The sequence below is a fragment of the Lagopus muta genome, chromosome 1 (assembly GCF_023343835.1).
Source record: "Lagopus muta isolate bLagMut1 chromosome 1, bLagMut1 primary, whole genome shotgun sequence".
Taxonomy (NCBI): Eukaryota; Metazoa; Chordata; class Aves; order Galliformes; family Phasianidae; genus Lagopus; species Lagopus muta.
In genome coordinates, this window is record NC_064433.1 from 182,738,540 (window position 1) to 183,026,897 (window position 288,358).

At 37.8% G+C, this 288,358-nt stretch overlaps 1 protein-coding gene across 1 annotated transcript; it reads right to left on the reverse strand.

The window, feature by feature from the left end:
• Window positions 1–36,441: 36,441 nt before the first annotated feature.
• On the reverse strand, window positions 36,442–168,165 carry LOC125702343 (uncharacterized). The gene is given in 4 exon segments (XM_048965532.1): window positions 36,442–36,818; window positions 36,821–36,856; window positions 36,859–37,321; window positions 167,947–168,165. Coding segments are annotated over 4 exon segments (1,095 nt in total).
• Between the last annotated feature and the right edge of the window lie 120,193 nt (window positions 168,166–288,358).

Here is a 288,358-nt window from a genome sequence, read left to right on the forward strand (position 1 = left end):
TCAGGAACTCAACCACGGCATGGTCACTGCAGCCCAGACTGCTTCTGATCTTCATTAACGATCTCCTCCAGAGATCCAGTGAGCAGCAGATCCAGCAGTGCTTCGCCTCTGATCAGTCTGTCTAAAACTCAAAGCAGAAAGTCATTGTCAGTGGACTCCAGGAGACTTTTGGCTCACTTGCAACTCACCATGTTGTTTTCCCAGCAGATACCTGGTTGATTGAAATCCTCCATCAGGATGAGAGTCTGAGAGTGTGACACTTCTTACAGCTGAAGCAAGAAGGCCTCATCAGCCAACTTGCCTTGGTCAGCTTGCATCTAGTAGACCTGGACCACCAACTGTCCATTATTGGTCCCTTGCTTCAAACCAGGGCAGTGACAGGGCCAGTGCTGTTTGCACTGGGACAAGCTGTGATCTGTGAGTTTTTTACCTTTCATCCACCAGATCTCAGCAGCTGTGGGCTCATCAAGCCCCTAATCCCCTCATACCTCTTGTTTTGGTGGGCTTATAAGTAATACACTGAGAGCAATTAGCATTTGAATTCAGCTACATGAGGATAACAACAGGCTATCACCCTATTTAACAGCTGTTAAGTGGTGCTAATTGCCGGCTATAGACCACAAGCTGAGCAATTTTGTGCAAACTGTACAAACAAAACGAAACCAACGGATGATGTAGGGAAAAAACGGGTCTCAAAAATCTCTGTTCGTCCAAAATATGCATACAGCTGGAAAGACTATGCGTATTTCTGGTATGAACTGTTTGTACCAGTTTTTCAAATCCAACCCATTACTGCATTTTCTGTGAATAGACAGCAATTTCTATTCATTTCTTCATTATTCACAGTCGTTTAATGAATGGTTTGTGTGAACATATTTTGCCTCAGGTTTTCTCAAGCAGGGCTACTTCCCGATAATCTCATTCTTATTGAACAGTGCCTTGACTTCTGTGAAAGAGAGTAAAGAATAATAAATGTTTGGAATCCTTTAATCACAGGATGATGATCAGCAAATTATCTCTAAAAATTGGAAGAAGATATGTCCAAATGAAATTCTGTAGAGTTCCTTTTGTTCTCACTGGAATGTTAAATATGAAAATATGGAAAAGTACAGACAAAAAGTTCTGGAGGTGTTTTAATATTTTTTAAGATGCTCTGTTGGACCTGTTTTCAATATTCAAGTCCCTTTGCTATAAGCAAATTAATTATAGTCAAGTATTTTTCAGACTAATAGTTTGTTATAGAATTTTACGTGGCAGAGAAGGTGCATTTTGAAAGCACAGGCACCAGTGTTGGCTAAGGTCGGGATGCTGCAAAAGCATGGAAGTTACTGCAAAAGGAAGCCGCTTGAAGAAAGACAGTGTTTCATATGTTCCAAAAATCACTAAAACAAGAAATCCACAGCTGAAAAATGATATTTTGCAAATTAGCTTCTGTCATGGTTTTTATCAGTATTTCACATGATAACATACTGCAGCAAGTGATCAGTATCGCTTTCCTGATTCTCAGAATGCTTCAGTTTCCACATAGTTTCCAGATCTGACAGGTAGAAACTGCAGTCCCCAGTACCTTGACTTCTTGTCTGCAATTCCTAAGATGCTCTGGTAAGCCCAAGAAGCCTCAGTGTTTCCCTGCCAGGTCCCTGGATAGAAAGTAGTTCTCACTTAGAAGAACATCTCTTCAGGGCCAGCCAGCCATGAGCATGGAAAGGTATTGGGGACTTTTTTTCATCCTCTTGTTTTGGTTTGTTTGATTTATTATTCTTAATTACCCTGTATTATCTCACATTCCTTCACCATTTTAGTAAATTACTTCTCTCCTTATCTCAATCGTAAAGATTTGGTGTTTTTTTTTTTTCCTTTTTTTTTGCTGGTCTTTTCCACCCACATGGGGAAGGACCTCTGTCATGTAATTTGACCCCTTCAAACTGCAACATTTTCTCTGAAAATCTCCAAAATGATCATCTCTGATAAACTACACTTAAGCAATCAAGGTAGCTGCCAACTAATGTAAACCCTGCTGATCCGAGCTAAATGCTTCATTCAGGTTGCTTTTCCAACTGTGATTCAAGAAGGAATCAAGCACATAACAGACCCATGACCCAGTACAGTTATATCCTTTCTGCTGCTATTTTTTCTCCTCAGCTTGATCACCTAGAAGACTTCCTCTTCCTCTTCCTCTTCCTCTTCCTCTTCCTCTTCCTCTTCCTCTTCCTCTTCCTCTTCCTCTTCCTCTTCCTCTTCCTCTTCCTCTTCCTCTTCCTCTCTGTCTCTCTTTGCCTCCTTCCTTCCTTCCTTCCTTCCTTCCTTCCTTCCTTCCTTCCTTCCTTCCTTCCTTCCTTCCTTCCTTCCTTCCTTCCTTCCTTCTGTAGAGATTGTGCTATTTTTTCTTATATTTTATACAAAATATTTCCACACATGTATTGTAAGTGGTAGTGTCAAAATCCTTTAATATCAGTAAGGTTTTTATCAGTGGACCTCCATGAAAAAAGGAAGGATCCTAACTTTCATAAAGCTTCATAACCACAAAAGTAACCAAGCTCTCATTTAGCTAGAAATGAAATGTCAATTGCACCATCAAAGTTTTTTTACAGCTACAAATTTTAAACATCTCCTTTCTCATTCCTCTCAGTCACTAAGGAGTTCCCGAAGGGGGGTACTGATATGCAATAAGTGCTGCTTATCTCCAAGATATGACACTCAGGCTGTGAATAGTTTCTTGGCATTTTGAGGATGGATTTTCTTAAATGGTGAAAAGCACAATTTTAAAACTTATTTGATCTTCATAGAATTTGAATATTTACATGGAATTTGACTTTGCAAAGTAAATTAGAACTCTTCTGAATTCAATTTTTTTCATATTATCCATGGGAAGGTCATTTCTATAGCAACTTGTTAAGGGGCATTCAAACACTGAACAGTGTGGATTCCTTTTTTTTTCTTCCTCCTTACAACTTCTGTTTGCTTAGCATTCCTCAAGAAGAAAGTCATAAAAAAAAAGAGAAGAAAAATAAAAGAAGACCTGATGTGCCAAAATAGCCATTGATAGCTGAAAGACAGTGACTGTATGATTTTAGCTGTACAGTATAATAGATTTAGGAACTGAGATGCTAACATCTCAACCACAATACCCCTGGAGAATCCAGTTATAGTATAGTTATTTCTTTAAATAATGTAGGTTGTAGTTTAAGCCTACAGACTGTGTAAATACATACAAACAGAGTGAGAAGGGACACATAAACGTAATCTTTATTTTAATATGACTATACTTTATGCATGTCATTAAATATTTTTATGCTGTAGGACTGTTTCAGGAAATACAGAACCAAGAAAAGCTATTACCTTGACGTGCAGTGTTTGGTTACCTTTGTGTTACAGGTATGAGGGAGCACTAAATGCAGAAGTCTGACAGAGCTGAGGCTGTTGCAGCTCCATGCCCCCAGGTCCAACCATCACAAGCTGTGCTTGTACTCTCAGTAGGTATGTACATACAAGTAGCACACATATATATAATACCTAGATACATATCTACACATACAGGCACACATGCACAGAGCACTCATGCAAACTCTGGTAGCACCAGAGGCCTCATCCTGCTCTCCTCTCTGGCTGAGCACGATGATCTTTCAATGGGTGCATACATACAGTGAGGTCTACGTACACTGTGCAGCTGGGCTCAGGCACTCAATCTGCCCAGTGGTTGTCCTTTGATCCCACTCTTCCAGTTGCTGGCAGGTGGACGCTTGAGCATTCAAGACCACAGGCTGGCTGTGAGTATAGACACTCCTGCATGGCACACATACACACAGAGGCCTATGTGACTTGCAGTCAGTCCTCTCAATGAACTCCCAGGCTGTACAGTGATGAGAACCCTTTCTTATTGTATCATGGTGATGGGTGTCCTTCTGCCCATAGGCTGAGTGTGCCCCAGACTTCCCTACGAGAACAGGATGATGAGGGTTGTGTCTATGACAGGTTCATTGAGATCCCCCATGCAATTTGCCCTAGGATTTCTCACAGTGTAAGAAGAGTCTTTGGGAGGCTGTTTGCACTCCTATTATCCCTTAGCAGGTGAGTCACTGTTACTGAGGTTACCCTTCTGACACTGCTCCCTGAGGCTCTCCTCTATGTGAATGCACACTTATTATCACAAAACCTAAATAAGTATCAGCCTGATCCAAAAAAAATGGAAAGGTAGTGGAAGAGTGTGCAAGTTACTGTGAGCTTTGGATTGGGATCTGAAACTTTTCTAGCAACACTTCTGGCAGCCTGAGGGATATAATCTTGCAGAACATCTTAGACATGTCCCATTAGAATGCCTGAGTTGCAAAACTGCAGGTATGTAAGTTACACTTACATCTCACTGCAGAAGGTGAGGTAGATTTCAAGTAAATAAAGCTGACTGATGCTAGAATGCATCCAGAGAATTGTCACCAGTAGATAACTGTATCTACAAGGTGAGCTAAAAGGAGAAACTTGACTGCTTACAACATGTAGATTATTTTCTTCTAACCTCACTAGATAGATAAATCCAGATATTCCACTTATCAGGCAGTGCCTGGCAATGTCTGATGAAATACAATTACTAGTTTATGTAGGTAATATATACAATATCCCTTCTGCATAGGTAATTATGGATTGTTGATACTAAGTCTCTACTATCTCCCTTTGCATGTCAATTCAGCTATTTCTTCTGTGCTTGCCTTATTCATCCCCTGGCACATCTTCTATAGAGAGTCAGCATGGAAAGGTAGTATGAGTAAAAAAAAATATGTACTTTGGAGAAATGCTGCAGGCCTTTATTGCACTCATCGCTATCATGTCTAAAAATACTGTAATTTCTTCAACTTCCAAACTATACCATAGGACAGATAGCACCAATAACATTGCTAAAGTAAAAAGATCTCAAAACTGAAGAGAGACGTTTTCCATAGCATCATGAAAAATCAGATAAGATGAATCTGGAGAAGAGAAAGGAACAACAAGGTTTCCATCATACTACTCCAGTGCTATAAAGTGGAATATTTTAACCTTGGTATGGCTGACACATGAGTATGAAAAGTGTGCCACTTTTCCTTTTTCACTGTTAGATTTCTGTATTAGATTTTAGTGGATAAGGTATGAAATGATTATCTTATTAAGTATTGTTATTGGCACACTTATGGGGCAGCGCTGTGTAACAGATGAATTTCACCTTTAATCCTCGCTCTTGACTGGAGAACTTCTTCGATTTAATCTTACGGCTGAACTGAAATGGACTACAAAAAGCAAGTAAACAGTAACACCTCTGAGTCCATGGTCAGGTTTCAGATGCAGGTTATGCTTTTCTGTTAAGAATGGTGTAAATGAGGCTGCAAACACATCTGCTATGTTGGCACAAATAATTATTGCCCATTCATTAACAAAATAACAACTTCCTTCCCCTCACTACTAACGTACTTACAGTTATGCTTATTTTTCTGAAATCTCATTTCTTATCAGGCTCCAAGATCTGTGTGGATGCTTTCATTAATACCGTTTATCAGTGTTTGCTCATGTTCCTATTTTGTGAACTTTCCCACTGAATTTGAGGTCAGTGAAGAAAACTTTGTTTAGCCACATTCATATGTTCTGCTTTTTCTGGCCAATATCTGAAACTGAATAGTTTGTAATTCCTTGTTTTAAAACCTAACAGCAATCCTGCACAATCCTGTTTAATTTTTTTTTTTTTTTTTTTTTTTTTTTTGCTTCCCCCATTAAAACTTCCTTAGCAATTCTGAGTTTCCTTTCTATCCAACATTTCCTTAAGGATCATGTCATAACGTTGTCATTCTCACATTTACTTCGGCTTTTTCCCGTGATAATAGAATCAGTACAGAAGAACTTGCCTTTCTCATGGATGTCTCCACTTTCACTTAAATAACTTCTTATCTAATTCCATAATCTCCCTGAACAATGTTTCCTCCTTCAGTGCTCCCAAAAGGCCTCTAGATAAATAAATATTCTATTTATTATCAACTGTGACACTTTGCTCTATTCTTCTATCAGTCACAGACTTCTCTCATGACTTTTACTCATCTTACGTACTGGGTGGCTTTGAGTAATCCCCAGCTACAGTAGTTCCCTTTTCTTTTTCCTTTTCAACATTAGTCACAGATTTTCAAACAGTCTAACCACATGTAGCATGTAAACTTGTATTTAAACCTCTGATATAAAACAATTTTCCTCCCTTTTCTCCTTGCTCATCTCCCTGAACAAGTTTTGTTCTTCTGTATCTGTCAGATATTTAACATATCACAGAAAATTTCTGTGATGACAGTTAAGTGAACATTTTGATCAGGAATTAATACTTGAAGTACCTCTTTGTATTCCTGCATTGATAGTTTAAAGACATAGAAGATATTCTAGTTATTTTTCCTACAACTCTGTTATGAATGAAGTCTTTGTCCTCTCCTCTTCTATAAATCTTGGGTTTTAATTCTGACATTTATACATTCCTTCAGATTTTAATTTATTCCATTAGAAAATATACAGTTTTAACTTTAAATGGTCAGTCAGTAGCACATTCACAGAAATTGGAGTTGTTGCCAGTGTTAAATCTTTGGAATTGAGAAGAGAATTAGGCCAGCAATCTTTTCTGACTTGAACAGATGTCTGTCACTGTTTTATAAGATTTACTATTACATTATTATTTGCATTTCTTATTATTAATTACCATTATTGAAACAACTACAGTAGGATTGGGCCAGTACTGCGGTGAAGACATGAAGTTTTCTCTTTGGAAACAATAATAAATTATGTCAGTTTTCTAGGCCTAAGCAATTTCTTTGAACAGTGTAATCAATTTCAAAGAAGACCCCAACCAAAACTGCAAATCAGAAACCTGTTGAAAAATAATGCTTGCCATAAAAATGATAACAATAGCAAGCAGAGTAATTGAAAAGCAACATGTAAATAAATTACTGTGCTGCTATTCTTACTGCTATGGTTAATGTTATGTCAGCATTTCCATTATAAGATCTATTTTTCAGGGTTTATGAGTCAGCTATAAAAATTAACGAAAAAATGTCTTTCTAAGCCTAATACTAAAAGGCCTTGCCCCAGGATGAGTTTAAACACAGTATTATAGAGGATAAATACCAGCTACTGTTCCTCAAATGACTGGTCTTGTCTTGAGTTGAAAAACAAGAAATCAATTTACAAACATAGACTTTTTGAACAGAAATTAGGATAGAAGATGCAGCCACAGCATTCTTTTTTTTCTTTCTTTTTTTCTTTTTTCCTCCATTATCTAGCTTTTTCAAGTATGATTTTAACCCATTTGGAATGAAGCTAAGGGATTTCCGTGGAGAGTCTGTTAGAATCTTGCACTGGGAGAAGCCTGTTGCAATCTTAAATTTCGCAACATATTCCACACGTTCCTCTTTGATGAAAATCTTGTTAGAAACAAGCTCCACCTCACTAAAAACTGAAAATATGTAGTTGAGTCACACTGAAAGATTTTATTAGTTCAGGAACAGTTCACTGAGGCATGCAGTCATTCTGAGATTTAGCAAAACGAAACTGAAACAATTCCTAAACCTCTTTCTGTAGACTATCTGTAGAATTTTACTTCACAGGTGTTAAGAAAATATATTTACTTTCCACGTTTTTTTACAATACTTCATTTTAGAAAGTACTGATTTAGTACTGAAAGTAAAGATTTAGAACATGTTCTGTCTAGAATAATGGAACACTGAAAATAGTCATTATTTGAGTATGAGTGATATGTCTGGAGAATACTAAGAGGAAGTACCATGTATGTTTTGCTGTTCTTGCTTTGAAGCTTTCTACTACTATTTACTACAGAATGCGGAATATCATGAGTCTTTCATCTGACTGTATACTTTCAGAAGTGCTTGTGGTAGTGTTTGAGAGTACTAGTATTAATATGACGTTGAAGGACTATGGAGATTGTGAATGGGCAAATCCAGAGTAGACTCATAGAATTACAGAATCACAAAATGGCCAGGGTTGGAAGGGACCTCAAGGATCATGAAGCTCCAACCCCCCTGCCACAGGCAGGGCCACAAACCTCCACATTTAATACTAGACCAGGCTGCCCAGGGCCCCATCCAATCTGGCCTTGAACACCTCCAGGGACGGGGCATCCACAACCTCTCTGGGCAGCCTGTTCCAGTACCTCACCAATTTCTCTGTAAAGAATTTCTCCCTGGCATCCAACCTAAATCTCCCCTCCCTAAACTTAAAACCATTTACCCTTGTCCTGCAATTATCTACTCTTTCAAAGAGTTGATTCCCCTCCTGTTTGTAGGCTCCCTTTAGGTACTGAACGGCTGCAATCACCCCGCAGCCTTCTTTTCTCCAGGCTGAACAAGCCCAGCTCCCTCAGCCTGTCTTCATAAGGGAGGTACTCCAGTCCCCTAATCATCTTCTTAGTCTCTTTTTTAATGACCTTTTGGCAGAACTCTGATGTGAATCATTCCCTGATACTGTTCTAGGGATAAGTAGTTTGAATGCTTCAAAATAAAATCAAGGAATGAAATAATACTTCTGCATGAATGGCCTGGATATTAAGATACAGTTGTTATATGAGGATTCAAGTTACTTACCAGTAAACAAACCTTCAAAATATTCTGCTGATGAGCAGAGCTCTATAAGTCTATATAAAACCTTTAATTAGACCCAATGTACAAATCAACATGCTTTTATAAGGCATTAAAATAACATTTGTAACAAAATAGTACATTGAAAAAAGGAAAGATTCCACAAAGTGACACCTTATTTTGCTTTTCAGACTTATAGATGGGTTACTGTATTACACCTCTGTGTCCAGAGTATATGTGTTCCTGGATATTGGACATATGTGAGTACAAACCAAGGAACTTCAGTTTAGCTCCCCACTTGACTACTTTACAGCTACTAGAAAATCCACTTTTCTGACAGAGGCATTCCTCAGCAGCTCTTCCCGCAGACTTCTTTTCACGTACCAACAGAACAGAATCACAAAACAACTGAGGTGGGAAGGCAACTCCAGAGACACAGTACAAAGCTCTTGTTCAAAGAATAGCCACCTATAGCAAGTTGCTTAGGGCCTGTGTCAATAGAGTTTTGAATAATTCCAAGGATGGAGATCATTCACCCCTCTCCAGGAAGCCTTTTCCAGTGTTTGACCCATTAAAAATATAGATACATATATTTTCTTATGCGTAAGACTTTTATTGGATTTCAGTTTTGTGCCCATTGCCTCTTGCGCCATCACTAGGCGCCTCTGAGAAAACCCTGATTCTATCATTTTTATTTCACCCAGAAGGAAAATAACTAATATCTCCATATGTACATTGATAATACTCCCCTGAGTCTTCTCTTCATCAACCTTAGCAATCCCAGCTCTCTCAGATTCTCCTTGTATAACAGATACTCCAATCCCTTTGTGGATTTTGCTGATTCAGTCCAGCACGCCATGTGTGTCTTGTACCAGGAAGCCAAGCACTGGGCACAGCTCTCTGGATGTGTCTCACCAGTGCTGACTACAGGAACAGGATCACCTCCCTCAACTTGCTGGCAGTGTTCTGTCTAGTGTACTCCAATAAACTTATGCGTTTCATTTCTGTAAAGGCGTATTTCTGGCTGATGTTTAACTTGGCATCAATCAAGACCCCCAAGTCCTCTTCTGTCAAGTTACATTTCTGAGGTCCTCTCCATCTGCTGGAAAGGAACTCTGTGAAAAAGGACGTCCAGCTGGAGGACAGGTTGGCCATGAGCCAGCAGTGTGCCCTGACGGCCAAGGAAGCCAATGGGATCCTTGGGTACATTAAAAGAAGTGTGACCAGCAGGTCAAGGGAGGTGATCCTGCCTTCACGGTTGGACTAGATGACCTTGCAGGTCCTTTCCAACCTTGTGATTCTGTGATTCTATGATTCTCCCTCTCCTCTGCCCTGTTCAGACCTCATCTGGAGTACTGTATCTAGTTCTGGACTCTCTGGTGCAAAAAAGACACGGATCTCCTGGAGAAAGTCCAGTGGAGGGCCACAAAGATGATGAAGGGCCTGGAGCATTTCCCCTGTGAGGAAAGACTGGGTGAATTGGGCTTGTTCAGACTTGAGAAAAGAGGACCCAGAGATCTTATTATTTTTTTATAAATACCTTAAGTGTGGGAGTCAAAGGGACATGGCCAACCTCTTTTCAGCAGTTTGTGAGGACAAGACAACTGGAAACTGCCATAAACTGAAGCATAGGAAGTTCTGCACCAACATGCAAAGGAACTTCTTCACAGTGAGGGTGACGGAGCACTGGCACAGGCTGCCAAGGAAGGTTGTGAATTCTCTTTCTCTGGACATATTCAAGATCTGCCTGGACACCACTGTGCAGCCTGCTGTAGGGGGCCTGCTCTGCAGGGGAGTTGGGCTTCATGATTTCTAGAGGTTCCTTCCAGCCTCTACAATTCTGTGTTTCTGTGTTTCTGTGATTTCCAGATGTGTCTCACTAGAGCTGAGCAGTGAGACACAATCAGCTCCCTTAACTTGATTGCAGTGTTCTGCGAGTAAGCCTTTGATCTTCTCATCACATTCATATCACTCAACTTTAGACATTAGATATTAGAATGCAATTTAAAATTAAATCACAGGCATTTAAATGTCTAGGAGTGCACCATGTATCACAATCCTTCTAGTTCTACTAAATATAATTAACAGGAAATGGAAAGCTATTCAACTCAACTGAGCATAAATATCTATGTTATGAATCAGCTGTATACATATGGATGTCAGGAGTCATTTTAGAAAGATTAGGGTACTCCCCATGCCTTCTCACTGCCGATCTCCAGATCATATTTGTCTCCCTGTGTGAATTTCTTGGAAACTTTATGGTATCCAAGAAACCATTGGCCAATTTAGATTTAGACATTAATATAAAGATTAACTCTAGATAGCTGATCACTTCCCAGTTTCCATATTATTGAATTACTAGCTCTCAGCAGTCTAAAGTGAGAAGATGGACATCTACATGAAAATGCTTCTGTTTAGTTATCTTAGAATCATGCTGCTTTTTGACATAAGTACATAAATTTATCCATATAAATGTCCCCTGCAGTTCCCTGAAATTCTGTCAGAGGCAGTACAAAGGAGGAGATCATCTCCTTCCACTTAAATTTTTAAAGTGAAATTGTATGAACATGTTTTCACCAATTTACTCATGCTTTTTAAAATCTTCATTGGTGACACTTGCAAGTGGGATCCAGTGCACTCTCAGCAAGTTGTGTGGTGTGGCCAGCATACCTGCAGGATAGCATGCCATCCAGAGAGACTTAGACAGGCTCAAGCAGTGGTCCAAGGATGTCATGGAGATGGTGTTCTCATGAGTCTTACACCTGAGTCATGGCCACTCTCACCATCAATACAAACTGGGGTTATAAGCATAGAGCACAGGCCTGCTGAAAGGGACTTGGGGGTACTGGTTGATGGAAAGCTGGGCATGAGAATGCAGTGCTCCCTCCTGCCCTAGAAAGCCAACCATATCCTGGGATGCAGCAAAAGAAACGTGGCCAGAAGGGTGAGGGAGGTGATCCTTCTCCTCTGCTCTGTGCTGGTGCAGACACCTGGAGAATTGCATACAGATGTGAAGTCCTCAATACAGCAGAGACATGAAGCTGTTGGAGCACGTCCAGAGGCGGGCCACAAAAATGATCCAAAAGATGGAATACCTTTCCTACAAGGTCAGGCTGGGACAGTTCAGCCTGGAGAAGAGAAGGATCCAGGGAGATCTGATAGTGGCCTTTCAGTGTGAAAAAAAGGGGACAGACTGTTTAGCAGAATCTGTTTTGATAGATTTGAGAACTTGTCTCAAACTGAAAGAGGGGGGATTTAGATAGATAAGGATTCTTGGGTGAGATCACACGGCATGTGCATGGTGTCCAGGGGATCATGCCCAGCCAGCATGGGTTCATGAAAGGCAGGTCATGCTTGACCAACCTCATCTCCTTCTATGACTGAGTAGATGAGGGAAAGGCTGTTGATGTAGCTTACCTAGACTTCAGCAAAGCCTTCAACATGGTCTCTCAGATTATTCTTCTAGTGAAACTGGCTGCCCACAGCCTAGACAGGTATACCCTTCTTTGGGTAAGGAACTGGCTAGAGGGCTGTGCCCAACAGGTAGTGGTTAATGAAGTTAAGTCCAGCTGGCAACCCATTTCAAGTGGTGTCCCCCAGGGGTCGGTACTGGGGCCCATCCTGTTTAATATCTTTATTGATGACCTAGATGAGGGGATTGAGTGTACTCTCAGTAAGTTTGCAGATGACCCCACCAAGCTGGTAGGTGGTGTCGATCTGCCTGAGGGCATGGAGGCCCTTCAGAGGCCCTTCAGAGAGCTGGATCGCTGGGCTGAGGTGAATGGGATGAGGTTCAACAAGGCCAAGTATCGGGACCTGCACTTTGGCCACAACAACCCAATGCAGCGCTACAGGCTTGGGGATGAGTGGTTGGATGACTGTGAAGAGGAAAGGAACCTCGGGGTGTTGGTTGATGCTCGGCTGAATGTGAGTCAACAGTGTGCCCAGGTTGCCAAGAGGGCCAACGGCATCCTGGCCTGCATTAGAAATAGTGTGGCCAGCAGGAGCAGGGAGGTGATCATCCCCCTGTGCTCAGCACTGGTGAGGCTGCACCTCAAGTTCTGTGTTCAGTTTTGGGCCCTCACTACAAGAAAGACGTTGAGGCCCTGGAGTGTGTCCAGAGAAGGGCAACGAATCTGGTGAGGGGTCTGGAGAACAAATCCTATGAGGAGTGGCTGAGGGAGCTGGAATTGTTTAGTCTGAAGAAGAGGAGGCTCAGGAGAGACCTCATTGCACTCCACAACTTCCTGAAGGGAGGTTGTGGTGAAGAGAAGTTTGGCCTCTTTTTCCAGGCAACAAACAGGACCCAAGGAAATGGCCACAAGTTTTGCCAGGGGAGATTTAAATTAGACATAAGGAAAAACATTTTCTCTCAGAGGGTGGTCAGGCACTGGAATGGCTGCCCAGGGAGGTGGTGGAGTCGCCGTCCCTGGCAGTGTTCAAGAGGCACCTGAATGAGGAGTTACGAGATATGGTTTGTGGTAGCAATGGTGATGAGAAGATGGTTGGACTAGATGATCTTGTAGGTCCTTTCCAACCTTGTGATTCTATGATTCTGTAAGGAAGAAATTTTTTATGCTAAGGGTGATTAGGCACTGGAACAGGTTGCCCAGTGAATGTCCCTTCCCTGAAGACATTCAATGTCAGGCTGAGCACCTTCATCTAGCTGTGGGTGTCCTTGTTCATTGCAGGGGAGTTGGGCTAGATGACCTTTAATGGTCCCTTCTAACTCAAGTGATTTTATTATTCCATGCTACCCAAGGCCTCAGAAAGACAGACAAGAGCTCTGAGTAGGCAAATTCTTCTATGAAAAGCAATAAAAAGTAAAGGAAAAATAAGAGAAAATAACAACAATAAAGTAATAGTAAAAATGTCCAAGAATTAAGAAATACAAGCAAAGACGTGATTGTAGGTCATTTTTTTCTCTTCTACAAATTTTGCGATAAATAGTGTGCTTCAATAATGCTTCATCTAGTATCTCTCAGTGATTTTTGTTTACAAAGCCTCCTATTATTACCCACTCTCCCAGTGTGCACTTTAAAGAATATGAATTCCATTAGCATGATTACATTTGCATTAAACACATAGTTCATTTTTAAAAGTATAAATGCTCACAATTTTATGACACACCCGCATGAATTATAAAATGATGTATAATAAAACTACGCTTGATTTCATAATTATCTGTTGTTATCCATGGTTAATTACATATTCAGCACAGATGCGTTAATCTTGAAAGCCTCCCTGGATCCCTCCCTTTTCCTCTTCTAAATGATTTTTTCATACTCCACTCAGTTACATGTTGTTTCCTGGAAGTTGTAGAAAAAAAAAACATGTTTAACATCTATAGATATATGCAAATCTTCAAACAACTATGCCCAAAGTTAAAAGTAGAAATTTTAATATGTACTTATTATTTCTGGCAGGCCAATATTATATTGCTTTGATCATATTTTTTAGTAGCTTGCTCATCTGTTTGAAATATTGCCTCTTATAGTGATTTTGCCCTCTTCATTTTCTCAGAAATGTAGCTTGTGTTTTATATATTATAACCTCCTAAAATAGTCTGTTTTTTTTCTACTGACGACTGGTGTAGTATGTGAGCATGAAAAATCTGAGGTTTGAAATATCTTGTTCAAAATGTAGAAGGGGGAAGAATAATAACTGTATTGTTGTACCTTAATTCATATAAATAAAATGTTCGCTCAGTGGCTTCATATAGAAGATATTATTAAAGGAGCAGAGGTGTTACTTTGATAGCAAAAGCAAAATCCATTTTTTTAAGAATTAGGTATGTGACTTAGGCAACTCATGAAGCAACTTATTTTGCCATCTGAGAGCAGCAGTTTCCAATGATATTTCACTTAATTCTATTATAGTCATCTTCAAAAAGCATTTCTAGAGGTCAGCTCATTTCAGCTCTCTGGCTCTACTGCCCATGAAGAAAATAGTCTTTTAATTGAGAGGCAACTCATTTACCTACACCTAGAGAATTACAGTAGATATGCCATGTGTTATCCTACCAGAAAGGCAAGAGGTTTACCTTTGGCCTTCTGTTCGATGTCAGCTCTATTTTGATGTTTGAGAGTGCAGTCACACAGTATACATAGGACAACAAGGGGATCAGGTGCAGGCAGTGTGAGTTAAAGAAAGGTAGGTCCTGCCTGACTGATTTCTTCTAAGACCAGAACACAAGCCAAGTGGATGAGGGAAAGGTTGTGCATGTAGTCTACCTAGACTTTAGTAAAGCATAGACCCTATCTCCCACAGCATTCTGGAGATGTCACCCCGTGGCTTGGATTGATGTACTCTTTAGTGAGTAACAAACTGGCTGGAGGGCCAGGCCCAGAGAGTGATGGAGAATAAAATTAAATCCAGCTGGTGAGTGGTCATGAGTAGTGTCCCTCGGGGGTCAGAATTGAGACCTGTCCTGTGTAGTATCTTTACTGATGATCTGCATGAGGGGATTGAGTGTAATCTCAGTAAGTTTGCAGATGACACCAAGTTGGGAGAAACTGTTAATCTACCTGAGGGTAGGAAGGACCCATAGAGAGACTTGGACAGATTGGAACAATAGGTTGAGCCCAAGCTCAAGTGTTCAGTTTTGGGCCCCTCACTACAAGAAAGATATTGAGGCCCTGGAGCATGTCCAAAGAAGGACAAGGCTGGTGAAGGGTCTTATGGAGAGCAGATGAGGGAACTGGGATTGTTCATTCTGGAGAAGAGGAAGCTCAGGGGAGACCTTATCACTCTCTACAACTCCCTGAAAGGAGGTTGTAGCTATGTAGAGGTTAGACTCTTCTCCCATGTAACTAGTGATAGGACAAAAGGTAATGGTCTTCAGTTGCACCAAAGGGTTGGATATTAGGAAATATTTCTTAGAAAGAGTGATGAGGTGTTGGAACAGGCTGTCCAGAAAGGTGACAGAATCACTGTCCATGGGGGGGGTTCAAGAACCATGGAAATGTAGGTTTGAGGGACATGGTCTAGAGGGCAGAGTGATGATGAGTCAACAGTGGAACTAGATAATCTTATGCATCTCTTCCTTAATGGCTTCTATGATTCTGTGATTCTATGATTCTATATTGTAAGGAAATTGAAATGCAGCATATATCCACGTTTGAGCTACTGAATGAATTTGCATTTGAAGCTGGCTAAAGCTAGGTAAGAAATGCTAAAAGAGTATTACTGTTAGTGATAAGTACATGTAGATCTTTTTTTCTAAGGGAATGGTTTATTCATCAGAACAAGCATAACAAGCATTTACAATGTGTGGAATCCAAATTTTCATGTTTCATTGCAGTTTTTGATTTCATAATTTCTTTAAGCTTAAAAAAGAATGCGAAATTTAAAAAAAAAAAAAAAAAAAGTTGATTGAAAAGCTAAAATACTATCTTTGTTGATTACTTGTTTTTACTCAGCCAAAGTTGCTCCAATACCACTACCACAACCCGCCCACTCATCCTCAAAAAAGCCACCTCACAAAACAAGAAAAGTAACTCGACAAAATAACAATTACCTGCCATACACAGTTAAGGTCTTATATATGCCAAATTTTGCATTTCAGAATATAAGTGCTTGATACATTTTTTGGGGGAGTGCATGGCATATAGTTTCTGTACCTCTTTACCTACTCAAATCTCTTGCATCACACAGTACCTACCCTGTATGTCACCTGGCCTAAATTTAATTTCTTAGATTTAAACTACTATGTGCTTTCTTGAGGTGCCACTTAGAGGTGGCTTGTACTGTGCAAATGAAAGGGGAGTCAATTATCATGCTTTTAAAGAGTTATTTCTCAGTTGTTAGCAATCTTTCACCTTCATCCTGCTAACGATCATTTGTGTCAGTAAAATTTAGCATATATATTTGCATTTGTAGGATAATCAATAGTGGAAGCTTTGACATTTCTAGGTTGCTACACAAATACATAGCTATTCTGCTTTTGATTCCTATGTTTCCTTCTATATTCTCACATCTTCTCAAATGGTTGAACTGTCAACTCACTTTCTATGCAGGTTTAAGGCTCCATGAATCTGAAACTTTAGACATGCTACTCTGGCACCATGTTTTAACACTTAAGAACTCATTGTAGCAGGTCAACCATAATAACTACTGAGATTGAAAGTGTTAATAGCAGTTACTTAAGTCTCTGATTTTAGCTGTTTCCAGTACACTAGCATTGAAAAAAAAGTAATAACTTCATCAAGACCCATGTGTACAAGCTCATTTGCAACTTTCATGTATTATGCAAATTAGATACGTTATTAAACATTTAAAGTAATTCTTTTCCCCTCATATGTTTATACTTTTATTAGCTGTACTTAGTGAAGGCATTTTCAGTGCAGTCATTATTGTCAGTTTGTTCCTGCTCTTCACTCAACATGTGCTTTCCTCTGACTTAACTGCCTTGTATAAAATGCACAGAATTATACAGAAATCAGAAGAATAATAACAGATTAAGCTAAAAATAAATACTTACATTTTACAGTGGCAGTATCTTAAAGTCCCACAGTCAGAACCACACAAAGCACTTCTGCGTGGTTGGATTATATATCTTTTATTTTTAGATTTCAGACACATACATTGTACTAATGGAAGTGATATTTCCTCTGATAACCCTAGTAATTAATCAGAATATTTCTTCTTCTTGAACACTTCTTTTCCAAGTCTTTCTGCATTAAAATAAATTAAACAAATTTAGATCACTTTTTGGCTCAACTCTCTTATTACTTTGTCAAAGTCTTTTAAACCAAACCTCAGACTTTGCTCTTCTTGTCCTGTGTGGCAACAGTCATGGCAAACATCATTAAGGATGTGAGTTCTCTCCTTTAATTAAGAATAAAAGGTTTCATTTCCTAAAACAAAAGTATGTGGCAGGTTTTATTGATCTGATCTGTGTCGCCAGCTGAACACATTAGCAGAGGTTATTGATTACTTTAGTGGTAATGAGCTTTGTTCTTCCTCAGGTAAAGCACATATTCCTAAGAAGAGCTTTTCTAAAGAGGCCTATATATATGTATGCATTTAGCAAGATATAGTATGAAAGAGGTTTTTAGTCTTTATTGCCTATATATCTTTTTTTTTTTTTTTTTTTAAATTCAACTGCGATCATTAGAAAGGTCATTTTCCAGTCATTATCTTACTATAATTCCTTCTGAATGCTAATGATGCACTTAGGAATGAATTCAAAACCAAAAGCAGAGACAGTATTATTATTTTTTTAATGTAAGCACATATGGCTATTACTGCTTTTAACAAACCCCAGCAAAAGAACCAACACTATATGTTAATCAACAGCTGTAGTGAAGTATAATCATGGTAAAAAATTATTAAATAGGGAATGCATAGAATCTATCCAGTTTTGAAAGAATAATTTCAGACAGCCCTTAATAGAAGTTAGTTCAAATTTGGATAAAGTTCTGCTATTCTTAAAAAGAAGCTTCTGATGTTCAATAGTACTTTTATGGAGAAAAGATTTGATAGCAATAGAAGTGGAGGGGGGAATAGTTTTTGAAAGCTGGAATAAGTAAAAATCAAGACATGAACAAGAAAAACTTTGCAATCAAGAAAACAGGGCCAAAGTTTGCTCACCTCCAGTATGCACATACAAATAAGAAGTATTGAGGAATATCATAATGGGGGAAAGCTCTCATATGCTCTCTGGGCAACAGGGTGCCTCTTTGTATGCAAACTGCCTGTGTCAGAATACAGCATGAGAAACAAACAGGAGGGATAATAAGTTGGAGTGTGATTGTAGGGCTGCTATCTCACTGGGATGGTGGTGATGTGATGGGATGACCCACATGACTGGAGTGTTGCAATGGCCAGATGCAGGCTCTTTAGGAAGGATAGGCTGAGAAGTTGAAGAGTTGTTGTTTATGCAAGAGAATAGAAGGAATATCAGGATCTCTGCCTACATGTGAATGATGAGGCAGATGAAAATATATGGGTCAGGATTAGGAGTAGATAAATATGCGTAACCTTACTGTGGGTGACTGCCTTATGAGGAAATAGAAGATGAGGCCTTCTTCAAACAGCTGGAAGAAGCCACATATTTCTAGATTCCAGCCTGCATGTGGAACATAAGCCATCCCAATACTTGCTAACGTGAGAATACAACAGAGTACAAGCAATCTAAGTGGTTTCTAGAAGGCATTGATGACAACTTCTAGAAACAGTTGATGAAGAAGCTCATGAAGGCAGATGCCTTACTAGATCTCAGATTTATAGCAATTAAAGAACTGATTAAGAATGTAAAGGCTGCGGGCAGCCTTCACCCCAAAGAGGCAGTGGAATTCATGATCCTAGGAATGGGAACAAAGCAAAAGAAAAATTCAGGAGACCTGTTGATTTCCAAGATGTTTCTACAAGCTTGTTAGTACACCATCCAGTTGTATAGGAAAAAAAAAAAACATTTCTTTCCCCACAGTAACTTTCTATGTGAAGTCTTATCTAGTCACTGTCCTATTTACAATTAAGCTTTGTTAAATCACTAAATCTACAACTATGTTGCTGTTTATCTCTTATGAGTAAAGGATATTGCTTTCATATGCAATAATGTGTCAAGTGAAAAAAGATCTTTACTGCTACGACTGGTCTTCAGAAATTCTAGGTGCTTGAAATTCACAGGAAAGGCTGGAGTAGGGAAGAATTACCCTCAGCAAAAGAGAATCATACTGAGGTACATTTAGATAAACTGGGCAAACACAAGTTCATGAGACTTGAGCACCCAAGAATGCTGAGGGATCTGACAAATGCCGCTATTACATCACTCTCAATTATTGAGTAAAGATCATGGCAGCCACTAGAGGTTCCATATGTATCAGACTATGTGTCATCTTGCACTCCACAAGCAATCTGCTGAGTCTTTAGGACTGTGATATTTTCAGCTGCATCTTCCCATTATTCCTGAGATGTCAAGCTCTTTCAATAGACTTGCAGGATTTGGAAGGCAGAGAAATAAACTACTCTTAGCAGTGACTATGCTTGTATTCAACAGTTCATACAGAATGACACTTACAATCCAGGACACATCTCTCTCATTCTTTCACATTGAAAAACATAGATGTGATGAATTGGTAGACGGAGTGTCTTGCAAAATAATTTTACACTAATTTATGAATGATGATTCTATTACTTATCCTGCTGAATATCTTGTCTGCACATTGCACACTGGAGGTCATAAAACAGAAAGCAAGAGAAATAATTGTCAAAAACTACCCTTGCAGAAAAGTATTATACAACGTAAATGAAAAAAAAAAAAAAAAAAGTGGATACTCATAGTTATTAAACAGAATCTAGAGTCTCAAAGCTATCTGATTTTTTTTTTTTTTTTTCCACTGAAGGTAATGATACTGAACACCAGAGTAAAGACAAGTTATTGAAACAGAAATTTCCATGACTGAGATGGAAAAAAAATCAGAGTTCTACCCTCGACTTTAAAATTTTGTAAGGACACAGGAATTTACAAATGCAATAGAAAAGCTTTTAAAACAAATGCTAAAAGGTGGTATACCATTGAAGAATGAATTGATCTCAGCTATGTGAAATTGATTGTTTTGAAAGACCGAAAAATCACATGCAGAGAAAAAGAAAATAGAATACAATAAAATCTTCAGAGTTGTTGTCACTGGGACAGTAATTAATAAAGAAAAGGAAGATAGGCAAGAATTAGGACCTGGATATCAAACAGAAGACATACTTTTCATCAGGAAATGGAAATAGTAGCCTGGAGTGACATTATGAGTGAATCTATTCAAAGAAACTTCTTTCAAGAAACATTGTTTAATAGTTTTTATTAGTATTTTGGCAGAAAAATAACCAATGTCTTTAGCAGAAACTTAGTTTGTTAATTCCAGGTATTGATGACTGTTAATTTGAATATGTTATCTACATAGAAAAGGATCAGAATGTATTTTACAGAGGAATACAAGGATGATGTAGGAAAATAATCTAATATAATAATTTAGAATGCATGGACATGCACTTCTTTCTTGATTTATTTCAATTTAATTCTGATCCAAAGGGTAGATGCTGTGTGTTAATTCTATGATTAGTGAAGAGCAATAGGCAACTCCAGGCTGAAATACAGGATTCCAAGTGAATTAGTTCTTTTCAGGGGGAGCCCTTCTTTGACAGTGACTGGATTTCAAAAGGTGTTTGATGATGACTAGGTCCATTTTTATAGAAATAATGAAATACATTTATTCCATGAACTGGAAGCTTTTCAGATTACCTGTGCAAAACTTCACTGGCACAGAATCAGGCCTAGTCTGCTTCAGACAGCTCATCCTTAAAAACAACAGCAAGTTTGATGACTGTTGAAACTGTAAATTCTTTTTTACTTTTGACTTAGCATCGTACTATTTCCATTCTGTATGCCTTGTTCAGTGATGTGATCACACAGTACTTTAATTTTTTTTTTCCAGCAAAAACTTGCCAGCATTTGCTTGGTGAATTTTAATTGATACTTTGCAAATCTGATGAAAATTGAAGTTTCCATTGTTTATCTCATCAAACATCCACACATGTGGTTTAGTGAAGCAATTAAAGACTCAAAGAATATTTTTAATTCCCTGCATTCCAGGCCATTTGAGGAGCAGAAAACACAATACAGACCCTTATAATAGAAACGGTGTGAAAGTCCATAGATTCAAAGTATAACTGTGACCAACACCTGCATAATATTGATAATACTAATTGATATGAAATGAGGGAGAAAGAGAAAGGAATCTCAAATTTTAAGTCACGTGGAGGATGATAAGGAGCCAAAAGCATCACAAAGTATTATGAAGACAAATCCTTGATTCTGCCAATATCACCATCTTTTTCCCAACTATAGCAGAAATGAATCAGCAATCACAGTCAAGATCTCATCTAGACTATTGGATATTCTAGTCACTCAACATTTATCAATATTGCTAGCTGTAACAGTCAGAAATGAATGTAAGTGCCAAACTCAGCTCTCCACACTACTTAACTGTCAGCTCACTGTCTGGATCTGTTCTGGACCACTCTTCCTACAAGACAGACCCATTCTGGTTCTGGGAAGAATTTACTCCAAGGTCTGTTTCCATAGCACAGTACAAAGACAACAGCATAAATTCTCTCTGATACTGTTTTCTCTAGTCTTATTGCTCAATTCAGTTTTGTATCTGGTATGTGCCATTTAGCAAGGCATAGAAAACTTATTTTCATGCTACAATAATATTTTCCTAGTAAATGTCAACACAATCTTTGCATTATTTCAGGCAATTTGAAATGATCTCCAAACCATCTCTGCCACAGATGCTAATAATTTTATACCTTACATGCAAAGCTTGGCCCTTAGGATATGAAGGGCTAGTATACGTCCGTGGACTCAACCAACCTGCCTCAGAAATAGAGGGATCAGTTTCTTGGACTTCTTCCTGTTTCAAGATTTTGTCAAGCCAGATAAATTCCTAAAGGATACTTCAGTGTTGTCTGCAAAAATACTTGTGGAATACATAATTAGAATTATTTTTGAGCTAATTTTCCACCTTTTTCCAGTTTGTACACATCTGAACATTTATTTTGAAACTTCTGATAACACAGATGTTATTATATGCATATGATATAAACAGGTTTTCTCTAACTCCAGCTTCATTATAAGCAGCTTCTTTAGAAACAGTCCACAGACTGTGGGCAATGGAAAAAGCTCTGACACTCTCATCAGTGGAAGAGCTAATAAGTATGAGTTAACAAGAAAGTTAAGATGAGAAATAAGAAAATGTTTCTAATTACTAGAGCACTGAGGTTTTGGAGTGCCTTTTAAATATAAGTAGGTTCAAATTTAACAGCATGAAGACTTTTATAAAAAAAAAATATATTTCACAAGGCCACTGTTTATCATTATTCCATTTCATTTATCTCTAATCACCGAACTGCAGTTCTCAAAGTCCGAAATTCACCTGTTAAAATGTGTCTATGTCAAAAACAAAAGAAAATAAAAGAGCAATAAACAAAGGAATATGTAAATCTGGATATGAAAATATTTTTTTATAAATGTTATATTTGTCTGAAATGTTATCTACTCACTTGCATTCACATATGGACAGTTGGAAAATAATTGCTTATAGTTTTATTATCTATATCTTATGTATTTCTCTGTGTATAACTGATAAGCATCATTCCCTTGTCCTACATGGGCATTACATCTAGACTCATTTGTCAAGTACATGTCTTGGCACATGAAATGTAACCGCTAATCTATTCAATATTGTATTTCTGAAAATCATGAGCTGCAGACCTAGTAATGGTTGACTGCTCTTTTTTCTTAAGTATTTAAAGGTTTCAGTAATTAGGAAAATATATCTCCTTACAAAGTTGAAAGCATGTAAGCCCTACTTGCATCGGACTAATTATTTAAATTGCATAGCAGTGTAACTGCTTTAAAATGTAGTGAAAAGAAGAAAAAGTCATATTATTTTTTACCATGAATGACAGGCTGGTACTTCACTTATTTTAGGTTAAAAAGTAGAGTCTGAGAAAAACTCAAAGCACAGTTCAACCCTATGGGTGTCCATGCATCTTCCCTTTCTAGAGCATAGTGTTTGTCCTGGTTCTGCACCTGTGCTTGTCCTCGCATTGGGCAGAGTCCATCAGGGTGAATTTTCTATCTAAGTGTTTCTACACATAGCAGACCAACATGCTGTACAGGGTCCTCTCAGATATATGCAAGTGACAGCACTGAATTTATTAAAGCTGAATTCTTTACTAACGTTGATTTTAAATTTTAACGTACTGAGAGTGACCATGAACTGTGAAAACTTCAATGAAAACTGTGTTGTACTCTATGGAGTTATATTAAGCTTTTGCTTCTCTACTTGGTCACAAACCTCCATGATTTTTTTAGCGGTTTTTTAATACCTTTCCCATTTAACTGGTGTGAAGTTTATCTTGAACAGCTACATCACACTGAAAATTTCTGAGGAGAGCAGATACATACATCTGATTGTGAAGGCTATTTCTTTCCGGCAAATAAGGCAAAAAAAAATAAATACAGATCATATAAACAAGGTTGTGTTGCCCTGAGGAATGAGAGACATACACAGCTATCTCCTCCAAACAGTACACAGACAAGAAGTATACAGAAGCCCAAGACATCTGATACCAAGTAACTATAACTTCTAAAAAAAATAATGCTGAAAAGCATCCTCATAAGCATGTCAATCTGCTCCTAAATATCTATGACATCCAAAAATCTGCACTGCACTCTCAGAAATCTATAATACATTTATTTTGTTTCGGTTTTGTTTGTTTGTTTGTTTTTCATTTTTGATTTTATTTTGTTTTTAGTCATAACAAATATTGGACAGAAAGGAGCTTTGAAATAATTGGCAGTGCAAATGGTTTTCCCTTATTTTTAAGTCAAGCATAGTGATTAGAAGATAGCCCTGAAAAAGAAATGCTGCAACACACACCTTTGAAGAGCCTTGCTATTTGTGTCATATCCTCCTATTACATGTTAAAGATAGCACAATCTTTTAACTTTTCTGATCTCTGTTTGTAAAATGAAGGCTGCCTCCATTTCTTCAACCCACATGGAAAGAGCTAAATGAAATTGGGAAAATATGGTAGTATTTTCTCTCTTACAGTTTAATTTTTGTTTGTGATGAGTAAAAATTCAGAAAGAGAATTGGAGTCCTGTTATTCATAACAATAAAATAGACCATTATAATTTACTCTGGAATTTAGAAGAATAATATAAATTACAAAAGAGAAAATAATAGGTATAACTTATTCCTTTTTGATTCATTTAGTTTATATTAACTTATTTTTCATTAGCAACACCAGAGCTGTTAAATATATATCTTGCTTATAAACATGGTCTTCTTTTAAAAGCTGAGAATATCTTCATTCAGAAGAAAGAAGGAAAATAACACATGGTATAGTATGCAATATAACATGTAATAGCATTTATTTATTGATTTAGATTCATAGATTAATTTTGTATAGAAGTTTACTGCTGTGTGTTTATAGTTTGCCGTTATAGATCTAATTTATTGTTAAGAACAAGCATATTTCATTGTCTTCTGTAGATCCCTTGATATGTATATGATCAGCAGAATACAATTTTTATGGATCTTTCAGTACTACCCATTGTGCTCTTAGAGTTTTTGTGACTGATAAAAAAATCAGCAAACAACAACAAGAAGTCGTTAACAAGATTCAGAAGTTCAGAAGAGCGTTCTTTGATTTATAAAATGTTAACTAAGAGTAATTCTATGCTACTACTGCTTGTTTTGGTTCAACCAAAATCTTTGATTAATCAGCCATAGGACTCTGCATATGTACTAAATCCAACACAGATCTCTAGATATAGGAAATTCACTGTAGTGGCAAAATGTCACTTTCTCCATTCTCAAATTGACATAGGAGATGTAGATGAGAGCAAAGAATACACTGTCAGGGCAGATCTATATGTAGAAAAACGATGCATCCAAAAGTAGCAAGTCCTTAGGAACAAAAGCGGTTGGTGCAAGATATCAGGAGGAACTTCAATTTCTGTAAATACTCAGGATCTTAGAGATCAAAGTCTATAGTTATGTCCAATGTGTTCACAGAAAGCCCAATTCATAAATTTTCATGTTTTCCAAATATTTATCATCAAAAATGAGATTTCTTCACCATCAACATTTTTGAAACAGTATATCGACTTGTACAAAATTGGACCAGAAGACACAGCTCAAGAACTAAGAACATTTGGATAGTTTTGGAAGACAGTGTTCAGATTTTTCAGCTGTCATTTTGAAATCCCTTTCTATTTCAAAATATTTCATTATCTAGCATGAACAACACTATCCACAGTCAGGCACAGACAAAACTGATTTATGAAATGACATTTTGACAATGACATTCTGACACTGACTCAACCTTGTCTCTCTAACTCCCACCCACTCAATACCTCCAGGAGGCTTGTTCCTTGTTATTACTGTTCTAAATTTGTAGAGACTTACTGTAGAAAAGAAATTCTGAGATTCACACAAATTAAAAACATAACTTATTGTTCTTTTATGTACAAAAATTTTCTGGATATTTGGATAAAGTTACATTATACATCATAGAATTATAGAATCACAGAATGGTTTGGGTTGGAAGAGGCTTCAAAGATCATCTAGATCCAACCCCCCAGCCTCAGACAGGAGTGCGAACCACTAAATGCACTAGATCAGGTTGCCCAGGACCTCTTTCAGCCTGGCTTTAGAAACCTCCATCAGTGGGGCATCCACAACTCCCCTGAGCAGCCTGTGCCAGCACCTCACCACCCTTTCAGTGAAAAACTTCCCCCTGACATCTTATCTAAATCTCCTCTCTTTTAGTTTAAAACCATTGTCCCTTGTCTTGTTGCTATCTGCCCATGTAAAAACTTGTGATCTCTCCTGCTTATAAGCATCCTTTAAATCTCAGAAAGTGAGGTCCCCCTGCAGCCTTCTCTTCTCCAGGCTGAACAAGGCCAGCTCCCTCAGCCTTTCCTCATAGGAAAGATTTGCCAGCCCTCTGATCATCTTTGTTGTCCTCTGGACCCACTCTAACAGCTTCACAGTTTTCCTGATCCTAGTGTAGCCCTGGACTAGAATGCAGTACTCCAGATGGGGCCTCATGAGGGAAGAATAGAGAGAGACAATCAGCTGGGATATTCAGCCTGGGAAAGGATTCAGGGGCACCTTATAGTGGCCTTCCAGTACCTGAAGAAGGTCTACTGGAAAACTGGGGAGGGAATTTTTATAAGTGGCAGTAGCAACAAGACAAGGGAAAATGGCTTTAAACTGGAAAAGGGAAGATTTAGATATTAGGAAAAAATTCTTTACTGTGAGGATGGTGACACACTGGAACAGTTACCCAGTGAGGCTGCGAATGCTTTCTCCCTGTAGGTGTCCAAGGCTAGGCCGTATGGGGCTTTAAGCAGTGTGGTCTAGCCAAGGATGTCTGTACCTATAGCAGGGGGATTGAGACTAGATGATCTTAAAGGTCCCTTCCAACCCAAAGCATTCTATAATTCTACAATACTATGAACAGTCTAAAATAAACTTAGACTGATTCTAGAACTTCTAAAGAGACGAATACAGCTTTATCTTTACATTTTCCTCTCATGTCTAGGCAGAGTGCTACTACATGCAGATATAGCACTGTGACTGGGATGTTCACTTTAGAGAAAAATTATAGAATCACAGAATATTCCAAGTTGGAAGGGATGCATAAGGATATCATCAAATTCAACTTCTGGCTCCACACAGGACCAACCAAAAATCAGACGATATAACTGAGAGCATTGTCCAAACACTCCTTGAACTCTGGCAAGCTCATCACCATGACCACTGCCCTGGACAGCCTGTTCCAGTGCCTGACCATCCTCCAGTGAAGAACTTTTTTCCTAATACCCAACCTAAACCTCTCTTGTTATGGCTCCATGTTATTCCCTCATGTTTTATTGCTGGTCACCAGAAAGAGGTCATCAGTGCTGCCCCTCCACTCTCTGTGAGGAGCTACAGGTCACCATGAGAGCTCCCCACAGTTTCCTCTGCTCTGGGCTGAACAAATTTGATCTACAAATATTAGATCACTATTTTACTTATTTGCCCCCAGAACCATCAGCATTTTCACAGCCACCTTTGAACACTCTTTCATAGTTTTACATTCTTTTTGTACTGTGGTGACCAGTACTGCAAACAGTACTTGAGATGAGGCACACCAGTGCAGTGTACAGCAAGATTATTTAAGCAGTAATATCACATGATTTAAGCATAAACTTTCTGGTATAGTCTTTGACAACTTCAGAGTAAGGCAGGTTTCTGAAACTGGGCAACATGGGACAACTTTATTGAAATCACTGTACCGGCATTAGCAAATAGGAAGAGATAAAAGGTAGACAGACAAACATATATGCATCTGCATCACGTACATATGCATATATATCATATCATGCATATACACATATGCATCATCTACGTCTACCTTACTATTGAAAGATCTCTAGCTCAAATTCACCAGCTGTTCCTTCTTCAGACTGAAACAGGTATACTCTGGAGGAAGATGATTTTGAAAAGTGAAGTACTCAGACTCTCATGGTTTTGCTCTCTGGATCTCAAACTAAAATGTGGTTTCTCACAGAAGATTTAATCTCTAAGATGTTTGCATGGACAATCAAGAAACAGAGATATGAAGTCATTTATGCATCTTAACTATAAAAATTACAACCAGAGTATGAACTAAGAAAAAAAAAGAGACAGATTACACACTTTTGTCTCATCTTTCAGTTCCCTTGTTTTTCAAGAACGAGGAATACTACCTGTGTTTTCATCTAAAGGAGATAAATATTTCTCTTGCTGAGGCATTAGAGAAACACTCTCACCCTTCCTACTTAAGCAGCATTTTATTGCTTTTATTTTTTTCCCAGAGGCTTTAGGAGTAAGAAAATTTGAGGTTTTTTGTTTTTTGTTTGTTTGTTTGCTTGTTTTTCCCTCAGAACTGCAGCATTTCTCTGACCTGCAGGTTTCTGGTTTCACACTTAACTGGAAACATCCCATTCTCCTATGAGAGAAGGAACACTTCTGATAAGATTTGTGTCTCAAACAGAATCAAGGCACAGAAATCTCACAAAGAAACTCTCCCGGAATTTACCAGCTAACTTCATGGAGCTTTTGATATAGCTTTATATGAAATACTTGATAGATTTCCTACTTTTCAAATAAAAAAAAGAACACCTTTATCATCATCATCATCATCATCATTAGTAGTAGTATTGTTGAAATGGAAGAATTTACACTCCTGCAGTTGTAGGACTCCAAATTCTGCCTGTTGCCAGCACCTTATAAAGCATCACTCAAGAACTTATCCTCCACAGTCAGTACTACTGTGTCACCACAGCTCTGGAGTTGAGCAGTATAGCCACATTAGCAGAGGTAAGATGGACTTTTTTGTAAAACCATTAAAAATGATTTAGAAACAGTAATAAAAATGTAGAAAATCTTGTTTACAAACCTCAGGAGTGACTTTGAGAGCCTATTAGAGTGAAATAAGCAAATCAGTAGGATTTACAATATTTTATAACCATTAAAATTAAACACAGAAACAATGCTCTGCAGATCAGTTTTTGTATTCCCTACAAAACGTGGCAGTGGCAGACAATGCTTAATAATCATTTCTGTGAAATACAGACAGAAAAAAATCATAGAAACATTATTTAGCATCTTGTAACACCACGGGCTGGATCTTCTCTTGCATCCTATACAAAATATTCTTATCTTCCACAGTAGCACTGATCCTCACACACAACCACGTGCATGATGTATGGTGGTGCCACAGACATTTGTGAGAAGGCAGAGCCCTCTCACACCAATGGAACCAAAATGACACAAAAGGGAACTTGGAGCACTCTGTCCTTGCTAATGGCCAGTGAGTCTTTCGCTGTTATACCAGTGAAATGAACACCAGCCCTCCAACAGAAGTCTTATAATCCAAACGATAAAGGAGGAGGAGACTGTCTGGACATGTGGATCTATAGGAAATGTTTCGTACTTTTAATTCATAAATAAATTCATAATTTAAATTATAAGTATTATGTACTTTAATTCATAATTAATTCATTAATGCATTGGTCTACCAAAATAGGTTAGCTACCTGGACTTGGACCTGAGGCTATTAATGAAACAATGCTAATAAAATCACTCTAATGTTTGTGATTAATACTTTCTTTCAGTGTAGCATTCTGCTTCATCATCTTCAGCAAAGTTCTATTTTTAATTTAAACAAAGCACTTTACCAAGAAGCTAAATGCATCAAGCGTAACAGTTTAGTCTCTCTAGAACACATACCCTCAAGTGTACTTTCACATCAGTGATAAATTGAGAGGGTGAGGGAATGGTGTGGTTTTTACAAACAGTTTTCTGTGAATTTAAGCAAGCAAGAGGCTAAACTGAAATACAGTTGCAACATCACAGCACTGGAAGGAATTTCTGGTATCGTTATCTTTAGGTGCTAAGAAAACCTTTGATAGAATTGCCTGGGATTATTTTTTTAAATCCTTGAAAGAATGGGATTTGATGGCACTTTATCAATGGGATTAAGCTTCTCTTTTCTTAGTCCCCCTCTTGGGTGATTTTCAAAAGTAAGTGCATTTCAAAAGTACTCCCATTACAGATGGGCCACTTTGCCTGGTGTTTTTCGGTACAGCTCTAGCACCACTGACATTCAAAACCTAGAGCTGGTTAAACTACTGCACACTGCACAGCTGGTGTTCTGCATCTGCTCTTCAGGCCCAAAAGGCAACACTCAGCTCTCTTGAATCTAAGGAAAAGAGCTCAATGCTTGTTTAGATGTAAAGTGAGTTGGAATTAATGAAAGACATGAAGATTAATTAGTTAAATCTAAATAGTACCACTATCACTGAATTCCCAATAATTGCTAAAGGCAGAACAATCCTCAAACTTTCACAGTAGTTTATTTAAATAAATGAGCTTTATCACTGTTTCCACACAACCTCACATCTGCTGCTATCAGGAAACAAAGTGTCAGAAGGATATACATTAAAGAGGTATTGGTGAAAGCATTACTTAATGAAACATTACAAGTTTTAACTTGAAACAGATAGCTAACAAAAATATTTTGTTGGTAGTAGTCTTCAATAAAAAAAGATAATTTTTCAACAAAGTGTAAAATTGTATCCAATCCAAGCTTAGTGTCATGTTTACATACAGAACTGAAGTTATACACATTAAAAAAAAACTTAGTTTCAAAAGGGGAAGGAAAAAAAAAAAAAAAAAAAGAAGAAGAAGCATAGGTTTACTGATTAGTCTTTTTTGGTTGCTTGGAATAACAATGCAGTTAAAAAAAAAAAAAAAAAAAAAAAAAAAAAAAAAAAAAAGATCAGTCTATTCATAAGTATTTTTTCTTCAATACAAGGTAGAAAAAAAGTATATGAAACATATGTTAAAAATAAAATAATAATAAAAAACCAACAACAACAGTAATAATGACAGTCTTACTGATTTGCTCAAAATTTCCCATAATCAGATAGAGGAGGATTGAAGAACAGATTCTCACAGGCGAGGAAGTTTGCAAGGATCACTTCTACTGCCTAATCAATACTCTCTAATTCTTCTAATTCTTAGTGTCTAATTCTTAGACACTTAAATTTGTATATCTGAGTTCCTGTGACCTGGAGATCTGCTTTCTTGTCATAACTGAACAAACCTGCTGAAAACATTATGTGTGATATTGTTAAAAGGGTTTGATTCAGCTATGTGTGCATAGACATGTAGTGCCACTTGAAATATCCTACTGTATCTCTCCCAGCTCTGTCATACCATTCCAGCAAGGCATAGGTGCTGAGTCATGTTTCTAGAAGTCTTGTGTGTCCTGGAGCAGCCCTAGAATTAGATGCCTACACTGTGGGAACTGTCTGGGGACAAAACATCAAGGTAACATGGCAACATAAATTGTAGATGTTCATAGTTAGCAGTTCAATACCATACACAGTCTGCTTCCTTATGTCAACTTAATTGCAGCTGTATTAAAAACAGTAGTCACTCATAAACCACTTTGTATACCCCTTTTTCATAGATTCATAGAATTGTTTCAATTGGAAAAGACTCTTAAAGGTCCAACACTCCCTGCAATGAACAGGGACACCTACTGCTGGATCAGGGTGCTCAGAGCCCTGTCCAGCCTGACTTTGAACAAATTCAAGGATGGGACATCCATATCCACCACCTCTCTGTGTAACCTGTTCCAGTGCTTCACTATCATTAGCATAAAAAAAACATTTTCTTTATACCCAACCTAAATCTACACTCTCCTTCTTTGAAACCATTTTACCTTGTCCAATCACAGCACATCCTGCTAAAGAGTCTATCCCCTTCTTTCTTATAGCTCCTCTTTGGGTTTGTTTCTTGATCACAGGATGCAAATTTCCATAACTCCTTTATAGGCAATTTTCATATTTTTCTTTGTTTGGTTCCTAGACTATGAATGTTTATTGTGAAAGATCACAGAGTTCACAAGTAGAGTGAGAATTTTCAGTAATTGTCCCAATTAACCATCTTGCTACTATTGAAAAACTAATTTTCTTTCAGAGGAAGAAAATCTTTAGCTACTTGTAGAAAAGATTTTTTTCATAAACCAATTTCAAAGTGAAGGTTAAGACTCCTTTGATAATAGAGCTCCTGAATTTATATGAAAATTCCACTTTCCCACTTTTAAGGCAAAAGATGTTTATGAAATAAGAAGTTTCTCTCAGGAACAAGCTCAGAGTAGCAGCAGACAGGGGATGCCATAAGCTCTGAAAATAGAAATTATACTTTTTCTTTAAAAGATGGGTTTCCAAATTTTTAAGAAAGATATTTCCTGCAGGTTTTTTAATATTTATAGGAATTTTTAATCATATGAGAAATTTACAATAATGCTCGTAGATTGATAATTAGATGTTTGGAAAAAAAAAAGCAAGTGAATACTACTGTGCGTTGTTACTTAATAGGCTGATAATGAGCACGTGCAGATTCTCATACGGTTTAAGAAAATTTTACACTATATTGGAATTATACATTTCTTCTATGAAAAATGTGCAAATAGAAATATTACAGGAATTTATAATATTTCAATATTTTCTATTCCACATATTATTAGTATCATAGTATACTATTTAGTTACTGATGTAGTACTGTACTAATGTATAGACCAACATACATGCATTGAGTGAAAGATCAAAAAGATGTACAGACAATGAGATTCTTTATGATATGCAATCTAAATATTTGTAATAAAATAAAACATATGAAAATTAAACTCTTGCAGTTTGATCTTGTCCATACCTTAAGGATGAACAATTTTAATGTATTGTGTGTGTATTGGTCTATATGGAAGACTGGAATGCTGTAAGAAATCAGATCTGTTAGAGAAAATTGACTGATTAATTTAACTGTCCATGCAGGTAATGTAAGCATACCAGGAAGCACAGTGCACACTGCATCCTTTATGCTGCAACATTGTTCAGTATGCCTCCCTGTGATTCAATCTCAATTCAATCAATCTCAATTTGTAGAAGGAAAAAATCCATAGAGATATGACCTAATTGGTTTCTCAATATCCTATTTCAAAATTATTTTTTTTCATTTACTCGTTTCTTGGAATTGAACTTTGTTAATCTCAATTGCTTGCTAAGTAAGAAAAAGATGCCTCCAAATTTATGAAGCAATTTTTATAAGAACATGAAGCTTAAAAATATTAAATGTTGGCTTTTATTTCTTCTTTTGTTTTTTTCTCTTCATTGACCAGATGTATGTTACACAAATGTTCACATTTTTATTCTTTTTGTAACCAAACATTTAGCAGACTAATTGCTTATTTCCCTTAAGAAGGTAATCACTGGATTCCAACAATGATAGAAATTATTATTATTATAATCTGTATACAATCTCGCTGCCCTCACTCCCAATCTTTACTTTTTTTTTAAATTTTTTTAAGAAACTACCCTGTCTTCCCACCTCCTTTATTTTTATTTTTTAAAACAACACACACAATGCAAATTTCCTCTAATGGGCTACAATTTACACCTAACTGAAACATTTATTTACTAGTAATAGCTTGTCTTGGGACATTCTGAACATTTAATTTTAGAGGTATAAACTAATGAAAAGAACACAAGACACAACTTGGCATACTTATTCATTCATTGAAAGTGTTTGAGAAATAAACATTTTTTCTGACAGCAAGGTAATAAAGGAATATTTGAGAGATCCCATGTACATAAGACAATGTGGTGCTCAAAGCATGAGGAAAATCGTGCTCAGTGCACAGTTTTCAGTTGGAACTTTGGGAGCTGTGTGAAGAAAAATGCACACCGTCATTTTCTTGTGGAAGCAAAGACCATTTTGTACTACATCCATCTTGTTTCCCTGACTGAGCCTTAGGTACAGCAGCCAAATATGGAGCACACAAGCTTCTATATTCAAGTTCTTTTTTTAACCTTGAAAGCAGATAAGGACTTTGGGATGTTGGTTGATGAGAACCTCAACGTGAACCAGCAATGTGTACTTGCAGCCTAGAAAGCTAACCGTATCCTGGGCTGCATGAAAAGAAGCATGGTCAAGTCAGGGGAAGTGATTCTCCTCTACCCCACTCTTGTGAGGCCCTACCCACTGCACTGTGTTTGTCTTTGAGGTTGCCAGAATAAGAAGGACGTGGAACTGTTAGAGAGGGGCCAGACAAGGGCCACAGTGAGCTGGAGCACCACTCCAATAAAGAAAGGCTGAAGGATCAGACCTTGTTCAGCTTGGAGAAGAGAAGGCTCTTGGGATATATATAGATATATACACATATATATAGCAACTTTCTAATAGCTAAAGGAGGCCTACCAGAATGCTGCATATGACAAGATATGACAAGTGCTAATGGCTTCAAATAAGAGAGGATAGATTTAGATTAGATATAAGGAAAAAATTCTTCACTGCAAGAGTGGTGAAGTTTACTCAGGGATACCGTGGATGCCCCATTCCTGGAGGTGTTCAAGACCACAGGCAGTCTATTCTAGTGGGAAGTATCTCTGCCCTATGGCAATGGATTTGAAACTAGGTGATCTTCAAGGTCCCCTCCAACTCAAACCAGTCTGTGATTCTTTGAAATGACAGCTGACAACAAACCTTGAAGGGAGACAGCACTGTATACACTTCTCAGAGTACTCCTCCTGCCTCTTCCCCCCCGCCCGTGGCTGGAGGATAATCCCCTGAGTAGATATTCTAAATTTAATCTGGATACAAAAATCAGAGGACCAGCAGATTCGATCACTGCTTAACTTGATCTTCTATTTAACTTGATTAGAGCATTAGAGGACAATATGTTTTCTGCTTAAAATAGTTCAAAAAGTGTTTGTTTTTAGCAGTACATCAGGACAAGGTTACAAAAATTAAGGAAACCACATTTGTAGGAAGTAAGAAATTTAGTAAACAAGCTATATTGGGAAGAAATATTAAACTCCACTATGGTGAAAGGACATTGGGAAACATGAGATATTTCTAATGCACACAAGGCAATGCTGTTCCCATCAAAGAAGTCTAAGTGATTTTACCGTGCAGACTGTAAGAGTATCAGGTGTGCTAACTTTGCCATGTGGCAGAAGCAAAGGAAATTGGAATGGAAAGGTAGTATTTCCCTGGGGAAGACAGAGAACACGATCCAGACTGTAAACACTCTGTATTCATGGCAGTAGACAGTACTGTGAAGACAATATTACAGACTGAAGTAAGAGTACAGTGTTTCGGATTTCAGTTCTTCTACCCACTTTCAACTGCCTTGTGTATTTTGTGTATATGAGAAATCTTCTGCAATTCCATTTCTCAGAGAAGAAAACATTCCCATCCACACAATCACAGAACAGCATTCAGGTGGGTACTTTTGGAAGTAATTAGGCCTGATTCTTTCCTCAGAGCAGGGTCATTCTTCTTTTTCACTGTAAGGGTGCATTGGTGGGTCTTGAACAATTGGTGTCCAACAGGAAACCCATATTCCTAAAAGAAGATAACTCATTATTTCTACTACATGACAGTTACACCTTTCACAGCTGATTAGTGGAATATTTTAAATACTTGATGATGCTATTTATTTTGGTAGAATTTATTATATTATTTATTATTTATGAGGAAAAAATAGTTATGGTTATTTATTTTGTATAGGGGAAAATGCTGGAGAATTTCTTTTTTAATTTGGCTTCATTTACAGAGTATTTATCTTAGAGTATCTAATCCTTTCAAAATATGTCCATATTTCAAAAAAAAAAAGTGGGATTTCTGTGAAAACTAGGTAGAGTTGAATCAAAGAAGCAAGAGCAGAATGGAAAAGCATTATGAGTTTGAGTAAGAAAAGTGGGATGTGAACATTTTCTTTTGTGTTTTACATGAGGTGCATACATTACATTAATTGGCTACACTATCATTAGCTTAAGACATGACACTGTATTCAAGGATCCAGAAAAACACCAGTCTCTGACACCATCAAGAAAACTATAAAATCATGTGCACAGAAAAGCACTTGAAAGTCTACAAGAGATAAATGTTGTTTTTCTACTTATTATTGTCTAGAATGTAAGTAATGTTAATGTTAAGGTGAAAATAGTATATTTGCCTCTTTATATTTCAGTAATTTTCTGTCCATTTTCTTGCAGTACCCCTGTTTCAAATAATGGTGAGATGAGTCAAACTGTCCAGATATAATCTGTTAGCCAAAAAAAGCCAAGATATCCCCTACGTAATATTTCTTGATACCTACTTTTTTTCAGTGGTATCTCAAATAATTTGACTTCTTTGCCACTATTTGTACATGCAATTCTATCACCACTTCTCTATGTTTACCCAGAAAATTGAGCAATAATGTCTGTTCAAATCCTGCTTTTGTGATGTCTTTGACAAATAAATGCAGTTTTCAACTGTAATTTTCATTTGTATTTACTTGGGGCCTGAGTTATCTTCTGTTGATATATTAAAATCTGGAGGTTGAAAGAAATACCAGGTTGACAGTGAGGTCTTCAGGCTCTTTAGACAAAAATAATGCAGGTTGGCTTTTCCTATAACTGATGTTCCCTTTAGTGAATGAACATTTAGTTGCCTCATTTGTTTATTTCCTTACTTTTTCTGAATGCAGATGTTCAGATTTATGTGATTGCTGTGACTCTTTTGAGAGAGGAAGTTTATTAGCTTAGGTGTAGCATCATGCAAACATGACAATATTGTTTTCAGTCCAGGAGTCTACATGCAGCCTCATAGAATCATAGAATCATAGAATCACCAAGGTTGGAAAAGACCTAAAAAATCATCCAGTCCAACCGTTCACCTATTCCCAGTAGCTCCCACTAAACCATGTCCCTCAACACAACATCCAGCCTTTCCTTGAACACCCCCAGGCTCGGCGACTCCACCACCTCCCTGGGCAGTCCATTCCAGTGCCTGACCACCCTTTCTGAAAAGTAATACTTCCTCATGTCCAGCCTGAATTTCCCCTGGCGTAGCTTGAAACCATTCCCCCTGGTCCTATCACTAATGACACAAGAGAAGAGGCCGACCCCCAGCTCACTACAGCCTCCCTTCAGGAAGTTATAGAGAGCAATGAGGTCTCCCCTGAGCCTCCTCTTCTCCAGGCTGAACATTCCCAGCTCCTTCAGCCTCTCCTCATATGGCCTGTGTTCCAGACCCCCCACCAGCTTTGTTGCCCTCCTTTGAACACGTTCCAGGGCCTCAATATCTTTCTTGCAGTGAGGGGCCCAAAACTGGACACAGTACTCGAGGTGCGGCCTGACGAGTGCTGAATATAGGGGAACAATCACCTCTGCTCCTGCTTGCAACGCTGTTTCTGATGCAAGCCAGGATGCCATTGGCCTTCTTGGCCACCTGGGCACACTGTCGGCTCATGTTCAGCCGAGCATCAATCAATACCCCCAGGTCCATTTCCTCTACACAGTCCTCCAGCCACACCGCCCCAAGCCTGTAGCGTCGCCTGGGGTTGTTGTGGCCGAAGTGCAGGACCCGGCATTTGGCCTTGTTGAAACTCATCCCATTGGCTCCAGCCCAGCTCTCCAGCCTGTCCAGATCCCTCTGTAGGGCCTCGCGACCCCCAGGCAGATCCACACTTCCAGCCAATTTGGTGTCATCTGCGAATTTACTGAGGGTGCACTCGATGCCCTCATCGAGGTCATCAATAAAGATATTGAAGAGGACAGGCCCCAGCACCGACCCCTGGGGAACACCACTCACAACCGGCCTCTCTACATATCATACAAGTTGGTTGGATCCCACTGTTCCAACCATTGCTATATGTTCCAACCATTGCTATATGTCAGTGGAAGAATCTGCTCCATGAAAAGGTATTCCCAATAGACCAGTTTCTACCGTCAGCCTGATGTAGTATGCCAGATCTGTATGCCAGTAAGTACAAAACCGATTCATACAATGCCATTGCTACACAGCAACATCAGTCTACAGTCTAAAAGTATGTATGCTTTATGAAGCAATTTCATCCACTGTTCATTAAGGAAACAATCACCATGGTAACTTACGCATTACAAGTTACGACTACTGCCTCTTAAGTTTCTTAAGCACATAGCAACAGGAAAATACTGCCAGAACAACTCAATTTTAGTAGTGTTTGAAAGCGATAAATAAGGTTTACTAGGCACTTTATAAAGATTAAATTATTCAGATTTATATAGATCAGAGAAGTCATGGGCATTTCATACCACATTCCATAAATCCAAAGCATAGTATTAATCTGTAAGTTCTAATAGTTTTACATCAGATTGTGCCATCTGAATATCCTATTGTCATGTTTGTCAGATGCAACTTCCCCAGTGACACAACTCACATCACAGTAAATTCAGCTCTTTTTATCATAGGGAGACTCAGCAGAACATAGCTTCCCCACTGCTGTGCCAGATGAGATGGAGGAGTGCAGTCACACAAAGGAGACCCAAAGTCACAGGAAGAGGATTTTTCTTAGCAGACTGGTGATGGCAGGAAGGTGAAATAAAAAGAGGAAGGTATCATTTCAGTCTTTATCTATTTGTCTGAGGAAACCAAGATATTACGAGGTTTGTGGAAAAGATCTGTTCATTGTACATTAAGGGGAATTATTATTTCTTTTTTCTGCAGCTTTGCCTGAGAAGTAGGAGGATCTAGCTTTTTTTTTTTTTTTTTAATGTATGTATCTACATACGCTTAAACTTCCCCTAATTCATTGGCTAAGCAAAATCCTCTTGGCTAGACCTGATAGAAATATTTCAATTTACATTTTGTATTATTTTTTTAATAATTTATCTGAGCATTTTTAGGTCAGAATACTGTATTACCCCAAACTATTTTTAATGAAAAAGCAGTTACTTTAAACACTCTTAATTGTCTCCCTAAAACTGGGAAAAAACAATTTTAATATCTATAACAAATATGGTGGGGTTTTTTGTTTGTTTGTTTGTTTGTTTCTGTGGTGATAGTTGTGGATAGAGGTGTCTTGTTTAAAGTTGCTTGCTTTATTTACTGTAGTGATCTATTTTGTTTGTCATTCATACAACTGTTGTCATTCATATATCTGAGCCCAATAACGACCATTTTTATTTACAAATTAGATTAATGTAGTATTAAAGAAAATTTCTCAGTTCTTTTGACGTCAATGAAATACTGTTACTGATATTAAAAAGTACTGTAGCATGTCAAAACTTATTATCAAGTTCCAATTCAACAGTAAATGTTATGAAAAATAAGATTCCTACATAAAATAGGTCTCCACTTTTTGCAATAGTAACCTTAGTTTCTTCTCTATCACAGCATGCTAGCATTGATGAAGCCTTATGGCTTCAGTCTTTTTTGTAGCCACGTCTAAAAAGGCTACAGCTACTCCTGTTTTATCAGCTGCTTCAATTACATGTTATGTCTGAGGACTGAAACCTGTATACCACCATATGTTTCCTGAGAAATTTTGTGTCTTCTTTAATGTCAATGTATTTTAAAATATATCCAATGAGCACAGAGTTATGCCTTATGATTATTAAATAACACCTGGACTTTGAAATTCCTTGTGAGGATACCAGATTTACTGACTTGAATTTCTTTTTTCCCTCAGACTCAGTACTCCACTATGTGACTGTAATGGGCTTGCATGGATTTTGGTAGCAAGGGCTGAAGGAGCGGTTCTGTGAGCAGTGCCCAGCAGTGCCCCATGCCAGAGCAGAGCAGCTCCAGCTGCACCAGCAGGGACCCACTGCTGAGCAGAGCTGAGCCCTGGGTGATGCCGGGTGTGCCTCTGGGAGAACAGATTGGAAGGAAGGAATCAGTGCTGTGCAACTGCAGCTGGGAGAGAGGGGTGAGAAATGGGGGAGAAGCGGCCCTGCAGTCCCCAAGGTCAGCGCAGGAGGTGCAGGAGGTGCTCCAGGCACAGAGCAGAAGTTCCCTGCAGCCCAGGAAAGGCCCACGATGAAGCAGGCTGTCCCCCTATAGGTGTCTGGAGTTTGCTTTTAGTTCTCACTTCTCTAGTCTGTTAGCAATAGCTAAAAATTTGCCAGAATTTTATGCAGTAAGCACAGCATTTTGCAGATGATGCTTTAATTTAGACTTCATCTTAGTTCATCAACCCACCAAAGTTGAAAAGTTATTTTCATGTCATAATCATTCATTTTTTAAATTCCTCTACTCATATTATCGCTTGCTTTATTTCACAGCTGCAAACTTCAAGATAATTTCTAACTTCAGAAACTGGAGGGAACAATGCAACTAGGAAAATGTTTGAAGCGCTAGTCACAGGGATGTTTAAAAGCAGCAGGAAATGTCAAGTCTGTAAATTTAACTTTGACACCACTAGAATGCTCAGAAAATGTAAATTCATGACTTGAGAAAGAGGGCAGGTTCATGACAACCACAGCTATCATGCCTAATTAAAGTTAGGATTCCATTGTGTGAACATACTTAGCTTAACAGAACATTATGCCACTTTTCTTTAAATAGATACTCCACCAATAATTTTCACTGTCATTTAAATGAGAAAATATATATATTTAAAGAGCATACTGTAGGCTATGATTACATATACTTAAATGTTTTCATTTGACTTGTGGCTTAAATATAGTTTTTTTTATAAAATACCAAGCTGCTGACAGAACTATCCTCAGCAATGGGTGAATCTCAAAACCTTTAGAGATTTGGCTCATTTCTGATAAACAATGAAAATGTTAGATATTTAGTCAAAGCCTAACACGAACTTTGTGAACTTATGTGAAGTCTTCAGGAGCTCCAAACTTCACTTTAGTTTCTGATGTTCTTGGAATAGCTCACTTGACCTGAAAATTACAAATAAAACTTTTTACACTTCAACTTCGATTTCTGTGTTCATAAATAAGCTCTTGTTTTCCTCTAATAATCTTCAAACATCTTCTAAATGAGTTCAGTCACTTCAAGTCATTTTTTGCAAATCCTACTCAGAAGCTCCTGGCTCTGCTTGTACATCACTTACTGCCCTGAGCACTCACACAGACCTTCAGATCTCACTGCCGCAGAACACGTTTGTAGGTTTAATGGTGTGTGTAACCACAGCAGCTGAGTCTTTTTTGCTGACCATCACATTCCGAAGTGGCAAAACAGCATTAAGCAATTTTGACAAGAATCACTGAAATATCAGGAAAGCATAAGTGGGAGCACAAGTCTTTCAGAAAGAATGGTAAACTGATCTAATTTTCCTTTGGACTGATACTTCTGCTCCTAAAGGAATTACTGAAACCATGAGAGGCCTGCTGGCTCTAGTAACTAAAAGCATTTTGGCATGTCTGCAGTCTGTTTCTAAGGTCACAGAAAGTTTCTGACTTCTGAAGACAAGCTGAACTCATTGGTTCCACTACCCTGTATAAGTGGCACTCGTGTAACAAAGGATGCATTCAGCTTCTATCCGTGCATGGCCAAAGCCTGCTATCCTTTGTCTTGCTGGACAGAACCTTACTCTATAATGAAATCTATTGAATTTGTCTAGATCTGAAGTTAAGATGTGGTAGAATACATTAGCAAGCAGAGTTGCTCATTGCTGGCTCTGCTTGATGCAGAGCTGAAGGCTTTTAAGACAGGTGCTATGAATGTGTTGCTGTAGCACGTGTGTATTCAGGTCCAGGTAATTAATAATACTTTAGAATAACTTCAAAGTTCTGTACATAAATGACTGTGATTAAAGGGTAAATACTGCACTATACAACTACAATAATAATGGATCTGTAAGAATATTATAGAAAGAAGAACATTATAGAAAGAAGACATTAAAAAGCTGTTTAACAGTGGGCATAACCTCACTGCTATAAGAAACGATAGTAATTAGTTAGACACAGTAACATAGTCAGATCAATTGCAATAACAGATTACAGAATAGTTATAGCATTATAAAGTGTGATTACGTCTTTTCTTAATCTTATTATGACTTGACATATAATTTGGAATTACTTCACATGGAGACATTAATTTTAGGATTTATGGACTCAGAATCTACTGAAGTAGATGGAAAAACGTCATTCCAGTAAGTTTTGAAGTTGGATATATGGCTAGAAGTATCACATAAAGATGGTAAAAAATTAAATCCTCGAGAAAATGTGAGTTGCTTCCTATATTCATACCTAACACTCCTGTGTTAAAGTGTTTTTGACAAATAGAAGGAGGTAATGACAGAAAGAAACAGAAAAGTGTGAGAGGATTATCATCTTTTGGATCTACTGGGAACTAAGACCTAGTCCAGTCACAGCACCTTCTCCTCCCATCCTGTTCTTTGCTCAAGACTAAGCCTGTGGTTCATTCATTCATGAGTTTTCCAAATGAATTGCTCTAAACCAATTTTTTTTTTTTTTTTTTTTTTTTTTTGTAATTCTGTGGTATGTGTGATAAAGAAAGTAGGGAGGGAACTATATTACTATTTTCATAAATTTTGGACATCAAATGGCATCAATGCTTACTGGTTTCATTGTTTGCAGAAGCCAGTGTCTGTAGTCAGTTCTGGAAAAAGTTTTAAGATGAATTACAAGGTGAATGCAATCTGAAAGAATTAAATGGAATAACTGTGAACTTTATTTTTAAAGATGACAAGGATAAAAATATGTTATTGTGACAGGAGAAACAGCTGCCAGATGCAAACGTTTGCTATATTGGAAGAGGATTAAAAAAAAAAAAAAAAATTAGATGTGGGATTCCATAACCAGTAACTTTAATCATCACAACAGGAAATCAAACAAGACAATTTAGTGAACCATAGTTGACTGAGAAATTTCTATATAATTTGGAGGAAAGAGACATCAATGATTTTGTAACTGTCATACTTGTGGCCCGTCAGTCACAAAACACATTAAAGAGAATGTAATGGATGATGGATGTAATGGATTTGTCACAAAGCATGTGTGACAAAGCCTCAAAGCCTTGTGAAACATAGAATCTTGTAAATACACTGATTTTTTAAGCTCTGTTTTTCATCTTCTTTATAAGTTCTTTTTTTTTTTTTTTTTCTTCCCTCCTTGGTAGGGTTCTTGCTTCTCTTTTTATTTGTTTGTTTCTCTGTGTTTGTTTTTAATCCCAGACCTATCTTCGTGATATCTGAACCAAAGTCACTCAGGTTCAAATTCAAATTTTCCTTCCAGTCATGTTTTTTTCCTGTTTGTTTTTTTGTTTTGTTTCTTTCATTTAATTTCTACTAAAAAGATCATAAATAAACACCCATCTGAAAAGTATAAAGGAATTACACTAGGCTTACAGAAACAGAAAGCTATTCATTACAACTGCCTGCTACCTTTGCTGTAAAGAAATGCACCCAGAGTGATTTGGGAATTCAAAATAGCTGTGATGTAGCAAGAAATAGCATATCTGTTGTATAACGCGAAAAGTCATTAAGAAAGTTCTGATCTGCCTGTCTTTGACCTAAAAGTAGTGTGTAATACTACAGATGGCATCACAGAACCACAGAATGACATGAGTTGAAAGGATCTTAAAGATCATCCAGTTCCAGCTCTCAGCCATGAAAAGGGATACCTTCCACTACATCACACTGCCCAAATACCCTCTCAACCTGATCTTGAAGTACTTCAGCATTGTGATGTCCAAATCTTCCAATACGTTATTTCATACTTACTCTGCTTCCAGGTGTTACTTTAATTCCTTGGGTGCAACAAGCATATCCTTAAAAATCCTTACCTTGCACAGCTTGACAAAAAGGTGTCTGGACATGAGTAACACTGCTTTAAACACCTTGAGAAACAAACACCAGGGAGACAGAAGAGGTAATGGACAACACCAAAAGGAGGACAAGATGAAATGAAGGCATTTAGCTTAAAGAAGTGGACAAAGATTTCTGACAAGGAACAAGATATTTAAACATCCTTCCTAGCAGTAACATGTTTCAGAGCAGCATTTAAGGAGCCTTCATCATTATTTTTTCATCTCTAATTTTTGCTAGAACCCAATTTGTGCATGCACTTGAAGAGTTTCATTATATAGTGCAGAAATTAAAATATTTAATTATGGATGCAGAGACAAAAGTCCCAGCACTGTTGATGTCTTTGACTAAAGCAAAGAGAAGAGATCAGTGGAATTTAAGGAATTATAAGAAATATTAATTACAACTTGTTCAACAACACAAACACATGATAAAGCCATGTTGTTACAATATACACCTTTCTAAGAGAACATAAATCTTCGCGTGTCTGTCTGCTGACAGATGCTGCATCTTGTATCGTCTGAACAATCTGGCAAAACTCTCAAATAATTTTCATCCTTTCCTGTCCAAAGACTCCTGGAATCAGCAGAGGCAGAACAGAAGAAAAGACAGTGCCAGATATAATGTGCTAAATTATTATCTTTAAAATGAATAGAGAATATGACAGTAATAGTAATAATATATTCTTAGAAGAAACTACATCCAAAAGCATTTCAGAATTCTGAATTTAACCCCTCTGCGAAAGATCAGTGTAAGTATTTGCTAACATTTAGCAATTAATTATTGATAGCTCAATTTAACTCACTCTCTGTACTGTTTACTGAAATTAAAGTCATTTAGTAATCAATAATAATCCTTATATAACAAAAAGTTAGCTAACAATAGTGCAGATCAATAAATTAGCTCATCTAACAGAACTTTATATTTTAGTTCAGTGCTCTATCCAAACAATAGAATGCACTGTTTCTGCTGAAGCAGCCATGAGAAATATGAATCTTTGGCACCACTTCCTTCATAAAAAAAAAAAAATAATAAGATGATGAAGAACTTTTATTTACCAGTTACAAGTTTGCAAGTATGCAAGGAAGCATAAATGGTCCTGATCCTTTGAATACAGTTGGATTCATTCAGCAAAACCACTTTGTCCAGCTAAACACTTTGTTCAAAGGGGTTCTTTGCACAATACTCTCAGCTTCAGTTGTTGCTTCTTTCTTCTAGGCACACAACTCTATTCAGAAACATGATCTACAGATATTCAACACTTTACACAGTTCTCTGCCTAGTGAGTATGCTTTAGATAAAACATACAGTTCACAGCTTGTAAATTATCTCCTAAACCTCACAGTCTTGTTACTGTCCAGTCCCATAACTGACTAGTCCTATTATTCCATTTGGTCCCGAAGACCTGTACTTTATAACATTTACTCATTTATAGAGTCATAGAGTATTCTGAGTTGGAAAGGACCCGCAAAAACTGTCAGTCCAACTCCCAGATCCGCACAGGACCATTCTAGAAGTGTGTGAGGAGTGAAATCTTAGAAATGAAAAGTTTAATCATAGAATCCTGGAATGGCTTGGGTTAGAAGGCACCTGAAGGATCACCAAGTTCCCACAGGCAGGGTTACCAGCCCCTAGATCAAGTACTAGATCAGACTCCCAGGGTCCCATTCAGCCTGTCCTTAAACACCTCCAGAGATGGAGCCTAACATGCGTAATATACAGATTATTTTAAAAATACAAGAAGATAGAATAGTTTGATTTGTTTAGCTGGTAGACACAGATCACAACGAGACAGACATAGCACCTGTTTTGCTTACCAGAAAAGCTACTGTAGAATCTGTCTTCCATGCCCAGGGAAGATAGAACAGGAAATAATGAGCTTAAACTTCAATGAGGAAGAGTGGACTAGACATAAAGAGAAAATTTTAAGTGTGTTACAGTGGAGTACAGAAATAAGCTACAGTCCACATCACTGAAGTTCCCTAAAGGCTGGTGTACCTCTGCAAGGAATGATACAAATAGTTTTCAAATCACTTTGGGACACTGAGTTAGAGCAAATGATCACCTATTTCAGGTCTGTGTGAGTCTGAGATAGATCAGCACAACCTCATTACCACTTGCAGTGTTTAGGGATGTCTGGGGGAAGTCACATTCAAAAGTAACTCTTCTCAGGTTTCACAGAATGTTTTCCCTGGATTACATGTTAACAATCACCTGGAATACATCTGAGAAACACAAATGGAAATAGATCTGGTCTCCCCAATTCCCTTTGTAGTTAGTGACAACAATCCTGTTGATCTCAAGGTGAAAAAGATTGGGGACAAATAAAGAGAAATGCACCAAGGGTTCAAGGCTGTAAATTATTCATATAAAATGTTTCTAGTGCTTTCTGAGACGTATGCTAAAAGTGCACGAAATCCTATCATTTTCCAAGCAACAACCTACAAGAATGAATTCCCAGAGTGAAGTTGTTAGACCTTCAGTAAATACATTATATAAAACTCCACCTGAGGGAAGATCCTACTATTAATGTTTAGATTTTCTGGAATGCCATTGAAAGTCTAAAATAGATGAATACATAGACAGAACAGGCAGGCAGATAAAACATCAAGAGTAAGCAATAATATTCCTGTCTCCTGATCTCCACATCCCCATTTCTCCTTATATCTTATTCTTTTGCACTGTATTGAACATTTTGTTTCTTTGACCCCTAAGCATACCTAAAATAGCAAGGCCCCAGCTCTTTTGTATAAGTCTTACTGCTACAGCAGTCACAAACAGAAAAATCTAGGGTTTTACAGAAGAAACTCACTTCTGAAGTAAAGACAAAGAAGTATTCTCTGAGACAATTATAAACATACAAAATCAAGCCATCAGAAAAAATTGTAAACAATGGCCAGATGGATTTATGTCTGAAAGCATACAACAGGCTATATCAGGAGGCTTCACTTCACTTTCGCCTACAGAAATGCAGATATCATTTTCAGTCCTAAACTGAGATGAAGATTAGAAATATCTCTTAACCCTTTGTCAAAATGATCTGGGAACACAGTGTACAGTAGCAGTCTGAGCACTGTGATCTAGAGGAAGGATAAGCAATTGGTGGCCTAGAGATTCTGGCCTAGAGGACTGTGTTATCTTTTCCTTGGATATGCAACTTGATAATAATAATAAGCCAACCAAATTGGTGTAAGGGAAAGACAGACTGAAATTATTTAAGTCAGCTACACATGTGTAAATGTAGTCATACATTAGCTACAGGTTTCTGATAAAAAATATAACCATGTAGAACATGGTTAGCCCTTTCCTAGACACTGATTAGTCATAGTTTAAAACCAGAAGGAGCCCTATGATCGCTTGTTTTAGTCTCCAAAGATTCTCACAGACTGTAATACTTCACTAAATTGGCTTTAGTTTAATCGTGTTTTTCTAAAGCATACTCACTAGACGGGTAAGCAGTTTAATCAGAAAACAGAAAAAAATCCATCACTGCTGGCTGTCTTTCATCCTATCCATCCTTGTCAATGCTTGATTTTTCCATAGTTAAAGTCTGTATCATATTTCTCATTTGAATTGTTCTAGATTTATCATCCGATGATTTCATCTTTGTAACATCTTTTTTTAAAAAAAAAAAGATTGAAAAGCCCATTAGCACCTGCAATTTTCATCCCTCGAAGTTCCTTATACTCTTTAATCAAGTCTCTGTTCAATCTTCTTTTGATAAGTTATGCATACTGAGTTCTCACTGGAAAGCAGTTTTCTCTACTATCAGAAAATTTTGCATTTCAGTGTCACAAGATTTTCACTATAAAAGAATATGGCATATACAGTAGAAACCAGTAAGAAGAAATTCCAGCTCAGAAACTCTATGAAAGTTTCCTCAGGGTTTCCTGCTCACTGTCCTGAGATCTGGTTGGGCCAGACCTTCACTATTTTATGTTTATAGCCAGGCTGGATTAAAGAATACTCTAGAACTTCATTTCAAAGGCTGATGATTAATATTAGTCACTTCCTAACATGGCATTTGTCATCACACTGGTGAATGTTGTGACTTCACAAGTATGTGATATGCTATCATATAGGTTTAATACTATCATTGATGATTCTGCAGGAGCTGTGTCTCTGAATTTCATATGATACTGGACAATACACATGTTCTCCTTCTCTTCTTCCTGAATCAAACGTTTGAGTACATAAAAAATGAGAGAAATTTAGTCCAATACTTGTTTGATAAATGCCAGAAGACTGGCAGCTTCAATGCTTGAGCCTCACTTCTGTGCCTGAGCTTCACCTCTGTGTCTGAGATGGTCATGGAGCAGATCCTCCCAGAAGCTATGTTAAGGCACATATGAGATAAAGGGGTGATTCGAGACAGCCAGCATGGCTTCTCCAAGGGCAGATCATGCCTCACCAATCTGGTGGCCTTCTATGATGGAGTGACGACTTCGGTGGATGGGGGAAGGGCAGCGGATGTCAGCTAGCTGGACTTCTGCAAGGCCTTTGACATGGTCCCTCAGCACATCCTTCTCTCTAAATTGGAGACGTGTGGATCTGAAGGATGGACTGTTCAGTGTATTAGGAATTAGCTGGCTGGTCACAGCCAAAGTGTTGCGATCAGTGGTTCTGTGTCAGGGTGGAGGCCGGTCACAAGCAGTGTCCCTCAGGGCTTGGTCTTGGGACCGGTGCTCTTCAACATTTTCATCAATGACATAGATGATGGCACTGAGTGCACCCTCAGCAAGATTGTGGATGACACCAAGCTGAGCAGTGCAGTTGATACACTGGAAGGAAGGGAAGCCATCCAGAGGGACCCGGACAGGCTGGAGAAGTGGGCCCATGAAAACCTAATGAGGTTCAATAAGGCCAAGTGCAGGGTGCTGCACTTTTGTCGGGGCAATACCAGGTATTTACTCCTTGAGAGCAGCCGTGTGGAAAAGGACTTGGGAGTCCTGGTAGACGAGAAGCTGGACATGAGCCAGCAGTGTGACCTTGCAGCCCAGAAGGCCAACAGCGTTCTGGGCTGCATTAAAAAGAGGTGGCCAGCAGGGACAGGGAGGTGATTGTCCCCCTGTCAGCTCTTGTGAGGCCCCATCTGCAGCACTGCATCCAGGCCTGGGGCCCCCAGTACAGGAAGGACATGGAGCTCTTGGAGCGGGTCCAGAGAAGGGCCACTAAGATGATCAGGTGGAAGGTTGAGGGGACTGTGTTTGTTTGGCTTGGGGAAGAGAAGGCTCTGGGTTGACCTCATTGTGGCCTTCCACAAGTTGAGGGGAGCATACAAGTAGAATGGGGAACTGCTGTTTATGAGGGTGGATAGTGATAGGACAAGGGGGAATGGTTTTAAAATGAGATGGGAGGTTTAGGTTAGATATTAAGAGGAAGTTCTTCTCACAGAGGATGGTGACACACTGGAACAGGTTGCTCAAGGAGATTGTGGATGCCCCATCCCTGGAGGCATTCAAGACTAGGCTGGATGTGACTCTGGGCAGCCCTGTCTGGTGGTTGGTGACTCTGCACATAGCAGGGAGGTTGAAGCTTGATGATTATTGTGGTCCTTTTCAACCCAGGCCATTCTCTGATTCTGTGATTAAAAGGGATATTCGTGTTACTTCACCGTAGGTACCATGGATACTTACCTCTTATCATTTTTAGAGTACAGTTAAAAAGGGAGTCTAGCTTTAATGGCCTTAGAACAGACACAATTTCAATTCTGGCCCAAATGACATGGCAGACTAAATGTCTGCCTGTCCCATGCTGTATGTTGCAGGTACTCAAGGAATCCCTCAAGCATATTCAGAATGGATCTCTAATTCAAATGACAGCTGAAAAGACATCCTAGTAGCATTGTAAAGACAAGGCAGATATAGCTATAAATTAATATAGACAGATTTAGCAAGTACAAGCTTGTACTTATGGGTTTTCTAGTACACTGAAATTATCTGGAGAATTTTATTATGGTGTGTTCTCAGGCCTGCATTCATAAGAAAATATATGGAGGAACTAAGAAAGCCAATAATCTTAACTGAAACACATATTGTAACCTTCAGCACTGAGCTGCTGGCTCATGTAGGCACGTGCTTGAAATAAAAAGTGTTTAAATGTTATCCTGAATCAATGTGTTATCTCAGTGTTGGCTTAAAAAAAAAAAAAAAAAGATATGTAATGCCATTTGAGATATTTGAATAATAATTTTCATGTGTCTTTGTATCTATTCATCAAAGAGTTATTTGTTCACTTTGTTATGGCTTAAGATACCATTTGGAAATGGAAAGGATTCTCTTAGGAGATAAATGCAGATCTGTGCTCTTATAGGCAAGTACAGTGTATATTGATTGATGTCTATCTTGTATGCATATATATATATATATTAGCTTTCTTACTGTATATATATTAGCTTTCTTACTGTATTTCTCCAACCGAAATCTCCAGTGCATATATACAAAGCATGCTCAAATTGTATGCTATTGATTATCTTTCTTTCAATAATTCAATTTAGTCTTCTGCATCCCAATAAATTTCTCTGAGGGTTGCTAAATTAATACTGGGGTATCCTCCTCCTATATCATTAGGGATTATTTTCAGTAGCTCAAGGCCATAACTACAAGGAAACAAAAAAAGGCAAACACTTGTGTTATGCGTTATATAAGGCTATACATTAAGTATTTTCATTTTCTTCCACAACACTCAGTGGTTGTAAAGAAATATGTAACAGTTTCAATTATTTATTGCTTTAACTAGGATCACATAATAATTTTCAACCCAAAGGTTCAAGCAATAGTTTGCTGCAGCCATGCCATCTTGACTTTGTTCAACTAAGAAAACAAACACAGTGTGAGAATTCATGAAAGTATGAAAGTTAAGAAAAGAACAATTGCAGACAAACATATAATTGTTGGGACACTAACAATTAAAAGCTCAAGGATTTCAGTAAGCAGAAAGTGTCTCCTTCCCCTTAAGCTTTGTATACTACACTCTGTTTCCATAGTAGTAATGGTATAGCCTAATAAAAGTCAGGAGACAATGAAGTCCGTTTTTGCTGCCTCTTGCTATAAATAAGCAAATATTTAAGTGGGAGCAGAGACCCAAATTTCTCCTCTACTACATCTGTATTTTTTTTTTCTTTTTATCTCTGGACCCTTCTATAGTCCCTCACTCTACTGCTTCCATCGTAATTTGTGAAAGGATAATCTGTGTTATCAGGAGGTCATAATTTACCCATTTTTATTTCTAATCCTTAGAACAAGTTTTAATCCTGGGTACATCAGCATTCTGGTGAAACAGGTTGAATGGAAAAGGACGGACTTTTAATTCAAAACATGATCCTATTGAACACATCACAGTAGATGACCACAGAATTTATTGGCAAGCAACTTGTTTGTTGGAGCTTAATCTCTGATTAACAGCTCTCTTTGGCTCTATTTGGCATTCATACGGGGTCATTCTGCTGAGATGAAAAGTGCATTTAAAGCTCTTTCTCATTCTTTCCTCAGCAAAGCATGACCTAGATGCCAAGCCTATTATAGTCTAATAGAAATAGCTTGACAATCACCAAACTCATTTAACTGTGCACATTTTCTGTATATCTTTTCAGCTTTCTGAGACCTGTTTACAAGGCTCAAGGTGGAGCACTGCATACAAAGCCTAGCTATTTACAATAAATTGATAATATAAATTTATTGAATTTGTACTTTCCACCCATAGAGAAATATGTCATGCGATCCTTATGCTGCTTGTTTCTCAAAGGTCATAAACAGTTGCCATGAATCAAATTTTGCAACATATTTTTGATATGAAGACACATCTTTTGCCCCATTTTATGGATGTGCAAATAGCCATGGAAAAGTAATATAATTTCCCAAGTGCCACAAAGCCAGGCAAGATTTTTCTCAAGTGATGTTATCAATCAGTGGGTCAAGTCTAGACAGATTGCCTCCATGACCTTTAATTGCTAAAAAGGAGACATGGTTGTCTATAAAATGATGCATCTCACCAGTCTTCCACTCCACATTATTCTATGGTTCTAACTTAAAACATTTATCTTAGACTGAGATGGATCACCACATGGATGAAAAGACTCTTTTCTGTTCACCACTGAAGAAACTTTGAAGACTAGTTTAGGCTTGACGGCTTTTAGACATCTAAGGTTAGGCAACTGCATTATTAAAAGTCTTATACTGTGGCCATCTTTGGTGATAAATGGAAGCCAAACTCATTGGTTCTTGCTTTGTCTTGATTTAAAAGGCCTGGACTGGCTATTTTAAGGGTCTATGGTACTTTATGTCATTTTCAATGTTGCCTTCCTTTTTTGTTAAGGAACACTAATGGTAGTAGCAGCAAAAAGATAAAAAAAGCAACCAAAACTCATCCCTGGGAAGTGTTGCAAGGTTCTCACCAATGAACATGAAATTCATACTGATTAACACTACTTGGGTCTCTTATCCCTTTGAAATATTTTTCGTCTAATGAGATCAAAATTTAAACAGTCATCCTAGATAACTCTTACTGTGGCCACTTGGATTTTAAACTCTTTGAACCTGGAGCATTTAGTGTACAATAAGAATCTTAAAGAATTTCTTAATCTGATTTTTGGGGGTTTGGGTTGGATTTCTCTTTAGTGATATATATAGTATTGTTAGTAGTTGCTTACAATATAACAATTGTCCTTTAAGATCTCTCAGCTCCACAAAATAAAGGAATGAAAAACTCTTAAGTGGAAAAAAGGCACAATAACTTATTAAGTTGTAGTATATATTCATGTAGGCATTGGAGCCTGATGAGTAAGTAATGACAAAGCCACATCCAAGCTTGACCCCTCTAGTGTTTCATTATTCTCACAGACTTATCACTAATACTGTTCTTCAGAATTATTATCAGAGAATACAGACATAAATCAGCAACTGGATTCACATTGTGTTGTGAAGTCCTATAGCAATCAAAAGTTGGAAATGTGGTCTTCACACCACTAATGAAACTGGAAAGAGAGTTATTTTTCTGGCTTAGGAGTAGATCCCTGCATTGTGAGAAACACTGATACTCAATAATGAGATATAAATGACACTGTTCTCCTGCAGCTTGGAGGAACAAGTCAATAATATTTTCTTAGTCTTCTGGAAATAAGCTAGGACCTAAAAGCTACTTGGGTAGTTTGGCCTTTCTGACACTATGACCCAGAGAAGTTGAGAATCATTTTGGAAAAATGTTTGTTATTCTTTAATCAGAAAAGTTTTAGATACTATGAATTAAACAGAAGCCAACGTTTATCCAATGCTCCAAATCACCATTCCTTTCTTACTTGCAGCATCCTCGTCAAGATATTGAAAATTACCCCTGCCTTGGGACCATGTAGAAAAAGAGTCAGTGACAAGTCGTAAATACCACTTTCTTTCTGATTTGTTTAGCAGGGCTGACTTCATTTTAGAGATATTTTTAAATGGCAATCAAGATGCAACTTTGAGTGGCTATTATTTTAAAGGAATAATAATTGCAGTACTTTCATTCAGTGGACTATAGTCTCCCAGCTTCTCTACAAAGGAAACAGAGAGAAGAAGAGTGGCTTCCTTTCCCTTTCCCTTTCCCTTTCCCTTTCCCTTTCCCTTTCCCTTTCCCTTTCCCTTTCCCTTTCCCTTTCCCTTTCCCTTTCCCTTTCCCTTTCCCTTTCCCTTTCCCTTTCCCTTTCCTGAAATTCATCTTAAACAAAGAGGAGAAAGATCTGTGGAGAACTTTTCTTGGCAGCATAATGTTAGCAGCGAGGATAGATTTTTTAAAAATCCATTAACAGAAATGTAAAAGAAAAAAATTATTTTCAAGAATAGTAAAATTAATAAATATATTTATTTTGTTTGTTTGTTTTCTCCAGTGTCAGGTTGTGTGTCATACACTCCAGGTGTGTGTTTTTCCTGTTCATCAGCCCTTTGTCATTTTCTCCTCAATTTGTTTAGCCAAAGGGAAAAAAAAGAGGGGAGGGGACTGTTTTCACCCACAACCAAAGAATCTGGCCTTCTTCCATTCCTCCACTGCTATGAGGTGACAGACACAAGAACACGGACTGTGTACTCTATGAGAAATTCATACCCATGCCAAAACGTTTCATAGCAACATTTGATGAAGTTCCTGGAAAAAAACTTGCAGCCAAATTTTGCACTAGTTGTTCAGTCTGAAAACATAACAGGAATATACTTCGTGCAAGTTTTTTTCAGATGCTCTTAGATAATACATTCCAAGTGGTCAGAAAGGGATATGTGCATGGAATACTAAAGCATTAGCATGTTGACGTGCTTCAGTGGATGAATATTGTGATCAGTGAAACAGCTTTCAATGACATTTCTTCCATTGTTACTTTGAGAATTTTTTTGTTAGAAAGGAGGCTGTCAGTTTCATAGAGTAAAAACATCCAGTGTAGATAAATCAGTACTCTTCTGCTCTTCAAATCAGAGTTTTAGAAATGGCTCTGTCTCAAATTTATCTGCTTATGTCAGACAAACAGTTAATTGGTAGCACAATGGCAATATTGCACAATTAGGCTGGCCATGTAATTTAGAGCTGAAATATTTCAAGTTGTTCTACAGGTCTGATAGATGAAACTATTATCCCAGATATTCTGTGATGATTTTGCACCATCTTAACAAACTTTGACCATTTTTACCAGACTCTTTTGTCATTACCTCCAAGTACCCCCTCTCAGAAACTTCCAAAGCACTTGTAGACATATTCATATCTGCTTTTGGACTGTAACATCTTGAAAGCATAAATTCTGATTTTGATTATTTATTTTTTCCGTTTTTTTAGAATTTGTCAATTTAAAGGACACAAAATATTTTTTGAGATTCGATAAGCACATGTGCAGACAATTTATTTTAAAAGGTTGAGCTCTTCAGAATGAGAAAAGACAGGTCTGCAAGGTCTTTTCCAGGACCTTCAAGCAGCCAGTGAATTCCAAGATGTGCGGAATACAATTTGAAAATGAGTACTTACACACTTTACATTGCAGAGTTCAAATACCCCAGATACTACAAATGTGATATAGCATAAATGCTGTGCTCATTGTTAATCCATAGTAAAGAAAGTTACATAAAATGTTATAAAGCTCAATAATAGTCCTGATTCTTAGAATGTATTAAATTCAGAACATTTCGGCTTTCTGTATATCTTTATTCTAGAGATTTTTTAGTAACACTTTTTTTTTAATTGGTGCATTATCTGTGCTAAACCTTGCCTTCAATTATATGTATTAATTATGCATCTGTTGCTAGTGACAACTATGCTTTATTATTATTTATTCAAGAAGAGACTTGACTGCGTATAAACAGCATGCTCTGTTGCTGTGTTCCAGATAGTAGCAATCCATAGGGCTTACAGAGGTACTGTTGTGTGTCTCCTATCTTGATGTATTCATCCTTGCATTGCATTTGCTTCACAGTAGTGTTTAGATGTCATTTTGTCCCTAATTCTGTTCTTTCTCAGAACAGTCTGTTTTCTTCAGTAGGTCTAGTACAGATGAACACAAGAGCACAAGAAGACACAGTTACAATTGAATGAGGGATTTACGTTATGCTACACAAACATTCTGGGATCAGGTATATAGAAAGCTATCACAGAAAATCAAGTGTACTGAATATAATTTGAAGACTTTATTTATTACTACTTTACTGCCATGAAATAAGCAATGTTATCAAATACTGAAGTGAAAAGGGCCTGTTGGCCTATTAACTAAATACTTCCATAACAGCATGAAGATTTCTGTGTGAGTAGAAGTACTTATTAAAGGTCTTGCCTGAGGCATATGCTACAAACCTAGTGAGGAATATATGTGCTCTTCACATTTTATTCAAAATATAGGCGTACTTATCCAGTCTTGGGTTAAACTCTCCTCACAGTAATTTCTGCCCAAGTTCTAAAATAAATGATTTTTTTTTTCATACAAGAAATGAAAATAATCCTGAATTTCAGGAATTATCCTGAAATGTCTTGAGTTACTTGCAAAGATCAAAATGAAACTTTTTTTCAGTGTGTAATTTTATAATTTTATTCGCTGATTCGCTGATTTGCCCAATGACATTCATCACAAACATTATTAGTAATTACTTATGTATTCTTGCAGCTATTGATAGTAGTAGTAAAAAGAATGTACCAGATACTGAATTTTTAAAGACATCATTAGATACGGAGTAACTTCTACAGTGGAAGTCCAGAGTTAGCCAGTTTCTGATCTGCAGAACTTGGACAGGCTGTTCTTGTATCATTCTAATTTCCCCATAAACATGTACTTTGGAATCAAGTCAAATGCCTTAGAGAAATCTGTACATAAGAAATCAATTGTACTTGCTTTATCTACCAAATATATAACTTCAAAGATTTTTCTGTAAGTCTTTCCAGAGTGTTATTAATTATATTGGTTCCTCTATGTTTTTGGTAGTTGATTTGTCTATAAACAATATCATTATTTTGCCCAGGGCTGCCATTAAGATGACAAGCCTGTAACTGTGAAAAGTTGACCAATTTGCTCTCTTTAAAATAGCTATGAAACATTAGCTTCTTCCAGAATGCTGGAGCTCTTCCAGCATTTTAAAACTTATTGAAAAATCAACATTAGCAAACCGGAGAGCTCCTAAGCCATATCCTTTAAAACCTTTGGTCATAAATTATGTGATAATGCTTTTAAATGTGTAGCTTAGAAAAGATAATCACCTTTTGGTTGCTTTCATGAAATCTTCCTAAGACATGATTCAGATACATGTTTATTCCCCAAATAGAACCAATATATTTACTGAACATCCATCAATTACTAATAATTCTATTATTCTTGACTAAAAAGCAGAAAATATCAATATAAAAATCTTTCTTGTTGCTGAGATCTTTCTAAAAGTATCTCCCTTTGTTACTTCTGTCTTTAAAAGGCATAGGTTAGTCTTGTTTTCCTTGGAATTCCATACCAGATTATAACAAATGTTTATTATCATTGTTTCCTTTTCTTTTTTTTTTTACTGTAACTGTTCTATTTTATATCTAAATTATAGTCATTTGTAACCAGCATGGATTTCTCTTTCAGGAGTGACTGTAGCTTTTCATCCAGTCAGCCAGTTCTCAACCCATCTCACCGTCCGTTCATCTATTCCACATTTCCTTAGCTTTATTACAAGGGTGTTGTAGGAGACAGTGTTAAATGCCTTGCTCAAATAAAAGTAGACTGCATCCTCTGCTCTCCCTCTTACACTCAGCCAGCGATGAGATCACAGAAGGCTACAAAGCTGGTTGAGCGTGACCTCCCGCTTGTGAACCCATACTGACTACTCCTGTTAACCTTCTTCTTTTCCACTTTCCTGGTGATGGCATCCAGAACAAACTGTTCCATCGCCTTTTCAGGGATGGAGGTGAGGCTGGCTGGCCTGTAGCTTCCCAGATCGCCCTTCTTGCACTTTTTGAAGACTGGAGTGACATTAGCTATCCTCCAGTCTTCAGGCACTTTTCCCATTCTCCAAGACCTCTCAAAAATGGTAGAGAGTGATTCAGTGAACTAGCAACCTCTGCTAGTTCCCTCAACACACATGGCTGCATCCCATTGGGACCCATGGATTTATGTAGAATGATGTTGCCTAGATACTCTCAGATCATTTCCCTCAACAAAGGAGAGCCTTCTATTCTCTCAGCCTTCTATTCTCTCAGCCTGGAGAAGAGAAGGCTGCGGGGTGACCTCATTGCAGCCTATCAATACCTGAAGGGAACCTACACCCAGGAGGGGAGTAAACTCTTCAAAAGGGCTGACAACAGCAGGACTAGGGGAAATGGATCCAAGTTGAAGGAGGAAAGATTTAGGTTGGATGTTAGGGGGAAGTTCTTTACAAGGAGAGTGGTTAGGCCCTGGAACAGGCTGCCAAGGGAGGTTGTGGATGCCCCGTCCTTGGACATGTTCAAGGCCAGGTTGGACGGGGTCCTGGGCAACCTGATCTGAATGTGTATGTTTGGTGGCCCTGCTAGGCAGGAGGGTTGGAACTACATGATCCTTGAGGTCCCTTCCAACCCGGGTGATTCTGTGATTCTGTGATTCTGTGATTCTGTGATTCTATTCCCCAGACTCTCACCTCCAGGGCCAACATTCCTGATGGGGAGTCTTTGCAGTGAACACTGATCAAAGAAGGCATTCAGAACTTCTGCCTTCTCAGCATCTCCCATTACCAGAACACCCCCTTCATTTAGTAGTGGATCCACATTTTCCCTAGTCTTCCTTTTACTGTTGACGCACTTCAGAAAACCTTTCTTATTATCCTTTATCTCCTTTGCTAGATTCAATTTCAGGTTGGCTTTAGCCTTCCTCATCACATCCATGCAGGCCCTGACAGCATTCCTATACTCTTCCTAAGTAGTCAGACCCTTTTTCCACATTTAATGAATCTTCTTTCCTTTGAGTTTATGTATGAGCTCCTTGCTCATCCACACAGGTCTTCTGCCATCCTTCCCTGATTTCTTACTCATAGGCGTGAATGGATCCAGAGCTTGGAAGAAGTGCCATTTAAATGCTAACCAGCTCTCACAGACACCCTTACCTTCTAACACCGTAGCCCATGGAATAGCTCCAAGTTGAATACTATGGAAACTGAATAGATATTTCAAAACTTCCATCACTCTTAAGCTTTGCAACAAATAAAAGCTATCTGAATATTTTCTCTGCCTTCTTTTATCACTGATTTGTTGTAACTGAAAGCACGAAATATAAATCATCCATATGTGGAGAAGGACAATATTCCTGATTTGACTTTCTTGGATAAGGTTTATACTGGCTAAGGTTTTGGCTCACCATCTTATCTGCTAGAAAGGTTTTGTTTAATTTGACACAACAACCTCCTTTATATGCTAAACCTGTCTGACACAAATGTTTAAAAATACTTGGATTAACAGCATTGCTAACTTCCTCTTTTAATCTTTTCTCATGCAGCAACAATAGTGCTCTTGCACTTGGCCTCTTATCTATTCCACTAATTGATTTTTTTCTAAACCTTTATAGTATGTGTCTGCTGTATGTGCACTCTGACCTGCAATCACCAAGCCCTCCATTTTCCACACAGTTGATTGCTACCATTATCTCTCTCGTTAATCTAGGTTTATGCACTGACTTCTCATTACAAGATTTATTCTATTAACTTTGTTCTTATTTTTAAAGTAAGTCCCACATGGGACTTCTCTGTTTTCTTTTTAGAATTACATTAGATGACACAGTGGTCATCTAATGGTGAACAAAAGGTGTTGAATCCTGAGTCAGGTCACCCAAAGTCCTTAATTTGCCTACTGAGGTCCAAGAAAGTCCTTTATATCATGCCTTGATTTAGGTGCAATGGGAGGCATAGAAATACCAATTTGAGCTGAGAAACAAATATGCTTAATTAAGTTTTCAGAAATGACACTTCTTCAAAAATAACTAATTTTTTTGTTAGAGTAGCCAAGAACACAGATAGTTCAGCACAACTTGGCATTTTCTAAGAATTCCATGTCTCACAGTCAGCTAAACCCACAGACTACAAAAACATTTTTTGCTCTATATGGTGACACAGTCACTGGGTGTATCATCTTCTCCCATCTTTACATAATTTCCAAATATGCTGAAGATGCATTCTTTTCCGTTGTCAAGGTCATTAGCAAAGATGTTGACTGGTATTAGATCTACTAATATGCCCTAAAATATACCACCAATGTATATTTTGATTTTGTGCTGCTGGCTCTGGGCCTGGCTATACACCTGCTAGCTTTGGTTTGGTAGGATATGACAGTATATTAGGTTTATAACAGAGCTAAAATTAAGTCACTTTATCATGCAATCAAGACACAAAATATTGTTACATATTTTTTCTGGTTGACTATGACTATTTTTGTAAAGTATTGCTCCTTAATGAGACTTAGAGCCTTAAGAAGATTGGGATTCATTGAGTTTAGCTATTGAAGAATCAGGAGTTTTGAACAAGGCAGACATTCGCGACCAACATTATTCTGTAAACTATACCTCTAAATAAAGAACTATTGTCAACTATTGTAATACTTACTAGAGGATTTCATAACATCCCCATTGGAAGTATCTTGCTCTTTTCCCTGAATAAAAATATGTAATGAATTTGGGCTGCACAGCAGACTTTTGAATTTTGGGGAATATTCAGACTGAAATCTACAGTGACTATGCATTTTTGTTTTTATTACACTTTCCTCATATGATGCATAGATCTTCCTCATTAAATACTTGTAAATATGTTTGATATCTTACACTCCCTCAAAAGGAGTTTTCAAAGTTGAAATCTACTGGGAGGCTGAATTTTTTTTTTTATTGGTAGAAAGTGTTGGGCTGGGTTTTTTTAATTATTATTTTTTGTTCACAGTTCTAGTATCATTTCCTGCTCATACAGGAGATCAGATCTGCTTGCAGCCACATAGACATTGAGTGTATTTGAGTCTACTCAGCAGAGAGATCCCAGGGAGAGATACAAAGACATTTTTGACAAAATAAGAGAAAATCCAATGTCAGGCAGGATTGTGTTAGAGCAGGAGAAATGCCCTGACTCACATGTTTATAAGAATGGAGGGTTTATACAAAGTTGATGTCAGTGAATTACTTTTAGTTGAAAAAGATTGGCTGCCTTACTACGAGTTATGATCCTGTATAAACAAAACAAAACATAAGGAATCTACCTTCTAAAGAATAAGTTTGCAAATGTGTGATGCATGCAAATTGTTTGAAGAATTACTTCAGTCTCAGAGCCTCCAATTTAACTAAAATGAAAAAAAAAAAAAAAAGTCCTTTTTATGCTGTACCAAAATAAGTTTCATTACAGGTATGTCATTATCTCATTTCTATGTATCTGTTTGCAAATTAAAAAGAAAAAAAAAATCTTGTGTATTTCAGTAATTAAATTCAGTTTTATTTCTACTTTAATCTTCTAGTGTCAAGAATGTCAAGAATGATTTGGTAAGATCTGTCAAACAGTAAATATCCAATTGACAAGAATTTGGTTAGATCTTTCAGGGGTCATCCACTGCCAAGCATTGGATAATATGCCAAACACAAATAAAAAAGTCCTTAAAAATCCTGTGTACTCCTCTACTGAGCTGCAATTGTCTTCTCGAAGACTCTTATTGCTGAAACTCATTTGACTTCCAATAGAAAGTGAATTAAGTCTCATTCACTTCATGGACACGCTGGAAATCATAAAATTTTGTTAGCAAATGCTTCATGTTAAACTATTTAGAAATTCTGTGAAGAAATATTGCTGTAATTAGAAAGTGACCAGAACTCGTAGTGGCTTTATAAACTTACATATTTAAAATGTTCCTTTTAAAATTATGTATTGAACAGAGTTCAGAAGTTAAAAGTTCGAGAATAAAGATGTTCTATTTTGGAGATAATCCACAAAGAAGACAAAGAAGCAGGTCTGCAATTTGGCAAATATCCATTTCTTACAGAGTTCTCAGCCAGAAAGAGATTTAAAAAAATAGTGTAAGGAACTGACAGCTAACCTACTTGTAATCACTAAACATTAATTTCAGTTTTCACATCTGTATTACTTCCACATCTCTTGATATGCTTCTATGGCAGTCTTATTTCTTTCTGACATATGAATGACTTCTACAGATAAATCAGTGGAAAAAGAACTATTAAGAAGAAAACAAATCTATTACAAATCCATTAATGAATGAAGTAAGAACAGGCGATTTTACTATATGATAACAATATTGAATTCTTTGTTTTTTTTATTCCTCTCCTAAAAAAAAAAAAAAACACGACTGAGCAAACATGAAAAATAGGCAGATCAATATGGTAAAACAGGTTAATGATGAAAAGAAATGGGAAAAAAATGTATTGGAAATGTATTGGAAAGCAATCTCTTTTTCAACAATCCTTGCAGACCATGTTATCTGCTGTTTTTCCAGGTAAAGGATCATCCTAAAGCCCTTTAAAAGCAAAAGCAGTTTCTTATTAACTGCAAGATTTTACAGGTATTAGTTGGCAACGATTGAAGATCATTTTTTTACATACCATGGAACCACTGAAAATATGTACAAATACAGCTGGAAGAAAATATTTTCTAAAAATGGTAAGAGTATTTGCATGAATAACTGGTTATGATAGAGTATGTATGTATGAATAAATAATATAAACAGCAAATTATAAGAATGTAATAATCAGTGTGTATTTGAGTAATTAATAGTGGAAATATTGGAAAAGGAAAGGAAGGGGAAGGGGAAGGGGAAGGGGAAGGGGAAGGGGAAGGGGAAGGGGAAGGGGAAGGGGAAGGGGAAGAGGAGAGGAGAGGAGAGGAGAGGAGAGGAGAGGAGAGGAGAGGAGAGGAGAGGAGAGGAGAGGAGAGGAGAGGAGAGGAGAGGAGAGGAGAGGAGAGGAGAGGAGAGGAGAGGAGAGGAGAGGAGAGGACCCCATTAGTCAGAAAAGTCTTTGCAAACTTATGTGTTTATATGAGTTTTCGTAGATTCCATGGCTGCTAAACTGCAATGCATAACAACTGGCAGCGATGATCATGTCTCCCAATTCATTTGCCAGCATAGCTGAGTACAGCACTGATAGCAACATGTCATTACTGTTATTTACTTGCACTACTTTAACACTCAGCACTGAACTTGGATCAAAAAAGACAATCTCTGTCTCAGAGAGCCCACAATCTAAATATAAGACCTGAAACAAAAGATGAATATAGACAGACAAGGAACAAAGAGAATGCAATGAGACATCGTTGATCTTGGCATACCAGGAGACATAAGATTTTACTTTGTTTTGTTTTCAAAGAACTCCATGGAGTAAGCAAGTAGAGGAGAAATTTGGAAAAGGATAAAGAAACATTTCTGAGTTGTTTACAGAGATATTCTCCCAACAGGCAGAAGGATCAAAATTATAAAGGTGCTTGTATAAAAGTCAAACGAGGTGGCATCATAGATTTACTAGGTGCGAAAATGACCTTTTGAAATATCAAGGCATCGGTTGAATTATTTCCATTGAATGAACTGACTGAAAAAAGAAAAAAACAGGATAGTATAAAAAGTGTACAAATGCATCCTTAGCATTACCAGTAGCTGGGTAATTGTTTGAAAGATTTTACCTTCAAAGGCTTTTTGGACTGCATTTGCTGTGCAAATACTAAAACATGTTTAGAGTTCAGTTCCACTTTCTTAGCCAACTTTAACTTCAGTTAATAACCTAATCATGCTAAGAGCATTATCTGAGACTAATTAATAGTTATTGCGAACATATGAAGAGTTTACAAAGTGGAGAGTGGTCCCTCATAACTAAATAAGTTCCCATTCTCTACAAATTTTTTTTGCTGTTTTTATGAGAATGGTTTGTATGTTTTCTCTATATTTTCTTTTACTAACTATATAGGAGAGGTACACATCTTCAAGGGAAAAAAAAAAAAGGAAAAAGAAAAAACAACAACAACAAAAGAAGGTTAAGAACTGTAAGGATTTAAGTAATTGATGGAGGTGATACCTCTGCTCAAAGCATTTATACACTTCTGTTCAAACGTAACAAATGGTGTGTCATGATCTTAGCCTGACACCAGCTTAGTGTTCTTTGGCTTGAGAACACTGATGACAAGTGGGGCCCAGATCTTCTTTCCCCTCCCTCCACACACGGATTTGCTCTGTTCAGGCTCTCCAGCATTTCTTTAAATCAATAGTCAAATGTTCCAGTGCAAGACTATAAAGAGGCTGTAACCTGGAATCATACTATCAAAGTTGAAGGTAATACTATGATATAAAACTGTTGTCAGAAAAGAGCGACAAATTGCAGTTTAGAGAAAATATGAAGTTCTTCTGAGGCCTTCTGATCATGTAGGGCATTTTCTTCCTATTTTAAATGTGTGACTTTCTACTCTATAACATTCTTCTGTGCTGCGTAAGACTTTTTAGACTAGTTATAGGGATTAAGAATCCCTATGAAATGAAGATAAATTAAGATGGATTACTTCACTTTGTTGTTTATAATTCAGCTATTTTTTCAATCTGTGATGAATACACATGAGGCAATACTTTAAGTCACGATAATTATTCTGGGATAAATTTCCAGAATTTTTTAAATGAAATGTTTCAATAAAATGATCTAACATAAATTTTTTACTTAATTTACTTACTGATCTTCTGAGTGGTTGGAGATAACTATCTAATATCTTTGAATTTCAGAAACATTGAAAGATCTATATTGCTAGTATTATGCAAGTCCAGTAGTACATTCCTCTCTGTAACCCAAAAACACAAGGCTACAGTTAAGCAGGAGAAAACTTAAATGGAAAGCTATGGGATTAGAAAGGTGAACAAAATTCATGTCTTTTTCTGTCACTATGGTATAGGCTTTCCTGCTTTCCAAATGCAGTTCTATAACATCACATTATCTCGTCATGGACAAAGTAAATGAGCATCTGAGAGAAAGCCAAAACAAAGCTGCACAGTCTCCAAACACTTTCATATCAATTCTTGACCAACATACTGTTGAAGTAAAGGTGAATGAAAGAATATTCTCACAAGCCTTTAAAAGTATATACATCAGAATTTAAGACACATTCAGTAACTCAATATTGGATTTAAAAGAAGTCAAACTGAGATAATATTAAAAAAAAATATAGCATTATCTCAGCAAATGTGGAGAAAACGAATGGATATGTCAAGCACTGTAATAAGTTACCACAGGTCTAGTAGATTCTAAATTGCTTTCAGACACGAAGCTAAGTTCTGAATAATGTTGCAGGATCATAGGATCATAGGATCATGGAATCATAAAGTCATTCTCCCCTCTTTTAGTTCCAAATCATTTCCTCTTATTCTATAAATGCAGGTCCTGCTAAATGCGTCTGTCCCCTTACTTCCTATGGCCCCCCTTTAGATACTGAAGGCCACTATCATGTCTCCCCAAAGTCTCTGTCTATAGAGAGACTTATCACAGCTTAGCTAAAAATCATTGACAGCAAATAGCTGTGTTTCAACAATTATTGTACTGATGAAGGATGAGATTGTAAAACAGGGCAAAATTCTCCAGGTTCCTCAATTACTCTGACTATAAATATTTCCATTCCCCACCTCCCCCTCCCCCCCAAAAAAAAGAAAAAAAAAAAAAGGAGAAAAATAAGGAATTACTCCTAATAGCAAAGGAGTAGTTGCATGTACTTAATAACATAGTATCAAAGAATAATATCACAGAATCACAGAATTGTAGGGGTTGGAAGGGACCTCCAGAGAACATCGAGTCCAACCCCCTGCCAAAGCAGGTTCCCTACAGCAGGTCGCACAGGTAGGCATCCAGGCAGGTCTTGAACATCTCCAGAGAAGGAGACTCCACCACCTCCCTGGGCAGCCTGTTCCAGTGCTCCGTCACCTCACTGTAAAGAAGTTCCTTCGCACATTTGTGCGGAACTTCCTATGCTGCAGTTTCCAGCCGTTTCCCCTTGTCCTGTCTCCACTCACCACTGAAAATGGATATAGAATAATGGAATGGCTTTGGTTGGAAGAGACCTCAAAGATTATCTAGTTCCAGCTACCCTGCCATGTGTGGGTTTGTCAGCTGCTAAATCAGGCACTAGACCAGGCTGTCCAGGGCCCCAACCAGATTGGCCTTGAGCATCTCCAGGAATGGGACATCCATATAGTGTTACTTTCATCTTTTTTTTTCTTTTTCTTGCACACACTATGAAAGAGTATTTTCATCTGTTCCTCCAAGTCTGTGTCAAATTGAAACTATTAAAAGCCTACTACCAGCTGAGAAAGATTCTGTATCTCAGTTGCAAATGGCTTCCTTTAAAAAAATTATATAGTCTGTATTCCACAAGTCCAGCAGACAGACTAATATTATTAACACAAAACCACAATCATATTTGTTGTGTGCTTTCCTCTGAACACAGCTGGACATTTCACCTCCAAAATAAACTCCAAAGACTGCTCACAGTCAAGGCAGAGCATAGTATACAGAAAAATCTCTGTTTATGGGTAAACCATAACACTCTGTTCAATAAAACAGTTGAATACTGTAGTCAGCATGTAGTGAACACTACCTAGAAGCAAAGGAAGCCTGTTTCCACTGTCTGCCTTAATGATTTACGGTTTTGCTGCTTTCTGTGCCACTTCTTGTTCATTCATATCTAGCCTACCAGGCATGCATGTGAGCACAAAAGGCAGTATCTGTCAGAAGTAAAACAATGTTATCTGTGTTAGCTGCTCAGGCTGAAAGAGTGTGACTGGATATTTTCACACTCCTCATCACGCCAAAAAAAAACGACACAAGAAGGAAACGAGCTTCAGTTTTCAATTTAAGCACAAAAATTCTGGAGTGAAGATAAATTCAGGAAAGAATACAGACCATATGAGATGTATGTACCTTAATTTTTAAAAACAGAAAGTATTAATTGAAAAGCGTTTGGGAATATGAAGTTTACATGTCAGGTAGTATGTCAAGGTAGTATTCATGAAAGAAAAAAATAAATACTAACTAATTCATTTAAGCTCAACTTAAATAGTAGACAATATGAATATTCCATTTGTGGGTAATGAGAAGTTAGCTATTACTACAACTGTATCATCTGCCGTTTGTGCCAGGCAGGAGGGCAGACTGATCACACAGAGAAATGCACAGTTTCACATGCTGTTTTCAGCATGCAGATATATATAAACATGCATGGTATTAGAAGCATAGCCATATCATCTATAAAATTACAGATCATTTTGCACACCTAGAATTAGAATCTGATGACAACAAGGCTTTTTATGTGTTCTCAGTCCCATTTGGACACAAAGACTGTGAGAAAGAGAAGCCATAACACAGTGTTCCCCAGTACTCGCACCCCACAGAAGAAAGTGGTGCTCAGCCCTTTGCAAATGATGGACAAATTGCCAGCCCTAGCCTCACTTGAACTCATTGTCAATGCGGTCAAGGTCGCTAATTGTAGACGCTGCCTTTTAAAAACAGCATGAGTTTATGATGAGGCAAATTAAAATGATAGGAATAGAGCCTTACCTGAAATAAACAAGTCCACCTCCAGCTGAGTACATGGTCCATCACCTCTATGACACACAGAGGGTCTCTTTATCTGAGTGCAGTCTGTCTGTCATTTTCTCTCCTGTTGGATTTACATTTAGCTCTGTCATAAACATTTGATGAAGGGCTTACACATGCCTGGGGGTTACAGGACATGTTACTGCAGCAACCAGAACAACAATCTTTTTTTCCCCTCCTTATTTTAGTAATAGTCCAAAGCAAGATGAACTGAATGGGGATTCTAACCTGGGGACAGTTAAAGCCAAGGAAACCTCTGTAAAAGTATACCAGAGAAGTATATCACAGTCATGTCAAGATTTTGAAGGAAATAGAATATACTTTTTTTTTTCCATCACAGCAGCAGAATCTGCAGAAGGTCTAATGATCAAAAACGATTATTCCTGTCACAAGCCCTTGATCTCCCCCAACTTCTAATTAAATCCCACTTACATTCAGCTCTGCTATATAGCCCTTCTGTTGTACACAAGATAAAACCACTTTTGTACCTTATGCCTACAGACTGCATCATTACTCTAATAAAATGTTGCCCCCAAACAAAAGAGCCAAGTGGTCCATGTGGCTATTCACATTCTGAATCTCAAGGCTCCAAAAAGGTTGGACAGAAAGAAGGTGATTCCATATGACCATTTCAGTTTTATTATTTTACTCAGTTTGCAGAAGTTATTTTAGGACTGTAAATAGCACTCCGAGTACAACATTTAGCAACTATGGACTGAAGATGCAAGATTAATTCTTGAATGAGGGAAAACAAACTCCATGTAGATACTGAACTTGCATAAAATATATTATGTTACTAAATAAATTATAAGATAAATTTAACGCCAAAATTTGTATTCCAATACGCCTTGAATGCTTCAGCATCCAAATCTAAGATTTTGTACCTACTTTTCAAAATATCGAGAGACCAAGTATAGGTAAATTAAAATGGGAATACAAACTGTGTGTTGTCTTGTAATGAAATATTTTAGAACATAGTACAGAATTTTTAAATGATATTTTATATTCATAAATAATATTTTTCCAACATAAATTATTCAATATTTAACTATCTGTATGCTTTTCATTCATGGTGTTCATATGTACATATGTACATATGCTCATATGTGTGAGCATCAAAATGCTGATTTATGATCATGACACATTTCTATCTTAAATGATTATACTAGCCATGATCTTTCATATTTCTTCATGTTGGTTTCTACCTAAGCTTGACTACCGCACCAAATCCACTTCAATTTCAGATGGAGGCCCTATGAAGTGGTTCTGGTTCCAACAGGATGTTCAATTTCAAATTAAAGATTTTTATTTTTTTGCCATGATTTAAAAGTACAGAGGAAAAAAATCATCATAAACATATGTCTCCTTGCAAAGAATTCTCTGCTTTGGCCTTTCACTAATCTATAAAGAGGCATTTAGCTTCTTTTTCACCCTCAGCTAACGTTAAAGCATTCTGCTATTCACTTTATAGTATGGGTGAAGGAATGTTTCAAGTAGGAAGAATTCAATAAAGTAAAACTACAAATCCCATTATTCATATAATTAACTATATGAAATACAATCACACAACTGCATACTTTAACGTTCAAAACAAGAGTTTCAAATTTCTACCCTACTCATTTGCAAACAAATAAAAACCTGACATGCTAAAAAGAAAGTACTTGTTATTGATAAAGTAATACAAACTCGTGGATTTTTTTTTTATATCTTTTGATTCAATCAATTAATGTAAGAGCAGAAGTAAGTCAGTTATTTTTTCTTAGGCTAAGATGCCCGAGTTGAGAAAGTCACCTTTGTTTTTTGCTCTATGTTTACAAATCATTCAACAGAGTGGTATTGCAGTCTAAGAATTTTAGGAAGCCAGGCCATCTAAATAATAACTACGGACAGTGTAGCACACTGGAAAGCAACCAGGACTTCTGTGGTTGCTTCTTGTTTTGTTCCTATCTTATTTTCACTCTGAACATAGGGAGGAGGAGAGGAGGAGATAAAGGGGAGGGGGTGTGAGAGAGAGTGGGAAAGTGGTCTATAATATGTCTCCTAGTAAAATGAAGATTACTAAATAAGAAACTCTATGGTTTTCTCCAGCTAAATTAAAACTTTTGGAGACAAGAAATGTGCTTAGAAGTACATATAAGGGTTGTGCTGAAAATAATGCCTCCTATTTTATTATGTTATCCTACAATGTCAGAGGCAGATGGTGGTGGTATAACAGTAGATGTTGAACTTTACCAGTATTTCATTACATATTGTTTCCATGTGAAAGGTGGCAGCAGAGGAACAATCTGACTAAATGACATCTGACATGGAAGTACATAAGAAGCAAAGGTGTGTCACTGAATTTCCTCATGTGGAAAGAATTGTATTCATTGACATTTATAGATGCTTGCTGAACATTTATGGAGAGCAAACAGTGGATGTGAGCACAGTGAAGCAACGGCTGGTGCACTGTGTGGCGATGGCAACTATGCATCACCTCCACTGATGCAGATTTTTACAAGTGTGGCATGCAGAACTGATGGCGGTGACTGTGTTGAAATGTATTTATGTATTTTGTAGCTGAGAATTTGCTCTTTTGAATAATGTTATTGTGCTCTTTTATCTCTTTTAGTTTAAATGGAAATAAATAGGAGGCACTACTTTCAGTGACCTATATATTTTGACATAAACACTGAATATGGTCCATGCTTTGAATGTCAAATCTTTTTTCTGCTTACTAGTTTTGTGGTTTGTTTAGTACATGTGAAAGCCACTGTTTCATAATTCAATAAATACCATCATTTTTTTATTAGAACCACCAAAAGATACTTTCATCCATGCTTGATTTTACTAATAGCCTTTCTTTTTCTTTGCTCCATCTGATTTTATTTACATTATGCATGTTTAACTATTAATGTTACTTGGTTTTGAACTGTATGTTCAAATTGCAGCAGTGAGCTTCATTGCCAGAATTTTGTAACAATATATATCAACAAATATGATATTATTAAAACCACATAGTGCTTCAGGGATCCTTTATTTAGTTGTTACCAGCCTTCTCCAAACAACATGCTTTCTTTAGGAAGACAGCACCGGACCTTTTGTTTCTCTGAAATAATTCATTTCATAACTATGATACTGCACACTGGTGGGTTCTAGGCAGATCATCCATTCCTTGTAGGAGAACATGAGAAAGTCATTGCACAGAAACAACACTCATTAAAAGAATTTACCAACTTAAATATTTTAATTGACAGAAAATTTACTATTAGCTATCCAAAAGTAAGCAATGTAACCAAGTGGAAAACCAGGTGATTTGACACCACTTATAAGCAGAGTGACTAATATTTTCCAGTTGTAGCACAAGAAATCATACAAAACCAAAACAATGCATATAATATTATTACCTTAAATTGAATATCCAATTTATCACGAGCCATATTGTTTCAATACATTTCTAAATGGAACATGTCAATATAAATTATAAACTTCTGCAAACAATTTGAAAGAAGAGCAGACGTTAATCCTCGTACTCATTTCCTCCTGTATTGAAAACTGTTGTCTGGTAAGCCTTTGCCTCCTGTACCTTGACTGTTTTGTTTATTAGGTGATATATCTCTGGGGCAAGACTGTCTCTTTATGAAGCTGTATAAATCCCCTCATTCAGTCAGAGCTGCATCAGATATCACTATTTAATTGCCTGCTTTCTGCCTCACCTGCCTCCTATTATAGTTTTCTTTTAAATGAAGTAAAATAATTAAATATAAATAAATATGTTAATATAGTATAAGTATACATAAAACAGCACCTTCCTTCAGAAGAGTGTGGAAAGTCTTTTACATTAATGACAGCAACACACTCAGTGTAGCTGTGATGGTGGAGATGAGAATCAGAACTTGTAAAGAACCTGCCCAGGCAGATCATGTTGCTTGTAAAAATACATGCTCAGCAGCATGACTAAGAGCTGCTTAGCTTTACAGCTCCAAGGTAACCTGTTCTTCCATTTGAATGTGACAAAAAAAAAAAAAAAAAGAAAAAAAAAGGGTTATGCTTATTCCTACATTATTTCTATATATATTTTTCCCCAACCTACTTCAGAACTGGATAAAATTCATCCATTGACCAGAGACAAGCAAAAAAACAAGGGAGAAGAATTTATGAGGAAATGACCCAACGGACTACTGCCTCTTCATTGCGTAAACAGCAGACTGCAGTACTGCTCTTCTCCAGGGATAAAAATATTATTTTCCAATCCCAACAAAATGTATATTTTTTTTTCCTCAAGCCACATAACAACCACTAAAGAATAAATACTTGTCTTTCTCCCTCTCCATCTGTAGTCTCACATTCATTGCCCTTGCAAAGGGAATATGCTCTTAATATTTATTTCCTGTAGTAGAATGATGTGTAGAAGTCCCACCAAAGATTGGAGAGAGAAAGAGAAAAGGAGAGAGAGAGAAAGAGAGGAAAGGGAAGGGGAAGGGGAAGGGGAAGAGGAAGAGGAAGGGGAAGGGGAAGGGGAAGGGAACACTCACTCAAAAGTTTCTTTCCTATTACATAAAACATGAAGGACCCTAAAGGTTCAGATTTTGTAAAACAGTGGCTTATTTCTGACAACAACATCAACCAACAGAAATGTGTTCGCATACAATTTACTGAATCCTCAAATATTATACTTCTCTTTTATTTGCTTTTCTGTCTCGTCTACAGTTGGCATTATTTCAGCTCAGCAGTGCGACTTACAGAGGATATATATATATATACTATTACACTGAATCTGGCTTAAAGGACACATTAGATTTTGTCAGGACACTGAAGAGAAGATATGCTTTCATTTTAATTCTATTTTAATATATGATATTTAGTATGAAACCCAAAGATTGCATACATTTTTCTTGATTCACTGACAACAAGGGAGAGATGTTGAACACCACAGTGAAGTTTATCAAATAAAAAACTATTGTGTACTGCCTCTGCATGCATACAGAAGCTCACATTGACATCACATCAGAAAGATCTCTACGAGTCTATTCAACAAATGTTTGGCCTCATTTTCTTCAGTTCACAGATTCTTGTTTTTATTATCAGTGTTGAATACCTGAATGAAAATTCTTACCTTTGTCATATAGTGCACATAATAGGCTTGTTTCAGCGCTGCATGAGTTCAGCTGTATGCAGCCTCTGTTGATTAATAGCACATAAAATTTGCAATGGTAACTTCTTTTATCTGTTTTAAAAACAGAATCAGAATGTTGAAAGTTTATATTCAACTTTATTTTGGGTTTATTGTATTAGTCAACAAGTCTTGTGCTGAATTTCATCATCATCTTTTTTTATAAGGCATTATTTTAATATATATTTTTTAGTACAGTGAATGTGCATTTTTGTTAAAAATATTATATTAAAATATGAGACATGACATGCTTCTCTGAAGAGCATGCCATTTCTGGGGAGTTCCGTTCAGAGGCTCTGCTATAAACCATGTGATCTACTAAGCATGATAGCTACACCATATCATTTGCAGCACAGTGCATCTCTTTCAGAAATCTGCCTTTTTAAAATCAATGCAGAATATATCAGAAGTCCCAAGTGAGCCAGAAAAAATAATCCAAGTTTTAAAAGTAAATTAAATATTCCCATGAGTCAGAATTCCAGTTTTTTTGAGCAATACTACAAATAATTGCAGTCATCGTTTAAGAATCTTTTATATGAAATTCTGATTAAGAAAAAAATTATCAAGTCTTCTTAAAAATTACCTTTCTCATGCAAATATCAGTTCTAACATGAAAGTAATGTAATTGGAACAGAAAAAAATGATGCAAATGTGGGTTTTATGTTATTTAATATTTTCAAGCATGCTTCATCTAAAATTCAGTTTTAATTTTCTAATGAAAAACTGTTAAAGAAAAGCATAATCTTTTACAATTATTTGAACTGGCATGATTTCTACTCAATACACATGCATATTTATCCTGTGTAAGGTTTGGAAATGAATGATCATGATTTTAACAAACAGTAATGATTCTTTCCTATCAGTTATATCTTAATGTATTTCTATTACTGGTGATGAGATTCATACCAGCTGACCTGTAATAAGAGGCAATTACAATGCCTCCTCATCAAAGACCTCACAGAGCATTGCAACACATTTTGAAATGATAAACGTTTTGAGGCAAATTGGTATTACTTAGACAATACCATAACATCTATTTATTACCAAATATGAAGAATAATGCAACAGAGCAGCAAGAGAACATGACAGGGAATCACTCATTTAAGAGAAGGAGCTGAAGCTTTCCAATGATATTTTAGTCATTTTCTTGATCTTTTATCTCCCATTTACTTAGTTGGGCTGCTCTTTTTTGTGAGCAGTGCTTCCCTTTGGCAAATAAGCAACCGTGTCAGCAGGATGAGTAAGTTTTGTAACGGGGCAGCTGACAGTCATACAGCTGTTCACTTTGCATTTGAGGTTAATTTGAGGCCAAGTCCAACTTATTCTAAAATAAACTACTCAAGCGGGAGGAAATTCTATGCCTAGCCTTCATGTTCCTTGTTGGTATATGCTGCTTTCCAAACAAAGGGAAAGCCAGAGGGGAGAGGCAGCGAGATTCTAGTGGGAGCTGACTGTGTCCTAACCTTTATTTCATGAGTCTAGGAGAAAAAGGAAGAAACTAGTCAACTCCTCCTTAGAAGTCTTTCATATACTCATTCAGATGCCTTTTAGCACTTGAGCTCATCTAAATCTAAAATCTCATCCGTAAATTATTAAAAACTTGTTATACACTATTGCTAGCACTTAGGGGTCAGTTGCATTCCAGCTGTCATTAGAAAGGGCATTGGGCCAAGCTAAACAGAGACAAATGAGTTTACAAAGACAGGCAGGAATCAGTCCTAGCATGTCTTTGGCACGCAAAAGTTATGGATCTCACAAAGTTTCTACCTGTTTTATGTTGTTGGTGAACTACCTAAGAAAATTAGTGGGGGCAGAGAACACAAAATGTTATCTTCCAATGACCATAAAATTAGTGCCTTGATGATAGGATTTCCTGGAAAGCTTCAGTGTTTGGTACACCAGATGAGAAGAAAGTGGAGAGATTGAACGATAAGCCTGATAGCAAAAGTAATGTGAGGGAATGAGAGATGAGTTTTAGAAGCTACTGAAATAAATGAAATTTATACAAGAAGGATAATCTCTGTCAAGGCCAGTATGAAATCAAGTATGGCAGTTTTCTATAAAGGCTGTAGAACAACAGAGTTCATTAAAAAAAGAAAAAAAGATAAGAAAAAAAGTTTAGGTAAATATAGCAAGGAAAAAAGAGAAAAGAGGCAGAGCTGATTCATCCTCTAAGAATAAAATCTTCATTCTCAAAAAAGATAGAATTCAATAAGCACTTGTTAGGAAACATCAAAGAATAATGTCACCTCATAAACATGCACCTAAAAATAGACAACTGGATCAAAGGAAAACATGTGTTTCTATCGTACCAGAAGTCTATGAACACTAAAAGTCTGTAAAAGATGAATGAACTATAGAAATTGATTTAAAGTGAAGATATGGACATAATAAGTGTGAAAACACTTGGACAGATAAACAGATCAATTGCATGCCATGACTAACAAGTACAAAATATCTAAGACTGATAAATTAGATCAGGTAGCTAAGGAAATATTTTACATGTTAAAGAAAGCTTAGAGTTAAATATAGGAAATAAATTAACTGTAGAAATTATCAAAATTGATATGAAACAAAATTTCACATTTAGATAAGAAGAAATATTATTGGAGTTATGTCAGATTATCACACAACAATGCTGGTGACTCAAAAATGTTGGCATTAATTTCAGAAAATACGCTAACCAACTAAAAACACATAGACAAAAGAAAAACAAACAAAAAAATATACAATGCTATAAATGTAGAAGTAATAATAATACTAATAATAATAAACACCAACCAAGAAAACAGCTAGACAGCACTGCTTAAATGCACCTCACTTAAAAAAAAAAAAAAAAGTGCAACCTCTGGGGAGAAAAGAAAAAGAAAAAAAGAAAAGAACCTCCGAACAAACAGGGGAATAAAGGCTTTTAGAATCTGAGAACAGCCATGCAGAACCAGTCTAAAGGTGCTGCTATCATCTGTGACTACAAGCAGCTTTTGAATGAAGATCAAAATGATGGAGTACACGATGAATGCTATCTGAAGTCTCCACTGATCTGCTGTTTAAGAGCTTCTTGAAACAGAAACAGCGTATTAGTAGAATCACATCTCTTGTTTTGGTCTAGCAGATCTCAAAGGAGTATGACTGTCTAAGAACTAAGCCAGTCATTTTTCAATATATGCATCCACAATATCCTGAGCAAATTTTTCCAAAGCATAACCCATGGAACCAGCTCCTCCTTAACACCCAGGCTGTGGCTCAGCTGTACTGAGTAAACTGTTTTTCACCTGTAAAGGGATATGTAAGTTAATACCTTTCAAGATAAGCGAAGTAAAAGACATAGAAGCAAGAAGGTAACAGCAACTCAGGGATTCAAGTGAAAAATGCTGATTATACTGTATTTAATCCTATGGAAAAAGAAAAGACAACCTGCTGCTCAGCTGCATCGAAGACCAGGTCAGGGCAGAACACAGTGGGGCAGACACTTCTTTGCCAGCATCCATTTGGCCAGACATACCCCATGCATCTCACCTTGCCTGTGGGCATAGGAATGGTCATCTCTGTTCCCTGCTGGCTACACTAGCTATTAAGCAATTGCAGTGTGCTTGCAAGAGCTTCATACACTGCTTGCGGAGACTTTCTGTGTATGGTTGGTGGATGAAAATGGATGCTTGAAGAAAAGAGACCTGGTGAGAGAGGGTTGTCTACACACAGTGGAGAGAAACATCTGTTTGCTTTGAACCTGCCACCTGCTAATATGTGATGTTTCCATTCTTGTGTAGGAAGACAAAATCAACCATCAGCCTCTTCTGATCTTTTCCTTTTCTTTTGTGATAACATAAACTTCTGTCAAAGCCTCCCTCAACTTGTCATTTTTCAGGCTCAGTGCTCCTGGTCTACCTATGAATTTGCTTGACTGTCTTTCTATATTTTTGATTATCCTTGGAGCTTTTTGCTGAACTCCTCCCAGCTCTGTTATGTCCTTCTTTAGATTTCAGGATCACATTTTTTCACAATGATATAACTACATTTTCTCTTTTCTATTCTATTATTTTCTTAGCAACTCCTAACATTCCATTTTCTTTTATTTTTTCCTCAATCTGAAGTGTCAGAAATACATTTTAGAACAAATTAATGAAATGAAAAGTATTTCCAGAGCCATCTGGTACTCATTCAAGAGCTCTAGAGCAAGTCAAAGAATAAATTGCGTAATAGCTAATTGTAGCATATAATTTCTTACTAAAATCATCATTAGTAAAATAATACAATTTGACAACAGTTATAGATTATAAAATAGATCATTCAGGAAGACATGAAAAGAAATTGTAAATCTGTACATTTGGCTTTTGTAGTCTTCAGATTGCTCGAAACTGTTGGTACATTTATCAGAAACAGAAATTTAGATAGAGAAATAAGCACAAGAAACAACGCTCTGGCAGAGAGAAATATAAACTTTTTTAGAGTTCTTTGAAGAATAAGCAAACAAGTAGATAACCATTATCTAATTGCCATGGATTTTAGAAAGATTTAACAAATCCCTGGCTAGGGAGAGAAAAGTATCCCAAGAAGGCAAGAAACTGAGATGTGTCTCTGGGCAGCCTGGTCTGGTGGTTGGTGACCCCGCCTGGTGCAGGGGGTTGAAACTAGATGATCATTATGGTCCTTTTCGACTCAGGCATTTCTATGATCCTATGATATATTGCCATTGACGTGATTGAATGATTTGAGCTAGGACATGTAATGTTCATCAAGGGAGACAGTCTGCGGAAAGGTGGTGTGACAAAGTTTTCTGATGACAGAAAGATTACTTACAGCAGTAAAAAGTGGAAATAATTGCAAAGGTTTGCAGAAAGATCTCACAAGAGTGACAGAATGAATGAAGGAAGTTCAATGTCATTTAGTACAAAGTAATGGAAACAAAGAAAAAGGAGTCTGTAACACACACATAATCTGGGGCTCTAAATTACCTGTTAGCTGATGGTAAAAGCTCTTGGATGTCTCAATGAATAGATCCATCATGGTGAAAAAGATATAGATAGGAATTATATAAGAGAAACAGAGAACACAACTGTTACTCTGCTGCTGCATAAAACCATGTAGTGTTTTGAATGCTGTTGCATTTCTGGTCACCCAGCAAAAATTGACATGGCAGATTATTTCTGAAAAGTTGTCCATCCCATTTCTGGGTGGTGTGTTCTGACAAAGTTAGAAAGCTGCTCCTATTCACCTGTCCTCATTAAATAAGAGGCCATTTCTGAGGTAATAGATTGAGCTGGGCTAGACTTCAGTGGTGCCTGAAAGCCTGTATTTTTGATTTTATCATTATATCACTTGATCTAATGAATGATAGTACTTCTCCATATTTTATCTCTAACTCTCCCAAGGTCTCTGGAAAGATAGTATAAAAAGCTGCCTGGCAGGCTCTGGTATTTTTTGTTTGTTTGTTTGGTTGGTTGGTTTTTTTTGTTAGATGATCAAAGAATTTGGGCTCCTCCTCTTATCAGTTAATACTTGTACAAACTTCTGTCTTGAACAGAATATTTCTATGTCTCCCAGAATCTTTTCCAAATTGCATTCATTTTAGGAGTCTTTTGTAGCTGAAATCAAATTTGATTTTTCTATTCTTCAAAAGAAAGATAGGTGTCTTCATTTTCACCATATTCAGCAGAGCAAAAAACACTTCCTACAGTTGCTTTGCAGAAATACATAGCTGTAAACGTTAATATGATACAAATGCCCATCTGATCTAATATTGAAGAAAACAAGCACTGCTGTTAAGTATCTCTCATTGTGAGTAATCTACAAGCAGGTTGTATTTACAGCTGAAATCAATGCCCTTGTACATTTTCCATTTACACTAAAGAGAAGCAAAGAGGTTTCATTCATCATAATCTTCATGTCACTAGAAACAGAGGAACTAGATTGTTTCTGGACTGTTTTGGAAATATAAATGGAAGAAAAATCTAAGTATTTAATGCACTGTAAACAATTCATTGTAAATTCAGATAGAGATCAGGTGAATAATGGAACTGTAGGTACAAAACGAATACACCGATGTTCATTTGTAATTCATGTCTCTAGAGATAGCAGTGAATGACAAATTCCTTAACAGAAAAAAAAATGGCTAAAGCAGGGAACTCATGTTTATTTCTTCACTTTAATGACAATAACAGAAAAGGGTGGAAGTGTCACTGACACTTTCAGGTGATGAATTTGGTTTGTACGCCTGAACATTAGAAAAAAGATGCCCTCAATATTTGAAAGAAGACTGCCTAGCGTGTAAGCATTAGACAGAATTGAAAGAGGCAGCTTCTACAGGCCCCCTATGAGGAGAATGCACAGGGGGTACGTGTGCTTTATTGGTTGCCACTCATCCATAACGACAGCACAGCTTCTTTAATCTAAGTGGATCTCCTTAGGTTTAATGTTCCATTGAAATTTTGCTGAAAAGTAAAACATATTGCAAAGGAACAAAACATTTTCTCAAGCAGAGACTATTTGGCTGTCGAGGTAGATTTTTCTCTTTCATTGGGAATTAATTCTGGGAATGAACATGTATTGGAAAAGCTAAACCTGCCAGGGTCATTGTTAGTACCACAAAAAACGTTTGGAGTTGCATTCTAACATCAGATTATACTTGTAGTTAAAATGATCATTCAAAGCATGGCAGCATGCTGCAATAGCTGTGCCCAAGCAGCCCCTCAAACCCCTCATATTTTGTGATGGAATCAGATTTCGCTGAGTCTTGTTTTGATTTTTATTTCTAATTTAGACCTTTTCATTTGCACACAATACCCACACTTCAGCAGCACTAATAGCACAACTAAGTGTTATGCTGGGATAAGAATAATTTTTTGAAAGGAATGGCAAGCGGAGCTTCTTAAATCAGCTTTGATGGCAAAGGCAATTTTTCATGAAACCATCAGATACATGAGGATGGAGAACCAGGCTCATATTAACTTGTAGAATTGGAAGAACAGTAGGAAGTTGTTCCTCATTTCTTTTCTCCTTTTTTTTTTTTTCCCTTTTCTTTTTAAAGAAAGAGCATTAACTGAAACCTCTCTCTTCATTAACTGATTTTTTTTCCATGCATTAGTTAGTCTTAGTGTGCTATTAGTGCCAGGAAAAGCAGTTTAGTTCTGAGTGTCTTTGAAAAGCAAAAGGTATTTGTAATCTGTCAAGCTGCTCACACCTTCCACTTTGCGTAGAACTCACAGGGAAAAATATATATTTTAACAACTCTGATTTAAAAATTGAAATAAGAGAGTTAAAGTAACTGTTTGGAAAAGCTACAAAGGACAAAATGTAGGTTTGTAGAGGGACATGATGGACAAAATCAAAGGAAACACATATAACTGAATACCTGTTAGTAAATATCAGAGGTTCCTCTTAAATGTGTCCCGATTTAAGAGAATTGTGCAGCCATTGTAGTCTCAAGCTATCATCATATAAACAACCATGATGTGATAGTATCTTTACAGTTTCTCACTCAGCATGTAGAACAAGTACTTCATAAGAAGTTCATGGACAGAGGGCAAATGTGAACTGTGTAGGCATTGCAAGAATTTTTTCTTAATCTTTCAGCTCTTTAGCTTCTAAGTACTTTGCTTACAGTTCAGGCCAACTACAATGAGTATTTATTGTTTTGAAGGCTTTTTTCCCCCCTTTTCAGTTAATCTTTCTTCATCGTTCTTCCCTGAACTTCACGTCCCTGAACCTGAACCTCTAGATGGGAACTGAGGGACCAAATTCTCCCCCACTATCAGAGTGGAGCAAGTCTGAGATCACCTCAAGACACTGAATGTATACTAATATACATCCCAATGTGCTAAAGGAGTTGGCTGATGTGATTGCCAAGCCATTTTCCATCATGTTTGAAAAGTCATGGTTGTCAGGTGAAGCCTCTGGTGACAGGAAAAAGGGAAACATTGCTCTCATTTATAAGAAAGGGAGGAAAAAGGATCCCAGGGAACTACATGCCAGTGAGTCTCACCTCTGTGCCTGGGAAGCTAGTGGAACAGATCCTCCCAGAAGACATGTTAAGGCACATGAGGGACAAGCAGGTGATTCAAAACAGTCAGCATGGTTTCACCAAGGGAAGATTGTACCTGACTGATTTGGTGACCTCCTGTGATGGACAAAGGGAAGGCAACTGCTGTCATCTACCTGGACTTCTACAAGGCCTCTGACATGGCCCCCCACCACATCCTTATCTCTAAAATGGAGAGATAGATGCAGATTTGAAGGGTGGACTATTCTGTGGATAAGGAAATGGTTGGAAGGTCGCACCCAGAGGGTTGTGACCAATGGCTCTATGTCCAGGCAGAGGCCGGCAATGAATGGTGTCCCCCAGGGGTCTATCTTGATTCCAGTAACCTTTAACATCTTTATCAATGGCTATAGATAGATATAGATAATGTGATTGAGGGCACTCTCAGCAAGTTTGCTGATGACAGCAAGCTGAGTGGTGCAGTTGATACAGCAGAAGGAAGGGATGCCACCCAGAGGGACCTTGATAAATTCAAAAGGTGGACCTTTGTGAACATAATGGTGTTTAACAAAGCAAAGTTCAGGGGTTTGTACTTGAGTCAGGGGTAAACCCAGATATATACATAAATAGATACTGCAAAATGTATTTAATATCAGTCTGAGTTTTCTGTATAAAACAATACTTTAGAGGATTCTGCTAAACATTTTGGAAGAAGTTGTTTGAAATGATCTAATACCTTATCTGTGCTTTTGCTCTTGTTTACAAGTTTGCATTACCGAATTTTTGTAAATAATTTTTAAGTTGATACTTTAATTTAAGAATGTAAACTTGCCTTTGTGTGTCCTTACAGTGAGGGTAAATGTAGACAGAAGCCTGTGGGCTAAGTTAAATTTTCAGACAAATTCTTCCTGTTGATTGAAAAATGAAATGACTGGAGAAGAAGCCCTGACAAAAAACAAGGCCTCTTTCCAGGAATGTCTTTGAAACAACTCTGTGACTAGTCAGAGACTAGGAAGACTGAGAGACTGGAAGCAGTAACAAAGAGCACAAACACTGGTATTCTAGCCCACTCTTCTCCATACCACAGTAGTAGAGATAGTGACAGATTAACACTTCAATTGATGCATGGGAAAATTGAGCTGCCAAAATAGGTTCTGGCTGCAGGCCCCCATACTAACAAAGGTGATATTCCACCTGGTGATATGTGGATATTATGAGAATTAGAGACTGCTTTTCTGCTATGTTTACAGCTGACTGTGCTACTACAAGGAACACTGCCAGATTCATACAAATAGATCTGCCCACTGCTGGGATTAGTTTGAGCAAATCGTTTCTCTAGTGCATCCAACTACGAATCATTTATGATATGCAATAATAAAGGAGCCATAAAACTGCTCTAGGTAAAATAAAGTAGTACAGATATTTGCTAAGAACATTGCTTTCATGGTTGTGGGTATCTTATCACAGAGCTGAGGATATTGCGGTTTTTATTTCATCTCTAGAATTTGCTTCTAATGCTTCAACAAAAATATACTGTAAAACACAAGAAGCTGAAGAAAAGTGGTTAGCAAAGAACATAACAAAGGTTATGCCAACTGCATAACAGAAAGGGAGAAGTAGAAAACAGCGGCATTTTTGTATTACAAAAAGTTTTCACAGGAAGAAGCAAAGTCTAATGACTGTCCTATTAATTACTACCCTAGTTCTTGAAAATTTCTATTGTTCTTACTGACACTAATAAAATAGGTACCATTATGGTACAAATCAGGATGACAGTCTGCCTTATAATGATTATGGCCTTGCAATATGCAAATAAATTAGAAACAGGTTTTGTTGATAGCTAGAAGAGCGAGAGAAGGCAAAGATCTAACAAGTGGTGTAAGTTTTGTTTCCCTCATTGTTTTTATCCAGTTGGGTATATTCAGCTTACAGCTGCAGCACAATAATACTATGAAACAGAGAATTCATCTTCATTCTTATTGATGTTTCTGATGCACCCAGGAAAAAGGAAAGTGTCTGCTGCAAACTTGTTTATTGGTTTTCTTTTATTTCAACTGATAAGACTCAACAATCAATTTATTTTCTGTAATATTTATTCTGCAATATTTCCTCTGAATTAAGGCAACTTTATAACAAACACAAGGTATCCACCATCTCATTCAAAAACTTCTTGAGCATATTCGAGTTCCTAAAAGGAGTAGCATTCAAGAGCTGAAATCCCTAATGCCAAAGTTTGAATGAACCAATCAATCATTATTTCAAAGAACAAATCTAACACATATTTCAGGTGTTTTATTTTCTCAGTTCCCATGGTTTCTCTGTCCCTCTTCAAGTGGTTGGTGGTGTGTCTTGCCCCTTAGTGCCACAGCTGTCTGAGCTCTGCCAGTAAGTGACAGACTGTTCACATAGCTTGTAAAATGAGCTCCACTTCTAAATGGTACAGTTTTCCTTTCTGAAAGCATATTCAACACAAGGTCAGTAGAAACACTTTAGAGGTTCACAGTTCATTAGGGAAATCAGCAGACTGCAGCTGGAGTTTATTCTAAATCATACTGGCATCTGTGAGGCAATGGCACAAAAAAAATTATTGTTGTCAACAGTGCTCCACATTTGCTGTAGTCACCTTCCAGGGAACTGATCCAAATGAGCAGGCCAATAACTCAAGAGTTTGATTTCAAAGCTCTGCTCCCAGGGAAATGATATGTGGTGACAGAAAGTATTGGACCACATTTTCAGCTGGGGTAAATCAGTATAACATGTGTACTTTAGGACCTCAAGCTAGTTTCACATCTGTGGAAACAAGCCAACTTACAACTGAGACCCTGACCTACAATCTCTGTACTGTGCAATACCATGTATTTGTGCTTAATTTAGCTTAATGTGAGCATTATATCATTATCCTCAAATGTGTTTTTTATTCTCTACTCATTCTATCATCTACAAGTTTTACTTTTTGTTGTACTACCACATAAATCCCCCATCTTTTTCAAGAATATTTACTATTGGAATGTCTCAGTTGCCATGTTGATGTCAGAGTATGGTTTGGGTATCAGTGTCCTTGGGCATGAAAGAATCATGTAGGATAAATATGGGTATAAGGAATTGCCATATTTTCATATAAATTTATACACCATGGAAGGAACCTCTCATTTACCTCTGTGATCCCCATTCTGTTCTGCTTAGCTGAGCACCCCTTTTCCCAGAGGTGTGCTCTCAAATAGCCCTTTTTCTAGGGCAGCTGCCTCTCTCCACATTCGATGCACTTTGGATTTATTTGTTTGCTGTAACACCTGACTTCCCCACTCAGAACAACTGATGTCTGTAAAGAGACTGATTAATAAAAAATGTATAATTCAACTACAACTCAAATGCCAGAATCTTGCAGATTCCTTGCATGAATCTCCTTGCCCTATAAAGCTGAGCCTGCTTGTCATGAGCAGCTTTTCAGCAACGAGTGGTAGAGAGGAAAAGGCACTTTGTTTGACCTTCATCACATATCTCTTAGGAAATATTCCTAATTTCCTTCTTTGCTTCCTATTGACAGTCATTGCTAGATGGATTTTCTCCAGCTCATCTCACTCAGAAACAATTTCCAGTACCTGAGTACGAGCCCACGTTATAATAAAACGTGCAGGTGCACCACGTCTTTTCCCCCACAGCTGCATGCCCTAATCTCCAAACAGACAGAGCTTGTATCTGACTGCAACTACACCATGCTCCAAGCAGGTGCCAGTCTGGATATTTAGGGAAACCAGATTCCCAATATGCTCATCATGGCAGACATCTCTGCAGAGCTTCAGTACCTTTCAGGAGGCTGGTTGCTGTAGTGTCACAGGGCTAAAACTGTACAGTCAGAACCTGGAGGAAACAGCACAGTCCCTACTGAGGATTTACTCCTGCTGGCTACAAGAAGTCATCCATATCTCCTCTACCTGAATACGTTGAAGTGCAATCACTGAATGAGCTGGCCAACCTCCAAGAGACACTGTCTGAAAGAGTCTAGGTTTTGAAATACAGACCTGCTCTGCAACTGTGTGAAAAGACAGGGTACACGACCTCTGTAACAAAATTCCTGGGGCTACCAAAATTAATCATCTTTTCTAATTTACCAGGGATAGATGGTAACACTAATTAAACACTTAGTGAACCAGCCAGTAAAACAGTAAGCTTAGTTAGGGATGCAACACGTACACTAATATTAATATAGTGATTTTCATGAAAGAGATCTATATCTGTAATATCTCATTCCTTAGGATAAGTACATAGATATTTGCTTTCAAAAGTATAGGGAAGAGTTTTTTTATCTACTTCTCAAGCAAGCAGATATTGCTGCTGACTGCCCTGCATCCACTGAAACCCATCACCCTTGCTAAAGTTCTAAGTAGTAGTCCTCCAGTCAACTTGCATCCAAAATAAAAATGATCTGAGCCAGAACTTCCTACAATGATCCTAGCCCTCTCTCTTTCTTCCTGTTAAAAACATGACCTTTTGATCTCTGGCTGTTAGCAGACACAGCAAAGCAATGTTTCAGGTGTGAGCTACATCAGATAAATTTTGTGCACTTTTCTGCTTTCTTCTTCGGGCACTTTTATAATTTTCTTTACTGTATTTAATCTACTGTATACATTCTTCCCATTTCCTTCCTGCATGTGGATATCTGTATGCAAACCGTTCAAAGTGGGTGCTCTGGAAAAAGCAAGAAGCCCAGTAATTTTCTGATATGTCTCTACAAGATATTTTTTACCACGTATTCTATGCTGTTTCTTGACTAAAACTAAAACTTAATATGCCAGGCTTCTTTCAATCTTTAAAAAATACAACTGCAGCTATGATATTTGTAGAAGTAAACAGAGATAAGCCTACTTTGAGGCAAGGAGGGGATTAATTAAATCTTACTGAATAGCTAAACCACTTACAATCATTATTTGTAGTGTATCTGTGATGTGCTCATTATCCTACTGTATGCCAGTAAAGACAGAGTCAAAATGAATATGGGCAAAACCTATAAATCATCCCCTCTTTTTCACTGTATACATATGGTTGATTGAATCGCAGAGTGCCTACAGAAGCATCCAAGACGTTTGCTTACACAGACTAGAAGAAGCTAACACAGCTGTTGAAGATCAGCTACCAGGCTCAGGTTCAGCTTGCCCCACTTCATGAGAATAACCTCCATAAATTATTTTGACTAACAATTTAAGCTAGCGTAGTTAAATCACTTTTGCTTTGAAAGTCAAGCAAATAATTCATCCACCTCCCAGCAAGTATTGACAAAACAGATTTCCTTTACATGCTAAGTAATATATTATTATGACTACTATCAGTCCTCTTGCTATAGTGATGAGAAAGTTTTAGTGCCTGGACTGCCAAGCTTTGCATGCACATTTGTAAAGCTTATTCTAACATAAAAAAATATGCAACCAGATGGTAACCTGTTCTCAGAGAAGCATTTATTTTATATTACATATAAGATTATTTGTTTTCAATACATTCCTTTGTTGGACTGACACTGACACTCTTCTTGAAAGTTATGTTTGAAACGAAAATTGAGCTAGGAGTTTTAGTAATACGACTCTTTCCATTCCTTCCAGGCACACTGATATTCTGACATTAAAACACTCAAGACAGAACATAGACAAGTGTACAAGTGTAACTGGAAGTGAAATTCTTTTAATCAGAAGCAAATCAGAGCCAAACTGTTAGTAGAACACCCTACAGTTTTAAACAAATTAGACAGCACAAACCAGGTTTGGAAACAGCTTTTAGAAATCAGGAATGGGAGGTTTTGGGTAATCTCATGTACGTTACGGAGGAAAGCAAACAACTCAAACTGAGTTTAATAATTTTATGCATGAGATTATATGACTTGGCTCACTGCAAAAGCAGAAGGCTCGATTTGGCAATGCAGAAGTTCTTTCTCAGTCTTATGTTTCTTTTGAATTAAAAAGATTTTGCTTTTCTTCAAACTGGTATAAATGTGGTCATTCTTTACTGTTTTGTTTTTGGTCTTTTTCTGAATATGATGGAATTCTTTTTTACCTACATATGGATGGAATATGCAGATTTTTACCAGTGGCACCAGCTTTATGAAAACTGTTGAGCTTAGGGGAAAAAGAAAAAGGGTTGAGTTTAAGTCACCACCTTAGAGATTTATAGAGTTGAAAACAAACATTTACTCAGAAACTTGACATGTAAAAAACAACAAGCAATCTATATAACAAAAACCACTCAGCATACTAACACAGAAGAGCAGGGTGCAGATTTCAGGAGTTGGAGAGCTCGGTCTATGCAGTGTTTTCAGACAAATACACCCTTATTTCTCATGGGAAATCATGCTGTACAGCTGAATGCATCGAGAAGGCAAGGAGCTACTCTACCTAACATCTGTGGCTCCCAGCAGCCAGGCAGCAAATGAGGAAACCTGAGGCAATACAGATTTTTAAGACGAGTGAAGTTATATGGTCACTGAGCAGAAATTTGAGAGTATAGCATTTTCTCTTGAGTATCTGTCCCTCAAGGGTCAGTACTGGGACAAATGCTCTTCATCAATTACATCAACAGTGGGATCAAGTGCATCGCCAGCAAATTTGCAGATGACACCAAACTGTGGGATGTGGTCAACACAGCTGAGGGACAGGATGCTGTCCAGTAAAACCTGGACAGGCTTAAGTAGTAGGTCTAGGTGTACCTCACGAGGTTCAACAAATCCAAGTGAAAGGTCTTGCAGATGGGTCACAGTAACCCCCGCTCTTTAACAGGATCTGTTTTGATAGGACAAGGGAAGATGGTTTCAAACTAAAATAGGTGAATTTTAGACTGAATGTAAGGAAAAAGTTTTACAATAATAGCGGTGAGGTGGTGCATGCCCCATCCCTGGAGATGTTCGAGGTCTGGCTGAATGAGGCTCAGAGCATCTGATCTAGCTGTAGGTGTCCCTGTTCATAGCAGAGGAATTGGACCAGATGGCTTTTAAGGGTCCCTTCCAACCCTAAGGATTCTATGAATCAAATAGTAAAGATTAGATAGTGAAGATTAGGTAGGGTCCAAAAGCCTAGATAATCTCTTGAGTTTTTCTCCAAAGCATATGGACACATAAAGCATAGCTGTAAGCTCATACATAGTCATATATTTATATTATGTTCCTTATAATGCAGCTTATTCTGAAACAGTATAAAATTTTTCTGTGAGAAATTATCATATGGGCTTGACATAATTATTATAACCAACCTATAAACAGCTGATTTATTTGTTCATCTCTATTTTTTTCTAACACATTTACCCATGTATGGAATAGCTATAATACTCTAGCCTTCTGCGCTATGAAAAATATTTGAAGTTGTAAATGGATACAGATGCAAAGAGAGAAAGAGAGAAAGAATGCACAGAAAATATCATCCCAAAACAAAAACTGTTTGAATACGGATAATGAGAATATTGAAGGAATCTGAAGTATTTGAAGTACTAGTGACAGCTTTAGTCTTAATAACAAGGATATCCTGGTGTTGTTTCTACAAACCTCTGCTTTGATATCATACTATCTCACTTCTTCATGTCCTTGTTTTCTCACCACCATTTGTCTGTCTCATACAGAGCAGAGCATCTCATTATGTGTTTGTTTAATACTGAGGAACCCAATCTCAGGTGAAACCTGTAGCTACTGCTGGAATACAGTAATAATGATTTGGCATTCACTTCAGAAATACATGTCATGGCAACTGTTTAACAGTTTCCTGTTTTTGCAGAAGTCATCATACCTCTGTGGGACAATTTGCATTATATTCATGCTCTGTTTCCGTATTTCCTCAGTGCAGTGTGAGATTTCTGTGTTGTCTCAGAAGAAAGATATTTACTGGGACTAAATTACTCTATCTACATCATTCCCAGTAACACCAATTAAAACTCACAGCTGTGTCTGAGAAAAAAATTTGAGGAAGCAAGTGACTGGTTGATTACTTTCGCATGACATAACTTTAAAGTAAAGAAGTGGAAAGACCAGCATTCACAGCCATATTAACTTCATTTTTACTGCGCTTTGATTCTTATGATGAGAATCCAAGATCCAAGTTTTAAAATATCAGAAAACAGTGTTGCTCTTCTGAAATAGTACTATTTGTTTCTTCTGGTACTTCAGCCCCTAGCTATTCTACTCAAAGGGATCAGAAATCACAGATGATCATTTGAAATACAGAGGGCCGTGACAAATGGTGTTTTTATGTCTTTCAAATTGTAGACAAGAGGCTTGGTGTGTGGTTTCTCCTGTTAAAAATATTTTCTCTAACGGTATATTTGGGACTTAAAAAATGCTTCAATGGACTGTCCAGTTTACCCTTTTACATTGTATCACTTATTAAACTTGATAGTTAAATTATTAGTCAGAAGATGTACATTCAGTATGAGTTTTGTCTCAGACTTTGCCTGTGCTGTTGGGGGATGTCATTCTTAATGCTCCAGGTGTCAAGCTCCCTAGATATGGAACAGAGACACTGAGTATTTAGTTTATCCTTTCTACTAAAGAGATAGAGTATATATAGAGTGTACAGGAACAGAGGAATTCCTGCCATAGTACTTTCCTGAACTGATTTAAACTTTACTGCTATGCCAACACTAAGAAGATAGTCTGATTAAAAGCAGAAACTGAACATTTGAGCTCATACAGCCAAATGTTTAAAATCAGTTGCAAGGGTCACAAGTTGATAGAATTTATGTAGCAATTTATTGGAACTGTTAAAATTTTTAGTGGAACCTGAAAGTGTATTGTATTGGACTAGACAGATTCTTTGACTATCCAAGAACTGGCCTCTACACTGAGGTCCTACAGTATTAGCTTTGTACACCTATTTTTATCTGCTTTGTCTTCTGAATCACAGCTGCCAACTACATCCATAAGTGCAATGGATCTGGCTTTGAAGTGCAAAGTTCCTCTGCCTTTGGACTGCAGCAGGAAACCAAAGATAGCTGTACAGAATCCTATGTCATCAGACAAAGAATAAAACCATATTAAAATATTTGTCTCTTCTATATTTTTTGATTTGATGTTTATACTTCTAACAAAATTGTGTGCTGAGAACAGACAAGAAGCCATCTGTTTTCATTGGTGATTCAAATATAAATACTCCTTTAAAGAATCTTGAATTTCAAGGTAAAAGTTAAGCATCAGATAGGGGTCATGGCACTTTTTAACTGAAAACTGAAACCATGACCCACGCTGATATAACTTGCACACAACATTCTGAACTTGAAAAAATCGTGTGGAGATCCAAAGGACTCTGAACCAACATTCTTTCTCTTTTCTCAGTTTTGCTTTTGTTTTTCTTTGTTTTGTATTTTCCAATTAATATTTTCATCATTAATTATCTTCACATTTCCATGGTGTGTTTGGTCATGTATATATCCCATTAAAAGGAAAATATTGTTTTCCTGCTATAAAACATGTATCCATTCACATATAATGAGGTTACAGTTCCTAGGGAAGATCTGTACAATCCTGAAATGTGTCCTGTGCATGTAAAATATTCCATATATTCTTCTTATTCACCTAGTCTGAAAATAGTTTGACCAAATATTTGTGTTCCTCATATTTATGCTATGAACTAAAGACTATTATATAATCATTTTCTCCAGTACCAACTGAGTTCAAAATAATGTCACCCTGATTTTGTGTGATTTTAGTATCACCTTAGTTTTACATAAATGAGGGCACAGGTTTTAAAATAGTGCATTTAGTTCTTTGGTCACACAGTCTCGCTGACAAGCTCAAACACAGTGCATCTCACCAAAGCCAAGGTTCCCATAAGCACTGTCATACATCAGCCTCTCTGTTACTTAAGTTTCTAAACCTTTTCATTAGTATTACACAGCAAAGAGAACAATACTGCTTCTGCTACCCACATTGAAATAACACTTTCCTGGATTTTCTTAATACTTACACTAAACACCCTCAATATCCAGATTTCTGAGCAGTCATCAGAATACAAAATGCAGCAGCATAGGACTCTCCAGAGGCATGCAATGAAAACAATATAAATAAAATATTTAAATGTAAAAGGTAGATCAATACTGTAATTATCATTTATTTTCATTTATTATTCATAGAATAAGAAAAACATACTGGGCTGAATTCAGCCCCTTACAACTCCATTGATTTCAGGGATAAATTTGCTGCAATAAATTTCTATTATTTATATATAAGCAATCAGTTTGGTTTCTTTCTTCTCTTTTATTTCATGGATCCAAGATTTCATCTTGTCTCTCTTCTTCTGCATTCCCCTTACTTTTTTGACTTTATCTGTCCAGATGCTGTACTCATTCATTTTTTCTTGTTTAGGTCTACTTCATCACTGTACCTGTTTTTTCTGGTCTCATGACCTTTCATTTCTTCCCTTTACATTCCTTCTGTTTCCTAAAATTCCTTACAAGTTACTGTGTGCAGTCTTTCAATGCAGATATGGGTACTCCAAATTTGCAAGGAATCAAGTTTCTTAAAGATGCACAGATCATTTCTTTCAAGCACTACAGTTTTAACAGAATATATCAAATATACCAATCATATTTAAAGGAGGTTTACCTTAGATATTAAGAGGAAATTTTTCATACAGAGGGTGGTGATGCACTGGAACAAGTTACCCAAGGAGGCTGTGGATGCCCCATTTCTGGAGGCATTCAAGGCCAGGCTGGATGTGGCTCTGGGCAGCCTGGTCTGGTGGTTGGCGACCCTGCACATAGCAGGGAGGCTTGAAACTGGATGATCATTGTGGTCCTTTTCAACCCAGGCTGTTCTATGATTGTATGATTCTATGATTGTATGATTGTATGATTCTATGATTCTGATTCTATGATTCTATGAAAAGATCTGTATTAATGGTCAATTATCTCACCATCCCAGCATATGCCTGGGTTTAGAAAAAAAATCAAAACCAAATGGCATCTCTAATTGTCTATTGGCATCTCTAAATGTCTATTCACAGCTGCTAAGATCAGGCTAAGAGGGGAGCAGGAACATTAAAAACAGCATTGATGTTCTTAAAGAGTGGTCACAGAAATAATGGAGCTCTCAGTAAAGTCAGGTGTCAATGATGGGCTATAGATGCAAATGTCCGGTTGAAATATTTAGACTGAGCATCAGGAAAAAAATTTTCAGATAAGTAGAGCAGCATTGGAACTGTTTGTCCACACTAGATGTGGCATTCTTATCCTTGAAAGTTTTCATTATTTGGTTAGAGAAAGCCATGGCTGATGTCATATAATATGTATAATATGACCAGTCATCCTGTTTCAAGGTGGATCTATGTATGTAGTGTACTATATATGTAGTGTTGAAGTTACAAGGATGACATTGTTCAATGTCTTAGGAAAAAAAAGGAAAAAAAGCTGTCAAAATGTAGATGGCAAACTCAGTTTAATGGGATGATGACTGTGGAAAAGGGGAAGGATCAGTGATTCCTTTATATGGTGATTTGTTAGCAAACCTAATGATTTAAATGACTCATCAAAAAATCAAATGAGAATGGAAATTTTTCTGCACCTTAAACGTAGGATTCCGCTTCACAAGAAGAAGAAATAATGAGTTGAAAGTCTTCAGGTAAAAATAGGATTAAAAGTCAGTCCAGAAGTTCTCCAAGCCATTTGGGTTAATGCATGAAGCAACTATTTGAGCAACCTTAGCAACCTTCAGACCACTCCAGCAGGCAATCCTGTCAGTCTGAGTTACAGCCTGCTCAAACCCTGCTGAAGTATTAGTGCTCCTTACTGGCCTTCTTCCATCAGTGCTGCACTCATTGCAGGGTTGCACGGCTTACTCCACATTTAGGCAAAGTGCAGTTCCATTGGATAGAACTTTCTGAAGCCTAGAGAAGTGAGATACTCTCTGTCTACACGAGGTAAAATGGATATGACTTCCACTAGCAGTCTCTAATTAAAATATCACCAGGATATAGAGCCATAAAAAGAGGAATAATTAAAACATAAACCTAACAACACAAAATGAAACAAAACAGGAGACAGAATGAGCACACAAGGGGAAAGATAAAGGTCTCCTAATCAAAATAGATTGACATTAAATGAAAGAATTAAAAAAGTCAAATAAAGAGCTTTAAATGAAAAGCAAGGGAAAAAGCAACAACTGTGCACTGCCTCCAAATCAGTCAGAAAAAAAAATATACAATCAATAAGTAGACAAATAAAATCTTTAAGCAAAGCAAAAAACAAATAGTTAGCAGAAGCCTATCAAAATAAGTTCTTAACACAGCTTTACCTTATGGAGGAGTAGGAGAGATGTTTATCTGAACTTTTATCAGTTTAATACTTATGCCTTAATGGTGCAGAAGGATATGCTATTCATTGCTTAAAATTGACAGCAAATGTAGGGACTGCATGTGATACTGGAGATTCAGAGCATGTTTTTCTTCACATTTGTGCATTGAGGCCCTTGAAACATCCTGGGTAATTACTTCACATATTTGTTCCTTTGTGACTAAAGAGGTTGTGGGTTGTTGGTCACATTCATTTGTAGACCTTACCACCTGCTCCAGGCTGCAAAGCTCAGTAATGAGTAAGGAATTAAAACAGCTCAGCACAGTAAATAGAGCAGGTACATTTCTCAAAGACTTAACTGTGAAACACAGCACGTACTACATGCCACTTCAGAGTCCTAACTAGGCTTAATATGAAGCCAGAGTCTGCACTGATAGGAAAACTGACTCAGTATATAACAAAATGTTCTAGCTCTGATGTTAATCCTATCATGTTAACATGGTAACTCACCCACACCTGCAAGCCCAGCCAAGATCTCTTGTGCACCAGTGCATGTGAACTTGTATGCAGACATAAGAAGGCAAGGCTGGGTATAATAAAATGGTCTTTCGGTATGAAAAGTCTTGAATCTCATCATCATAAGCATAAAGAGGGATGAACCTCAGAAAGGCACTGTTAATAAGCTGGTCAGCATTTAATGAAACAAAAGTCAAATGACTATGAAAGATGCTAGTGTCATGAAGAATTACTGACCCTGAGAAGCACTGTATTCTGTCAGAGACAACTTTCTCCAGAAGGCCTGTCTGTGCAGTATGAGACATGTCAAAATCTGCCTTTGAGGGAATTTAGAAAAAAAGCAGGTTATTAGCATCTTGCTGCTGCTACGGGCAATTTTGCCATTATGCAAAATTTGAACAAGACCTGCTTTCAGATTCTGACAGTTGTATTTGCGGTGAAGAGCATTTTTCCCTGCAAACCTTCTCCCAACCCTAAGAAGTTAGTCAAATGAGTAGTGCTAGCAGTGCCACTGGAAGCTGTGCGATAGGCAGTATTTTGCTGATGTGAATCATGTCTCCAGAACCCAGAATTTCAATATGATTTCAACTTATATAGTTGATAAATTAGAGAAAAGAATGAATCAGAACCTGTACTTTATAACTGCCTGAACATATTTGTATATATAGATATATATTAATAAAGTAGCAGACCTAATTTCAGCCAATACAAGCATGATTAGAACTAGATTAGTTACCCACATCTCACTCATCATTGCATTATGTGAATCACCAGATAAAAAAAGTTAAGCTGCAGATGAGCTGAGTCACTCCTGGATGGCCAGAAAAGTAATACATAACTGGAGAAGCTGAGCATATGCATGAGCGTAACTGCAAACAGATACTTCTTGCTTTTCTGTATTGAGTACTACTTAGATTTAACATCATACTGGCTTTAGCTGTGTAACACTCCATTTAAATCTTTTATATATCCAGCACGTAAACACGTTTTAAATGCTCCATGAGGAACTTTTTGTCCTAAATTCACCTTATTAAAAATAAAATAATAGGTCATATTTCTTAATCCTCCTCTTTGTTCTAGTAATGAAGGAGTGCTATGTTTACTTCTGAAACAAGGACAGTATCTGTGCTACATCTTGTGCCTGAGTAGGTAAGGTAAGAACAGAGTCATTGCCATGAGCTCTTCGGAACGATTGAGAGCCATAATCCAGACCCAACTGCTGAGAAAACCTACTTGGTTTTGTTCTTGTGGGAGATTTATTCTTCATTTGAATGAAAGGATCATAGGAAACAAAATAGAGAGAAAATAAAAGGATGTCAAAGAGGATTCTAAAACATGTGTCACGATCCTTTATTGTTGGAGAAAATTACAATTGTACAGTCACAGAAGAAAGTTTTAACAGGCAAATATTATTTAGAGTCTAATATTTAAATTATGTTTATGTTTGGTACAGTGGAAGCCTTTGCTATTGAAGAGAGCTCCACATAATTACAGAAATATGTATATATTTATAAAAAGTTTAGCCAAAGATGATATGAGAAAGAATTAATCAAAAGTGATGGATAAATTTCCTACTGAAGTCAAATGCAGTCCTGTCAGCTTTAATGGGATCAGACTGAAGTAGACTGATTGCATTATGACAGAAATTATACATTCATTAGAAAGTACAAATACTGTTCCTTGTTTAGATTTAAGCTTTCATTTTAATTGGGCCTTAATATGTTTTCCTTAGAAAACAAATAGATACGACAAATTATGCGAGGGAACTTGTTTTAATAGATGCAAAGAGCTAGAAGCCTGCTGTGAGCCATCAAACACATTTGGAGGTCAAAGACGTATTGTTTAATTCTTAGTTCTGTGAGATAAATTATCCTGGTAATATTACCTAGATACCTAATTGCATGCAGTTGCTTGTCTACACAGGTAGTATGTCAAAAATACTGCTTAAGCAACCAGCAGCAGTTGATTCCTTCACTCTTGCCATGTGTGGAAACCCTCTCATAACTGTAGATAAAGTAAAGCCACTAGCAATACTTTAAGCTTTAATGTCTTTAATACCATTTTATCTGTTTCTCCTTTTGATATTTTTATTATTTTTATGTGTCCATGTGTCCTCTTGCCCTTTCCATTTCTGAGATTTCAGTAACGGACTGCCTACCTTTGTTGACATCAACAGGTTCTTCCATGTCAATCTTATGCATTAATTGCTGTATTTGTGTTTGTACTAAGCAGTAGATGATGGCCTCTAGTGGTTCTCTGTATGTGTGCAGATGCAATCCACAATGTATATCTCATTTTATGACTATGCATGTAGGAAGATATAAAATATTGATGTCCAGCTGTTTTCTTTTACGAACAAAAACATTTTGGCAATGGTAAGCAGAGTTGAATGATATGTCCAGCAGAGAGAAGGTGATCTATCAGATATAGGCTGGAGTATTTCTAAGCACTGCTCAGAACAGCCAGCGCAATGCAACTGCAAATTACCTAAAATGTCCCCAGCCCTTTAGGCTGAGCATCACAGATGAGATTATTCATTCCAGATGGATGTAACCTTTCTGTATTTGGCAGCCAAAATCAGAGCAACCTTGAACACAGATCTGATTCCTAACTCCACTTGAGTTGAAGAGCTCCATCGTGGTTGACTGTTAGCCAACAAATGTTTCGGTCTCATCATTCCCAGTCACATCCAGGTCTGTACACAAATCTATGTCTACAAATACGGACACATGGGAGACTCTGGGCTCCTTTTTGCAGATAAGACATTAGACGCACAAAGTCAGTGCTTGTGCTGCCCTTCTCCAAGCTGAATGTGTATACCTCGCAGCAGCAATTGTAACACTAAAATATTCGTGTCCCTCAGGACTTACCTTTGTCTGGATAGAGTGAGTGACACCCTGATTTGAGAGGCTAGAGGACAAAAATCTCAGAGTTATCAGAACTTCCCTCTGCCTACTGCTTGTAGGACTCAGCCTATCTGCCTCTTGGGCTCTCTGTGCCCTATAGAGGAACAGGAATGCCAACATTGTAGCATTTCCCAGTTTACTCAAAGTCTGCTCTTCTCAGAAAGGTGTTTTCTTCTGGGCCATAAATACTTTGGTTTTGAAATGTAGCAATGCTATGCAGACTGTTTTCCTCTAAAAAAAAAAAAAAAAAAAAAAAAAAAAAAAAAAGTATGTTACGATGAATACGGCACTGGAATAAAAAAAGATTTGTGTCAGGTTAATCCTCTGAAAGGATAAAATAATGTTACACTAGCTTACCCATGTGGTCCTTCAAAGGCCTTTTGATGTAGTAATGTTGGTGTTTTTGAGGTTATAGCTCTTATGTTTTAGGGATTTTACTTGCTTTAGTTCAAAAGAAATCTGCATTCCCAATAATTTGGCATCTTCTATTGTTAAAAATTATCCACATGAGAAATAAAGAACCATGGCAACAAGAAAGAAATGCATTAAGGATGTAAATCCCAAAGCATTTTAAGTTTCTTATTCTAAAAAAAAAAAAAAAAAAAAAAAAAAAAAAAAAAAAAAAAAGGCTAATTTTTTTACTTCTTTTTTATCAGTTTTCAACTTTTTTGTGAGATTTGTTAGATGGAAATGCATAAGGAAAACAAAGAGCTAAAATATTCTATAGATACATCAGTAGATGACAGTCACAAGATACTATATTGATATATTTCTTATGTGTCTTATATGTTCAGGTATAGTCTTCAAATAGTTCTTATTTACACAGATGACCATACTGTGTGCCTAAATAGATACTAAATGAGTATCTGAGTGTCCAAGAATGAGATTCCAATGCATTTAAGGACTGCAAGAGCAGAACATAAATTCATAACAACAAAGGAAAAATCTAAAAAGCAATTTAGGAAAACTGAAGTATATTCTTCGATTCTTTTTTGATTTTTATCATTGAAATACTGCCAAGCTAATTAATTATGCAAGAAATACATTATTTGACTTTTGGCTTTCCAAGAATTTAAAGAGTATAATATAGCTGAGGTAAGTTAGATCTGATGAGATGACAGGTGAAAGGCTGACAACTCTCAGAAATTATCCCTTCGTTACAAATTATCAAACATTCTAAAGTAATTATATATTACTATTAAAAAATGTCAAGAAAATGCACCATCATTCCCAGCTGAGGTCTCCTGAGTTCACTTTCAGAGCCACCTGTTTTCAAACAAAGTTTTCTAGTTGCAACTTTATACATGGGTGCACTGCTGTTCATCCACCACAGAATCTTTGTTCCTATGTCTCCTTGTTTAATTGCATTTTTGAAGGCAGAATTCAATTTGGAAACGATTCAATGCAAAAAAATAAAAACAAAAGCTGTGAAATTAATATTTTTTAGTAAGGATTAGTGCATATAGATTTAACTAAAATAAAGGACCTAATTAGCTGTCCATAGCAGATGGCAAAAAATATTTCATTCCACATACTGATCAGTGATGATGTTGAAACACATTCACATTTACCTCCAGACTCATCCCATTCCCTGCAGTATAGAGAATTATTTATTTTGCTGACAACCAACACTCAAACATCTAACATTAGAACGACTTTCAATTAAATGTGTTAGAACTGGAGACAAAAACTCTGGGGAACAGACGTTTGAATTAATGCCAAGTTAAGCATAGACTGTCCCTGTGCTGGAAAGTACAGGTGATTAGAAAAATATATATATATGTAAATATTCTAGTTTTCTCCAGATTAAAACTGCTCTATGCCTTTATTTAAACCTCACCTTTTCCTTTCACATTCCTTTGCTGTGACACATGCTACTTTACTACTTCTTTTCCAAGCTCCACATACATGGGCAGAAGTCTGAAGGCACCAGTTTCAGCTTTAAAAAATAGCACACTGGAAAAATCATTTCAGAACCGCATCTAGCTGGAAACTTCTTCTCTACAACCATGAGCATGAAGGATAGCTAATAAAGATTAGAAGTGCCTACAAAAGCGGTATGCGAGGAATCACTGATACAATGCTACAAACTAATCTATATTCCTAATGTGCTGAAAGCCTTCTTAAATCATAGCACTGCAAAGGTTATTTGATGAGATCCTGTGCCTTGTTGTCCTTTCTTGGACACTATTTGCTTAACTGAGAAGTTTTATAGGACTGACTACAAGGCTGATGATGTGCAGCTTATCAAATTGGCCTCATTCAGAGTTGCTGAGAGCCTTTTGAAGCAATCAGCTCCAGAGCCACTTAGCACTGCTGAAAATAAACCATTTTCACTCTTAGTCACTAGCATGAAATAAAGTATGACCCCAAATAGCTGTCATCTGCGTCTGGTTGAAAAGTTGAGGAAAGTTAAAAAGAAATTGGAAATCAGATTAGCACTTTTTCTTCTATTCTTGTGTAATTTTTATGTAATTTCTTCACTTTGCTTATGAAAGGAATCGTTGCCTGAGATTAGTTCTCTCGCGACCAGCAACCCATGCTGCCAGGCATGGAGTAAATGCAAAGATTCAAAAATATAAAGCCCGAAATACAAATTCGTTCTCCCAGTGAAATCTGTTTTACTGAAGGGAGAAAGAAGAGATCTGCCTTATTATTAGGAAGCTGATATATTGCTGTTCCTAAAGCTATTCTTAGGGTACCAAATGAGGTTGTTTTCCTTCCATGCTGTCTTTCTGTTACTGTTCACAAACACAGTATTGAAAATCCTGTACTCAGTAAAGACCAAAACTGTTATTGATATCTGATAACAAAAGATTCATAATAGCTTTATGTGTTGCTGCTTTTTTCACTCTGTGTAATAATAGGTATATTTGTGTTTAGAACAAATAGTTAAATTGCCACATTGCTGTAAGACAGTGGTACTGTTCAGGTAGTTTTCTGACTGCATATTTAAAAAAAAAACACATTCACTGATACTAACAATTTTTTTTTAATTGCTCTTCTGTACGCATATTTGGCTTTTGACTTTTAAAATGAAAAATAAATCATTTTTTTTCCCTTGTAGTAAGACAGTCCAATGATATTCTGGGAAAAGTGTACACTTGTTAAGCCAATATTAGTGAAATTATAGTGGAAATCATCACCAATTTAGCTCCCCTGTGACAAATTACAGGGAAAATTAAGTTGTCATCTTGCAGATGATATCAAAGGCTGTGGGCTACAGTGTCAAAGGGAGAAAGAGAGAAAAGGGGATGAAAGAAAGGAAGTTAGGAAACAAGGAAGATAAAAACAGGGAAGAATTCATCTAGAATAATATGTACATATTTCCTTGATGTTTGAACATTGTAGAGTCATTATTACAGAGCTCCAGGGAGCTTTCACTCCAGTCAGAAAATTCCAGTCTCACCAGCTTGGACTCCTATTTGCCTGAGTTCTTGCCAACAAACTGCAAACTGGTGAGTAGAACAGTGTTCCTGGGCATGTGCAGCTGGGCCATTGTCTTGGCAGAGGTGAAATGATTTCTGTCTTGATTTCAGTCCCAGTATTACCACTGTCCTCAGAAGAGATTGTTTTGATACTCTGTTGTTTGAGTACATTTAACTTCCTCTGTTGAGATGGTTTGAAGTGTGGATAAGAGTCTATGGTTAAGGACAATTGTAATTGAAGTAAAGCCATAGCTGTTAGGACCCCTTATTCTGTAGGAAATTTGAATGAGAATCAATTCTAGATAAGGTTAGCTAAATAACATACATATCATGTAATATATATAATATAATACACACATATACATACCTAAGTATATATATGTAAAAACACACACCAAATATCTAAGGTCTCTAACAATCAGTATGGTCAAACAATGGCACGGAGTGTCAGATCTCACAGAAGAAAGAAGACAGAGGAGGATTCAGTTGCCCATACATGTGTCTAATGCTCTTGGGAATGCTTTAGTGCATTTGAATCAACCACCGAAGCTAGGAGATAGGACTCTAACAGCTTGATCCTGGCAGGAGCAATCAACCCTAGCATATCACTAGATATCTCTGTGGGATCAGATAAATTGATATATAATCACAAAGGAATGTATTAGAACGTGAACAGGAGGGACTGAGATACGTAAGTGTCTTAATCTTCACCAAGTTTCACTTTTTTGCATATTTTTTCACCAGATAATCCTTGCTTTGCAAATGGTAATAGTAAAATGCATCCTTCTTCATAAAGAATAGGCTTCAATTTCCCGTGTTCCAGACAAAGATACTTCATTAGACACTGTGAAATCAGTCTTCCTTTTCCTTGCTAATATTAGTCAGAAATTTTTTGTTGTTTGCTTGTTTCTATCTACAGAGAGGATCAGTTTAAAGAGGAAACCAGTAAAAGGAAGTGAAGGATTTTTCTTCAAATTTCTGGAATTCTTCTCCTTGCCAGAGGAGATTGAAGCTTCTGTTTCCCTTTCTCTCCTATTGGCCAGCTTTATTAGTCAGGTTGTACTTCATTTGGAGACCTCATGTAATTTCTAAGGCTCACTATACAGAACAAATTATGGGTGAGGTACAGAGCTGTACAAGAATTGGTTCTGTGCAGACACAATGGAAGCTGAAGCAATATACTCTCAATAAAACAGGAACTGGAAGAAAATGATGTGTGCCAGTCTCTGTGAAAAAAAATAAAGCTCTGTATTTTGAGATCAATTTGAAAATAAGATATTTCAATTTGGAGTAAATTGATTTACAGGAATAGATCATTTTTTATTTCCCTTTTGGTAAATTTAATTTTTAAAAGAGAGTGCCCTGGCTAAAGCCAGAAAATCATGCCAACAGGAATTACTTTTGAGAATGTGTTTTAGGCTTGACTGCTAACTCGACTCTCGATTATATAAAGTGGACACAGTATTTAATGGCAAACTTTTATAGCTGGCCATCTGTTTTCTAGTTATCCTGTCAGGTGACCATTTTCTCATAAGTTTATGTGCTTTATAGAATTCCTTGGTTAGATGATGAAGGAAAAGGCAACACTAAATATGAAATAAAGCTGAGCAGTGTTAGTTTTCATGAATTTTCCTTCTGGGTGCAGTTCAATCTAAGAAGTATTGTCTAAATTAAAAGTCCAAAAGTTGTACTTTAATGGTACATCGAAATCGTACACCAAAATTAGTATCATAGAAACTGACTCTTTTAGGTTAGGAAAGGCCCTTAAGATCAAGTCCAACCATCACCTAACACTTCAAGTCCACCACTGAACCTAAGATATTACATGCACTCATTGCTTACATACCTCCAGGGATGACGACTCCACCACTTAAGGAGCCAGTTCCAATCCTCAGCCACCCTCTCCATTCATAACTTCTTCCTAATATCCAAACTAAACCTCCCCTGGCCACCTTTAGACCATTTCCTTGCATACTATCACTTGTTACCTGAAAAAAGAGACCACCATTCTCTCTGCAGCCTTTCAGATAGTTTCAAAGGGTAGACTCTCTCTTCAGCTTCCTTTTCTTCAAGCTGAACAACTCCAATTCCCTCAGCCACTCTTCAGGATCTTGTTTTCTAATTCTTTCACCAGCTTTGTTGCTGTTTTCTGAATACATTCCAGCAACTCACTATCTTTCTGGTAGTGAGGGACCCAAAACTGAACACAGCACTTGACCTGTGGTCTTACCAGTGCTGTGTGAAAGGGGAAAATGCTGGCTTGTGTTCAGTTGGCTTTTGACCAGCACTGCCAGGTCATTTCTTCCAGGCAGAAGTGGAGAGTATGAGAGCACATTTCTCACACCATGGTCTATCCCTAGCCTTGTAACTCAAATAAGGTTGTGATATGAAAGGGATACCACCGAAAGCCTGAATCAGCCACTTGTACAGGGCACAACCTTGCTGTAAATGAAGTGACAGGAATGGACAGTCCTAGGAAGGATAAGACCCATTAAAGGAGATTCATATATCTTTTCATTTGCAACACAGGAAGCCTAGAAAACTAATTTATTTTATTAAAGTAAAAATTGCAAAATTATTTACATTTTGTTTTGCCATTTTATCTCTCTCCCTTTTTTTTTTTTTTTTTCTTTTCTCTTTGCACCAATAGATAAGCATGAGAGAACAACTAGGACCACAAAAGCACAAAAGTCTGGATATAATTTGGCTATGTTCTATGCATGCAGCTTCAGAATTTTTGTATTAAGAACCGTTGTGATACTCCATCTCCAAATACTCATTTTCTTAATCTCTTAAAAGTCATGGAATTTATCCTGGCTAGTTCTTCCACGCTTACCTTCTTGGCAAGAGTATTTTCAATTTTTAAATAGACTTTAGTGCAGATCAGCTAAACATCGACTCCACTGTGACTGAGCGACACATTACAAGTAATATTGAGAATAAAAAAAATCTTTCAATTAGGAAGCTGTATTTAAATATACCAAGAATATCATGAGTAAAAACTGTAATAACTAATTAAAATTTATGAAAATTAAATTGTAAAAGTGAGGGAAAGAATACTGCCCATCCCATTTACAAGCAAATACAATATTAATGAAACAGTGATACTTCCTGTCTATAAAGTATCCCAGGATTCACAGTTATTCTATGCTTTCATTCAAGAGAAGTCAAACAGATGTAAAGTAAGGGAATTCATGTGACTGAATGCTCACAAACCAACTGATATTAGTTGAAATTTCTACAATTTCAAAACAAAAAAACAACAATACCGAAATAAGAAAGAGCAGATTATGTGATCTTAATATATATGAAAATTAAGTAGTGCTGTTTCAAAAGCTATTCAATTGTTTGATATTTCAGTAGATATATCAGTCAGGAAAATATCAATCAGAATAAGAGTATGTCAGTTTGACTAAAAAAACTTTATGTATACATTTTTATTATGTATGTATACATATATGTATGATACATATATATTTATCCCTGGAGACAGGGAACAACAGAATAATTTTTAAGCAAACTAATCCTACAGCACTCCAAATACTCTGAGGTTGAAAAACTACAGATGCTTCTCACCTCGGTTTAGTTTTCTTTGATGTTGATGAAAATGTTCTGAGCTTGCAACTGAAAAAGAAATGGACAACAGAATGAATGTGAGATGTTATAGAATTGAAGACATTCAAAAATGTAAGAATGGACCAGAAGCACCAGTGCTAATGAAAAAGGTCAATTCACTGAGTAACTTTTACATATACACACATATATTCTTAGCAGTTACTTTTTGTTGTTCTTTTTTCTTTTTCCTGCAGATAGCATACTTCACTTTGTGTTTTTGATGTATTCTACAAATGCTAATGAACTGAGCACCAGAGATGCAGCCTCCTGATGGTAAGTGGATAATATTAGTCACATATCACAAAGGGGAAAAAAACTGGTGCAAAGCCCTTGTAACAGCAGTGAATTTTTCCCTGTGTGATTCTGGAAAGTCAATGAGTCTCCATGCTAACATGGGAATGCACTGCTGAACAGATTAATGATGGCTTATATATAAACTTGGTGTGATTGCTCCTCTGTGCACAAATGGATTGTACATGTAAATCAATCCTGAGTGCTGCTCAGCATGTATATTTTAAAACATCTTAGAAAGCAAGGCACATACAAAGAAGGTAGAAGGAAACAAACACTACATGGGTAGTCAGTATCTGAGAGAATAGGGTTGATTACACGCTCAAATTTTGGTTATGTTTCAGCATACTGGACAGGAAGAAAATGAGAATAATTGTAGAAACAGGAAAAACTGTTTCCCTGTCAGCAGGGATAGATTACATAAGGAGAATGTGGTGCAGAACATAATCATATAGTCTGGCTTCTGCTTTCATCCCAAGGTAATAAAACTGCACAATGTCCCCTACATTCAACTGTGAAGCCAAAATCCATCTTCTGAGAGAATCAGCAAAGCCAGAAGAGGCAACAATGGCCCTTCTGTAGTCTCATTCTGTATGCAAAGGAGAAACCCTCCTTGCAGCTCTTCAGAAATCTCTCCTGCATGTGTCCTTCTTCCTTGCTCTGAAAAAAAAACTTAACAAGCAAGAAAAGCAGAACTCCTCCTTAACCTTTGCTGAGAATATAGTGCTTCAGAAAATATTTTTTCCATCTTTTCATTTCTTTCTCAATCTGTAAACAATATGCCATCATTGAGAGGAATAAAAGGATCTTTTTGTATGGACAGTGGTACCTGAATGAAAACGTGCTTCACCACTTGCTTCACAAATAACTACTGCAGCTTCTTAATGATCTCTGGGACCTTTCAGAAGTTAAGAATCATCACCAATTGCTTAAAGCAGAAATAGCCAAAGTTCGCTCCAAATATTTTTCTCCCAAGCAAAAGTTATCATGTTTGTTCTGTTGGATTCTATCTAACACAAACAGCAATACAGTGGAGGATTTTTGAAGTTGCTGAGATTAAAATCTTTGAAATACACGTAAATGCTTACAAATCTCTCTGCCTAGCTGGAAGTCATGTAAGAAGTGAGCTGCACTGTCATAATGTTCAAGCTCTGTTTTTACACACTTAGATGGTAAAGTTATGTGGTAACAAAGTATAAAAACTATTTCCTTAGATAACGAGATTTTAGAGGGGATGTGAAATGGGAGGAGCTCTAGAGGTCTGACGATGCTAAGTCAGTATGAAGGCATTAGTATCAATGAGACGGAAAGCTATTTTTGACTAATTCACTTTGACTGGAAGAAAAGGCAATCTGTAACTGATATTTGCAAAAGCATACATATTTTATTACTGTAAAATTAAGAAACACATTGAAGAATGCAGCTAGATTTGTTCTCCAATATGCAGTAAGACTCCAAGATTCGTAACAAACAGAAAGCAAACTTCTCCTGACTCCCTAAAAAATACAGAACTTAGTGACATTCTTCACAAGAAAGGTTAGAGGAAAAGGTACAAATCTGTAGGCACCTTAAAATATGATCCTCTCCAAATAATGTTACCAGTCTTAGATTTGGAGTGCTCACTTGAATATAGTAAGGGTCCGTCATCAAAAAGATTTGCCAGGTCTGTCTCACAGAAATAAATATTGAGCATAATCAGATGAAGTAGTGTAAATGGGCTCTTGGAAAATCTGCTGATACAAGGAGGGTGGGTCATTTGCTGTTATAAACTGTATAATTCACATTTTAGCTGGTGTAAATTACATCTCCCCCTGCAAAAGTCATTCTATTTAGATCCTACTCTGTATAACATCACTTCTGCGTTATTCTTGTTCACTGAAAATCCAGGAGATCATAGGGTCAAAACAAATAAGCTCCAATTCAGTCAATCTAGTTAAGTACTGGCCTAATTCTCAGGACCTGAATGAGATCTCTGCACAAGAGCTCAATCAAAGGCATCATGATTGTATTCATGTTTCATAATTCAGCAGCTGACAAAATTGTTTGTGTGAACATAATTCTACAGTGAATCTTACATGTTTTGATGGGTGCTAACTAGAAATTTTAAACTTTTCCACTGATTGCTGTCAACCATATTTTTCTTGTTCCTTTCAATTTTCTTAAGTCTATGCAGTATTCTCTGTAGCTTTCAACTTCACTTTGTTTAACTTATGACTTTTACCTCTAGAAGCTGTCAGTCAGATAAAAGATTCATCATGTCTATCATATCAATATCAATAATTATTCGGGTTTTCTTAAATATAGCGAATTGTTTGTGTAGGAAACATCTGATTAATGTGTCTGAAAGAGATACATTTTCCTTTAGAATTCTAGTCATACATTTTTCAGTTCTTACAATTTCGTATAATAGAAATTTGACAGATTTTGAATATTTTGTCAAAATATGTGTTTGGGTTTTTGTTTGGTTTTCACTTGTTTTTCGTTTGTTTTTGTTGTTTTGTTGTTGTTTTTTGATTTTTTTTTTGGGGGGGGGGGGGGGGGGAAGATGCATTGTTTTGGGTTGGGTTGGTTTTTGCTGTTTTTTTTCTCTTTTTCTTTTTTTTTTCCTGAAAGTAAGAGAAAGTAAGATATGTGTATTATCCAAACGTGAACTTCTCTGTGAGAATATTGTCTCTAAATTTAAAAAACATTTTTGAACAAGAATTTCTAACAAACTCTTAAAAGTGAATCTATGAGAGTTAATGGATATAAATTTAACTACTTTCATTTTTATGCTTTCATTACCACAACATCTAAAAGATTTCTGTTATCTGTGAGCAACACAATTAACACCCAGTGAATATGACACGCTGAATTGCTTATCTGTCTAAAGAGAGATACTTCAAATACTTATATACATACATTTTGTACTCTTTTTTAATTTTTAGTATGTGTATTTTAGTAGACTTTTTAAAAATACGCATTCTGCAATTAGTATGCTTCAGTAATCAAGCCTTAGACTGAATCAGAAGCTGGAGATAGATTTTGTTCCTTGCAAGACTCCCTCTTAGATAACACCTCGCACCACCATTTTCTGCCTTCCTTCTGAAACTCACAAACTACTTCTCAAATGTTGAATGACTCTTCCATTATTATCTATTAAATAGATAGGTAGATGTAATCGCTGTTTCACTCTTGACCAGAGATGTGATTCTCCTAACATAGTGTATTAACTTAATGTCAAAACTGGTCTTAGACCTCTGGAATGGTTGCACTATGCTCCATCTGATAAATTACACTTCCTCTCAAAGTCTTCTTTACTCAGGGAGAGAAAGTTTCAAGGTCAAACAGTATGTGTACAACATACATCAGAGGTCCATTAGGTAATGGGGCAGAAGAAAAGTCACACACCAGTTTTCTATACACAGCAGTGAAAGAATTGTGCAGCATGTACAGAGGTATCTTTGCTTATCTTCATTGAAAGCAGAATATTCAGTATACAGAAGGAAGAGCACATGTGAGCAATGACACTCTGTCCATAGACTGTTACACACACTGGTTATTTGTTAATGGTAGCTATGTCCAAATATATTCTCAGAAATTTCTAGGCATCTTAATTTTTAAAATTATGATTGTAAGGCTAGGAACCTCAGATTAGCAATGTAAATGCATCACAAATTGAAGTCATCAATAGCAGAATGACAGTTCTCAAAACCAGAGAGGTTCTCATCTACAGATCATGTGTCTACAGGGATTTTACAAGGGTCAGATTTAGGAGATTATTTAGGAGATTATTTATTTTATTTTATCAATATGTAAAAGTAAATGTCAAATAACTGTCAATAACATTTGTGGATGGCAAAATCTTCTGAAAACATAATTACAATGAAAAGTCACATGGATATGTCAAGCTAGGCTAATTCAAACACCATATTTACAACAGTCATTTTAGAGAATGTATATAAAGCTCACTTTTATAAAACTTTCAAACAATTAGGGCATGTTACATTGGCAAACATAACACCTCACAATCTGAATTTTTGTATCATAAAAGACTACAGAGCATTTCCTACAAGCCACAGAAGATGCTGAGTCAGAACCGAAGTCAGCTCTTCTCCATCTTAATTTTCTATTACTTGCCAATTACCAAAGGAAAAATATATTGTAAAATATTGACTTTTTAGTGATATAGTAAACTACTTAAATCAACAGGTTAGCAGAAATAAATACACATTAGTGTGTTCAAATGGTTCATATGTGTCACAGAAATCCAGGAGACAAAATGGCAGTCTTATAGGTAAATAAAAGATCTAGATTGACTTCAGCTGAATGGCATATTCTGAGGTATCCAAAACACTTTTCTGCTGTAAAGAGACACTGGCTAAGAGAAAATAAGATTGCATTCATCTGTATAGAATATGAATTCATGTGAAATTAGGGGAGTATAAAATCTTTCACAGTAATTAAGGATTAGTTCATTCTACAGTTTATTTTAATTTGCTTCCTGAACAAAGTCGACTGTCAAAAGCACACATCTGAAAAAGTAAAGGTGAGACAAATGAACAGAGACCTTACACAGCACCTTGCTGCCTGCTGCAAAATTAACTCCTGTGGACTGTGAGAAAGAGCAGTTAACTTTTGGTCTCATCCTCTTGGCATGAGCCAAGGATCTAGCAGGTCCAGGAGAACTAACTGACACCATTACAGGGAGACAGAGAGCTGAGCACAAATCCATACAAACATCCTCGGGAGATTGGCATTGCTCCTGATCTCACAGCTCAGGTCAAGATTTTTTAGCTAGTAATGTCTCTGGAAAAAAACATATGTATTATCAGCTCCTAAAGTAGTCTGCACAGCTGTGTATGTCTTGTTACCTTCAGCTTTTTTGGAGAATCATATTGGCTTGGTGAGTGTTTCAAGAAGGCTCCAGTGCCCTGATTTTAAGGTCCTATGGGATAGTGAGTTCAGAAATTGCTTTTCACTCAAGCCAGGCTGCAGGGAAAACAGACAGTCAAAACAATTTCATTCAGAAAATAAAAGAATAGAACATTCATTTACGACATCAAAAATGATCAACATGGTTCTAAAGGCTTATAAGATTTACTTGTCAAAAAGAACTTATATATATATATGTATATGTATATATATGTATATATATATATATATATATACACACACAAAATATCTCTTCTTGATCCCTAGATGAAATGCATCAGACATTTATCTCCTTTCCAGAATCATTCAGGAGAGAAGCTGGAGATGTAATTAGCCTACACAGTTAATGTATTTTTACTTTTTTCTTTTTTTTTCCTCAACTCCTCTCTGCATTCATTTTTTGTAGGAGAAAAGCTAACAAAGATGCTTTCTTTTGGGCTTTCATTAATGCTTATGGTCTGTTCAGGGATTCATTACTGCTTAAACTCCATCCTCATACTTTCTGCCTTCCAGCAACAAATGATTCTTAGGGAGACAGTTTCAATCTTCTATTTCTGAACTTCACCTCTTTGGACTGTAACTGTTAATGTTATATAAGCAGTTCAGTTGTTTTTTTTCTGCTTGACTGAACTACCAATATCTTGCATATTATGACTGAAATAAGGCAATAGGCACCTTTCACAGTGAAGCTGTTATAGACACTTTCTAAGAAGATACTGCATTTGCTTTAGTTCTCTATGATAGGCCAACTATTAGGTCTTCAATATCCACAGCTAACTCCAAAACCAGGATTTAAACATACATAGCAAGGGCTTGGTAGATTTGAACAGGGAGGAACTGACTGAGTTTCTTGCATTACTGTGGCAGTGCTTCTGATGGAAATGCTAAATTCCTTTACAAAGAAATGGAAGGGTCCCAGATGCTAAGCATATCTCAGGAGGTTATGATTCAGTGCCTTGAGCAAGTGGCTTCTTCAGTAGGTGAAGAATTCTAGGTAATCCCTGCTAAAGCAGTTACACTACGATAGGTCACACACACAGGCATACAGACAGGTCTTAAATATTTGCATAGAATGAGACTCCACAACATCCCTGGGCAACCTGCTCCAGTGTTTCATCACCCTTACCATAAAAAAGTTCTCTGGTTAATAGGGAACTGCCTATGTTCAACTTTCAGGCCATTACTCCTTGTCCTATTGCTACACACTAATTCTAGTTTATGTGACCAGAAGAAGTAATCTTGCAGATTCAAAACAAGAGATTCAAAATATATGGGCCTTGTTGCCAACAGGTTGCATAGACTTCTTATCAAGGATTGTTGAGACATGTTAGAATTGTTGAAACTGGTAGAGAATACAGCAAGCTCTTAAAATGAGGGTCCACAGCAATTTTTGAGGTCTTAAATACAGTAAGAAAATAGGGAGAAAAGTCTAAATGAGGGAAAGAGCACACACCTTAATTTCATCTGAGGATTTCATTCTAGAATGACAAATGTAGAAATGTACATATATATTTTAGGTTTATAATCAAGGAAGATAGAGACACTTTATGTGGCTTATTTGGCACGTATATGTTTCGAGATAAAAATTAGATTCAAATTTCAAAACTGTCAACTCCAGAGGGTAAGGATCTCTATTAACTTCTGACTCATCTGTACCAACATGCTAGGGATCTTTCTGCTACATTTTGTTATTCAGTGTAACAAAGAATAAATAAATAAATAAATATCCACAAAAAATAAGAAGAAGAAAAAAAAAACCCTCAGACATTCAGGAATAGCTTCTATTAATCTTGATAAAGTTTTATGTAAGTTTTAAAATTAATGATAGTCAAATTGGAAATGACTGATGATTTTTTGGTGTCTCTATTTTTAGATATACACCTTGCAAAAAAGAAATAAACTTTAGGGAATATGAAAATGCTGAATACCTGTTTCAGATAACCTTCTATGTAAAATGTACCTACTAAGAAGCCCAAGATGCTCTAATAGGATTTTTGCAAATTGTACTTTTGTATAGATGACATTCAAACAATTCACCAAACCTCAGACAAAATGTACTTATTAATACTTTATTCATCCTGTTGTGTCTGGTTATTTCTGCTGGTTGCAAAGCAACTGAATATTTGCTACTCTGGTGTTTGCGTTCTCCAAGTTATAATAATGCTCTTCTGAAGCAGCTTAAGTGGACTAGATATCAAGCTGTATTTTCTCCTGGAGGAAATCAGTTCAACATTTCTGATTTATACCAGAATAAGCCCTAAAATTGGGATATATGGTATCTACTACTCTTTCCCTACTTAATCTGTTACTTTATTTACAGAAGAAAAGCAGCTGAGTTTGACACAAGTTGTCTTTGACAAATCTGTTATCTGCTGCTCATCTGCTTGTTATCTTCCAGTTACTTAAAAATAATCACATTATATGTCTATTTTTTCCCTTGGGGGGGTTGAATTTAAGCTGTCTGGTCTTAGAAGAGTGGCAGTTTCACTGTTTTCCACTTTTCTTTATCACACTCATCTACTCAGACTACATAAACAATTTCTCCCAGTATCTGAAGATTAAACTCATAATTCCAGGCTGACATGAAAGCATCCATATTTGGACATACTTTAATCTACTTTTTCTCTATTTCGAGTAAAAAAATCCATGCTTTTTCTCTTGGTATTTCTTCTGCTTGCTACGATATACTATTGACATTTTTAGTGAAAACTGGCACCAGTGAACATCAGACACCATTTACCTTCTTTTGCACTCAGTTCTGAGTGCTGAGTTCTAGTGCTAATCTCCAAATCCCACACTACTATAAAGTTTACTGCTTTATATTCCACCACCAGATCCATGAAGTTATTGAAAATATTTGTTTGCTTTCAAACTTCTACTTTGTTTATCACCTTCATCTCAGCAAATGCTGGCATGCTCAGCTTACAATAGCTATTAACAGCTGTTAAATCAGGATTTTGTGTAACCAAATTATGGGCAGGATCACAACCTTACAAACTTCAAAAAAAACACATCTCCCTTCAGTGTCTTTAAGCTGACATGTGGAGAATATCTTAAGATAGGAAAGAGAGTCATTCTGGCAGATATTTTGTGTATGTAGAGCCTTCCATTTGGTATGTGAAATAATTAATTGCAGCAGGAGCCAGTGAAACCAAGCAGACAAGCATATATTCTTTTTGTCATTGCAGGACTTTCTCATGACTGTAAAGTTCGGCTGCAGGCTGACCATCATAGCATCATATCAGCAAAGGGAACTTGCTCTTTCCTGCTGTGTGCCAGAGCTCTCGTACGCAGGCAATTACACATCCAAGAATTGTACACCTTGTCTTTACAATAGTGTCATGCTGACCGGACATGCTGACTTGCAGTAGCAGTTGGGAACAGACAGACTCCCCTACTGGGTAGGCTTAAAATGATATATAAAGAAAGCTGAGAGTTTTTCAGGTTGATCCGGACAGACAGTTGTGAATTATTTATGTGATTAAAACTGTGCACTTGCAAAAAGAATATAAATTACCCAAAATGTGTAAAAGCAAAACTCATTCATTTTATTCAGCTCAGCAGCCTAAAAATATATAAAGGAAAGAGAAAAAAAAAAAAAAAATCCAGCACAGAGCAACTACAAAACATATCTGAAAGCAAAAGATGCTCAGCCCTTCCTCAAACAGCATCCCTCATTAATCTGGGGCAAGGCCTTCCCTAAAAACAGGACCTGTACAAGCTTCTAATTGCAAATAAGGTAAATCACAGTTTATGTCCACTGCCTATGATCTATGTCTATGACATTCTTCTCTTCAGCATCAATCATAGGACCATCTTTGGGGAACTATATGTCTATTCGTGTCACCTTCAGGTCCTATGTGCAAGTAAGCCCAGTCTTGTGCTCAAATTGATGTACCAAACTGTTACAGTGTTCAAAAGGACTTTGACATCAAGTACTCATAATCTGCCTTTTCAAATCTCCTCTAACATTATCATCATCTAATAACTGGAAAATTTGTAATTTTTCAGCTCTGTTGCTTGCTTACTGTTTTACCCTGCCCACTCGTCCATCACACCTTTTCACTGAACAGAAAGTTTTTTCACAACACTCTGTCTTCATCATCGTCTATGTGCCTATTATCCATGTAAATAAGCCTGATTTCCATTGTGTAGTACTGCACTCCTGGGCTGACAATATATTCAGCAGACTCTCTCTTCTCATGAATGTGCCTCCTCTGCTAACAATTCTCTCTTTTGTAGAAGTTATGGGGTCAAACCCACCTCACCACCAAATTAGGAAGGGCTAGTTACTCAAAATTTATTGTAGGTCCAGCAGAGCATATGAGAGAATGTTTGCATTCTCCCCTCATTTTCTAGGTCAGGCTTATTTAACTCAGAGAATACAATGCTTACATGAATAAAATGTCCATTTATATTAAGAGTAATTGTACACTTAGTACTATAACATTATTACTGCAGCTTGATTTTCAGCTAGCTTACTAACCTAATTGTAATTTATAGACCAAAAGTTCCAAGTTATGTTCCAAAAAAACCCCATCTCTTTGGTTTTCTCTTATAAAACTGAAGTTAATTTAGACTTCTGGGTAATAAGGCAACTTCCAGTATCAGCATATTCCTAGTTCATTTACTTACACATAGCATGCTTTTTAGGCTTAAGTGTTCTCCTGCTTACTTTTCTGAAAAGGTAAAAGTCTCAGCTTGATAACCACATTATGTTCATGCTGCAACATCAAAAATAATTTCTTTGCTTAGAATTCTGCTTTAACACTTCTGGACTGGAGGCTCAGAACTGACAAGTGTAATTAAAGCTCTGCTTTAAAATACTTCTCAGAGCTTATTGGTAGTGAGAAGCACTTTTTCTTCCACAGTGTGAGTGTTCTGACAGCTGTGCTCTGTGAAATCAGGTTAGCTTTCTCTTAACAGGTGCAAAATAAAGATTTCTACTTTTGTTGGAAGTGTAACAAGCAGTGAAAATGCCACTGGGCACCAAACCAAACTGCTGAGAAAGAACATACCACACAATAATTTAGTGCCACACACACACACACAAAAAGCATTTGTACTGCACTTTCGCTATATCACCGTCTACGATACATATCCATCCCTGCTGCATTTGTAAGGTTTAGCACACCATCATAATTTCATAATGTGTATCTTTGATAAAGTAACTGATGAGGAAAAAGGCACGTGAGGAGAGGACATACCCTGAACCTATTTTGGGCAGCATCAACATATTTGATCAATTACTTGTAAAAAATGTTCATGAATATGGAAGGATAGAAAAAAAGAAGTCATTCATACACAAAAAAAAATAGTAACAATGGTATTGAAAATGGAAGTTACAGAACAAAGAGCGCTGCTAGGGTTCCTTAAGGAATGGTTTTGCAGTTTAATGAGTATTTTCATTAATGATTTTTGACACAATAAGTAGGAATATGCTAATGAAATGTGTCACTGAACCAAATCTCAGAGACATTATCAATACCAAAGAAGATTAAAATAAACACAGAGGAAGCAATGGATGACCTTGAGAGCTTTCAATACAACTTAAATGAAATTTGGCAATATGAAAGAAAAAAAAAGAAAGCAGAAAAGCCAAGGGATTTAACCAAGGATTCCTGCTACAGCATCTGTTTAAAATACAAAAGGAGGAAAGAACCAGGGAATTTTTAAGTAACAGCATGGCTACAACACGATACACCTGCCAAAGAGCAAGAAGAATAAAATATTTCAGTAGATCTAGGTAAATATTAGGATCATTATACAAGTCTGTGCTTGAACACTGCAAGTCCACTGCACTGGACTTGGTTGAAGAGAATTCAGTCTGAATAAGTGAATAGAAGGCTGTGTCATTATGACTATATTTTGTAAATTCAAACCAGAACCAATTTTTTTTTTTTTTTTTTAAAGTTAGCAGATATGCAAGTCCACTATAAATTCCTTCAATAGCCAGCCAGAGTAGGAGTGAAATAGAATTACGGAACCACAGAATATCCCATGTTGGAAAGGACCCATGGAGATCATCAAGTCCAACTCCCAGCTTCACGCAGAAACACCTGACATTCAAACCCAATGTCTGAGAGCACTGTGCAAATGCTTGTTGAAATCTGTCATTTCGGGGCCATGCCCACAGCCCTGGGCAGGCTGTTCCATGCCCACCGCCCTGTGGTGCAAACCCTTTCCCTCACCCCCAGCCGCCCTCCTCTGTCACAGCTCCATGCCGTTCCCTGTCGCTGTCACACCGAGCAGAGCTCAGCGCTGCCCTCCGCTCCCTGTGAGGAGCTGCAGCCGCCATCAGGCCTCCCCTCAGCCTGTTCCGCTCTGGGCTGAGCACACCACGGACCTCAGCTGTTCTTCATATGTCTTGCTCTTTGAACATCTAGAAACTGAAATCATATGCTGTGTGAAGTTGTGGGGGGTGATACGACATCTAACTAAATCTGAAATTGTATTTCAAAATGTTGCCCTGCTCTTAACTCCTCTGTGAACAGATAGACTTCATCAGAATGGATCTACAGCTCATCAACTCACTGCTAATGTCAGTTGTTGCTTCACTAATCCTACAACTCCAGTTTTGCAGCTCACTTGTGTGCTGCCCTTTTCCTGGTCATTTAATCTCAGGTTCATTCAGAGGCTTTCAGTCCTGAAAGGTAAGTAAATACATTCTGCATCTGAAAAGGTGAGTGGAAGAAAGAGGCATTGACCTCTGTCTCATACACCTTTTATAGTACCTAGGAGACAAGCAAAAGATGAAAATCTATCACTTTTTCTTCATCAAATTATGTCCTCAACTATTTATAAGAATATTCTTCCAGTTTTCAAGGATTTATACAAAGCTTCTATGCACTAATCTTACAATCGAAACAGAAAAATTATGAGTGTTCTGACATTTCTCCAGTTGTTGGTGAATCAGTGAGAGAAAAGAATAAAGAAACTCCTAAGTATTCAGTGCCAACACAGATACACACAAAATGTTTTGACGAAAAAGGAATTTTACCCATACTCAGGCAAGATAGGCAAGATAGCTCTCACAGGTAAGAACCTTTTATGGAGCATGTCTTTGTTGCAGCTGTTTCCCATTTAAAATCATAAGGACTCTTGCTTGAATGATGCCAGAGCCATGGTAATATTGCACTCAGGCAAAGATGATTTTTTTTTTTCCTTTGGAGGATGCTGAACTGTTTAAAGAACAAGCACATAAACAAATCGCACCACAGACTCATATTAATAAATCTTGTTTCATAGTTACTGGAAATAATAGGAACCCAGAAGCCAAATGGCAGTTTGCATGACAAAGCTAAGGGATGGTCTCAGGATTTCACTAAGTTTCACTGCAGGTGCAGGTCCTACTGAAAACTTGCCCACTAGTCAGGCTGTATATCCTCAGGCATGTGCTCGGATGTAAACTTGTGCAGAGCTCCAGAGTCAGGGCAAAAACTAGTTAACATTAGTACAATTCCCAGAAACCCAACTTGACCCTTCATATAGGAGGAGATGAACAGGCAGCTGTTCTCAACCTTGTTAGATGCTATATAGTGCTAAGTAAAAAAGAAAAGAGTGCGTGAGAGAAGGAAAGCCTCAACTTGAATATTGTTTGCAGTTCTGGGTTCTACAATATTAAGAAAAGATCCTAAGGTACTTGAAAGAATCCAGAGTTGAAAAAAGGGCCGGAAGGCATGAACTATGGTGAAAGGCTGAGGAAACTTGGGTTTTATTGTCTTGAGAAGAGGAGATTGAGAGGTGACCTCATTGCTCTCTGCAGCTCCTTGAGGAGGGGAAGCAGAGGGAGGTGCAGCTCGTGGAAACGATAGCAGGATGGGAACGGAGCTTTGCCAGGGCAGGGTCAGACTAGGCATTAGGAAATGTTTCAATACTTTGAGGGTGATCAGACGCCAGAACAGGCTTCCTAGAGAAGTGGATGCTGCCCCATGGCTGTCAATGTTCAAGAGGCACTGCCATATGCTTTTACTTCTGGTTAGCTCTGAAGTGGTTAGGCCAAGATGATCTTTGTAGGTATCTTCCAACTCAATTATTCTGTATGTAACAGCAGCTGCAGCAGTGTTTGGGTCTCCCAGAAAACAAGAAGAAAGGAAGGGCAGTACTCCTGAACTGACAGTGAAAACAAAAGACCTCTGAGATGAGAGTTTACTGGAAAAACAAGATTGCAAACTGTGGAAGGAAAAAGCCTTACTGAACATAAAGATGTAAAAAGGAGGATGAGCTCCACCACCCTCCCTTCCCATGGTATTTGGAGAAAAAATTACTTTCTATTCACATAAACCACTTGACGCTTAAAAATACTTGACTGTGGCCAGCAATTTTTTCTCCTCTGAAAAACAATCCAGAGGAAGCCGAGGTAGATGGTAAGCCCACCGGTCAATAGGTAAGAAATACTGCAGATAGGAATGGTAAGATTACCTCATCTACCATTCGCTGATTCTCAAATGTGTTCTGAACAGTGTCTGTGCCTGCAGAAATTTTCCATTCTGAAAGACTCAGATTCAATATTTCTGCTGACAATTCCAGGCAGAAAAAAAAGAATTCATTGTTTCCAAGAGAAATATATTTTTCTTTGAAAAATTACATCTGGTGTTCTTTCTCAGATCAACCTGGGATCCCTGTATCTTATTGTAAGTTCTGACGGTGAACTTGATGATGATGATGAACTTGTTGTATGTCTGGAAAAGGCCCTTTTCTCCTACCGGAATAGAATTGAGTGAAAGGAAAGGAAAGTTGTCAGCATGACTAAAAGGAAACTACAACCCAGATGGCTAAAGGCAATATTGGACTGTTTATAAACTGATGCTCCAGCATACGATTTGCAGAAGCTAATCCTTTACAGCTGCATTGAGGTATTCTGGAAGCTGTTCTTGACTGAAATGAATACTGTACTGTGTTAAGCATTTAAGGTTTTTCAACCCAAATCAACCAATGAAAATTAGTGAAAATTCAGTTCTTACTTTATGCAGCAGATCTTTAACCACAACACTGAGAAATAATCTCCCTTTATAACAGTAATGTAGTAGTGACTTCATATTTCTGAAACCCATAGATACAACACCAATGAATGCCGTAGCCAAGATGTTGAGAGAACTAATATTTCTTTATTCACAGATAGATTTAAGGACTTCAGTGAAGAATGAGATGTATGGGTCAGGAGAAAGCACAGGTTTTTAAAACCCACAGTGTATTCTTAGCTCTAGCATTCTCTAGCTTTCAAGTGCTAGGCATCACAGCCTTGAAAACATTCTCTTTTGTTGTTGTTGTTGTTGTTTTTCTGTAATAAATATAGAAAGAGACAGAGGTTAAAATGTACATAATTTATCTAAAAGCAGTCATCGTGTTCCCTCCCCCTTTTGTCTCTGGAGTGATGTCCCCAAAGGCTTATGTAACACTAATAAAAGGAAGAGAAAACCTGGGTCTTTTATCCTTCACTGCAGAAAACACAACCCTGTATTTATAAAGCACAAAATATGAATTCTTTACCTGGTGGAGCACAGTGGCCTCTGAAGAACAATGCTATCTTTCTTTCTAATACATTTTGAGCACGCATGCATAGGAGAAAAAAAAAAACAAGAACTGTACAAAACCTTAATTGAGTGCATTTAAATTAACTAAGTAGCAACAGAAGTATTCAGAAGTCTTTTAATTTTCCTAAAAAAAAATAATAATTCCTTAAGTTTTTCTACATATTTCAAACATCAATAGACAGTGAGGTTGAAAATTTACTCCAAATCCTACTTTCCAGGATATTCTTTCCCTACAGCTATTTTCAACACAAACATTTGTATTATAAAAGTGTATATTTTTACTTTTAACATTTTCCTGACACGTAATAAATGCAGTGTGTTTTCAGCTTCTACCTGAGTTCTAACATTGTTCTAGGCAGAAAGAGTTTGATTAAAAGAAATAAAATGTTTAAACTAATGTTGGTTGTTGTGTATATTTGTGGGGGATGCTATGTAATTACAAGACATTCAGTAGACCTGAATTCAGTGTATACTACTTTTATAGTCAACTAAATTGAATAATTCAGCTCATTAATTAGCTTATGCTTATTAGTACATTTATGGCTCCTAAAAAAGCAGTTGTTCCATTGTTGAGTGTATAGGATAGAAACTGTCGTGTAAAATTCTAAAAGAAAATTACATGCTCAAAGGGAAACTTCAGGATTATGTAGACATTTTTAATGGTGCAAATAAGAAAGCAGCAAAATGGGCAGGCACAGTCAATTAGGACATGCTAGGAAAAGTTCTGGAGCCTGGGATTTTTTTTTATGTGAACATAGTTTTTAAAAGCATTTCTGCTTGAAGCCTAGCTCAAGAATGAGATTTATTTTCCAATAAATTAAATGAGTTACCAAGGGAGTAAGAGGTAAATAAAGATAACAGGGGCAATTATTACCCAGGAGAAACAACAAAACAAATTGTGAAGAAAGTCATAACAAATGCCAGGGCTCAGAGGCTGAAGTATTTTATTCACTTTAATAAATTTCATATTTGTGATAAATCTTACAAAACTCTGAACTGTCGACACAGACAATAGGGCTGTGGAATAGTAAGGAATCAGTAGATTAGCAGAATGACTGAGTTGGAAAAGATAGAAAATTCAGAAAATGAAACCAAGATCAAATTTTTGTTAAATTGTTATTGATGCAGTAAGTTAAAATGACAAGATTCAGATGAAATGTTAGTTAATATCTGAAAATTCAAGTACTCCCCAGCTAGGCTCTCCAAAACTGTTGTGCTAAGGTGCCCGCTGTGTAAAGTCTTGGCTGAAGCCCATAACATCAAACAAAAAATAGCCTGCAGGGAGTTACACTCCTGATAACTACAATGTCAGAAAAATACACCTAAAATAAAATAAATTAAAATGTACATTTATAAAAAAATGCTAAACCATGCAAAATTACCTAAGTACCATGTTGTTTTTACCTTACGAGGAACAATTCCGCTAGATCTTTGTTTTATTCCATTAGGTGTTACTGGTTTGTTGGCAGCCATACACATGTCACATAAATCCTCCATCTTTCAGTAGATCAAGACTGGCACTTAACCTAATTTCGCAAAGTGCTCTAAAATCTAATGACAGAATTCCGAGATAGGAGCTCAGGACTATGGTAAATATGAGATCATGACATATAAAAATGGTTATGTTTTTAATGGAGTTACAAAATGTTATTAACACTGAAGCTCTATATTATGTGATAGAAGTGATAAAAATTGTGGCAAATTATCTGTTTAATTGTCTTCTATCATAATCATATTTTTATAAAGTATGCTACAGAAGTCAGCAATCTTTTTCTTAATGCTAAATTTATAAATCTCTAGAAAGATTTTTGTTTTGTTTTGTCTTAAGCCAAGAAAATAAACTATATTATGAAAGATTCTGAGGAAATTTGAGATTATGGAGCACAGTGGAACACTTTGAACTGTGAGTAAAGAGGAACTTCAATGCTATTTTAAACTCGAATGCCATTTAAGAATAGAACAAAGTAACAGCAATGACAAAAATATAATTTGATGACAGCAAAGTATAATTGGGAAAATGTTAATAATTGCTTTGGTGCTAATTTGAGTATTTGACTGTCACAGTTTTTCACAAGATTCACTTTACCCAACTATGGTCATGCAAAGCTAAAGTTAAGCAAAATATTCTCAGAATACTTCTTAACTTACAATTATTCTACTAAATAGCGTATTCTCTTTCATTAATTTTGTCATTTTTTTTACTAGATAAATCCAGTCTAGTGCCAGTCTGGTGTACGTCTAATTTTTTAATCAATGTTGCTGTATAATAGGGATTATATCATCAGGGATTGTATAGATAGACTCTATCACCAAGCACATAAACCTAGGAGACCTGATGGCAATCCCTACCATTGTAAATGGAGGTGATAAAAATATTACATATCTTTTCCATATCTTATGAGTGTATTTGTGTGTATAAACATTCTCCCTTCTGCCAAGCAGGCCTTCTGCCATACTTGCTTCACTTTCTGCACATTGTAGTGGACTCCAGAGTAATGGACCTTGATGGACCTTGAACAACACTAGCTCTTGTGAATCCCTTTACTCTTCAGAATAGCACTGAATTATATCATGATCATCATATGCCTGAACACGCTTATGTTCACATCCTAGAGTTCACAATTCTTATTCTACTACTCATCTTCTACACTTCTCCAGGGATTAAAACTCCAGCATGTCATGGTCAGTACAGCAAGGGCAGCCTCTGACCTTCATAGCCATAATTCTTCCTCATCATGTCTGACAAGTCCAGCACAAAATATACCCTAGTCAGCCCATTCAATAGCTGAGTAAAAACTAGTGCAACCTCCATAAATCCAGATATCTGGCATCCCAACATATTGCTTTCCGGAACCTGTCAGAATGCCTAATGTTCCCCATGAGAATCAATGCCACAACCATGAAACTTGTTCCAGTAAAAAAAGTCTTCGTTCATATCCTCTTTCTCATGGCGAGTTGATCTGTAGTAGATACACACTATGGCATTCTCTTTGTTGTCCTTCAACACAGTCTCCACGAATCCAAGCTGTTGGTTTTTTTACCCTTACAAGCCCTAACCGTTTGTCTTCTTCCTCTGATTTTCTTTAAGAGACCATCCATCTCTCACAGTATTTCTGTTGTACAAAATACACCACCACTATCCATAATGCCAGTAACATAATGTGATGATAAGTCAGATGGGCCTTTCATAGAATCATAGAATCAAGGATTATCAAGTTCCAACCCCCCTGACACTGTCAGGGCCTCCAACCTCCTTATCTAATACTGGACTAGGCTGCTCAGGGCCCCATCCTGGCTTTGAACACCTCCAGTGATGGGGCATCCACAGCCTCTCTGGGTAGCCAATTCCAGCACCTCACCACTCTCTTGGCAAAGAACTTCCCCCTGATATCCAACCTAAATCTTCCCTCCTTCAACTTATAAACATTTCCCCTTGTCCTGCTGTTTTCTGCCCTTTCAAAGAGTTGACTCCCCTCCTGTTTTGTAGGCTCACTTTAGGTATACTGGAAGGCTGAAATGAGGTCTTTAGATTAGATAAACGCCTTTGATCTTATCAAGTGTATTATTCCTTCCATGCACCACTGGAGAAAAGTTTACATGGACCTTCACAAGTAAACATTACAATGATTGCTCCAACAAGTTGTGGAGCCACATTAGCAAGCACTGACACAAGCAACAAGCTCTATGGAGAGGTAACATGCCACGTGTTACCTTTGAAGAAAGACCAGATGGCTTCATAGCTTCATCAGACTTACACTAGTCCAACCTGCACGTGGATCTAGTCTTGGAACACTGTGACAAAATAAAGGATGACAAGCTGTGTTTTCAGATCAGGAGATCATTAACTTTGTACCAACGTTCCAACAGCACATTTAAATACACTGTATGATTCATCTTGCAAACACTCAGGACAATGGACTACCTCCTGTGCATTCTTATCACAAATCATAGAATCATAGAATCACTGTGGTAGGAAAAGACATACAAGATCATCCAGTCCAAACATCAATCACCAGTAGCTCTCACTAAGCCATGTCCCTCAACACAGTGTCTAAACATTCCTTGAAGAACTCCATCATTGGTGACTCAACCACCTCCCTGGGCAGCCCATTACAATGCCTGATCACTCTTTCAGAGAAATAGTACATCCTAATGTCCAGCTTGAATCTCCCTTAGCACAACTTGAGGCCTTTCCCTCTTAGTGCTCTCACCAGTTACAAGAGAGAAGAGACCAACCTCCACCTCACTATAATCTTCCTTCAGATACTTATAGAGAGCATTAAGGTCTCCCCTGTGCCTCTTCTCTGGACTGAACAATCCCAGCTCCCTCAGCCTCTCCCGTAAGACTTGTGCTCCAAACTCTTCATCACCAGCTTTGCTGCCTTTCTATGGACACACTCCAGGGCTTCGATTTCTTTCTTGCAGTGAGGGACCCAAAACTGACACAGTACTCAAAGTGCAGCTTCACCAGGGCTGTGATTTAAGATGACAATCCTATTTTCTCTGGGCATTTTTGCTCTAAAGAATTTCTGATATTCTCAGTAAATAAGGAAAAGAATCATAACTTACCTTGCAGTTCTGTAACATTTTTATTTATTTATTTTTAGCTCAATTACACTAATGCTCAGCAAAAGCTAAGTAAATCCTGATTTCTCAGTGAATGTGTTTTACTTTAAAATGGTAATTATTAATCATTCAGTGTTCAGTCCCACAAGGCTATGAATAGATAGCTGCTGATAACCATCACTGAGCTACTCAGCTGCTGCTGATTGTGTTGCTATCACACTTGGAGCCCAGTAAAACAAAGCAGATTATTTAGATCCCAAACACTTAGCAGCTGGGATTATGTCTGCTTTCTCCCACCCCACATCTAATACAGCAGAGAGGTGTCTAATAGCGTTTAATGAATGCTGAGAAAAAAGGAGAGGGTGTGCTCATCATCCTTACTAGCATCTGTCTGCCCATGAGAGCTAAAAGAATCACTTGCCCCCAAGAAGCACGCTGTGCAAATTGTCTCTTCAGGTATCTCCAATAACTCTCACATGTACAGAAGTAAGAACTTATTCAGATGTTTTCTTCCTTCTCACAAAACAACAACAACAACAACAGCAGCAACACAACAAAACAAAGCAACAGCAAAAACAAAAAGCTCCTTTCCATTCTTTTAACACTTCCAGTATCTTTCCAGGTACTGTCAAGCAATACCAACATTTTAACAATCTCCTTCTTGTCCTTTCTGTGCCCATGCCCATCCCCAGCTCTCAGTACTCATTTCATTCATGACCTCTGCTTGGAAACCTGGGATACAGGGTTTGTCCTACCTAGGTAGGTGGAAAAGGCAAGCTGAAAACTCACAGAATCATGCTTAACAGCTTATTGGCCCATTATCCTGACTCAGAAGGTTGCCTTAAAGAAAGCAGCTCTGCATTAATATGTCTATGGACGAAAAGCAGACTGAATCTGCTCCCATCTTTGGAGAGAGGTCCTGAGAGAATACTTACCGGAATGAGCAATAGTAATGGATTGTGCAAGATTTCTATTTCATGTAAAGGATTGTAACAGTGAAACCTGCTTCCATTCATTTTCTTAATTCAAAACAAAGGTAATCCAGCATTTGTAAGAAAAAAAAAAAAAAAGAAAAAAAGCTGGTAAAAATTCAATTAAATACACCAAAGCTTGCATTCTGAAACAAAATATTGAACAAAACAAAAAAAAAAAAAACCTGATTTTTTGATTGAAATTGTATGCCAAAGGTATAACATTTACAAGTACACATGCAAGAACATATCCACAAAGAAAAATAAACATTCTGAAAAATATGTTTAAATGTTTTGTTTCATTTTTTGTTCTGAAATTTTTTCTCTCTCAGCCCAGAATTTCATCTAAATGAGAATGTTCCTGCAGAAAGGGTCAGCTGTGAACAAAAGGTAATTTTCTGATGAAAAATATTCTGTTGGAAATCCTAGAGCAACTCTACTGAAGTCCTTGAAGTGAGTTTCCCATTCCTCAGCTGTATCCTCAGATCATGCCAGACATACTGGGCTCAGCCTGCTACTGTAAACTGAATTAGTTCTGCTGGCTTCTGATGTTTTTCTGATGCTATCGATACAGCCTGCTTCTGAGCTTGTGGACCGAATCTTGGCTCGTGATTAGCAGTGCTCTGCTAACAAGGAATCAGAATTTGTCCTCAGTGTTTATTAGGGGCAGTGAAAAGAAAAAGGGCTTTCTGTAAGACCATTTTGGCTAGATTTAGTCACCTTGTAAAGAACTATCTCCTTCCTTTCGATGAAGGCAGAAGACAGAGTGATCATCTCAGACAGGCATAGGGCTGAATCTGCCTTTTCTACATATGCATATCTACATGCCAGACTGAAGAGGCCTTTGTTTTTCCAGCATTTATAGCTGAAGTATGACAGTGACAAGGAAGAAGAAGAATTACTAAAGCTGAGTAACCCTCCCATGCAGCAGAGCTATCTCTTACAAACAGGTGCAGTTTTAACAGGAGGAGAGGGAACTGAGCTCTTTGAGGCACAGTTGGTGTGGCATTTCTGCTGTAAGTCATGTTACACAACAGTGGCTTAACAAGTCCCATTTTATCTATGTGGGGAATTGACTTTTTTATTACTCAGATTTTATGGTGGCTTTTAACATTTATTTATTAACGGTCCCAAGTATAATGTAGGCACATGCATACATAAATGGAAAGATAAGGGATCTTCCCCAAAGAGCTTTCAGGGCCTACTTTGGGTGAAGAACAAACATAACCCATTTCATCCTGTATCCAAAGTAGTTTTCAAAGCATCCCATCAATTTAAATCCTCTAGGTGTGGAATTAATAAGGATTAGATAGATTTAATAAACTATGTAATCTTCATAATGTGATAACATTGTTTAACACTATTTCTTCATAGCAATAATCTCTTTATCCATACTAATAGGAAACGCTAAAGTTTCTATTACCACACATCTCCGTCTGAAACCTTTACAAAGGCAAAACTTCCCCTCAAAAAAAGTCAGAAAAGGACTTTGTGATTTTACCATTGTATTACTATTCATGTTAAGCAAAATATACACCACTAATACATTAAACATTTTTTTAAAGCAGTATTTAAATATTATGTGAGACTTATGCTTACTTTCTTCGAGAATGGGAAAAATCATTCCCTCCCCTGAAAACAATGAAATGGGAATCCTCAGGATTAAGAACCTTCAAACATTTTTTAAGATATCTCCCTGGAGGAGAATTTGACAGTTGTCCCCAATTAGCAAAGTCCATAATTAATTTACTTCTATCAACAGCAATAAAAACCTTTACAAAAGCAACTAAAGACCTCATCCAATGAGATTTTCAAGAGCTAGAACAAAAATTTAATCCTGTTGAAGTATGAAGAAATGCTATCTCTTGATACTAAAATGCTTGTGTTCCACCCCCTGAAACACTTCTTGATCAAGATGAAATGAAAAACCCATTTGTACAGAACTTTTTGCTAATTTTTACTAATACAGTCAATATTCGCTAAAAATATTCACCTGGATTTTATTATGAACCTTCTTATTTTTCTTCCATTTTACCGTTATCCCAAATCTCCCATCAAATCTTTAATTAACGTGAAAAGAGACCTGATAATTGAAATGATCATCCAGAGGTCAAGCAAACCCAGTGAGATTTAATAAAGGCTAAGAGCAGAGTTCTAGTCTAAGGAGTGTAATTTCCAATCAAATCTTTAGAAGATCATTTTATTGGCTTGAATTTGCAAACATTTAGGTAAGTATATTAATAAACTTTAGATATGCAAATAACACTGTTGAGGGCAATAAAACTAATCAGAGGTGAAATGATACAGTTTTAAGTGCAGTGAAGGTGCAGGAGTTGAGCAGCTGAGCTTTAAGCAGCCAGGGAGCTCCCTAAGATCTGCCAAGAATTGGAAGCCAGAGGTGCAACAGTACGTAGGTGTCCAGCTGGACGCTGGATGCACATACTTTTGTGCATGTGTAATCCTATAGTTCCAGCTATTCAGAATCTCTCTAGGAGGTTTTATTTGGGCTGGACAGTAAGACAGATAGCACAACTTTTTTTTTTGCAGGATCACACTTGTCATTTCCATCTATGCTTCTTGCAATGCACACATTTCAAAATAACAACTAACATTGTTTCCAGTGTGTTTGTTTTAGGGACAACCAGTGGAAACCAAATAAGCAGTTCAAAAACTCAAGCTGTATCAACGAGGAGGGGAAAATTCAGTTTGTCATCTTAGGATCATAGAATCATTACGGTTGGAAAAAATCTCTAAGCTCACCTCGTCCAACCCCAACAGACTCCCACCAAGCCCACTCACCATGTCCCTCTGTGCCGTATCTCCACAGTTCTTGAACATCTCCAGGGGCAGTGATGCCAACACCTCCCTGTTCAGCCTGTGCCAATGCCTCACCACTCTTCCTGAGAAGAAATCTTCTTCCTTACTGTAATTCTTAAAGCAAACATGGGAAACAGCATGGTTACCTAAGATTCTGCAATCAGACAAAAGTCCATCATTCATACAAGTAGAAAACGCTTTTCATTCCAAGCTTTATTACCACTGTCCTGAAATTAGTAAGAAAATCATTGTAGTGTTCTGATCAAAAGTGGTAAATAAGAGAGAAGATTCTTTTTCTATATTTCCTTTTTTTTTTTTTTTTTTTTTTTTTTTAATGCAGCAGTCCTGTTTCAAGCTTCATTCGGCTTAGTGGAACTCACAAATTTCTCTACATTCCTATTATTCTGCAGAAAGCTGTTCACACAGCTTGTGTTCACATTTTCCTTTCTGATTTGCTCATATGCGGTTGAAAGCACCACCTTCTGGCCAGTTCACTCTGACATTTAAGCAGCAAGCTGAAACTCCACATATGCTTTTACTTAGCATATATCACAGAAAAAAAATGCACATTTTTGTTATTGGAAGAATGATAGCTTAATACATGCAGTTGCAGTAGAAAAAAATATTATTAAATAAGTTCGTTCAACAATATAAAATCTGATATTTTCTGTAATATTAAAATTCACGATTTAAAGTCCTAGGGAAAAAGAAAAAAAAAAAGGTGAGTAAAAGCTGTCAGTGAATATCTTGGAAGATTTTAACCTTCCCATTTTGTTTCCAGATATTTGGTAAAAATGGCCCATCACACAGAGTATGAACACATTTTTTTAACTTAATATATGCAAGCATCTTTGGAATTATTAAGATTAGTTTCGTGTGTAAAGCATAAGCAGGTGTGATTGGAACTGGTAGCTGACATTAAATTTGCAGCATCTGCAATTGCAGTTGCTGTGTATCGTGCTACATTTCCTATAACTGTCATAAAACCTAAAAAGAGCTCTGACAATTTAAGACCTGTCACAGTATTATTAAGGGGTTATTTAGCAGAAACACATGGTGGAGATTAAGGAAATCGTTCTGCACTGCTCTGTGACTCATTCAGCTTCAGCCAATTGTTCTCCCTTTATTGCCTTTTTCGTATTTGATCTCTCTGTGGACCCAATCAAATCCTCTCACTTATGTTCCTGTAAAAGAAGATGGATCACATCTCTTCACTCATTTCCTAGGAAAAAAAAAGAAAAAAAAAAAAGTATCTTTTAACTTAGGATTAACAAATGTATCTTTTTGATTTCTAATTTATGAAGTAGGCATACTTTTAATGCTGGGATATTAATTAGCTGAAAAAGGCTGATTATTTATTCACTCAAAACCCACTACGCTTGTTTATCTCATACTTTTTATGTCATTTATCTCATATTTGTCTCACAAAATTATATAATGCATACACAAATATCCTAGGTTTGCAAGATATTTTGTAGTAAGTTTTTTAAAATGACATTCCTGGCACAAATAGAAAGTAGAATGAGCTCTGCAGCTTCTATTTTAAACATCTGGAGAAATAATTCAGATGCTGAGCTCCACAACAAAAATTCTCAGCAGTTTTAAATGGACTGGACTTCCAACTATTTGTTTCAAAATGCACAAGCTGTCACAAAATACAGGGCTACAACAGAAACTGGGGTTCTTTGTCTTTTTTTAGGCTTCAGACATTTGGGGAGTTTTGTGCAGCTCTTCCCACTTCATGTTCCAACTTGCTTGTTTTCTAAAGGCAAGCTCGGAGTGATAAAAATCAGACCAGTAACTGGAGAGCATTAATGAGGCACAAGACATATCCAATAATTCTTTGTAACCATCCTTGTTAAAGGACTTTCTGGGAGCTGTGCAATTATACCTCCTTGCCTCTGAGCACCTCATGCCTTGTTAATGCTTTTTGTTAGCAGCACCACTGCCTGTTTACATCTACCAGATGATACTGGCACCTGGCTTGGTTTAAAGTGATATTGTAAACTTTCTACCAGAGGTGAAGACCTGCAAACTGTGTTGTGCCCAGAACCAAGGGAGTATCTTAGCAAATTCACTACGGAGGCCATTCTGTCTAATTAAAGTGGTCCAGCTTAAGACAAAGCAACAAGTGAAACTTGAATCAGGATGAACTGTAAGGCAGTGGGAGTACACGATATAGGATGCATTTCTGTGTCTGCTGAGGAATGTGAGCAGCCCTGCCTGGTGTTATGAGCTCAGGGAGACCCAGGTACAGCTCACAGTCATGGGGGCTATGATTCCTTGTCAAGTATATAGCTCAGACCCAGCCACCTATTTCCTCTAAATTTGCTCCTCTGCCATTTGTAATGATTGACCAAGCTCTACAATATACTGTCAAGTGTACAGAACAGATGGCCCATCATTTCTTCCACTTTCTCTACAATTTAATATCCCCTTTGCCTTCTGAAGTACTGCACTTCTCTGCTATAATCATAATGCCTGGTACTGAAAACACTAAACAAAAGCAGCTCAGCCAGTCACTGATATCTATTCCGGTGATTTCTCATGAGAAACACAGAGTGTTCATCTCCCAGAAACTCCGAGCTTTCCTATAAAAGCATGTTACAGAAACAGGCCCTGGAGAGTTATCATGCAATACATCTTCCTAAAGTAGTGATTAATTCACAGTAATTTACAATGAGTTATTTGAGTATATGTTTCACAATGGTGTGATAAAAGCTTGGCTGCATGTTGATTTTTGGATGGCATTGTGTCACATAGTGCCTGGTTTTGATTTATATTTTTTGTTCTTTTGTTCTCAGGATAAAGACAGCTGTGATGAGATGTTTGACTACGTGCTTTATCCTTCCAGAAATTAATGGAAGATACATTCCTGGCACGATAGCACCGAATTCTGTGCATATTTTCATTCCCTTCAAGGTGCTAAGAAGACTCACTTTCATTTCATGACTTTCCTCCAGCGAAGTAATTTATGTAAGTCAAATGATTTTTAATTTTCACAAAAGAAATTTATAAAACCCAGCACAGCTCAGTTTTTGCAACAGCTGCTGCCTCCTTCGTTATTTATATGACAGTACAATACAGCAAAGTAGGAATAGGAAGCCGTGCTGACAAAAAATGAAGATAGCATAAACAATACGGATTACAGCAGTAAAAGAAAAGCTTGATATAAGCTACTACAAGTGGAATCAAGTAAAGAGAAAATATGAAATATCAGATTGCTGAGAGTGAGGTCAGCGTCACAGTTACAGTTGGGAAGCAGAAAATACCAGTGTGATTTAGTGCTGCTTTCCTTTTCCTGCTTTCAGTTACCTGCCTCTAATGTTTCGACTGTGGTTTCTCTGGGATCAGGAAAGTTCTTACTTACTCACTGAAGCTACATTTAGCCCACACAAACCCTGACTTTGCAAGAGCTCCTAAGCACTGCAGAAATCAAATTAACCACTAAATACATTTTTAAAAATCCACAAAACATTTCAGACATATTCATCTTTCTTCCTCAGAGGAAGAGAGAATGAGACATGCAATATATGTAACCACAATGACACTTAACTGGAAAGCACTTACACATTGTTGGAAGCACAAAAGAAAATCTACTTACAGTCTATCTTGTTCTTTTACTTACTCTTTTTAAGAAAGAAGAATATAGGCAAGTTTTCCTTGCTTGGAAACAGAGATAATTTAGTCATTTAAAGTACAAAATATTTTAATACTTTAAGCTATTCCAAAATACAAATTTTGAATGGTTGAGCCTGCTTGAGCAACTTCATCTGCAAAATTCTGAGCAACTGCCTAATGTGAAAGCCAGCTCCATCCTGAATGTGCACCCAAGGTAGCACTTCATAACTGTTACAACCAGAAACCTAGCCACTTGCTGACATTTTTGAATGAAGGGCACGTGGAATTGTCCCTTTTAGAGCAAGCAGAAATAGACATTCACTTGCTCCATGTTTTCAAGGGTATTCACGTATATTTGCAGTCCACTCTTCTTAACAGGTGGCTTTGAAGAGAGGTAGCTGGAAGAGAGATGGCTGGAAACCTTGGAAATTAAGGCTTGAAAGGAATCAAGGCTATAGTCAATTTCACAGGATCACAGAATCACAGAATTGTAGGGGTTGGAAGGGACCTCCAGAGAACATCGAGTCCAACCCCCCTGCCAAAGCAGGTTCCCTACACCAGGTCGCACAGGTAGGCATCCAGGCAGGTCTTGAACATCTCCAGAGAAGGAGACTCCACCACCTCCCTGGGCATCCTGTTCCAGTGCTCCGTCACCTCACTGTAAAGAAGTTCTTGCGCATGTTTGTGCGGAACTTCCTATGCTGCAGTTTCCGGCCGTTTCCCCTTGTCCTGTCTCCATTCACCACTGAAAAGTGTTGAATTCATTCACTTCCTGGGGAAGTTTGCTAATTCAGATAATAATAAAAAACGAAAGTAAAGTCAGGTTACAGACTCTTAGCTGGCACATATTCACTTCTTGTGTAACCAATGCTTGCACACTCTGACACTTCTTCATTTGTTAAAGGCTGGGATACAAAGATGTGTGTCCACTGCCTTGTGCAAGAAGAAACAAGAAACCAAAAGTTTGAGGTTCCACTGGTCATATCATTCTGGAAGTAATTCCAGCCTCATTGCTCCTTTTCCTCACCTGGTATAAAGTGGTGAAGGTTATTACATCAGTGGAGCAATACTTGATTACAGGCTGTAGACCTACATAAAAAAATACCAGAGTAAGGACTCTTTAGCAGAGTCTGTGGTGACAGGACAAGGGGAAATAGTTTCAAAGTAAAAGAGGGTAGATTTAGACTGGATGTAAGGAAAAACTGTTTTACTGTAAGGGTGCTGAGGAATTAGAATATGTTGTCTAGGGAGGTGTTGGATATCCCATCCCTGGAGATACTCAAGGTCAGGCTGAACAGGTTCTTGATCAATCTGCATGTGTCCCTGTTCATTGCAGTTGAACTAGATGATATTTAAGTGTCCCTTCCAATTCAAATGATTCAATGATTCTAAGGTCCTACTGCTCAGTTAATAAACTACATTAGCTGCTCATATCCACATTTTGGCCACCCCAGATCTCTCTGCATTAGCAGACAGAATTAATTCCCTCTCTGAGCGGATGGCAAGGTTTAGTGTAAAGAGAGAAGTGAAAATTCCAGCTATTACAAATGTCAGTCTATTGGATGGTACCACACCAGAATCAGGGTCTTAAAACAACTTTTTAGAGAAAATGTTGTTGCAGAAAAGGCTACTGAAAGTTGAATGAAATAATACTGATTATTATCACTATGTTTATAATTGATGAGTTAAACCATCAGAACAATTATTTTGATGTAATCTCTCTGTTTTGGGACTGAAATCTGTGTCAGATGGGGAAAAAAACAACACTTTTTTTTTTTTTCCCCATTTTAGCTCTAGAGCCAGGAATTGTTCAGGCATTAGTAATACCTTTGTCAAGGGAGTGCAGTGTCAGTTCCTATTTGTGTCTCAAAACTTTAGGGAAATGGATACTTAACCAAACAGGTGTTGAGGGAGAACATTGGACAGGACTTCACAGGAAGAATGAAAAGAGGAAGAAAAGAAAAAGCAGACTGGTGACCAAGGAAAATGGGAGATGATTCTGTCCCTGCACTAGTCATGTGTTTAAAAATAAATAACCTTTGTACTCAGGACCAAGTGTAGCAGTCAGCACTATAGCAACTATCCTTTCTTGCCAGTTATTTTCTCCTGCTCAGAGCTAATCAGGTATCAGGCAATCAGAAGAGAGAATAGAGAAAGGAACATAAAACCAGACCAGCTTGTGGGTTCACCCTCCCCCAGTGCAAGTGACAAAGGAATGAAGGAAATAATAGCTTGTACTTGCTTTCTTCATTTATTTTCCTTGGCTTAACTTAGGCTTCCTATAACTGGCAATTAAATTTGTTTCTCCTGAGTATACTGGAAAGACATAGAGAGGCTGTGCCTGCAGCATTCAAGCAGGAGCTGTGTGCACTGCAGGCAGCACCAGAAGCAGACTCAGGCACTCTGCTCCTTGTGCTTCCAAGCACAGGCAGACAACAAGATGCTGAAGGGTGTCAGGTGCCCCTGAGGACATTAGCTCTGTGCAAAGGTACAGTCAGATAGCAAGGTGAGCATAGTGTTGCTGCTGCTTATAAAAAGCTGCAGGCTTTGTGTTATCTTAACAACAAAAATCTCAGGACTTGCCAGACATTGTCTTTCCCTGCCTGAAGCTTCCTACTTGCTTTTCTACCCATAAAATCAATGGCCCAGTGATCATATGATGGTTACTTTCATTTTATCTTTTCTTCTAGCTTCCTGTAACTGTGCAATGCAATGATTAGTGCTGTGTATATATATATGTAAATAATAGACAAAAATAACAAATGATTATTCAGTGCAGAATGGGCTCTGTATGACTTTTGAATAAAACACAGTGGAGATTATGCATAATGTGATAGCAGAGGACATGAAAGTACAATCATGGAATAACAGCAGAGAGCCCAGGACTTGAGACAGATCATCTGCAAAGACAGGGCTAACAGAAACAGAGTAACAAAAAGGACTGAGAATGACATAAAACATAGGAACTATATACAGTAAATTCAGATGTAATGTAACTAAATCAAACTGCCCAAATTTCCCCAGACTGTTTCCATTTGGTTGAGGTTGCACATATTCTTATTTTCAGTAGTGGCCCCAATTCCAAATATTTGAATGTAACTGAATCCTGATCTTGGCTTTCCCTGTTCTGTCTACCTGCTAATATACTGGCTTCAGTGAAATTTTAAACAAGTACCTACTACAACAATGTCATTACAGACATTACTTCCAAATGTCGACATGCTTTTATAAATACTTTATCAAAAAGTGCTTCACATATGTATTCAGATCATTAGATACGGAGAATAATGTTTGTTTCCTTACTCAAGGCTTACCTCTGAGTAGGTAACTAATCTAGCAAGTTGCTGAATACCATTCACTTAATGATATCAGTGTCATTAAAGTTCCAATAGTACATAGGCAAAGGAGAACAACTGAGTTCAAGTTAAAATCTACATCTACTGCTTAGACATTGTACACAGTAGCAAATAAATAATTCCGGATTTGCAATGTTAATAAGTAAATACACGCACATTGGCAGATCAGCTGCAAATGAAAAGCAGCAACCAGCTTTTTCTACTTTTCCTAAAGAAAGAATTATTATTTTGTCAAATCAAACAAGATCTCATTAATAAAATAAGGATTTTGCTCAAAAGACTCTTCATCATTAAACTGTAAGCCAGATGAGAGAGACCACATTGAGGAAGGGCTGATAAAAATAACTTTAGAAGATGAGTCTTTGCTGCCAGTCAAATTCTCCATCAATTATACATTACATGTGAAAGACCTTGCTGGCTGTAGCCTCCTCTTGCATTAGCCAAATCTTAAAACCAAGCACAGGGAGAATCTTTTCATTAAAGAACAATCCGGATCACACTGAGTCTTTCATTATCTTACAGAGAAGGTGGTGCCGTGGTACTGCTAAGATAAAAAGGATACAAAAGGAGGTCAATCTCATTGTGTAGAATTCCTTTATACAAGCTGATGCAATCTGACTTATGTATCAATATATTCCCTTTCACTTTTATACAAGATTCTGCAGCAGTGCTGTGCCTCCATAGAAACAATGCACAATACAAGCAACACAGATTCCAAGCCAGTTTCTAAAAAAGAATTGTACAGTCACACCTTCATGGCGGTGAAGGGGCAGTATAGCAACAATCTTCACTTTCTTCTTTTATGAAAAAGATTGACTCCCATTTAACATACAATATTAAACAAATTGACTTCCTATTTTATAATTTAAAAATAAAAAATAAAAAAAAACAATGTGGTTTCACAAAAGAAAATCCAGAGTAACAACAGGTATACAAACGATGATGCTCTAAATTTACCCGTCAAGCACTGTGATCAGAATCAGGTTTTTCAAATTCCCCAATTCAGAAATATTACACTATAATCTATCTGGAAGAAAGTATAAAAAGAAATGTGGAGCACTGAAGTAGATAAATTGCATGCAGCAACTCTTCACTAGATATAATTAGATGAGACAGTATGTTGGCAGAAAGGAAAAAAAAGGAATAGTTCCAAAAGAGAGAACTTAGATCAATGGTTCTGCTCATAACACATCAATTAATCTATCAATCAATATTTTATGGACAGATCTGTCTTAGTACTCAGTCATCCTGTATTTTGATGTGCCTTCAGCTCATCAAAAATACCAGTTCACTTCTGCATTCCCATCACACTGTTTCTACTTGTATTTAAAATAAACTCTGCCAACTTGGGTCATTTTTAATGAATTGATTACAGACAAGGACTGAAATATACTTTCCCATGTCCTATAGGGGCATGTCACATCTGGTGGATAGCAGAATCCATCACTTCTCATACCATCTCACTGGTTTAAGGAATATGTAGCTGTTTGTATAAAGCAGTCTAGCTCTTATATGGACTCATGGGTTTTTCTCTCAGAATCTGTCTCTCAAATCTGTGGCCTAAACTGGGTCTCAAGGCAATTGAAATAATGTCTTCCCCTGCTTGGAAGACAGAGTTATGTTCCTGAATTCTGGCACACATTAAGTGTATGCATGTGCACAAGTTCTCTGAGTTCCTGGTACAATAAAGAACCAGAAAACATTTCAGTTACCCATACTCAGATGTCAATTCAGAAGCATAAGGGTATCCCATCTGGTCACTGGAAAGTACTTGAGAAGACTTCCAGGTCTTCCATAGGTCCTGCTTCTTACCTGCCAGCCCCAAGGAAAACTTCCCCAGGTACCACTGGACATCCCATCTGTCTCTGAATGGCTGTGTCTCTCATCATTCCAGTTTTTGGCCGAGTTAAAATTTTTCATGTCAGTCTCCTGATGTCTACTGCAGCATCAATCCAGCAACCGTATGGAAAAAAAGTGACTGAGAAATGACTCTACGTGATCCTTTGACTCTTTCGTGTTAAATCCAAAATACAGAGAAAATGAGGATCCAAAAACTGATAGTACAATTCTCCAATATTCATAGAGTCATAGAACAATAGAATAATAGAATGCCTTGGCTTGGAAGGGACCTGAAAGATCATCTAGCCTCAACCCCCTGCTGTAGGTTGGTTGCCCAGGGCTCAATCAATCTGGTCTTGAGCTACTCCAGAGATGAATCATACACAGCCTCTCTGGGAAACCTGTGCCAGTGCCTCACCACTCAATCTCTAGTAGTCACTCAAATGATTTGGGATAAACTTTTGTTGACACTGAGTCTTTGGTAATATCCTGAAATTAGTTTGTTGACACATAGAGTAGACTACATTCCCTTGCAGGCGGGTAAACAGAACTGCAGATTTTCAAGTCAAGAAGAATAGTGGTAGTGTTGCTGAATAAACAATTGTTGCAGAAAATTGAACAAAAAATAATATAATATTTTAGCATAGAATTAAAACCAAGACACTGCAGTCTCATAATAAATGCCAGAAAATTCTCCCATAAAGACTGCAGGCTTCTCAGATGATCTTCAGTCTGCTAATTCCTTGAATGCATTCTAAAAGAGGGTTTGTAATTCTAAATTGATATTGCAGCAAAGTGTTTGTATAGGACCCTTACCATGAGTCTGATAATAAAGTCTGTAAACATCAGCTGCTAAGGGGTTTAATTTGCAATTTTGTTGTCTGCTGAAGGCAGAGGAAAAAAAATATGAGGACACAAAACAGAAAGTTTCAGGAAGCCCTGACTAGCACATCGTTCTGTCATTGGTTTGTAATTCATTTAATTTTACCTTGGTTTTGTGGTGCACCTGCTGCAATCTGTTACATTTTTATTTAAAATCCTAACTCTCCTTTTCCACTTTTTTCCATAGAAATGAAGATAAATTGTCATATGACTTTTTTTCAAGGAAATTTTAAATTTAGACAACTTTTGGAGTCCCGTTTCTACCTCTGTTGATGTCAATTTTGCAGAGATTTAATTCAGTATATGAACCAAAATTTCTATGAGTAGAAAGCTACTAATTCATATAATGAACATAAGATTCACTATGTCCCATTATGTACAGTACATGTTACACTTGTCATATAAATTTACATCAATCATGATAAGCTATGAGGTTTGGGTCAACCTAGGGGCATGCTTACAGCATTTTCTTGTAGGTATATCAGGATACACCTGAAGACCAATTTGCCACTGATCAGATCAATGAATTTTTCACTGAATGGATTTCAATGATTTTTTTACCAACCAAGTTTGGTCCTGAATGTTTCTATTAAGAAGAATGAAACTATTTATGTCAAATGCTTCTGTTTTCAATGCTAGAAGGAAGGCATGAAATCTGATCACAGCACTGTATTTACATATGTTGCTACTCTGACTACAGCTTATTAGAAATGTGGTGTCTTAAAAAAAAAAAAAAAAAAAAAAAAAAAAAAAAAAAAAAAAGCAATAAATGTTCTAAAGAATAGCAGAGGAATTTTAACAAAGAAGCAATTGATTTGAGGCATTTCCTCAAATCTAAGTAGTTGCAATGCTGTTAATCTATTACATCTTTGTTTTTTCAGCAACTGAAAGTATCATTTCTGAAATTGCTTTGTAGAACCTTGTGAGTCCACCTTTATTTTTGTCCCACAAAGTTAATGATCCATTTTGAAGGGTTTGCAATATGTTCCCGTGTGAAGTGAATCCAGACTCAATTTTTCATGTGGTTGTAGAAGTATCCCAGTTTATTACTCCCCTGCATTTCATCTTAAACCAAATACAGAAAGGTAGGCAGTGCAATCATGCAAAGATGACGGCTAGATTTTTCCTTGAAGCCATGTTGTCACACCAGTAGTCTAAGATTCAAATGGATATAATTCTTCCCTTTCTAAGGAGTATCTGTTATGTTGTTTCTCACCACATTACTCTTTGTAAAAGGGGAATTAATATATTTTCCAAATCTTAATGAAAACTTGCTAGTATGATCATCTGAGATGGTATGCCTCCTCATATTTTCTTTGGCTCCAACACATTCATATAGGTGACTACTTGTCTTTCTCATTGGAATAGGAATCTTTAGACAGACTTTATTTCACTGAGTCTCACCCCAAAAATTATTCAGCTGACTTTCCTTTTCTTGTTTCTCTCCTTAATATCATTTTTTCTCACATTTCTTCATAACATTTTTCCTTTTGTTGTATTTTTTTTTTAAACACTGCTGCTATTTCTTTTTAAAAACTGATAGCACTGTAAATACCTCCTTTGTCATACAATATTTGACTGCTGTTTTTATTTATGTTGGTGGTGGAAGACTGAAATGTAAATTCATCATTAGGACAAGGGGTCTAAGAATTTGCAAAAGAGTGCAAGAGTTTCTTCATGCTGTTTACATCATGAAGAAGTTTTTGGCCAATTATGCAAATACTCTTTAAAATATTCTATCAGAACAGAAGGAGCTTTTTAATTCAATCTCAATCATAGATGTTCCTGATTTCAAACACATATACAGGGATGAAGAGCAGTATAGAAAAACAGCCTGCCATCATAGCATATGATATTATCTTTAAGTTTGGTTACCAAACTGAATGACAGATAATTTCAAAAGTGGCAGGAAGAACAACATCTGCTTTGTTTTACAGCACACACACAGCTTTCTGCAGAAGTCACATTAGACTTTCAAATGTGAAGGTTAAAAACATTATATATGGGGAAGAAGCAGGAACAGAAAAGAAGCTCCATGAAGTTGGCCATAGCCTGTATTGGGTTACTGATGCAGCCCATCAGGGCAGAGCAAATCCCACTGAGCCAGTGAATAAGGAAGAAAGAGACTGTACAAGCATCAGCTGAAATTCACGGAATCATAGACCCGTAGAATATCTGAGTTGGAAGAGACCCATGGGATAACTGGATCCAACCACTGGCTCCACACAGCACCACAAAATTCAAGCCCTGTGTCCCAATGCTCCTTGAACTCCAGCAGCTCGGGGCCGTGCCCACAGCCCTGGGCAGCTGTTCCATGCCCACCGCCCTGTGGTGCAGATCCTTTCCCTCACCCCCAGCCGCCCTCCCCTGTCACAGCTGCATGCCGTTCCCTGTCACTGTCACACAGAGCAGAGCTCAGCGCTGCCCTCCGCTCCCTGTGAGGAGCTGCAGCCGCCATCGGGCCTCCCCTCAGCCTGCTCTGCTCTGGGCTGAGCACACCACGGGCTTCAGCCACTCCTCACAGGTCTTTCAATCCAGATCCTTCCCCAACTTCGTAGCCCTCCTTTGGATGTCCTTGAGTGGTTTAATGTCCTTACACTGTTGCACTCAAACTGCACTCCTTGCTCAAGATGAGGTCACACAACACAGTACAGAGGGGACAACCCCTTCCCTTGCCTGGTCTCAGTGCTGGACCTGGTGCCTCCCAGGCTGCCGCTGGACCTTTTGGCTCCAGGGCATATTGCTGACTCACGCTGAACTTGCCCTCAACCTGAAGGGCCCTATCCCTTTCTGCAGGACTGCTCTCCAGCCTCTTGGGCTCACACTCTGCATGCAACTAGGGCTGTCCCATCCCAGGTGCAGAATCCATCACTTGCTACTGTTAAACTACATACAACTGGTGATAGCCAATCCCACCAATTTGTCAAGATTTCTTTGCAAGGCTTTATTAGTCAATGTTTCAACCCTTTGGCAACCCAGGTGTAGGCAGGCTTTCTAAAACAACAGCTCCAAGCAACAATCTAAAAGGATTCCTCTGAATCACCTTTAAAAAAATCAATTTGTTTTCTTTGGATAAAGGCAAAACTTAGGGATACTAGATAGCTAAGGCAGGTATCTGAATGTTGATACTGTTGCTGTTCTTGTTATTCTCTATACTCTCCATTTCTTATCTGTAAAATGAGAATAGCCACACTACATGGATGTCAAAAGAACATTGTAATGATAAATGCATTAAAATGGTTGCAGAGTTATAGTTAGACACTAGAAGAAAGTATCTTGTTTGTAGATAAATTACCTTGTAATACCATTATTTTTCCCTCAGATTTATAATTTTTGTTTATAGATAATAACCTGATGTGCCCTCAGCATGTAGAAGGATACTGCAGTACAAATGTTTTACTGTCAAATATCAAAAAGACAATTCTTCTTGAGCAGCTTACAACTTAAAATATGACAGTAACAATGGATAGCAATAGTACATCCCAGCTCAGCAAACCAAAGGGCAAGGCATCTTGCTATTATCTAATGGCATATAATCTAATAACCAGATATGTCTCTGACCCTCAACAAAACATGTAGCTGCTTTAAAAACAAACCAATAAATAAAATTCCACCCTGTTTTATACACTGATGGTCCTACACTAGTCACATATTTTCTCAGCCTTGTGCGATGAAACAACTTGATTTTATAAAGGTTCTAGGGGATACTAAGCAGATAAACAAACAGCACCAGGAACAATATCCATATAAAATGCAACTCTTGATAAGGTAAATCAAATGAGCCATAACGGTAAGGTAGATGAAACTGGAATGGTTAGATGCAAGGACAAACCTCATTCTCAGTGCACCACAAAACAATACTTCCCTTTTGGAGCCTTCTGAATCACTCTGGCAATTTCCAATCCAAGAATATGTAGAGTTCAAATGCGGGATTCTAAGATCTTCCAAGGCAATGATCCAAAGCCTTGTGTAGTCCATGGAAAACTCCCTGCTGACTTTAAAGAATTTCAGATCAGATGATTGTGGATGGTTTTATCTCACCTAACTTTATCCATCAAAAACCGAATACTCATGTTATCTAGGATAGTTATCACCAAGCTTTATATTGTAAATGAAGAGAGAACGACACCTCTGGAGATTAATGCATCTATCACAGTCATGTATTTTTGGACAGAAAAGAAGCCCTCTGGAAATGTCTCAGTGAACGATAAAGAGAGCCTTGAAACTTGGCTAGATAGCTAAAATTATGCAACATAAATCCCTTCCTTACTTCACAGAGTCATGAAAGACAGAGTAAGAATACTATTCTAAAAGGAGGCTTAAACTTTAAATTTGAGCTTACCTCCAAGTACATTCAAGTACCTTATTGAAAATCTTTCCCCATGTCTTGAGAATAGAAGTACAGACAGCAAACCTGAAACCGCAGCAAGAAAAAGACAAGCTGTGAGTTCCACAACTGGCATTAAGAGCATTATCATTTTGAAGGAAACACATCTCATGTTCAAAACTGCAAGACTGTAGTATCATCATTCACTAAGTGTTGAATTAGATTTATGTGCCTAGTTTACATGTGTTTGCATAGATTCTTAAGCCAGTATTTTGTAACTTAGTAAGCTTCTGAAGTTTAAGAACTTGATCTCTATTTGTAATAATTATCTGTTATTTATACATGTGTCATTTGAGTTTATGAAGCATTTTTTTTGATATAAGCTTCCTATAGAAGCTTTTGTGAAAGCTGTTATAGTCGCAGCAGATGAGAAATTGCATAACTAAGGCCGTGTAAAGTCCGGAGTGAAAACAATCAGTCAAGAGAAGCCTGCAGTTTCCACGTTAGTCTCTTCCTTTTGATTCTTAGTAGAGCACAACAATTTATTTCTAAAATCTGTTATGTGGAGCTGAATAATTGGTTACAAATATTTAGAAGAGCTAGGTACATGGGATCACTCTTTCTGTCATAGTCATACAACTCTCCCTGTAGGACTCTCAAACACGATACTTCTGACTGCAGCAGAAATTTCCTATTTGTGCAGTTTGTTGGGTTACTAGAGAGCACTGATGGAAGTAATTAGCAAATTTACAAACCAAACTGGCAATACATGTATTTTGTACAGTTCATATTCACAGTTTGTGATGATGGATGAGAAGCTGTTCTTAAGACTTAGACAGTTTCCCAAACCCATCTTGTCAGTGAGGAAGGTAAATAAATGAGAGCACCAACTCTATTACACTTGAATTTCATTGAATCACTTAAAACTTTTCAGAATGATGATGGTGCAAAAGCAGCACTGCTCTAAGTTTTGATCTAAGAATCACTTACACAAACTTTGCAATGCAGTAAATAACTCCCTCAGATGCAGAGCAACAGGGAAAGCATAGCTGCAACAGATATAAGAACGACAAATCTCAGCATTTGTGAAGGCATCAATCTAAGTCACAGTGATTTATCTGAATATTTTAATATCACTCATGAAGTCACAATGCTCCGTTGCCTTCTTGAGAGCTAGCAAGTAAATAAGATGGATGTACTGAAAGAGTAAGACCCAGAAAAAGTAGGCAGTCAAGGTTTGCCCCATTCATTTGTAAAGTTTATAGCACTGAATAACACAGATCATAGGAAGTGTAAATGGTCCTCCATCAGAATTTACTGACCTGGAAAGCAAAGGGTGGGAAATAAACACCCACACTGATAATAAAGCTGGGAGCAGGGGCAACCTTGTCTGCCAGTACCTGAAATATTTTACTGTGGGTCAGCACATTCTTGCTAAACAATTTATTGTCCTGTGTTGTACAATTAAATAATTGTCAGCCAAAAGTTGTTTCTTTGCACTAGTCCGTGAGTAGATACTGCATTTTTGAAGCATTCTTTGATGGCCTATTCAAATCTATCTGCTCAAATGAGAGTAACAGAAAGGCCTTTATTTTTCCCCTTTACTGAAGTGGGAAATCTCACTGGGAGCAGCACAGATGAAAGTCAGTAGGGAGCACTCTGTGTTTCCCCAGGGGAAGAACACAGTTCTGTGTCATTTAGAGTGGCCATCATTTTTTCCATGTTAGTTCTAGGGAGAGGTAATTATAATCCCTGTAAAACATACTAGACCTGGAAACGCCGACCTGATACTGCTTCCAATATATGGAAATAGAACAAATGCTCTAAAAACATGTCACCTAATATGTATTTTTAAAACCTTAATAAAAGAGATCAAGAACGTCAGCAAACCCCAGATCTCAGGAGCAGTGTGACATGCAGCAAGGTAAATGTACAGCCAGCTCTGTGAAATAAATCATTTCTGATGTATTTGGAGAAAGTTAAGCAAACAAACAAAAGCATAATCAGCAGTACTTGCCAATTATATGGAAATTTCATCATAGATTTAATTCCAAGGTCATGAGAAGGTGTCTTGGTTTTCTTGGTACCCAGATCTCCTTTAGAAATCCTTTATTTATTATTAAACCTTATTTTTTCAGAAGGCTAAGAAAAGTTTTTAAGCATAGTAGTACTTTATCTCTTAGCATCAGTGAAAAGTCTCCTTTTATTCCATCCTTTGTTCCTGAGTACATGACCTTCTTACAAGTGTGCCCTTCTGATGACTGCACCTCCTCTGTCCACATAACTCCTACTTCTCCCTTGAAGTTTCTTAACTTACTGACATATATCCTTAACATATGTTATGCATCTCTCTTTAGCAAATACTATGGGAGGACTGAAGAGAAACCAATGTGAAAGCAGCACCACTTTCACTAATCACACGTAAAACTGTTTCAGCACAGAAGTGCTAAGAAACAGTCTGTGGAAACTGGAATGACCAAATTAATAATTTCTATTTGCACCCACATTAAAAAATATAAATAAATAAATAAATAAATAAATAAATAAGGTTTTGCTCAGGATTTTCAGAAAGAAGACAAAAATGGAGATGACAAAGTAAAAAAGTATTTCTGGAACAAGCACAGAAAAAATCCTCAAATTCCAAAGTGTGTTTATGTGTTTTTCACCAAGTTTTAGTTGCAGTTGTTTGTGGCACACAATCTATATTCCCTTAATGTCTGGACAGGCAGATGGAGATCAGAATTACCTTTACTAGATGCAGTATCTACTATGAACTGAAAATCAATGTAGCAAAAAAAAAGAAAGAAAAGCAACAAACCCAAAATTGGTAACCTCTCCCTACAGAGGAAAGAAGTTGCAAAGAGGTCAAACAGGAGGCCTAGAACAGATCTGGGGTTTGAGCTTGTATCTCCTACAGGGAGATGACTGCCTCAGCAACAAGATTATTTTGTCAAAAAGCACTAAATAAAAATCAATCCAATATTAAATCTAACTTTAACAGCTCATCCTCTTAGTACTTTACTTTCATACTCTCTGAGCAAATTTTGCATTCATTGAACTGAAGGGTTGATGGTTAAAAATTTTCCACATTACTCACCTTTTAAAAAATGTTTGATAACATTTAATAATTCAGTTTTCAAATAGTGGAAAGGCTTCTAATTATTTTTCAATTAAAATGTCACATTCTTTAGAGTGTTTATGTTATTTGCATAAACCTCTCTTATTTTCCTTCAACTTAAACTTCTACTCATGCTATTCATGCACTGCTATGAGTTATTTCTACAGCTATTCTTCTGAAGAGGGGAATTTGATATAATTGCCTTAAATATTTCTTTGCATGACTAAGTACACCTTTGGTAGAATAATTGAGTTTATAGGGCACATAATAAGCAGCTAAAGAGATGAAAAACAACAAATTTGGGGTATTGTTAACATCTATGAGATTCCATGCTATGTTGAGGCTGAACGAAAAATCTTTGAGTTTGAATATTTAATTTTGAAATATTACAGCAGCTCTTTAGCTGACCAGTACCTTCATGCCACAGCTTTCTTTATGCTTCAGAATAGCATACTGTCATGTCTGGTAAATGAGATGATGTAACTTAATCAGCTTGGCAACAAGCTATCAAATAACCAAGTTCACCATTTTACAGAATACACAGTATATGAATGTATTCAGCACTATCTGATGTCATGTTTCTCTCATGTAATTTATACATAGATGAGCTTCATAAATTGCCAATACCCCAGGCTGACACTGGTGACGCATTCTCAAACACTGCCTGATTCAATAAATGCTAAACAAAGAAAATGGAGAGAGGAAATCCATGTCTGGCTGCAGTGCGAATTTCGGTTTTGCAACTGCCATGAGTTTCAGTTCATCAGTTTCCTGGTGCAGCCACTATTATCCACCAAAGGAAGGGAAAAAAGCTCTCTCCAACTTTGGAGATGTGTATGGATGGAAAAGGGCAACTGCATCGAGGAGGCAGGGTTGTGAGCAATAAGTGAAATTAAGTGTGAAATGCTGTCCTTTTTAGATGGTATTTTTGACAGGTATTTTACATAGATGTGCTTTATGGCTTGTTTGCTTGTGATGCCAAAGATCAGAGACTTGTGCAGGCAGCAAGCATCCATGGCTGCTTCTAGTCACCTATGAGTCTACATATGAGCATCACTTTTTGTTAAGAAAAAGGACTCTGAAAGGCTTCCACATGTTCTACCTGAAAGACTGAGAAAAGTGATAGATGATAGTGAGATAGACATTAGCTGGGAAGAGGGCTGTTTTTTCAGACAAGCATATAGAGAGTCTGATTAAGATGTAAAGGAAATGTCTTTGCTCAGATATCTCAGACCCAGTGTGAAATGTTAGTCCTGCGAATCCCACTTTTATCACTTTGATCTTTGATCTACATTCTCCAGCAAAATCAGGAGCTCTTGAAATGAGAACTTGAATTTTCAAATTATTTTTGCCTCTTTGAATGATATTAACCAAGGAACTCAGTGATTCTTACACAGTTTGAAGCCACAGTTCACTGAAAATTTCAAACAGGATGAAAGTGAGAGAGGAATAGAAAAAAAAAAAAAAAAGAAAAGAACAAGATCACAGATGGTAAACATAAAACAATAATTAAAGAGCTGTTGATATTTAAAACTTGAAAAAGCAAGAGTAAAGATACAAACAATAAACAAAGAAAGAAATCCGTCACGTATGGGATGGAAGAAGGTAAAATAAAGTAAAAGAAAAAAAAAAGAAGGAATACCAACAGCACGTTTACAACTTTAACGTACTCAGACAGTTGGAGAAAAAAGCAACTCTAGCAACAGAGAGATTGAAAAGGAGACAAACTGTAAAAAGAGCTGGAGAAGGACAATCAGACATACATAAAATGAGGCTGCTAGACAAGTGAGAAAAGAGGTGAGACCTGGATCACAGGCACTAACCTGCTGGTGTAGGGGCTTGTAGCATCCCACATGGGATGCAGAGGGTGGCAGATGGGCAGAACAAGGCTGGGTGCACCCTGCAGAGTTGGCAGCAGCACACTGCATACAGCCTCTGGTGGGAGGATGGGGGTCCCCATGCAGCCAACTGCTTTAGTAGCAGGTGTGGTGAGAAGACCTGACAGACAGAGCTCATTACTGTGTCCCAGTGGAGCACGGAGCATCTAGATGCATTTAAAGACCATATTTGAGGTGATTGGCTTGCTTTATCTGGTGAACAGCTTGCAGGGAGCATATCTCACACTGAGGAAGAAAAATCTGTCCTTTTCAAGCCTATTTTTTTTCTTTTAAGGGTTAATAATATAAGCTTCCCCTCATGCACTAAACTGTTAGCTGCAACAATATCTCCATGGCCATGAAGCCAACAAAGCCCAATGCGCTTCAGATAGTTTTTTCCCTTCAGTGGGAAAAGGCTGGAAATGGCCCTGTGATAAGGATTTGGAAGGGCATGAGCTGTACAGAGCAAACATGAGGGGTTATTATCAGAGGGATAATCTCTGGGGTTGCTAACCAACTACACCACTGTGAAGTTGCAGGCCATTTAGTCTGTGTCACGGTGTTTCTTTTCCTATGTTCTGCTTGTAATATGACTGTTATGTGATATTTCATATTTTCTCTTGTCTTATCTGGTCTCTGTGCACTGCTGAAACTGATAATGCACTACAAACCCTTCTTGAAGAAAAACAAGCAATTGTTTAAAGAATAGAGAGGCCATGGAGGTTTGGATTAGGACTCTGTCAGAGACAGAGAAAAATGATGGTATATTATATAGGTCACAGTGTGTAGGATGGACACAGAAGTGCCTTATCACTCTTGTAAATACAAATTCATGTGTTTGTGACTGTATCTGAAACAGAGAAGGCAAACAACACTACCTAAAACCATATTTCAACTGGAGATTTGGGGCATGATGAGTACAGATTGTTATCTGACATTCCTAATAGCAATTCAGATTTGGCCATTCCTGCAATAATTGTGCTGTGGTTTACTTTTCCTGTATGTAAAATATGCTATGATCCAAATCATATGCCAGCAAATATTTACTGTAAGTAAACAAGCTATTGCCCATGGACAAGACAGCTTTAGAAGGATATACAGTATAATCCAGGAATATAATTCCTGGCAGAATACTGAGGACAGTATCAGCGCTTCTCTCTGCACTAATGCTCTCTATTGACCACAGCATTATCATATCACCCATGTTGCAGGTTCATCTGGGCCCCCTGAAATCAGGCATTCAGAAGAAACTCTCATACAAAGCAAACGTTACAAGACTACTGTGAAGTGAAATACAGAACAGTTCCAGGGAAAGACCAAGGTAACGAGACCAGATCCATATGTTTCTGTTTATCTGTAGGATCCAAGCATTTGCATGATGGGTTCCTGTGGAGGACTGGGTTTCCTTTCCCCTGCAAACAAACACAGGCACTCCCAAGTCTGTAACTCCATAGATTTGGGGCAGCAACTCAGTAAATCATAGGTGCCAATTAGGTATATACCATAATTGGGTTTCATTGCAGCTGACTGCTTGTAAGTGAGTCACCAATGTTCAGTCACAGCAAGTGGAAGGCACGGCTTAGTTGCGAGTGCAATTTTTCTCGGTTTACTACAAAGGAACTGTAGACGAAAAGCTCAGAGGTAGCTCTTTGCACAGCAGACATCTAATTTTGATGTGATTAATCCCACTTTACCTATCTGTACCAAATCACAAACTCATTTCCGGTCAGGAAAATTTTCTGTGCCTGCAGTCATTCAGCTTCTACTTGAAATTCATAATTCAAGAGTTGTGGAAGGAAAGCACTGGAAAACAATCAAGCACCATCAAGAACATACATTTTTCCTTTTTATTTCAGCCAAAGCAGCTCAGGAAGGGTGATCTAGTTTACACAGTATCTCTCTATCCTTTATAATGACATAAAACAAGAAGTACAAATAGAACAGAGTAAACACATAAAGTAGAAGTAAGCAAAGAATAAATAGTTTGGGTAAGAATATCTTTAAACAGCTTTGTGGGCTGCAACAGCATAACAGAGCAAACACAGAAGGAAGATTGAGCTGAAGAAACGTATCTTATGATCCTGAACAGCATTATCAAATTTAGAAGGAGTCTCAGAAATGTGACAGCAGTGAAGACTGAGATTTTGTTTGAGATTTTTCATTTAGGTATCTATTTAACTGCAGTTGAAAATGCAATAACTCAAAGACCACCAGGCTAGAAACATGCTGAGCATAGACTTTGGTTAGACTCTCCCTGCAAGAAGCTGTCACTTCTTGTAACAGACTGACTTCAACTTTTGTATTGACTGAGGAAAGTTATGGCTTTTCACAGGGAGTAGCTAGGGGTAGGAAGTTTCATCATTTGAAAATAAGTGTTCAAGCAAGGAGTTTAAGTATCTGAGTATGTCTCCAAAGACAAAAATAAGATTTTGCTTAAATCCAGCAGGCAAGTACTGAAGGACCACAAGCTCAATGCTGTATATCAGCTTCTTAGCGCCCAGCTGTAATAAGCTCATCAGGCAGAAGTAAACACATGCACAGCACAACAGAATATCTTGGTTAAGTCAGTCTGTTATGCACTCAGATCTACTAGCAGTCAGATCGATCAACTTTGTCCAGATTGATTCCTGCAACACTGTTGTGGGAAATAAAACTGAAGAGCATTTCAAGAGGCCATCCATTCTATCACCTGCCCACAAACAGAATTTATGGCAGGCTCCAATCCTCCTACATTTGGAGGTGAATTATTTAGCAATTTTTTAAGTTTTAAACAAAAAAAGCATACCAATTTTTGACGTTTCCTGTGTAGCATATAGGATTTTATTATAAAGTTTAGTAAATTCAAATCAATTGGTAGTTTTTCTGACCTTTCATTAGTAGTTTGTTCTAACATAAGATTTTTCAATAAAGCAATGTTGGAACATACTAAACCTGCCAGTTTACCTCAATTTTATAAAATATTGTGGCAATTCCTTTGCTAGACATTGTGATAAAACGTGATATCTTTTCTGACAGATTAGAGGGTTGATATCCTGGCTGACAGCTTTGTTTCAAACAGAAGAAAAAAGACATCACTACCCACGATGAATATGATATCTTTTTGTAGAGCATATTTCCAGCCATTACCTGAAACAATACAAAACACTTTGTTGGACTTCAAAAGACAAAACAGCTGCTTCAGTTTCAGAACTCACAGAGGACTAGTTCATGGGACGTGTCTGGAATTCCTCATATGTAATAATCTGTAGCTCACAAACTGTCATAACTATTGTTTCCCGGCCTGATTCCAATGAATTAGCGGTTCAAACTTGTTAAACAAAGCAAAGGTTTGCTTAGTGCAATTGATAAAGCAAATCCTTCTCTATTTTTATTGCTGACATGAGTATGCTAGGACACATCTTTTACACTTGGAAAATTCATCCCTCAATTAAAATAACGGACAGAGATGAGGTATTTACCTATATGATCAGATGTCCTCTTTTTCGGGACACCCAGCAATGTAAGAAATCTCATCAATTTTTGTATGTACCAGTAAGACATCTGTTGACAGTGTAGTAGCTTTTATCTATCAATATAGTCCCTCTGGCAATATGTCAGTGCATCCGAGACTTTATAGATTTATCCTTGTAAGGATTTTGACATGAGTTACAGCAATTTTACCCTCAGTTTACAGACAGCAGAGATGAGGTATTTGTCCAAAACCATAAAGAAACTATGTCTAGGGTTGCGTTTTTTTGTTTTTTGTTTTAATTGTTTTTGGTTTTGTCACTTTTTTTTTTTTAACTTATCCTAAAGCCTTAAACACAATGCACCATTATTCTTATCTTATCTTGTGACTTTGGGACATCATCTAAGAACATTTAGAATCAATAGAGGTCATTTTGTGAGATCCAGTGGAGTTTGAAATGAGTCTTTAGAACAGGAGAAAAGTTGTTTATGCCACAACTTCCTCTTCAGGCTGGCAGAAATCACTGGAACAAGGTGATTATGTAGTTAAATGCCTCATGTTAAACATATTCTGATGGTACAGGACATAGGATCATAGAATCAAAGAATGGCTCAGATTGGAAAAGACTCTCAAGATCATCAAGTCCAACCATGCCACCCTAACTCTAACAAACCTCCACTAAATCATGTCCCTGAGCACCACATCCAAATGGTTTTTAAACACATTCAGGAATGGTGATGCAACAACCACCCTGGGGAGCCTGGCACAGCTATGCAGATCATAACACTGTGCAAGGGGAAGTAGTGCAGGAAATTCCCATAAAGGTGTGAGAAACAAACAGGGAGTACTATTTTTCCATACAAATACACCTGAAGGAAGCAAGAGCCTGCAGCTAAGAAAGCCAACTGTATCTTGGGCTGCAGTCAAAGCAAGGTCATCAGAGCAAGGAAGGTCATCCTACCTCTCTGCTCTGTGATGGTGAGGCCTCACTTGCTGTACTGCATCCATCCTCAGTACAGCAGAAACACGGATCTGTTGGAGCGCCTCCAGAGGAGGGCCAGAAAAATGCTCCAAGGGATGCAACAGCTCTCCTACAAGGTCAGGCTGAGAGAGCTGGGGCTGTTCAGCATGGAGAAGGCTGCAGGGAGACCTGAGTGCAGCCATTAGGTATCTATAGGGGAGCTATAGAAAGAAGGGGACAAACTCTTTAGCAGAGTCTGCTATGATAAGACAAGGGGGGATGGTTTAAAGCTAAAAGAGGGGAGGTTTAGATTGGATATAAGGAAAAAAATCATTCACAGTGAGGGTGGTGAGGCACCAGAACAGGTTTCCTAGTGATGTGTATGCTCCATCCCTGGAGAAATCCAAGCTCAGGCTAGATGGGGCATGAGCACCTAATCTAGCTGTGGATATCCCTGTGCACTGCAGGGGATTTGGACTAGATGACCTTTAAAGGTCCCTTCCAACTCAAAGAATCCTATAATTCTATGATTCTATATGTCACACCTGCTCAATTGCACTTTCCCCTTTTCTAGAATCTTAAGAAATGACCCCACCACCTTAGCTAATTCACATGAGTGGTGAATGGATTAGATGGTAAAAATGAATAAAGCACAATCCTGGAAAGATGAGAAAAAGACTGGTTGCCTCTGCACTATGCTCAGTGATAAAATTAAAGCATAAGCAACTCAAGGAGCAGAACCATACAGTAGTATGGATTTTGATGTGGGCTTTCCAGTCTTATCAGAGTCCCAAATCCTATGCACCCACTTGGATCCTTGAGATAATTTCTGTCATATCTTCACTGTGATTTAGAATCACATGAAATAAATCCCAGGTGTAGTTAATTTTCATCTCTCTACAACCCTTCCTACTACCAAGCAGCCGGAGACAAGTGTGCAGTTTCCTCCAAGCCTTTATAATGTAAGTGTAAAATGACTTCATAGCAAGAAAACAAACATGGAGAACCAAAGGTCCAAAACATTTACCTGGCCTTTAGTTCCCCTCTGAGCTTTGAGGTTAATTTCATTCTTCCTTTTTACAATTTGTAGCCTCTCCGTCAATCCTGTAAGTCACAAATGCAGTATACAATTTCCTGAGATAAATACTCTGTGTCCTAAATCTCCACAAGGCTTGCCGTTTTCCATTACACTTATTCCAAGTAGTGCCCTCTTGCTGAAATGTACTTTTTGTATTCTGTAGTCAGGTTCGAGAAAACATACTCCTGGGGCAAGGATAGGGGTAGGTGACAGTGGACTTGCATGCCTTTTTTTTCTCATTGTAGCGCACAGCATCAGTTTTTTACAATCTCTAGTCTTTAATGAGAGTATTTATGCCTAGATCTGGATCAAATGTTATGAATTTTTTCAACTTGAACTTTTATATGGCTTTTTATAGGGCTTTTGCATTTAGTTTATTGCATTTTGTAACATAAAAATGATGAGCAACGTGCAGTTTTACTATGAGAAAAGATACAAAGCTTTTAAATGGTATCCTTCAGAACATTTTGTGCATTAATATTTTGGTTTATTAGTGGATGTTTAATAATATTCACTTGAAAAATAGCTATGCACGTAGTGCAATCTCAAGCATTCCTGGTTCCTGTTCTGTAGATAATCCTTCCCCCACTTAGACTGTAGAGGAAAAGAGTGGCTCTGAACACTGACACTTCTGTCCTGTGCACATTCTCACATTTACATCTGTAGTATGTGGATAGAGCAAAGTGACTGATGCCTTTCCACTGTTTGCTTTCTCTCCCCCTTTCTAGGAGACACAGTATTCAAAGTGCAACACTGTTGGAAGGAACATTGCATTCTGTATTACCCTGAGTTAAGTACAGGCAATTTCATGTTAATTAAATGTGTCTTGTGCTTTACCTGGATGATGGTGATACTAATATATTACTTTTTCTCTCTTTTTTTTTTTTTTTTTTTTTTTTTTTCCAATTTGGCTCCAACCTTAATTTATTTAAACCCGTCTGGAACAATGCTGAGTGCTCTAAACCACCAAGAGATCCAAGTACCACCTCAAGAGCCAGCTCAAAGGATGGAACTCCCTACACTTTTTAGATGATATAGAACAGCATACGTTACATAGTTTTAACAAAATAGAACATTTGAAAGAAATTAATCAGGCATAAAAACAAATGGCCATTAAGGTCAGTGAGCAATAACCAGTAAAAAGGACAGGATTAGTATGAAAAACTGCTCTGGAGTTCAGCAGGAGAAGGGTACTCCCACAAGTTCATAAGCAAAATTCAGGGAAAGGATATAGTCATTGATGACACAAAATCCCAATAAATCTGTTGTGTATATTCCATAATAAGAAACTACATCCCTTAAAATAATTTATAAGCATTTGATAAACACTCAAATATTACTTTAGAAATAAGCAAACACATTATGTGAGTAAGCTTCAGCTTGAGTAAAACCCTCCTTCCAGTTCTTCACACAGCTGTCTCTAGAGTTTATTATATGAATGGCAATAATTTCCAATAGAAGTGTATTCTTACCTGCAAGGCTGGATGAAAAAGTCTCCATCTGATCTCTGTGGTACGCATCAATTAGCACTGCTGCCAACAGCTTAGTGCAGCTTTTCTCAAATTTTTTCCTTGTGACCTGCAAAGTGACTAGAGATATAACATCTCCAAAGCGGTGAGAAGTCCTGTCACACTACATCAGAAGTTCTGGCTTTTAAAGAATTCTCCTCAAATCTAGATAATTCCCTATTATCTTGAGATAGTGTAACCAAAACAAGTTTTAGGAGAAAGTGGCTGAATTGGAGCGTCTAAACAACATCATTGAATGCCAATACCACTGATGAATGTAACAGCTTGGCACACATACCCATAGTTGGGAAGCTTTATTCATATTATCTTCTCAGTGATACTTAGAGTGTTTTACAGAAAAGCCCCAATTACCTCTTAAAGGTCTCTATTATCTGATTTACATTTTGGACACTGATGGGTCTTCTCTGACAAGGTGTTACAAGTTGCAATTAAGTAAGTATGTGGAATTGGAATGGAAGTTTATTAACTGAATTTTGGCATACAGCTTGAAGGCCTAATACATGGCATGTAACCAATGGAAATAATCTACATTACCTTTTGGTAAAGGGATATAGGGATATCAGCCAAAAAAGATGACCCATGAGTATTGATTGTGGCCTATAAATCAGAGCTCATTGAAAACTAATTAAAGCTGTGAGCCATATAGAAGCCATATAGAAGCTTAAAGGTGTTTCTCCCCCCCATTCCGAGAAAATATACTGAATTTATTTCTTTGAAGATGTCACTTACTCTACACACTAGTACTGAGGACTGCAAAAAACACCCAATCAGGAGATATCATGTCAGTTATCGCTAATATCATTAATTTGTTAGAAATGAGGCATTCCTCTTATGAGTATTGCAAAGATGCAAGAGTTTATGTATGTTCAGAAAGTAGCTTTCAGTTACACAGAGGTTACATCTGGAGTAACTCCACGCAGCCAGCTCCTCTCTGGTGATGCCCCACCTCCAGTACTGTGTTCAGTTTTGGGCACCTCGATACAGAAAGGACAGTGAGGTGCTGGAGCAGTCCTTCCAAAGAAGGACAGCAAGGCATTTGAAGAGCTTGGAGAATGTGCCCTACGAGGAGAGACTGAAGGAACTGGGGCTGTTCAGCCTAGGGAAGAGGAGGCTGAGAGGAGACTTTATTGCTCTCTTCAAATACCTCAAAGGTGATTGCTGTGAGAGCAGTGTTGGTCTCTTCTCACTGGTGACAGGTGACAGGATGAGGGGAAATGACCTCAAGTTCTGCCAAGGGAGGTTTAGGTTGGATATCAGGAAACACTTCTTTACAGAAAAGGTTGTTAAGCACTGGAATTGGCTCCCCAGGATCCCCATGCTTGGGTCACCATTCCTGAATGTGTTTAAAAACCGTTTGGATGTGGTGCTCAGGGACATGATTTAGCAGTGTTTTATTAGAGTTAGGGTGGCATGGTTAGGTTGTGGTTGGACTTGATGATCTTGAGAGTCTTTTCCAACCTGAGCTATTCTATAATTCTATGATTTGCCTACAGTTTTTCTAAATTTCATACCCATAAATCTCAGAACAACTTTCTGCTCTCTTATTCAAAACTTGCACTGAGAGTTAAGAGCATTAAGTCATGCTGGACTTAAAAAAGGAACCACAAAATACCGTTAAAAAGAGCATTTTTTGTGGAAAAATTAAGACTGCATGGTCAGAAAAGGTCATGTTTTGTAAAAATATATATATATATTCTTACCATTACTAACCCAAGAATGTGCAGTAAGATCTAAAGAAAGTTGTTTAATGGGTACATATTTCAGGATATTTCTTTCCTGAATTTAATAATTTTTCATATAAAAGATACCAAATCAGATAAAGAGAAGCTTTGATAGAAGCTACTGGTAGGTAAATCTAATTGAACTGCTAGAAAAAGAGTAGCGAATGGAACAAATAATTTTCTTTTGTAACAAAGAAAAAAAGGAATAGATTGAATGCTTTCTTTTTTAATACAAAGAATAATCAGAGCACGCTGCAGTGTTGAAAACAACCATATTAAAACAGATATCTGATTTCACTGAGCAACAGATGCTTGGCTAATTCAAGATATCAACAAGAATGTAAAAACAGTAGGACATAAAGTCACCCCACAATGTGTCGAAGCTGGGGAAATTTTAAAAGATGCAATTTGCCAAGTCAGCGGCTTAATTGTTTGAACTGTTGTTACTTTCAGACTTGATGTTTAAACTTTGTTTTATCACTATGCCTTATCCTACAATGGCAGCCAGAGAAGCAGCAACCCTTTGGTGCTCCTAGTGCCTTCCGAACTACAGCATCTAAATGCCTAAATCCTCTGGAATCTTGTCCTAAAAGAGATAAGAATATTTGAAAGCTGAACTTGCAAATTACTTGCATTTTCCCTCAGCTTTTATATTTCATGACCTTGCAGGGCCTGATCTGGCTAAGACTTCTGTGTGTATACTGTCTTGATATATGTCATATAATTATTCCTGCAATCACTCTGTAGTATGTAGTAGTTTTTCTTTTCAAATGAAGATATGGAAGCTCAGGCATAAAAAAATGTCACAATAACAAAAATGTCAGGGGCAGAGGGAGGATTGGATTCCAGATCTGCTGTCTCCTTGTCTGTTTTTTTCACAGAATCACAGAATCATAGGGGTTGGAAGGGACCTCCAGAGATCATCGAGTCCAACCCCCCTGCCAAAGCAGTTTTTTCTTCAATTGAGCTATTTTTCCGATGGCACAATAAGGGTATAAATGCCAAATATTTGTTAAGACTTCATTCTGCCAAGGGGTAGCAGGAAGATGAAGAACAATTGTGTGGATGGGACAATCAATAGGAATTTTTTTTAACCCTTATGCATTAACCCATGGGAGACAATGTCCCTATCTGAATACAAATGTCTGCCCAGCTGTGTCACAGCATGTAGGACAAAACCATATACACCTAATTTCTATGATTCAGTACATATAGGATTTTTTCAAAATGGAACTTTGAATTGTTCATTTCTTAACCAGGTTTCAAGACAAGGTTTGGAGGCAGCAGCAGCACAAAGTGCATATTACAGAGTGAGCATGCAGTTCCTGTTGCAAACTCTTACCTTCAGTAAGTTTCTACTGCTGATATGCTGCTCCCCGTTATCAGAAAGCATCTCATTAAATGAATATGGAGAAAGAAGTAAGAAAATTCATATATAGAGAGAGCAAATGGCAGTTCCTCAGTTGCTGATCACAGCATTGGTTCATCTTATTTGAAGACCAATGGCAAATAATATCCTGGAGTTTACTGCCAGTTCCCTGTCAGGGACCACATCCAGTTCTATGCATCACTGCTCCCAGTGCAGAAATAAAAGGGACAGGGAGGAAAAGGTCTTGTAAACCCCTGATTTCAGCTAATCCTTTAGAGCACCTCAGCCTCTGTCCCAAATCCACTTTCAAGTACAGGATAAGAGCAATCACAGCTGGAGGAGCTTCTCTTTGTGGTGCCAGGGATATCAGAATGTAACAGAACATAAGATGTTTCAGACATTCAGGCTAAGATGTGTAATTGATGGGGACAAGACATGACAACAGCTCTGTCCAGAAAGTAGATTAAATTGTCTAAGGAACAGGGCAAGGACATTCACAAGAATAATAAATATTTACAGTGGAAAAGAGAACAAAAAGTTGGGGGTCCTAGGCTTCTTCAAATTCATTTTCTGTGTGATTATGCTTTGCTCTTATGTCATTTAAATATTTTAATTCCACACCTTTGGTGAGTCAGATGATCAAATTCTATTAACTCCAACGTCTTGATCCTTACAAATTAATACTCTCTCACTTGTCAGTCGTGGTGCAATCCTCCTGTATGACAAGACTGACAGCACATAAATGCATGTGATTTACAACTCGTATTACTCTCTGCCATTAATTTCTGCATCTCCAATTTCAAATCCTGGCTTACACCCAGTTTCCTCTAACTAAACTGTGATAAGATTAATATCTTATTTCAAGTTTCTCATTACTTCTTAAAGCTGTTTCCTACCTCTCAACCTTTCCTTGATGAATATAGCTGTCAAAAAACTGGGCATTAACCCAAAAATGAAGTTTTCTTACAGTGTTTATATTAGCTATGTTGCTGGGATCTCTTTGCATTTGTAGTTCACTATTGTGAAGGACAATTTTTAGCTGTTTCATGCACATCACCAATTAAAGACACATTATGAAATAGCATAACTTGATAATAGGTGTTAGTTGCCATCCATTAAATCTTGTTCATTGGCTTATGCATAATACCAGATTAACTCAATTTCTTTTCAGTATTAGAAAAACAGCTTTTTGATTCTATATGAAGCTATGCAAACAGTGCATTGGCAAAAAGATCCAGATCCTTAAAGTAAACTCTATGATAATAATAGTACTACCACACAATAATTACATTTTGGAAACAAACTAAACGTATTAAGCATAACATGTTTGAGTTATTTTTGAGACATTTAATTCGGTGAGGTGGTTTTTCCTATGCTTTACAATAACCCAGGGAATGACAAAGATTTTAAAAATTAGATTAAATAGAAGTAAGTTTGCTGATAGTACTCATTTAAAACAAACAAACAACAAAAAAAAAACCCACATAAAATAACTTGAAACAAATGAAATAAATTACCTAAAAGAGAAAAAAGGAGTACATATATGGAGCTAATATAAAGGTCCATTTACCGTACAATGTCTGCAACTGAAACAAAAACAAAGACAAGGGAAAAATGTATATATTACACAAAGCTTTTGCTGGTATGTCTTTGTTTTTCTCCCTACCTTGTGAAAATCTGAAGTTAGGAACTTCTAGTATAGCAGATCCATGCAGAACAACTTCTAGACACTGTTGGATTTATCTCCCTTTTTATTCATTGGTTGAAGGAGGAAGATATGTAGAGAAGGTAAGGTGTGTTTCAGAGATAAAAGATGTGCTTTAGAGCTTTGAAAGAAAATTCAAATAATAGAAAGTAAAATTTAAAAAATAAAGCAAGTAATTCAAGAGCTCAATAAAAAGAGGAAATAAAGGATGAAATCAATGCAGAATGGCAAGCAGGAATATTCTGATATTATAAAACATTGCATGGACAAGTAGAGCAGAACTCAGCAGCTATTAAGTACAAGGATTAAAGTGTATACTTGTTCTGATAAATGATTACACAAAGATGATGCCTTCTCTGTCAATATATTTGAAATGATACTCTGTTCTGGCTACATTGTGGAATAACTAGGAGTTGAATAGAAGATCTGTTCTTTTGCAAACTTTATTCAGCTAAATATGAAGTCAATTCCAAACAAAATCTTTTAAACCAAAGTAAAGACTTGGTAGTTGACTTTGGCTTCTTTAACTATTTTGATATCTTCTAGTGCCACTTAAGGAAATCATGAAACTGCATAAGTTCTGAAATCACAATCTGACTAAGTAAAACAATGGTAGATTGAGAGTGAGTAGAGTAGAGTAGAGTGGGATAGGATAGGATAGGATAGGATAGGATAGGATAGGATAGGATAGGATAGGATAGGATAGGATAGGATAGGATAGGATAGGATAGGATAGGAAGAACAGAAATATCATCTAACCATGGTTGATCAGAAGTTAAAGCAGGTTACTGAGGGCATTGTCCAAATGCCTACTAAACACTGACAGACGTGGGACATCAACCACTTCTCTATGAAGCATGTTCCGGTGTTTTACCACTCTCATAATAAAGAAGCTTTTCCTACTGTCTGACCATCCTCTGGCACAGTTCTGTGCTGTTGTTTTTCTTCCATCAGTTCCAGGAGCAGAACCTGGCACCTCCCTCTGCTTCTCCTCCTCAGGGAGATGCAGGGAGCAGTGAGGTCACCTCTTGGTCTGCTTTTCTCTGGACTAAGAAACCCAGGTGTACTCAGCCTCTCCTTACAGGACATGCCCTGTTATCATCTGTGCTGTCCTCCTCTGGGCATTTTCAAGGATCTCTGTATACTTCTCATTCTTTTGAATCACACATTATTTGAAATGAGGCAACACTAATGGTAAATACAGTAGGAGAGTCACGTTTTTTGATTGTATATAGACCATGTATAGAATGTGAGAAAGAGTTATAAGCAGCCTACATGACTAGAAGTACTAGTAATTTGGAGAATAAACTTTCTGCATGGAAATATATCCTATTGACATTGAGCTTTCACCAGATAGCAGGGTGCTATCTGGTCTGATCCAAAGCTTTCAGATCCTAGTGGTGATGCAGAATGCAGTCTTTCTTACATATGAAACTCTGCAGCAGAGTAACTAAGTTGACATAATTTTTTACAATTTTTACCCACTAATAAGGATGCAAACATCTAATAGAGAGACACACCAGTCAAAGTTTTACTTTAATTCTGGGAGCTGAAAACGGGCCTTTGAAGTCAGTTGATACAAACTGGTTTGAGTGTGTCCAAGGCTTAGCGCTATGCAGTTCAATTGCTTTAGTTGCACCATGACAACTTGTCTAATAAACAGTGAGTTAGAATTGTGCTCAGATGAACACAGGGGATGAAAACTGTACTGTATCTTAGTGAGCAGCCTCCAATCTGTAATTTCATCAGCATTTAGGAAGGAATCTGAAAAGGAGATTGAACTTTAAGTGAGCCAGGGAATGATTTCAGATTTATTTAATCAGTGGAGGACATAAGCTTTCTAAATTATTTTCCTATGAGAAAAAATTCCATTTGTCTGCCTTCTCTAAAGCCCACAGCTGCTCTCTGCCTCATCATACAGTGCCCTCAAATCACCTGTGGCTTGACTTTCTGCTTCTGCAGTCTCCTGAAATCTTGCACAAACAAAAATACTAGCAATTTCTTTTAGGAGAAGGATTGCTCAGGTAGACAAGAAACAGTGTTGGCAGAACTCACTGTTCATACATGAATTCACTTGTACCTTGTGTAAGCTTCATAACTAAGAGCTGGGTATTTTAACCACCAAAACTTTTAAGTTAGGATGAAGTTGAAAAAATGATGTGATGACCAGAGCATCTGCCCCAGAATCCAAACCTGAGCTGATGATGACAATAGCAATGACACTGCCAGCACCTCCAAAAACTGCTTCCATGCCTGCAAAATGTCTTCAGGCACTGTTCTTTTCAAATGGCCATGGTTTCTCTGTCTCTTTGGGGAGGCACAGTGGTCCAACCAAGACTAATATCTCCCTTTTTTGCACCACTCTTCACTACTCACCTCTGCTGGGTATCTCCCTTTAAGTCTGTTTTATTGCTCCACAAGAATGTTGCTGAAAGTATAATGAGATTGTGTTGATTTTTTTTCCTGCAAGGACAGCTGTAATGGTCAACATCAAGTAGGAAGAAAAATTACTGTCATCAGCATGCAGCCAGTGAGGCATTGACACCAGTGAAACATAATCAAGTTTTTGAGGCGGGTCCAAAAAAGCAAGCTCAGCACTTTTGTCATTAGTGGAGCTACTGATAACAATTACTTCCCTGGTGTCAGGGACAAGCGATCTTCTCTCCCTTTTTATTTTGACCTTTGTCAATCATTTGGCATTGATACAGCAATTACTGCTTAAACCTATTACAGGCATGGAGATGAGCTATGATCAATCATTACTGTTTGAAGGACCAGGATTCTGTTGTGTTCCATGCTGCATGAACTCAAAACAGAAGGTTGATCCAAGCACTTTCTGTTTTCTTGTTTAATAATCAAGGGGAAATCGGTTGCCTTGGAATCAGACCAACATGTTAAATCCAAAGACGTGTCATTTCTGATTCTACAATGACCTTCCAAAGTCTATGCTATTGCCTAGTTCATACTGCTTCACTGGGAGAGAAGCAACAGTTTTTTCAGCTTCATGTTAAAACAGCAACAAGTTAAGCAGGAAAAAACAATTTCCTCATACTGTACTGAAGTACCACAGCTCTAATGCACAAGTTATATTACCTTCTTAAGAACCACTGGCTCCCCAGCTACTTTAAATATTACAGAATTACCTATGGCAGAAGTGTTGGACTTTTCTTTTTCATGTAATGAGACATTTAGAGGTGTTTATGAAGATGATCAGCTCTGTTTAGAAGGTATTCTTGACATTAATAATTCCCCATTCTGCTGCATTCAAGTATTGTACAGAAATCTAGCAAGCAAGGTCAGAAGGAATAAATCCTGGTGTTTCTAGTGGTTTGGCTACAACACCACTATGGGCTGATATTCCAAAACAAAAGGTATGGTCCTTTATGAAAGTAAGTCAGTTCAGGAAACAGATTTAGAAAGCTAAAAATGACTTACTTCTCAATTTGTAACTAAAATTTCCTTGTCCAAAAGAAGGTTTTGTGACTCCTAACACTACCTTGCTGTTTTTTTTTTCACACCTGTAAATATTTCTGGTAGTTGCTGTCCTCAAAATTACAAAAGGGTGGATAGACAGATTTTCTCAGCTTCAGTTTGTGTCCTAGATGGGACACTACTTTACTACAGCACTGGGTGCACAGGGGATTACTCCTTCCCAGCACACACTCACACAATCTAAAAACACACAGATTTTCTGCATTTTAACACAAGTACTCATATGATTTCCATAAAGTGCCTAGCTATTCATAGAGTTGTAGCATGGCTTGGGTTGGAAGGGATCTCAAGGATCATCGATCCCAAAACCCCCTGTCACAGGCAGGACCACCAACTCCACCAACTGTATACCTAATACTAGATCTGGCTACCCAGGGCCCCATCCACCCTGGCTTTGAATACCTCCATATTAAAATTTAGCACTGCACATGCACTGTGTTAAATTGGGGTTCTAGTAAGGGGTGTTTGGTGGTTGTATCCAGACAAAAATTCACATTATATAAGACAGGTGCCATATATCGTCACAAACTTATTTACAAAAATATGGTTGATTAATGTTTTAATTGGCACTTTGACCTTGTCACGGCTCCTCTTATCAACACTAGCAGGGTACAGTTTACCTCCTACTCAAAGTTGGTGGAGTGTTGAGATGCTGCTTTTTAGGATTCAGGTGACCTTATCTAGCAAGAAACACTTTCCAAAGAGAAAAGTTCTGCTGAGGAATTTGAATTAATTGCTGAAAGCCCTGAATTTATTGACAGATATCATCCAGAGATGAGCAAGGTAAAAGGCAGTGATGAGAACTTGCAGCAAAATTGCAGTGAGTGTTCCATTTTGTGCTGTCCACAAAGGTCCTGCTAAGCACATTCCACATCAGTTAAGGGCCAAAACTCTAGACATAGAAGTGTCAATGTCCACCTGCTCTTCACAAACAAACAAACAAACAAACAAATATACAGCTTTGGAATTAAATGTCTGATGCAAAACCACTATAGAAACTTCTCACCTTGCTTCCCCAGTTTTTATTTTCTCCACAATGTCTGCATGTGACCGCATTTGCTATTGTTGGGGAATTCTATTTTTTCTTCACAGTTTAATTATTAAATCTTGAAAGCTGCCAAGTAGAAGACAACCAGCAAAACTGACCAACTTGCTGGGAAAAAGAAAAAGAGTTCCAATTTTCAGTTTTAGTAAATACTAAGTCTATTCTGTATATTAAAATATCCAAAAGCATGGGAAGAACTAATCTGGGAGTGGAGATCTCTCAAACTACCTGTGAGCAGTGACAGCTCAATAATGTTTGATTTATCCCCTAAAGCATATTTGTCAAGAAGAAACATCTCTCATGATAGATAGGATAGGTAAGATTTCCAAGAGAACTGGACGTGAGGAATGATCTCCATAAATAAAGGCAGTCAAACACACAGAAGGTGCAATGTGTACATGTATTATGGTCCTGTCTGTCTGTTTCTCTCCCTTAAAAAGAACATAAAAAGAAATTCCTTCTATTCAACTTGATGCTGACTTTGAAGACTTACCCTTTTTTCTGATTCTGATTTGACATTAAACTTTCCTTAATTAAACAGTTTCTCTGCTTTTCACCCCCCCACTCTTTCTAAATCAAATTGCAGATACAGCAACTGGAAAAGGTCTGCAAATATTAGACCAGTTCAGCAAAGGCAGCCAATTCTTTCTGGAAGTAATGGTGTATTACAACATAAACATCAGGCTCCGAGACTGTAAAAAGAACTCAAGGCTATATTCCCTTCCCTTCTGCATACAGTTAGTATGGGCAGTTCAACTCAGCAGAATTTAGAGCAGCTCCTGAAATTTCTGCCATTTAGTACTAACCACAGCTGCACAGGCAGGACTGCTGACATCCTGCGATGCTTTTGTCCCTAGCACACTTCCAGTAGAGCTTCTTCACTGGGCCATCAAGGAAGATTGCAGCAGAGAGTTACCTTCATTCTTCAGTAGCCCTAGATTTCAGAGAATCCTCAACTCTCCATTTACAGAATTACAGCCTATGTACTCCTAGGATCTGAACACAGAAAGAGCATCAAACAAGAAATTATCTGGTGGTATTAATAAACAGCAAAACTTAACTTATCAGATGGGCAATATAACATCTAGCCTTTAATGGCAAAAAAATTCAAGTTACCTAGTTCTCCATAAAGCCACTGGATCTTCTCAACATCTTTCCTGTCTTAATATATTTGTGCCCAAACACTCAAGTAGTAGGCATTATATTAGTTTAGCTGAAGTCTACATCTGGTAATCTTTCACTACAATTCATTTTTCATGGTAACTGTTTTTTACAAGATGAACTTATGCAAATGAAATTTTACTGACAATAAAAGAGATACAAAATATTTCCCAGTTCATTCAGACAGGGGAATATGTATAGCCAGAGCTGATTAAATACATGAGTTGCCTATGTGCTTTTTTGTTCTGACTGAAACATGGCCCAACTCAAACAAATTCAAGGAAATTCTGTTTGTTATGTAATGAAATTCCATTTTTGCACTCATAGTTTCTTCATCACTCAGTCATCATCAGTAATTTTTAATCCCCAATGTACATGATATATGTTTTTATACCTCAAATATGTTAATAGTACAAGGTAATTTGTTTTCTTTTTCTTTTTTTAATTCAAACTATGAGAATTTTTGTTTTTGACAACTGAATTCAAACTTACTTTCTGAATATTTTAACATTAAAATTAGTTACATGGGTCCAGAAAAAAAAAAATTAAATAACCTTTTCTCCTCTGTTGACGTGATCTATTTATTTATTTATTTATTTATTTCTGATCCAGTGCTTGCCATAGTCACAGATTACTAATTTAAATAAGAAATTCCACATTATGATTGAGTTTTTCCTAGACTTATTGACTAGAAATATTTGAAAGAATACTTGATTTTCAGGAGGACTTTTGTGACAATTATATTGACGTGGATATTTGATTCAGATGCCTAGATACTGGAAACATTATTGCTTAGTGTTTTAAGCAATGTAAAAATGTTATTTCTCTTTAATGTTAATTTCTACACAGATTGTGTCTCTGATCCTGTTTCAGATTTGTTCAGTCTGATGAATCAAGTTGGAAGAGCAAAGAACTTCCAAAGGACAAGACTTTTTTCCATGATATCAAGTGGAAGCTTTTTCAGTTCAAAAAAAAAAAAAAAAATAGATTGGATTATATGGAAGAAAATAGGAAAATCCCAAGTCATACAAATGTTGAGACTCACATAGGAGTACTTGATTGTCCCACGGTTGCAACAGAAGGTATTTTCCCCACTAAATCTTTAAGTTTTAACTGTGAATTTAGCTAGCTCTTTATATATTCAACAGCAAAGGCCTTACAGGATGATGCTTCAGTCCCTTTAAGATGTGCATGAGATAGGTTTAAAACTAGCCATAGGAGCCTGCGCAAGGAGTGTTTATCTGTCATTCTCTGTTACCGTGAAAAGATTATTAAGAAAGATCCAATATCCTGAAATTTCCTGCTCTGGTTAAGGCACTACTCATCATTCCACAAATCCATAACCTCAGTGGTGCAGCACAGGGTGTATGACAGAATGAACGAGGGTCATGACTTCTGAGCATCAGGACAGGGCTAATAAATAAATGCTAATATCTTGTAGGACAGTTTTCTTTAAAACTTGGAAATATTAACTTAAGAAATAAGACAAAATTATACATAAAATATTTTAGGTAGATTGAGACAACCATTCAGGCTTCCTGGGAGTTAATATGGATCATTAGCTAAGCACAAATCTAAAATGTCATGCTTTTGTGAAAAGAGTGAATATTGTAATGGGTCATAGAAGCAGAAATATAATCCACAGACATTTTATACAGCATGTTGAGAACTAATTTGTGGTGTCCCATCTGAAGGACTAAATTTCAAGAAGGGAATTTACTCACTGGAGACACTCCAATCACAAGCAGGAGGAATTGTGTGCAGTTAAAAGCAACTGATCCATGAAGGGAGAACAATGAAGTCAGAGTTAAAGAACACTCTTCAGGTGGAAAAGGGAAAAGGAGAATTTTCATCATATTCATTACTCATGTGACAGAAAGTAATGGACTTAAATAGTATCAAGAAAGATCATGGTAGTTATTATGAAAAAGAAGAAATTAATCTAGTAATAAAAATAATAAAGAGCTATATTAGATTGTCTGGAGAGATCATAGAGGCCCTTAAGAACAAGTTAGGAACATCTAACATCTGTTAGGAATAATAAAGATAAGGTTGGTATTGCCTTCAAGCAAGAAAATATATTAGATGACACCTTGGGATGTTTTCTGTTTCTCTGTGCATTATTTTCTGGATGTGCCTCTCTCCCCTTCATGGCTAAAGACTATATGTAGAGTGTTTGAGATATTAATATTTTCACCTTATTTATATATATAATGTCAAGAGAAAGAAGTTTGAGCTACTTTCTTTTCTCTCTCCATCAATAACTTTTCTTGTCACAATCCTGGGCACTGTTCTTCTAACGATCTTGTGAAAAAGAAAGTCCTCATCTCAGTACACCAGTCATTCAAGGGCATGTAGTTTCTTTCCTTAATGCATACTAAGGAACAGATAAGAGGAGAAATATTTCAGTAATTATCTCTATTCTTTCATGAGCCAAGATGAATTTCAGAATCTGTGCTTGAAACAAAGGAATTATGTTGGTATCTGGTAGCTACAAGGTGCCCTAGATAAATCACCACAAATGGAGAGAACACAGGATAATGGCTACAGACTGTGCTAGCAATGAAGAGTCTTATTACATTCGAGAAGGAGAGTGCCTGGGTACACCTGCAAGGTACTTGAGCTCTATTGGGAATATACAGTTTTGTCCTGTTCCTGACCATACTAAAACATACTAAAACTAAGGTGAAAGAGCAATGAGAAAGAGGAGTTCAGTAATTGTAGGAAATAAGTGCTATGGTAAGTCATAACAGGTTTTAAAAAATAAGTACACAAAATCACAAGATGCTTTGCAAAAACAGATATTTTTTTCCTAAAGACAGAATAACATATTTTTATTATTGTTATTTAAAAATTAAAAAAAAAACAAAAAAAAAAAAAAAAGAAAGAGGTGTCTTATGCTATGGACTTATGTCTCCTCACTGACGAATAGAATTCACCTGTACTTAATCAGAGTCCTGTTTCCTGGTCTTTGTTCCTCCAACACGTGTCAAACAATCAGGTCAAGTTTGTCCAAGCTGATTGAGTGCATTTTGCCAAGCCCTCCTCCCAAGTCATTCTTAGAATGAAAGTTTGATAAAACTGTCTTACTATGCAGCACTTGTTAGATTTTGGACCAAGGAAATCTTTCTTTGAATTACCAAACTTGTGTTTTAATGACTGCCTGTCACTAATTTCCACCCTCTGTCTTCATAGCATACACTTATTTCTAACTCAGAATGAAGACTAATGACAACCTCAAGGCAAGGAATAGTCTGCGAGGCTAAATGAAGCTCAAGCTTTCATCCAAGCAGATGAAATTAATTGTGATTTCAGATGGAACTCATGGATTGCAAGCATACAAGTCCCTGAAAACAACACAGATTTCAATTAATGCCAAATTTTTGCACAGATTTACACCATCTGCCACCATATTAGAGTAACTCACTAAAATCTGTGGCAGACTTGGATCATTACACATGGATTCATTTAGTTTGTATCAGATGTTGCAAAGGAACAGAAAAAGTAATGTTGTAGAAAACTCTGATGCTTTTTTATAATAAAAAATAAAACCAAGCTTTTTCCCAGATCTTTGTATTTTTGTCTCTGTTATTTTTGCTTACACCTTAAACATTTAAGAACTTCTTAGTAGCAATATTACTTCTGTTTGAGCCACTTGTCAGACAGAAGTGGGCTGTGTTTTATGAAAGAACTGTTAGAGACTTCATCCTTGTCTGTGGTAGGAAAACACCACTGAGTTTTTCCTTGCTAAAGAACAGTTTGATTGTACTATCATCCATAGTAGTAGGCATTCATTACAAAGGTTTTTGTCCTTTTGTGCCAACTATCTGTAATGATAATGGCCAGATACCAGATGCTGCAGCTGTGGCGGTTGTTTAAAGATATGTGATTAAGTTTAATTGGGCACTTAACCCATCAGCATCCTGCTCTTTTACTGCTCTGCTATTGCACTTCCAGCAGCATCCTCCAAAAACTGTTTTGTCAAACACACAAATCAAACCATCCACTTCAATTGTCCCTAAGAAAGCAAAGCAACTTATCACCAACATTTTTCCTGCTGTCTTTCCAGCTGATTCAGAATCTTCAGCAATTTCTGTTAATCTGTTATACACTGAATTATTTTCTTTTGTGTAATTCCAATATTGTATTGCAGGTCCTGAGTGTTAATATTGATCTTGAGCCAAGACTAGCATTTGCAAATGTTTAAAGGATATTAGATTTCTCACTTATTCTCTCTTTTTTCTAGGTTCTGGTGAGAGGTTATATCATCATTCACAGTAATCACAATGGTGTTAAAATTCAATGTTGCTATGAGCAGTCCAGTTCTTACTCTACAGAACTGCCAGATTTTGGTTGTGTTGACCAATTCCCACTTTCTATGCAGCTAGAGTCAAAATGTGGAGGATGAACAGAGATGTTTTGAATTACATATGCATAGATTAGGAGACATCTGGTTAAAAGCAAGACTCAGAGCATGGAAGGTGACATTTCTTCTGGTGGAGATGATAGCATTCTATCAATACAACCCATCCATACAGCAGGAAACCATAGCAAGGTAGCAGTCTGCTTCCTTGTTTCACATGCACAAGGCCACAACATGGTGCTAGAGAAAAACAGTCTTGTCCTTAGTTTGATGCAATGAGTGACATTCCTTGACCCAAAGTGAACTGTTTGCGCATATAAAACCCAAACCACAAGACTCAAAAAAGGCTATTTGTTACAAGAACGAAGAAGCTTTCAGATATCAGGAATAATTTTTTGATAGTCCACTCGTGTACCCACCTCTAGATACACGCTTTAAGGGAACATATCTAGAAATATAAAGAACACTCAAAGGGAACAAAAATTAATCCAGTTCAATGAAACTAACTAATTTAATTTTAGCTATGTCTTGCTACAAGGTAAATACCTAAATGCTTCAGAAGAAATCTATCCCTAACAGAAAATCACAGAATGGCTTAGTTTAGAGGGGATCTTAAAGACCACGTAGTTCCAGCACTCCTGTAATGGTCAGGGTTGCCAACCACTAGATCAGGCTGTCCAGGATCCCATCCAACTTGGCCTTGATGCTTCCAGAGATGGAGCATCCACAACCTCTCTGGACAACTTATTCCAGTGCCTCACCGTCCTCTGAGTAAAAAATTTCTTCCTAACATCTAACCTAATCTACCCTCTTTTAGTTTAAAGCCTTTCCACCTTGCCCTGGCACTATCATTCGGTCCTCCTTCTGCTTAAGGCTCTCTTCAAGTACTGGAAGGCAGCAGTGATGTCTCCCTTGATGCTTCCCTTCTCCAAGATAAACAAGCCCAGCTCCCTCAGTCTTTCTTCATAGGAGAAGTCCTCCAGATTTCTGATCATCTCTGCGGCCCTGATGCGAACCCACTCCAACAGCTTCACATCCTTTCTGTACTGGGAGCCCCAGGCTTGGAGGCAGATGAGGCTCATGAGGGCATTTGAGAGGGGTAATCCCCTCCCTTTTCCTGCTGGCCACCTCTCTGTTGTTGCAACCCAGGATACTGCTGGCCTTCCAGGCTGCAAGGGCTCACTGCTAGCTCAAATTTAGTTTTTCATACACCAGCGTCCCCAATTCCTTCTCCACAGGACTGTTCTCAGTGAGTTCTTCTCACAGACTGTGTTTGTATCTGAGATGGCTTTGACCTAATTGCAACACCTTGCACTTGAATTTGTCAAACCTCATTAGATTCTCATGTTCCCACTTTTCAAGCATATTCAGGTCCCTTCCCTTCTATTGTGTCAACTGCACAACTCATCTTGGTGTCATCAGCAAACTTTTGGAGGGTGAACTCAATCCCGATATCTATGTCATTGATAAAGATGTTGAAGAGCACTAGTCCCAAGACTGACCCCTGAGGGACACCACTTATGACTGGCATCCACCTGGGCATAGAGCAGTTGACAACAACCCTCTGTTTACTACCATCCAATTATTTATCAACCAAGTAGTCCTTCAAAACCATTTATCTCAGATTTAGAAATAGGAATGTGCTGTATGACCTTGTCAAAGTCCAGGTAGATTACATCATTTGCCCTTCCTTTGTCTATTAATGCTATCAATCTATCATAGAAGTCCATTACTTTGGTCAAGCACTATCTGCCGTTGGTGAAGCCATGCTGGCTGTCTCAGATCAGCTCCACATCTCACATGTACCTTAACATCTATTCCAGGAAGATCAGCTTCACGATCTTCCCTGCCATAGATGAGAAGATCACTAGTCTGCAGTTCCCCAAGTCTTCCTTTCTCCCTTTCTTGAATATTTCCTTTTTCCCAGTCACTGGGAGCTTCATCTGACAGCCACAGGTTTTCAAATATGACAGAGAGTGTCTTGGTAACCACATCAGTCATCTCCTTCAGAACTCTGGGACGCATGTCATCTGGTCCCCACACTTGTACACATTTATCAGATGGTCTCAGACTTGCTCCACACTTACATTGTGAGGGTTTTTGTACCCCTAACTCTGACTTACAAGTTTGGGTACACAAAAGTTGTGAGAAACCTGACTGGCCATAAAGACCAAGACAAAGATCTCATTAGGCACCTCAGCCTTCTTCATTTCTGAGGAGGCCAGCTCTCCCTTTTCATTTATCAGATGGTACACACTCATTTTCTTGTCTCTTCCTCCCAATGTATTTAAAGAATCCCCTTCTGATGATCGAAGAAAAAGGGTTTTGTGCATCTGCGGTACTTCCATTTTTGTATACCCACCTTGAAATGATAGCATTTCTAGTTCTTTCAAGTACAGTCATTTGGGCAGCATACCTGTATTACTCTTGCCTTGAAAACCACAGCTGTGTTTTGAACTCTGATCATTTTGAGTTTACATTCTAATTTGAAAAGACCACGAGCCAAGGTATAATTAAGGCAGAGAAGGAGAAATACGAATTAAGAAAATAATGAACTATAAAAATGAAAGAAAATTCTACTTCCATCAAGGGTCAGAACAGATTTGGTGAGCAAAAAATGACGGTTTTTGCTACCAAAAGATTCATTTAGCCAGCAAATATTGTTCACAAGAGAAAAAAAGAAATATTCAGAAAACAGGAGGCTCTGATTTGAGCTAATCTTGGAAAACATGAGTTCAAAATAATTCAAGAGTTTTGTGGATATTTTCACTCCATAATATCCTCCCATTCACCCACTTTCATTAAGATCCTTCTAGTCCCCAAAATTTCTGAAACTGTCAGCTATTATACAGTGTACTGTATAAGACCTTCATTTGTATCCTTGGCATTGGCACTGCAGTGTCTCCATCCAGTTCCTGTGATGAATACCTGCACTGACATTCCTTCTCAGCAAATAGATTTTGTTACAAACGATCCCATTATTGATTTTGTAGTAAGCTGAGCAAATCCTAAACCTCTATATGGTGTGGTGGTTATGTTTCACAACTCTCAGTACCTTATTGGCATTCAGGTTCTGCTAGCCCCTACTAAAATCATTTTGTTGCAGCATGAAGCACAAATACATTTTACTGTTACTCACAGCAGTGCTGCCAGTTATTTTAATGCTGCACAGAAATAAATGACTTCTTAGATGTTTGTTTCAGTAGCTGATTTTTAAGCAAAATCATCCTCTACATCTTTGCAAAATCTGTTTTTACCACGACAAATTCAGGATCATGATGCTAGCCAATTTCTTGCAAGACAGGCAAGCCCACCAGTTATAGGCAGACACAACATAGACGTCTCTTTTTATGATTTTCGATTAGATGTGGCATATTGTTATGTTTAATACGTCGAAATTAGCAGGGCATGCAACAGCAGATTGCAAAACAGATCCGATAAAATTTCAACAATTCTTTCCATAGATGCTCTCTTTTTGCAACTGAAATCATTACAACTAGGACTAGGTCTTCATTTTTAATTCACACATACATACACAAATGCACACATATAATCCCCTTCCATCTACTCCCCTCAGAATTATTTCTCTCTAGTCGAAAAACCTGCTAACATTTGAATGTCAGACCACCAGCAGTTGCACTCCTTTAAGTGAAGTTTCCTGTCTTCAAGAGTAATAAAGTCTGTTGCATTACATTTCACTGATAAAAGGTTAAACAGGTCAGAAGGTTAAAAAAACCCACTGTGCATCCATTGAAGCTTGGAGATGAATCTAGTATTTTTTAGTCACTGAGTACAGTGAGGCACAGCTAAGCTGCTCTGAAGGCAGTGGAAAGCAGTAGCTGCCAGAGAGAGACTGACACGCTCTTTGAAAGCACCTGCTTTCCTTCTCCCTATTAGGGGGCCTGGGACCAAGAGAGTCCTCTGAATCGACCTCCTGTGCCAGACATTCTCTGCTGATGCATGTCACTGCACTGAAGATTGCTGTCTGAATGCTGCTAACTACATTGCACTCATACTGGTATGGAGCCAGAAAAGGACAGTCACAGGGGACTTGACAGCACACATGACATTAAACCTTAAACAGATGAACTCCTTCCTCTTCACTCACAGGTCCTGGTCATAATGCACATAGGATTTGACGCTTGCTGTTATGCACAGATCACTGCAGTTCTGTCAGGAAGGTGGCTGGGAGGTAGGTAAGCAGACAAACATGGGAGTTTTGTGATCCCATCAGATCATTGCAACTTGAGGAGTTTTCTCAGTAAATTACTGCTTGCAATGTGAAGGCGAGAGAAGGGTGCAGATGTTTCTAAAAGGTTTTTCTCAGACACAGCATCTTGTGAAGCTGCTCACAAAGGAACTGTATGGGTTACACAGCTAACAGATAAGAGACCGGGGACCAAACTGCCTTATCAGTTCTGGACATCTACATTGTCTACGACTCAAAAAGTCATTCAGAGCTCTCTTTATGGTCAAAAGAGGAAAACAGACTTTCCTTACTAGTGATTCACCCAAACTGTTCTAAAACTTTCCAGTGTGCTACCTTAGAAGCACATTTCTGTCTCCAGCTGGGGAGACCATGGTACGTGGCTCAGATTTAGACATCTGCAACATGCACCTCTACATCTGCCAGATGAATCTAATCTGTTTATGACATTCTAACTGATAGCTGGCATGCTTTGGATTTCACTAAAAGTGAGAAAGTTACAGTGCATCCACAGTATTACTGCTACTGAGTATTTCACTGGTATTCAGTATTTCCTATTTTTATGCAGATGAAAAGAATAGATTTAAAATTTTCTGCTAAATATTACTTAATTGGGTCATGATCCTGTAATTCTAACAGCATTGCACAAGAACAAGGGGGTAATTGAAGCATGTATGCCACAATGAATCTCCAAATTTTGTTCTAGCATAGAATGAAGAAACACAGAGAGGAAGAAAAAGAGGGGAGAAAAAAGGGAGAAACAAGAAAAAATCAGTTTTGATAGATTAGTTAGTAAGGTCATGGCTGCTTTTGATCCTTCACCTTTTCACTTGGCTCAGGTCCAAGATTGCCTTTGTCCTCAGTAATATATTAACAAAAGTGAAAATTTGAAATCTCTGTCCTTAGAAAAGCCCTTGGACAGAAAGTCAAGCAATGTGGAGGTCAGACTTGCCATTCGTCCACAGCAAAGAGCCAGTGACACCTGAATTAAGGGCTCAGAGCTTCAGAGGGCACTCCTCAGCCTTTGGCAAGCAATGACTGACAGAGCCTCAGTGCATGGAAAGCCTTTGCTCAGTGTTGGCCACAGAAAAAGCTCACCTTGATTTGTGTCCTGAATAGCTTCTTAAGGGTAGAAGGTACTATTAGTGGAAAGACACCATCCAGCAAGTTTCTTCAGAGATACTTATCCTCTATACTTCTATTGTTTCCTATGGCAGCATCAACTAGAACTGCATCAACTAAAACTGCTCTTGCTGATAGCCGTCACAGTCATACATGTTATGCACATCCATCCTAGATCTACCAATCAGTGCACACCGGGTAAATGTGTTTACTTCAAAGGGCTGCCTCGTTTTTTTCCAGGTGAGAATTTAACCCTCAGGCTATGCAGCACTTACGGGGCACGTGATATATATTTTTACCTATTTTTTGCCGGTATGTTATATATTCTTCTTTGGTAGAGCTATTATTTAATGAAACAATGGACTTTTGAAGATTAAAACAAAAAAAAACAAAAAAAAACTGTACATGCACTTATAACCTTTTATGATAAATTAGAGATGCAGACACATTGCATTATTTCTGATTTAAATATTGTATTGTGCTTTTTCTGAATTAAAAAAAAAAAAAAAAACATCAGCTAGATTTAAGGAGTGTCCAATAAAATATAACACAGCCTACTTATTGATACCAGCCCTAGCAGAGTGCATGCTCCATGATGACCTGTTTTTCCTGGATTACACAAACTAATACTTACAAAGCATATCAGAACAACAGTGATGCGGCTCAAATAGAACATTCTGTTTCTTTGCTGGGCCATGAGGGATGGTATGATTAGTTAGACAGGCATGCTTATTTTATTTTCCTTTAAAAAGCATATATAATTTCACACAGAAATTTAAATCAAAAGACAAATGACCATTTGCTAAAGTGTTTAGCCCACAGCTTAATATTTTAAGGGCTCTAGAGCATCCTTTTGCTGGGCAGCCAAGAGAAGAACATTTATCAAGGCAATGAAGTTTAGCTTTACAGTCACAGTAGGCATCACCTTTCAGTAGATGGCAAATGTACACATTTCCATCAAACTGACACTTGCTTCTTAAAAAATTGAGCCTTTTTGAGCACAGAGCTTAAAAACAAACAGAAACTGTGGAAAACAGCAGTCTGATACAGAGGTAATTCTAAAGATCATCCGGAAAACACGCAATGCTAAGGAAAAATGTAGCATTAAGAAGCTAAAGAGAGTTTCGATCTAAGAGCTGTCTCTAAACTGCAGCTTCAACACTAAAAAGCTTTGAGGCAACAACACTTTTAACAGTTGTATTATCTTTCTTTTGTCTTCTCCCTATCACTGAACACTCCCCCTCTAGCTCTCCTGTCACAGCCATTCAAGGGGTTGTGTAGTCAAATCCATACAGCTTAAAAAATTATTCATGTTTCTTTTTTAAACCAGAAGATTTGCTGTTTAGGTCACAGCATGGTCCTTTGAGTGACAGTTTAGTTGAGCTATGGGATTTTGAAGGTGTATGAACAAGTGAAGCTTAGTGTCATATAGCTACAGTAGCTCTTCACAGCATATAATCACAACCTGAAACTAATTCCTAACCTTGAGTGCCTATCTGTGTCCAAGGCCAGGTTGGATGGGGCATTGGGTGGCCAGATCTATCGCCTCATTTAGTGGTTGGCAACCCTGCCTGAGGCAGGAGGGTTGAAACTGGATGATCCTTGGGGTTCCTTACAACCCAAGCCATTCTATTATATATTTCTATTAGAATCATAGAATCATAGAATCACCAAGGTTGAAAAGACCTAAAAGATCATCCAGTCCAACCGTTCACCTATTCCCAATAGCTCCCATTATGGGATTGTAATCACTCAGGTTTCTTGTGTAGTTGTTCTACACAGGAGACTTTCACTCTGACTTGCCAAATTTGCTTGCAAATTTTAAAAATGTTTAAATCTGGTGGAAAATAGACAAATTCAGTGCAGACATCTACCTCTGAGCTCATTGCCTTAAGCTATCTTTGTAGTCACCAGAGAGACAGTTACACTCAGAATGAAATTCATGTAATGGTTTTGTTGTTGGTGGGGTTTTTTTGTTGTTGTTTGTTTGTTTGTTTAATGGCTCCTTCAGAACTAGATGAATTGAACAATAGAATGGGCAATTTGTCTTTACTGTCTACAGAAGAATCTGAGGTAATTATCCCAGATTGGAGATATAAACTTCTACTCAAAAGAAACTCACTGTTTTCTCTCTACATATCTGTTGTTGTTTGTGTTTAAGCTAACAGACTACTGACTAAACTTAGAGACTCAGGTCAGTTATTATATTTATTAACATAGATACATATCATGGAGTTGATAGCAGGGAGAACTTGCTAACATCATAGGGTATAAAAGTAGTTCGTATGGACAATTCTCAGTTTACTGTTACCAGTATTCTTCAACAGTTCTGAACTTCACTGCCTTTCACTTTGCCACAAGTAGGCAAGTTTTCATCAGCTACTAATAATCAGCTATCTGAAATTGTAGTGTGCACACGTGTGTGTGCACTATCTTCCCTGTTTGGGCAGATCTCCAACACTTTGTGGAGTGGTAGCACCATCTTGATGAAGGCAAGAAATCTCTTGGCAGCAAAAAGGAACTGGAGAAAATCCTGTGGTGACCCCCCAAAAAAAACTTCCTCAAATCAGCCTATTTTAGGTTTCTCCACGTCAGCGTATTTGCAGGGTACTCAGACCTGAGACAGGACATTGCTACACTGACTCTGTGTTTAGCCCATAGATTTATGAATTCACAGAAAAGGGGTCACAGTTTAAGGATATAATATTGTGACTGATAAATTAAATACAACCATAGCACCAAGAGTTATGATTCAGCATGAGTTTTTCTTACCCATGCTAGGATGTGTCAAACTGCAATCTGTGAATTTACTTTGTCTACACTAAAGAGGTATCACAAATGAATAGATTAGGCTGCATGTTAAACTTTCAAAAAAGAAACTGAGATTAAATGAGACTCAGCACTAAATGAATCCCGTGATTATTTTGCTGTGAGTTTTGAAGAAAACTGTACTAGGAAGCTGCAATATTGAGTTTGCCTCTACTTTAAAACTATATTGACAGACAATTCCAATACTTTGGAATCATGAGCTATCATTTTTTTATTATTGTAATCTTGACTCTCAAAGGTTTTTTGTATTGGAACTTACGGAGAAGGTTATGCATCTAGGTGCACCAAGAAAATCAAATTAATCAAATCATAATTTTCTGCTGAAGAAGAAAACTGGATTCATACATCCAACATTAATGCTCTTCTTTTTAGAAGAGCAGTAATTAATTTTATTAGTGCTTCAATAATGACAAGAAGGAAAATTAAACTCAGATCATAGCTTTTTTGTTGTGTAAAATAAACAAATAATTTTCTAGTCTTCTTTTGTTGATGATGTAACCCCAGTTATTCTTAACTGCAAAACCTACCTGTCCTCTCTGTTGAAAAGCAGCAGAAAATGTTCCATTAAAAAAAAAAAAAACAAAACAAAAGAAAAAAACCCGAACACTTCATACACACAGTTCTGCAAAAAAGTGCTCATCTGTGTAGGTGTGTAAGAACCTTTTACCTGCCTTCTTTAGTGATGAAGGCCCAGTTGCAATCGGTAGCATTAGCCTGCATCAGAGTAACAGTAGAGGGTTGGAGTAGAGCAAAGCAAGCTCTAAAAAAAAAAGTTGTCAATAAATGACTAGGTGTCTTCAAAGAGAGTAACTGACTCCTACTGACTGAAATTCAGCTACAAGCTCAATTTTTAAACAACTAAAATCACAAGAAGAATTCTACTCCAAGCAAGTCTCTATAATAATTTAATAAAGGAAAGTTTCTTTTTCTTCTTGGAGAGTAAGGCAGTTTTTACACAACCTTGTGTCATCTATGTTTTTAGGGAGTAATGTCTACAGAAGCAGGCAAGGCATTTCTGACCACTGTCCCACACTGGAAAAGTATTTTCTTTCTAAAGTAACCTGTTATTGCAGTGCAAAATAATCGTAATTCAAAGAGTAACACAATGCACTGTATGTCAAGTTTCAACTCAAAATGAATACTTACAGTGACTCTTGGAAATAGGGTAGGAAAAGGAAATACAGAAGCAGCCTTTCCTATAGTAGCATGAATGGTGCTGCTTTAATGTTGTTTAGAATTTTGGCTGGAGGCACTGAGAACATCAACTTTTTAATGAAAACTCAGAGAGTCCATAGCAGTGTGAAAATTCTAACATTGTTGTATTCCCATATCACTTTTTAACAGCTTGAAGGGAGGAAAAGTTTCATTTTAAATGATTCTTGGTTAATTTACAAAGAAAGAGTAAAACTTCTGGAAGGTAATAGAATAGCATTACTTAAGCATGTCACACAACATCAAGCCCAGAAAAGTCACTATAAACTACTTCTTCTTGCAGTAGAATTATCCTTCTCTTTTCATGGCCACTTATCAAAGACTCATGGATCAGGACCTGGTTTCAGATGGACTGAAGGCTTCACGTGTCATGTGGTATTGTAACTCCTCTGACTTTTCTTGTTGAGTCTATGGCCCACATATGAATTCCTAGAGGAAATGTGCCATATTAATTAATCACCTTCTTTAAGAGGGAGTCGATCTAATCAGCAAGGGAACGATCTCCTGAACTCCCCATTGCTAAATAAAAGAGAGCAAGAATTTCAGTATTGAGTTGGTTATAAATATTTTGGAAAATGAGGAAGGTAATGAAGTGAAATAAGGCTTTTTCTGCTCCATATAGAGGAGTGCATCGCAGGAATTCATCAGCTTGAAGAGCCAATAAATTCAGTGCCAGTAGTCAGGGCAGTGAGTTTGCTATGTTCAGCATAACTTTGTCTTGTTGTCCAGAAATGGTGTAGCCAAACCAAAAAAAAAAAAAAAAAAAAGAAAAAAAGTATTTCAGATGATGGGTGGCAGAAACACGGTTTCTAGACAGACTTTTAATGTCCTTATTTCATAGTCCCCAACGCAGGTATTGAGTTCACTTTGGTACCCCAGACTCTGCTGTCCCCATACCCTCTGGTTAGTAACTGAGAAGATGCAGAGAGAGGTAACATGAGTGCTCCAGGCAGCAGGTTTCTACACAGGCAAGGATTTTGCCTACAGTATCAAAGGAAAGGTGGGAATAAAATCCAAGCAGACAGAGGGGAATTTACATCTGGAATAGTGCCTGAAAAAGGCTAGGGGCAAATTTTTCTCAAGGGAAAAGATGTTTAGGCAGCATTGCCTCTGTATGCACCCTTCTCTATGTTCTCCAACCTCCTCCTGAACAACTTCAGGAAAAAACTGCAGTCAGATTTGTAAGCAGAGCTGAACTATCAAACAGATAAGCTTACTAATGCTTAATAAAAGTGAACACACAGGTGAAGGAGAGAGAACAAGTAGCTTTCCCATTGCCAGAAAAGATGTACCGCCAAAAAGTTCATAGTTATCCCTCAGGGAAACATTACAGTAGACCACTCTATAAAAGCACAGGTCTCATTCTATTGCTCCCAGATCAGCTTATTAAAGCAAGGAAGAAAATTGATATGGACTCAGAAATGCCAAAGGAGATGCAGAAGTTTATTTCAGAATGAGTTAACTCTTCTTGGATATTTTTGTGCACTAGGATCACGTATTTTTAAAGCCAAGAGAACTGGTGAATTGTTGTTGGTCTTAGACGTAAGCCTATGCGACAAAGAGAAAGAAACGTTTATCTCAATAATTTCTTCAACAAGAATATATAGGTCAGGTCAGAGAACAGTCTCTGTAAGGTTAAGAAGGGCTATATTCTAGATGTTTTCAGGGAACACAACTGGTTGTTGTTGCATGAATGAAATGAAATTTGAATTTAAAAGAAAAACTGTGGATTCATCTATGAAAATGTATCCACACAATTAATAGACTTGTCGGAGTATTTTCAGCTTATATTCTAAGTTCAGCTAATTCTCAAGTAGTGAGAGTAGAAAATTTCTGACATCAGAACTGCAGAACAAGGATCACCAGCATTTCTGATGGTACTCTTCTATTTTATGTAAATGATGAAACGTTCTTTGGACTGCAACCTAAGCCCAAGGATCTATTGCCTCCACAAGAGTGACTCCAATGTCTCCATACTCTGTCACATTCCCTCTTAAAAATTTGAAACACCAGACATACAGAACAAAACGCAGAAACTCAGCTTTTCACCTGTTTTTTGGCGATTTCACATTGTTTTGTCATGTAAAACATGACTCACTATTGCATATGATACCTGATGACAAGATTACGTCTTTCAAACTCATTCATATATTTTCTCTACATTTATTCTCTTTCCTGCCCTTTTCCATCTACACTACTACGCATAACTCCTCATCTCTCTTTTATGAGGTTTTCTTAATTTGTCCAGGGTCAGAAAACACCATTTAATTTTAGAATTAAAGGGACAGAAGAAGCATGTGTCATGTAACCTTCAGAGGCATGCTGTTCTGTGTTGCACAAAGCTGCTCTCTTAAAGATAATGCAGCTAAACTTGAGCACTAGACTTCAAGCTCACCACATTTTCTGGAAAAGAATGAAAAAAAACTCATAACAGTGCCTCCACAAAATTTCTCTTTTTTTATTGTACTGGTTTCTTATTCAATCATCTTCATGAAAGTGTCAAGCATTTCAGCAGTCCAGTCTCTCTTTATACTTCCGAGGAGGATTGGAATGAGCCTCATGGGGAAGGTTAGGGGCAGGCTGGAATGCTGAGTTTTGGCAGACTCATATAGGAGAGGAAGAAATATGTACCTACTTGGGGGTAATTTGGAGTTAAAAATAATTTGGGGCCTTTGTAAACAATAGCATCCTAAATTGGTTTCCACAAAGCTCTTTCATTTTTCACTAACAGCTTTTCAACATCAGATCAGCTCCTGAATGCACTAGAATTATCCTCCTTTCTTTTCCCCTCTCTTTATTCTCTTACAGACTTTTTTCATCAAAAAGTAACTTTCTACTTTATTTTATATTTCAAAAACTGTAATTTTAGTATCTTGACCTACATCTTCTCTGAGGATATTTCATTATGCCATAAAAGATGCACTTAAGTAGAATTAAATCTCATCTAATTTAAAGAGTAAATCAAAATTGAACAAACTCGTATGAAGTTAATAGTTCAACAAATAACTTCATTGCAATGTTAACTTTCTGCATTCTGCATGAAGTCATCTGTGAACACTGTAGAACCAAGAAGCAAAGCACCTTAAGAATGCTTTTAGATCTCAAAAGGCTTCAAATAGGCACATACCCACTGAGATTTAGATGGAGAAATATATATCCAAAATAAGTTTCTTTGACCTGTATTCATGTGTCTGCCTCAGTTCCATCAGAATTATGGCCAAGGCAGTAAAGAAAAATGACTTATCATCAGAGATAGTTAACCACTTACAATCAAAAAAGAGCATAGTTATACTGAAACAGCCTTCTGTAGATTATCAATCCAAGTTTCACAGGTAATTGCTGCAATATCTGGAAAAGAATCCAGAGTCTGTCAGCCTTAGAAAACTAAGGTCTTGATTTGAACTTTTTTCTCCTGAGCAGTAGAGTCACAAACTTAAGAAACTAGTGTAGAAAAGTTGTACACAATGCCAGAGCCAGATTTTCAAAGATATGTCGGAGTCCTATATCCACAAATGTAGAAGACAAGGATTCAAATGTATTTAAGGACTTCTGTTCAGGTGCCTGAATAAAAACCTGATTCAGAAAGGCTGTCAAGAAAGCAGCCACTGACATGGGGTTTTTAATACCAACTTCTACATATACAAAACTGCTCAGGATGAATGAAAAGCATAAGCCCTGAACAACAAAGACCAGACAGCAGAATGGAGGTGAAGCAGACAAGTATGTGATGTGTTGCATAGACACTGGACAAAGTAAATGCTCACATGCGTATTAACTGACCTTGTCATCCTACAAAATGCAATGCACACATTACAACAGTAAATAACACACTTAATCTGCAAAGAGAAAAGAGAACAAATAGTAGAGTTCTGTGAATTATCAAACAGGGAATGCATAAAAGAGCACGCAGCAGTCTGGAAGAAAACTTATTATTGTACACTTTTTTCTTGGCCAGAACATGAGCTTGTGCTAATGGCAGTAGGTTTAGCCATTTGAGCTGATGGTTTGAGTTTACAAGCAGCTGTGTTCTGTCTTCTTTTCCCCATGAGAGAAAATTCTTTCTCTCTTTACTTTTTATTTTAGTCATCTTAGAATGACTAAATTTCCTCCCCTATGCATCTGAAATCAGTGTCTTGTCACAGCTTTCAATCACACTTATGTTCATGAATGTAGACATCTCAAGAAAAGAATTTTGTATAGCAAAACTTGGAAATTAGAACATTTGTGAAAACCAGAAACATTTAGCCATTATATTCCAATGTTCTTTGGTAGTGACAAAGATATTTGTCACACTTCTGCCAATAGAGCTTCCTCTGCAGTGAATTCATAATTGCAAATTACTGAAATACAAGAGTTGGCAATACAAGAGAGTGAAACAAGGTAGTTCTTTTTCTTGCTTTCTTGTATTTTATCACTTCTAGCATCAAATGTCTCAAGTGGCAAGTCTTTAGCTACATCGCTTAGGACACTGCTTCACAATCAAATGCATCTCACTGTCAGGAGATTTACACAGTTACCCCCCCCCCCCCAAAAAAAAAATTACCCTTCATCTTCCATCCCATTACTCCTAGTTATGCTGTCTGTTGTGCTGCATCATTTCTTTCACCTGCCTCATGTCAGCGTTGTGGTTTGCTATCCTTATCCCTTCTGCCAAGCCAAACTCCTTTGGCTACTTCGATCTTTTTTCATAACTTACTGACTCCTTCAATCACTTCTGTTGTTCTTCTCTGAACTGACTTCAATTTGTCGGCCTTTTTGTGTGCTCAAAAATGAATAAAGCAAAGGCAACAACCTACTGCTTCATCAGTTGCACTGACAGAAATAGGAATGGTTACAATATGTTGGATTTTAAACTAGGGATAAAAAAGAAAGGTAGATCAGAGAAAAGATTTTATTAATATGGTATTGTTTGGAAAAAAATATATACCAAAATTTTGTTTCATTGGAACATGCTTTTTCATTGTGTGTATAGAGAGAAAGCTACTGCATTTTCATAAATATTTGGCATAACTGTGTTTCCTTTATTCCATTTGTCTGACATGATCTCCTAATTATTCCTAGCTGAAATTTGCCCAAATTTTAAAATCCATATGAATAATTGTTTTCTTTCTGATGTATCAGAATTAAAGAAAATAGTGGATATGCAAATAAAACACAACAATGAAACCCAGTGCATTAGTTATCCAACAAAGACTTCATTGCTCACATACTTCAAGTCCAATGTAAGTAAGATTCTGTTGGATCCACATTCTGAATGGATTTACATTAGACTTGATTCATTTGAGAATTACTCACATGAAGGAAATGCTTTTTCTAACTTCCCTCTAATAACAGTGAGTTCATATTCCCTGTGACAGCTAGAATATGGCAGATTCTGAGATCAATACCTCCTAATTTCTCATTTTAGCAAAGTGAAGAGAAATACAGAAGAGCTACACTGAAACAACAACAACAACAAAAAACATACCATAGCTGTTGAAAGGGAAAACTTTACTTTTGTAATCCTCTGAAATAATTTTATTACACCCATGTAATTACAGATGAAAGAAAATCTGATGAGATGCTTTATTTTTGCTGACTGATTATAACAATTTACATAAGCTTTTGCTGGAGAGAAGCGACTGTGGGAGGAAACAGGTGGAGAGGTGCCAGGCTGATTGTCTCCATACATGCTACTAGAAAGCTGAAGACAGAAACATAACTTTGTAAATATTTTTAGAATCATAGTCTGGTTTGGACTGGAAGGAACCTTGAGCATATCTAGTTCCAACTCCCTGCTGTGGGGGGTTGGATCAGGATGCTTAAAGCCCCATTCAACATTCGAACTTTGAACTTTGAGCTTTGAACACTTCTCTGGACAATACGTTCTAGTGTTATGAATAAAGAGAGAGGCTAATTGCTTTGTGAAATTATTGTCCAGTAATAACATTCAAAGTAGGATTTCTTTTTTCCTTCCAAGAACAAATTACAGTTTTCCCCAGTCGGCCCATAATCATCACGACTTATACAGCACTGAATGTTAAAAACTGAATGTAAAAGTTCTTTATCTGTACAATCAATACTATAATACAACCTATATTCTGCTTGGGAATTCCTGAGTGAAACTGTAGTAACATTCCTGTTTTTTAAAACCCCTATATAAAACCATCAAAATAGGCACTTAAAAGCTGAAGAACTTAAGAAAAGTTAAGAAAAAATATATATTTTCTTTAACAAGACTGGTTAAAATGTACAGGATGGGACCAAATTTTATTGGTGGGGTGAGGCTAATTCTACATTGAGCTATACATTTCACAAGCCTCTCAGTTTGCTCAGCACCTTTCTTAATTCAAAAAGTCATAGACTCATTGAACGGTTTGGGTTGGAAGGGACGCTTAAGATCATCCAGTTTAGCCCTCCTCGCTATAGGCAGGGACACCTCCCACTAGACCAGGTTGCTCACAGCTCCATCCAGCCTGGCCCTAAATGCTTCCAGAGAGAGGCCACCCACAACCCCAACCACTTTTTACCCAGGCTAGGATCTTTCAAGTCTGATTTTGCTGTGTTTTTCTCTTCCCCTGGCAGCAAGCCACAAACAAGTAGACATAGCAGGGCTCTTCCCGCTCTTATCTCTCATTCATTTATCTTTCAAGCATGTCATGAGCTTTTCATCATCATTTCTGAATTACCCAGCAATCAGCATTAGTTCTGAACAACTTCACATGGTCCACAGTACTTTTTTGCACAGGCTGAACTTCTGCTTCATGTCACTAACTCTCTTCATGAGAGTTGAGGAAGACAGACAGAGCACCAGCACCTGTCCCTCTCCATTCTGAATCACCAACAAAGCCCCATAAAGTGCTTCTGTAACTGGCAGACATGAAAGCATTTGTTCCTGCCTCATGACAGCTACACTTCTGAGAAAGGTGCTGTTACATATTCATTCACCAGAGGTCAGCATGGAGGATATAAACAGAATGCATTTATGCGCTCAATGCCTCAACTTTCTGAAGCATTACTATATCTATTTTCCTTCAGGAGTGTGTATTGTATCGAATACGCATTGGTTTGTATAAAGCTTTTCTGGAGTCTTCCCTCTAGGGGGTCAGGGTAGTAACTTTGCATACATAGAAAACAGCAATAACAGCCATCACATTTTATTAATATATTTCCTGACTTGAAAAGTGATGAAAGAAAAAGCCAGGCTGCTGTGAAGAAGAGCAGAAATGGGAGTGTTAGCCTTGGATTATAGAAACAACACCACCCTGGGCTTCTGGTGACACTACTGTAGATTTTCTAAAGCAGCTACCAATTTTTGAAAAGCCATCTGACTTGCAGAAATTAGCATAACTTCCCTTAAACTGAGCAGTCCCCTAGTCTGAACCTCTGAAAGGTGTATAAAATATATAAACTGATGCACATACAAAGAAACAAAGAGATTTTAAAAATATCTGTCTGGTCACAGCTGAAAATCTGAGTATTCTTTTCTGCATTTTTCTTTTTCTGTAACCAAAATAAGTGACTGTGTTTTGCAAGAGATACTCGTTAAGTCCAGTGGCGGTGTAAAACAGCACTAATCTATCATTTTCAGAAATGCAGTTTAATTATAATTTCCAACTTCAAAAAGGATACAGCAGATACAGCAGCAGAATCCATCTCCATCTCTCTCATTTGAATTTTGAAAAATTTGCCTTGTTACTGGCAAGGTAAATGTTCAGTAATGCTTGAAAAGAAAAAAGCTTCCTGGTCCTTCCTAGGTTGGTAGATTTTCTTTAAAGATATCTAACATAGCAACTGTTTTTCCAGTTTTGATAGGACAGAAGGCAAGTTATAGGTTCTTGCTACATACGCCATGTGTTAACTTCAGACAAAAACACAGCAAGGAGGAGAGGCTGGGAGGAGAAAATGAAAATGGAAGATCTGGACAGGATGTTTAAAAGGAGATAAGAAAAACAAACATTTTTCCTCCAAAAGTATAACGAATTTGTGTCCAAAAGCTCCTATTCCACTCATGTCCCAGATGTCTTAGGCACTGGTAGCAGCTGCCACTCTAGTTGCCCAGTTTCTCTTGTGGTGCTGGTGTTTACTGAAGGGCTAGAAATATTCTCTCTTGTAGGAATGATTTTTATGCCTTCTGACAACATTAAATTTTAAAATAAAGAGAATTCTGATTCTGAGTTGAATTAAATGAGATTTTCCTGCTTCATCTTCGTTTTAAGTTCTGAGACCAAAGGGACAGAAACTTTAAAAGGAATGCTTGCCCTCTTCTCATTCGGATTTAACAAATCTTAGAATGTGAAGAATATACTGAAAAATACTTTATTAAAACATTTGAAAATGATGGTGGGTTATTTTTGTTTGTTTGTTTGTTTGTTTGTTTTGGTTGTTTATTTTCAAGCTGTAGTTGCTTTTTAAAGGTGTTTGTGCCATTTTCCAACAAGTTCAGGTCCCGTGTGTTATCAGAGACCTCACATTAACATTCCCTATGAACTTGAGGGAGTTGACATTATAGTCTTGGAGGTTACTCCAATGGTCATTTCAAGCAATAATAGGAGACTTAGGAGGTGATGGAGTTCCAAAAGCTGACAAAACAAAATGTCATCAAGAAAATCAATGAAATCAAGACTGTAATAATGATTGGGAGTTTTAAGGCACTTGATAGGTCACAGGCCATGAAATTGGACTATGCCTTTTGGTCGTTAGAAGTGTCAGCAAGAATTATTCAGTTGCATTAAGAGAATTTACGATTAATGTGAAAAAGAGAAAATTCACAATAGTAATAGCCAATGGATTCACATTATCTGGAGATGACAGGAGACAAAATTGGTGAGTGGCTTGAGTACAAGTTGAGGGTCAAAGCTTTGATATAGATGAAAATTGCATGGGGACATAGCCATAGAAGACAAGTCTGCTACTAAAATATGTCTAATGAAAGGCTGCTGGTAGACAATGGTATGCAGCAGAACATCCCCTTAAATTGTGAGGTGCTTTGTCCTGCACTGTATTTTTTATAGGTTCAACAACACTAGTGCTCAGAAAATAAGAAAACATATATAGTATGATTTAAGTAAAAACGATGGAAGTCTAGATATTAGTTCAAATCTCTGCATTGTAAACTCACAAATGCACCAGTTAAACTGATACTCCTATCCTTTTATATTGTTTAATTCAAGTTAAAAAGAAGTAAAAAAAAAAAAAAAAAAATTTCTGTGTCATCTCTAACCGTAAGCCCTGGCAAAATTTCCTGTCATCACTGTTCATAGCTGCCATTTGGTCTGATCATGAGAATTACAGTGTATTAAGAAGTCAATTCTGGAAGCAGAACAGGAAGTAAATGAAGGGCACTGCAGCACTGGGAAATTAGTCAGTGATTAGAACCTCCTGAAGTCTGCTGTTGTACGAATTGCTAATTTTTATTCAGTATCATTTAAGGAAAATCATATTATCAAAGGGAAGATGGATCCCAAGTCTGATGCATACCTCCTATACCAATCTCTTAGAAAGAATGTGCTAACAAAGACATGGTTTGGAAATTGTTTTAATGAAAGTCTGTTTTCCAGCACCAGAAAATGCAGCCTTTCTTCATTTGCAGTAAAATTACAAAATAAATGGGGTATATATGAGCTAAGTATCAGTATTTTGAATTGGATGCTCTTAAGCAGGAAAAGTTATGTTAGAGCTCATCTTGCTCAGAAAGCAAGTTTAGCATGAAAACATTATACAGAAGAGTAGCTGGTGTTGCTTTAGAAACTAGCCACTTTTCATACCACAGATGCAAGGAACATGTTAGCCAGCTTATAGCAGCTTATGCTCTGCACTATATTTGTTTTTAAAAATGATTGACTTATGAATACATTATCTGTGTAACTGCAGTCTAGAATTTGTAGGATCCCAAATGAAAGATGGGTGTTATGGAAGGATGATACAATCTGTGTAAAAGACAGTGGAAAACAGACAGATAAACAAAAATACAAAGAAATTATGAAAGTATGCTGTAAGCATGACGCGAATAAACATTAGGAAAAAAAATGGAAGTGAAAGCACAGGAAAGATTTATGTGGAGGGATATAAAATAGAGAACAAAAAATACATTTAATGAAGCAGAGGAACAAAATGTTTTTTATTTTTTCGTATGTATTTTCTTCTATCTACAAAGAATAGCGTGGGGCTTGTTTGACTGTGTGATCAGTGAATAATTAGAGAATGGGTCCATCTCAGTAGGCATCATCAACCAGAGGCAGGAGTCAAAAATGTAACAGCAAATAACAGAACATAGGCCATAAAGCTCTAGAAGATAAAGACTGAAGAGGGGATGGTTCAAGATACTGACTAGAATAAGAATATTTATGGAAGCAGAATTCAAAATCAACAAGGGTAAAGCCAGGTCATATCTCCCAGCCAGCAAAAGCATCCCACTGTAATTAACGCACAAGTGCCTGGTAGACATATTCAGTCATACCCTTGAATGTCATGAGGGAAATAATCTGAAATATGTTACCATGTCCTGGCTGAATCAGACATTCAAACTGATGTTAATGCCCAAGTAATACACTTGAGTGATTGACAGTGTGATGGTGTAGTACTGAGATGTCAGAACAGGAGATTAATAAGAACATCTCTGGGAACAAAAAGTAAAAGCTCTCTTTTGACTACTTGGAACCTTCAAGTAAGACATCCATTACACATGTCAAAAAGATAAGCAGATTTGTTCACTCTGACACTCTGGTAAGTCCAAGCTAGGTTGACCATCCTGCATAGAGATCACTGCTAAGCTTGTGCTGCCACATGCTCAGAAGCAAAATGCTCAAGAGGCTGAAATTGAGAGTAGATGATATGTTAAGAAAGAAGCAGAAGTACAAGCAAAATTAGGTATGATTTAGAGCTTTATTCCGAAGTTCAATTTATTTAATATTGAAGCATGTTAGAAAGTGTTTTCTTGGACAGAAGCCATAACATTTGCAGGATGAAACCAATAGGTAAAATACTAAGGTTCAAAAGAGGCATCAAATAAAAGACTAATGGAGTGACAAAGAAACAGATCCTTGGAGAAAAAAATTCAAATCAAATTGTTATAGCCTATGCAAATATAGCATATAGTAAAGTTCCCAGTCACTGCAGGCAGCAAAGAACATTTACTTGCTATCTGAATCTTGAACTATTATCAGGAGCTGACAGAGCAGAAGTTTAAAGTTTCTAACACAATGCAATTTCCTTCTCCTCCTGATATTTCTCCCTGGTTGTTGATTTTGTTTATATGCTAAAACGAAATTGTTGCTTTCCTTAAATTGGCATTCTGTTTGAAGCTTTTCCTTTCAAAACAAAGTCTTGGCTAAGAATTACATTGCAGATTGCTGTGCATTTTGGGTAACCTCAAGACCTGTTATTTTCATGCTACTTTGGAAATTTCTGGGTTTTTTTAAGTGTAAAACAACATAACTTCTTAGTGTCTGTTAAGCTATTTAGACACTTTTCTCATTATTGACAATGAGTTACAATCATTTTAGAAGCCGCACTACATGAGTTTATTTATCTCATTTACCCTGGATATGAGCTTGTTACATTCCCAGTTTTATATGCAATAACGTAGCTGTGCTAGACATTTGCCAATTGTTACCATGCTTTTGTTTTGCTTTAGCTTGTGTGCTAAAGGCTATGAGGATTTAATGCTCCAGCTACACAGTGAGATGATAGATTTTGTCAAAATACATACAGCGCTATACTAAGGGAAAATCACATTTTCCAAATTATCAAGTAGTATCGGTGTATCGGTTGCTTCCTTTGACTACTTGTCCTTACACCTATATTTCGGAAAAGCATTGGATTTTTTGTAATACAAAATGAAGATTAACTGAGCTATTCTTTTTAATTAAAAAAAAAAAAAATCCCTTGTGAAGATGAAATTAATGGTCAAAATGAGGAGGGAATGTAGAGTACTCTTGCTGCCAACAAGAACCTGAAAGAGGATTACCCACAGCTCATCCAAATGCTTTAATCTCCAAAATATAAAGCCGGCTCTTCTCATGTTCCCAGCCTGGATCACACCTAATCAGCATAAACAGTGCAGTAACTAACAGAAAGGGTGGAAGGAAATTAGGCAGTGCAGAAACACTCACCAGGATCTAAGTGCTGGAGTTAGTTTCCTTCCTTTATTCATGACTATGTTTTAAGGTTTTATTCTCATTCTAGAATTAAAATAACACATAACTAATTGAACATAATTAACATAATTAAAGCTCTCATGTATTTCACAAGACTTTTGTGTCTAACATATTTTTTCCTTTTTTTCCTTTTTTTTTTTTTTTTTTTTTTTTTTGACCACATCTACAGGTATAAATGCAGAACTAAATGCATCACAGTCAGGAATATATTTAAATACTTAAAGCCCAATTTGGACTTCTGACATGCTGAACTAAAGGAATATAGGCTTGCAGACAAATGCTTTACTAAATTATTACTTAAGAGATGTTAAATCTGGAATGCTTCTGAGAACAAAAGAAAAGAAAATTATCTGATACTTCCACCTATCATTACTGAAGTCAAGGAAATTTAAGTTACCAAATAACAGAGGCTGAGATTTCTATGGCTTATGAAGGTTGCAGCAGTAAAATCTTAAAAGGTTTTCTCTAAATGGATATAGAGAAAGATCTGTACTGTACTTGACAGATACACTGTGACTATAGCAATATTCAACAATGCATCTAAGATCCAACCCAAACATTTCGGTGTGTACGTTCAATTTATGGTCACTGAAGACACAAACAAGAAGTCCTTTGAGCCTAAGGCTGAACTACCCAGCAAAGATGTCTATAATGGATGCTGGGGCTCCCTGGTTAGGCTGCAGTCTAATTCAGGCACTTCTAGGAGCCACCCAGACTCAAGAAGGATAAGCCTAAGCTTAACACCACTTCCAAAAAAACATATTTGCATTTAAAAAATTAAACATAGATGTGTATTTTCTCCTAAGTAATTCCAAAAAATGGAGTGGAAAGACCACAATATTTTGGTTAAGACTTTTTTCCTGAGAACCTAAATAGAAGAACCTTCCACTGACTTCCACAGTAGATACAGTATCATGCTTCTAATGAGCAATATCAAGATCAACAAAGCATAGAGAGGAAATTAATACCAATTTATATCACCAGAAACTACTGAAATTTAGAAAAACAAGAAAACGAGTTCTGTTTCCAAAAACTTTGTATATTTTGACTCTCTCTAGTAAACCCAGTTCTGCACAACTTTCCATACAATCTGTACAAAGTTCATAGTTAAGTCAACAGACACCACATCTAATGAAACTGCTTGTATTAAAATCCTATAATCTAGACTGAAGTAATTGATTATCTTTACTGAAGCAAAAGCTAGCAGCTGTAAATCTTTAAAACCAAAGAAAAGATGGGTCAGCGTGAGTCACTGCTATTTGCATAATCATTTTTTCCATTACTGTCAAGATTCTCAATAACTGGAAAGATTCAACAATAGTAAGCAGGCTACCAGGATGTATTTTCTATTTACATGACTCACAGTTTCACCACTGTTTTGTATTGTTGTTTTTTTCCTTGCTTTCTGATAGGAGGCCATGGTAAGAAAAAATTAAACATATAAAAGTTACCATATGAAATTCTGTAAACAGAAATCACTGATAAAGGATGATTAAACCAAATTACTGTCATTTCCATTTCTCAGGAAGATTACAGATGTTTTCCCATTAACACAAATGTTAGTAGATATTTTTTTACTCCCCAAAAATACTATAGTACAGCTGTACTGCCATAATCTTAATTGGTCGAATTGTTTTCTACTCACCATCCAGTGCCTCACTAAGCGAAAGACTAGTAGTAAAAAAACACCTGTTTCACACTCAGTAAATGACCATTTGGTTTACATGCACTGACTGGCTTAATTTTCCTTGTAGAACCACAGAATCTCAGAATGGTTTGGATTGGAAGCCTTCTTTTTGTAGATACCCAAAATAATTTCAGTAACTACATTATCATAAATTATTTTAAGTAGGAGAAGGAGAAACAAATAGCTTAAAAATCTGGTGACCATATATTATCAATAAACTAAAACAGACTCTCTTTTACAAAGTTTCATATTTTAACAGTGAAGGTTTGGGATTTCATGACAAAAATGACTTTGTAACAATCTTATTTTTTGCTTTTTGCTTTTGTTGTTGTTGCATGTTTGTTTTCTTTTGGACTGATTTATTTTTCCGGAAGCAGAGCAGTGTGAGAGATCCAGGTCATTATCTTGTCCCCTAGACCGCATTCTGTTCAACATATATATTTCACACCTAAAGCTGATCCAGTCCAACTAATCAACAAGCCTTCCACTCTACTCAGTGGAAAGAGGCATTTCTGAGAGGTGTTTATCAAAACTACTCTACACAGATGTTGTGGTGCAACAGAAACTAACCTCTGGAGATGTTTGTCTCACACTGCTTACTGTGGAAAGAGAATAGACTTCACAGAAAAAATATTTTGCATTTAGACAACTGAAGCTAGGTATGATGTATCCCACCATAAGCTTATAAACTGACGAGTTTGTATTATGGATTGGAAGATAGTTAGACATTACAATGTATAAATACACAGCCTATGACTGTCCTGACATGCTGGAAACTGATGATGATTGCAGTCCAGATGCAGAGATGACTTCCAGATAAAGAATCTGTAATAGACTGTTTGGAGTTCTCTTCTTGAATTCAGACTTCATCATATTTCTAATGAGTCCTTTGGACTCGTACAGGTGACAGAATGTGGGGTACTCCCAATACTGGGCATCAGACTTAAAGTACTGCTTACTTTTAAAAACTGAAGTCATAATACTATCTCTGTAAGCCAATCTGATAAAGCAAGTATATTCAAGACTAACACAGAAATAATAGCACAGTGAAGTAACTATATTTTAAATGAAAAATTTATAGATGTTTCCATCTCCATTTTCTCTAGAAAGATTTGTTTGTTTTGGAGGCTTCACAATTTGCTGAGCTGCATCTGTGTAATTCCTGCAGCTAAAAGATGTATCTTCACATGAGCAAGCTTTAGGCAAACTTGCCATCAGCTGTCACCATCAGAAAATAAAAATTGTATTAGCTTTTGAGACATAATTATCATATCAACCTTTGTTTTAAATGCAAAAAACTCTTATCAGGCACTGGAAACAAGTTATGTGGCATTTCCCAATCATGAAACAGTCTTTCAGGGGCAGTAAATCACTTCTGAGTCTTTAAATGTTAGCTCTCATCAGTGCCATGAGTTAAGCAGGATAGTCGACATGCTCAAACTTTCAAGCCTTTCCTTTTGGGAAGGAGAGTTGTACTAAGAAGGAACATATCAGAAGAAAGGGAAAATATTCAGAACTGATCAATTTTTGTCTAACCTTTCTTTCCTCCTGAAACAGAGGGGGAAAGTACAAACAGGTACATCCTGCTATGTGGGTGTTTTGATAAGAAAAGACTGTTATCTCAAAGATAGCATGTATGAAGTATAAAGCAGTTTCCAAGGAAACTATTTTTCAAATAGCTCTCTTGCCAGAGATTCACTGTTTTTGTTGGCATCAATTTCTCTTTCACACACCCTCCTTCTTAGACAAGATGATAAAATCCAAATGTTTCCAGGTTCTGCATTTTGGGTTTGGCTATCGCACCATCTTTAGTGACTGACTGCTCACAACAACGTACAGAAAATTGAACACCTACTTCAAAACCCTTCTTAGTGCAGATAACTCAACAGGCCTGATGCAAACAATTCAGATCTAAAACTAAGTAGTGTTCTAAGTGCACAAGGAAAACTCAGCATTAAAACAGGCACCAAGCCATTTAGAAATGCAAAACCTAAAGTAGGCATGATCTAGATTGATATTTTCTCCTTTCCATATAGCTCAGTTAAAAAGAAAAATAGAGGAGAAAAAAGACTTATAACAGCAATAATGGATATATGTTTCCAGTTAGGTAATGGTCAATTAGAACACTAATGGCCTGAGGCAAAACAATGGGCTTTTTACTTTTTCAAATCAGGTATAGTCTGACTTGCAAAGATCAGCAGTTTGAAAACTACTTGGAATGATTACATAACTAAATGTACTTCATGGCCATCCATGGAGAAAAAGCTCAAGAACTGAGCTCTGAAAGGGAGAGGTACATGTCTTCAGCTAAGTACTTGCATCTACATCTAGATTTGTATTAAATACACACCTGAATGTTGGCAAAACAGCACTGTAACTAAATGAATAAACCTGATTGAGAATCCAGCAGAAGTCAATGACTTTTGTTTACATTCTGCAGAATCTGTGTGATGTCCTTCCCTTCCCTATTTGAAAAAGTCCCTATAACTTTGCAAGTAAAACAGCTGAGCACATGCTTAACTCCATGGGTTGATGTGTACAGCTTTCCATGCTTTACTGAAGCCAAGCAGATGGGTATGCGCTTTGTTGGACAAAGGCCTAGATGCTTAGAAGGGTGCTGGTGAAGCATTCTGCAATTCATTTCAAGACTTTTTCACTTCTGTTTTAGTTTTGGATGCTAGTATAGGAAATATTTTTTCTTTAACCAAGTGTTACCCTCTTCTGGACCTCCAGACTTCATCAGCATTCTTTCAGTCTTATCATAAGTGCACTGTTTTGCTTTGTTAGAGAGAAAGTCATGTTAGTTTCATGTCAGTAACATTCCTAACATTATCAAATAAATTTTAGCATAATCAAGTTAGGGAATCTAAATAAAAAATCAGTCAGATTGTAAGTCTTATCAAAGCACACCTTTAAACAAGTCATTCAACAGGACTTTTTGTCTGGGAAAGTATTATCTCAGAAGAAAATACAGTTTCTGCCCCAAATACTTTGCAGTGTATGTATTGCACAAGAAACATCAGATCATCAGATAGAAAGTACCAGGTTGGTAGAGAAGAAAAATAAGAAAATATTGGCCAGCATGACAAACAGAAGAATTCAGTCTGAGCTACAATCTTTGGAACAGGTCAAAAAAATTATCTGGGAACTGTTGCTTTCAGATGGCTATTCTGTGCCTATCTTATGAGAGTTATGATCTCCTCTGTCTGGCAGCTCTTCACTACTGAAAGCACAAAACTGAGAAGCCACTCTGATAGTTTAAAACTCTGAATCCAAACTGAAAGCTAAATAAACCTTGCAGATTCTCCATATCATGATGTGGGGCAGTCCCCTGTCCTCACCCTACTGTCAAGGGTCTTTTCAATGAAATAACTTCTAGAGAGGATAAGAAACTTTCCTACAGCTTCATGCAGGTACTGAAGCCCATCGACACAAACTGTAAGTCCACTTCCAGATCAATGTCTGTCTGCCACTGTAAGGGCTTATGTTCTTTAACAGCTCATATCAGTGATTTGTGTGTCTGGAGAAAATCCTGTGTAAAGTTGCCACATTTTGGACTTCAGGGAAGAAGAATGAAAGTCAGCTTCAATGTCACTGTGGATAAATAGAGGATATTATGGAATAAATCTGCTTTTTAATCAGTCTATTGTAATGAGTTGGAAGCATTTTTAAATTACCTCATAATTTATATGTTATTTGCTTAATGAGGTATTTCCTTATTGCTTGTTAATGACTATTGTGAAGAAGACATCTAAAATGCAGACTCATCTTGATTTTGCATTATTTCCTTATATGCTTACCTTATTGAAAAGAAGCAGTACGCCTCTTGCATTCGTAACCAAAGTTAGACAAAAATCATCTATACATTTTGTAAAATTCTTGTTTCTTTTTTTTAATTATTTATTTTATTGACGTTGTTTTTTTAAAAAATAGCCAAGTGTCTGTTCCAGTTTCATCTGGGACAGTTAACTTTCATCATAATGGCTCGTATGGCACCACGTTTTGGATTTAGCAAAAAAACAGCGTTGATAACACACTGATATTTTAGTTGCTGAGCAGTGCAGTTCAGAACCAAGGACATTTCAGTCCTTGTCAGTGAGCTGGTATTGCACAAAGAGTTGAGAGAGGATAAAACCTGGACCCATGCTAACCGAAAAATATCCCATGCCACATGGAATATCCCTCTATGTGAAATTATAAAACTTAGGAAGTTGGCCAGAGATGGGGTCTCCCACCAGTCATGGACTGCTGGGCATTGTTCAGTGGGTGGTGAGCAATACTATTGTGCACCACTTTTTTCTTATACTCTATTTTATTTCTCCCCCCCTTTCTTTTTTTTTCTTTTTTTTTTTTTCTTTTTTTTTTTTTTTTTTTTTTTTTTTACCTCTTGGTAAACTGTCTTTACTTCATTCCATGGGTTTTACTTTACTTTTCAATTCTCTCTTCCATCCCACTAAGACAGGAGTGAAAAGGTGCTAAGCAGCATGCTGGGTTAAACCACAACATCAGGGAAACTTTCAACATTATTTTAGAAATTCTTGCTAACATTATGAAAAGAAACATATAAAGTTGTGGATGCCCCATCCCTGGAAATGTTCAAGGTCAGGTTGGACAGGTCTTTGGGCAACCTGATGTGAGAACTATGTCCCAGCCCATAGCAGGGGTGTTGGACGAGCTGACCTTGAAATGCCTCTTCCAACTCAAATGACCTCTGAAGGCCAGATCTATGCTCTATTATCTTGTTTCTGTCAATTCCTACCTTTGAAAAATTAATTATTTCAAAATTATTTATTTATTTGTTTGTTTTTTACCTAAGTAGCTATTTCTGCAGATTCTACCCTCCAATCAGCAGACTGAGAGGCAGCAGTAAAGAGGTTTTTTGCTGTGTTGGGCACTACCAGTGGAGTTCAGCTTTGAAATGAACTCTTTGTAATGGCAAATACATTATATAACTACTTTTTCCTTGACCAAGCCTTTTATCTGTTTGTTTAAGATCTTTGTATGGCTTTTGAGTGCAAATCACTCACAGTTAGTCACATACAAATCTTATACTGAAAGGCTGTCTCCAGTTTTGGAAGATAGTATTTTCCTTGGCAGTTTACTTTTCACTTCTGCGCTGTGAATACTTCAAGTCACAGTACTACCTAATACTGCAGATCTGTGTTTGAGCAGCGTGTTTAGTCTGAAGAGAAGAAGCATTACAGAGGAGAAAGCAGGAAAATTACAAGAGGGTAAACTGTTTCCCTTTCCAAGTTTGCATGTGCTTACTGTTTATGTGCTTCTTTTACTTCTCCCTTTAGTTTCCCTTAATACCTGAAAAAAAAAAAAAAATCTGCCCTTAAAACAATTATTTCTGACAGAGAAATCCTGTGGGCTATGGTCATATATGTTCTGCACAAAACAGAAGTCTATGGCATCAACTAAAACCTTGCTTTCTACCACCTTTTCTTAATAGGTATATAACGGTCAACACTCAGGTCAGCTGTGTCATTTATGTCCAAGGACCTAAACATTAACAAATCACTATTATCGCCTCTCCTATACTCCAAGTAAGTAGACTATTCATCTAGAATATTAATCTATTCATCTATTCAACAAGAAATAGCACTCTCTCAGATGCTCTACAGTGCCTCACCTACATCTGTCCTCAAGGTAACACAACAAGAACAAAGCGTGTAAACAGAGAGAGCACAGCCGTGATGAAAGCCCATCTGTTTTCTCCTAAGAAGCTGTGCATGCCTCATACACTACTCATTCTTTGTCCCAGTACAGCCTCCTCTACACAAGAGGGGCCACAGAACTGAGCACACAATAACAATAACCACTTCCCAGAGTGTGACTGATTCGCTAATCAAACAGAGCACAGCTAGAAATGACATTGCTTTTAAATGATTCTCTTTTTTCCCCCCATTGAGCTTTCTCCTTGCCATCACTCAAAACTTACAAAAACTTACAGAACTCTCCTTCCAGAAATTCTCCTCCCTCTATCACCACTCCCCAAAAAAGAGTCACAGCCATGCTTGGGGATTCACAGTTTTATTGCAAGGTGTGTAGACAGACAAAAATTGAAACTGATTACTTCTGAAGATGTTAATCCCATTTCCTGGGACATAATTGCTGACAGTTGCTACAACAGTTACACCAAGTCTATGGAAATGTGTCCAAATTTAAGTGTTAAATGTGATGTTATTCCTCTGCATTTTGGAAAACAAACAAACAAACCACCAAAATATGTATATATAATTATCCAAGAAGCCTAAGGCCATAAACACTGAGAATAATGGGAGGATTTGATTCAGCCATTTACAGTTTAGCAATGGATGTGGTTTCACTCTAATACATTGAACTGGAATTCAATGCAAATTACCTGTTTTCAGATAGATGCATTTTGCAAGTTTTTAGAGTGATTGGCTTAAAATCTGGAGCAGTTATCTCTGTATTTCATACCTACAGTATATCAATTTGTATTTTGTGGAATTTGTTTCACTTACTTTATTTTGTTTCTAATCTCACAAAAACACCAAAGAAATTCACAAGATTTCCTACCTAAATCCAATGCTACTACAGCTAAATAAAAAGTTGTTTTATTGCATTATAAAGAGAAGGGGAAAAGACGATTTAAGGTTACTTGAGTTACAATTTCTCTGCAATGTCTGTAAAAAATTTCTTATGTTGACCATTGCTAAAATATACCCTTTCTCAAATTATGTGGATGAAACAGACAGTGCAAGGACAAAGGAGATAGCTACCATATACATGGGCATGCAGTAACAGTCAAAAGGGTCCCACAGAGCAGTTGCACTTGACAAGGGGTTGACAAAGTATTTATAACACACAGAAAATTTGGGATAATCAGGAGGATTCAAATGTACAAACGAAACTCTGGTCTTTTCTGAAGCTTGAAAGTCACTTAGAAAAGAAGCGCATTAATGGATACCAATGCATTCCCTATTTATAGTTAGAACCAAAGCACAAGTGACAGACCATGAAAAAGCTGCTCTTACAGTACAATCAGCCAGAGATGAGACAGCCAGAGCAGAAAGCTGGCAAGAAAGTACGTATATCTTCCTCTCCTCCTTCCCTCTCTCCCCCATTATAGTGACAGCAAAGAAGAGATGGTTTACTGAGGATACACACTGCTGCACCGCAGCCAAAGGACATAAACAGAAAAATGAAAGACCTCCTGACTCCAATGGGGTTTAAAAAAAATAGATAGCTAGGGAAGAATATAAGAACAGGCTTGCTACAAACTGATAATTTCCCAGAATCTTCTCTCAGCATAAAACAATTTATGACTTGGGACTTCTTCAGTTTCTTTGTGAGAGAGAAGCACAAAGCTGTGATGCTGTGCAGAAGATATAGTGGATGATATCCTTACCTCCAGACTGCTCCTTGCATGACAGCTCACCCTTCGCCTATCTTCAGGGCCCAGCATTTCCCCACATCCTTTCCTCCCTATTTATTCAGGTGGCCTTGCACCTATATCTGTCCACGCTTTAAAATGTCCTGTGTCATATTTCATGAGAACATAATATACATACTTGTTTTGTCTCAGAAGTTGTGGGGAGAAAGCTAATACAACAAACACAAGGTTACAGGTGTTGCCATATAGCTATCCAAGAGTATAGACAGGAACTTGGAGGAGTAGAAACATATACAGAACAGAGAATTTGTGGATGATGTACAGAGCTTTCACATATAGGGACTGAGAAGCTATTTCAGACAAAACAAAACCTGTAGTAAGCTAGTAAAGGTCAGTAAAAACTGGGGCTGTGATCAACAGTTCACAAAAGCACTTGTTCAGCAATGAAAGTAGCGCGGACAGCAAGAGGGAAGCTGTGTTAGAATTGTAAGAAAAGGAACAGAGTACAGAACAGAAAATGTCATTCTGGACCACACCCACACCTTGATATTTTTGGTTCCCCTGCCTGAAAAACAAATGAACGTACAAAAAAATGTGATAGCACTGTTAAAGGCTCAAAGAAAGGCAGCAAGGATATTTCAAGGTACAGAAGCACTTTCCTCCAAAAGGACAGCTTAGATTCTTCAGCTATCAAAGAGGCATCCCGCTGTGCAATAGAACTGAAGTTTCCAAATATCCAGAGTTTCCAAAAGGGCAGACACAGACTGAAGCTTCACTGTCTCCTCTACTAGAAGAGCTAGATTAACATAATAGCAAACAAAAATTGAAAGTATTATTTTCATACAACATTTTACAACTGAGTACAAAAAGCCTGTAGATAAACTTAGAAGGGTGCTTTGTTGAACACTGTTAAATCTTACACAGCAGACTCCATTGTCCAGAAGACAAGAATAGCTGGAAGCTGGGAACAAATTCAGGTTGAATATTAGGGGAAATTTGTTCTCAGAAAGTGTTGTCAGGCATTGGCACAGGCTGCCCATGGAGGTGGTGGAGTCACTGTCCCTGGAGGTGTTCAAGAAATGTAGAATCACAGAATTGCTCAGGTTGGAAAAGACCATAAAGACCATCAAGTCCAACCACAACCTAACCATACTACCCTGACTCTAACAACCCTTTGCTAAATCATGTCCCTGAGCACCACATCCAAACAGTTTTTAAACATATCCAGGGATGGTGACTCAACCACCTCTCTAGGGAGCCCATTCCAGTGCTTCACAACCCCTTCTGTAAAGAAGTTTCTCCTGATATCCAACCTAAACTTACCCTGGCACAACTCAAGGCCATTTCATCTCATCCTGTCCCCTGTCATCAGAGAGAAGAGACCAACCCTGCTCTCGCTGTAAGCACCTTTCAGATATTGGAAAGAAACAATAAAAGATGTGGCACTGAGATGTGGCACTGAGGGATGTGGTTGGTGAGTGTGATGGGAATGGGTTGATGGTTGGACTAGATGATCTTAAAAGACTTTTCCAACCTTAATGGTTCTATGAAATAAGGGGAAGGATGCTTGCTTGGTTCTTGTTCTTCCTCTTGTCCCTTGAAGGCAGGCTACTGAGCTAAATAAACCCTTATTTCAAAGAAGGATGGCCACTAACATTACTTTATGCTAGGTTATGACAGCTTTATTGTTCTGCACCAGTTCAGGGACAGACAATCGGAAAAAAGAAAGGAGGGAGAAAGATGGGCAGAAAAACTCCTTTCCTTGCAGGATTTGATGATGTAGGAAATGGTAAAGGACAATATAGTGGAGAGAGATAAAGGCAGATGTAAAAATACGTCTTAGTCACATGGCATACCTTAGAGGGCCAGAGAGAAAGAATTCTTGGGAGGCTGCAAGGCAGTGAAGGTGCTCTGTGCAGTGGCCAGCACTGCTGACACCATTCTGATAGACACAGTGCTAACAAAAGCCCTATTAATTATTTCTTTGTTTAGATTCCCTTAATGAAAAGAAACACCAAAATGCAATGGAAACTCCTGTGACCAACACTGTTAACTCAGCAGTCTTCATAATTTAGGAACAATGATCAAAGGGAATTTGCAGCAGTGTGCACCAGTTAGATAGCGATTCCATTATGTGATGGTGTCCTAAAATAAAATAAAAATGTGAGTGAAAAACAATAGGTGCTCTGCCCAGTGAATGAAGTGTTCATAAAATCAGAGAAGAAAAAAATCCCAGTTGGAACTGGAGGGAAGGAGGAGGCAGAGGCTGCACCACCTTCCAGCTGCTTCAGAGAGTAAGGAACATTACAGCAGGCATCACAACTGCCATTGCAAGTGGAGACAAAATCCTCTCAGCGTACCCCTTTCACATGGCTGTGTAATCCCATTAGTAAGTTACTGCCACTGTCTCAACGAAGGCTGACAATCCTTTGATAGGAGAACCTTTCAGTAGAAAGAACTTTATAATAATCAGGAAAAAAACATCCCATGAGGATACAAGCAAAAAAAAAAGACAATGCATATTATGCATATTGTTCCTTTGCTTGTCATAAACAGTGTCTTGAATAAAACTCCCACTGATCACATAGGAAACACCAGCATTATTTTGATAGCCTGTCGTGTGTCACAGCATCTTGCAGAAAATTGTCTGAAGCAGAATGAAATCCTGGGCCACTGTGCAGCAAGGAGATTCTATCCGGGAATCTGAGTAACACAACTCAATCAGGAGCAAAACAAAATGATAGAAATTGAATCAAAGAACAGCTTAGGTTGAAAGGGACCTCAAACATCACTCAGTTCTACCCCCTGCCATGGGCTGGTTGCCCCCCACCAGCTCAGGCTGCTCAGGGCCCATTCAACCTAGCCTCAAGAATGGGGCACCAAAGCTCTCAGGGCAGCCTGTGCCAGGGCCTCACCACCCTGTCAGTGAAAAATTTCCCCTTGACACCTAACCTAAATTTCCCTTATTTTAGTTTAAAGCTGTTCTTCCTTGTCCTATCACTATCTACCTATGTAAAAAGTTGGTTTCCCTCCTGCTTGTAAGCTCCCTGGATATACTGGATTTGACTCCTAACTTTTAACCAGCATGTATAGCACTAATTACATCAGGAAGCTATTGTTTTTAATAAAGAAACATTGCCTGTTAAGTATTTGTTTAATCATTTGCAAGATAACATATTAATTCCTAGCAATAAAACTTACTGCAGACTAGCATATTGTCTTAAATCCTTATTTGTTCATTATTTGAAAAAGTTCATATGATTGTCTGTTTTGAAAATAATTTCGAAATAGAACTTGAAAACAGAAAGAAAAATAATAATAATACATCTGGGTTCCAACTTGTTTCCAAATAAAGGTAACTGAAACAAAGCTTGAAGTATTTCACAGAATCACAGAATCACAGAATTGTAGGGGTTGGAAGGGACCTCCAAGGATCATTGAATCCAACCCCCCTGCCAAAGCAGGTTCCCTACAGTAGGTCACACAGGTAGGCATCCAGGCACGTCTTGAACATCTCTAGAGAAGGAGACTCCACCACCTCCCTGGGCAGCCTGTTCCAGTGCTCCGTCACCTCACTGTAAAGAAGTTCTTGCGCACATTTGTGCGGAACTTCCTATGCTGCAGTTTCCGGCCGTTTCCCCTTGTCCTGTCTCCACTCACCACTGAAAAGAGTCCGGCCTCGCCATTCTGCCCCCCACACCTTAGATATTTATAGACCTGGATCAGGTCCCCTCTCAGTCTCCTTTTCTCAAGGCTGAACAGACCCAGTTCACTCAGCCTTTCCTCATAGGGGAGATGCTCCAGTCCCTTCACCATCTTCGTGGCCCTCCGCTGGACTCTTTCCAAGAGATCCCTGTCTTTTTTGTACTGGGGAGCCCAGAACTGGACGCAGTACTCCAGATGAGGCCTCACCAGGGCAGAGTAGAGGGGGAGGATCACCTCCCTCGACCTGCTGGCCACGCTCTTTTTAATGCATCCCAGGATGCCATTGGCCCTCTTGGCCACAAGGGCACACTGCTGGCTCATGGCCAACCTGTCGTCGTATTTCTTCAACCTGTATTTCTTGCGTATTTTTTCCCTTGAAAAACCAAGTGAGACTTTGGCTACTTTTGTGCCTTCAGTAGCACTTAGATATATTTTAATTCTATTTCTCCTAACTTTTACACGCTTCAAATGTTAAATACAAGATACAATTTTTCTGAGCCACAGTAAAAAAGAATGGATTGTGAACATTTTGACAAAGAAAGCTTTTCTACCAACTGTTCCAGTCAAACAGATGCTAATCACCTACATATATTTTATGTACAGTTTTCAATCATTCCAACAGCCTTTAAGAAAAGCAATACCAAATGCAAATTTCAAATACATTTCTAATGCCAAAAATCAAAACAAAAAGAATTTGAAGTATAATTTTTAGACATCTTCATTCATTGTAAGGAATAAAGAAAGGATTAAGAAAATCTCTTTTATTCTTATTCTTTGTCAACATGAAAGAACATCGTTTTTCTCTAGTTCTGAAGCACATTATGGACTGCAGTGCAACTGAAGATCCTACTAAGGAAATGCAGGAAAAAAAAATCTTAGATAACTATGAAAACTTCATCATTTCTCCATCCCATAGTTGCCCAAAGTAGTCTAGCAGCAAAAAAATGTCTTCATTAGAGAGCCTTTTGCCCCAGTCACTCTTTAGGAGAGTTTCATCCTTTTCCATCCTCTTGGCACCCTCCATTCCCAAGTCAGGAGGGTTTGGGCTCATTAAGGTTACACTGTATTCCTTTTCTCTCCTCTGGTATTCTGCCCTGATCCAAAAGTCACACCAAAGCTACCGAGTTTAGGATAGAGAACCTCTGAAATGGACGCAGCTTCACTGTAGAGTCAAAGCAACTGAGTAGTACCAAAAAAAAAAAAAAAAAAAAAAAAAAGAAAGAAAAGAAAAGAAAGAAAAGGAATAAAAATAAATATCTGTAGTTCCTATATGTTTAAAACTGTTGACTGGCAAATGCATACCCTGGTATATATTACATGTACCTAGTGCATGAGTCATTCAGTGATAGCTACTGTTATTGTCTGCCATAAAACATTTAGAAAATTGCAAAGTTGAATCATAATATTTTCCCTCTCCCAAAAAAGTATTGCAGGTCGTTCTGCTTCATCTCGAAATTCTGCTTATTTAAAGATTTATTCTGAAAAGTTTAAATAGTCTTAAGACTGGCCAAATTCAAAAAATTTATTCAACTATTTATTTTAAAAGTTGTTAACGTTCCAGAGATAACTCAGTGTTACAAAACAGATGGCTTCAACGTGGAAATAGCTACACAGAGGGGAAAACTATCACATAAAATATGCATCTTTATTTGTATTTACCAATCTTCTCTGATGCTTAATCTATTATAGTCTCATTTGTTTGCTACCTTCACCCTCAGTGTAAATTTAAAATGCATACCATGAAATACTGAAAGCTTAGTTGTAGCTGCTGAAAACAGCTGAGCTAAGGTAAAGTTAGCTGTTCCTTTCCACTGCTGAGGACAACTAAGTCATCATCATATTTCCTTGTAAAGAATGGCTATAGGCAGCAATTTGCATAAGTATGTACTTACATGTATATGTACACATATTTGTTGATATGCCTTTCAGAAAAATCTGTTTCCTTTAAAAACTACAGGATTTTGGGTTAGGAAAAAAGCCTGAGGCTCCAAAGCACTGACAGATGATTGACAGAGATGGAAATACTTTTTGACCTCTTGTTTAAAACATTGGTTTGTTCAAACGTTTTTTAAACAGAACATTACAGAAAGAAATGTGTTGGGTTTGGTTTTTTTTCCATATAAAAACCTTGAACGTCTGTGATGATATAGAATATTCATAGAAAATTCAGAAGCTCTAGAGAGCTCTGACAAATCCAAGTTTGTCCTTCCCAATATTCCTGAGGTAAAACATTTCCAGGGCTGTCTTTACGCACCAAAGAGTAGAGCAAGCAGGAAACTGATTTGCAAGACAGATACCAACTCGGAATGTAGATTAACATCAGACTGAGGATTATCCCAACTTTCCATATTTAAAATGGGTGGGGTTTTTTTTAATGTGTTATTTAATTTACCAATTAAATAGTGATTTGCCTCTTTGCATTTTCAGAGTAAAAATGTAACTAAGCTGGGTAAGAATAGCAGTGTTTCCAGATGCTTCTCAGACCTGTTCAAGAATGTAAGCTGTCACTTACGGCGTCACGAACACAGTGAACAGAGGCCACCAGAGAGGCTACAAAACATTATCCATGAGATGTTAAAACCAACGTAGACAAAACTTTGCTGGAAGAACATTAGGTACAGTGGATCAGCCTTGAATGATAGGGATGGATTTCCAAACCTTAAACTGAGACTTTAGATTCTGAGACAAGATTATCAGTAGTTTGCTGAGGGTACAGATCAAGGGTGTAGGAATGCCATAGAGCAGAAAGCACCTCCAGGAAAAACAAACAAACAAACAAACAAACAAAAAACAGTGGTTCACTGGCTGTATATCTGACTAAAAATCCCAGCACTGAATTTCTTCCAGAAACCCCTTTTTGTCAAGTGCAGCATGATCTACAAGATGACACTGCTATCTCTAAAAGAAAGTCTTTCTTATTTCACTCATTCAGTATAGACTATGTGTGTAAGCCATCACTCATGTGTTTTAGTAGGTCACTTTTCTTAGTAGCCCTGCTTTAACTCCACTGGAAGCATAGTCAGCTCATGACTACTGACACATGGGCAAGGCACGGAACAAATCTTCCATGGTAACTCCTATGGTATCTCAGCAGCAATGAACTGTCTGTGCTGTGAAAGACAGGCCTCTAGAAGCATGATTTACTCCCAGCTGGCAAATGGAAATGCACCTTACTCATTTTCAGTGCTGAGACTGCATGCTATCTTGTCACATAGATTCACAGTAACGCTTCCATGTAAACTAAATCTTAGTTCAAAGATAGCACATTCGTCTGTGATTTTCTGTTTGATTCCGGAGAGAGGGAAGAAAAAAAAAAAAGTGAAATAGTGTTAATAGGTACATGGACAAATATTCATCTGGCTCAGTTTTTCTCCAGGGGCACAAACCTTCAGAGACTCAACTCTCCCACAAACCAGGAATGCTCACAAAGTACCAACAAAAGAAAATTCTGTATTACCAGAGCTTCCCCCACTGAAAACCTTGACTGCTTCAGCAGTTTTGAATAGAGAAATGAGAAGCAATTAGATTTAATTAGAATTATTTGTAGAGCTCCATAGTTTAGGCCTGAATTAACATAAATCGGTACTTGCAGTGATTCACTGGAGAAGGAAAGAGGAGACTTAGGAGTATCATGGACTTGGCATCACCTTATATAATGCAAAGAGCCACATGTTCAGCAGTGCTTCCTCCCCTGATTTCCATCTTATCTGATCAGTTGCTGAGGACTTTGCTGTTAGCCGAATAGCAAACAATGTATGTTAAAATTAGACAAATAAATGCCACTCTCCATAGACAACTTGTGGCCAATCTGCATAAATACATATATGGAAAAGGGAAAAGAGAAACAGGGAGAGTTTGGGGTATGATATTCATCACCAACCCATCCTACAAGTTTTTCTATACTGTGACAGATAACATTTGAAATAAGACATTTCCCTTCTGGCAAGATACCCTGAGTAATTGTGACCCTTTACCCCTGCTTCACCTTTCTTTAGAGGTCCTACACTGGGGAGACAGCTATGATTTTAATGCTTCAGGCATCAGCAAAGAGCTCTCTCCCAGACAAAGAAAGGTCAAAGATAAGGTTAGGTGCACATGAGGCTACAAAGTTTGGGGCAGTTCCTGGCATCAGTGCAATACAAGCATGTGAAAATGGCAAAACTCCTTAGACTGCTTTTTTGTTTTTTGTTTAGTTTTGTATTGTTTTCCCTGAATGACAGGGACATGCGTACAGCTCAATCAACCATTAAGGGACCAAGGTAATACAAGGATAAAGTTTAAACTCAACTCTGCCACTATATCTCCAAAATATAGAAAATAATATTAGCTCCGACTGAATCCTAATAAAACAGAATATGATCTGTTTCAGCAGACTGTGGCCTTCCATTGATGACTTTATAATCCTCCTTTCCCCATGATGCTAAAGCAATCATGCACAGGACTCAAGCCATTAGTATCTGCATCCTCTCTGATGTCATTATGGCAATAATAATTATCTCCCTCCTTTTCTTTCTTTTTTTCTTTCAGATGCAGACCTCCCCCTTCCTCCTGCAGGGGAGAACTCTTCCTTACTGCAGAATTCCTCATGAAACGATCACACTCATTTTCTCACCTAAAACCTCCTTACACCTTCCTACAATTATTTTTCCATCTTTTGCAGAGCCCTGAAATTCTCTCTCAAAACTTCTCCAGAGGCCCTTTTCCAAACTCTTCTTGTTCTAAGTGAGTGTAAAATCCCATGAAAGGATTCTTCTTCTAGACAGCTGGGAAGAAGATACAAAGAATTATACAAAATTAATTATGAAAAGAATTATATTTATAGAAACTGTCAGTAATTTCTGAGGTTGCTCAAGACACTGCATCTTTCCCTTTTCTTGGGAGAAGTAGTTCAGGGATATGCTTTATCTGTAGGTTCTGTAGATCCACTTCATGGTCTACTACCATTTAAACCAGAGGAGTACTATCAGGCAGCTCTGGGCAGGATTTCCATCCTTTCTCTTCTCAGCGCATAAAAAAAAATCCCTCCTAAAGCTATCAACATTTCCAAGGTTTCAAAATTCAGCTGTCCAAACCCTGGTATGAATTTGAGGAATTTAAGTGTGGTTTTCAGAGGATATTGTGGTCCCAAAGGAAAACACCTTTGACAGAGTGTTGGGAGAAATTATTTCTTATCACCCTCATTTTTTGTCACTGTCTGCAAAGGAGCAAATTAAAAAGAATAACCTGTCTCTAAACATTATTTCCAGGCTCAGTGCACAGAATCTGAGTTGGGATTCTGAAGAAATGTTCTCCTCCTTAATGAAGTGAGTCCAGCAGCTGCATGCTTAATATAACTTTCTATTCTGAAAGTTAGTCAGCATTGGATATTTTTTTTCCCTCTTTTTATGTTCTGTGAGATTAATTGAGAAACCTCTTCCCTGGATGGCATCAATTCACTATAATCTTTGTTGTCCATTAAAAAAAAAATTCATTCCATCATTTCATTTTTTATATTTGAGGCATGAATGTAATCAGTCCAGACCAGCTGCTGGATACATACAAGAAACAACTGTCACAGGCACCAGCCATTTTTCTTCATATTTGATGAGTTACCAGTGGTGCCAGTTCATAAAGACTTCTATCTTGTTTGCTTGCTAAGTATCTGTCAAATGCACAGTGTATCTAAGGACACAGCAGCAAGGCTTTGTAGTCATTAGGGTTTTGTCGCTGGTTTGTTGTTTGCGTTTTTTTCCCTAAAACACTGATCTTTATCAGATCATTGCTAGTTTTTTGTACTTGACTAAACATTGTCAGCCTGGCTTCTACAAAGTACCCTCTCAGAGTGGTTTTGGATTTTATTCATCCTAGGACTGAGATAATTAAGCAATCTATCAACTGTGAGGCTTGCTGAAATGTGATACTTTCTTGTTGTCTTGACCTTGATATTTTGGATGCTCTAAGTCGTGATGGATATACCAACTGTAACCATTAGTTCAAGGTTGTGGGCAGTTCTGTACACAGAAGACAAGAACGACGGAACATTTATATTCTTCAAATTACCCAGTGTTCTGCCGTCTATCTGCTGTTTCTCCACAGGGCCCTGGTGTATACTGTCATTTGACATGCTGTTAGAGCAAACATGGTGTCAGAAGAAATACTCATCTCCAATTCACTTAATCTATTTTCTGTTAATTTTACCCGGCTCTTAAAGAAGTTTGTTAATCAGAATATCAGCACTAAGAATTAAGCCTTTCAGGTGGAAGATGCAGGATCTGTAACTTCTTGGTTGTTGGTTGCTCATTATGGAAACCTCTCACTTCTGTGACTATTGTAACAAAGCCCATTTAACTTCTTGGTGGGTGCCAATCACAAAAGATAGTGAAGTACACTTAAGCATGGAAGCTGCCTTCAGATAGGGCTGAGGGTTGAGAGAAAAGGAGCTATGAGCACCTCTGCCATGGTGCAATTCCTGCAGCAGCAATCGTATCCATGCAGCTATGACCAGGTTTTCATGGGAAGATACTTCTTTTCCTATTGCAATGGTTGAGCAGAAATTGCTTAAACAGCATGAACACTGCGGTCAAGTTATAGCTTTAACAGTTTACAGGATATTGTTGTCTAGATTATTTTCTGTATCCTAAAGATAATCAGTTGTTGGGAAGCCATAAGATGTAATGAACTTCTCAAAAAAAAAAAAAAAAAAAAAAAAAAAGGAAAGAAAAAAAACGACCCAAGATGTACTGAAACTAAAGCAGCCATGTTGACAGCTAGACTCAGGAAATATGCTGAAGGATGAAAAACAGCTGTTTGAAATGTTGGAGACAAGTAGATCCCATGGAAGCTAGTACTAACTGAAAGAGCCCAGTCAGAAAGTAAAGATTTGGAGTTCAAGAGTACAGCTCTCAGTTTTAGAAGTTTTGTCAGGCAAAGAGCACAAGGGCATTTTAAACAAGACTATTTTTTCCTTCAAAATGGACCCTACTCATAAAATAGCTGGATTCAGCTCTTCTTCACTCTGCCAGATCAACTCCACCAATAACACTAGAGGGCATGTATTAGAGCTAGATGAAACCATACATACAAAAAAGGACCGAAAATAAGAAAGTGAGGTGAAAGGTGCTTTAAAACCATGCTTAACAAGCTGTCAAAACACTCCATCATATTTTCTCTCTGAATTTAAATCTACCTCTTCTATAAACTCATCAGTTTGAACATCCCGTTTATTGAGTTTGCTCAAGACAATTTGGTTTTCCCAATGCGCTCACAGTTCTGGGAGACTCACAATGGCTTTGTGAATTACTGCATTCATATAAGATATATTGTGTATTTTATGATTTGCTTAGTACACTCTGAGCATACTTAATGCAGGTAATAAAAGTATACACTGTCTTTTTTTGTGCAACCTATCAAAGAATTCACAAATAAATCATATAAAAGCAAATATAATTTTTCAAACTCTCATTAAATGTTCTATATATTAAACATATGCTGGGAAAAAAATATTAAAAGCTTAGCTCTAGATATTGAAGAGGCACCATGAAAATGAAAATTGCATTTCTCCCTGAAAATCTAGTGCCTTTTATACTTACAAGCAACTCCTAAAATTACTATAGGTGAAAGAAAAATGTCCTCTATTTCTTGCAGGTTGTTACATTGTGCATTTGACAGCACTTTGTGTGTAGTCATTTTTTAAATCAATTTCTTCTCTACTGAGAAGACTCTTATAAATATAAAGAAAGGAACAAAACAAAATAAGAAAATAGTTGTTTTTAACAAGGAAGTTTGTAAATCATTTCCAACGTATAATAGCTATTCTTAATCCACTAAAATCAATGGATCTATATTGATCATTCTTTCAGAGTCTGACTTACCCATTAATTAATGGTGTTTATTAAAATCCTCTTTCATTAGAACCTATTTTTTCAATACAATAACATATCTTTAATATTTGCTTGTTTTTTGACAAGCCAAAGAGGTACATGTGGAATGCAGTCTGGAGCAGATGCAGTAGAGCCATGCCAGCACAACAGCTGTATTTCTCTTTAGCCATCAACTGTGGTCCATTGAAGGTTCATTTCTGGAGAATTCCTGTCCACCCATGCCACTGCAGTGTTCATCGTGGACAGTACAGGATGGAGGCAGATGCCCCCACAGGGGCAACATTTTGTGCCTTCAGTCCTCCTGCAGACTGTGGGGTATCCCCCACAGTCTCCAGCTCACACTCAATGTAGACATTGGACCATAGGACCTGTGTCTCATCCATTAGCCATACAGAGATGTCCAAGGCACTGCAGAAATCACATAAAGTCACTGAAAGAACTGAAATCACATTAAAAAAAAAAAAACAACCCTGAAATGCCTTAATACAGAAACAAATCCCAACTGATTCTTCATGATCAGAGGAGGAAATACGTGCTGAAGTGTGGCTGAGATGGAGTTAACTTCCCCCACAGTAGCCCCTACAGTGCTGTGCTCTGCACCTGCAGCCAGAACACTCTGTTATCACAGCAGTGTATTGATTATTGCTGAGCAGTGCCGGCACAGCACCAATGCTCTCCCCAAACCAATAGGCTGCAGGTGCACAAAAGGTGGGGAGAGGACGTCACCAGAGCAGCAGGGACTGAATGGATATTCCATAGTGCATGGCATCACACTTGGTGATACAAGCTGAGGAAAGAGAAGAAAAAAGAGGGAGAGCTCCTGTTAAGAAAGGAAATGCTATGCATATTGAGGCCCTGTTTCCCAAATTGTTGCTGAGCATTGCATTCTGAAGGGAAATAGAGAATAATTGTTTTCTCTTTTTGCTCCTGCAGGTTCTTTGTTTTTCTTTTCCTTTAATTAAATTGCTCCTTATCTCAACCAATGAGCCTTTCATCATCATCTTTTTTTCTTTCTGTTGTTTTGATGAGAGGGGTTGATACAAGGGGTTGAGCAAGGTGGGGCCATGATATCTGTCAGCCACAATGACTTTTGGTACCCAAGGTGAGACATAAAGAATGTGAAATAAGAATGATAACTGGCAGAGGTAGCAGACAAAATGCTGTCGGATCTCCACATGCAGCCATGAAGGAGCCCACTGTGCAGCAGTGGATGAGGCCTGGAGGAGGCACAGCCTGTGGATACCGTCACAAGAGCAGACCAGGCCAGAGCTGCAGCCCATGGACAGGAGCTTGTGGTGGAGCAGAAGGGATGGGGGAGCTGCTGCCTGTAGGGCTGTGCTGAAGCAGTGCCCGAAGGGTGGTCCTCATGGTAAGGAGCTGTGTTGGAGCAGTCCTGAGAGTTCTGTGGCCTGTGAGAAGCCCATGCAGGAGCACTTTGGGAAGGATGGCATCCCAACGTGCAGAAGGGGCAGAGTGACCACGGAGGAGCAGCAAAGACTAGATGCTATGAATGACCACAGTCCCCAGTGCACAGCACCTCTGAGGAGGAGGAGGCTTGAGAGAATAGGAAGGGGGAAGGTGTTTATGGTTTGCTTTTAGTTCAAAACCCTAGACAGTTAACAATAGGCAATAAACGACACTAACCTGCCTGTGTATAGTCTGTTTTGTCCATCGTAGTACTTCATGGGTGACCTCCTTATCCCTACCTCAACCCAGGAATTTTTTTTAATTGTAATTTTCTCCCTCTGCCTTTTTGAGGAGGAAGAGTAAGAGAACAACACTGTGAAGTTTAGTGAGGTGTATAACTGCCACGGAATTCTGCAAAAAAAAAAAAAAAATTGATTGTACCTGGCAAATAGTACAGAAACTTCATTAGAATACCACTCTTTGGTCTTGCAGAGAAAGAAAAAGAAATCCATTTCCTCCCCTAATTCTTCTCCACCCTTCACTTTTAAAACATCATGTAGTTATTTGCAAAAGTTTTGCACCTTCTGCAGGTTTTCATGTGTCAGTTCTTCCCACAGCAAGGTTATGATATGAATCATATCACAGAGTCACAGAATCTCAGAATCATAGAATGGCCCAGGTTGGAATGGACCTCAAGGATCATGAATCTCCAACCCCCTTGCATTGGCAGGGCCACCAACCTCCCCATTTAATACTAGACCAGGCTGCCCATGGCCCCATCCAACCTGGCCTTGAACACCTCCAGGGCCAGGGCATCCACAACCCCTCTGGGCAGCCTGTTCCAGCACCTCACCACTCTCGTAGTATCATAGTATCGCCAAAGTTGTAGAAGACCTCCAAGATCACCCAATCCAGCCATCTGTCTACTACCGATATATCTACACTAAGCAATGTCTCTTTGCACAACACCTAAATGGTTCTTGAACAGTTTCAGGGACAGCGACTCTACCACCTCTCTGGGTATCATGTTTCAGTGCCTAACCACTCTTTTGGGGAAGAAATCTTCCCTAGGACAACTTAAGGCCAATCCCACTAATACTGTCATTATTTACATGGGAGAGGAGGCTGACTCCCACCTCACCACAACCTCCAATCAGGAAGTTGTAGGGAGTGATAAAGTCTACCCTGGGCCTCCTCCAGTCCAAATAAGCCCAGTTCCCTCCAGCCACTCCTCATAAGACTTATGCTTCAGAGTCCTCACTGCTTCATTGCCCTTCTCTGAACACACTCCAGGGCCTCAATGTCTTTCTTGTAGTGAGATGCTCCTTCTTCCAGAGGAAGTAGATTCCCTTTTTCTCCTGGTGTCTCAGAAAAAGTTCCCTGTCCATATCCAAGCCAGATTTCCCTGTCAGCTTGACCTGCAGCACAGGGGGATAGCCTGCTTCTGTGCCTTTAAGACTTCCTTCTTGAGGAGTGACCAGCCTTCCTGGACCCCTTTACCCATCAGAGCTGTATCTCGAGTGGCCCTCCCTACCAACATTCTGAACAGTTCAAAGTCCATCCTCCAGAAGTCCAAGGTAGCAGTTTTGCTGCCCCTCACTCCTAACTTCACCAAGAATCAAGAAATCCGCCATTTCATGATCACTGTGGCCAAGACAGTTCCCGACCTCTTCATTACTCACCAGTCCTTCTCTGTCTGTGAGCAGCGGGTCTAGAAGGGCACTTCCCATGGTAGGCTCCCTTATCAGCTGTGTAAGGAAGTTATTTCCCATACACTCTAGAAACCTCCTTGATTGCTTCTTCTGTGCTGAGGGATGTTTCACCATCCCTAAGACTTTATCTTACATGGCACTCCCTGTACAGTTCAGCCATATCCATGATATAACTGAAGAAACTCACTGTTCCCCTCTTGATTTGGGGGAAAGAAAAATAAAAAGGAAAAAAATCCACTTAGTAGTGAAGAAATAAACCTTGTCATGAGGACACTATTTCAATGTGACACTGTATCTGCAGGAACATATTTTCCAGCTTGCTATTGAAATTCTATAATCTGAATAGGAGAGGTACAAATGAGTTGGAAGAAAAAACAAATCTTTTGAATTGCACTTCATTTTTCATTTCAGAATTATAATGATTGACTGTGATCCATAACAGACAGATCATTACCTCAATCTGTAATAAATCCCCAGCTGTCAAGTTAAAGCACTTATGTAGTAAAGCAAAACTAAAACCTCTTGTCTGTGGCCATTCCATATTATTCAGGATGTAGTTGGATCAAAATATACCATCATTATATTTTTATACACAGTCGAAGGTCACTAGGAACAGATGTCCACTGTAATTTGTTCTGTTTTCCAAGTGAGTGCAAAGACCTGGACTCGTTGGCTGAGCATTAGACCACAGGTCTGAAGTCAAGCATGCTCTGCAAAGCAGCTTTCACTTCCAGTAGTCACAAGCAAAGTCCCTCTGCTGCATTCCATACTCATATGAGAGAGACCTAGCTAAGCCCTGATTTTAAGTGGTTTGTGCTTCTTACTGGAATACTAAATTTCCTGCAAAGAACTTCAGTGGTATCTGTTTGTAATGTATTTAACAAATTTCTATCAGACACAAAATATCTCTGGAAGCCTTGGCCCTATTTTTTTACTTCCAGGTAAAAGTATTACCAATGCAGCCTAAGTTTGCACATCGGTTCTGCACAGTGCACAACATATGGCTACAGTGTGAGATTGAACTTCCATCAATAGACACCATCTGTTATTTTTGCCAGAAGATGATCTTTTGCATTAATGACTGTTACAACACAATCTATGAATCGGTAGAAGTACATGCCTATGTATATACAGAGAGGTTTTTCTGTATCATCATAAACCATGAGTATCTATATCACTAAGGATTAAAAATATGGTTGCTGAATTTTGATTATTTAGATATGTTGGCCGTAAATTCTTTGCTCCATACTGTACGCAATATGTTTCCAATTGACCAAAACCAAAATTATCAGTACAAACAAAAATAGAAAAGGACCACAGAAACACCATATATTAGAAAGTCTACCAATGGGACCCAAATGCAGCTGCTGAAGCTGACTGGCTAGAAGATTCCCTCAATAGCGCTTACTCTGCAGAGGAACTGCCTGCAAGCAGGGAGTCCATGAGGAGGAGGCATACAAAGATACACCTTGTCAGAGAGTCTGCACAGAACCAACGAGCTTCAGGAATGATAGGGGCTACCCAGGCTTCTCCAGCAATGAGCCACAAAGGGTGAAAGTAGAGCAAGGAAGAAGCAGGAATTCTGTCATAGATTTGCTTTGCAGCACCCAGAACAAATGGGTGGAACCAGGAAAGGCTTTTCAAAGCATGAACCTTTACATTATCCCTGGCTGACACAAGGATTAATTCTATCTTCTCTTTTTTCATCCTTATTTCCTTGAATAAAAGTTCTAGTTACTGGTGCATAAATCAAACACACAGGGAATATTAGTCCCATCCTTATAAAGAACAATTTACTGTGATTTGTTTGTCTGAAACTTTGGTGCATGATGGTTTGTAGCCTGTTCCTGTGCAAATGATACAGTAAATCACCCAACCAAGCAGCAATTTCTCAGTACTGTCTTTATATTTTACCTGCATAGAAGCAGGGATTTTTCACTTGCAATACTGTTTTCCATCCTGTATAGTGAGTCTGCAGAAAGAGTCCCTGAACCTGCGTCTGCAGTGAGCTCTGCTGCACTCAGCTCTGCAGTGGGTCTCCATTGGTGAAGGCAGATGATACCCCTGTGCAAGGACACAAAAGCCCATCACATAGACAGAAACTTCTAAAGCACCTGCTGGGGGTGGAGGTGCTTTTCTTCACAAGCCTCTCCTATTGTTCTTGTGAACAAGTACTTCCAAAACCATCAGACTTTCCATTAGAATTTGTAGGATACTCCTCTGATCACCTTTGGAAAAAAAAAAGAAAAGAAAAAGAAAAGGACAAATGCTTTAAAGACTCAGGCTCACGTAGGTTTGCTTCAAGCTTGTACACATAATACAATGAAGAAGGTGAAGAATTACTCTGTTCTTGTTTTGGCAAGAGAAAGCATCTGTTACTATTTTATTCATTAATAAAATTCAAATAACTTAAAAATATAACTAACCTCTATTTACTGAGGGTCTACTGCACTCTTTTCCTGCAACACTAGTAGCATAAGCAGCACTGGCAGAACAACCCCTATCTGCAATTAGGCATTTGACTGATCTGTTGCCTTAAAACAACACATACGTTACACTGTGCCACATTATGCTTTCTTCAGTAACATGTTAGACCACAAGACAACATAACATTTCCATCCTTTCTTTTTAAGCTTCTATTCTTATACAAAAATAGAGAAAGTATATTCTCTGTTTCACCACATTGTCACCTCTACTCAGCCCTCCATCATGAGTCCATAATGAAACGTCAAGTATTTATCTCCCCTTTTAACATAGTATACACTACATAATGTTTTAGCTTTCTTGCGTAAAGTTATTTTAAGACCTCATGAAAAGCCTGTGCGTGCAAAAGCAATATGATTAAGGCTTTGCATCATGGATGCTGTACAACTCTTAAGTGTCTGTTAAAGCCTAAGGACAAAATATAATGGTGGAGGAAGGGAAATACAGGAAGTATAAGAAACACTGATGACTGTTTGACACCCTGATAGATTCTGTTTTGTTCATCGCTCAAGAGAAACTACTGAAAGCAACTTTTTTCAGTTCAGTAACTTGCTAGACACCAGCCTACCTACAGTTTAAGTTTACACTAACAAATACCCTGATACATGCATTCTCTCTTTCCTTCATTTCCAATATATATCACATTGACTAGAGGGAAGGAGTAACACAGAGAAAAAGCATTTGGAAGAATAAGCAAGGACAAGACACCAAGACAGAGGCACAACAATGTCCTCTAATAATTTCCATTACTGGAGCACTAGAAGAAAGGAAATAACGTTTTTGACAGTAGGTAGGAAATAAAGCAGTCGGGTCTTGAACAAAAACAAGTGGTGAAAAAGGAGAGAATAACTCCATAGAATATTTCTAAAATGCTTAATAAAGTAATAATAACTAATAGGCAGAAAATAAACTAGTAAACAAGCCAACAGGAAGAAACCAGGTGCTAGAATCATTCTTGAATCATTCTTTCCTTCAGAGACAGTGTAGCAGTCCTTGACTGACTGTAATCAGCAGAATATACATGAACAATCAAAGAAATCAGAATTTAGGAAGACCTGCCCCGTCATTGCCATCTTTTGTGCAGAGGAAGGATCATGACCGATCTTCTCAGCAGGTAATAACGATGCCAGTCAGTATTGTACTTCCATTGTTCCTTCACGAACACAGGCTTTTTACAGGCAGTGTAGCTGAAAATTACTGTAACTAGATCAGTGTCACAAACCGTTCTGCTTAGTGATCTGTTGCAGCCAACAGATATTTCATTTCTGTAAGGTGCTACAACTGAACTGTACCATAAGAAGCAGTATCTAAAAGAGCCAACAGCATCCTGCTTGTGGCACAGGAATGCAAGATTCTATCCTGATCTTTCAGGAAAGCTTAAGCAAAATACTAACAATGCTAATTTAACAGCAGCCTTCTCTTAACTCAACATTACATCCCTTCTGGACAAGTGTGTAACCCTTCTCAATGTCCTCAGTTCCATAACTTTTTCTCTGGAGTTGTCTGTTGCATAGAAGAATTAATATAAGATTCTTTCTTTCCACAAGATCCTTCTTAGAAGCATTGAACACAAATTTATTATCATGATCAAGTAATAAAAAATAGATTCAGTCTTGGCATGAGGAGTTCATTCTCAAAGCCAACCCATGGCAATCATAATCAGTGTTAGAGGATCATATTCAACTTGCAGTTGAGAAAAAGCTGTGTTCCATCATACCATACCAAGAACAACGTAACACCTTACACAGCAGAAGGCAGTGCCATCACTGACAGGAAACAAACTGCCAATCACTGATCCTACCACCTGCCCTACTGATTTTGACCTTTTACACTGCCAAAAACTGCTCAATGGATCAGTCCACTATAGCACGCTGTCAGTTTTCAGATACTCCAGTTTGTCAACCCATGATACAGATCTGGATCAGTGCAAGTGACAAAGAACTGCAGATGCAAGCGACAGCTGACATCTTGGCAAGCTTTACTGAGGAACCACAAAGGTATTTAGGTGACAGATACAGAGTTAAATTCAGTGCGACTGAGAGGTCTTAATAATTTCATAGACCTACACCTTAGCACTTATTAAGGTTTTAAGCACCTTAGCCCTATTAAGGTTTATATATCTCATTTCCTTTAGCTATTGACCTGTCAATCTACTCCTCATAACAACAGCACTTACCGTCATTCCTTCTGATTTACACTTGTTCATCTTGTAGCCTGGCAAAGTCTTCACTTGTTAGCTGAAATAGTTGGGTCCTTTAATGTTTTGTTAAAAATCTTTTCTGTTCTCTAATCATCTTTTGTTTTTCATCTCAGAGCAAGCTCCAATTTGTCAGGATCTATCTGGCAGTTATGTGTTCAGAAGTGAACACAATGTGCTGGTTGAGGTTATACCACAACAATAGAAAGAAGAAATATAGCTACACTGCTCTGAAGCATGCCACCTTTGAGCATAAAACACTGAATCACTCTGGCCTTTTTTCTGGTTTATTCTATTGCAAAATTACCTAAAGGTTCTTTCCAGCATGATCTCTTTCTTCCACTTCATCTTGCCACTGAGGCAAATTCTTTCAAACTATTCTTGAAGTTTCCTATTGCATGTTTTAAAATCTCAATTAGTAACCTGAGTTTTTTTGATCCTGCAGATATGTAAAGGTTTTCAGATGATGTATGCTGTCATAAACCTATTAGCTGGAGTGGTGCTATGACAATTCAAACTGGCTGAGAATCTACTCTAAAATATTGCAGTATGCACTCTTGATGTTAATCAAGATAAAGATGGTTATGAAATAAATCGTTTCTCATGTGCTTTACTGAAAAGGAAGCTTAGCTCCAGCTGCAAGAGTCCTGAATAATAAAGAGCTTGAAGTGAGATTTCTCTTTTTCATCAATTTTTGCTTAAACTAAAACAGAAATTGTGTGTTTTTATGTGCATATATACATACATGAAAATGGGGATGGTTTTGGAAAATGGATTGAGAAACGGTTTTAAGTTGAGGGAGGGGAAATTTAGGTTGGATGTCGGGGGGAAATTCTTTACAGTGAGAGTGGCGAGGTGCTGGAACAGGCTGCCCAGAGAGGTTGTGGATGCCCCGTCCCTGGAGGTGTTCAAGGCCATGTTGGATGGGGCCCTGGGCAGCCTGGTCTAGTATTAAATGGGGAGGTTGGTGGCCCTGCCTGTGGCAGGGGGTTGAAGATTCATGATCTTTGACGTCCCTTCCAACCCTGTGATTCTGTGATACATATATATTTTAATGGTTGTGCTATTTTCCAAGAGTTAGGCCCTCTAAGCTGCAAGAATCCCACCCTGCGCTTTACAAGTATTCATTGCTTATCAGTGCACGTCTATGCACAAACCACTAGGTATGGGTTATTGCATCTAATCTTTAGTATTGTATTAATCATATTCCCAGATAAACAAAAGATGTAGAAAACTAATTACAGTATTTGCTAACTTATACTCAGCTCATACATTCTCCCAGGTGCATGCATTTCTCTTACTGTGTACTGTTTTTATTAATTTGCTTTTGTGATTTTAGGAACAAACATTAAACAAATCAAAAGTAAATAAACACAGAATTTTAATCTTCACACAATTTTCAGAGCTGGTATTCCCAATCCAATAAACCTTTTAAAGCTCTGATTTTCAGCTATTTTTCTCTGAATCATCATAGGCCCAGAACGGGGCTATGTCATCATATCCTTGAATCATATTTCTGATGAAGTTTAATAGCGAAAGCTGAAAACATCTCCTCCCTTTGATAATTTTGGGATCAGAGATACCACTTCTCCCGCTTGTCTTGGTCAACATGAGGCTATCAAAACAGATCGGGATTTGATTGTTCAAATCTTTCCTCCAGACAGCCTTGGGCAATCCCTTTTTTTTTTTCCTGAGGCTTTGTTGATGGATAAGATACCCTCTCATTATCCTCTCCTTTTCTTTATTTTTTATTTTTTAATGTCTTGATTTCTCAGACACCAAATAACTGGTATTCTGGTATTAAAATATTCTTTGTTGCTAGGATATAGGTGTGGGTTACAGAACACTCCAACAGAAAATGCTCAACTTCCACTGAAAACGCAGCATGACATAAGACACACTAGACTCCAGGGTAGTCATTCTGTATTTTGTTCAGCATCTGCCTTGAGACAGATCCAAAATCATTCCACGTTTCTGTACCCTAGTTTCCTCTTTGTAAAAATAGGGGTAATAATCTTCCATTATTCACAAGAAGTGCAGTTTTAGCACTGTAGTTCACGGTGACATATTTTACATTGATCTGACAATACCACAGCGTTTTAAGGTGCTATAAATGTAGCCTTAAAGTTGTGTCAAAATACCTTAATGACAGTAACACACCAGCTAAGTTTGTCTTCTTACAGGGTATTAAGGTCCCCAAGGGAAGAGCAAGAGGGAAAGGAGCGGAACCATACAGTCACTGAAACTTAATTGTTATACAGGCACAGTTTCTCTAAAGTTGGCATATCAAAACCACCCTTTCTTTCTTTCTGTGTTTAATGCCAGTGGTAAAACTGCACTCGTTCACTCTAGTCAGAATAAAGCTTTATCCTGCACAAAGGAAAAAAAAAATCAATCATAATTAATTAGCATGCTGTACAGCCCATAGAACAGAATTCATCTTTATTACAGTTCTTATGTAGCAACTTAGGAGAAATATAGGAAATAAAATCAGTATCTAGGGAATGCCACTGAACAATTTTAAGAAAGCCTGGGCTTTATCCAGTGATAACTCATATAAGAACACATCTAACGAACTTTTATTGTTATGCTCCACTTTACTGACTCTTAGCACTACCTTAATCCTACCCACAAACCAGCTGAGTTCAGTGAGGTGTGAATCAGTCTGTATGAAAGTGTTACAATCAAAGCCCCATTCTGATGTCACTGGGGGACAATTTAGAGTATGTTATTTTGCTCATTTCAAAAACCATATCCATTTTTAAATCACTTTCATTTCCCCCAGGGCCTTGCATATTGCATTAAAAAAAAAAAAAAAAAAAAAAAAAAAAGTACAAATAACATTGAAAGAATATTAGTTCAACAAACTAAATTCTTAACAATTTTAACTTAAAAGAAGAATCCATAAACTCAGATTTCCAAAGCAGTCAGAGTAAAGATAAATGAAATATTAAATGTACTCAAAACATCTTGCATTTTGAAGCTATGACCATTTGATTCTAAGACAAACATCCCAAAATCAATACAACCTTCATGAATATATTAAACTGCCATTCCAGTCCAATTTAATAAGTTCCCAGAACATTTTGCTCTAGATACCAAAGTCATTGCAGCAGTAACTCCACAATACTTTATCATATTTAGTGGATCTCTATGTGAAGTTTAGATGTCGGTTTTAAAATACATAGACAATTCATGCTCTTATAAATGTAAACTACTGGAAATATAACATCAGTTTCATTCTGATCTTCAAAACCATCTTGTAAGTCTCATGCTGCATACAGCCTTCTACACATTGAAGTGCAACTTACCTTTATTTCTGGCCCTCAAGGCTGGTAGCAGAAAACTTGTGCTGGTGCAGAGTGCATAGGGCAGTCCCACACCTTCAACACCAGAAGGGAGGAAATCAGCTGTGAACAATTTGACTACATTCCTCCAGTGCAGAGGTACATCCATCCTTCAAGGTAGATAAAGGAGGAGTCAGTCACCATTGTCCTCTCACCTGTGCCCTGTTATGGCAACCTTTTAGCTTTCACACACACGAATTCTCTATGCCTCTCATATCTCAAGGAAGCACACTAGTCTTTTGTTGATGAATGAAGGGACCGTTTTACTGCAATTGTGTGTGGGTATGTTCTTTGAGTTATGTCATTTATAGACTGTTACAGGCTATATGGGTAAAATTATAGACTACTGGAATAGTGAGAGTTAAATCATGCTGACTGTTATATTGGGCAGTGTCAGTCATGTCCTACAGTTGATTTATGTTCTCAAACCTAATCGAACTGAGCTGGTAAGTTTTTGTGTTCTTCCATTTCAACCCAAACCTTCCTATTCCTTCCACCTATCCCCTCTCTGACATCAGGAATACAACCATTTAAGACAAGAAGCCTGAAAAATCTCCAATACCATCAGAGATCTTCAAACCTGACGAGCATTCAAGAACTTTGACTCTTTTTGACATTTTGCCATAATTATTATGTGTTGTGACAATCATCTTAATACGGTTTATCAGATGTTTCCTCCATCCTTAGTGAATAATGGGATTGGCTATTCGGTAAAGAACTCATATCTGGGTACAGTGAAGTCTCAGCTTTTTCCAGTCCAAATTGTCTAACCACCAAATATCAGTAAACATTCTAACGTTGGATGACACTGTAGCTGTAATAAACCTGAAAACTTCTGTCAATGTACAGATCAGTGATGGCACTTTGTTCAAAGAATGATAGTACTTTCATAATAGTTTAGCAGCCTTTACTAGAACACAAACACCAATTACCTTATGTTATCTAATCTTTGCCTGACAGTTTAAAAATGTAGCTCTATATTTGCTTTTTTTTTTTTAGGCTTTTCTGAATTGGGTTACAAATTACCTGTCAAGCAATCCTATTGTGTATAGATTTATGTAACTCATTTTTCTGTTATACGCTAAACATTTGCTTGTATGTTGTATAGTGTTGTCTTCTTTATATTTAAAAAGCAGACAGATTTTGGATTACTTTTAGTGACTGTCTATCAAGTAGAAATATGGAAGGTTTGTGTTGATCAAGCTCTCTATCCTGCATATATTTCTTTGTTGGTCTTTCAAAATAATGTTTCTTTTCAATTCTGTACTTTTTTAGTGAAGTCAGACATAGTGTTGCTATCTCCAGTCATTCAGATTCAGAGCTAATACAAAGCACTTATTCCTTAATAGTGCAGAGATCCAATACAAAAGTATTTTATGTATATAGTGATATAATATGATCCATTATCTTTAGGAAAAATATTTTCCTGATATCAGTTGCATTCAGCATGCCACAAGAAGAGATCTACAGTGAGAGTACCAAATGCACCTTACCGTTATATTAATCATATTAAGGAGAGCAAAGACATTTTGGACTTACAGTGGAGGGGTACAATACATTCATCCTTGCCACCACACCAACCCACCAGCGAGGGAAGGAGCAAGAGCCACCCCTCCTGTTCTCTAGCTCCCTGTCACATTTTATTTACCTTCAAGATGCTCAGATTCTTCTGAGGAGTCATTTCAGTACATAAGGTTTTAACACTAGCCTGGTAATACCCAAGAGCCAAGGAACAACTCTAAACTTTTGCCTCCTCCCTCAGTACAAGTCAGTCCGAGTTTAGCCTTAAAAGGATATCATCTCCAGCAGAGCAATGTTAAACTCATACAGACCAGTTTTACATGAGTCATCTCATTTGAAGATCAACAGCAGCCTCCTTCAGCAGAGAGTACTTTACATCGTAATTTAATATATTCTAGGACTGCGGCTGGCTTCTACATCTCCAATTTAAAGCAAGCCTATGTGTTTCTCTTCTGCATCATAATTTCTTCCATAGCTGTGGGATGAAAATCCTGCAAGCAATAGCTATACCCAGGATTAAGAACTTCCACATCCCAAATGGCATTGCGTGCACTAAGTCATCTCTCGCTGAAGAGACGTTGCATGCTGTCTGTGCAGCAGAAACCATCACTCTTACCTACACTAGAGTGTACAGTTGAAAGCTATCAAGGATTCAGAAAGCAATATTTTTAGTGACTTATTTTCATACTTTCATAACTCAGTGTTTTGCATTGCTGCTGAAGAGGAAAGGTGAGGCATAAATATCCATCATTATCTGTTTACTGAGAATAACCACGGCCACAACCGCTACTTAACACAGTCAAAGCAACTTCTCTCCATAACAAATTTTCTTTTTTATCATACTCCTGTGTGAAACAAAAGCCCTATGCAGCATTATTTTGCACCTCATGTTACAGTTCTCCAATTCTTTGGAGAGAATGATAGGCATCTAGAGCAGAAAACATCATCAAATGTGGGATTTTTTGAAATCGCATGCTGCTATGATGTGCAGACCTCTCACACAGTGGTCTCCTTCTGCAAGCTAATCAATCTGTCCTGTTTGCTGAAGGTCAAAGGCTTCAGGTTACGCTATAGGCAGCCACCCTGCAGCTGTCTGAATATTTGAGATGTATGAGGTGAGTGTAGGGAGATTACAAAAAAAGCACAGTCTTGCACAGATGTGCACAAAGAGTGGAGATAGTAAATTCATGTGCTTTTGTAATTTGGACACAGCAGCTGATAAAGTTTGGCATAAAACCACAACAGCCTTTGGATTTACAGCACAAATTTGAATTAAAGATGCTAAGATCATATCTTCGTGTAAAAAAAAAACCAAACTACAGAAAGCAGTATAAATTGAAATAAAATGAAGAGTGTATATATTCACCGGGTGTGTGTTGCAAGACTATACACATAATGGCTACAGATCTGGTTGTAGTGTCCTCCAGAAGTAGCTTGGATTTCAGTATCTCTCCCAGGTTTGGGACCTTCAACTCCTCTGCAAAGCATATGCAATTTATCAGTGCAAAGTTCCTCAGGAGCGTTGTCTTCCTTTCAGCTCTATCTACTCCTACAGCACAACTGAAACACAAAAACATTAACATGGAGAAGCTGGGGAGGGATTCCTGCATTTACATTCCACAACTTTATTATTCTTATCTAAATGACTTCTGTTGAAACAGAATTCAATTCTACACAATTTTACTGAAAATTTAAAGATATTCACGTATCTTATGATCTGCATAGACTTGAAAGCACTCTGATGCCTCTTAGTCTTTCCTTCACCTTTGTATTTGCCTTGACAAGGTAAGGTCCCATCTGAACTTAGTGTCAATCAATCTAACCTTCTCTTGTTAGAAACAGAAACATAGAATCATAGGATCATAGATCCATTTAAGTTGGAAGATACCTTTAAAGGCCATCTAGTCCAACCCCTCTGCAATGAACAGGGGCACTTACGACTAGATCAGGTGCTCAGAACCCTGTCCAGCCTGACCTTGAGTTTCTCCAAGGATGGAGAAGGATATCTGCAAGATCTCCAAGAAAGATCTTAGGTTATTCTATCTGCTGATATTAGCATTATATCATAGGGCACATGGAAAACTGGGTGTAGAGGTTATATCCATGGTACCAAAACTTTTTTTTTCCCTGGAGAAGGGACTGATGTGCTATTGATCAGATTCAAAATACATGGATATCTGTATTAAAATGATCAGCCAAGATGCTGTTGTTATGCAAAAGGCCATGAAAATGATCAGAAGGCTGGAGCACCTCCCCTACGAAGAAAAATTCTGGAATTTGGGATTGTTTAGCGTAGAGAAGCAAAGATTCCAAAGAGACCTCATTGAAGCCTTTTAGTACTTGAAGAAATCTTATAAACAGGAGAAGGAACAATATTTTACACAGTCTAATAGTTGTAGGACAAGGGGAAGGTCTTTAAAATAAAAGAGAGGAAATTTAGGATAGATACTGAGAGGAAATTCTTTACTCAGAGGGTGGTGAGGCATTGGCACTGAAAAAGAACCTACTGCCCAGAGAAGGTGTGGTGCCCCATTCCTGGAGATGCTCAAGGCTGGGTTGAATGGGCCCTAGGCAGCCTGAGATGGTGGGGAGCAATCAGCCTGTGGCAAGGAATTGGAGCAAAATGGGCTTTAAGGTCTCTCCTAACCCACACCTTTTGATTCTGTGATTCTATGACTCTCTGATTCTATGATTCTCTGGTTCTGTGAGTCTGTGATTCTATGACTTGACGGTTCTATGAAAGGTTGGTTCACCACCAAATTTCTGCTGGTGAACAACTGATGGCTCAGGGAACTGCTCAATATCCTTCACTCCACCACCCTCCTCAGACCACTGGATTGAACTTGCTAAGTATTTCACACCTCAGTGACTCTGAGCAGCCATCTGCTGCGGGGAGTTCCTCAAGCAGTTAGAAGCTGTGAAGATGGACAGAAGTAAACCATTGGATTCTTGCCAAAATCCCCATAGTGCTTTCTGGCAGTCTGTTGAGCTGATGCACACTTGGCAGATTTGCCTGAGACTTCCAATAATACCTTTCATAATTTGAGAATCTCTGCTACGTCAGCACAAAATCTGCACTCATCTACTAAAAAGCACACCCTGGTTCCTCAAGTAAATGCCTATGAGACCAAATATGTCTGCTCCCTATTGCACCCACATGAGCACTTATATCTTTTCTTAGGTGTGATGTTCAGTGTTGTTTATAGTGCCCAAGGTGCAGTCTAAGTACTTTATATACAATAATGCTATCTTCTCTGATTTATATTGTATTTCTAGCAATTCTGTTCACCTTCTCCAATACAGAAGCACATAGAGTAGGTTGAAGGCCATGGGGAATATCTCCATAATAACTCCCCAAATTTATTTAGAACTCCTAGTAACACAATGCAGTGACATTCTATTTGTTACCTCCTTGGATTCTTTGCTATTCTACATTGTCTCTTAGAAAAAGGCATTTAAATGATTTAAGCCCTCTGCTCCGAGCTTCATTGTTCTTCATTATTTGCTGTATTTCCTGCATTAGTATCATATCCACACCTGAAAATTCAGCTCTCAATAGCATTAGGCGAACCATTAAAAATAACAGAAAGCTGAGGTGGGTACATTGATTCTAGTGAATCTTTATGCTTTCTATTTACAGTAAATCAGTCCCATCCTTTTCTACACAGGACTTTTATTTTGTTGTGCGAATGTTCTTTTTTCTTTCAAGGCTTAGGCATTACAAGAATTTTTGCCCCTGGCAATATTTTTTCTCTATAGCAGACATTGTTTATTCTCTGCTGCAAGATAGAGGCAATGGTTGTGCAATATTCATCAAAATGTGTATTTGGAACATTCAATAGCCACTTTGTGATACTGGAGCAGAGATGTTTTTAATCCATCTATCTAAATACAGATTTAAGAGACTTGTTATAGTGACAGAATATTTTGCATAACACTATGAAATATTTAAAATTATTTATACCCCCAAAATTATAGTAGAATATTAATCAAAGCTGAAGAAATAGGTTTCAAAAATTCAACTTCAAACTTAAATGCAAAATGGTTTTGTAGCAAGCAAGGTAGTAAAGAAGGGAAGAGTTTGGAGGTGGTGAGATTCTCATAAAATGGCTTTTTCTGAACTCACCATTCACCATGACCAAGATGCTTGAACTTCTAAGATAGGTAGGTACAAATTGCCATGATGGGACACATTTTCACAAACCTGTGAGGACTTTTAATATGTCTTAGAAGAAATATGAGTCGATAAATTGGCTGACAACATTCTCACCTGTTAATATGGCATGGAAATTAGAACTTCCATAGTAGACCAATAAAAAAACATTTGTTAACTTATAATGTGCTGTACTCAGTTTCCTCCTGGCTTCGTACATTTGTGGTAGTCATACTGCAATTCTGTACATTAGAGATGAAGTAAACATGACTTCAATTATGGATGTGACTTCTCAGGATACCTGAAGCACAAAACAGTTCATCTTCAGAACAGGCTACTCGTCATTTGTTTCCAGTGCCAAAGATAATGCCTTTAATCTTCAAAACAGCTAAAAATCAAGCCCAATTACATTAAAGATGAAATTCACTTCTTAGAATCCCTTCAATATTTGCACTTACCAGGAAATGAGGCAGATCAGTGCCCATGATGAACTCTGAGAAAGCCAGCCAGCCCCACCACATGACAAGTTTTGAATGGAAATGAAACATATCTGGTGTGCCTCGCTTTAGCAGCTGTTGCAGAACATTTCCCCTCAGGAAAGACATTTCCACAAATGTAATTTCTAGCAGAAAAAAATCCCAGTGCTCTCTTCCTCTTCCACAGCCAAAAAGGAAATTGATCATATCTAAAACAGAATTTGATCCCAAATAGTTTTTTACAGAGAAAGGGAGCAACAAGGAGCTTATGTGCACAGAATCATAGAAACGTGGCTGAAAGGGGCTCTGACAGGTCATTTGCTAAAGCAGCGTATGATTATCTATTTATTTTGTCTTACATTCTTCCTGCCACTGAGTTTACATGGAAGATAATTAGATACAGTCTTGTGGTGAATGGCAGCAGGAAGGAAAAAGATTTGCTAGAGATTCTGAGCTTAAAATTTCATATTAGTATAAACAGAATCTGTAAATACAGTCTTAAAGGACTGTAAATTTTTCTAAAACTTTAGCTCACAGGAACTTGATTTTTTTTACTTTTTGACACTCCTTTGTTGGACCATAGTCCTTACTGGGTTTTTTAAAGACTGCTACAGTGATCATGTAAGTATTTGAGGAGCACCTACTTTGGTGTTTAATGCCAAGTACTCCATCTCAGTCATTATTAGAGCAGGGAGAAATAAAGTCTTTCTTTGCAGACTTCCTTGAATAATCCATTCCTAACCCTTTTAGTGACATATTTGACAGGCTTCACATAACTCGAAAGGAGTAATCTAGGTAGTCCTTTTGAGAATGAATCAGTAACTTGGAAAATGGGGATGCAGTATGGCATAAAAACTGCTTCAGTGAGCAGCAGGAGCAACAAAGAAAATCCTGCTTCCAGAGAGCTGCAAGAGGTGGTTGTTCTGAAGGGAGGGGAGATTGGCAACCGTGTTCTGACTGAGGATTGACAACTTGTAGGTTCTAAATATGGTACCTAGAGTCAGGGTTTGGTAGCTGGCTCCATCAGCAGTCACAGACAAGCAATGAGCTAGGCTCAAGGTCTCTCCAAGGAGCCTGGCAGAAGGAGGTATGGTTGGATACAAAGCTATAGCAGAGATCCAAGGGGTCCATCCAGGACATGATACAGAGCTGGAGATTGGGACTTCTGCAACACTGCTGAGACAAGGACTGTCAGTCTCGAGATAAGCTAAAATGGACTTGTTGGGCTCACGAAGGAGTGGATGGAGTCCTTAGGTGAGGTCTAGTACTGCCAGTACTTATTTCTTGGGGCTGAGGTCACTACTTTATTGATGTTCCTACACCCATGGAAGTCATTACCATTCTGCTTAGTGGCTAAATGCCAGTGGGATTTTTGCTGATGAGCACGTCATTGTGTGACCAGTCTGTGATCACTAGTGTATGACCTCCAGTCACACAATAAGCTGCAGAGATTTCTCTATGTACACTACATCCATAAGACAAGCCTCTGAGGCTTACCTTCTAATGTATACACACAATGCTCAAAAATATCAGAGACAAGCAGAGACTAAATTACCAGGACATCATTTCAACACAGCATGGATTGAATCTTGACTTCTTCAGGCCCAAATTAAAGCCCTAAACATAATCTAAATGTTCGTGTATTCTTGGAGTAATTTAAATTCATTCCCTGCAGATATGACTATTCTGTTTCACTACTCAAGTGAAGGCATAAAAATGTCACTTTGTCCACAAGACTCTTCTATTACAGTTTCACTCCAATAAAAGCTACATCACATGATCCAAAAGATGTGCCACATTACCTCTAGCTTTCACAGCCAGTGAAAAATATATTCCTGCTTCACACATTAAATACTTGCAACTGCAGTAAAAAATTTTCTTAATCCTGAATTAAACCGTATTGACACTCATGGTGAGCAAGACTTTACAATTTATTATTTAGATATGAGGGTTTTTTATTTGAATGTAAAATAAGCCTCAATTCCAAATTCATCTCAAGACAGGTGGCATTTTAATCTTTGTTGGAGCACAGAAAAGAAGCAACACATCATTTCAAGAATCAAACCCTGACAAAAATAAAGGATTGAAGTTGAGAATCTGTGGCATGCAAGACCAAACTGTGTGGTATGTAGATAAAAGCTCCTATGTTGCCTCAAAACCGAACTACCATATTTCTTCTCAATAAATAAATAACTAAAAATTTTAAAACAAAAGCACGTCTATATCGGAGTCTAAAAGTGGTTTGCAGTGTAAGATATCCAGAGAGAAACAGCAGAAAACTTATCAAAAGATAACACTTAACTTTTACTTTAAGAGATGCCACATCCAATTAACCTCAATATGTCTAGCACAAACTCCCCCCCAGTGTGAGAGCAGATGTTTTGAAGTGGTCACCTTGGAGATTGCTAGATTTCTGGAAGCGCCTATAGGAGAAGAGGTCCCTGTGACTTTGGTTGAAGGCATAAACTGACTTTTGTGTAGTCCTACTGCAAATCTGTAGGACTGCAATTTATCATGGAGAAAAATATTATGGATTTATTCCTTCCAGGCTTTACAGACATCAGTATTGTTTGTTCTGAACTCCCACCTGACCAGGGATCACATTTGGGACCAAGGCTTCAGCTTCAATAAATGATGACTTAAAGTTCATAAAAAGTAAAACTAGGATTTTCTTTAACACAATACAGTTTTCTGCTTTATTGCAAACATTGCAACCTTACCCTTTGATATTCAGGGCTTAGGTTCATCTAGCCTAAATTCAATTTAAGTTACAATCATAGAATTGTTCCAGCAGGGAGGGACTTCTAGAGATCATCAAGTCCAACTCCCCTGCAATGAACACGGACACTTACAGCTAGATCAGGTGCTCTCAGCCCCATCCAGCCTGTCTGTATCTCCAGGAATGGGGCATCCAACACAACTTGTTCCACACTTATAGTAAAACATTTATTTCCTTATATCCAATCTAAATCTCCCCTCTTTTAGTTTGACATCATTTTGCCTTTTCCTGTCTAAGTCTTCCAATACTTCACCTTCATATTAGTTACAGGACTACAATACACCCTCATCAATAAATGAGTACAGAGTAATGCTCTGATGAGTAGATAATATTTAGGCTTGGGAAACCTAGATCAGTTTGTGCTGAGGGCCATAATAGGATAATGACCCCGCTGACCCCACTAATGTTGATTTGCTTATTGGGAAATGTTTTGATAGAAAAATGACTGATCTGGTGTTTCACAAGGAAACTAATCCATTCAACTTTTTTCATGGAACATTCTCATTCTGTCTATTTTGGAAAATGAATGTCATTAAGAATGAGAGGGAGAGAGGTGATACTATTAATGAGAAGGCAAATGCCATGTACAATGCATGGAGAAAAAAACAACACAGAAGATGTCATTTATAAACTCCAGGGAAATAATTCAGCACAAGGATAAAATTCATCAAAAAAAAAAGTATATCCTGCCAAACAGACAGGAAAAGTTACTGTAATCTGTTGGCTTATAAAAACAGGGCATTCTGCTGCATTCTGCTTTCTGTTTTATAAAAATCTCTCTGTTCATATTTATTCACATAGCTATGGAGGGAGTTACAGGCTCTCACAGGGGACTGATCTCCAAAGGTTTTTGATAACTCCTATTTAGCTCACAGGAGTTTGCAAACCTAGCACCAACCAGACAAAGAGTCAAAATATTAAGCCCAAAGAATCCACTGGGAGGTCTCTTTTGCAATTAATACAGAATTGTATCTCGTATACTACTTGAGCGCTGGGAAGCAGCAGAAGATTGCAGTCACTTTCCTGAAAACATTCCTTCAGCCACCAACTCCATTGGCCATGATGAATGGGAAACAAGATACTCAGGAGCAAGTGATCATGAGAAGAGGAGGAGGAGGAGGAGGAGGAGAGATCGTGTTCTGCATCCCTGAAAAGAACTGACCAGGCAGCTGAATGTCAGTTTGGTTTTTTTTGTAACAACAAACCAAAATGAAGTGGCTTGGCTTTGTTTGCTTGTTTTTCCTTCTCCTATGTATTCAGAAGACAAGAACACAGCTATATCCTTTGAAGCATTCAGAAGCTGTGGATGATCCATCCTTGAAGTGGTTGAATGACAGGCTTGGTGGGTTGTGGGCAGTCTGATCTAATGTTTGAGAGAAAAAAGGGCAGGAAAAGGAGAGGAGAGGAGAGGAGAGGAGAGGAGAGGAGAGGAGAGGAGAGGAGAGGAGAGGAGAGGAGAGGAGAGGAGAGGAGAGGAGAGGAGAGGAGAGGAGAGGAGAGGAGAGGAGAGGAGAGGAGAGGAACAGGCTCCCCAGAGGGACTGTAGAGTCTCCTTTGCTGGAGACACTCAAAAAATGACTGAATATAACCCTTATCAACTTGCTTTGTGATTTCCACATCATTTGGGCAAAGTAACAACAATTAAATATGCACTGTGCAAAAATAACAAGGTTGTATTTTGTCTGGAATTCATGCAGGTTTGGACGAAGGGTGTTCACAGCTTCCCTCATGTGCAATGCCTATGTGAGATTTCAGAAGCACTGCGGAGTGTGACTTGCAGCACAATCGAGTAAATGTTTCTGAAACATTTTCTCTCTACATGACTGTTCTTCAGGAAATCCTGCCAACAGATGGATCATACCTTTGTTCCTGAACATCAACCCAAACCACCTACTCCCCAGAACTGGCTAGTGCTGGTGACCAATTGGAGCAGGGATTGGAATAGATGATTTCCAAAGGTGCCTTCCTGTTTCAGACACTCTGTGATTCAGGTGTTCTGTGCAAACTATAGGCAGCCATGAAAGCAGGGACCTTTTTTTTTTTTTTTTTGTGGATGATTAAAGCTATACAGCTTCCAATACAAGCAAAATGGCACCAGGAGGGTTAACCCTCCTGCTAGAAATTTCATAAAGGAAGCTCAAAACACCCTTCCTCCTACCTTGCATAAGATCCAGACAAAATATGGCCTTGGTATTTTTCTGCAATACATATTTAACTGCTGTCACTGTTATTTTGCCTAAATTATGTGAAGTTCTCAGCCCCGGGCTCTTTATGCAAATCTTATGTTGCAGGGCAAGAATAGCCAACTATGTCATTCTGTCTGATACTGCCGCTATGAAAACAGATGCAATCTTTGGCACATGAGCAGGGGGTACAGCAAAGTAAAGAGAGATTATTACTATGACATATAGAATTAATGAGACCTTGTCTGGAAACCTTGCTAATGTTTATACTTTGTAAAAAAAAAGACAGAAAAACTGCAAGATTTTTGGAAAAAAACATAGAAGAATTAACTCTAGTTTCAAAGCCTCATTTAAGTAAGAGAAAGGAAAGATACTTCATTTATTTAATTTCTCAAAACACAGATTAGATTACACCTTCACTTGGTCACAGCCTACACACAGGAGATAGTAAATGATTTCAAAGAGCAGAGGATTAGATAAAAGTATATGGAAATCAATTATCTGAAAGCAGAACCTAAACAAACCGGGGGGAAGAAATAAGGTGTCAAACTCTGAATGACAATATGTAGACAGTGTAACAATTTAATGACTGACACAATGGATTTTCCATCATCTGAATTTAGTACATCTCTACTGGATGACAATAGTGTTACCAAATATATTCAACTAAGGTGATTGCTTGAAGGATGTGAGCTGGCAGACTGCATCGATGCCAGTTTTTAATGCTTGATTGATAAATCTGATTCTGAATATAAGACACTGTTTGCTTGAGTGATAGTAATTATCTTACCATTAATTACTGTGTCATTAATAAGCCTCTGGTGATTGGTTTATATTCAAGATGTTTAGCATGAATAGTAACTGTTTTGTACAAAAGTAAAACGTCTTCTATATTAATGTCAGTAATGATGAAAACTGTTCCATTTTCTCAATGAAGATTTTTGGTTTATTTCCTCTTTATTTTATATTATGACTAATAAACAAACACAGAGTTAATACTCAAGTGTATAATGTCACAAAATGTCAATTACAAAGCTTGACTACTGTTAAGATAAGTGAAAAACAACCTTTTACTGTATAAATAATACATCCCATGCATGCTAATAAAAAGATAGCAATGCTACAATGCCAACAGTCTCTAAACAATGAAAGACACACACTTGTGGAATGATGTCTGTGCAAAGAGAAAACAGATGCACTGCACTGTATTTTTCAGGTCACCATACCAAATTCAGAAGCTTTAAGATAAATTTTTTCCCCTTGAGGACAGATAGGCAGTGGCACAGCATGGCTGAGAGGGTTTGCAGACTCCATCTTTGGAGGTTTTCTAGACTTAACTGACTTGCCTGGAGAACAGATCAGACTTTATTGCCACTCTTCTGACTTTATCCTCTTGAGGTCTCTTCCAATCTGAGTTATCCTTTGTTTCTGAGATTTTAAGGGTAAGTATGCATTTGCTTTCTCAGACTGTCCAAAGAATTAAGGGTAGATTTTAAAACAAGAGATCAAGTAAGGTGAACTTGGAGAGTTACACAATAAAATGATACTGGGAATGATATTAGCTTGTTAGAGGATACTGCTCATAATTAATCAGATAGGAATTGTTTGTAACAAATATGAGAGAATTAAAGAGGACTGTGTTATTAGTAAAGTCTTGGGAAAGGTTTTCTCCCAAAGCTTCCTGTATGGCTGGCATGGTGAAATGCTGGGTTTGAATCACAGGAAATGAATAAAGCAGTGTGAGGTCTGTCACTGCATTAAACATGTTTGGTAGCTGCTCCTTTCTGTCAAAGTATCTGCAAATATTTCCCTTCTCTATCAGCAGTAATATAATACTGCAGTATTTCTGCAGTAGCACTTTTTTTCCCTGTGTTTATTATCAAGTTCAACAAGGATGTAGGTTCATGAGAATTTCTACAGAGGTAGAATCAGGTAGAATTCACCTCATTTAATAGCGCATATCAGAGATGCTTTCTTGTCCCAGCCACTTTCAGGTCTGATTTCCAACATCTCATTTAGGATAGTATTAATTGTACCATAAAAGTCCCTACTTCACACTCGATGAATGCTCGGCAATAAATACCTGCCTTGTCCATGATTACGTATGGTGAGACGAACCCTGCTCAAGGTGTTTTATCTACCAGCTGGAGTGGCTTGTAAATCATAGAATCATAGAATCAATAAGCTTGGAAAAGTCTATCAAGAACACCTATTCCAACTGAACAACGAAATGCCATATGATAGAGGAAAATGAAATGGTAGTAATGCTCTACATACACACTTGGTCAAAGGCAAAACTGTTCTCCTAAGTGTTGGGAGTCTGTGGGTTACATATGTCTCACACATGATGTCCAGCCTCATGGTAACTTTCTCCAGAACTGGGTTGTGATTGATCAGGGTTCAGGCATTGCCGCATTGCACAGCATGGGTAAAAGCCTACTTCTCTTTTCTGTCTGATCAAACAAGTGACTGTGGGGGTTGCAACATCTCGTGTGAAAGGGGTTGTGAAGAGACAATGAGTTTTCAAAGTTAAATCACATCTTTACTCCTTTTCTGCAGCTCCGTACCCAAAGGACTAGTTATTGTCCAGCAGAAGTGAATGTGGCATCACCAACCCCTGAAAGCGGCTGTATATTCCCAATTGTGCTAAACTGCAGTTTACTTTAATGCTGGTGCACCCAGGATATCAGACCATACTCAGACCTCTAGGAACACATGCTTTGTAGCAAACTCAAGTTGTCATTTTCAGATATCCAGATCAGGATGTGGCAGAAGTGCACAATAAATCCTTTCTATTCACACATCTCCTTTTTTTCCTGAAGAGAACAGTGTAAGGAGATGCAGCTTTTGCTCTTGGCGCAGGGTCTGTATATGGCTTGAGGTAAATATGTGCAATTGCACCCGGGAGCTGGCACATGTCCCAAGGTCCCACAGTGTAGCACATGGACTGCCCTAGTTGTATCCAGTCAACTTGGCATGGAGTTCAAACAAAGATAAAAGGCAAATGCCAAGTCTTATTTATTCTAGCATGAATAAAGCTAAACATGGAAATGTTGTACTTCTGAAACAAGACTATAAAAAGAAAACTAATAATTGCATTATCACACTACTGACTCACTGACTCTTGAAATTTCTTTTCAATCTCTGTCAGTCGTACCGACTCCAGAAGGATTCCCTTTTCTTTGTCTCCTGTTAATGCATAATAACCTGGAATTGAGCAGCGGGATATAACAGTGTGGCTGTGGTTCCAATCTGCAACACATAATCCTTTTGTCTTCCTTACTTTTCCCATTCTCACTGTCTTATTGCAGCTTGGAATAGCAGAAGTTATGGTATGGAAACAAATCCTTGTGTTTTTCCTCCATTTTACAATTTAATAAGACCCTCTGTAACATCCCTATGCACTGCTGAATGGGCGCACACAGGTTCATCTGGGAGTGCTTTTCAAGTGGATAATGGAGAGGTGGCTCTACTCTTCAGTTGAACACTTCAATATGATCGAAAGGAATATGATGGCATTGGTAAGACCGCCTAACCAGCTCAGCTGTTGATTAGTTCTGCTACTAAATTAGAATCACATATTTCCTCAGGAATGGAAGTTCTGAACTAATTTGTAGGCTCATTTTAGTACATAACAGAGTATTTAAGAAGCACGTATTTTGAAAATATTCCTTCCCATCCATGTCTTTATAACATCTTTTTTTTTCTTGATGTACACAAACTGTAACTATGCTGATCCCCTCTACCCCCTCTAAAAAAATAGTAAACAGATGATCCATAGCCTCATGATTCAGATCTTTCTGACATTTTTCATTAATTAACAAAGTGAATCTTTATCAAGAAAATGCAGAAAATCAGAAAATGCAGAATTTTAGAATCAAGATTGTCTATCACAGTGTAGGTTGCCTTTGTTCAATGTTTTGCACAACAAAATCAAACGCCTTCCTTCAATGAAGTCAAGAGATGTATCACATCGACATGATTTGTGTAGTTACTTCTTACCATTTTCTAGAACATAGATACACTCTGAGAATCTATAATATGTTGAAATCAAATAAATTAACAAACAGAAATAGTACAAATGATTTCTACTTTGTTTTTGGATAAAATGCATTTTAGAAACTGTTTAGAAACCAGAGAGAAGCCTGTAATTAAGGAACAAACTGAATTTAATCTTGCTGATATCAAAACAGATGAAAGTGCATTATGCATTACTATTGTTTAGAAATGTAAAGTGTGGCTTTTTATAAACTAAAAGGAAAGCTGTTAAAGTCCTGAGTTGAAGTAGGAAAAAAGTAGAGGTATTAAAAGAATAATTGAAAAATACTGAAAGTTAAACTACCAAATATCCTTCAAGCAAAGGCTTTTTAAAAACACATTCTCCAGTTTTTCAGAATAAACATGCTCAGAAATTATGGGGAAAGAAGAAGGAAATAATCATAGAATGATTAAGGTTGGAAAAACCTCTAAGATCACCTAGTCCAGCTCTCAACCCACCCCCCCAGCCATGTCTCTCAGTGCCACATCACCATGTCACTTCAGAGACAGTGACTGCACCACCTTCCTGGGCAGCCCATGCCAGTGCATCACCACTCTTTCTGAGAAAAAAAGTTTCTTATATCCAACCTGTGTACTTGTTCTAAAAAGCTGCCTTTGTTTTGCCTGGTAAATGAGAGAGAAAGAGAGAGAGAGGCAATCTGAAAATGTTGAGCAGTTCAGGCAACCGCAAAACACTTAGGAAAGGTGGTAAGGCAGTCTATGAGTGAGGCTGCAAAAAACAGCATGCTAAATGTTATTCTAATGCAAAGTCCTGAAACACTTTTGTAGATGGATTTATTGATCTTTCACTAGTCCCATATGTAATGTGAAGCATGGGCCTGATCTGTCTGTCAAAATGAAACAAACACACTCCAAGTTTGGATTCTTTATGGTCTTCCATCACTAGTCTGCTTCTGCGAAAAAAAAAAAAAAAAAAGGAACTTAATAATCACACAGCTAAATTAAATAAGAACTGAACCACAACTTAACAGAAAGTTACTGTTAACAATTTTTCTGTTCACATTGGAATGGCAATCATATTTTGCTTTACTCAGTTCACTGCCGTAACACTTCAGCTTGACAACCCCTGCAGCTCTGTGAGTCAGCGGAGTTAGACTGCAGTAAAACTGGAAAGGCACAAAAGAGACTTCAGCTCTTTTCTACTGACTGCTCTGGAAACCTAAAATAACTAGTATAAAAAAAAAAAAAAAAAGGCACATGAAACTATTATTTTAAATTGAGTTACTTCTGTGAAATCTACAAGCAATTCAACAAAAAAGGCATTCAAATCACACTAGCCCTGAACGCTCTAACCCAAATCCCTACCCTGCACACACTTCATTAGTATGTTAACACCTTTTCTATTCTGGGTAAAATCAATGGTAACATAAAAGTCACAAATAAATAAATAAATAAATAACACTTATGTTGCCTGTCAGAGAAGTCTTGTTCTTTCTCTGTCCCTTTAGAGAGATCTAGCAAACTTTTGTGCTTTGGGAAACTGTTATTTGCCCTTTCGTGTCAATTCATAGAATCATAGAATGGTTTGAGTGGGAAGTAATCTTCAAAGGTCATTAAGTCCAACTTCCCTGCAATGAACAGGGACACCTACAGCTAAATCAGGTGATCATTACCCCATCCAGCCTGACTCGGAGTGTCTCCAAAGATTAAGCTTCCACCACCTCTTGGGGAAACCTATTCCAGTGCTTCACCATTCAGAATGTAAAAATCTCTTTCCTTATATCAGTCTAAATCTCCCCTTTCATCTTGAAAGGATTTCTCCTTGTTCTATCACCACTGACTCTGCTAAAGAGACTTTTCCCTTCCTTCTTACAGTCCCCCTTTGGCCCCCCTCTTCTCCAGGCTGAACAGCCCCAGCTCTCACAGCCTGTCCTTGTAGGAGAGATTCTCCATCCCTTGGAGCACTTTTGTGTCCCTCCTCTGGATGCATTCCAGCAGATCTTTGTCACTCCTGTACTGAGGACTCCACATCCAGATGCAGTACTCCAGGTTAAGTCTCAACAGCACAAAGTAGAAGGAAATTCCAGAAATACCTGCAAGAAGTAAAACTGCACAGTTTTGTAAGATTAGTCTACCAACTTACTTTCTAACTCCCAAAACACTCCCATTGCCTTTTTTTCCAGGTGTGCTTACAGTGCAGACATACAGGCTCAAAACAGCACCAGACTGTGAGAGCTTTAAATAGATGAGTGGAAATCATTTTGAGTTTCTCTGGTCCTGAGCTGATGTCTAGAAAGGAGCAGTCTGAGATATCTTCAGGGAGCGTCTGAGAGATTTTCTGGGGATGATACAGCTTCATTAACTCTCTGGCAAAAGGGAGTAATTTCATCATCTAAAGACTGATGGGCAAATGGCATGAGAAATCCTGTCAAATCAAAACCCTATGCTGATCCAAAGAATTGGATACAAAAATATCACATCACTGAAGTGGTAGTGCTATGGATCCAAACACAGACGGTGAGGATTTTCTAAAGACGAGTCTTGTTTTGTCTCATTCAGGATGATAATTTGGTCCCAGTCCTGCAATTCTTAGCTATATAAAGAATATCTGGGGAAGAAACTCTTACACTGCTACCAGATTGCTCCTGCTTATTAGGGTAGCAAGATCTAAATCTGTACGGTCTTCATGGTGTTGTTTTCAGTATGGGAAAAGTGATATAAAATTTAAACAAAGAAGAAATTGGTTGTCATGAAAAAAAGCAGCTTTCAAAATAAGTCTAGTGATTGTCATCTGACAGCTGTGTTTAAGTTACGTTTGAATGTCTATGACATCTACATCAGGTCTTTGAAGGTTTACAGCTGATATTCATACAGAGATCTGCTGACTTCATTGCACGCTGGTCTCAGGAACATACATAGGTGGTTCTGAGATCTATGTATGCATAGTAATTTGTACAACTCTCTAACCAAAGATAAAACATCATCCACTCAGTCATGTTCCTTGATTTGTTTTGATATCCATTTCTTAGCATAATAATTTCAGTTTCCCAAGCTATCAAAAATATTTCCACTAGCAGAACTCAGTAGTGGAGGTCAGATTTAGATTTTCTGTCTGATACAGATGGAAGGATAGGTACTGGCTTTTCATTTGTTCAGAATTTTTTGTTCATGTTTTGGTAGAGACAACAGGGAATATGATATCTTTCCCATAACACAGCACTAAACAGATACTTGCAAGAAACACAATCTATTTCTGTTCTTGCATTGGGAAAGTTAAGTATACAGGCCAGGTAATAATGTTCATATAAATAAGCAGCAGCCTTCTGAAATGGCCAACTCCCTGTCAATTACAGTCTCTCTGAAAAATGGTTCTACAATATAGCCTCTGTAGACCATAGTATAAACTCATGCATAGACAAGTAAGATTAACAGAGTAAGAATGAAGTTCATTTTATCTCACGTTAGCTATCTCAAAGTATGAAGTCATTATCTAGGGTCACCTCAAGAGTCTCTGGGGTCCCTATAATCCATAACAAGAGATGTTTGGGGACCATCTGCAAGAGCTTCTTAATGAAAGCCAGCACTTCCCTCTGCTTTCCCTTCCCAGAGCAGTAGAGAGCAGTAAGGTCACCTCACCTCTCAGCCCCCTCTTCTCCAGGCTGGGCAAGCCAGGTGTACTCAGCCTCTTCTCCCAGGACAGGCCCTCCAGCCCTGCTACCAAATTTGTTACTTTCCTCTGGACACTTTCAAGGATCTTAACATTCTTTATGTATTGTGGAGCACAGAACTGCATACTGTACTCAAATTGAGACTGCCCCAATTCTAATATAGTGGGAGAATCACTGCTGACTGGTTGGCTTTCTGAGCTTAATGCACCCAACAATGCAGTTTGCACTTTGGTTGCCAGAGCGCACTGCTGGCTCATGCTGAGCTGCAGCCATCAGCACCCTGGGTCCCATCCTGCTGAGCTGCTCTGCAGCCAATCCTCTACGTGTCCATGCCTCTGTCCAACAGAGAAACCATTTAGAAATACCTAAAAATATTATCATGGTTACTTTAGTACACGTGGATTAACTTGAAGGTTTTCAGTACCAACACCCTTAGAAGACAATCCAGTAAGCAGGGGCAGAGAATGTACATTTTTAGTTGTTATACAAAACAATGTTTCTGAAAGAATCTGAGTGAAATCAGTCTGCTATCCCTATGATCTCCTGGACCATCACACACCTTGCTATCCAGCCCAGCACAAGAGGCAAAAGAATGGCACATCTCCATAGAAAGCAGCAGACAGCAACCCTGTCAAATCCACACGTCAGCTCCAAGGCCATGAATTCAGTGAGCCATTTACAAAAATTGTTTTCTCTTGGGTCAGTTCATGACACTGGCCTAAGGACTAGGTGATCTTGGAGGTCTTTTCCAGCCTTAATGATTCAGTGATCCTATTCAAGAATCCTATGACATGTTGCACTGTTTGCTAGGAGTTGGGATAAGACTTTCGTGCTCTATTGTGTTGGTCTCTTCCAAAGAATCTCATTACCAACCTGAAGAGCTCAGCTAATGGAGTTTAAAGTGACAGAGTCTTTTATAGTGCAATAAAACCTTTTAGGATGTACTTCAGGGGCTTCTAATTCTCTCAGCAACACAGTAAATATAATGAACGTAAAAATTATCCTTGCAGATGTTGTGGTGTCAGTAACAATAACAAAATCTCAGCACGGCAGAGGACCAAAATAGCATCTGGGATTTTGATTCACTCAATTTAATCTCACAGTGTTTGAACATTTACAGTTTTACAGTTTGTGTTTATTGATTTACAGTATTTTAATAAGATTACTGTGAAAACATATATGCTGAACTCGTACTTATATGGGACATATACCAGTGCCCATCACTTCCCTCATTGCTTTCTGCAGAGTGCTAATTTGCAGCCCTCTGGAGCTCACAGGAAAATTTAGCAGTAAACAGCTTGCCGCTGAGTACAAGGGGAAGGAGATGACTAATAACTATTTCCCAAGCCCATCAAAAGACCATGAAGCCTTCTAAGACTTTGCAATAAGGGAAAATAAAAAATACAGAATGAAGGCATTTATATTTCTACTGATTTAAAACCAAGTGGGGAAGTATTAGCAAAGCAACATGCTGATCTACTGGTCACTGCTCAGGCAAATGCTTTCCAAAGCATTCTGAGTAAAAATGTATTTTGTTGCTTTGTGGCCTACTCAGAAATGCCGATAGTTTCAAATTTGCGAGCAAAAGGCCAAAGGGAAGCAATGCTTCCCCCATTGCTGCACTTGAGCATATACATACAAGTAATGAAGGACTTACTGTGTTTAACTTTTGCAAAGAGTTAGGCTCCTCGTTTGGGCGGCTGTCTGTGCTTGAGGAGTGATCCGCATGTCAGTGACTTTTATGTCACCAACTAAAATCACATCTCTCCCACTTGGTCTCCTCTGGTTCCAGTCTCTGTCAAAAACAGCTCTTCTAAATGACTGCATTAAAGATAGGAAAAAAGAAAAAGGTCAAATTACCTTGTGTCTGAACACATGCAAATAACTGTCTGTCAATTGCATCCGTGGAAACTTTTTCACTAGGAATCTCAGGCATTTTATTCCATAAAATACCTGATTCTGGAGAGCTGAGGTCCCCCCCCTGGGCTTGCACTCAATTACCCCATGATCTAATTGCCATCAGATGAGCCACCAAGCCCAACCAAACACCCATCACAAGGCTCCGGGGTATAAATCAGTGTAACCCTGCCCTGTGACAAGGACATTGATCTCTGGCAGATTACCAAGCAGTTAAAGTAACACTGCTTACTAAACATTGTCAAAAGGAAGGTTTCAGCTGTAATTTTTCAGCAAGACTTTTAATTCAGAGTGAATGGTCATTCCTTACATTACTGGAAATATTTGCTTTATTCCTGCATGTTTGGCCAGAGAGCAGCTCTGAGTCTGATTTTTAATTTATTTATTTTTTTGCTTATATTCCGTCTTTCTTTACATTTTCCAGGTGACACAGAACTTATTACCACAGCAGGCTGAAATGTCCCTGCCACAGCTCGATTTCATTCTCTTTCATTATGCAGCAGCACATGGCATAACCTCTTTCCTCTTTCTGGTGGTTAATGTTCCCTTTGTGCTCTCACAAACGAGGCTTCAGACTTTGATGTATGTTGTTGGAGATATTAGATGAAAACAAGCTTCCTCTCCTTGCAACAAATACATGTGTGGAGTAGTATTTCTTTTCTTGTGCTGGTTCAGAATAGTCAGCAGTGTCGGTAAAGTGTTTTTACTCTTTCGCAGATAAAATCCATATGCTTTCCTCACCTTCCGCCTTCTAAAGAAGTTAGCAATATCAGCTGACTCAATTTCGCATTTCTTGATGAACCAAGATCATTATTTTTAATATCCCAACTGCCAGAGAAGCAGAATATAATTTCATATGCCCTGCTTTGGAGTTTTAATCTCATTCAGGTGGTAACTCTTTAGTTGATAATGCTGCAGCATCTGACTTTTTGCAATACAAGAAATCATTTGCTTGTGAACTTATCTCACATTTTATTTCTTTCTGTTATTTAATAAACAACCATTCATTTGTATGCTATTCTGTGTAGGCAACATAGCCAAATAACCACTTGGGTGAGAAGAGAAAGCAGGCGTGTCAAGGATAACAAGAAATTGGGGATTATTTAGACTTTTTTATCCTCTTTTTTTTTCTATTTAAAAATGTCAATTCCTTCATGGTAAAAATGGAAACAAAAGGAAATGCCAGCTATTACTATGAACAAAGCATAATTTACTTTAACCATGAATTCCACCATTGCTTCTTAGCCAGAACATCCCATGAGCAATAAATTTTGGTATCTACTGACATTAGTAATATAGGCCACCCCAGGCAGAGCATTTATTTCAGCCAAGCATTCTTAAGCTGTCAAACACAAGATTTGTCACAAACAGCAGCTGAGACTCTAATGACAGGTACATACTGATCTATCACAGTAAAATCCTCAAGAAAAAATTTAAAATATATTTCAAAACCACTGAAATTGCTATTATGCTGAGTGGGCCTTGCATTTTCCTTTAATAGTTCTGTATTGAAAGCTCTTACATCTCAGTGAAGGAAATTGGTTAGTGGATGAAAACAGCTGAGTCCTTTTTATATGAAAAAAAAACATACAATACTCTTGAGGAGTTTTATCCCTGAAAGAGAATTACTTTTCATAGAAAGAAAACATTAGTGTTTTTTTTATTTCTTTCTTTTTTGCCTTGGCATTTCATAAACAAATATTTAGCCTCCTGCATGCCATTTCTAAATGCATATTTGCTTTGATGTCTCAGTGCTGGGACCTAAATTCTTTGCTGATTCATACCCTTTCAAATCAATGCAGCAATTGCATGTAAACTATCATATTTCAAAGCCTTGTCTATCTGAGCCTTGCAAACTCAGCCGTATGTTAATATAAGAAAATTATATTGTACCCTGAATAGTCTCTTATTTATTCTAAACTATCTTTCCCATAATCCTCAAGACTGGGAGACACGTTCCTGCTTACCACTGTGTACTTTTGGGTGGAATTATAGTCTAGAGAAGACTTCTAGTAGCAATTTGTCATAGGAGTTTATTAGTTTTCATGTTTGTTTTTTTGTTGTTTTTTTTTTTAACTGATTCTGATATTGATGCAGATTTCTCAGGGTTGTTAGTTTAGCAGTTTTTAAATTGAAATTGGAGAGTTAAAAGTAATGTTTTCTGTATCTACCTACATTTGTAATACCAGTAGATGAGCTATTCATTACCTTCTATCTGATTCATGTTATTCCACTGTCCTCAGTACCTCTGTGAAGGTGTCTGTAACACATCAGCTCCAGAGTTCTTGTGGTTGTTACACACAGTCAGGCAGCTCAGCCCTACCATGGTTCTTTCTCAGTTCCCTTCCTGAAAACGAGGGAGAAAATATGATAAAAACAAGTTCATGGATTGAAATAAGGACAGGAAGATCACTCACCAAGTACTGTCATGGGCAAAACAGACTCAGCACAGGGAGATTAATGTAATTTATTGCTTACTAATAACAGGCTGAAGCACTGAGAACTAAATGCAAACTACAAACACCTTCCCTCTACTCACATTCTCCTACTGCATCCTCCCAGGAGGAACTGGGGAATGGGATCTGTGGTCAGTCCATAACACTTCACCTTTGCTGCTCCTCTCTGCCCCTGCTCCATGTGACCTTCTCCCATGGGATGCTGTCCTTCCCAAACTGATCCCACCGTGGCCTTCCCAAAGATTACAGCTCTCCCAGCACTGCTCCAGCACAACTTGGTCCCATGGGGACAACACTTCAGGCACTGCTCCAGCACAGTTCCATGGCTGCACATGGAGATCTGAGAGTTCAGCAAATGGACCGTGGCTGAGGTGTGCTGAGCAGCCCTTGGACCTGGGAAATCTCAGCACCTGATCATCTGTATGATATTAAGCATCACTGATGGAAGAAAAAATCACCAACAGATTCAGGAGAGTAGTCTCAGAAAGAAGTACTAGATCTGGCCTCAGCAACCCCAGACAATGCTGTAGGCTAAGGACAGAATGGCTGAAAAACAGACCTGGGGGATTGGTGAGCCAGCAGTGTGCCCAGGTGGCCAGTAAGGCCAATGGCATCCCGGTTTGTATCAGAATAGAGCAGCCAGAGGAGCAGGGAAGTGATTGTCCCTCTGTATTCAGCGCTGGTGAGGCCACACTTCAAGTACTGTGTTCGGTTTTGGGCCCCTCACTATAAGAAAGACATAGAGGCTCTGAGGCGTGTCCAGAGAAGGGCAACAAAGCTGGTGATGCATCTGGAGCAAAAGTCGCATGGGGAGCAGTTGAGGGAACTAGAATTATTTAGTCTGGAGAAGAGGAGGCTCAGGGAGTCATGGTGAGGTACGGGTTATCCTCTTCTCCCATACAACTAGTGATAGGACTAGAGGGAATGGCCTCAAGTTGTGTCAGGGGAGAGTCAGAACGGACGTCAGGAAAATACTGCTCCTCCAAAAGAGTTGTCATGCACCCTTAATGACATAACTTATAATACTGCTGCCCAGGGAGGTGGTGAGTTCACCATCCCTGGCAGCGTTCAAGAAATATTTAGATGTTGTACTGAGGGGTATGGTTTAGTGGGAAAATACTGGTGACAGGTGGATGGGTGGATGGGATGATCTTGGAGCTTTTTTCCAACCTTGATGAATCTATGATTCTATGATTCTATGATCAAGCTGCCTTCATGAAGTTAAAAAATCATCACTCACTGTTAAACTGACATCTTAATAAGGCAAAAAAAATTGTAATTCTTTTCACTGGAGTAGAATTATCATCACCTTTTGTTACTATTTCCTTGAAAATCCATTTACATTTCACAGAGCAGAAGGAAGAAGTTTTACATAATATCTCTAGTTGGTCAAGTCACATCAGAGGATGAGAAGGAAGTGCTGATTCTTCAAAAGCAACATTTGGCACAGGAATACATCAAGCCCTGATTAAATTTCACTGGGAGAGGATTCTTAACTCCAAGAGGATACTCTTTCTCTCTGTTAGAGCTGTTCCAACCTGTATATATAATTAAATATTCATTATGTGAGAGACAGAAATACACTGACAGATAAGGAGAAAAACTGCCTCCAAAGCTCAGTGGCGAGAGCAGCTATCTCAAATGTTAAAAGCCTTAATACTGGAGTCCATCTATGATTCTTTGATTCAAGGATTCTAGGATTCTACTATCCCTGTCAGTCACTGAAGGCATCACAAGTAAGGGAAAAGTATGTAACATGTATAGCAAACTGCAATAAAGAAGTTTTTGCTTCTTGTCTTAACATATTCACTCCAGTATTCTGCCTTATCCTAAATTCAGCATAAAGCTACCCATCTTTTTTAATGACGTGTGGCACTTCGGGGACAGCTCATTTAAAAATAGATTTAAATGATTTTTTTCAGGATTTCTGTGGAGAGAAAATACATCACAATATATACATTTTTGCCAAATGCTGACATTTGATTGGCCTACTTAATTATGATAAGAATAAGTTTTAGAGGTATAAAATATTGACGTGGAGAACAGAGATGGTCACTGTGAAACACATTTCATTTGCTACCTGAAAGCCATTCACATATTCTTAGGGACTGTTATTGACAAATTTATAAATAGCTGCCATTTTAACATGTCAGGTTAAAAAAGAGGCTATTGCGATTACTACACACATTTATAATGTTTTTGGGGAGTGTAATTGACCCATCAGAATAATTATGACTCTCATTTTTTTCCTTCTACCTGACCACCTGCAGTAATTGGTAGCTTGCTTTATTGTCCTCTTGCTTTCTTTCAGAAAGCCACTTCTCCTAAGCAATAAAACCACCACATACCAGTGCTGGACCTCTGCATGAAACAGAAGCAGGCCATTGCCTTCAACCAAAGACTGAGGGCAGGGACATAGGCAGGGACACCTTTCACTAAATCAGGTTGCTCAAGCTCCATATAACCCAATTTTGATCACTATGTATATTTTAAAACATAGACAGTCTTAAAATGTATTGATACCTGTCATCTCAAAGAGGCAAGAAAAGAGGAAAGAGGGAAATAAGAAAGAGGGATAAATAAATAGAAGTCAGAAAGGCTGGCAGGATGCAGGAAGAAAACAAGGAAGGAGAAAGGAGAGAAGGAAGGAAAGAAAGAAAAAATGAGACCCAAAACCCATTTGTCACTGTCCAGCACAAGAAATTTCTGCAGAAAGGCATGCGCTCTCGGAAGTACCAGAACATGAGCTCATACATGCTACTTCTTCAGTAGATAAGAATTGTATTGTACAAATGGAAGGGATGTCTTGAATCTCAGAAGATTCCATATTGTTTATATAACACATCCCACAGCCTATGTATCTCAAAGGAGTTAAATCATATTTCATTTCCATGAAACAGAACAGGGAACTGCAGAGATTTGGTAGGGATCTTTTCTTTAGGGTACATTAAGAAAAAGGAAAAAAAAGTGAGCAATGTGATTCTACTCTTCTGAGCATGGTATTGATTAGACAAGTATATACAAAACGATGAAAGGAAAAAGGAAAGGAAAGGAGAAAGAAAAGGGAAAAGGAGAGGACGGGGCACAGGGAAGGGAAGGGAAGGGAAGGGAAGGGAAGGGAAGGGAAGGGAAGGGAAGGGAAGGGAAGGGAAGGGAAGGGAAGGGAAGGGAAGGGAAGGGAAGGGAAGGGAAGGGAAGGGAAGGGAAGGGAAGGGAAGGGAAGGGAAGGGAAGGGAAGGGAAGGGAAGGGAAGGGAAGGGAAGGGAAGGGAAGGGAAGGGAAGGGAAGGGAAGGGAAGGGAAGGGAAGGGAAGGGAAGGGAAGGGAAGGGAAGGGAAGGGAAGGGGAGGGAGGGGGAGGGAGGGGGAGGGAGGGAGGGAGGGAGGGAGGGAGGGAGGGAGGGAGGGAGGGAGGGAGGGAGGGAGGGAGGGAGGGAGGGAGGGAGGGGGAGGGGAAGGGGAAATATTTTTTTCTTGTGCAGCTAGAGTTCATCTGCTCATGACTGGCATGAGCAATGAAGCAGAAATTTAAATCATTTAACAGTACCTGTTTCACTCTCAGGTTCTCACCTCACCAGACCTGAGTATCACTTCCAATAGACACCACACTGCTCCACATAAATCTGTGCACAACTTGGAACTGTCTGTAGACAAGGAAAGCTACAGATGGTACAGTTCTGGTAGGACCTAGCCTCCCCCATTTTCATTCCCATTTATGTATATCCTTCATATACTTACAGATAATAAATGTTCTTTCAGAAGACAATCTCTGATGACATTTTCCATGCTCTTCTGCTTATTAATGACTTTGGAAGAAGTACCTTCCATCCATAAAAAAATAATTTTAATGCACGTTGCACATTAAAACATTCTGAGTATACTCAGAGTACTCCATTCTGACAATTTTTTGTAATGGCTCTGTATTTAAAAGCGATATTAATCAATAAAGAAAGGGGAACAGATAAAATAGTTTCAGGCAGAGACCCACATTTCAAAATCTTTTCCTCGCAGAAAATCATGAATAGAAATGAAAACTGCATGAAAAATTCAAAGGCCCTAGAAGCTAGACCTGCCTGGAATTTCACACAGTCAAGCTGTAAAGAGGCAGAAATCCTCCCCACTTTTAAACACATTTTAACCCTTTAGTAAAGAGCTCTTACTGAAACATAATGATAGAGAAAATACCCTACAATGAAAACATAAATCCTTATCTGTTTTCTATTTCTGCTGTGATGGAATACAAACATGTATAACATGGAGGATAATAAAAACATAGAAATCATATGCATAGTTACAGCAGGGAAAGTGAGGAAGAATCCCTTGTGAGTTGCTTGAGGATTTTCTGAAGCCTTTTTGCCTCCATCCTAAGCTCTGTGGGTTTATTCCATGCTAATTGTCTCCTAGATTCTTTCCTCCAATAAAGCTAAGTTGGGTCCTGGCAATACTGTAGAAGAGTAAAAGATTTTGAGCTAAGAGTTTAAGAGCAAGGTAGAATTTAGCAGGAGCAAAACACTACTAGATTTTGTGGAATCTCATCAAAAAAAGTTGTTTTATTTTTTCTCTAGACAAGCTTTTATAGATTTGATGTCAGTAAGAAGCATGCTGTGCCATCTCTCCTATAGCCTAAGTAATTATGGAGAGCTATTAAGATGTTAAATACTTCAGCGTTTGGAGAAAATAAAAAATGGGTTGTTTATTTTTATTGTGAAATATCACTGGAAGGAAAGACGTGAAAAAATCTTTTACTATCTTTGCCAAGATGGCTAACCAACAGATGGCACAGTGAAGGAGAAGTGAAATAAACCAAAGTTACTTGTTCAAGTTGAAGAAGGAAGGCTTCATCTGACCAAGATGCTGATCCTGGGCTTTGCTTCATATTTTAAAAAGTTCACATCTTCTGTAGTGTATGCAATGATTTGATTTATTTCTAAAATTTTGTGTTTTCCATATAGTTTTCTCATTTCAGCAGAGATTTAGCACAATGCTTTAATGCTAGGAGATGCTATGTAACCTATCAGAGCATAACAAGTTGATACAAAATGATCTCCATGACAGTTATCTACTTGCTGTCTGACTGCAGGTACAGAAAGTAAAACAGATCTCGGGCATAGAACAATCTTGGATACAGCTGAAATGTGAAATCTGCCCAGAATAAAGCCATCTTCTCCACAGAGCTGCACTCTATATGAAAATAATAATAATAATAATAATAGTGTTTTGTATCAAACACAGTTCCTTCCTCCCAACATCAGTACAGCTCTGTTGTATTTTCTGCAGTTACCCTGTTTCCTCAGCTTCATTTCGGTAACAATGATCTAGATTTCCTGTCAGGGTAATTGGACTAACTTAGTTAGTGGTCAGCATTTTATTTTCAGTTCTTCTTTGCATACTGCAAAATGAGCAATTTGTCAAAGTACAGAGAACTTCAGGTGGCAAAGGAAACTAAGCTTGAACATTTCATGTACATTTAAGTGTGCATTCAAGCAGTGACATGGAAATCAGTAAAACAGCTACTAATGATCTGGTTCCATTAACAAATGCTCATTTGGATGGTAAGTGACCTGAGAAATGCAATTTTGGCTGTCAATACGATAAAAAATGGCTGCTATTAGTGGTATATAGGGATTATAATCAATTATACATCTTATTGGTTCAATTCAGAAATAGCGTAACCAATTAAGCTTCTGTTTTTAATAAAGGAAGGAATACAGTGGGTTTTACAAAACTACCTAGTGTATAGTTCCTTTAACTCATGTTATTAATGTCTCCTTGGTTACTGGGTTGATGGAACTTACTCCTGGCAATGATTGCAGCTTTTCCCTTATTAGTGTAAAGTTTTCCAAAACACTTCTACAGAGAGAGGAAGTATGTCTCTTCTGGACATCAATTTAAACTTAATTCACATAAAACAACCCACACATTCTAGCAAATGACTAGACTATTACCTGACTCTGCTTCTCACTTTATAAGAAGTAGTAATTTATTAATTCAGTGGTAATCTGCTGCTGACTAAAGATGTCTACAAATAAGTACTGTGGCACTTATTTTGGTCTAAAATAGTGGATTTTTCCAATAATATCTATCAACCAAGAAGTTTATGGTTATTGTGCTGCGTGCTGCAGAAATTCATAGAAAAGTATGTTTTTTTCCAAAGATTTTTGAGTTGTGTATAAATGCAACCACACTGGACATCAGACATCAGTCCTATAAAGAACAGATCCCATCCACTGGAAAATCCTCTCAAAATCAGTGATTTCAAAATCACTTGAAATCACTGTATTGAGAAGATAAAGTGTATTTGATAACAAGCTTAGACAAACAAAACTTTACTAGTAGGCTTTAAACTAGTAGCCCTAATCTATTCTTCAGACTCTTTCTGACAGGTCTAAAAGCGGAGTTCCATTTTAAGCAAAGACTGAATTCTCAGTTTCTAGCTATTTTTGGAAATGAATTAGTCCCTCTCCCTATGCTCTCCAATCACACACAAATACGTAACTATTTTATATGTGCCTTTTTCAATAGAAGCCTTTTTATAACTGGAATCCAAAAGAATTAAGGGAGCTGTCGATTGTAACTGCAAAGAATGTGGGTTGCAAGCATAAAGAAAATGTAGTGGGATATGCGTTGGAAAGATTAAGTAGGACGGGTGACAACAGAGGAATTCAGAAGCTGGAAGCTGGAACTGCAAATGGGAGTACAGTGACCACAAGTCAGTAAGGCAGTTTAGTCGCAGGCCTGAAAAGAAAATATGTAGTTGAATCTTTGTAAATCTGCAGGCAAGTGAGAGGTCTTTCCATCTCTTGTCTCCTCAGCTGAATGTCTGAAGGTTTGGATAGTGTAAGTAAATGCACAAAAAGGAAATAAGACGAAGACCAGGTCCACCATCCGTCTTGTAGAAAGTGCTAAGATTGGTGCAGCACGCTGCTCTTCACTGATGTTACATTACAGCATGATTTACCAGGTCACACTGGTAAAGGTCAAAGGAGACAGACCTTAAAGTTAGTATATGCCAAATTTAATAATGACTACAGAGTAATAAACTGGAGATAAATAGCCCACGGAAGAGTCCTCTGCAGACAAGGCACAGAGTAGTTCTTCACTTGTTAGTCATGTAAAAAAAGTTTAAAGACTGGCTTGTAGGCATCACTTGTCCTTACAGAAAATAGACTCTCAGGCCTATATCAGGTAACAGTGAGTATGATCTGAGTGAAGGAAGGCTGCACTGAAATGAAATAATTTAACTTACAAGAAAAATCCTCCACAGATTTACTGCTTCACTTAGCAATTTATCAGATACAAGACTTTGAATGATAAAGCTTTTAACAAGTGTCCCAACACAGTACATTAAAATGAGGCAAGAAGAAACAAGAATTCTGCATCACTTGCACACAATCTCTAACTTAAGCAGGCTTTGGGAAGCCTTTGGAAGGAGACACTTTTTATTCTTACTGTCATAGTCAGGGTGCCCTGATTCTTGGAAGGACAACAGACACAAATACTTCTGGAGATCATCATCTATGTTATCTATCTGTAGGTGTCCCTGCTCACTGCAGAGGGGTTGAACTAGATGACCTTGAAATGTCCCTTCCAACTCAAAAGATTCTATGATTTCGTGATTCTATTTTCACCTACAGTGTTGTTCCTACAAACCTCTGCCATGGTTTCTATGGAGGGGGAGTCAGTTGCTCAAAAATAAAATACCCACTTAAATGTTTTCCTACCCTATAACTCATTCTAGCTAAGTAAACACAAGCAAAAAAGAGTCAAACTGCATTTTCATCCAGAGCTCAATTTGATTTTCAGTACTCACAGCTAATGAAATATCTAAAAGTGATTTATTGGAACATACCAGCTATATTTAAGCAGCAGCCAAAACAATTACATTTAATTAAAATTAAGGTCAAAGAAACACAACAAACTAATGTGATACTTCAGACATCAGCATGGAATAGATGTTATGTTGGTTGATTATCAATTAGGTACAGTAAACACAAATGCTTTCAGCAGGCAGTTCTCACTAAAACCAGTTCAGACAAGTAAACAAGTGCTTTGCCTGGAAATTTTCTCACTTTCTCTTGATTTGAAATCATTCTGTTCACTGTGCTGTTTTTTCTATCCATAGCTTACTTCAGTGATTTATTCTTTTTCCTTGAGGAGAAAGTAGTCTGTCAGAAGCTCTCACTGGAGAAATGCAAAATTCTGGGGGAAGGGGTTTTGTTTTCACTGTGTTGTTTCATCTCTTCACCTTGAAAGCACACACAAAAAAACCGTCCTCTTGTCACAAGCCTTAGGCTAATCGGGCTGTGAGAGGTGTTTGAGCACCTTTTACACAGCTGCATATCAGCAAGCTTTGAAACAAGGTTTACTCTGAAATGGTTGGTGCTTAGTCCTTTTTCTAGCAACGATTACACAACTGTGATTCTCTGTGTTTGTTTTAAGTGTAAGTCACTGCTTGTGAATGTATATTTTTAAACTGTGCATTAAACTTGTGTATTTATTTAAAAAGACAAATACCTCAAGGCTTGATGGCAGCTTTCTGCTAACTCCTTGATGATAAGGAGAGGATACTGCATGAATAAAACACTGCTCTGAGCATCCCCTGACTGTGGGGATTCAGTCACGTCCAAAATTCCTTCAAGTCCTTCACACCTGAAGTCGTGGCAGTGACGTGGCAATGGTGCAAATGGATGCAGGACCTGACCTGCAGTCTCCCTGTATAAAATTGGTTCCCGCTTATAAAAATAACCATATACAGAAATATACAGAAATAAGTCCTCCTACAGCCTCTGCCTGTCAGGCAGAAGCAGCAAGCCTGTCCACATCTCCCACTGGGCACACTGCAGGGATCCTCAGGCTCACGTGTGTTTTCTGGGTGCACCCACCCACTACAGGATGCATGCTGTGTAGAAATGCTGAGTTATACTAAAACCACTGCTCCTACTGAGCTGAAACCTGCCCCCTAGCTCACCAATTCCCACCACAACTTTCAGTGCAGTTGCAATAGCGCTCATTGAGATCTCCTGCTTATGCTTCCAGAGGGAATGCGACTGTGCATTTTGGGGTTCTCTGTGCAGCCAACGGATGCCCACGTAGCCCCAGCATAGCAGATTTCTGATCTCCACTGGGGCCTCCTGGTGATGCCTCAATCTAAATAGCAATGTGGGAATTTCTGGTTTGAAGCCTCAGGCTGTTAGTGATACACTGTGAGACTCACAAACAAACACAAATGGAGAATCGGAGTGGAACTGTATAGCGGAGGGAAAGGATGACTTATCCCTTTTGTACATTCATTGGAACAACATATCTCTGGGGATGTGCCAGACCCGATCTAAATACAAACCAGAAAGTATTAGAATAGCAGCTGGGGCTACAGACAGCCAACCTGAAGTGCAACAGGACCAGTGCTGAGGCTGCTGGGAATCAAATGTAGGACTGTGTGGAGGAAAGTCACCAGCAAAGCAGGAAAAGGAAAATTAGATACAAATCACCCTGACTTGGGAGTGACAGAGGAGGGAAAGTATCAGTGTTTCTGTACTGCTTTATTTTTGCCTTACTTACCTGTGATGAAATGTAAAGGAAAGCTTTTTCTTTATTACCTTCTTGCTGTAGCCTATTTTGACCAAAGCAAAATATTGTAATGGAATAAATCCTAACCCAATGATAAAATTCCTCCAGCCTTCAGCTTATAGTTCTCCACTGGGAACGAAGGAAAGCTGAACACCTTCTCAGGCAGATCCAGATTGGATTTTAATCCTTCAGGCTGCTCTGCATGCTGCTGTAGCTCTAAATGTCAGGTTGGTAGTGAGTAAGAGATGATGTAAGTATATGTTACCCTGAACTGGTGACCTAGGATTTGGTCAAGACATTTCAGTTTTCATCAGACCCGACTGATCCATTCCTTGAAGCCGTCAATCACCTTTCTAAAAATTGTCTGGCACTCTAGTGTCCAAAAAAAAAAGATGATAGACATGAGTCTGGAAGGGACCTTTGACACAACCCTGCTCAAAACAGGGCCGGTTTAAAAGTTATGCTGGGTTTTATAGGGCTGAGTCCAAATGAAATGTGAACACCTCTGAGGATGGAAACTCCACAACCTCTGCAGGCCTCTGACCTTGCTCCCTGTGAAATGTTTTCCTTACATCCAGTCACGTTTCTCTTGTTGCAGAGTTGTGTCTCTCACTAAGTATCAGTAGAGAGCTATGAGGTCACCCTAAGCCAGCTCTGACACACGTCCAGAGAAGGGCCACAAAAATGATCCAAGAGATGGAACCCCTCTACTACGAGGACAGGCTGAGAGAGCCGGGGCTGTTCAGCCTGGAAAAGAGAAGGCTCCAGAGAAAGCTGAGAGCAGCCTTTCAGTATGTAAAGGGGCTGTATGAAAGAAGGGGACAGACTCCTTAGCAGTGTCTGTGGTGACAGGACAAGGGCAAGTGGTTTCAAACTGAAAGAGGGGAGATTTAGATTGCATAGAAGGAAAGAGGCTTTTTTACACTGAGGTTGGTGAGGCACTGGCACAGGTTGCCTATAGAGGTGGCAGATGCTCTGTCCCTGGACACATTCAATGTCAGGCTTAATGGAGCTCTGAGCATCTGATGGAACTGTAGGTGTCCTTATTCACTGCAGGGGAGTTGTAATGGAGGGCCTTTAGAGATCTCTTCCAATTCAAACCATTCTATGATTCTAAGAAGAAAGGAGAAATCACTTTCTTCAACTTTCTGGTGCTAGAGTTTGTAGCTCAAGGAGGATGAACACAGCTAAATTTTACACTCTCAAAAACAGTGGGTAAGCTGAATTCAAAACAGTTGTTTATCAAATTCTACAATGCAAGGACTAGAAGGCACTTGCTGAAACTAGTTTAAAAAACATCAGCTTAAAACAGTCAAAAGAAAGTATTTCTATACACAGCAGGTAGTGAATTTGTAAAATTTACTGCCGCAGGAGGCTGAGGAAACAGTATCAGCAGGCTCGCAGAGAGTTCAGACAAATTCATGGATACAAGAAACTGGAACTGCTAGGCAGGGATATAAACACTGTTCTTCCTGCTGCAACACTTGTGGATGCTGGGAAGTACAAAGGGTCCACAGGAAGAAGTTGGGTTTGCATGCTGCCCCTGACCAACCCTCTCTTCTGGTCACTGTTGGAGGCAGATGGACCACTGGTCACCTCTTGTTTTCTTATTCAGCTGAGCCCTGCAGGAGGCTACTGAGCTGACACATTAAATATAAGAGATGCTGAGAGGGTAGCTAACGTCTCCTCCATGAGATATTGATCTTGCCATGTTAAGTATCAGCAAAAATTATGACAAACTGTATTCAAAAGTATTGTCCTGTAGAAGTTATACCAGAAAAATGTAAGGTCTTTTTCATGAGAGGATTTAGTGATGGTGATTTCTGTGAACAGTGGAATTCTGAATGCCCTGCAGTATGTGGGGCTAACACAGGGAGTGTGTCACAAGTCAAGTACAGCCAATTTTCCATCTGAAAAAAATAAACATAAATCCCTAGCATAACAATTGAAAACTAACTGAAACAATGTAAGCCAAAACAGGTACATTTAAATGTACTTCTTAAAGTTTTGGTATTTTGTTTTAAAATGCATTGTGTTGGTTGTTTTTTTTTATTATTATTTCCAAACAATTTCAAAACTCAATTTATCAAACTATTTAATATGTGGGTCTTGATATTTGTGAATTGCATGTTTGCAATCCTGATGGCAGGTTTAAAAAAATTAAAAGGAAAATCCTTTAAAGCACTGTAAGAAAAAAAAAATAAATGGAAAATGTATATCCAGTTAACAAAAATGATTGTAACTTCTTCATTTATTTGCTACTATTAAACTAAAATTACTTATTCTTTGAATAGGTACTCAAGTGTGTTTACCCTCAATTTGCCAGCTTGGGACACTTTAGACTATATACAGAAGCAGATGGAATTAAAATAGTAAAAAAGTCCATCTGAAAAGAATCTGAGCATTTTCTCTTCACTGCTCCTACAGCAGGAAATGGTGACTTTTTTTTTTTTTTTTTTTTTTTTTTTTTTTTTTTTTTGGTAGTTTCAGACAAGGAATTGTTTTCAGTGTCATATCTGAGAATGCTCTGGAATGTTTTTCTAATAGCAGCGCATGGCTCTGTTTCCATGATGAATCATTCAGATGAGGAGATTTTTATAAATCAGAATGTCAAAATATCCTACAAAGAAGAAAAAAAAAACCCTTCAACCCAGCAATGAGATGAAAGAAAGTAAGCTGAAGTTTCCCTTTGAGCAAATCTCTAGATAAGGAATTATAACAATATAAGTGCTCTGACTCCCCTTTCCTATAAGACTTGAAATGCATTTCATCATGGTTATAAAATAAGTTACTGGAAGCAAATGTATGTCTGCTATAACATAAGGGAAGTTTGCCAGTCATAATCCAGGAAGATCTTTCAGGTGTATCTGCAAGGAGTGAAACTGCCCACTTTGTAATAGACAAAACCAGTCTCTAAACAGCATCAGCAATATCATGCTTCTTTGCTTTTTAAATATACTCGTGAATTATTTGTGAATTCATTAAAAAAAAAAAAAAAAAAAAAAAAAAAGCTCATATATTTTGGTTTCATTAAATCAAAGGAGAAAACAAAAAACAAGTTAATATATCAGATCCCAAACAAGGCTGTTGGGCTCAGGAGACTATTTAATGCAACTTTTCCTAGGTTTGATTCATCTTCCTCCAGGCATCATAATGGCAGTATAGATGATCTCAGCAATTATGTTAGCAAGTATTAAGAAGTTACTGCTTTTCCTGTAGGAAGTGACCGCTGCTCTGCATTTCAGATCTCCTTCTATAAAAAGATTGGCTCAAACCACCTATTTATGTTCTGATTTGCGCTGACCACTGCAGAAGCAGTTCAAGCTCCCTCCCTCAGCCAAAGCAAGTTGAAAGCAAGCATCTGACTGGTGCCATGAATCAGCTGAAAGCTGCAGAAATACTATAGGAACTGTTCTCCGTTGTGCAAACATAAGTAAAAAACTGACTGTGAATAACAAAGAAAGTGAAATTACAACCCATGATGATGAAAAAAAAACAACGAGAAATCAACATAAATTTGCCAGTTCTCCAGGACAGACTGGATGGTCTGTGAAAGCATTAGTTCTAACAGTGCTTTGTTACCACCAGTTATATGCAGTGGAGCCCATACTACTGCTTTATCTGTTGACTAAACACTTTTCTCCAAAGAAAATGAGCCATCAGCTTGAGAAATTTTCTTAGCTACAGCTGTGTCAGCCTGCTTAAACTGACCTTTAGAGGACTCAAATGAGAATAAGGGATATACTATTATTCAGCATAAATTTTTGTTAGACCGAGCCAGGAACTGTGGACTTCCAACAAAGCTCAAGATTTTCTCCAAACAGCATCTCTGAAGATTTGCAATTAATCTTGCTCTTGAGTAGTTTATGATCTAACAGTGGAAAACTGTTAGAAAAATGAATCCCTGACACAACTCAATTTCTGTTCAATGGGGTAAAATTTGGTCCATTTCATTTTTTTTCTACTGATCTGTGCAGGGATGGGAGAGTATCTTAGTAAAAAGAAGGGAAGCTGGTCTGATGTGGAGAGATTTTGCAGTGCACATCAGAATCATAGAATGGAATCATAGAGTCATTTGAGTTGGAAGGAACCCTTAAGGGTTGTCTAGTCCAATTCCCTGCAGTGAACAGAGACATCTACAGCTCAGTCAGGTGTTCAGAGCTCCATCCAGCCTGACCTTGAGTGTCTCCAGGGATTGGGCACCCACCACCTCTCTGGGCAACAAGTTTCAGTGCTTTACCACCTTTATATGTGAACTGTTTAAACAATCTGTTGCCTGTAATATCGAAACAACATTAGAACGCTATTTATTCCATAATTTCAAAGTCATTTTGAAAGCTTAATACATCAAGTATTTGTGCCTATAATAGCTGCATGAGAAAATTTAATATCATAAATTCCCTGTTTGTATAAAGGCAAAATTGAAGCACATAGCTGTTTATTAACTTGTTTGGGGTTCTTGGGAGGGGAATTTGGGGTTCCAGATGCCTACTTCAGAGGCTGAATAGAGCACAGAATGTGTGAAAGGAAAAAAACATAGACCAAATCTAGTGTTGATTTTTACAGATAGTGCCTGAGATCTGAGGAGTTATGAAAAACAAATTATTCTTCATGCAAAGAGACCTCCTGAAACACTGGCTTTGGCTCACTGAAGATATAAGGACATCTCTCTGTGCATGTGATTTCACTAATCTGAAAATAAATAATCTATTTGGACTGATTTTGACTAATGGCAGTGAGCCACTGGAATCCTGGAATGATGACAAAAGTGTAATGTGAAGTGATCAGGGAATATTCAAGCATCGCATCCGGAGTAGGGCTGACTCGATATTGATTTCACAGTATAGGGATGGTGACTGAGAAGAGGGAGAAGGCAGAAAGAAAGATAAGACACTATGGACTGTGCTTCCAGCCCTCATTTCCCATGGCACTGGTTACTCTGAAGTAAACCATTATTTATTCACATACTTGCAACTTTCTGAACTTTAAACTGAAGTGAGCTAACTGGTAGTACAAAATGTTACTGTCCTAATATGCCCTAAAATGACTTTAAAAAAAAAAAAAAAAAAAAAAAAGAAAGAAAAAAGAAAAGAAGAGGAGATTAGGTAGAAGAAAGGAAAAGCACAAGGTAATTGCAGTAGTTTCAGCATTTACAGTTTCAGTATGCACCATGTGCTTATTTTAATGGGCATAGGAATTCATCACGTATTATTTTTGTAATGAGTAATGATGAATAACGATAAGACTATGAGAGTCCTCTCTCATTGCAGCACCATTACAGGCATGAGTGGATAAGCAGATTTTGATTGAGCTAGTCCCTAGTAAATCAGAGCTGAATTTTTTGCTATGCCATCCAAAATGGCTGCTGAATATATTTTTATCCTCACCTCCATCATTTTGCAGTTTCTTATCTTCCATACTTATTACCTTAGTGATTTCAAAATCCAGTAGGTTGCTGACTGCTTGTGTGTCAGAAACAGTTTCAAGGACCTTTGAATTTTCCAGTGGAAGATGGAAAGGAATGAGCAAGATTTTGTCTGACTTCACGCTTCAGTTTTGTCAGTGACCTATATATTAATAGGAAAACTTATGCTGTTACTAAAGGACAGAATGTTCTGGAAAACTTTGTCAGCTAAAAGCCCATCACAGAAAGTGCAGTTTGCCCTCAATTTCATATCCGAGGATGCACACATTTTTATGAACCAGTGTTTTGTAGAAAGAGATATCTGGAGGTTGTCTTTCTGGTAGCCAAAAAGTATGGTCACAGGGCAAAAGTCAAAGTGGAGAACAGAGGAGCCTCTCTCCTTCCTGGAAATAACAAATGAGATAGACTCTTGGCAACATATGCCACGTTGGATGCCTTGTTGGGAAGTACCCGCATGTATAGAAATCCATGAAGAAAGATGAGCAAGCCATACCTTCCAGCAAGAGGCAGCCTCCTTTTGCAGTCCTAAATAAATGAATAGGTATCAGCTCAGTTGTAGATTTTCTCCTTCAGATTGTTGGTTGAGATGAAGCCTATTACTAATGCCCACGCTGTGTAAAGCAATGAAAAATCACCTGAGAAGGTGTTAAACAAGCAGACATTTGAGAGAGAGCTAGATGCATCTGCAGGAAAAAAAAAAAAAAAGAAATAAACCGATGCCCACAAAGGACCGGGTTCTGAGATAAAGTTGTTCCATGTGCTTGAATCAAGGAAGGCTGTCCTCACAGTTCTCAGTGCAGATGTGCCCTTAACAGGCAGCTCTTGACTGCCTTGATGCAATGCAGTGATCCTCTTTGCTTCACACGAGGCAGAAGAAAATGCAAAACATATCTCAGGAAGCCAGGGTTGTGTTGAATTTGGCAGAAATTCATTACCAACTGAGGAAAAACAGACTGAGGACTTGAAAACAAGGAAAATTAAAAAAAAAATAAAATAAAAATCAGAATAGATTATCAGTGCAGTGGTAATGTTTCAAGCACAGTTCAGTCAGTGCATATCTTTCTGCTTCAGGTCTGCTTCAAATGAAGAAGTTTGAGGCTACTGTAGTTTCTGCTTCTAATGAAACATTCACTTAAGTACAAAGGTTTCATCAGCAGAATCACAGCTTTGAACGTGATGAGTCAGCTGAAAATGGCAATTTAACCTCTACTGTTATTTCAGAGGTAATTCAAATGCAGTCTGATGATGCCTAAAAGAAGAAAAAGACACTGATGAGATGATTATTGCATTTCTTGGGATGTCTGTGCATTTGGGAGAAGTAGACTTTGTGAAAAAAATTAGGGTGCAATTCATCCAACCAAATGCAGAAGTCAGTAGTGCACTCAGATATAACCTAATCATCTAGATTTCGTTTATAGTCAGGAAAGCCACTACAATCTCTTCTAAAACAGCTATTTAAAGCAGACAGTGTTGCATTCTTCTGGAATGCCTCCATGGTAAACAACTGATACTAGGGAGCAATTATCTTGCCTGTTCTCAGTGTGCTGGCTGCACAAAACACCAGTGCACCACCCTAAGCACCATTTTTAGGTACATCCTTTACCAATAATCTTATCCAATCTTATGCTAATACATGTTTAAGTACCACAAGCATGGATAACTATAGGACCTGTTGACCTAGGGATAATTCAAGGATTGTGTTTTTGTGCTGAGGTATTGTAGTTTCTACTGAAAGCTTTTCCAAAACCTTTTGTAATCTCTTTTTCCCCACCAACTGGGGCTGAACTGAGATGGGAGAGAGGCATAATTTCAGTCTTCATATATAACTGCATATAGAAACAAGGAATTAAGAAGTTCATCCAAGTCCCCTTGAGTTCAAAAGAACATGAAGTCAGCAGAGATTGCAATGTCATGTACAAGCACTGTGCAGAACAGGGGAGTACAAATCATTCCTCATTGAGAAAAAACAGTACAATCCAAGCCCCTCAGATCCAAGCTTGTCACGAACAAATAGAGCTTATTCTTTTGATTTAACTTTATCAAAATATAAAGATACAACCCCTGTTTCCTCTCATTCTCCTATCTGCTCTTGATCTTCCTATCACCTTGGGCACATCACCCTACAGCTATTCAGTTTTATCTAAGACAGCATAGCTTCTAGAGACAATTAGGATGATCATGGAGTGCACAGAAATGACTTGGTAAGCATTATATTTTTCAAAATGTCATCTACTTTTTTCAGGAGTGGAAATAAGGAAAATAATGGAATCTTTTTATGCCTTTCTTGTATCCTCCAAATAAGCATATCCATTCTTTCTATAACTGCTGCTTGCATGATTTCTACATGTTTTTCCTGTAGTAAAATGGTTCTAATATTCGGCTTTTACTTCCTTAAATAAAATAAATTAGTATGGACACGCTCCTTGAAAAGATATGGAATAATTGGAAAAGGTTTGTTTGGAATAGTACCTAACATTAAAAACCCCCCTCATATTGCCATGCAAAAGTCAACTGATTATTTCTGAGTGATGTATGCTATACTGTTAGCCTAATTGCCAGCAGTGACATTGCTCAGCCATAAAGAAGTTCACTGCATCAACAAAATTTAATTGGAGCATCTCAATATACTGGCATTTTCTTGCAGAGCTAGTTAAAATGAATATAGAAACTGTGATGTACAAGAGTTGAAGTGTACATTCTTCACTTGAATCAGAGAAATTCGCAGAAAAATAGAACTCAATTTACATATTCCGATTCTGCTCCCTTCTCTTAACTCTCGTAACCATTAGTGAGTCAATAATTATATTATCAATAATGATAATAGTAATAAAATATCTGATTTACTTGATTATATGACACTTTGAGACTGTTTAATATAATTGACCAGTCACTGGCTTTGTTTGTTGCAAAAAATTTAGATAAGGAAGGAAAGAAAAAACAACTAAAAAGGAAAACAAAGACATTCTGTTCTAACTTAATTTCCCCAAATATCAGAATTAATCAAACAGTCCAGTACTGTAGATAACATCTCTATTAATGTGCTGTTTGTTTCCCAGTGGATAGAAATGCTTACAACAAAAAATTGCAAGAAATATTGATTTGATATTAAAGAATTAAATCATCAGTACAAAGCACTAAAAAGGTTCTATTTCTTACTCACATTCTCCCTAGGAGGGAGGTAGAAGTGTAGAATATCCACAGACACTAAAGTGACCAACAGAGGTAAAAAAAAAAGTAAATAGCAATTTAAAAAAAAATAAAGAAGAAAATGTAACTCTCCCTCTGTGAGTCAGTCAGAGAAAATGAGTGCACCACAGTTTGAACAGATAATGGGGCATGTTTTAGAAATGTCATATGAAAGTGTTTGTTGAAATGCTGAACTTTACTTTCTCTCATTAAGTTGATTCATTGAGTAGATAACAAGGGAATAACTGGTAAACACTGACTGCTGTGTGAGCCTCCACACTGTCTGCATCCATCATTCAACACTTTGAAGCAAACATGCCCACCTAGCTTTGTCATCCCAAGCTCATCTCTCATTTCTCCCACCATCCTGCTACACTTTTGTCTTTTACCATCATAGTTAAGGGAAGTCACTGATTCCTAAGTGAACTGTTTCGAACAGAGACACCATACAAACAAGTTAGAAATCCTTGGATCCTTGACCCACCTATCATTGCACACAACGGAAGTACTCCCTCGGGTTTTGAGATATCCTGTCTTCAGAAGAACTTTCACACTTAAAAACTCTCCTGAGAGGGTAAAAATCAGGCCACAAGCTCCTTAGGATAATTATTTCTCAGATGGTCTTATTTCAGAAATAGATAATTGGAGCTGATTAACCAAAGGTAGAAGTAGTATCTTTTCACTTGAGTAGGCTGAGTCGACGGTCAGGGGACTATTGATTGTTCTGATGAATAAACTGCACTTCCACAGCTGGTAAATGGCAACCCAAAATGAAGGGGCTATATTCTGCCCTGCATTCATGGGCACAATTCCCCACTGAAATCAGTGTCTCAAAGAAAAAAGGGAATCAATGGTCCAAGGCATTATTGGAGGTCAGAGTACAAGACATTCAGGGCAAATCATTGGCTGTTGTAAATCACAGCCACTCTCTTAACACAGCAGATCTATTGCACTGAGGTCGAGGATTTAACCCCAAGAGGAATCTCTATTTTGTTTTCACATCTATCATTTCCTCATGCAGTTTTGACCGTTCTTTGCTTTTGCAAGCAGTTTTATTTGAAATGGATTACACTCAGTGCTCTGTTCATTTCTAATGTTCACCAATACTTATATAACAAAGTTATGTTATTTTCTATGCCTTTAAATTATTCTTTCTATGCTACGTAGGTATATGGATGCTACCATTTACCACTCAAAGGACAGCTCTGATCTGCAGAGATTTCTGGAATCTAATGAAAGGTAATTAAGAATACAAGTTCATATTGAGTAGTTGAGGAAACTTGGCAACATATAGACACTCTCTTCGTTTATTTACTCCTCTTAGATTTTTCCTTATCCTTTTCTATTCTATTCAATTCTTTATTTTCTTTTTTTTTTTTCTATCATCTTCATATTCTTCTTGTCATAAGAAATTTAATATTTACCTGAATTCTGCTATCCAAAATTCAGGAAGATCTCTGCACAGCATCAAACATTTTTCTCTTTAATATCTCAGATTAAAAGTATTCCTAAATATAAGGATGAAAACTCTCCAAGGAGACAATCATAGCTTTTAAATAAATATCCTAATTCTTTTTTAAAGGATGAGCATGCAAATATTCTCTGGACCTGAACTTTAAGTGTAAGAAAAAAAGAAATTTTGTTTGATATTTTCATCTAAATCTGCAGAAGAATGATATAGTTCAGAAAAACTTTACTGATAACTGAGCAAGCTTCCGATAATTAGAGATTCAATTCTGTCTTAAAAGTGGCTTTTAAAGCAATGCCTGTGGCTTCCTTCAATATGAAAAATAGAGGAAACCTCAGTTAGATGTTTTTAAAAAAAATGCAAAAAACTGGGAAAACCAAACACTGTTTTACAAAGCATGCTGAAAGACCAAGGCCTGATTAGTTGTTAGCCATTAAAAAACAAGAATGATCTCAAGTAACATATTTGCCTTTGGAAATACCAACAAAAACTTCCATGGCTTCATTAACCATTAGACTTGTATAAGAAATAGGACAGAGAATGAAATACAAATAGATATGGATGGATGAGAGTCTAATTTAATAACTACTCAGTATAACTGCCTGCTGTCTGATGCATTGCTGTGTAATGGGCTATTGATTTGGGGGAAAAGATTATATGATAGCTAGAAGCAAATTCCTGGCTCTCCTCCTCATAAGATTTATTGTTTTTGATAATGAGTAAATACATTTTATGCAAGGTTTTTCTGTCTTATTTCTGCCAGCTCCAAGGACAAGACCTACATTTTATGCAAGGCTTTTCTAACTGTCTTAATTCTGCCAGCTCCAAGGACAAGACCCTTCATAACTTCATGGACAGCGTCCATAAAATCTGCAAGTACTTCAGACAGTTACTGAAAGTTCCCACAATGTTCAAGTATCTCTGGCAGACAGAGAATCTGCTCACATGCTTACTTCCTGAGGATACAAATTTTCTGAATTTCTGTAAGCAGAATAGGTTTTTGTCCTTCCCTCTGAATGAGTATTAAATTTTGTGGTAAAAAAGATGTTGATCTTCTGGCTAGGCCAGATAGCCAGTACTTCTGCTTTGGGTATTCCATGAAGGAAAATAGGCCTAGTATCAAGAATGGCAGTTATGAAAGATATTTTTCATCAGTTCAGACTTCCGAGGACTGTCAGTAATTAAACTATCTCAACAATGACAGTAAGGGGTGACTCAGATTTAGAATATGCCAAAGCACTTCATCCTCATCATTTTCATATCTGAGGTTCCTCTTCACAGAAGATCTTCCAGAGAAGTTTCTTGAGTCACAAGACAATCGAATATGGCATTACTTCCAACTCTTCAAACAATTTTGATGTAAGTCAGATGAAGGAGCTCCTAATTCACTGTTTTACCTATGAATGATTCCCTTGGGATGACCTCACCAGGTAGAAGACCTTGCAATTCTTTCATTCCTTTACCTTTAAACTACTGCCACCTCTTCATTGGTCTTTTTCTTGTCCACCTGAAAAATAGATATAGCTCCTTGAATTTGTAAGATGCTTAGCTAGTAATATTGTCTGCCACAGCATTTTACTGGAAAGATTTTCATAAAATCATAGAATGAATTGGAAGAAACCTTAAAGATCATCTAGTTCCAACCCCTTGCTATGGGCTGATTGCTCCCCACCAGGTCAGGCTGCCCAGGGCCCCATCCAACCTGGCCTTGAGCACCTGCAGGGATGGGATCCATATCCATACCTCTGTGAGCAGCCTGTGCCAGTGCCTTATCAGCCTCTGAGTGAAAAATTTCTGCCTAACATCTAACCTAAATCTCCCAGTTTAAAACCTTTCCCCCTTTAGAAACATATGCTACAGCATTAGCAGATTTCCATCGCAGATTTCTACATACAATAACTGGATTAGGATGAATGGGAAGTGGAAAAAGATCTGAGATTTATACTCCATCCCCATGATGTTCCAAACACCTATATGGAGCAATGCAATAATACCCCAAAAGGCACAGTTCTTAACAATTGCTTTAAAACCATATCTATAGTAATTTGGGAAATGTGCCCACTGCGGGGAAAATGCAAAGATGCTTCAAATTTTACACTGTATTTTTCTTTGGAATACACATTTTGCATGCATATATATGTGTATATAAATGTGTGTATATAAATATAAGCAGATTTTGGTAATATAGATTAAAGAGAGAGAGAACTCCATTCCCCCACAGGAGGGGAGTTGGAACTAGATGATCTTTGAAGTATCTTCCATACCAAGCCATTCTAGGAAACTATAATAAGTGTATGAATGCATATATTTAAGAATGAGAATAGAATATGCCCAAATTTCATTAAGTTTATTATCTTTATACAGTATCTTCACCTGTAATTCACTGAACTACAGTCTAAAGTCTACAGAATTAAAATCTATTGATGTTCATAAGGTAGTATTTTAAAACTCAGTAAAGCAAGTTGAATGCCACTAGCAATTATTATAGAAAGCTCACAGAGATCAAATGAAGTTGCACAAGAAACCAGGAAAAAATGTTCATTAAAAATTGATGAAATAAGAGGATGAGATAGCCACAAATCATGAGCTTAACTTGAATAGAAAAGCATTGAAAAAATAAGCAGTATCTAAGCATCAAGAAGATAATGAAGTACTGAGAAACAGCTCCACATAAATCGGTCATTTTCCTCTGTCATAGAGCAACAAATTCAGTGAATAGGGACAGTGAACTGGTATTCCTTAGTAAGGCTTTTGCCACTGTTTTAGCCCTATACTCTGAGGGAATCTGTGGAAATGTGGACAAATAAAAATACCAGAGAAATGAAAAACTGCTTGGACATGGTAGTCACAAGTAATCTTACTATCAAATTGGAAAGATACAATAGGACATCTAGGAGTTTGTGATCAGTAATATTAAACACTTTCATTGTGATTTGGATGAGTTTTCAAGACCAGACTGAAAGGGCCTTTGGGCAAGCTGGTCTAGCATGTTACGTCCCTGTCCATGGTGTGAGGTTTGGCATTAGATTGTCTTCAAGGTCCCTTCCAATCCAAACCATTCTATGATTCTGTGACAATATCAATTTGTTTGATCACACAGATTGGATTAATATGACTTGGAGGTAGGATATAAGTCAAATGGCAGGCAATTCAGTATGAATAAATACATTCAAATATCAATCTCCACGATTACAGGATGATGCTCAAGCTAGATGGCTGTGCTACAGAAAACCTCAATGTCCCTCAATTAACAGCCATTAACAGGATTATATTGTTTCAAAATTAGTTAAGTATTGTAGAAGTTCAACACTGGTTGAAACACAGTTTTGCCTCTATCTCTACTGCTTTTTAAGTAAGGAAACATGAAGTCAATTTGTTGCTGCAAATTCTCTTTGATACAGCACTGATTATTTCAATGCTTGTGTCAAGTTTACTTTCATGTACCAAACAATTATTTCTGTTGTTTTAGATATGTGCAGCTTCAAGTCAATAGCATCCTCATGAAACCCTCCAGGAATTATTCAAAATCATTTCCACTATTCACAAAGTTATGAGGTTTCAGAATCATTATTAATCTGAGCGTAGCAAAGATTTTATAAGGACTATGTTTTCCAGCTGATGCTTGCTCTGACAGCTCTAACTGCGTAATGGCTTTAGCAAACAGAAGGAGATTTCTAATTTTGTATGAATGAAAATCAATATATACTTCTCGAGATTTAATATGTATAATGGTTATATTTCTCACAAACATTTTGTCAGCTATTGCTCTGGGTCAGTTTCAGTGAATTGAAGTGAAATTCAGAATCAGTGAAAACTGATTTAATTTAATCCATAACATTGTTCCAGACAAAATTGTCCTTACCAGTGTGATTAGACCATCATGAAAGCTGTGATTGTGTTGTCTTTTTTTCCCTTGTATATGACACTTTGGGATTCCAACATCAGCAGCAATAGCTACAAATTTCAGGCACAGGCACCCTTTCATCCTACACTTAGTCCAGTGCCTCTGATGATGAAGAGTGACATTTTGAGGGGAATAAGACCTGATGTGGTTCTCAGCAGCATCAGGTCTAAGCATCTTTTCACAGGAACATAAATAGAGACACAACTGATTATGTATCTCATTAATTTTTAGCCATTTATTTATGCTTATCATGGTCACGTTTAGTTGTCTTCACTGCAAACAAGCAGTTACAACTCTCTTGTCATAAACAAAAGTGGGCTGCAGGGAAGAAAAGGATCTGGGGGTGCTAGTTGACAGTCATTATTGTACCCAGGTGGCCAAGAAAGCCAAAGGCATCCTGGCTTGTATCAGAGATAGTGCAGCTAGCAAGAGCAGGGAGGAGATGGTCCCTCTGTACTCAGCACTGGTGAGGCTGTATCTTGAGTGCTGTGTTCAGTGTTAGGCCCCTCACTACAAGAAATCAAAGCCCTGGAGAATGTCAGAGATGGGCAATGAAGCTATGGAGGGTGTGGTGCACAAGGCTTGCGAGAAGCAACTGAGGAAACTGGGATTGTTCAGTCTGTAGGAGAGAAGACTAAGAGGAGATCATATCACTTTCTACAACTCCCTGAAAGGAGGCTGTGGTGAGGTAGGGTTTGGCCTCTTCTCCCACATGACAGAGATAGGATGAGAAATAATGGCCTCAGTTTGTGCTAGTGGAGGTTCCAGAAAAATTACTTCTTAGAAATAGTGGTGAGGCACTGGCACAGGCAGCCCAAGGAGGTGATGGATTCCAGAGTTGTTCAAGAATTGTGGAGGTGTGGCACTGAAATACCTGGTGAGCACAGTGGAGGTGGGTTGGTTGTTTGGCTATGTGATCTTAGTGGTCTTTTCCAACCTTAATGATTCTATGAAAAGTGCTGCATTGTGCCAAATCATTTGAAATAACAAATAAAGGCTTGATGATAAATCTTTACTCTTTGAAATTACCTGTTATATGACTATTTTGTGAATATCTTACCAAATCTGGTCATTCAGATGTAAAGGTACTCACTTCATATCTAGATCAGGTTAACTGCACTGCTGTTTTCATTGTCCAAGGATTAAAAAAATCTCAATTTCCTCATATCGAGAAGCAGTTTTCAAAAATCCAGGAGATAGAGCTGGCAGAATATCTTTTGAGATATTTTTCACCTTAGTCTATAGAGGAAGCAAAAATTGAAGGACAGTAGATCCACCATTTCTTTAACATCAAAGAGTGTGACTATTTTTCAGAAGGGAAACCTTGTGGAAACTATTTCAGGGTCAAACAGTATTTTATAGACCTAGAGGGAATGCTGAGAGGCGATATCTTTGTTGCTCTTAACAGATATCAGACTATGAAAATCACATTATGCATCCACTAGTTATCTTTCATTCAGAATCTGTTTTATCAGTCAGTGAAGAGCAGAATCAGAACTCAATAATATGAAGATGTGTGAATCCCCTTGGTGATACAGTCAAGTCTTTGGGAAAACAAAAATACCATGAGTAAATTGGAAATTCTTTGACAGTAAAAAATCATTTGTGTTGCATGCTGAGTTTCTCTGACTGTTTGTAACTAAGATTTTTTTCATGAGCCAGAATGATTTGCCTGCCAGGATTTTCATTTTCCTGCCAATTTGGACACTAGCTGAGAAGTGTAGTTATTCTTATTCTGGCTCTTTGGGCTATGCGATATCTTCTCTTGCTTACTTGCACATGCTTCATTTTATATGTATGAGGAAAAGCCCAAATATAAACACTGTGCAGACAGTAGTAAGTTATGTCAAAAATTTTATATACTTTTCTGTTGCACCATGCATATGCATTTGTTTATATAAGCGCATATAGTATCCTTCCAAAGCTTTAGATGTACAATAATTACAAATCAGAATATAAATAAATGCCACAAAAAAAAAAAAAAAAAAAAAAAAAAAAAAAAAAAAAAAAAAAAACAGCCCACAAAATAACTATCTTCTGGGCCATACATCCATAGTAATCACTCTGAGAGAATCGTAACATTAACTCCACTCAATATATTTAAACGCAAGAAAGTCCTCTACATTTACATTGGAATGAGAGACTGAGAACATTTCCTTCTAAATTTCTACTAAATGTAATCAGATGCTGCAGTATTGATCTGGACAATATTTTAGGAGTGCACAGAAGCAGTTTCACCAAATGGTCACACCAAATCTGCTTGAACTTACTGACCTCTTATCGTTGTGCCACTAAGTAGGAGCTATGCCAGGAGGTTAGGAGTTGCACATCTTTATAAAGAAAAAGAAACAATCCAGAAGCAGACACTGAAAATAAAAAATAAGGTAAATTTCCTCTCTCCATATCAGTGCCCAAGTAGAATGGGGTTATTTTGTTTTCTCTCCTTGACTTCTCTACATGGAACAAAAAAAATTGCCCTTTGGCTTGTATTCAGGCACACCAGGATGATTTTTATTTTCATGTTCAGATGTAGACACAAATTTTAGAAATGCACTCAGTGCTTATGTCACAGTGGGGAAATGTGTTTGGGTTATCTATATGATTTAGGGCTCAAAGACATGAGAGCCAAAATAACTTTAGAATGGCTCAACTCCAACTTCTCTCCTTGAATTTCATCCCCCTGTAGCAGACTGACACATTCTGAGCAGAAAGTGATACTGTGAGGATACCAGTGTTGCAACATGCTCAGTAAAGAAGATAATGAAAATATCTTAGATAGCTAAAATATCCTTTCTTTTATAGTAAATGTAAAAAAAAAGTGAGTGTTTCAAATATTGTAATCCATTACAATTAACCTAGACACAGGGAATACTTCCAATTGTAAGGCAACGTAGCATTCCTTCAAAGAGGTGTCAGAAACAATCATAGTCTAATGAGATTTTACATGAACCACCTGCTGTTAGCTTTCAATTAGATAAAACACCTTTGCTGGAAGTGAGGAAACCCTTTTCATTATTTGCAAATGAGGTACAGAACAGAAAGAGATAATGGAAAAAGAAATAAGAAAATAATAGTACAGTCTGGACAACCCAGCTCTACTCCTATCCCCATAATTTCTCTCCACGGACAAGAAAAGGAGGAGGAGGGTCGGAAGAAGTGAGGGTAATACTCAGTGTTCAGTAACACTGGGGAATAACTTAGGGGAAAGTTACACGAATAACTAACATAACTGTCACCCCTGCAAAAATGTTGAACTGCTTTGGGCCAGCTAAGGTATTTTGTTCTGTTTAAGAGCAACATTTAAGTTAGAGTTGTCTTTTTTGTTAAGGAAAAAAAAGAGAGGGAAGAAAGAGAGAGAAGGGAAGGGAAGGGAAGGGAAGGGAAGGGAAGGGAAGGGAAGGGAAGGGAAGGGAAGGGAAGGGAAGGGAAGGGAAGGGAAGGGAAGGGAAGGGAAGGGAAGGGAAGGGAAGGGAAGGGAAGGGAAGGGAAGGGAAGGGAAGGGAATCAAGGTGCAAAGAAAAGCCCAGTGACATATTCCCAAGCCCCAAAGCAATGATAAACTTTCCTTTCAAGAGCAGTTAAAAAAAAAAATGCCTTTGCCTGTCTAGGTGTCTGTGACGAATTACCCAAACTGAAAGAAGGTTTGAAGGGGTCCAGATTCCAACAAAACCAAAGAACCTGAGGGGTGCAGAAGCTTTATTCCCTTGAGATATGGAAAAGTGCTTACAAAAGAATTCTTTCTTCAGTCAACCAAAAAAAGGTCATATCTACTGGTGATTGATAGAAACTGAATGCACTGTAACACTTCTTGAAGTTTCAACAGCTGTGTACCCTGAAGATATTATTCAAAAAGATGCTTCTGGAATCTGAGTCACAGGCAGAATATAATTTGAGAATCTGCTGTGGGATTTTTTTAAAAAAAGTTCACTCTTTAAAGGGTTCATCATCCAGAACCATGGCTTTAGTACAGACTGCTGTGGCAGCCAGTACTAGCCTGAAGAGACTGACAGGGATGAGAGTGAGAGATAATCTATCATTCAGAAGCTGAAACACTGCATGGATTTTGAAGATAATTCAAATAAACCAAGCAGACCACTAAAAAAAAAAAAAAAAAGTGAAAAAGTGTTTATGCAAAAGCAGACTCAAAATCAGAAGGTGACTAAACTTATTATTTCATAATGCATCACATGAAAATGGATTTAAAAATTAAGGAAATGAAGCTGTGGGTGAGTTTGATTTTGCAATTTTTAAGAGATAATGTATTAGTTTTAAGTAATGGGCACTAAAGTACATATTTATCACCATCTGTGGTTTGTTAGTTGGTTAAGGTCAGATGTCCTAAAGGCACCAATCTACTCACGGTAACGCTGCTCTGTGATCAATCCACGGAGAGAAAATCTTTGCATTAAATCACAGTTTCCCCTGCTTTGTAGGATAATAATTTTCTTCTGACTCAGTTCAGCAGAAAATCACTTGGCCTCTATGAGATTCCTTAGCGCCCCAACCCGGCAAGAAGGCTCCAGCATTGCTGCACCCCTGCCTATGATCTTGCCTTATTGCTGAGTGTCTCCTATGGCTGCTAGTCCTGAAAAATATGTATTTAAAGAAAAAAAGTTGAATTTCTCCAAACAAGTTGTTTGGACAGGGCATGGACAGTCATGTCCAAACAAACCCATATGTTCTTATTAAATGTAGGACATGGGTCATTTGGAAAACTGTTTTTCAGGACTAGGGGGAGAAACTGCACCTCTTGTCAGTTGTGTCCTTTTACGTCTGTGATTAAAACTCAGAAAATGAAACAAAAATGTGTTTCCTCTTGCACTTTTGCAGAGGAGCTTAATCCAAGCTGCAATCTAACCCTAGAGGAATGAGAACAGTATTTTATTTGTGACAAGACTGGCCAACATATCTGCCTTTTATATCTTACAGTTAAGCTATTTCTACATGAATATTTCCAATTGAATCATATTACTGGTATGTTACCTTCAAGCTCTATCAGGACACAACCAGGTAGCATATCCAGAGCTGCTACAGCAGACTGATGAAGAATCATTAGCAAGACAAAAGGAGCAGATGACAGAATTTAATGTGAAGGAAGGAAAAATTACCTCATACCAGGCTGAGGAAGAGTTATAATTGAGGTTTTGTAATTGAAAAAAGAGAAATCTCTTGCAGAATATAAGCTTACTGGTAACTCTGTATTGACTGCCAAAAGAGGGGTGCCAGATGCTAACCAAGGACCGGAAAATCATTTTGCATCCCAGCTCCAAACATAATATCGTGCCTATTTTACCACTGGAATGATTTACACCGAAGACCAAGGCAGACACTGGTCCCCATGGCCACCACAGCATCTGCAGAAAGTCATCCCCTACCCTCTAACACCCATTCCTGGCTACATATACTACCAGTGGATTAGAAGCAGGTTGATGGTGAACACCTCGTTCCACAGGCTTTGAATGGATTAGTATCATCAATGGCTTATTGGCATCTGGCTCTGACAAATGTAGAGATCTACTGTGTCCCCACCGTCTGAATGAAAGGGCCTCTCAATGCTCTTGGGTCAACCTCTGTGAGATAAAACTGCTCCAGGAGAGATATCTTTCTGAAAAATTGGGTTCCTGTTAAAGTTCCAAACTGCTTGGAAAGCAGGCCCATGCTACTGATAGGCCTGAGGTCTTCCTACATCTTTTTTGTCACATTTTGGAGCACAGCTGCAAAAGAGATGGCAGATACAACTATATGCAGCAACATTCAAAAAATGTTCTCTGTACTGGAAATCATGTTTCTATTCTGAAGCCACAGCAGAACAGAGCAACTTCAATACTGTCATGAGAAGCTGGGTGGAAAGGAAATATTTATTCATCCTGCTGGTGATGTATCAACCAACCTCTGTGGCTATAGTGAGGATAAACCAAATTTCAGATCTATGCATTCAGCAAGAATTTTGCTTGCTACTTTTCAAAAATTAGTTTCTGTAAGATATGGTACAATTTGATTTTCACCAAAGGATATAACCTTGAATGAACAAATAAAGGACACTGTTTAAGAAAAGCAAACTCTTAATAAAGCAATATATTATCTATACACAGGTAAATGCTGTGGAAATAAAGGAGACTTTAGGAAGCTAAAAGTGAAAAGTGAGACTCTGAAGCTGAAACTCTGCTTAAATGGATTTGCAGCAAATTGGCTCATTTCCACCTTTCTTCATAATAGGAGTGCAGAGCATAACGGTGTTTTCCAGTTCGTAGATCTCCAGTTTGAGCATTCAGACAGACAGCTCACACACTAAGGACAGATCCAGTATTCCTGGTCTGGCCATGATCCAGAAAAGAGCAGGTAGACACTAAGGGATAAATATGCCACAAGAACTCGCTCCATTCAAGCAGGATAGTTTTCAAACAAAAGGATTTTCCTTTTACATTCCTCTAATGATGGAGCTCAGATGAGGGCTGAATCCTCTTGAAGCAAGCAGCCAATCTTTGCTACACATTTTGAGCTACATGGTGTTGAGTTAACCAAAGTACAATGGCTCCCATTACCCCAAGGGACAGTCTTCACATCATCTTCTCTAGCAAGGCTGCAAATCCAGATGGAGTAACCAACCACTGTACTGGTACCATTTCCAGTGCATCTGGACTAGGATTACATCATTCTTTCTTTTAAAGTAACATCTATCTCCAAAACTCCTTTATATCTGACATATTTGTGATTGCAAAGACTTACATTTGGGACAATCATACATTGAAAAGAGAACTAATATGAAAGACATGCTTGGATTTTAATTCTTTCAGATGTTTTCTGAAGTCTGTAATTCCAGCAACGGGAGAAAGAATCTGACAGTCAAAGGCAATCACTTCTCCAATCAGCTGCTTTATTTACCAACTCTACTAGATGTGCAATTATTCCATCTGCATAAAGATTGCTTTAATTTTTAATTTACATATAAGATTGTAAAAGTTACATGATTGACAGTACTGGAAATGAAAGACAATTCATCCAAAAAAAAAAAGTAAATTGCTTTTATCAAAGGCAAGAGCAATGCAAGGCTCCTCTTTCATGCCTGTGATGCACCTCACACTTAGAAACAGAGGGACCATTTTAAGGATTAAGAGAGTGCTTTAAACTCCGAGTAAGTCTTTTAAAAGTGCATATGAAATAACAAAAATAAAATACAAAATCACTTGTAAATTGAATTTTTGCAAGAGTCTCTATGAATTTTTAAACAGATCATTTTTGACACTAGCAGTTACTAAGATAGCCACATTAAGAAAAACAAGATAATTTAACTGTGAAACAGAGCAGAAACTGAGTAGAAAACATAGCATCACCTTTGTGAAGTTATTTTACGGAAAAGTGTCTGAAGAAACATCGTTGCCTGTTCCTGAAAATAATAATTTTCTCAAAACACGTGAACAGTCTGTGATGACTGAAATGCATCTGAGGTTGGCAAGAGCGCAGACCAACGGTGGTCTGAATGGACCTGATGAGAGCCCCTACTTTAAACATGTACAATTTTAACAAATGCACAGAAAAAGATGAGATATGAACTCTGAAGCTGTTTGTGCAGCTATTAAATCCCACCAGGCTCCAGAACTCAACATTTTGTACTGACTGGGCAGACTGAGGTCACCAGTGTATCAGCAGAAATAGCTGATCAGAAGTACCAGACAGGAATGCGTGTAGCCTGTCTGTAATGTGTTCCTCAGCAACTGTAGCACCTCATGGGAGTCCCAGTCCTCAGCACAGAAACAGAAAAACCTATGAGTCTAAATCATATTTATGTATTATTAGTCTAGAGTATGCTAATTTGACGCATGCATTCTTTCCCTGGTTCCCCATTTTTCATGCATACTGTTAATTATATTAGGATAACCCTTCAGGTTTAAAATATTGATAGAGAAACATGTTCTGCTGAACTCTGATCTTTCTCAACACAAAAATGTCTTCACTGCAATGGCTTATCAGACTGTAAGGAGCTGCAGTAATATTCAGAAATGTCTTTTTCCATGCGACGCTTGCAAATGCTATTAGCAAATGCATCTTTATGAAGTCATTTTATCTAGGAATTTATCAAAAAGAAGCCATCTACAAAGCAAAAGAACACATAGAAGAACCAGAAGTCTAACCTTAAAAGCAGATACCAGCTGTGAGAAGAGATGGTAAATAGATAAAAACTAATAAAGTGAGCAGCAGGTAGATGAAAGCTCAGGTAGTTTACAGCTACCAGCTTAAATCTACCTCCAGAGGATCTTTGAAACAGAAGCAACAGAGAAAGAACTGCCTCTTCCTTTCGTCTGCAATGTCAGAATGAACTTGATGGACGGACAGTTTGTGACATTGAGACTGGTTGAGAGGTCCTTAGGCCACTGGCTGAGCAGGGAGGCACACAGCGTGTAGCAATCTTCCTCTCATTTAGAAAGTTATTTTCCTTCATTAAAAAAAAAAAAAAAAAAAAAAAAGACCTCTGCAATGAGTGTAAATTATGATACACTGAACACAATAGCTCATTTGCACATCAGCGTCAGTTTGTTGCTGAGAGGGAGGTGTTTATGCTGATGTGTTGTTTGTGAGCTCTATTTAGCACGAATATAATGTAATCCTGCCAGTGAGTCCTGAGAATGGAACTATCTTTATAGCACAGCCTCAGCAGAGGTTTTCACAAACAGAATCATAAAGTTAGCATCTTAAATTTGCAGTTGGAAAAGGCATGAGAAAACCTGAGTTCCAAAATGCTGAGAACCCAACTGCCTGCAGAAATGCTTGCAGATACCAAGTTTGCGGAGTCATCCCACTTCTTCCTCATCGTATCTTAAGCACAGTTTATGTATTTGTGTCACCAGTATACCCTTTGCTGCATCTAATCTTAACTTATTTTGACTAAAGTAGCATTTGATCCAAAAATTTGATCTAAAAATCCTCATACAGTTACCGCGGCAGCGTAAGAAAGAACAAAGACCCATCATATAACCCAAAAACTTTTTAAAGTATAAGCATAAATCTTTATCAGATGAGAATCAGGTAAGAATAATTTCAAACTGAAGACAGAATGGTTTTCTATAACCTTTTGTTGCTTAAGGTCTTGGAGAAAGTCAGTGTCAGTGACGGTGACAGAATGAATGCAATGTCTTTTCTGTCACTGGAGAGCAGAGTCCTCCCAGATTCCTCATACAGTCCCCATTTTTTAACGTGAGATGATGCAATAAATCCTACCCTAGTGAAAAGGAAAGAAATATATATCCAAGGAGCTTCTTCCCTTACAGTGGGATAAATCAGACAAACGGAGCCCAGGTTTGAAGCATTCAGAAGGCAAACACTATTTTTGTAATTTGAGCCCTTTTCTCAGGGTGAGTGTCTCAACCAGCTGGTCTCATGGTTCTGCAGCAATCACAGAGGAACATTCTGCTTTCATTTAATATGACTTTTCCTCTGTGTATGAGTTATTAGTGTGAAGCTGCAGCCCACAGCAAAAATAGAAGCTCAGCTTCTACTAAGTGCTTTCTTCTAGCCAAGCTGTAGAAGCAGTTTACAGCCTTTTAGCTATAAGGGGATCTGAGTTTGACTAAAAAATGATAGTGCAAGAGTATGAAATCTAATTGTTGTAGATTGTGTGACATTACTTGAATATTTGTTTCCCAGTATATCTCAAAGTTATACTAAGCATTTGCTCAACTCCATCAAAATTAAAAGAAAGCAGTGGTGGAAACAGGAGCTAAAGCCCCAGCTTCTAGAAAAAAAAGCAGGTCAGAGTTTTTAATTGGAATTTCAACTTCTCCCTGAATGTTTTGCTGAAATTGATACAGCTAAAATAAATGGCGTTAAATAGAATCAAATATCTAAAAAAATGTTTCTATTAAAAAAAAAAAAGGAAAAATATTGCTTTTGAAAGTGTTTGTTTCAGGGAGGCATGAAATCAGCCGTGTGAAAAGAACAAGCTAATAAAGTTGCTGTGATATATTAACTTGTAAGAGCAGGCAGGGAGTATTTTTTTCATATTCTGAAACAGTATTAGTAAGCTGTACAAATAGAAAGTGAAAGAACTGTTGTATGTGCAGAAACTAAAGCAAAAAGGGACAGAGCGCCAGAAAAATCAGGCATTTTATGTTTGTTAAGGTTAGAAAATTCAAGCCTACTTACTTTGCTGATTTGGACCTCCAAGCCAGCTAAATATGTTGGAGATCTAACCAGAGCTGACCTCTCATGGCCAGTTTAGTGGTCAAGTGCTACAACAAACTGGTGCTTCTCCCATCATGAAACAAAACCCAGGGGTCTACTGGGGATGGGTGTCTTGCTTTGAGCCGTAGTGTCATCCAAAGATACATGGGACTGATTACCCAGGCCCAGCCTCTACCCTTACTTGCATGGAATGCTAAAGGTAGCTGGAAGCTTGAAACAAAACCATCAAGTCCCTTAGGACTGATGTGCTCAAATTGCTGTGTGCTGTTTCCCTACCCATTCACCAAGTTACACATTTCAAACAAATCTTTGCTGTGTCCAGTCACTGCCTGGTGAGCCCTTAAGAAGAAACATCACCACATTCACCCCCTTATCCAATTTTAAGGAGGCTCTGCTTCTAAACGAAGTCTGTTCTTTGGTATCTTTGTAAGAGGTCCTTTGAGGTCTTCACATCTACATTCTTCCAGCATTTTCAACTCATTTGATGATTAAGTGGCATCATGAAAAATAATTGCCCTCTCTTTTTTCTCATGTTCTGGTTCAAAAGCAAGACTTCTAAATCCACTTTTGTGATCTCTCTGTCATGGATGCTGAAATATTTTTAAATGGCTTACAAGCGTCTTTTCAGCTCACAATCTGTTTCCACAGTGTGCTGTTTCAAAATTCTCCATGTAACATATTCCCATCTTTATTTTTGTACTAGTGTTGCCAAATTTCTAGATTTTACAGTACCTAAAAAATGTTCTATTCATCTCTTTAACTGTTAACCCACATGGGTGCTTCTCGATTCTATCACACACACAAAAAAAAAAAAAAAAAAAAAGGTCTAAACAATTTCTTTTTCTACTTGCTTCAGACCCATATTTGCAGTTTCCATCTTTAGCTTTACTTCTTTTACTTCTTTAGACTCCTCACTGACCTTCATTAAGAATTAGGAGCAGCCAACCCTCCAACTTTTCTATTATCTTATTCAGATACCTGTCTTTAGGGCAGGTACGATCATGAGAACTAAAATCAAATTGATTTCATGATGTTATCTAAATAATCTAAGTTCATATTACAAATTGGTTTATTGTTACCATCATCTACAGAGGAGCACATGAAACAGAATAGTATAGTGACTTTATTATTAAGATTTTATACCTTCTTTTTAATGCAATTTCCACAGATCATGTATTTTGTATTTCCTCTATAACTTCATGCACTCTATGTGCACCATTCTTTCTATGGGAATCTTTAAACTCCAAGAGAACCTCTACTTTCCTCTGTAGCTTTGTAGCTCTGGTTGAGACAAAGGCACTGAAAAGACGACAAAGGGAGAGCAGTACAATGTAGACTCCCCCCTACGTTTTGTTTAGCAGAAGTTTGTGTAATACAGTTTTCTTCAAGTCCAGAATGGCCTCATCTGTTCAAAGAAGATATCTTTCAATTTCAGCGACACCATGGCGTGTTCATCCTTTTGAATTTAAATCTGTGGTTTCTAGAAGCTGGGATCATCACATGAAGTTTGACAGGTTTTAGGAAATTTTAGTTACAATAGACAGGAGAATAGAAACCATTTTATCTCAGGTGAAAAATGAGGAAGTTTAAATCATGGGTTTTGAAAGTGCCACATGGGGAAATCTTCTGATATACTCAATTTGACATCTCAATAAAAGAGAACATGGCATTGCAGTATAAAATGAAACACATGAAAGAAGGTCAGCACTGCTAACTTTCAATTAGACTTGTGCTTCAGAAAGGTTGAGGTGAAGGACCTCAAGGCCTCCCATATCATCTTTTGATGCTGAACCAAGTGTCCATAGTGAAGTTCGATCTTAGAAAATAAGTAACTGGACATTGTCTTGTAACTTAAGAGTGACAGCACAGATTAAAAAGTAATAATGTCTTATTTACTATTTTTTTTTTTTTTTTTTTTTCCTTTTTGGCTATATTCTGAGCTGGTACAAATCAGTTTACCCCACTGATGTCCATTTTCCATAAGAAGAGGATTGGCCAGCAGGAACTGGAAGTGATTGTCCCTCTCTAATCTGTCCTCATGCAGCCCCATGTGGAGTACTGCATGCAGGTCTGGAGCCCCTAGTATGAGCAAGACAGAGAGCTGCTGGAGAAGAGGGCCACAAAGATGGACAGAGGGGTGGAGCACCTCCCTTACAAAGACAGGCTGAGGGAGCTGGGCTTGTTCAGCCTGGAGAAAAGAAGTCTGTGGGTGACCTCATTACAGCCTTCCAGTACCTAAAGGGAGCCTACAAACAGAAGGGGAGTCAACTCTTTGAAAGAGGAGATAACAGCAGGACAAGGGGAAATGGTTTTAAGTTGAAGGAGGGAAGATTTAGGTTGGATGTCAGGGGGAAATTCTTTACCAAGAGAGTGGTGAGGTGCTGGAACAGCTGCCCAGAGAGGCTGTGGATGCCCCGTCCATCCCTGGAGGTTCAAGGCCAGCTGGATGGGGCCCTGGACAGCCTGGTCTGGTATTACATGTCGAGGTTGGTGGCCCTGCATGCGGTAAGGAGGTTGGAGTTTTGTGATCCTTGAGGTCCCTTCCAACCCTGGCCATTCTATGATTGTGTGATTCCATGTGATGTCAGTGCAGTTATGCCATCTTTGTCTTGCTGAAAGACCCATGCAGAGCAATGATTTACATTCATTAAAAGGGGATTCAAAATATTTATTTTAATTAAAGTAAATGGAATGACAGCACCTTCCTTTCTATCAAAATCAGAGTAAAACATCTCTTTTTTTCTAGTTTCAGCAAAAAAGGCTTTCTGTCTTCACTGATTGGTGGAACACGGATTTTCTTTCTAGATACAGCCTAAATTAGTAATCAGTCACAAAATTCATTTGAAGATACTCTTTCCACAGATGTTAAGAATCAGAAGATTTACCACGGGAAGATATGAGGGCTATAATAGCTTTCTTAGTAGTGCTAAGTGCAGCAAATACTCTGCAACAGAGGATGCTGAGCCACCACCAAGTTTCCTCATTTTCCATGATTGTACACGTTTACATCATCTGCAACTAGAGTACACATAGATTTCTTCAAAGTCTGCCTTCACATTTCATTATATAATGGGAATCTGTGAATAAAATCCCAGAGAATACTTAAAAATGTACTCCTTGGAAAAAATAAAGTGGGGAAAAAAATGCATAAACAGATATTTTCAAAATTTACATACATTTCTCTAACACCCAAATGTCAAAGCATAGTAGTTGGATTCCTTTCACACATACACACATATGCACCCCACAAATACAAATTCCACAGACTAAGAAATCTATTTCTTGATTAATATAACTTACAAACACATTAGTGTGATTATTTTTTTTATCAAGCACTAAGATACTGGAAATCAAAAGATGAAATGACTGCTTTTGTAATTAAAAGACCCAAATAATGGATTGATGAAGTGTTGGCAAGAATAAAAAACTATTTTTGAAACCTTATGAAGACATGTAGGAGAAATTTTAAATAGGAGGTATTCCTTGACTTGAGAAGAGCATATGTCTACAAAACAAATGATTATGGAGCACAGTTTTAATGAAGAACATACTTTTAGTAAAAAAAGATAGTTCCACTGTCTGGTTATTTTTATTTTTTCCACTGAATAACATTTGAATGAAAAATTATATATTCATCAAAAAGTTAGTTTAGATAGCATTATCTTTCTTATGGGAAGCTTAAAACCCCAGGGTAAAAATTAAATTAAAATGTAAAAAATGGTATGCTTTTGAGCTATAGGAGTTTTAAAAGAAGAAGTTGGTTCTGGTGTTTCAACAATAAAATTTTTTTTTTTCTGATGACAGAAAGTCTATGTTTTCAATACAGTTTCCCATGGGGAAAGTTGAGTTTAAGAAAAGACATCTCTGACATTGGCATTTCATATCCTAGTTCAACATAGTCATAAGCATTTGTGGTAATCAGAGATATCACCATCATGACATGACACATCATGACCTACAATATAATGCGCTATAACGAGGTCTAGGGGAAGCTTGATTTGATAGACATTTTTCATCTGTTAATGACAAATTAGGGACAATTCTGAATTATTCATCTACAATCCCTGCATATGTTTAAGTCAAAGCTACTTTGATGTCTTGCAAGTTTCAAACTTATTACAAGAGAGCTTTTTGCTTTTGTCTTTAACTAATGTTCAAGAAATGAAGAGATAAAACTGCTGAGATCAAGAAATGTCTGCATTTCATGACTGCAACAGTGGCAAAGCTGCAAGTATAACAGACTCAGAGCTGTCAGTGATTTACCAGACTTCTTTAAAGAAAGCTAAGAAAGTGAAAAAAACATAGCAGTGTTTCACTATTGTTTGCTTACTCTGCTAACTTGCACGTCACTACATTATGTATAGATGCTCCACTGAAAATACATGACTTTAGTGAAGTTGTACAGGTTGCTTTTTACCGTATCCATTCACACTGATGTATATAGAAAATACAACGAATTTAAGGAGAGATAAATATCCACTGCATAAAACAAACTGATTGTAATGGGAGTCAATATATTTTACATTGATTACTTCATTAGCACTGGAACATTCTATTTAAAAACCAATAAACATACTTTCATACTGGTATTAAAAATCAGCTTTGTTAGAGCAGCTCAGCAGAAGGAATCAATACATCCTCTGGTTCTGTAAATCTTCAGTCTTGTCCTCCTCTTTTGAATATCCAAACTGTGTAGCCATCCACACCAACTCAGCTGAAGTGGATGCTGAGTCCCCTGATCCATAAACCTCTGTAAGGGTGGGATTCATCTCAGCCTAGCCAAAAAACTTCATCTGATATAAACCACAGAATCACAGAAGGGCTTAGGTTGGAAGAGACTAAAAGATCATGGAACTCCAACTCCTCTGCCCTAGACAAACTCTGTTAGCAATGGTGAAGGATAGAAATCTCTAGATGGTGCCTTATTCTTCCTACTGTGGACACAATTTAGCAGAGACTAAAATGCCATCTTACAGCACTTTCTGCATAAATATGGAACTCAATTAGATGTCCTTTGAATGGCACTGGACATAGTTTTTATATTCTATTTACTAGTTATATTGAGAAGAAGAGTTCTGAGGACATATATTGAAGCAAGAGAAGTTCAGAGCAAATGTAAGGAAAATTATTTTCCCTACAAGAAGCAGAAGAGGTTAGCAAGATAAATTATGTAGTCTCCAGCTTTGGAGACTTTAAAGATCTGACTGGATAAAACACAGTTACCTTTTCTGATCTCATAGCTAACCCTGCTGTGAACAGGAGGTTGAATTAGTGAACTCCTGAGGTCCCTTCCTGCAGGAATTCTCCTTTGATTCTCTGGTATTTTCCAATAGTAGCTTTATACCAAACTGGATCTCCTGATGGCATCTTAGGTCATTCAGGGTGAACATGGAGCTCATTCAACTATTTCTGTGTAGAAGTGTCCAGGATTTCATGCCATGCCTTGGCGTATCTCCTGAACATCTCTTGAGGGACACAACCTGTTTTAGATTCCAGGCTTATTAGCTAAAAATCAATGCAACACAAAAACTCAAATACTCTTGGTTGCTCAGTTCATTTTTAAGCAAGTATCTTCTTATTCAGTAATCTATGGATGTTTAATGATGAGCCAACAAAGAAAATACAAAGTTATGGAAATGAACTGTAATTTCTCCTGATGGCTGCCAGTTTTGTGTTTTTCTTTTGTTCTTTACATTGCTTATTTTACCCTGTGTGCTAGATTCTGATTGACTGCCAAGAGCTAGAAGAGAGAAGATTCATCAAATCTCTGTTCTTCAGTGCAGTGTTCAGAGACAGCTGCAGACCCTATGTTGCCTTATTGCACCTGATGCCTCAGTACCTGAAAGGGAGAGGGCAGAATGTAGGAGATGTATGCCACGGAACGACGATGCAGCAGGGGTCTGCATGTGGGAATGGTGCTGTATCTTCTCCAGGGAGTTCATTGTCAGCCCCTCCAGCAGTGATGGCTCTGGGTCATGAAGGCTCTCTGGGAACAGGGCAGGAGCTGCTGCAAAGCACTGCTGCAGTCCCTTGGAGCACGCTCAGCAAATCTGCGTGCTTGAAAAGCCAGAACTCAAGAGACTAGGATCTAAGAGGCAAAATCAGTTTAGCAAGATTAAAAAATGATTAGGCATTTATAGGAATAAGAATGTGCCTTATAATTACACTAACTAGGCTAAAAATTATAGGGCCAACAGCCTTTATTTCAGACATAAGATGATCACCATCTGGGGACAGACAGAGATTGCATCTCATGCTATACTATTACACAGTCAGGTACATTATGTGGGTATTTTACCTTCCCATGAAACATCTGGCATAAGCCCTTGTCAGAGACAGGATGCCAGAGTAGATGGACCATTTATCTGTTCTGGTGCATAATTTTTCTGCTACAGTCTAAACTGACTGCCTGAGAGTATCTTTGAAACTGTGGGGAAGAGGAGAGATGTTATTTCTAATTGAAGAACTCGCTATCTCTTACCACCTGTTGTTTGTACATAAGATGATAGAGTTCCAATCACAAGATTAATGCCCAATTTAGGCTGAGAAAATATCAGCAAATCTGTACAATTCTCTTATTTTAAACGCTTTCATGATCTTCAGAGATATTTTACAGTGCCAAGATCAATTTCAAAAATAAACCATAAGACTTTAAAAAAAAAAAAAGCTGCATCTGTCATTTGCTTATGCAAAACTTTCCTTGCAGATTTATGAATAACTTTGGTTATGTAATTGCTGTAAAATGCATGGGGGTTCTGCTTATATGGATTTCTGCTATCACTTTATGTGGCAAACATTTGCAACTGATGTACTGAATAAAAGTGCAGAGATATAAACCTGGGCTTCACCCTAACCTCCTCCAGCAAAATACCTTGCTTTATACTAATTGCTGTTTTCCTTCTTTTTTCCCTTCCTGATTCCCACTCAGAATGCCCAACAGAAAATATTTACTTTCTTTTAAAAAATAACAACTGGAAAATTTGCTAAATGAAAAAATTCTGCACGTCCATTCTTACAGGAGGTGAGTTACCTTAATTTTTTTCCATCAAAAAATGTTTCATATGAAACTTCAATTTACCTTAATGAAGACTTACAAGCATTTGATATCCATTTGTAACGTACTTTGTGGACCAGGAATAGAGCCTGGGTCTTCATTCAATTAACCTAAGTATTGCCAAGAATAAGATAGTGCTTCCAAATTCTTGACTGGTTTCACATCTGTTAAATTACTTTTACTCTCCAACAAGCTTCCTGACTGCTATTACAAATAAACAGAGAGAACCATAATTAGGCATGCTTATACTCAACTTGAGCCAGTTAGAAGTTAGGTAAAGCAAGTCAGCTGTGTTTCACAGAATCACAGAATCACAGAATCACCCGGGTTGGAAGGGACCCCAAGGATCATGTAGTTCCAACCCCCCTGCCTAGCAGGGCCACCAAACATACACATTCAGATCAGGTTGCCCAGGACCCCGTCCAACCTGGCCTTAAACACATCCAAAGACGGGGCATCCACAACCTCCCTGGGCAGCCCGTTTCATCACATGATGTGTTTCATCACAGCCAATGGGACGAAATAAGCACTTCAAGAATAGGAATCATCCCAACTGTGCAGAAAAATAGAAAATAACGAAATACATCCAAAACAGTGGTTCTTTCTCATTCTCCATTGGCACTGAAGAAGCTTAGAAAAGTACTTTTGCTAGACTTTTTGCTCTATTCAGCTGTCCTAGTTAGGCTACTAAGTCACATTCACGTTTTAACATCTAAAGGCCATGCTATGAAGAACAGTCCATCTAGTTTGTTGTCTTGTCTTCATTAGAAGCAAGTGGAGAGGTGGTTTGGGGAGAACTTATGATATCCTTAGATGATCATAATTTCCACACCTGGCTCGTAAATCTTCCCAGACATATGGGAGCACCCCTTCCTTCTGGACAGTCAGCTGGAGATCAGCCAGTATAACTTCCACATCTGAAATAACTCCAAAAGGTTGCACATAGTTAGTCAAGATTCTATTCTTTTGATAGTGAACATTATATAAGAAGAATCCCACACTGTTATGTAAACTGTAGATTAGCTGTTAGATCTTAGCTGTAGCCATGACTGATTACTGCTGTTGGCTACCTTGCTATGCCTGCACTTTTCTTCCCAAGAATTTTCAGCCATGTCTGAAGCTGAAATCACATGCAATATGCAGGAGAACATTTTGTTAAAAATACAAGGGCTTTTGTAAACACAGCTTTTATCTTATAGAATCTTTTTGTTTTGCTTTCTCAAGAAAAACCCTATTTCCCCATCTCTCTTTAAAGGGGAGCACTGAATTGGTGGATGCCTCCTACCTGGAGACATTCAGGCTTGGACCAAGCTCTGAGCATCCTGGCCTAGCTGTACGTGCTAGTTGGAATAGCTGGCCTATAATGGTTTTTTCCAGATAAAATAATTTTATGATTATATGATCCTATGAATTTCTCTGATACCCACAGTTTCATGTTTCTCCTGGCTTTATCCACCACTTCATAATTCTTGTGCCCAAAACCAGTTGCTTTTAGGCAGAGAATCATAGAAGCATTCCTAATCAGAAAAGTATTTAATTACACGTTTAGGACATCAGCATGAAGTCAACAAAACTTGATTAGATGTTAAAAATAATGAAGTGTTCAAGTGATACCTTTATATGGCCAAAAGTCATGAACAGTGTTACTTGCCTTATCAAGCTGGGTTTAAAAAATTAGCAGAAAAACAAAACTAATCTAGTACTGCACCTCCAACATATGTAACATCAATTTTCTACCTTGTAAATGGAAAAAATAAGTATATTTAAAGACTTCAAGGGCTTAGAATATATCTTCTATATCTTCACATATATATATTCTACTTGAAAGACCAGATTATTTAGGCTAGAGCTTCACATGAGAATGCCCAAAATACACATATAACTCAATTAACCTACATGCAGGACATTAGGAAAAGAGTTCAAGAGAGCAGTCACAGCATCATTATTGTAGTTTGGCTCTGCCAAGCAGCTCAGCACTGCACAGATGCTCACACTCCCCAGTTGAGATGGGAAGAGAACAAGAGAATCAGAAAGGTAAAAAGTGAGATATCGCCTGGGTTGAGATAAAGACAGTTTCCTCAATAAAGCAAAAGCTGTGTTTGCAAGCAATGGAAAATGAAGAATCCATTCATTACTTCCCACTGGCAGGCACACACTGTTCAGCCACGTTCAAGAAAGCAGGACCACATTGTAGCCACATGTGGTCATTTCTTAAGAAGACAAATGCCATTACTCCAAACATCCCTCCTTTCTCCTGCTTTAGCTTAGTTTTTATTGTTCATCATGATGCCATATGGTATGGGATATCCCATTGGCCAGTTTAAGTCACCTATCTTGGTTATGTTCCCTTCGAGTTCCCTGAGAACATCCTGCTCATCATTTGCAGAGCAACATGAGAAGCTGGAAAGTCCTTATCTCTGTGCAGCACTGCTCAACAACAGTTAAAATATCAGTGTTTTATCACCACTATTTTCCCCAAAAACATGGCATCATACAAGCCTCTGTGAAGAAAATTAACTCTATCCCAGCCAAAAAAATGTTGACCACCTCCACAGGCTGCATCTCCAGCCTGAGGCTTCTTCTGTGTGGGCACCCATGGGCTGTGCCTCCTTCAGCCCTCATCCTTTGCTGCGCTGTGGGCATGCAAAAATAATCACACTCATTGACATTTGGTGGCATTTGCTGAACCTTTTGGAGACCAAACAATGGATGTGAGCACAGTGAGGCAGTGGGTGGTGTGTTTCAGCACTGGCTACAGCAACGGTGGCTTACTTACATTGGTGCAGATTTTTTCAAGAGTGACATGCAAGCTTCTGCTTATCACTGGAAAAAATGCAAAGCTAATGAATCACAGAATCACAGAATCACAGAATTGTAGGGGTTGGAAGGGACCTCCAAGGATCATCGAGTCCAACCCCCTGCCAAAGCAGGTTCCCTACACCAGGTCACACAGGTAGGCATCCAGGCAGGTCTTGAACATCTCCAGAGAAGGAGACTCCACCACCTCCCTGGGCAGCCTGTTCCAGTGCTCTGTCACCTCACTGTAAAGAAGTTCTTGCGCACATTTGTGCAGAACTTCCTATGCTGCAGTTTCCAGCCATTTTCCCTTGTCCTTTCTCCACTCACCACTGAAAAGAGTCCGGCCTCGCCATTCTGCCCCCCACACCTTAGATATTTATAGACCTGGATCAGGTCCCCTCTCAGTCTCCTTTTCTCAAGGCTGAACAGACCCAGTTCACTCAGCCTTTCCTCATAGGGGAGATGCTCCAGGCCCTTCACCATCTTCGTGGCCCTCCGCTGGACTCTTTCCAAGAGATCCCTGTCTTTTTTGTACTGGGGAGCCCAGAACTGGACGCAGTAATGGTGTGACTATGCTGAAAAATAGCATTTGGTAGTGGAGAATCAACTCTATTGAATAGTGTAATTGTGCTCTTTGTAGTCTTTGTAGTTTCCGTGGAAATAAATAAGAGACATTAAATTCAGAGCTACCTACATAGTTTAAAATCTATCCCAAATATTTCATTTTGGTGGTGGTTTTGTAAAAGCTAAGGAAACTACATTTCTGTTCCAGAAAAATAAAATAAAATAAAAAATTGTTTTGAATAGATTTTCTAAGGAATACATATGAATTATTTCATCACTGCTTTTTCTGTTGTTAGTTTTATGGGCAGATCAAAAAATCAGCTAGAGTATTCTTTGGGAAAAGTTTTCCAAATCAACTTTAAGGAAAACCAAGTAAAACACTGAATGGAAGCTCTGACATTTCTCTAGTGGGATGAGAAATGTTTCCATACTCACTTCCGATTATGCTCAGTGAAGAATGAGAATAATGAGTAAATAGGGTTTTTTTCAGCATTAAAAGCCACATTTTTTCTTTTGATTTGTCAACAAGTTCAAATAAGACCGTCTCTTTCTGGCTATTGATATAGCAGTGTGCAAAAGTATGCTAAAACCCTCATGTTTAACGTTCAGAAGAGGAAAAATAGTTCTATCAGCCTGTAAAAATTGGCAGAAATGCTTAAAGGAACGGACTCTGAAGTGGCATGCAGTATTGAAGAGAAAACATCTGCTGGTTTCTATTAACTGAGCACAGAATTCAAGACAAATGTGTTACCTAAGAATCCAACAAAATCCTGCTAAGTAGTTTCTTGCTTTGAGTTTTAATAATCCAGGAGCCCATGTAAGCTCTCTGCATCAAGTGCAATTGCATGTTATCTTATTATGTGTGCATACATTTCTTTACCAGACCTATAAAAAATAATGCATTCAGATATATTCAAAATATTACATTTATTCAAGTATAAATGCATATATGTATGCATTTGGAAATACAAAGTATGAATATTGTTGACATCCCTGCATTACTTATATGTTGGAATCCCTTTTCCTTCCATTTGTTTTCTGACTTTTATGTATGATGTTTGCAGAGAGCACTTTTCACTGCAAGATCGGATATAATGCTGTTGAAGGCCATCAGATAATTCAACAACAAAATTCTTCAATCCTGTAAAGCATATGTATTTAAATTCATATTTATTTATTTGCCATTTAGCTGGAGAGATCATTAAAAGTAAAAAATTATAGCCCTTACCATGCCTGAGAAAGCTGAATATCTTCTGATTTCAACAAGCACATTATGCATTCTGGAGTTGAAGCTCTGTACATTTAGTATCAGCAAGTTTATCCAAGTGTTTAAGTAAAGACTTCAGATTTTACCTTTTACATAATGATTAGAAGCTGCCCTCCTTTCTGCTGAGATCTTGGAACTGCATCCTGAGAAAATTAGGTGGCCCTAAGGGCAATCACTCCTGCATTTGGGGGATTAGATGAGAGCTTAATGTTTTCTTTATCACCTTTCTCGAGTCCACCCCTATTCCCAGTCCAGCAGCCAAAAGTCCGTCTGTCTCATTCTGGAGAAGAAGCTCAAGAGTCTCAAAGGTCACGGTCACCAAAGCCCCACTGTCTGGACAGACTGCTGGATGGCCTGGGGTTATGCAGAAGGACCAGTGGGAACCCCAGC